Raw genomic sequence first — 247,500 nt, forward strand, 5'->3', positions numbered from 1 at the left:
ACACCCCCCATCTACAATTACATACCCAACACATCACCTACCCCACCTTAAATTATATATCCAACACCCCCCACCTTCAGTTACATATCCAACACCCCCCCCCCACCTACAATTACATACCCAACACATCACCCCCCACCTACAATTACATACCCAACACATCACCCCCCCACCTACAATTACATATCCAACACATCACCTACCCCCACCTAAAATTACATATCCAACACATCCCCACCTTCAATTACATATCCAACACCCTCCACCTACAATTACATACCCAACACATCACCCCCCACCTACAATTACATACCCAACACATCACCTACCCCACCTTAAATTACATATCCAACACCCTCCACCTACAATTACATATCTAACACATCACTTCCCTTACCTAAAATTACACATCCAATACATCAATCCCCACCTACAATTACACATCCAACACTTACACATCACCTCCTTACCTTCCAATTACACTAATCCATTTTTTTTTCTGTTCTTTTATCATTTACCCCCCCCCCCCCCCTCCCCCACCAACCTACATTCGTTAGCCTAATCAGTCTCGATAAACGTCATCCCCTTGAAGTATAAACTCTAACCTCTAATCTCTGACCTCTAACCTCTACACCCGTGCAATCACGTGAAAAAACGTTTGATACTTTAGCTCTAGTTGCACCCGTGCTGTAACACATTAAGCCAATCCATGTTAACGACACCCATCCATGTTTTCATTTACAGCTATTCCATGAGTTTTTACACGTCAGTTAAATCTAAACGTGATTCATTCACAACTCTCATATTTTGTTTCGTGCTTTAAAAAAATTCGGATCAGTCTAAAAATAGAACTGGGTTAAAAAAATTCGTCCGTCCCGACTTGTGATGTGTGTGTGTGTTTATTTTTTTAAATAAGAGCACACGATTACTACACAGCTACCGCTGCCCATGGTGTTGACGCTTTCTGCTTGCTCTCTCCATCCTAGCCATAGCCCTAGCCCCAAATACTCGACCCCCCTCCCCCCCACCCCACAAAAAAAAATTCGCTGCTGCGCAACTAATCCCCCACGGTCAGTAGGTTTATAGGTCACTCGTCTCTATGTGCGTCAAAACATTCTAAAAATAGCACTCACTATCTTTAAACAGGGCTTTTGGCTCACGTGTACACTTACCCCCTCCTCCCCCCCTACCCTTTGTAAGATGAGGGTTATCTTTTAAAGGGGAGGGGTAGTCACCGCGCAGTATTTTTTTTGTTTAACCCCCCCCCCCCCCCTTTTCCCCTCCAAACCTCTTCCGCCCCTCTTCGCCACGCAGAGATAACTCAAACATTCGTCAGCTCTACCGAGATTATAGAAAGTTCGTCCAAAAATTGGGAAAATCCGATAATTGTCGAAACGAGGGGAATTCGGATGCTCTTCGATCTATTTTTAGCCGGACATAAAAAAAAAAACGAAACCCGATAGGTTAGGTTTTATTTTTGTGTGTCCGTAACTAGCAAAGTACACCAAGGTTTAAAAAAAAATATAACCAGCTGATTGGGTAGTGCATTAAGTGTAGGACATTTGATGTAGGACATACGAAGGACTTTCGTAGGACGCTGGTAGGTAACTGAAACTAAATAAGAAGAAAAGATGGGAATTGTTTGAGGATTGGGAGGGGAGCGAGGGATGGAGGGAGGAGGTTGCAGTTTTATAGTATAACAATAACTATGTATTAACTGTGGTTGTCATAGTTCAGGGTTATGTAATGTCTTTTATTTGACCCAAATTAATGTTGAAGGTTAGGGTTAGGGCCAAGACAGAACACTGGTTTGGTCTAAGGTTGGGTTATCTTTTGCATCGTGTAATGAACAGTGTTTCTTTCAGAATTCAGATAGAGGGAGCGCCTAAAACTTTTTTTGTGGGGGGGGGGGGGGGGGGTCGGAATAAATTTTCCGAGGGGGGGGGGGGGGGGCAAACACTGGTAAAAATATGTATTTTCTATATAAATTCTATTTCATTCGGGGGTGGAGGGGTGGTAAGCGGTAAGCGATCTCTCCCCCCTCCCCCTTGAAGAGATGCCTGAAAGAAACTCTGGTATTGAACAATCCTGAAGTCCCGTATGAGTATACGAGGTGTGCATTCTCAGTATGTTTCTCACCTAAAGACAGCTACTGACGTAATAAGCAGTCTTTTTTAAGGTAAACAGCTAATCGCACACATTGAAAACACAATGTTTTGAACACAGTGTCTAGAACATGTCTACAACACAATGTCTAGAACTTGTCTAGAACACTATCAAGTTTTTAGCATTGACTTCAAGTCTGCAGCTGCTGTGTGCGTGCGTGTGTTTGTGTGTGTGTGTTTGTGTTTGTGTGTGTGTGTGTGTGTTCGTATGCTGGTATGTGAGTGTTAGCATACGATTCCCCCCCCCCCTATTTGATCACTCAGGTAATGAGGCGGCAGGTTGGGCAGATATTGAAAGAGAATACCCTAATGCAGTCTGGCACATTGGTCTAATTTGGCAGCGTTGGGCAGTAGGGTCGGCTCAGATTGTGTTTCACCTCAACAAACTTAGATACAACCACACATAAACGTAGGCTCAAACACACACACACGCGCGTAAACACACACTCATGTATACTTACAAGGCCTACTAGTACACTTACACGTACACTATCATGTACACGCATATATATATATATATATATATATATATATATATATATATATATATATATATATATATATATATATATATGCAATAATGATTTTTTTTAACATAATGATGTCAGACGCCACACCTTGAGAACCACTAAAAAATGTAACTGTTTATCTATTAGCTCACACTCTCTCCGTGTCCGTACCTCCTCTACCTTCCCTCCCCCCCCCCCCACACATCTCACACCTCCACAGAACCACACAGACACTCACAAATCTCCTGAGACTGGAAGAACAGAGAGCAAACGCCGAGCTTAGTGTATATGTGTGTGTACGTGTGTGTGTTTATGTGTGTGTATGTATGTGTGTGTATGTATGTATGTGTGTGTGGATATGTTTTGTTTTGGTAACGTCACGTAACAACGTCATCACTGTCTGGGTGTATTGAACCGGAAGTAAAAAGAAATAAAAAGAGAACAATGACCCCCTTTTTCTTTAGAATTTGCCAAAGTGATTGGTTGTCCGGTGTCAGTACAGAAGAGATACCCTGGACAGAATCTCATGATAATTTAATAGATAAAGACAGTAGAGCAAGTGTTTCTTTCAGTCTTTTTTTTCCGGAGTGGAGATTTCTGACTTCCTGAGTGGACAATTGTTTAACATATATATAGTACACATTTTATAGATAATTTAATATTTTTTTCTAATTCGCCCGCCGGGGGCTGTTCCACTCCCCCCCCCCCCCCCATTGCCCTTCCTCAAAGATGCCTGAAAAAACCTCACTACAATAAATTAGCTTGGTTTTAAAGATCTGCTATTTCTAATTTTAAACTATAAGCATTTAAATCGAAACAATTGGTTGTTATTTAAAAATATTGTTACGTGCGGGTTAGTTTCAACTCAAGAACGATTCGTGTTTACGTTCAATACTTTTATTCGGACTCAATTCTTCATATAACAGAGTAGCCCTCTTCCTAACCGCTACCAACTAACCCGCTCACCTCCCCACAATCGTTCACTCGCGCTTTTATACCCGCATTCGACCTTGGGATAACAATACATAAACACACCGGGGTTACTACACAGTAGGGTGAACTCAACTCACACACGCACTCTCCCCTAAGTTCGAGACTATTCTAATCTATTCTAATCTGACCTCACAATGACCCGTAACAGATATAAAAACGTAATGTGATACCATTTTTTCCGGGTCTGTGGTTGGATGGGTGGAGGGGGCGGGGGAACCGATGCCACCGTTTTGAACTACTTTTTGTTTCACTTGCAGTACATTTGTTGTTTTTAAATTTAAATTTAAAAATCGAAAAATTATCTGAAAAATATCCTTTAAAATATATTTTGTTAAAGATTGAAACATTATTTTTTCTGAAATTTAATTTTATTAAAAAAAAATATTTCAAACATGTAACCTTACTTTTTACGAAATAAGTTTTCTATGAAAGTTGAAGATCAAGAGTTTCTTAGAAATTTAAAGAACTTTGTCTTCCTTGTTGCAATCCCTACCATTTCGTTTCTGTAATACGAGCCGTATCCTGCTTTTTGAACTATACAGGAAGACAACAACAGCAATATTTTAAAAAAAATTCTTTTAAAGTTCAACGAAATTTTTTTTTCTCTCGTCAATTTTTTCCCCATCCAGGTTTTTAGAAACATGACATATTTTAAAGTACACACGTAAATCCGTCTGACCCCTGACCTTTTGCACTGTGCTGTTGATAAGCCTGCTGTGTATGTTTGACGTATGCTACACATCAGTGTAAAACTGTTATTAAAAAACAATTATAATATCCCACCCCTACCTCAGAGCCGGTGATTGTATATACGTAGGTTTTTTTTTTTTAAATTAAGGGGGTAGGCTCCAGAAAAAAAAAAAACAACTTTGCTATGGCAACGATATTTTCAGAAGAGTCCCTGATGCTTGTAAATATTTCCCTTAAGTACCCTAACTTATACATACAGAAATAAATTAAAAAACTCTTATTAATTAAGAAGTTTTATTTCCATTTTTCCCCCCCGGAGACTACCTCCTTGAACAAAAAATTATTAGCGTGTTTGTGAAATATGACTTGTAAATAAGCAGGGTTTCTTCCAGGCATCTCTGAGACCCCCCCCCCCCCCCCCCGAAAAAAGTTTACCGCCCCCCCCCCCCCGGACGAAATGAAATTTATATAGAAAATATATACTTTTAACAGTGTCCGCCCCCCCCCCCCCTCGAAAAAGGTCTACCGCCCCCCCCCCCCCGAAAATTTCAAGTGCCCCCCCCCCCCCGGAGAAAAAAAGTCTGGAAGAAACACTGTAAATAACACATCCACATAATAGTGACATAGACAGGGTTTTGCTAGGGCGTGGAAGGAGCTTAACATATTCCCAATTAAATCAAAATAGCCGTGGCTTTATGTTAGACATGTTATTTTTGGGGTTCGTTTTTGTTGGTGTGTGTGTACTTGTACATTATATTGACTAACCCGAACCCTATTATTTAAAGCTAAATAATTGGGTCTTTGTATATCAACAAATTAAACTCTGTAAAATGAAAGATAAATCTTATTTAAAAATATGAAAGCACCGACCGTTGGGTAATAATGGTAGAGTAAGATATGTAAAAACAAATGAACTCACGAGCTTGAAACAAGCTCAGGTGAAGTCTTGTTGTACTCGTCTGTAGTGTTTTTTATAGGGGCACCCACTCGTAGGCCACATGGGATCCGAACCCGGGGCTTACGAGTTAACAGTTGTTTGTCCTACCACCCTTCCCTCCCCCAATGATTGGACCAACTCATTATCATAAAAAACAACAGCAACGCCCTTATGCTAATTAAAATCTTGAATTCTAGTCTAGAACCTATGACACAAGAAAATAACAAACCGCAATGCGCTAATGCTAATTAAAATATTGAATTCTAGTCTAGAACTTATGGCACCAGTAAATAACAACAGCCAGGTCATTAAATATGATTTCCACGACAATTGAATTAACCCTCTCTCTGCCAACTGGAGTGTACCGTGTGTAAGTGAATTACTGAACCTATTTACTGTGGGAATTCCCGGAACATCATTGTTATTAAATTAACTTGCACTTTCGTTTTCTCTTGTTCTCTCTCTCCCGTTCCACGTTTGTCCCTTCCTAGTCTAGATGGTGAACCAGCGCTCATTGTTAAAACACTCCATTCATATTTTTCCTTGGCATAAGTCATAGCTACATAACGAATAATTATTTGTATACATTTCGACATTACTATTATTTGTTTATACTCTTACCACGCTTTTATGATATTTTTTATGGACTTTTGATGAGTAATATCTTTTTTTTTTCCAAATTTGTCTCGTATGACTTCCATTTTTTGTTATGAATGGTCGAAAAAAAAACAAGTACAAGTAGCGTAATATTTTTTCACATTGAACAGTCTTTATGTTGCGTGTGTATGTGTGTGTGTGTGGTGTGTGTGTGGGGGGTTAGTCTTTAAAAGACGTCACACAAGTTTTTTTTTTGACGACTTTTACCTCACTCGTCTCCATTGTCACACATCGTCATTTCACTCAACACCCCCCTTGAGTGTGAATTCATTTATGGACAACCCCCCCCCCCCCCCTTAGTCTAAAAGTATTCATCAGAATTTCACCACCCTCCAGCTTTCTGCTACTGTGATCTAACACAATCTTTTGGTAGTTTTGTCCTTAAGATTTCTTCCCCTCCTTCTCTTTGGTCTCCTCCATACTTTCCTCTTTGGTTTCCTCCATCCTCTCCTTCTCTTGGGTCTCCTCCATACTGCCTCCCTCACGTGACCTACCCTCCCTACCACCGATTACCTTTACCCCCCATCACCGTCTTACTCACTCCAACTACTCACCTTTACCTGTCTAGCTTGAGATAAGTTGTTTCTATTTTTAGATGTACGCTAAATTTAATTTTTTTCCTTGACTATACAAAAGAAAGAAAAACATATTAAAAAATCATAAAAAAAATAAAAAAAATTTTATGATGGGTAGAAAGTGAATGATAAACTGAAGTCAGATCTTTAAATAACAGGGGAAAAAATATTAAAATATGAAACGAAATTCCCAGGAAATGACGTCAGAGGGAAATCGTCCATAATATAGTGCTAAGGGTTTGCACGAATGTCGCGGTACCCCCCCCCCCCCACCTCCCCGGTGTAATGTGCTTGTGGCTCCTGGCGTGCCTGTCCTCCATTAAAGTGCGGTCTGGAAACAAAAGTTTGATTGGCATCAGACAATGACACCTGAACACATGACCCCCCCCCCCCCTTCCCCCCGACCCTTTTATACAACCCCCACACCTCTCATCTTTAAATAGAAAGAACATGATAAATGATTGCCCCTGTTTTTAACAATCGTGCTGATTTTTTTTCTTACCTGTTATACTTTGTTCTAAATGGGTCCACATTCACACACAGACACAGACACAGACACACACACACAGAGTTCTGTCTGTGTCGATATATATATATATATATATATATATATATATATATATATATATATATATATATATATATATATATATATATATATAAAGTTTGTATATATGTATGTAGAGCTATATTAATGTAATGAAGTAAATCAACAGAAATGATAAACAGGATAGATCTTCTCTTAAAGATATTTAACATTATAGTTTTGCTAACTTTAAAAAATCAAGGTATGAAATATTTTTATTTCAGTGTCCTATTCCCCCCCCCCCCACCACAATCACACACACTCTCTTTAGTGCAACCCTTGCGCATGCCAGCTCTTCCTTGTTCTGTGTGCATTCAGAATTCTAGTTTTTAATAAATCCATTCTTTTGTTTATAAATAAAAACCAACGCAGGGGCGGTTTTCTTAGTTTTATTTAATTAAAAAAGGGAGTTTTATTTTATTTATTTATTTTTTTGCATTTCTTGATTTTTTTTTTTCGTCATTAGTTTAACCTGGTATTTGTTTATTTAAAAATCCGAAATTTCAAATTTCTGGTTGTTTGCTGGGGTTTAAAAAAGAGCATTTAGTTTTTTTTTAATCAGGTAAAGGTAGATTCCACTTCCCAAACTAACGGTCCGTGGGGCAGGTGAAGTAGAGCTCATATGTTTCCTGGGCTACTACAATCCACAGCTACTGTTATCTAACCATCCACGGCTACACAGCTACTGAAGTCTAACCAAAATTAGTTCGGTTTTCGTCTTTTTTTCCTTGTCTCTTTAGCCACACAGCTGTGTGCTGACGAAGACCTTGGGTCGAAACGTCCACTGTACCTGCAATCGCCTTAAACCTGTGAAAATACTAACCCCTACCCGTTTCATCACTTTCAACCATCAAACTCTGCAACATCTAAACATCGTTACCTTTAATTTACCCCCTTCCAGCTTGTAAGACTAAGCCCCCGATTAACCGACCTAACGATCCCTAATGACTACACTTAATTTCATTTAGCCCAACAAAAGAGCCAACTTTCCCCAGCGTAGAAATACCGTCGTGATTGAAAGGCTAACGACGTGGTTAATCGAAAGCACCTTAGGTTCCTGTGGAGCACCTAGAAAGAAAATATTCCAGTTTTTTTTTTAGACTCGCGAAAAGAAAAAGCAAGTTCAGATTTCGTTTTATAAAATCGCCTTTGAAAGAATTCATAATTAATGTTTCTGTTTTTTTGCTGTCTGATTTACATTAAAATACGAAACTGCCGTCTGTTATGTAGTTAGGTGAATATGGTGGTGGTAGGGGTAGAAGTTCGTTGTGGTTGTATGTGTATGAGAAAGAGAGAGAGAGAGAGAGAGAGAGAGAGAGAAAGAGAGAGAGAGAGATAGTGTAAAGTGGGCTAGGAATGTTAGTTACTAGCTGACGGAGGCTTAGCCACCCTTCCCGGTGCCCGGGGACAAACTTTAAATTTGGCGCCCCCCTCGGGAACAACCAATTTTCAATTTGCACCCCCCCCCCTCAAACCTTCAATTTGCATATATATTTTTTATATTTATAATGCAAAACTGCAGCTAAAATGAGATTTTAATTTGTTTTTACAACCCATTTTGGCGCCCCCTAAGGTCGGCGCCCGAGGACATATGTACCCCCCCCCCCCACTAAGCCCCTGCTAGCTGAGCAGTTTAATATTAGCAAAAAAAAAAACACAAAAAAAAACAGCTAAGTTTTCAGACATTATTGGCCTGTGTCTAGACTCTAGACTACCTTAGACGATGGCCCAAGCAAACACATTTCCCATTGTTGGCCAAACAAGTAATGGCCCGGTGAGAATGTCAACGATTTGTTATTCTGGTTATAAATTCCGTCTAAGATAGGTGCGCAAATTTCATGCGTTCAAAAAACATGAAAACCCCAACACAAAAAAAAACGCACTTATATGTCTATCACTAAACTTAGGAGGCGGGGTAGGGGCGTGGGAGGGGGAGGGGGAGGGGGTGAAATCTATTGACTTACAATTTGTTTTTTAAAGTGTAAAATAATGACACCAAAAGAACCGCGTTAAAAACAATATAGCGAGCTTTAACTAAACACCACTCAGGAAAAGATCAAAGGAATTAATTTCACACGGATAAGTCCTGGCACGAATTATCTTTAATCCATGTTAATTTATTCACTTTTAGAATATGCAAATGAGCAGATTATATCTAATTACACTGCATTCACTGTTTTGATTTATCTGCGGATGTGACATTGCATGCCTTTTGGTTGGGTACAAAGACTGGCATACATGGGATTTTAGAACTAGGTTTTGGTATCTAGACTTTCTTCAGTCAAGAGCTAGATTCGCGTTGGTGTTATGCGTTCGAATTTTGGTTTAGGCTAGTCTTAAATATCTTGGTGCCACAATTTACTTAGGAAGTATGGGACAGCGTGGCCTTGGCGGTAGAGCTCTAGGCTGCTAACCCGAAAGTCTCGAGCTCGAATCGGGGTCCAAGTCGGTAGAAAGTCCCTGAGTCCACCCAACTCTGAGGCGTACCTGACTGATGTTGGGGAAAGCAAAGGCAGCTGGGTAAATTGCTGACCACACCTTCCCTTTTTATGCCGAGATCAAGAAACATATGAACTCTACTTCATCTTCCCAATGGATCGCTAGGTCTAAATGGGATTCTTTACTTTATTTCTTAAGGGAGTGAGATTTCGTATCTGTAAGTCAGAAAAACAATCATCATCTTTTCCCGTTAGTACCCAAAACACATCGGGCAGATAAAGTTGAGTTCATCTGTGTACATGGTCAGCACTATGCTCAGCCGTCGTTGTTTTCCCCTACGTGAGTCAGATACCCATGCAGCCGGAGAAATGAGAATATCCATCATATTTCCAGCTCCATTTCCTACGTTAGTGAAGGTATTTTTGTCTCACGCATATTGTTTTATTCTCATGATTTCGACATCCGCCCAGCCCTAATTTAAATTCAATACTTTTTCCCCATCCTTAATTTTCTTTCACTTTTATTGTGTATTCACTCCCACAAGATTCACAACTGGATTAGGAACGCAAAAAAAAAAAAAAAAAAAAAAAAAAAAAAAAAAAAAAAGTTAATTATCTGCACTAATCCGGGTTGGCCTTTTGTTGACTCGTATTTTCGCGAGGTGAACTAAGAAAAGACGAAGTTATTTTAAATATCCTGTTTACAGCCGTCTTCCATTTAACCATTGAAAGAAAACATAAGCCTATTGTGGATATGTTGAAACCTGTTGTAATGTAATCCGGTGTTGGGTAATTTAAAGCGGTTCTTCGGTCGTTCTACAACAGGGTTGCATTGGTTTATTTTGTGTTTGTGCGCGTGTGTGTTTGTGTGTGTGTAGAGTTTCTTTCTCGCATCTCCCCACCAACATAGGGGTCATCCATAAATGACGTCACGCTTTTTTGGACGATTTTTACCTCCCCCCTCCCCTCCGTCACACGTCGTCACAAAAAGCCAGACCCCCCCCCCTAAAATGACGTCACACCTCAGCCTACAACCCCCCTCAAAATTGCTGTTCGATATTTTTCCAAAATCCTGTCAGAACTCTGTCAACATAGAGTATTTTGATCAATTCCTATTAGAATTTATCAAAACCTTTTCTGTAACGCGAAATAACAGCTAAAACTCGTTTTCTAACATTTGTTTTTTTATAAGGCAAAAAATTGACGTTACGCCATCTGAACCCCCGCCCCCTCCCCCTCATCACACACCGTCACAAAATTATGGACCCCCCCCCCTCCCCCTACGAGTGTGACGTCATTTATGGACGACCCCATACTATGTGTGTAATAAATGCATTGAAAAACAACAATAAGGCTTTAGGGCAGGGGTCTCCAAACTACGGCCCGCGGGCCGGATGCGGCCCGCGATGTCCTCTCATCCGGCCCGCGGAGATTTTTTTGTCCACGGAAAAACGTTTGTTGGTGATGTTTGAGGAACTTTGCCCAGAAAAAATCAAAGACACGCCTGGAAGAAACTGGCCCCCGAACTGAAATTTGATAGTTAATGCAGCCCTTGGGCTGAAAAGTTTGGAGACCCCTGCTTTAGGGTATCCTATTCGCCCTGAAATACCGAACACATTGAAAAGTCAGTCGGTAGATTGAGAATCCATGATCAATGGTTAAAAATTATTTTATGTGAAATAACGGATACAAAAATGCTTCCTGAAAAAATTTTTTTTAAAAATATTTCTTTCATTTTTTTTTTTTTTTTAACGAAACCCTTATGTGATTGTAAAAAAAAAAAAAAGTAAATTTGTCTTTTTCGTCGAATGAGCACAAGCTCTATTAGTCATGGCTGAAAACAAAGCAAGGCTTTACTAGACATAATATGCACAACAGCAGCCTAATATGGATACTTAGTTATCTATAGTCTAGTAAGTCTTTAGTCAGATTCTGTAGTCTTTAAAAACTACATTGAGAACCATCGACCTAACAGCCCACGGGAGATCAACAATGTATTTCTAAGCTGAGCAGTAAACAACTTGGGTGTGAGGCTACGTTTTTATTTATAGTGGACAACGGGATTCCCGTTTTAAAAACAAAACAAAACAATCCGCTATCAATACGATGTTTAAGCCATGACGTCAGTGTCCACGCGCAGTAGTTATAAATAGCCGCGCCGGGTATAGACGAGGGCTTTCGGGGATTTCCGAGCTTATAATATTGAGTGTAAATAACGTGGGTAGTTGCTACCTTTTAGGCCGATCGATTGTTTACTTGTTAGTGATCGATATGAACAGTGACGTCACAAGGCGGGCACGAAGGGTGCGGGGTGTGCGGTTCGCACCGGGTGACACCCTTTTAGGGGTGACACCACAATGAAAAAAACGTAAAAATCTACTGTCTAAACAATGAGAGAGGGGTGACATTGAACCGGAAATACAAAAATATTGCAAAGGAGGGAAGGGGGGGGGGATGTGACACCCTCTGTTACCGCACCGGATGACACCAAACTGTATATGAACTAAGTACATTTTTTTTTGTATATTAAAGGGAGGGCCTACTCCACAATTCGCACATTAGTTCCATGGTTTGTTTTTGGGTAAGATTAAAAGTAAGGCTTAAGATTAGAGAAGGGCTGTATTTAAGGCAGGGCTTAGGGGATAAATAGGCGTATAGTGTAAGGATGTTAGGGTACGGTTTAGGGACACATGTGAAAACAGACCAGTTATGTTGGATATGGGTTTGAGTTTAATTCTCGACAACTAGCTGAGAACATAGATATATATATATATATAACTCGTTTGCAAAGAGATCGGGAATTTTTTTGGTAATAAATAAATTTATCGATATTTAGTGGATGAATGTATACCTTTCTCATTCTAAATAGATAAATATATCGAGACTGTAGAAAAATGTAAATATATCAATTTTAAATGGATGAATATAAACCTAATTCTAAGTAGATAAATATAAATATATCGAGACTTTGTAGATAGATACAAATCTTTCAAAACTTTATTGAAATAATAAATATAAATAAATACAAATCAATCGAAATTTACATCGATAAAATTTTAAAAAAAAATATTGACATACCCCCTTCCCCCCCCTCCCCCCCCCCCCCACCTCACGCGTCAGAACAAATTCCTGAATGCCTCACAAAATCCCACACATTCTGTCTATCATAACACCACAATCTGCAGACGTATCGGTTAACTTTTGTCTGTGTCTGTCCGTCACACGGAAATAGAATTCTATATTTGGAATTCTCTGCACGCATCAGACCCCGCCATTATTGTCATCCTATTTTAATATCCAAATCCAAATGCGGATTTTTAGTTTTTAAAAATAATTCTTCAAAAAAATACAGCGGTTCTAACACTATACACTAAAAAGTTCCGTTTTCTCTTTTATTTCCGTTTTGATAAACGATAACTAAGTATATTTTTTAAAATGTTTATAAAATGTAACACAGCAGGCCTAAACACAACACATGACATGGTTCCAGAGGCGTAGCGATGGGGGGGGGGGGGGGGCGGGGACGGGGGGGGGGGGGGCGGGGGGGGACATATGTCTGCGGGCGCCGACCTTAGGGGGCGCCAAAATGGGTTGGAAAAACAAATTGAAAGTTTGAAGAGGGGTGCAAATCGAAAGTTTGAGGGGGGGGGGATGCAAATCGAAAGTCCTAGGGGGGTGCAAATCAAAAGTTTGTCCCCGGGCGCCGGGAAGGGTCGCTAGGTCTCTGCATGGTTCAGCTTAAAATGACGTTTTAAAGTTAACATTAGTTTTTGGTGCCTTTAATGGCTCAAAGGAAGGCGTGGTCGGATGGCAGAGCGTACGACTGCTGATGTGAGAGTTTCGAGTTCGTAGAACGTCCCTGAATCCACCCAGCTCTGATGGGTGTTTATGGGCTCTTGGGAGGGCGTATTCGGATGGTAGAGTGAACGACTGCTCATGTGAAAGTCTCGAGTTCGTAAGACGTACTTGAGTCCACGCAGCTCTGATGGGTGTTTATGGGCTCTTGTGAAGGCGTGGTTGGATGGTAGAGTGAACGACTGCTGATGTGAAAGTTTCGAGTTCGTAGAACTTCCCTGAATACACCCAGCTCTGATGGGTACATGACTCACGTCGAGGAAAGTAAAGGCGTCTGGGCATGGTGCTGACCACACTATCCCTTTTTATACCGAATTATTTTTGTTTTTGTTTTATGTAAATTCATTATGTACAGCTGTAAAATCCTTTTAGTTTCACACGATGATTGAAATTATGTAAACAATGTCGATGTTGATAACATCATCTCTTCCCGTCCGTGTCGAGACGTATGGGCAGGCGAAGTAGAGTTCTTCTGCTTCAGAGACCTCGGCATATGATGGGTTAGTGCAGGGGCCGACAACCTGTGACTCGCGAGCCGCATGCGGCTCTTTTGATGTCAATATGTGGCTCTCCAGTTCTGTAATAATAATATTATTTATTTTCAAAATAAAAAAAAATATTATACTGTAAAAACAAAAACAAATTTAAACAAAATAAAAACCAATGAGAATAGGTGGAGTAGAGCATATTTGGACAGCTGACAGCCGCAGGACATTAGGCCAAGCCCTACAACTGTGCTGTGGCCAGCCCCGTGGCAATGGGTCCATGCTTTCCAGTACCGAAGTGCACTAAGTGCACATAAAAATGTTAGTGGCTCTTTAAAAATTGGAAAATTTTGTAGATTGTAGCTATTGGCTATTCCGTCTCAAGAGGTTGCCGGCCCCTTGGTTAGTGTATAGTGTTTATATTTTTTATCCGCCTCAGACATGTAATTGACAGCGTTAGTTTGCCTTGCGTGTTTTCTTTAATATAACAGTTTTCATCATCGGCTTGAGAGGACATAGAGATTTACAATAGTAATATTTCTTTCTTACTTGTAGCCTACTTTCATTCATTTTAGATGGTTTACTTATACATAGTTCTTTTACAAAACGTCTAAATTTTTTAAAAAAGGGTATAGTGCAGGGGTCGGCAACCTGCGGCTCGCGAGCCGCATGCGGCTCTTTTGTGGTCAAGGTGCGGCTCTCCAGCTCCTTGTACAAATAATATAATAGTTATATTATTTCATTTTCAAAACTCATATGAAATATCATAATGTGAAGAAAAACAACTTTGAACAGAATTAAAACACTTATCAGAGAACATTGAGAATAAGTGCGGTAGAAAGTATACGGACAGCTGACAGCAGCTTCGGCACCAGGCCCAGCCCTAAAGCCCCGTGGCAACAATCCCATGCTTGCCACTGTCCAAGCCCCGACTTTTTCGAATGTTTTTAAATAGGAATGTTATTTTATTTAGAATGCATTTCTAATATGTGCCAGTAATCATTACTTTGACGTGAGTGACGTAGTATTTTTAGCGCAATTTCCATTCTGGAGAATTGCGTTTATTAACTCGTCATTTCTGGGAATGGATGGATGAATGAATGAATGTATGGATGAATGTGTGTCCGGGCTTTAAGTCGTATCTCCTCCTCAACGAAGCAATATCGATGACTAGTTCCAAAAGCAATTATGTTAAGCAAGTTACGAGAATGAGCATAGGCCATAAAAATTCCGGGTTTCTTTCATGTATTTCCCGAAAAAGCCAAAAAACCTCGAAAAAAATCAGTTTTTGGCCCATATCTCGGCAACCAGACCATTTAGCGACTTGAAACATGTACCAATCGATTCCTGCCATAATTTAGAACAATATTGCCGAAGAAAGTTTTCAAAAATATCCTCTCGTTCGGTCACAAATTTTAAAATTACATAAACACCTACAAACCGATCGTTCTTCTAGCTCGAACGCACCCCAGCATTATACGTCAGAGCTATTTTTAAATAACATAAGGAAATTGCGCATAAATGTCACTAGACTTTTTTAATTAACTTGTTTTTAGCTATTAGCTTCCTATTGTTGAGCCGGGTACTTGACGGTGGGGTACGAGTTTACCATGCGTTAAGTAGGTTGGAAGAAAAGCCTGGTGAGAACCAAAGGACAGAAGCAACCGATACACTGTTATCAAACCGCTATTCAAGCCAGTTAGTCGGAGTCTGCCGTGTTAAGGCCTGCCTGGCTAATGGCAGACACCTCCTGAGCCGGTGATGTCCGTAAAGAAAGAAAACAAAGTTAACAGTTTCTAAAGTGGATTGCGATAGTCATCTATATATATAATTCTCTTCTGGGAGCCGTTAGAAAACAAGCTGCAAGCGCGCCTTACAGTCCCCTCTCTTCCTCTCTATCGCTACCACCCCCACGCCCCACCCCCTCACATGGTCTGGTGAGCTGTGGTTCACGCTGTTTACATTTTACAATCATAGAGACGGGTTTGGCGACGGCTATTAGGGGCAGATAATTTAGTTTGAAACGATTTTAAACTTAGAGGAGGTAACTAAGAGGAGGCTGCTTTCACGTGGGGGGGGGGGGGGGGGAAAGGGGGGTTTAGTGTTTTTAAGCAAATATTTTCAGTGGCAGCATTGGTACTGTCGAATTCACAAATTATAAATTATTGAAAAGTAGAAAAAAAAAAAAAACAACTAAATAGCGGCGTATGATACGCAGCGGGTCGACTCGTTATTAATATTTGTGCATGAAGCTGAAGAGCCGCATCTTGACATCAAAAGAGCAGCATGCGGCTCGCGAGCCGCAGGTTGCCGACCCCTGGTATAGTGTATACAAAATTAATAGAAACATGGAAACAATATTTGTCCACCAATTATGTAGCAAATTTCACTAGGTAGCTTTCTATGGTCTTTGGTTTACGTGTATAATAAGGGTAAAGTTTCAGTGTTCGTTAGATTCAAAGTTAAAAATTATCTATGTGATGTCAAAAAAAAAGGAAAATAATACAGATGTATACTTTAAATAAATGGCTAAATTATCTAGTGTCTTTTGGAAAAGAACGATGACCTAGGCTGTAAGATTAAAAGTTTAAAGCACACTATTTAGAAGCTTAGGGTTATTTCCCTTTATATCAATCGGTCGTAAAATACTCTTAAATATCGACTGGTGATTTTTAGAATTTAGGCTACTTCTCTAAGCAAGAATAGGTTAATAACCGGCTGAGAAACACGTCTAGTGCCGGCAAAAGTTAATCACCGGCTGAGATACACGTCTGGTGCCGGCAAAAGTTAATCACCGGCTGAGATACAGGTCTAGTGCCGGCAAAAGTTAATAACCGGCTGAGATACACGCCTAGTGCCGGCAAAAGTTAATAACCGGCTGAGATATACGTCTAGTCTAGTGCCGGCAAACGTTAATCACCGGCTGAGATACACGGCTAATGCCGGCAAAAGTTTTAATCACCGGCTGAGATACACGGCTAGTGCCGGCAAAAGTTAATCACCGGCTGAGATACACGGCTAGTGCCGGCAAAAGTCAATCACCGGCTGAGATACACGGCTAGTGCCGGCAAAAGTTAATCACCGGCTGAGATACACGGCTAGTGCCGGCAAAAGTTAATCACCGGCTGAAATACACGTCTTGTGCCGGCAAAAGTTAATCACCGGCTGAGATAAACGTCTAGTGCCGGCAAAAGTTAATCACCGGCTGAAATACACGGCTAGTGCCGGCAAAAGTTAATCACCGGCTGAAATACACGTCTTGTGCCGGCAAAAGTTAATCACCGGCTGAGATAAACGTCTAGTGCCGGCAAAAGTTAATCACCGGCTGAGATACACGGCTAGTGCCGGCAAAAGTTAATCACCGGCTGAGATACACGGCTAGTGCCGGCAAAAGGTTTCATCACCGGCTGAGATACACGCCTTGTGCCGGCAAAAGTTAATCACCGGCTGAGATACACTAGTGCCGGCAAAAGTTAATCACCGGCTGAGATACACGGCTAGTGCCGGCAAAAGTTAATCACCGGCTGAAATACACGTCTTGTGCCGGCAAAAGTTAATCACCGGCTGAGATACACGGCTAGTGCCGGCAAAAGTTAATCACCGGCTGAGATACACGGCTAGTGCCAGCAAAAGTTAATCACCGGCTGAAATACACCGCTAGTGCCGGCAAAAGTTAATCACCGGCTGAAATACACGTCTTGTGCCGGCAAAAGTTAATCACCGGCTGAGATAAACGTCTAGTGCCGGCAAAAGTTAATCACCGGCTGAGATACACGGCTAGTGCCGGCAAAAGTTAATCACCGGCTGAGATACACGGCTAGTGCCGGCAAAAGTTAATCACCGGCTGAGATACACGGCTAGTGCCGGCAAAAGTTAATCACCGGCTGAGATACACGGCTAGTGCCGGCAAAAGTTAATCACCGGCTGAGATACACGCCTAGTGCCGGCAAAAGTTAATAACCGGCTGAGATATACGTCTAGTCTAGTGCCGGCAAACGTTAATCACCGGCTGAGATACACGGCTAATGCCGGCAAAAGTTTTAATCACCGGCTGAGATACACGGCTAGTGCCGGCAAAAACTAATCACCGGCTGAGATACACGGCTAGTGCCGGCAAAAGTTAATCACCGGCTGAGATACACGGCTAGTGCCGGCAAAAGTCAATCACCGGCTGAGATACACGGCTAGTGCCGGCAAAAGTTAATCACCGGCTGAGATACACGGCTAGTGCCGGCAAAAGTTAATCACCGGCTGAAATACACGTCTTGTGCCGGCAAAAGTTAATCACCGGCTGAGATAAACGTCTAGTGCCGGCAAAAGTTAATCACCGGCTGAAATACACGGCTAGTGCCGGCAAAAGTTAATCACCGGCTGAAATACACGTCTTGTGCCGGCAAAAGTTAATCACCGGCTGAGATAAACGTCTAGTGCCGGCAAAAGTTAATCACCGGCTGAGATACACGGCTAGTGCCGGCAAAAGTTAATCACCGGCTGAGATACACGGCTAGTGCCGGCAAAAGGTTTCATCACCGGCTGAGATACACGCCTTGTGCCGGCAAAAGTTAATCACCGGCTGAGATACACTAGTGCCGGCAAAAGTTAATCACCGGCTGAGATACACGGCTAGTGCCGGCAAAAGTTAATCACCGGCTGAAATACACGTCTTGTGCCGGCAAAAGTTAATCACCGGCTGAGATACACGGCTAGTGCCGGCAAAAGTTAATCACCGGCTGAGATACACGGCTAGTGCCAGCAAAAGTTAATCACCGGCTGAGATACACGGCTAGTGCCGGCAAAAGTTAATCACCGGCTGAAATACACGTCTTGTGCCGGCAAAAGTTAATCACCGGCTGAGATAAACGTCTAGTGCCGGCAAAAATTAATCACCGGCTGAAATACACCGCTAGTGCCGGAAAAAGTTAATCACTGGCTGAAATACACGTCTTGTGCCGGCAAAAGTTAATCACCGGCTGAGATAAACGTCTAGTGCCGGCAAAAGTTAATCACCGGCTGAGATACACGGCTAGTGCCGGCAAAAGTTAATCACCGGCTGAGATACACGGCTAGTGCCGGCAAAAGTTAATCACCGGCTGAGATACACGGCTAGTGCCGGCAAAAGTTAATCACCGGCTGAGATACACGGCTAGTGCCGGCAAAAGTTAATCACCGGCTGAGATACACGCCTAGTGCCGGCAAAAGTTAATAACCGGCTGAGATATACGTCTAGTCTAGTGCCGGCAAACGTTAATCACCGGCTGAGATACACGGCTAATGCCGGCAAAAGTTTTAATCACCGGCTGAGATACACGGCTAGTGCCGGCAAAAGTTAATCACCGGCTGAGATACACGGCTAGTGCCGGCAAAAGTTAATCACCGGCTGAGATACACGGCTAGTGCCGGCAAAAGTCAATCACCGGCTGAGATACACGGCTAGTGCCGGCAAAAGTTAATCACCGGCTGAGATACACGGCTAGTGCCGGCAAAAGTTAATCACCGGCTGAAATACACGTCTTGTGCCGGCAAAAGTTAATCACCGGCTGAGATAAACGTCTAGTGCCGGCAAAAGTTAATCACCGGCTGAAATACACGGCTAGTGCCGGCAAAAGTTAATCACCGGCTGAAATACACGTCTTGTGCCGGCAAAAGTTAATCACCGGCTGAGATAAACGTCTAGTGCCGGCAAAAGTTAATCACCGGCTGAGATACACGGCTAGTGCCGGCAAAAGTTAATCACTGGCTGAGATACACGGCTAGTGCCGGCAAAAGGTTTCATCACCGGCTGAGATACACGCCTTGTGCCGGCAAAAGTTAATCACCGGCTGAGATACACTAGTGCCGGCAAAAGTTAATCACCGGCTGAGATACACGGCTAGTGCCGGCAAAAGTTAATCACCGGCTGAAATACACGTCTTGTGCCGGCAAAAGTTAATCACCGGCTGAGATACACGGCTAGTGCCGGCAAAAGTTAATCACCGGCTGAGATACACGGCTAGTGCCAGCAAAAGTTAATCACCGGCTGAGATACACGGCTAGTGCCGGCAAAAGTTAATCACCGGCTGAGATACACGGCTAGTGCCGGCAAAAGGTTTCATCACCGGCTGAGATACACGCCTTGTGCCGGCAAAAGTTAATCACCGGCTGAGATACACTAGTGCCGGCAAAAGTTAATCACCGGCTGAGATACACGGCTAGTGCCGGCAAAAGTTAATCACCGGCTGAAATACACGTCTTGTGCCGGCAAAAGTTAATCACCGGCTGAGATACACGGCTAGTGCCGGCAAAAGTTAATCACCGGCTGAGATACACGGCTAGTGCCAGCAAAAGTTAATCACCGGCTGAGATACACGGCTAGTGCCGGCAAAAGTTAATCACCGGCTGAAATACACGTCTTGTGCCGGCAAAAGTTAATCACCGGCTGAGATAAACGTCTAGTGCCGGCAAAAGTTAATCACCGGCTGAAATACACCGCTAGTGCCGGCAAAAGTTAATCACCGGCTGAAATACACGTCTTGTGCCGGCAAAAGTTAATCACCGGCTGAGATAAACGTCTAGTGCCGGCAAAAGTTAATCACCGGCTGAGATACACGGCTAGTGCCGGCAAAAGTTAATCACCGGCTGAGATACACGGCTAGTGCCGGCAAAAGTTAATCACCGGCTGAGATACACGGCTAGTGCCGGCAAAAGTTAATCACCGGCTGAGATACACGCCTTGTGCCGGCAAAAGTTAATCACCGGCTGAGATACACTAGTGCCGGCAAAAGTTAATCACCGGCTGAGATACACGGCTAGTGCCGGCTAGGGGTCATCTGACGTAAAAATCAATCACGTCATACAGTTTTTATAATTACCACTTTTTAATTCTCACAAGAAACGCCAAGAGTTGTTTGCTTTGATCTTGACTGAGTTATCTGCCCCCGGCTGGGTCGGCCTGGCTCACCCACGGGTTGTCTGGGTCCCAGACATCACCCGTGATCAGAGAGTTGAGGGGGGGGGGCGTCGGAACTTATTGCTAGCTAGCACTGGCATACATTGGTGATAGAACATTGGTGCGAGCTAACACACTATTTAGTTATAAAACATTGGTGCTAGAACATTGGTGATAGAACATTGGTGCTAGAGCATTGGTGCTAGAACATTGGTGCTAGAACATTGGTGCTAGAACATTGGTGATAGAACATTGGTGATAGAACATTGGTGATAGAACATTGGTGCTAGAACATTGGTGATAGAACATTGGTGATAGAACATTGGTGATAGAATATTGGTGATACAACATTGGTGCAAGTTGACACACTATTTAGTTATAAAACATTGGTGCTAAGTAAGCTAGCGCTAGCTTACATTAGTGCTAACTAGCACTGGAATACGTTGGAGATAAAACATTAGTGCTAGTTAGCACTGGCATGTATTGGTGATAGAAACTTAGGTGCTAACTAGCACTTACACAGTTTGGTAATATACATATGTTCTCGTTAACACACTCTTTAGTTATAAAACATTGGTGCTAGTTAGCACTTAACTACATTGATGATAAAACATTGGTGCTAGTTAGCACTGGCAGACATTTGTGCTACTAGCACTTGCACACTTTAGTTATAAAACATAGGTGCTTACAAGCACTTGCACAATATGGTGGTAAAACATAAGTGCTTGCAAATACGTAAACTCATTAGTTATAAAACATAAGTGCTTACAGGAGCTTCCACACTTTATTGATAAAACAATAGTTTTTTTAAAAAGAATATTTTCGCGAGTTAATCCCTCTTTCACCCCCCCCCCCCCCTACTCCACTCCACCCCATCAGCGCGCTTTCTTAAACCTTCCAGAGAAAGGTCACTAAAGGTCAGACTGATCCTTGAGTTGACGTCCAACCGATTAAGGACTCCTTTAGACTTACATTGTTAGTTTTCAACGAGAGGCCGAGAGGCGATGACAATGATAAACACACAAGAAACCCGTCAAAATCGCAATCAATTTGAGACTTTATATGCTTGTGTTATCACGTTATGTGTGAAAGACTTGATAATTCGTAGTAATCTGATGATTAATATTCCTGATAAATGTGTTGCGGGGGGGGGGGGGGGGGAGAGGGGGGAGGGGGGGTGGCGGTAGACTTTCTTCGGAGGGGCTCGCCCCCCCCCCCCCCCCCCCCCCCGAAGAGTGGCCTGGTAGAAACTCTGGTCATAAAGCTTGATCTCAACCCACTGATTATTGACCGAATTTTTTAAACTAATGTTTGCTACATATTTTGTTTAAAATTTATTTTAAAAAATATTAATGATACGTCACATTTCAACTCCCCCCCCCCCCCCGTATCCCCCTACTTCCTTTAGCAAGAAAACAAAAGCGGTACATACCGGTTTGATCAGAGACTGTTGAATGTGTTGGGTGATGAGTGAAAAAACATGTTGATCAGTGTCAACTGTTGACACATGTGATGGTTGGGTGGGGAGTGGGGGTTGGTAGCTGTACCTGGTCTAGCGGTAGCATGGTGGCTAGCGTGGTCTAGGGGTAGCACATAGTGTGGTCTAGTGGTAGCATTGTGGTTAGCGTGGTCTAGTGGTAGCATTGTGGTTAGCGTGGTCTAGGGGTAGCATTGTGGTTAGCGTGGTCTAGGGGTAGCACATAGTGTGGTCTAGTGGTAGCATTGTGGCTAGCGTGGTCTAGTTGTAGCATTGTAGCTAGCGTGGTCTAGGGGTAGCCTTGTGGCTAGCATGGTCTAGTTGTAGCATTGTGGTAGCGTGGTCTAGGGGTAGCACTGTGGCTAGTGTGGTCTAGTGGTAGCATTGTGGCTAGCGTGGTCTAGTGGTGGCATTGTGGCTAGCTTGATCTATTGGTAGCATTGTAGCTAGCGTGATCTATTGGTAGCATTGTAGCTAGCGTGATCTATTGGTAGCACTGTAGCTAGCGTGATCTATTGGTAGAACATAGAGTGGTCTAGTGGAAGCATTGTAGTTAGCGTGGTATAGTGGTAACATTGTAGCTAGCGTGATCTGTTGGTAGCATTGTAGCTAGCGTGGTCTAGTGGTAGAACATAGAGTGGTCTAGTGGAAGCATTGTAGTTAGCATGATCTCTTGTATCACGGTAGCTAGTCCAGTCTCGGGGTAGCCCTATAGCTACACCAACAAATCACCCCACCAATCAGCTCTGTACACTGTGTGTTGCCTACTCTCCTTACACTGTCCTCGTGTTTAGTGTCCAAGTTATTATTGAAGTGCATGTAATTATATTTATCAAACTGCGGTAATTAGGGGATAATAGGCATGTGTTTATGTTTGTGTGCCTGTGTGTGTGGTGGGGGGGGGGGGTCTCCCATTGCAGCGCAATAAGTTTTTGAATGACGTGTGCATATATGCAAATTACTTATCCGACTTCCGGTGTGAATAGAATAGAGTGTTATTTATCCAGGTAGGCGGTTCAAGGTAAGACAAGCGTGTCATAAAGTACAGCGAATATCATGCGTGTGACGTGTGCGCTGTCTCTTAACTGAGATGTCCCCTTCAAATCTTGATAGAAATTGTGGTGAAATTAACGTGTTTTTATGATAAAGATTTGATAGGAGACGCATGTGCTTTAGTAGATAAGGTTAATTTTGATGAGGGCTTTTTTAAAATAAATCTGCAAAAGTTTGATTGACCACGAAAGATTTTAAAGAATTTCTTCTCTTTGTATTCCCTGTACATTTTATACTATTCGCACTTAGTCCAATCTGTTCTTTTGTCTCAATGTCCCCTGTCCCTCTTTCCCAATTCTCCTCTGTACCAATATCCTTTTAACTTAATGTCCCTCTATACCAGTCGTTGTCCCAAAGATTGCCCCAAAATCCCCGGTTCATGTGGTTCTCTGTCCCATGTCCCAATAACCCAATGCCCCCATATCCTAACGTCCCAATATCCCAATATCCCAAAGTCCCTATGTTCTAATTTCTCAATATCCATTTGTCCCATGTCCCCATGTCCTAATGTCCCTTTGACCTAATGTCCTTGAATCCCAATCAGAGTTTCTTCCAGGCATCTCTTCGGGGGGGGGGGGGGGGGGGACATAGCCCCCCTTCCCCCGAAAAAGTCTACGGCCCCCCCCCCCCCCCGAAAAAATTGCCCCCCCCCCCCCCGGAGAAAAACGTCTGGAAGAAACACTGATCCCCATGTCCCTCTATCCCAATGTCCCTCTATCCCAATGTCCCCATGCCCTAATGTCCAAATGTCCCAATATCCAAATGTCTCCTCTCATGTCTTCACCTGTATGACCCAGACACGACCGGCAGTGTTTAAAGGTCGACCTCTAACCTCTAACCTACAGTAACGACAACCCGTGTTAGTTTACCTTCCCTTGTTTTAGAGGCTATAATCCCCCTCGTCCTACACACCTTAATCTTATAAGCCGCTAGAACTTCTGGGCTATTCTTGTTGTTTCTGACGTACGGTGGCGGAACTAAGGGGTGGCGTATAGCTGTCCTATATCTATACATATAATTCTCTTCTTGGAGACGCTAGAAAACAATCCGTAAGCACGCTCCCTACCACCCCACCCCTACATGGTCTGGTGAGCTGTGGTTCACGCTAAATGTTTACAATCGGATTTAGTGACGGCAATAGGGGCAGATAATTTAGTTTGAAACGATTTTAAACTTAGGGGAGGTAACTAAGAGGAGGCTGCTTTCACGGGGGGGGGGGGGGTGTAGGGTAGGGGTTGGGGGAAAGGTGGGGGTAGTATCGTCTACTGATAGTGTTTTAAAGCAAATATATTAAGTGGCAGCATTGGTACTGTCGAATTCACAAATTATGAATTACTGAAAAGTATAAAAAAAAAAACAACTAAATAGCGGCGTATGATATGCCGCGGGTCGGCTCGTTAGTATATATTATGAATAGTGAGAATGGGACTGTGTGGCCTAGCGGTAGAGCTCTAGAATGCTAACCCGAAAGTCTTGAGTTCGAGTACCTAAATCACGTTAGGGAACGTAAAGGCGGCCGGGCATAGTGCTGATCAAATTAACCCTTCATATGCCGAAGTGACTAACAGGTTAACTCTACTTCATTTGCCCCAATAAACGTCAGGTTCGAATAAAGTAAACTTAACTTACTTACTTATCAATAACTATAGAGAACAAAAAGTTAGTATCTTTCTCCACACACACACACACAGAGACAACCACAAAGACACGCTCAGACACACACACTCATTGACAAACATACAGACAAGATTGTAAAAAAAATATTTCCGACGCAGTGAGGTCTAAACCGTTGAGATTTGTGAAAATTTCGATTTTTTAACGCCTAGAATACTTCATTTATACTCGGTATACGAGAAAGTTAAAATGTAAAAAACACAGTAAAAAATTAAAGAGACATAAATTTTGTCTAATCTTAATATCCATGGAGAGTCCGTCCAGGACATGTACGTGTGTCGCTAAGGGATACAGAGAGAGATAGAGAGAGGGAGAGATAGAGAGTGAGAGGGTGAGAAAGAGAGTGAGAGATAGAGATAGAGATAGAGATAGAGATAGAGATAGAGATAGAGAGGGAGAGGTAGAGATAGAGGGAGAGGGAGAGATAGAGAGGGAGAGGGATAGAGAGATAGGGATAGGCGTATAGAGCACTATCCTGGCAGTTCATCAGCGTCATAGAGCCTGCTACACCCACCGACCTGCCGGCACTGCCTACAGATTAAGGTTAATGCCATGCTAAACTTGGTTAACATCAGACGGTCGGGTCCCCGTGGGTCGGCATTAAGTGTCCCGACCGTTGAGGGACCGGGCACTTAGAGGATCCCCCCTCCCCCACACTGTCTTATGAGTGGAGTGGACGAGCTTAGTAAGTTTATGTGCTATGTATTAAGGCTGAAGTGTTTTGATACGAGCTAAAAGGTTGTCGGAACTTGATGTAAGATATTTCAAATCACAAGGGAATATCAGTACGGAAATACTTTGAAGTCCAGTTCAATTGAAACAAAGAAGAAAGATGTATTATCATATATATATATATATATATATATATATATATATATATATATATATATATATATATATATATATATATATATATATATATATATATATATATATATATATATATATATGTGTGTGTGTGTGTGTGTGTGTGTGTGTGTGTGGACGGTATATGGACGGTTCGATAGGGGGGGGGGGGGCAGTGCTCATAGTTGCTAGCTAGAAACTTCCCGAGTAAGGCTGGTTAGCAGGGGTACGGCAACCCATCTAGGATAGAGAAATCCTAAGTCAAACAACTGCGGCCTTTACATATTGTTCTTGGGTGGACAAGACCTATTGAACCACACCCAGAATGAAAGTCGGAGTCGACGGGCCTTATGGCGCATGAGATATCAACATATTCTACTTAATTGTGTTGGAAGAAACTCTCTCCAATATTTCAAAAAAGAACAAAGAAGAAGAAGAAAAACATAGTTTATATACAAAGCTGGAGATCCTGGTGATTGAAATAAGATTAGGAGCTGTAAGAAATATCCTTATTATTTGACAAAAATGTATTGCTTCAAGACATACTCTCTTTAGTTTAAGTGTGAGTAGTCATTGTACATTGAGACAACTCAGCACACAAAGTACCCAGCATTAGTTGGTTTTATTATCTCATGTGTCAACACCTTCTCGCATTACAGTGCGTAACCGGACACCAAAGTACATTGGTCTTACCGTACGCACAGCTAACCGGAAAAACCCGGTCCTGCCGGTCAATCCCTACGTTTTGACCGCTTTTCACAAGAAGATGACATAGGGAGGACTAAGTGAAGGGGAGATAAAAAAACACAATAACAACGAAAACAGAAGTTAATCCTGTGAATTATGGATGACAATTCTATTTAAAGTACACACGCTGATAAGTCCAGTTGTGTGTTAATGAGGGGGGGGGGTGGAGTAGAGGGGGAGGGAAGTCGCCTTGATTATAGGGTTAATGAGTTTATTCCTCCCACTCCCCATTAATGGAGTATTGATAACATCTCCGTGTCAATGACTGGATAATGTTGTATACCAGGGATAGGGCGAACCTCGAGGGGGTGCTGGGGGTGATTAGCCCCATTCTACTAAAAGGTTAGAGTTAACAATGGTGTGATGAAATTTATCGAAACTTTAAAAGTAGGTAGTGAGTCAATTAGTGAAGGATGCTGTAGACACGAAACGATGGACACTGTTACCTTGAGTTACCGTGGTCATAAGAAAACATGGGACCCCCCCCCCCCCCACTAACTAGCCACCCGGCCCGTTACATGCCCACAGAGACTCACAAATTGTCCTAACTGACCATCAAGCCTTGGCCATGGAGACACATAAATATTCTTAACTTTTATTTTACTTTTCTTCTATATAAGCAAACCCAAACCTAATCTTCGAATGTATTAAAACGTCTACGTTAGTTTTTAAAGATTCTACAAACCACAAACTCAACCCTTAAGTAAGTAAGTAGAGTAACCTTTTCGAACATTACCGTCCTACGGGCAGGTGAAGTAGAGTTCACCTGGTTCTGTAACCTCGGCATAAGAAGCGATAGTGTGCCCAGCCGCCTTTCCTTTCCCTAAACGTGAGCCAGGTACCCATCAGAGCTGAGTGAACTCATGGACGTGCCACGCACTCGATCCCGCTAAAACAAATTAATTATTTCCCACGTCACGTCTGCTTATTTTAATCACTAATCTCCAATCAGTCATGCTTGGTTCACCCCCCCCCCCCCCCCTTGCTCTAATCCCCGTCTTTGTACATAAAGAAGATCGGGCGCTCTTTAAGCATTAAGAGCATGAAGGGCGAAAGCCGATAATGAGGGCTATATCGGTGAAGTGCGCATGACCGGCCATCGGAGTGAGTTCCCTTTGATCAGTGTTAAAAATCGCAGGCGTTCGTAGATTTATATCTTTGAAGTTCATGCCACGCGGGATTCTTCGTTTCGAATTTTAATTTGGGTCTTTAGAAAGAATGTATAAAATGAAAAAAATTGATATTTTTGTTTTGTTTTTTAATGGTTAATCGTCGTTGAATTAATTATTGATTATAAATCCCAAACAAGCAGCGAACAGAATATCAAAGTCCGGTGTGGGTTTTCAGTTTTACCTAACCTTATCTTTACGGGAGCCGGACGCAGTAGCGTAGCGAGAGGGGGGGGGGGGCGGGGGGGGGGGACATATGTCCCCGGGCGCCGACCTTAGGGGGCGCCAAAATGGGTTGGAAAAATAAATCGAAAGTTTGAGGGGGGGGGGGGTGTGCAAATCGAAATCTCGAGGGGGGGGGGTGGAAATCGAAAAATTGGGGGGGGGGGGGGTGTGCAAATGGAAATCTCGAGGGGGGGGGGGTGCAAATCGAAAGTTTGAGGGAGGGGGGGGGGGTGGAAATCGACATCTCGAGGGGGGGTGCAAATTGAAAAGTTTGTCCCCGGGCGCCGGGAAGGGTCGCTACGCCTCTGGCCGGACGTGTCCATCCAGGCATTTTTTCGCATTCGGGCAAGTGTCCATTCGGGGATTTGTCAAATTCGTGCAAAGGTCCATTCGGGAAATCGGCCTTCGGGCATACGGCATTCAGCAAGTGTCTTTCGGAATTTTGTCATAGACCCCATCTTTACACTATTTGGTTTTTGATTCAGCTCACGACGGTGAAATAAAATCCAGTTCTTTTAAACATTTAATAACCACCGTTAACATTATATACGCCTCGATTTAAATTTTTTAACCAGAACTCTAAACCATATCCCGAACTTTAAAAAAAGCACATTGATCGGCCTTCATGCAAGCATCATTTATTTATTACTAGAGAAAACGTGCCGCCTGGGGCGGACACCCCCTTCCTCGTGTTACGCCAAGGTGATAGAAACACTTGGGACCCCCCACTAATCTTAGAGCAGCGGTTCTTATGCGCATTCACCGAACCCTTCTAAATAGTTTTATTTCTAAATTGTTTTTTTGTGAGTAAAAACTCTAGCCGTATTAGAGCAAGACTTAAAGAGTCTTTACAGCTGTCTCAAAATGAGTCTTTACAAACTGTCTACAAACTGTGTCTTTACAAATTGTGTCTTTGCAAACTGTCTCAAAATGAATCTTTACAACTGTCTCAAAATGTGTCTTTACAAACTGTCTACAAACTGTGTCTTTACAAACTGTGTCTTTGCAAACTGTCTACAAACTGTCTTTACAAACTGTCTACAAACTGTATTTACAAACTATCTACAAACTGTGTCTTTACAAGCTGTCTACAAACTCTCTTTACAAGCTGTCTACAAACTGTGTCTTTACAAACTGTGTCTTTGCAAACTGTGTCTTTGCAAACTGTCTACAAACTGTGTCTTTACAAACTGTATCTTTATAAACTGTCTACAAACTGTCTTTACAAACTGTCTACAAACTGTGTCTTTACAAACTGTCTACAAACTGTGTCTTTGCAAACCGTCTACAAACTGTGTCTTTACAAACTGTCTACAAACTGTGTCTTTACAAACTGTCTACAAACTGTGTCTTTACAAACTGTCTACAAACTGTCTTTATAAACTGTCTACAAACTGTGTCTTTACAAACTGTCTACAAACTGTGTCTTTACAAACTGTCTACAAACTGTCTTTATAAACTGTCTACAAACTGTGTCTTTACAAACTGTCTACAAACTGTGTCTTTACAAACTGTGTCTTTGCAAACTGTCTACAAACTGTGTCTTTACAAACTGTCTACAAACTGTGTCTTCACTTGCTGAGGTTTAACTGCCTTCTGATCTTCCCGTGAAAGTTTAAAAATAGCAAGGTCAAACCATTAAAAGAAAAGTGTGTCTCATTCAAGGGTTCTAGCAAAGAAAAGAAACTAACAAATGTCTGCTAACTAGGTTGAGGCCCATTACCATAATTGTACGTCAGATGATAAAAAATTCTGCTCAGGTCGTTCATCGTATCTGGACAGATGAATCTAGTTCGTGTCAAGTCAAGCGATATAATAGCAGTTGACGTGAAAACACAGTTACCCTTACCCTTATTCTGACCCTTACCCTTACCCTTATTCTGACCCTTACCCTTACCCTTACCCTTACCCTTACCCTTACCCTTACCCTTACCCTTACCCTTACCCTTACCCTTACCCTTACCCTTACCCTTACCCTTACCCTTACCCTTACCCTTACCCTTACCCTTACCCTTACCCTTACCCTTACCCTTACCCTTACCCTTACCCTTACCCTTACCCCTACCCCTACCCCTACCCTTACCCTTACCCTTACCCTTACCCTTACCCTTACCCTTACCCTTACCCTTACCCTTACCCTTACCCTTACCCCTACCCCTACCCCTACCCTTACCCTTACCCTTACCCTTACCCTTAGCCTTAGCCTTACCCTTACCCTTACCCTTACCCTCACCCTTACCCTTACCCTTACCCGTACCCCAATTCATACCCTAACCCTCATTCTCACCCTTACCCTTACCCTTACCCCAATTCATACCCAAACCCTCATTCTCACCCTTACCCTTTACCGTTACATTTACCCGAGCCCCTTATTCTTATCTTTGAATTAAGTTTATAATTAAGAAATTAACAGTTATGCTACCACATGTTCTTCTTCCTCCACTACTTTCAAGTCTGAACACCCTCACCCAAACCCGTTCCTCACCCTCACCCTCGCCCTCGCCCTCGCCCTCACCCTCACCCTAACCCGTACCCTCACCCTCACCCTCGCCCTCGCCCTCACCCTAACCCGTACCCTCACCCTCACCCTCGCCCTCGCCCTCACCCTAACCCGTACCCTCACCCTCACCCTCGCCCTCGCCCTCACCCTAACCCGTACCCTCACCCTCACCCTCACCCTCGCCCTCACCCTAACCCGTTCCTCACCCTCACCCTCGCCCTCGCCCTCACCCTAACCCGTACCCTCACCCTTACCCTCACCCTCGCCCTCGCCCTCACCCTAACCCGTACCCTCACCCTCGCCCTCGCCCTCGCCCTCACCCTAACCCGTACCCTCACCCTCACCCTCGCCCTCGCCCTCGCCCTCACCCTAACCCTAACCCGTTCCTCACCCTCGCCCTCGCCCTCGCCCTCACCCTAACCCGTACCCTCACCCTCGCCCTCGCCCTCGCCCTCACCCTAACCCGTACCCTCACCCTCGCCCTCGCCCTCGCCCTCACCCTCACCCTAACCCGTTCCTCACCCTCGCCCTCGCCCTCGCCCTCACCCTAACCCGTACCCTCACCCTTACCCTCACCCTCGCCCTCGCCCTCACCCTAACCCGTACCCTCACCCTCACCCTCACCCTCGCCCTCACCCTAACCCGTACCCTCACCCTTACCCTCACCCTCGCCCTCGCCCTCACCCTAACCCGTACCCTCACCCTCACCCTCACCCTCGCCCTCACCCTAACCCGTTCCTCACCCTCACCCTCGCCCTCGCCCTCACCCTAACCCGTACCCTCACCCTTACCCTCACCCTCGCCCTCGCCCTCACCCTAACCCGTACCCTCACCCTCGCCCTCGCCCTCGCCCTAACCCTAACCCTAACCCGTTCCTCACCCTAACCCTAACCCGTACCATCACCCTCGCCCTCGCCCTAACCCTAACCCGTTCCTCACCCTCGCCCTCGCCCTCACCCTCACCCTAACCCGTACCCTCACCCTCACCCTCGCCCTCGCCCTCGCCCTAACCCTAACCCGTTCCTCACCTTAACTCTTGCTGTCACGCAAAATCTTATTATGCTAAATTTTTTTTTACACAGTATTAATACTTAATTAAGAAATTAACAGTTTTGCTACCCCCACCATCCACTACCGCCCAAATTCTGAACCCCCCCCCCCCCAACCCACTTAAGTTGAGTATTACGGTAAAAACCGAAATCTATTGGATAATAAAGTGTAAGCTAGGTTAAGAAAAATAAATAGTAAAATACAGGTTGAAAACTACTTCTGGTCGATAACTACTGGAAATAGCTTGAAAATTAAATATAATTGATTATTGATAGGCTAAAAAATAAAAGCTTACTGTGGTTTAGAAAAAATATAATTGTTTTACAAATACAAAAAAAAATTATTTTGGACCCACCCCCCCACCCCCCCCCCCCCCCCCCCGTCCACAAAAATCCATTTTTTTTTCCTTATAAAAGCCCATATGCGTCCACAAAAGTCAGTTTTTTTTCGGACCCACCCCCACCCCACCCGCGTGTGGACGTCATAAATGGATAACCCCTTATCATCATGGATAAGACGTCAATGGGGAAAGGAGGGGGGGGGGTGAAAGGAGTTCTTAACCTTTGACCCGAATTAGCTGTGTCCTGGATTGTGCTCATGGTGCCAATAGGCACGTGCTCACGGGCAGCCAACGGATTTCCCCCATCAATCAACTGCTCACCTACAAGTCGCGGACGGAACAAAAGAACGGGGGGGGGGGGGGGGGGAATCTGAAGCAAGAAATGCGCAGTACTGTTTATTGGCAACCAAGGTTAAGGTCAAGTACGAAAAGGGTTGGAGATGGGGGGGGGTTATTGAAGTAAGGGGGGGGGGGGTTAGTAAACAAACGTAAGAATACACCTGGTTAAGTAAAAAAAAGGGGGGGGGGGTCTTATATAGAGGTAGGGACCGGATGTAAATAAATGTAGAAATACCCCAGTAAGTGTGTGTGGAGGGGGGGGGGAGGGGGTTGAAGTTGAGGGGGTGGGAACAGGCAAGTAAAAAAACATACATGTAAAGTTTACAGTAAGTAGGGAGCTAGAGGTGGAGGGATTAGAGATGTGGGGGGAAGGGGTGTTTAGAAGTGGGAGGGGTGATAGGTAGGCAAGTAAACAAATATGATGGTATCGATACCCCAGGTTAAGTACACAGTAAAGGGGTGCGTGGGGGGGGGGTTAGATGTTGGGGGTGGGGGAGAGAAAGCTGGTAAACAAACATTTATGTATTAGTGTATCAATACCTCAGGTTTAGTACACAGTAAGTGTGTGATTTTGGGAGGGTTAGCGGTAGAAGGACTAGTAGAGGCGGGGGTGGGTGGGGGCGGGGGGGGGGGGGGTAGAGGTTGGGGGGGGGGGGTTTGAGTGAGCTCGCAAGTAAACAAACATGAATGTATTGATAGCTCAGGTTAAGTACACAGTAAGTGGGTGGGGAAGGGGGGTTAGAGGTGTTTGTTTGTGTGTGTGTGTGTGTGTGTGTGTGAGGGGGGGCAGGAGGTCAGAAGGGGTTAACAGGCAAGTAAATAAACATGAATGTAAGTAAGTTTGTGGTTTTGGGAGTTTCGGAGGGTTTAGAGGTGGAAGGGTAAGAATTTAAGGGGGGGGGGAAGGTGGGGGATGTGTGATTTGGAAGACAAGTAAACAAACATGAATGTATCGATAGCCCGAGTTAAGTTAAGCTCAGGTGAGCTCAGGTGAGCTCAGGTGAGCAACAGCACCGTTAAAACCAGGAGAGATCCCACACCGACCTGGTTACAGGACAAGGCTGTACTCTGTTTGCTTCGTGATAGATACGTATAGATTAGTATAGAACGATGTCTGCATCTGTCAGTGTCTAATACCTTCCTCCCCTAGCATTTCTCTATTTATTAAAAACATATTTCTCTATTTTCTTTATATATATATATATATATATATATATATATATATATATATATATATATATATATATATATAGATAGATAGATAGATAGATAGATAGATAGATAGATAGATAGATAGATAGATAGATAGATAGATAGATAGATAGATAGATAGATAGATAGATAGATAGATAGATAGATAGATAGATAGATAGATAGATAGATAGATAGATAGATAGATAGATAGATAGATATAGATATATATTATCATTTGTCGACCAACGACCGGCCAACGTCTTATATTTATTTTGATTACGGACATTTTATACACTGTATATATATATATATATATATATATATATATATATATATATATATATATATATATATATATATATATATATATATGACGTCCAACAGCTTTAATAAGTACCCAACTTTATTTGGGACAGGAAAAACCCATTATGGCTGGTTCATGCATTCAGCTAACCATACAATCACTATGCCTGATCTAAAACAATAAACTGTCTCTCTCTCTATTGTTAAATGACCTTCCGTCTGTAAAGTGAACTATAAACAACGTTAACACAATCCATGTTGAGCCGAATAATAAAGTAAATAATCGGGAATCCCCAGTTATAAATTTTTAAAAACAATCCTATTCTTATTGTTTTGATTTGTTGCATGTCACGGTAAAAAAAATATCAAGGTGAAGGTTTTCCCAATGACCACATAATGACCTTGATTTCAAGTAAATACTGGGTTTTTTTCTTTTCTCATGGGTAATAAAATAACTTGAACACCGGTTGAACCCGTCTTTATTGATCGGATTGTACGAATTTATTGAATTACCTCCCTTGTTTCTAACCAGACTAAAAATAGACCAGACAATAGAGCGGATATTGTTTACAGATGTCCTTGCGAGTTTGAGGTCCGGTGTTAATCTTAAAGTTTCTGTGTTGAGGACAGGGAGAGAATCGTGGTTGTCTTCTCTTGGCTAAGTGTTGTTGGAATAAATAGTTATCGCATTTTGTTTAGAATTATATCGTGAGAGAATGGTGTTTTGAGTGTAAATTATTTATAGAAGGAAAGTAAATAAACGTATGGGTATCAAGAGAATACGTGTGATAAGTAGGGATGTGTGAGAAATTGAGTTTATGTTTATGTATAGGGATGTGCGGGGTGTGGGAGTATGTAGAGGTTTATGTGGGGAGTGGGAATATTTAGGGCAGTGTGGGGTGTGTGAGAATATGTAGGGAATAGTGACGGTTTGTGGGGATTTGCGAGGTGTGTCAATATGTAGGGATTATGTGGGTTTTGTGAGACTATGTGGGAATGTTTGGGGTGTGTAGTAATATGTAAGGGTGTAGTTGGAGTGTGAGAATATGAAGGGGTGTGTGGGGTTCTGAGAGTGTGTGAGGGAGATGTGCGGGGTGTGTGAATGTGTGGGTTTTGTGAGAATATGTGAGAATTGTATGGAGTATTTGGCGATATATAAGGTGTGTTTGAAGTGTGAGAATATGAAGGGGTTTGTGGGGTTTGTGAGAGTGTGTGGGGGGATGTGCGGGTCGACTTTGTTTCCTACAATCCTGTGAATATGTAAGGATGTATGTGGTGTGTGGGAATATGTATGGATATATAGGTAAAATTTGTGGATACGTTGGGATATGTGCGAGTATGAAGAAGCAAGCGGCTCAGCGAGGAGGAGTGTGGTCCAGAGCTAGAGCGCATGTATCCCGACCCAACTCTCGGCACGTGTTGTGTCGTGTCCCGTTACTCACTCAACCCTTTTCGAGCATCTGTCTGAAGTCGGGTCAGCTTCCCTGGCTGACCTCTCTAGTACATCTGAACTACAGCAATAGATGACCTTGACCCTTCACAGCAACGTTACACTTACCCGGAAAGGGGAAGGAGGGGGTGTACTCTAGTGGTGACTATATATACCTACACTTTGCTGATACATACATGAACTTGCTGGTCTATTCCACATCTCACCATACAAAATAGCCCCAATCCACTTAACCCCTGACCCCAAATTAAAGCAGCTAAAAATAACGCGCGCGGGCTTTTACCTCCTCGCCAACCTCCACGAGTAACCAGACGGTTAAAGTAGTAGAAGGACTTGTTAATTACGTAACCCCAGCTAGTTTTTCATAATTTTCGCTCAATTTAGCTCAGTCCGTGTCTATTTTTAGAAGTTCGTCCTTGAAAAAAGAAAACATCCCTGTTAGAACTCATAAAACATCAATGCGTCATTTTTCTTCGGTCTTTAAATAGCTCAACAAACAGGTACATTATTTGACCTGTCTCGTCTAAAGAGGAGGGGGGGGGGGGTAGTGTTCCCTCACCCTCCTCCATTGACGTCAATGAAAATCATATTTTTTTTTTGCTGGCAGTGATGTTGACTTAAACAATAAACTACAAACCCACTGTGTTTTTGGTCGATTTGATTCAGGCGAGATGTTCATGGCGTTGGCTGATGTTCAAATACTGGCTGAACGGTAACGGCTTTTTAGGTATTCGATTCCTGACGGAAAACTCTCCCAAACCAAAGCTCGAGTGGGATATCAGAGATAAACTGCAGAGAAGTCTGCTAAGATTCTTACATCTTCAGTACTTAGAGTTTTGTAAAGTTTTGCTAAAATTTGGATAAGCCAACATTGCTAATAGCTTGGTAATTTTAAATAGAAAATAGGACGAAAAAACTCCCAGACTTTTCGATCTTAAGTCGAGCTCATAGACTTCCATACAAAAACGATGAGGCTTTTGTAAAAATAACGATACTCGGCTAGACCTAGGAATTCAGTGGGCAGATGTAAAGTTCACATGTTTCTTGACCTCGGCATTTGAAGAGATGGTAATGTTGTTGTCGGCACTATACCTTGCCGCCTTTACTTTCCCCAACGTAGGTCAGGTACACATCAGAGCTGGGTGGACTCAGAGACATTCAACAATCACAAGTCGAGCCGAGATTCGAACTCGAAACCTCTGGGCTAGCAGCGAAATGCTCTACCATTCGACCACGCCGTCCCATAAATTATTTCTAACCTAACCCTAAAAGTATTACGTGTGCCTATTACAATGATATGCGAATTACATAGTCACGCATGAAGATACACCTGCGGACAGTAGGAGAGACAAACCACAGAACAGAGATGCCTGGAAAGCTCTTGTCAGCTGCCTATGTCCCAGGAGGGACGACTGGCAAACCTAACCTAACCGGTATGAACATAACAAAGACTGTGTTAATTACACAGTTATCATATCAAATCCTAAACTAGGTCAATTGTTTTAAATCACGATGTAGACACGTCTTACTGTTATAGAGTGAGGCAGTATGCCAGCATCTTCTGTGACTTACATTAGAAAACCAAAACCCCGCGACCAAAACAAACAAACCATCCCAACTGGCAACGATGGAGATGTTTTACCTGGCATGACAGCTACTGACACCTGATATGCTACCTGTAGCAGGTAGCACGGCACAGGTCTGGAATACTCTAGGTGTGTTCTAGATGTTGGACATAAGGTTTTCCCTAATTCCTCTTGGAACGTGTTAGAAGCGATTTATTAAGATAGTGTTTCTATCGTGGAATGCGTGGTCGGATGGTAGCGCTTTAGAGTACTATTCCGAAAGTCTCGAATTCGGATCCCTGGCTAGAGTCTGTTGTTGTACGTTCCTGTCAACTCTAATTGACATCAGGACTGGGCATAGTGCTGACCATACTATCCCTCTGTATGCCGAGGTCATTGAAACAGATAAACTTAGCTGCCCCTTGTGTCTCCGCCACGAATAGGCGATGATGATCACTACCGTAAATCTAAACCAACCAGGATTAGACTTAACCCTTACTCTAAACCTTGCGCGAAACTCTAATCCTGATCCTATTTCTCTCTAACCATAATCCTAATACACAATATTGTCCAGTTGTTTAAAAAAATTGTTTCGATTGCAACCTATCCGCTGCTTTGAGTATAGGTAGGAAAAGTCTATGTAATCATACTAAATTTTTTAAAAATTATTTTAAAAAACACGGCAAGCGATAAAATTATAGCTACAATTTTAAAAATTAAAGTAGATTTGGAACCATCGATTACACTCATTTTCATATTTTTGTGTTGAACATAAGCCGTTGAAAATGATTTTGAATTATTGTATAAATTTAAATATTTAATAAAACCGCCCTCAACCCCACCTTGAACTGAACTGAACTGGCCAGGGAGAGTAAAACGATGGAAGTCATAACATTTATTTTCCACAATAAATACGGACAAGGTTATCCAAGAAAACAAAATGGCGAACAAGGGAATATTTACAGTTCGATTCAGGCTTTTAAAATTCGTTTGTATCCCTTTTCATTATAGTTGGCTTATTTTTTTTTACTGTTATGCTCAGATTACTAATATCTAACATTATTCTTATTAATTGTTACCAATGTTTTTGTAGAATGTTTTTAACACACGTTTCATTATTTTTGTTAGGCCTAGGCCTGTGACTGACTACTCACACTGAGTGCTCTCTAGTCTAAGGCTCTAAGCTGAGATCTAAATCTAGATCTAGATCTAGATCTAGATACATACTAAATACATAGATCTATTATTAAGTGTCTATAAGTTTCTAGATCTAGAGTCTAGATCTATAATCTAATAAAATCTAGATCCTAGATCTAGATTATCTAGACTAGATAGATTTATAATTTATATCGAGAATCTAGATCTAGAATCTAGTCTAGATCTAGATCTAGATTATCTAGACTAGATAGTAGATAGATTTAGTAGATAGTAGTAGTAGATAGATTTATATCGGCGAGAATCTAGATCTAGTACTAGATCAAGATCTAGAGTCTAGATCTAGTCTAGTACTACTAGACTAGATCTAGATCTAGTATAAATACTTAAAAATAGATCTAGATCTAGAATCTAGACTCTATAAATATTTAAATACTTCTAGATCTAGTACTAGATCTAGATCTATATATCAGGCGCAGCCATCTAATACTAACTAGAGATCTAGATCTATAGATCTTATACGACTTATAGTTTGTTAAGTAACTTTATATAAATATATTGTATGACAGTAGATCTATTAGAATTAGTATTAAGTACAAGTCAAGTTGTAGAGATCTACTCTAGTCTAGTCTAGATCTAGATTCTAGATCTAGAAGTTATATATTTTATAAAAATCTAGATCTATATTAAATAATTTAAAAAAATAGTATATTGAAGTATTTTAAGTTAATAGTAATAATAGATAAGTTAAATAAATTAGGCCCATAGTTTATATTATAAAGGTGTAGCTGGTATAGACTAGTTTTAGAGACTAGTCATATAGATTATAGTAAATAGTTAATCTTAGTCCTTAGTTAGTAATTAGTTAGTAGGGCACTACATAGTACATACACCTAGTCTAATAAATGATTAGTCTAATTATTAGTTAGAGCCTACTTGTTAAAATATATTTACTATTGTAGTAGTATTAGTAAGTATAGTTACTCTATACAGTTACTGGATATATTATAATACACACAACCTCATAATTGCAAAATCATGACATTAGTGAATCAATTATTTAGTAGGCCAATATTTTCTATATTAATTTAATTTTAATATTTAATACTTACTAAATTACTAGATCTGTACAAAATACATTTTATTTAAGATAATTTAGGCTATGGTAGAGCTGTCTTATTTTAGTTCTACTTAATTAACTTAATATATGACTTAGTGTACTCTTAGTCTTATGTAGTTTTCTTTAGAACTTAAAATGCAGAATAGTTGATAAAGCCAAAAGGTGTCAATTGTCATAGATGGATTAACTTACTAATCAAATTAATATACTTATCCTAATATTTATTCTAGTTTGTGCATGAATTAATGATAGTTATAGTAGCCTAGTTTGAATATCAATTTTTAACTAATTCCTTTTTCTTTTTTTTTTAATGATATATACATGACTTTTGGATTCTTTTGAGGGCTATTGTATTTAATGACAAACTCCTTACATTAAAAATGTTAAAAGTAAACTATTAGACCTATATTTTTAATGAATGGTAATGGTTAGATAGCCCATACAATCCAATAAATAAATACACATCATTGCTTTATGATCTTTATAAGACAGACAAATATTTTTATTTATAACATTAAGAGTTGAAAGTATGTAAACATAATGAGTTTAATATAACAGTTTATGACATTTATTTATGTTTTTTTAGATACTGTGGATCATACAACTGCATACAGAGAAGACAAAAGTCAAGTTGAAGTTCAATTTAAAAACTGATCCAAGGATACATGTTGGACCCAAGAAAACTTGTTCATATTGAACAACTATTTTTTTTATTTTAGTTCTAAATGAATATGGTAATTAAAAAAAGAAAATTATACACTTTGTTATGTTTATTTTTTTTCAGCACTGCTTGTGTGTGCTGGTGTATGCGGAAACTAATTATTGCTACCTTAATTCAATAAACTTAAACTGGTGAACTATAAATAGTTTTTAAAAATCTGGTGCTGAAGTAGATTTCTCCATATTAATAAATTATATGGTCAGCAAAATGTCAAACAGCTTTTACTGTCCATAACCAGTCAGGTGCCAGTTAAAGCTGCTTTCAATTTGAATCAGAGACAACCTAAAGGATTGAAATTTCAACTCAAGAACTTTTGCTTTAGCAAATGTGTTCACAAATATGTAGTCCCACTATAAGTCTTACATTTGCATATATCTATCATAGCTGTAAAACATAATGATAAGGGAAGAATCAAGAATATGGGTTTTTGTCAATTCTAGCCATACCATCATATAAATGTAGACCAGGCTTAGTGAAGCATTGCTGATAACTCACCATCAACCACAAATACAGCAAACTATAATCACTGCCTGTTTCCTGGTAATGTGTTGTTATTGGCCATGCAAGTTTATGAACATGTTGTAATTATTTATATATTACAAAAGAAAAAGACTGTTGCTGATCAGATGCATTCCAGATATTTGAGGAAAAGATGTTTTCTATAAGGATAGGCAGCTATAGCAAATGAGGTTAGGGGAAATATTGAGTTAAAATAAATTATTTAATAATTGTAATGACAGAGATATCATCACAACAACAAATGTAATTGGGTTTGTATGACTAATTAATGAATATCCTATAAATAATAGCAAAATGCTGTAGTGGTCGTCTATCAGACTTTGAGGTGGTGGGGGAGATTTGGACCTTTGTGTCAAGGGGGAGGGGGTTCAGAAAGTAAGATGACACTTTTCAATGTTCAACAAACACTCATTTTAAGAAACTGAATTTAAACCTTTATTTGCATCATTAAAAGTCGTTTTATAAATTGTTATAAAATAATTCATCAATAGGCCTACATTGAATGTTGGAAAAGCCCATAGGTCTAAATATTTTATGAAAATCGCTGCAATAGGGGGGGGGTTGGCTTAGGTTTACTTTTTTGGGGAAGGGGGAGGTCTGGCATCGTTGTGACATCGTTAAAAGATGACCCCATAGTCAGAGGTCGATCTAGGTTGATTAGGTGTATATTAAAATGTTGATATTAATTACGCTTTACTTATTATAACAATTTAATATAGCCTAGTAGTGTATTTATATTAAATAATATAACATCCCCTTGCACCACAACACCCTGACTATACTAATCCAAATTAAAATAAAAATGTTTTGTAAATTACTATTATATTATTAGTAATTTTGTGTATAAATATTTTTAGCCTTAGTAAAACCGGAAGAGACTTTGTACTTATTTCACAAATGTTATAAAATATTCAATTTTGGTTCAAAAATATGCTTTCTGGCAACACAAAGTGGAACCACTTTTGGAACCACTTTTCCTACCTATTGTATTTGTTTGGCTATTTTTGGCTCAGTTCTCAGTGTTTGACGTCACTGGCGACGCCATATTGCTTGTTTACTATCTCCGAACCTATTTCTTCCACCTGTCGCACCAAGCACTACTACGTCAAAACTGGCTGTCAAAAATAGTTTTGACTTAATTTAAAAGAACAAAAACAAATTCAAACAAATTTGGATAGTTTTAAAACACTTTTAAAAAAAAACAAATACATTCACATGTGTTGTGTATTTTTAAACTAGTTTTAAACAAGAATGTTGACGTTCCTCTGTCTTTTGACTACACGTACAATCTACTTCATTTACTGTTCACTATCATCAGCCATCGGTTTCAGACATTTTTTTCCGATGGAGGGGTGGGGACGCTCTTGAAACTTTCAGGGGGTAAGGGGCGTACTTGAAACTTTCGGGGGCGGGGGGGGGGGGGGGGCAGGGACGGACTTAAATTTCCGAAGGGAAGGGAGCGGACACTGGTAAAAGTTAATATTTTGCGAATGAGCTCTATTTCGCCCAAGGTGGGGTGGGGGTAGGGTGGGGGTGGGGTGTAGCGGTGCTCCTCCTAAACGATGCCTGAAAAAAACTCTGAGTGTCAAGTTTAGTCCATTCATTACGAAACGCAACTTTAAAAGATGTTAACATCCCACCCACTTATATCGTCATGAAAAACCCCAGCCCCCGCTATCTCTCCCCCCCCCCCCCCCCACACACGCAATTTCTATTAAACCAGACGTCACAAAGTTCCAATCCCTACCAATTTTTCACACTAAAAATAACCCATCATCTTTTTATCATGCTCTTTGTCATTTGTCATATAGAAAAAAAAAGATGCTCCATTTTTTCCTTAGCATCGTCAAACCAACAGCTCCAACCGACTAATTAAAATTATTAATGTACAACATGGGATTATTAATTGATGTTTTTTTTTATAACGAAAAAGTATCTAAAATTATATTTTTTTTTTAAAATGCGAAAATACCCATGAGACTTCTAAATGACGTCAAGCGTCTGTATGACGTCAAACAATCGCAAGTATTTAAAGATCTATCTTTGATGATGAAACTGTAAAGTAGGGTAATCTAAAATCGAAACGAAACACGGTGCGCGCTACGGAGGGTTGTGCTTTTTGTGTCGGCGCTTCTCAAACTATAGATAGGCCTACCCCGCGAGTTTCACGGGGGATGGTGTGTGAGGTGTTTGGGTTTCCGGGCATCGTCAGGGTTTCTTTCAGATATTTTTTACAAAGCAATGGGAGGGGGGAGGGGCGTTTGAAACTTCAGGAAGTTATTTCCCGTAGGTTAAAGGTGAGGGGATGGATGGAAGGGACAATGGCTAAAGCGTATATTTTCTATATCTATTGTATTTATAAATTATAATTTTTCCTATTTCATCCAGAATCGGGAAGGGGGGGGGGGGGGGGTAAAGGAATATGCGAAGCTGGTGCTTCGGGGGGGGGGGCACTGCCCCTCCTCCGGTAAATCACCTGAAAGAATTTCTGAGCAACGTTGATTTAGCGGCAGGGTTATATTTTGGTTATTGCGATGAAATAAAGGTTATTTTCTAAATTCTCTGTGTTCGAATTATGCATTAGGATTTAGGGTGGATTTAAAGCTAGAACTCAAATATATCGAGGTATTAAATGGTAAAGTAAAAGGTTTCTTTTTCATAATCTCCAACCATGATATTCATTATACAAAATACATTTGTATTAATTATATAATATGCTTTAATACAATTCTGGAAAATATAAAATGTTACACTTAACTAAATTTGTGAGAACCTTCATCAAAATCACCTTTTAAACAGACCGATAATCCTACAATACTGCTTAAAATCTGGGGTTTTATTTATCTTCGATCTTCTTTGAATAAAAGGATTTAAAAACCTGAATATTTTGAATTGTTGTTTACATTCGATATTTTTGGTGTAGAGTTGATGTTTTTATTTTTATCCCAAATAAAGGGATTACAAAGCTTGCGACATTTCTCTGACGCAGTTGTGACGTATATATAGACTTTTTAGTGAATGTTTGCTACTTTTTTCTTCCGTGTGTATTTCAAGTATTAGCCAGTGAGGAGATGGGGAAGACATAGTTACACGGATTAACGCACGGTTGAGCAGGCGATAGGATAAAGGCACAAACAAACAAACACACACGCATACTCATGCTTTCTCACACATATATACACAGTGTTTCTTTCAGACATTTTTCTGTCGGGGACGGGGACACTTGAACCATTTTAAGGGATGTGGGACACATTGGTAATTTTCTAAATAAACTCTATTTCGTTCAGGGTAGGGGGGTGGGGGGGGGGCGCGAAGAAATGCCTGAAAGAAACTCTGCACACACACAAAACAAAACAAGCACTAACCGTGAATCAAAATGATGTTACCAAAATAATAACATAATCTTGAGACTCGCGTGGCCGCAATCAGGATTAGTGTTAGCATGTTAGGATGATATGCTTACATGGATTAAGTATGACGCCCCCTCCCCCCCCCTCCCACTCACATGGGTTCTTCTATCTTTTCTCATCTATTCCTACGCGCACTCCTGAAATCACTTTATCCCCCCCCCCACCCACACGCACACACACTCCACCCTTTCCTGCCTGTCTGCTGACCCAGACATGAAAATGTCGAGCATGTAAAGATATGGACAGCCCCCTCAGCCTCGTTCTTGTGAGAGGGGGGGGGGGGACGGGCAGTTTGACATTTCTAAACAAACAAGCGCCTTTCTCCCTCCCCCCCCCCCCCCAAATCCCATTTGTCTTACGTTTTTATGGAGATTCATGCGTCTCGATATCGACACTTCAGAGCCGTACTCACTCTATTGACCTCTGACCTCACCCGTCACAGAGAGCCGTACTGACCATCTAACTCTCTCACCCACCCCCCAAAGAACCCTACTGACCCAATAAACACCTTCAATTCGAGTTAGAGTTCCGAACCAAAACGGCCGTTCTATGTCTAACTCTATACCAACCCCTATCACTTACACCTGTAATGACCCCTGGGGTCACATAGCTGACATAACCCCTGGAGCCCCCACCCCAACCCCATTTGGACCGATCCCTTATATCCCCTCCCCACTACTACCACAACTACCCGCCGTTCATTCACCTACATATTCGATCAGCTCTGGAGTTTGTACACAGACACACATACACACACAGAGACATGCACACATACACACATGCACACAGACACACAGACATGCACACAGACACAAATGCTCTCTCACACACACAGACATGCACACTGATACACATGCTCACACACACAGATATACACACAGACACAAATGAACACAGACATACAAACATATACACTTGCTCACTTACACACAGACACCTACATGTATACACTTAAAGGTCAAGCCGGCATGTAGATCAAGCCTTCTGTTTGTATACCTGGAAAATTAATGACTCGCTTCTTCAAGAAAACCAGGCTACAAGCTAAATCTTTCTTCACTGTCAATGTGTGTGGTGATTAATTATATCGAACTGTAACATAATCAATCAATCAATCAATCAATCAATCAATCAATCAATCAATCAATCAATCAATCAATCAATCAATCAATCAATCAATCAATCAATCAATCATTCAATCAATCAATCAATCAACCAATCAACCAACCAATCAATCATTCAATCAATCAACCAATCAATCAACCAACTAATCAATCAACCAATCAATCTACCAATCAATCAATCAATCATCAACCAATCAATCAATCAATCAACCAATCAATCAATCAAACATTATACAACTGGACAAATACACTTACCTTTAACATTAATAGACTTACATATACAGAAGAACAAAGAATTTAAAAATTCATCGGGCAGCGGGGGGGGGGGGGGGAGGATCTTGATAAATATAAATTTATAATTTGGGGAGGGGGTGGTTAGTTTTCAGTGCCACAAAATGTATTTAGAAAGCAGTTAAATCAGTGGTAAAGCATTGTAGTCGTTTATTTTCGTAGCTTAAAAATAGCTTTTAAATTAATTTTCTACCCCTTTTGGCGCCCCCTTAGTTACGCCACTGTTCTTGCATCTCTCAGAAATCAGCTTGATGCTACAAAAAATATAGATTAAGAATAGAACATTTTATGTGTAATTTAAAACAATACAAGATGCAAAATATTTGTAAATCTCGCATATCTGTTAAAACCCTTCTCCCCCAAATTCACCCCACCCCCCACCCCACCCCCTAGATTTGCCTCTACCGTCAACATTGTCACATTAGTTATCTGATGTGGTGATCTCCCCTTAACGATTCCTGTAATCCCACTGGTCCTGTTATCAATACTAACCTGCCTTTGATGTCCACAAATTGACCTCCGAGGGTCGGGAGGGAGGGGTGGGGGGCGGAGTGGGGCGATCAGCTCTAACCTCATTAGACGATTTAATTATTTTCCATTTGGCAACATAAATATTCAAGTGCTAAAACTGCACGTCCGCCGAGTTAAAAATACACCTGCTTACACTCTTGTAATTTATCAAACGGGAGAAATTTACATGCATTTACTTTACGTTTCCAATAGTGTAATTTGATTTGTTGATATTTTATTTTCTAACGAGTTATTTCCGTTAAAAGAACTTTAAAAAAACCCCACTAAAATATTGGTTTTCAAGGCCTTCTTTGTTTAATTGTGGTTGATTTGTTTTGACAAAAACACTAAATTATATGTACGTAATCCTATATACGAACATATATATATATATGTATATTAGATATATATATATATATATATATATCTTGAAAGTTAGGGGTTATCCTAGTATGTGGTTTCATTCTCTTCGATCAGTGTGAAATTTCGATTAATTAAATGAAACTGAAATAGAACATGCACTTAATATAATTGGAATGTAAAATCCTATTACAATGAGCTGTTTATATATATATATATATATATATATATATATATATATATATATATATATCTGGCACACAATAAAAAATAAATTCAAAAATTAAATTTTTAGAAAAATTTCAAATTCTAAAGTGTAAAATTTAAAATTTAATATTTAAATTTAATATTATGAAATACATGAATCCGTTCAAGCAGACAGACACACAAACTAACTTTTACAAAACTGCTTTTAAAAAACACTTGATTGCATAATATTAAATACATTTGAAAACATAAAAATTGTCAAATCAATTATTGCTAATTATTTTATCTAAATGCTCATTTTTAATTAGGAGTTAATTAGCTAAGGGATATAACTACGGACGCTAAGATTTTGACTGGTTTTATTCCTTAATTAAAGTTTCACATCGGATTTCTGGGATGGAAATTTGGCATATGCCACAGGGCATAAAACTTTCATATCTCTAATTAATGGCCACGACATGTGATGTGTTTCGTTTAAACAGATTTAATATGGATTGTGTGAGGATTTATTTGACAATTTTACATGGATAATAGTAGTGATTGGTTTATATAGATAAGTTAAAAGATGGACAATGGAGGAATGGGTTTATTTTAGAAAACGTAAGAATTAAGATGGATAATGGGGGGGGGATAGGTTTACTAAGATAACTTAAGATGGATAATGGGGGGGGGGAATAGGTTTACTAAGATAACTTAAGATAGATAATGGGGGGGGGATAGGTTTACTAAGATAACTTAAGATAGATAATGGGGGGGGGGAATAGGTTTACTAAGATAACTTAAGATGGACAATGGGGGTATGGGTTTATTTAGATAACTTAAGACGGGCGGGAGGGGGGATGGGACAAAAAGAGGCCTGAAAGAAAATCTGTGGCCAACTGAGCCAGATCAAATTGACCTTACTTACCTTACCAAACTCACTGCTCAACCTATGAACCTACAAAAAACCCCACCCCCACCTACCCACCCCACCCCCACATCACCAGCCCGTTGACGATAAAAAAAACATCGCTGACAATGAATGAATAGCCTTCAATCTTCAGTCAGCCACCACATACACACAGAGCCCAATGCATGCACACTCCGCCTCACACGCACAGATAGAAACACGCACCCACACACACACATACACGCGAACATATTCACACAAACACACACACACACACGCACGCGCGCGCATTAATTTACGTGCATACACATTTCAACTCTAAATAACCTTAACGCACTCAACTCCAACAAAGCTCCTGATGTTGCCCAATGTCACTTAACACCCCCCCCCCCCCCCCGCCCCCATGCTCACAGCCCTAAGTCCTCAACTCAGTGGCGTAGCCGGGAAAAGTTGTGGGGGAGGCGGGGAGTAGTTTGGGAATTCCCACAGGACAAGTCTCTCTCACGTACATTGCTGTGCTTTACGTTACAAAAGAGTGTACCGTAAAACTACAACTGTACATTTTTAAAACAAGTACACTCACACATAGGTGCGTGCACATACTAACACGCATACGCCTATGTATAATTAATTAATGTCCATATCTATATCTTTATATTTATATATAAATACGCACACAAATAAATATATACATAAATATTCATATACATATATATTATATACACACACATATATATATATATATATATATATATATGTGTGTGTGTGTATATATGTATTCATATAAGTATATATATATATATATATATATATATATATATATATATATATATATATATATATATATATATATATATATGTATATATAAATAGACATTTATAAATAAATAAATAAATATATATATATATATATATATATATATATATATATATATATATATATATATATATATATATATATATATATATATATGTGTGTGTGTGTGTATATATATGTATATATGTATGTATATACATACATAAAAGAAAACGCAAGACAAAAATCCTGAATACGCCACTGCCTCAAATCACCCGGACATTTCAATCCCCGTCCACTAAACAAAAAATCAATTTACCATCGGTGCATTTAAAAATCAATATTTCATTTGAAGAGTGTTGTAATGTAATCGCCTTGAATGGACCAATAAGTCGCATATAAGAGTTTTTTTTTTTAAATGCGCATTAAAATCGCTGTCAAAACTATACGAATATTTATTAGACGAGTATTGATTACATTAAGCATGCGCGAAGTATTTCAACTCAAGCTCTGGTGATTTTAAAAGTTGTATTCAACATATTTTAAATTTAATACTCAACATTTAAAAAAAAAATGTAAACATTTCTAAACAATTCAGTAATGCTGTAACTACAATTTATTTGGCCGTAGCTTTAAAAATAATTAATTGTATTTGTTTTAAAATTATAGAAGATCGTATCGCTTTTAGCCCATTGTGATATTTAACGCAGAGTTGTTTATTATTACATCCGGAAATCGTCAAGGGGAGTAATTTGATCGATAGGGGAGATAATTTTCGTAATTAAGAAAATAATTATATATTTTAAAAAAAAGTTTGGGTGTGCGAAGGGGATTATATGGTATATTTTAAAAGGAATAGTTACAGATTTCAAGGGAGATAATGAATTCATAAGTTACTAATGTTTTCACAAGTTAACGATGTAAAGTACCCTATAATACCATATTGTCGGTAGGGCTGATGGTGAAGTCTTCTACGTCGTTGTTGATTGTAATGTTGGACGGTATTTCCTTCAACCATTTAAGTATTACGTGTTAACATCTGCTTCTTAACTTCTTCACGAGTTGTCTCCCCTAGATGGGTTGCTGTCCCCAGCTATTAAACCTTATCAGCCCGAGGGTTCGAACTCGGGAGAAAGCAGTCTCACGCTAGATTACCCGAGCACACAGCCAGATACTTCTCTAGTTGCAGAGTACACCCAGCCCTAATAGGTACCTGGCTGTGATCGGGTAATGTCAATGCTTCTTGGCAGAGCGTTAACGACAGTATCCTGCAAAACTCTCGTCTACAATTAACACCACGTTTTGGGCGAGAGAAATAAGCAGTTTGGTTGATAGTAACTTAACAAGCATTTAAATAGGTCGAGATTGATTACTTAAATAACAGCTAATCAACATTTATTAGACAATGTACTCTGTATGATTATATATATATATATATATATATATATATATATATATATATATATATATATATATATATATATATATATATATATATATATATATATATATATATATATATTCTTCTGACTCGAATAAAGAGACTTTAATTGCCATAAAAAATAAACAATTTTTTTTTGTACTTCTATAGAATAACATTTTATTGCCAGAAATATTTCCACTCTAGCACTAATAGTTCAGGTGTAATTAATTAACCCCATTGATGGGATCGCCACGCGCTCCTGATAAATTCTCTAATCTGATTACAGCACTTTACAGTAAATCGATGTGTAATAGTCAGATTGTAGGAAATTACTTGTTTTGTTTACATGGTTTGGGAGTTAAGTTATTCAGCCTTGCTTGTTTGGGAGATGCGCAAGTAGATGTTGTATATGGTGGTAGGGTGGAGGGGGGGGGGGTGTAGGGGGGAGTGTAGGTAACTTAACCTATTTCTTAGACGGTAGCATGTTTAGGTGCATTAAGAAATCGATTAGTGAGATGCGCAAGTAGATGTTGTTGTATCTGGTGGTGATGGTGTTTTGATGTTGTAGTGGGGTGGGGTGTGTGTTCAGTTGTGGTGGGGTGTTTGTAGATGGGTGGATAACTTAAAATATTTACCTGGCAGTAGCTTGCTAGGCGCCTTAAAAAGTCGATTTTTAGAGTCGATTTTTAGAGTCGATTTTGCGGCGTGGTCGAGTGGTAGGGAGCATGACTACTAACGTGAATGACCTAACTTTTGCATTTGGATGGGAAAAACAATGTCCACGGGAGACCAACAGACAAGTCCTATAGTTATCCAGCAAGTTCTATACAAGTCCCGTTGATGTCCTATACAGACGATGTCCTTAAAATTTAACCAATGTCCTCGTCTCCAAAAAGAAATTCCCCCCCCCCCCTCATTTGCGGGAGAGCTAGTTATTTATCCGTGTGCAGCGAGTCACCTAAATAACCACTACAGTTCTCGACCACTGAATATTTTCCCGTATATGTTTTTGATGACTTCGTGTTGATGGAGATGTATGGTCGTGATTAGGTGAGCTGGGATAGTGCGTCATTTGTCGCATGAGTAACCGGAAGTCACAACTATTCACCGCTACGTCATGGGCTTCAGAAAATCCGGTTGTATGGGGAGACGGGGGTGTAAATGGTAGTCTTTTCTTGTCTCTCAGCTACTTTATATATATATATATATATATATATATATATATATATATATATATATATATATATATATATATATATATATATATATATATATATATATATATATATATATATATATATATGTATGTATATATATATATATACATACATATATATATATATATATATATATATATATATATATATATATATATATATATATATATATATATACATATTATATATGTGGGCCCCCATGTGTATCCATACTGAGCAATAGCTGAAACCTATCGTCCCACTATCTGACTGTATCAGTTTCCATCGATGTTCCACCGTTCACTCAAGTTTGACAAGTGACTCTGAATAACGTCCCCTGATTTTCCCTTGAGAAATAAAATTAAATTGCACTAAGAGTTATCGCCCCGTCACAGCGTCACTTGAATGGAATGGTGGGATGTGTTGTGGGAGAGATTTTGGCGGGTTTCTATACGATACCTTGGGGGAAATGGAATTATGAAAGCTGTAAAGTCACTGCTGAGCACATTTGATTTCAGTCAGTGTTTAAAAATAGCCCAAATGATGTATTGAATGTATAGGGAAAAATAGAATTGGGAGGAGGAAGGAGCTGGTACATAATGGTTTAATTAAATGCATACGTGTGAAAAAGATGTATTTTTTAAAAAAAAAGTCACATGATAAGCCTTCTTCTTCTTCGTTCTCAATATCTAATTTTTAAGAGAATTTCCTCTTAAATAGCGTGCCAACATATGCATTATATGGCCCGTTGACTTGGATTTCAGCATTGTTTTTTTCTGGCTTTGTTTCCATAGCCTTCGTCCATCCAAAACAATCTGCAAGGCAGCAGTTGGTTTCTTTTCCTAGATGTGTTTCTGTCCCCAGCTAACGAGCTTTATCTACCCGGGTTCGAACTTGGTACTTTTGGAGCTAACTATCACTTGCTATCCTACCCGACCACGCCGTCCCGACCACACCATCTCCTGTATTCTTGCTAATTTCTTTTTTTTTCTTTTTTTTTCAAAGGTTTCCATAGAAACCTAAAGCTAATTTGCCTTTTTTTCAAAACTAAAACCTAAGTAGCTTTAAAAAAAATCCCCCAACACACGAAAAATAACCAATTAAATGCTGCCACCTTTTGCTAGTAAACCTACAATGTTCTAAAACGAAACCTTTTCAAAGCGCCGTTCTTAGTGCCGCAAGGTTCCCTACTGATGTGGAATATGATTTAATTAGACATAGCCGAAGGAAGGCGCTACCAGACCGTAAGGGTAATCAATAGACGGGGGATTTTTTTTTTAAAGATGGTAATTGTTTAAGGGGATGGTTTCAGACTCGCCATTCAGCGGTGATACCCATTCAAGCGTGTCCGTGACCGTAATTGTATTTGGCAAAGTGATTTCTGTGTGCGAGTAATTGGATGTGATGGGTTTTTATTTCTCGAGGAAGGAGATGGTTAAATTAAATTGATACTCGTGAAAGTGATGTTTTTTTTTAAATTATATATTTTATAGTGTTACGGTAATACTTCGCGTTATTTGTTGTCTAAAATGATTATCTTCTAACAACTAAAGGGAAGTGGTACAGGGCTCAGTGGCGGAAACGAGGGGGTGTTTGAGTAGAGGGGGTACTGACCCAGGATGTATATGTAGCAGTGTCGAAATAAAACGTGTGCCGGTGCGTTTAGTTCATCGAATGAGTTGTAAAGGGACTGTATGATGATATATGGAGGTTGTTTTATGTAACATCTTCTCATTATTGAATAGTGTATCTGTGGGAGCCATATAATATATATATATATATATATATATATATATATATATATATATATATATATATATATATATATATATATATAGAGAGAGAGAGAGAGAGAGAGAGAGAGAGAGAGAGAGATCTATGAGTGTGTTAGTGTGTATGTGGACACATTTAGAACAAAGTATAACAGGTAAAAAAAAAAATCTTCACGATTGTTAAAAACAGGGGCAATCATTTATCATGTCCTTTCTATTTAAAGATGAGAGGTGTGGGGGTTGTATAAAAGGGTCGTGGGGAGGGTGGGGGGAGTTCAGGTGTCATTGTCTGATGCCAATCAAACTTTTGTTTCCAGACCGCACTTTAATGGAGGACGGGCACGCCAGGAGCCACAAGCACATTACACCGGGGAGGTGGGGGGGGGGGGAGGGGGAGATGGTGTTTACCGCGACATTCGTACAAACCCCCAGCACTATATTACAGACAATTTTCCAGTTACGTCATTTCCTGGGAATATAACATACATATGTATATATATATATATACATATATATATATATATATATATATATATATATATATATATATATATATATATATATATATATATATATATATATATATATATATATATATATATATATATATATATCAGGGGTCTCCAAACTTTTCAGTCCGAGGGCCGCATTAACTATCGAATTTCAGTTTGGGGGCCAGTTTCTTCCTAGCATGTATTTAATTTTTCTGGGCAACGTTCCTCAGCCATCACCAACAAAAGTTTTTTCCGTGGACAAAAAGATCTCCGCGGGCCGGATGAGAGGACCTCGCGGGCCGCATCCGGCCCGCGGGCCGTAGTTTGGAGACCCCTGATATATATGAATCTATTTCTTCCTATTCTAATCTCCTAGCCTAGCCTAAAAAAACCTTACAAGAAAAATCGAAATGTCTAAAAGCATGCTAGACAGAAGGTTATTTATAAACAAAGACAGCACATTCAATTCCGACCATGAATATCCGCCAGAATAAACAACAATGAAAGGAATAACGAAGTTTTATTTATGTCGAGTCGTTTCTCGCCGTTTTATCATGTTTGAAAGTAAAAATTGTTGAGCATTCCAGCTCATAAATCAGGGACATTACACTAGCGAAGAAATAAAGGAAATAATTAATTCTTGCTAACAAATAAGGGACATCACTCTACATAATAAATAAGGGACAGTACTCGAACCAATAAATAAGGGACAGCACTCCAGCTATAAACCTAAAAGACTACCTTACAGCTGACCATATAAACTTGTTGAATGCTGTTGAATCATGTCTATGCTAGACCATCGCATCTACACAACCAAGCAATTTTCTCACGAAATGCGCGCGTCTGTTTATTTCATTGATCACCCTGAGATGAGTGTTTGCCTTTTAATTACCCAAGTCTCGTCTTGAATAGAACTCTCGCGTGATCTCAAGCCCTGGGGTGTGTTTGTCAGCTAATTGCTCGAGTTCTTGTAACCAATGCCGAGAGCTCACCGTCCTCTATAATCTCAAATCCGAAGATGCTTGATAAAAATAAAGCTATAATTACTTATATTTAGTAACCCATTATTCGTTGTCTCTATGGTTAATGCTCTCTGTTTTCTTACCTATACTTGTTCTCTTCTCGATTTTTTCTTTGTTGATGTCGATTTATCCAAGATAGTTACACTAGTATGACCCCCCCCCCCCTCCCACTGTGTTTTGGCTTATAATAACATAAATACCAAAATGATAAATTTAATATTTTTACAACTTTTAATGTTTAACCAACAATTCCAGAGCCTAAAAAGCACATTTTCGCCTGTCTGGGTTGTAGTTTCCCATCAAGAAATATGAAAAAAATAATTTCAACGCTTGACTGTACGATTAAACCTTTAAACTTTACACATTTATGTCCCCTTTTTTCTTACCCTCCCCTCCCCACTACAGGTTTTCAACTATACGACCCCCCCCCCACACACACACATTTAAATAAACTACTAAACTCCTCCCCCCCCCCATAGGTTTCCAACTATACTACTCCTCCCCCCACACACATTTAAATAAACTACTAAGCTAAACTCCTCCCCCCCCCATAGGTTTCCAACTATAGTTTCTAAACTATTTCCCCACCTTCTCTTCCCACAATTTTTCACCTCTACAACAGGCTCCCCCACACATTTATCTAAACTATTTCCCCACACATTTATCTAAACTATTCCCCCACACATTTATCTAAACTATTCCCCCACACATTTATCTAAACTATTCCCCCACACATTTATCTAAACTATTTCCCCCACACATTTATCTAAACTATTCCCACACATCTCTCCCCCCACATTCCCCCACACATTTATCTAAACTATTCCCACACATTTCTCCCCCACAGGTTTTCACCTCTACGACCCTCCCCCCACATTTATCTAAACTATTTCCACACATCTCTCCCCCCACATTCCCCCACACATTTATCTAAACTATTCCCACACATTTCTCCCCCACAGGTTTTCAACTCTACGACCCTCCCCCCACATTTATCTAAACTATTCCCACTCATCTCTCCCCCCACATTCCCCCACACATTTATCTAAACTATTCCCACACATTTCTCCCCCACAGGTTTTCACCTATACGACAAGCTCCCCCACATCTTCCCCGAGAGCTGTCTCCTCATCACCCTGGGGATCCTGGTGGGCGTGACCCTGTACTACACGGAGACCGCCAGCAGCACCCAGTACACTCTGGACGCCAACACCTTCTTCCTCTTCCTCCTGCCGCCCATCATCTACGACGCCGGCTACCACATGCCCAACAGGGCCTTCTTCCACAACTTGGGAACCATCCTGTTGTTGGCGGTGGTTAATACGTTGTGGAATACTGTTGGGATAGGTGAGTTGTGTAGGTGGTGGTGGTGGTGTGGTGTTACGGATATCATTGTTGTGTGGCGTTTGTGGTGGTGGTGGTGTTGTGGTGTATGGGATAGGTGTGTCGTGTTGTGTTGGTAGTGGTGTGGTGTGGTGTTACGGATAGTTATGTTGTGTGGCGTTGGTGCTGGTGGTGTTGCTGTTGTGGTGTATGGGATAGGAATGTCATGTTGTTGTGGTGGTGTGGTGCTAGGGATAGGAATGTCATGTTGTTGTGGTGGTGTGGTGCTAGGGATAGGAATGTCGTGTTGTGTTGGTGGTGGTGTGGTGCTAAGGATAGGAATGTCGTGTTGTGTTGGTGGTGGTGTGGTGCTAGGGATAGGAATGACGTGTTGTGTTGGTGGTGTTGTGGGTAGGAGTTAGGTATGTCGTGTTTTGTTTGTGGTGTTGTTATGTTGGTGGTGTTTGAAATAGGTATGTCGTGTTATGTTGGTGGTGGTGGTGGTGTTGTGGAGTAGTGGATAGGAATGTCGTGTGGTGGTGGTGGTGTAGGCGCTAGGTATGTCGTGTTGTGGTGGTGTTGTGATTGTGTGGGGTAGGAGATAGGTAATTCGTGTGGTTTTAGTGGTGTTGTGAAATAAATTGTACAAAGGTCCTTACAAGATTAAAATAAAACAACATGTTCATTTCGTTTAAATCATCAAACAAAAAATAAATAAATAAAATAAATATGAATAAAAATGAAAATGAAAATTATTAAAGTTTGTAATCGGTATTACCCCACAATTTCCGAAACAAATCTTGAAACTTTTATACCCTGTCAAAAAAAAAAAAACAAGGAAAAACCGTTTAACAATTCTATCCTTATTTCTTTTTGTAACATCAGTAAGGAGGATTAACACAATCCGTTTGTCGCATTTACTTTTTGTTTCTCCCACAAATAGACGCCGATGAAGCGTCGTATTAACTATCTATTTATAAACTCACCCACCCCAGCCCCCCTCTGGCGTTGATATATCAAATATTTTATGACTCAGTGCCAAAAACTTTCTGTAATTCTTTTTTGGTTCCAGAAATTAATCAGTTCGTAATTGATGTCAAGTTAAATTAGCTAAAAACCCCCTCTGAGCCCCTCCCCCCCCCCCCCCCCCCAGGTTTGTACTAACCTGTATACCGAACCCAACTAATTAATTTAACTCAATAATTATGTACCCTCATTATGTATCAAGTTTTTTTCTCAAGGAATTCAATATAAAATAAAAGAATATTCTAATTTCAATTGGCCTTTTATTTTTCCCGTTTCATTAAAACCTGCTGTTCATATATAACCTCTGCCTGTTATATTATCTATATATATAATTCTCTTCTGGGAGCCGTTAGAAAACAAGCTGCAAGCGCCTCCTTGCTGTCCCCTCTCTTTCTCTCTATAACTATCACTACCACCCCCACCCCACCCCCACATTGTCTGGTGAGTTGTGGTCACGCTAAATGTTAACAAAGCAAAATGTTTACAAATCGTAGAGCCGTATAGCCGGGTTTCTATTAGGGGCAGATAATTTAGTTCGATTTTAAACTAACAGGAGGTAACTAAGAAATAACTAAGAGGAGGCTGCTTTCAAGGGGGGGGGATGTAGGGTTGGGGTTAGGGTAAAGGGGGGGGGGGGTAGTGTTTTAAAGCAAATATTTTCAGTGGCAGCTTTGGTACTGTCGAATTCACAAATTATGAATAACTGAAAAGTAGAAAATAAAACAACTAAATAGCGGCGTGTGATACGCTGCGGGTCGGCTCGTATTGGTTAATCCCTCACTACCAGTATCAACAAAAACAACACATTTTCGCGACACTATCGTGTTCCGGCAAGTCTCTGCCCTTGCCAATAGCTTTGTCACGATCGCGTTATTGTTTCATGGCCAGATATTTTTTTGCACCTGGGTGCCAAATTTTTGTGAGTGACTGACTGCGATTCGTTTTGCCAGTAGTCAGAGGGAGAAAAAAAGCCAAACATTGTTGACGCTTTTAGGATTAAGCTGTCGTTTGGCGCCGTTTGTTAACTTCGTTAACGCCATTGTTTAAACCAGGAATTGGCGATGTTTTTGGTAATAAGGAAAAAAAAAATGTTTTATGTCTTCTATAGTTCTTATACAAAACTATTTGTATTTTAAATTTAGAAAAGATAATTATAAAATGTTTTAACTCTTTAAGCTTTGGCAAACAAAATTGTTATCACAGTCCTTGTCCGTCCTCTTTTCAGTTAATTTTTCATTCATTAGAAATCAGTAAAGTATCACTTCCAATTAACGGAAATGGCTCAAATTTTGTTAGAAACCTATGGATAGTATTTAAAACTCATATATAGGAAATTTCCTTCACTTAGCTGAAGCTATTGACTTTTGAAAGCCGTTGATATAGTAAAATATGACGTACAAATCTAATATTTATATATGGAGTTTCCAATAACCCAACTGAAACGACACTGTTATCGTTTTAACACAAACACACATACTAACAGACGCACACACACACACCGACAAAACTGTTTTTTTCCGACTCAGGAAGGTGCAAAACGTCGAAAATTAGTAAAATCTTGATATTAATTTTTCTTAAGCACGATTACAATCATTTTTTCAGTACTCCGTACACGAGTAAGTAAAAATGTGTGAAAATGTACACATTACTAAAATACGTCTCAGTGTAGTATCTAAATTAGAATTTAAAAAAAAAATAAAACGTTCACTCTGGCTATATTATATTGCAGCGGAAATTAATTGTTCAGCGTTTTTTCCTTAATTAACATAACTAAAAATTCATCTCAAGGCTCTCCCCGACTCGAGAACTAAATCCAAACCTGCAAAAACAAGCCCTAATCCTTGCACTAGACTCCAACCCTTACACTTAATCCACCCCTAACCCTGCTCCCATCCCAAACCTTTATTGACGACGCTAATGGGAAAGCACCCAGTTGACCTCATCAGGTGGATCAGCTAGAGTTATTTACCACAAGCCTTAGTTTACAGGGCACAGAGTGTCTGTGTTATTTCATTGGAAACCAGTTTTTTTTTTTAAACTGTCAGTTTTCCATGTCTAGCTCTTCTATATTGGAGGTAATAAATCTTTAGCCCTGCGCTTGATTGAAATGTACATTACGATTTTTAATTGAAAAACAGGTTTAATTAAAAATACACTTACAAGTGCACACGTCCCTCCCCCCCCAACCCCACCAAAACACACATGTACACACATGTACGCAAATACACGAACACACATACACCACCAACCAGCAATCCTTCTGATCTCTTTTGCTTAACCGAAATGTAAATTCAAAGATCTAGTAATGAAAAAGAAAACTGCTTTAATAGCATACACTTATTGTATACATAACGCTTCGTAAAAATTGTATTTGGAATTCCAATTGAATAAACAATCAGAGACACAATATTCAACTCGCAGATACTAGGTCAAGCTTTAATCTTACCTTCACTCATTCTCAGTGGCGTAGCGAGGTGCGGCACTTAATGGTGTCACCCCCCCCCCCCCCCCAGAGGCGTAGCGACCCTTCCCAGGGACAAACTTTCAAGTTTTCGATTTGCACCCCCCCCCCTCAAACTTTCGATTTGCACCCCCCCCCTCAAACTTTCGATTTGCACCCCCCCCTTCAAGTTTTTCTCTATATATTTTTGCTATTTTTTGCCTTGGTGTCACCCCTTCCCTAAATGGTGTCACCCGGTGCGGTCCGCCCCCCCCCCTCGCTACGTTCCTGCTCATTCTGCTAGATTGGAATGCATATTAAAATTTAATTGGATACAGTTTATGCTGATATTTTATGAATTCAGGTATAAGGGCATTCCCTGAATAACATCTCTTTTAAGCAGAACACACGCTTGCTGGTTATACTAGTGTACTTCTTAAGTTAACATTTTTTTTTTAAAAATACATAAATACAATACAGAAATATATTTTTTTAACTTAAACATTGGACAAACAGAGCTTGTAGTTGTAAAAAATAAAAATTGTAATGTAAAAAGGTACTGTTGATGGGTAATTAAAAGTATTCCTGTAAAGTAGTGTAAAGACGATGGCGAAAATGGCACAAGAACGATAACTTGTTTGTTCAACTCTCAAGGGAGGTAATTCATCACATAAGGCTATCGATGTTTTAATAAGAGAGCTGTAATTATGTAAGGGTTTGGATTATGATTAGGATAATGATAAGGATCAGTATCGGGGGAAATAATAATAATGAAGACGTAGATGATACTGGATGATGAATTTTATTTTTATTTTTTTTGGAAATGCAACATTTGTTGGATGGAACGGCGTGGCCTAGCGCTAGAGATCCAGACTGCTAACTTGAAAGTCTCAAGTTCGAACACGGGTTCAATTCAGTGTCACGTCCCTTAGTCCACCCAGCTCTGATAGGTACCTATACCTAACTCACGTTAGCTAAAGTAAAGGCGGTTGGGTATAGTGCTGACCACATTATCCCTTCATATGCCGAGGTCAAGAAACATAGACTTCATCTGCTCAATGCTAGTTCTAAAGAAGAATCTTTACTTTTTTTTTACATTCATTTGAAGTATTATTTTGTATATTTGTTACCTTCTCGCTACCTACAATAATCATGGACAATAACACGTCTAAATGCCTATAGTCTATAGTAGTCTATACCCAGTTGGTTATAAATGATGATTAGAAACAGCAAGCTGAGATTTACCCTAGTCCTAAAACTAATTCCAACCATACATGTTAACTATATCTTAAAATTATGCTTTACCTAAGCCCTGAAACTAAACTTCATCCCGATTTTAAAAAAAAAATTTTAACTTTTTAAAAAACGATTTTTGTGTGTGGATAAGTCGAAGTGGCCAGTACATTTGTAGAGAAAATAGACAAATGTAAATTAACGAATGTTTCGAGACAAAAGCCATACATTGTGCTAGTATATGCACTGGGCACACCCAGGACTCTCGCCTACACAGAGATAATGACCAATAAGTGTTGTTTTATTAACAACGATTAAAATATAGTTCACCATCTTTATCCCCCCCCCCCCACCTTCTCTACAACCACCTTCTTCCCCACACCCTCTCCCCCACCCCTTTTGTTTCACCAATTTCTCTCACATAACCTTCAACACATTTTCCCCTCACCCCTTCTCTCACACCCCACTCCCCCCCCCCACCTTTGCCCATTCTCCAGTGGTCCAATTTTCTCCAAGACTTTTCTAGCCGTGACATAATCTTCTGCCTACGCTGTGTCAACTGTTCTGTCCGTCTGTCCATCTGTCCGTCTGTCCTTCTGTCCATCTGTCCTCATCTGTCCGTCTGTCCATCTATCCGTCTGTCCACTGTCCATTACGTTTATCCGTGGCAGTCTTCTGGGAAAGGATGGGATGACGAGACAGGACAGGACAGTCAGTTAGAAGAGGCATCTATTCGTGAAGGCAGTGCCCCCCCCCCCCCCCACCCGAAGCAGGTGTACAGCCCCCCCCCCCCTCCCCCGAACGAAATATAATTTATATAGAAAAAGCATACTTTTAACAGTGTCGTCGTCCCCCCCCCCTCCCTTTGAAAAATTTTTTAGTCTCCTCCTACCTTGAAAGTAGTCAAATGCCCCCACCGCTCCTCCCTGGAGAAATAGAATTCAGAAAGAAACACTGACTAGGAGAGGCTGAGTGAACAAGAGAAAGAGAAAGACAAATAGAGGGAGAGAGAAATACATCTTATTTTTTAGAAATGCCAGAGAGAGAGAGAGAGAGAGAGAGAGAGAGAGAGAAATACATCTTATTTTTTAGAAATGCCAGAGAGAGAGAGAGAGAGAGAGAGAGAGAAATACATCTTATTTTTTAGAAATGCCAGAGAGAGAGAGAGAGAGAGAGAGAGAGAGAGAGAGAGAGTATGGAGGGGGGGGGGGGGGGGGGGGGGGGGTTGGAGGTTGGGAAGAGAAAGAGAGGCGGAACAAATAAAAATTCTCCTCCTTTCATCAACCTTGTCCTCCAAATGTCGCTTTTTTATATCTTCATCCCCTTAATGTCGGTAATTACAAATCTAACTTTAGAAAAACAATTTGTTCTTTTCTATAAATAATTATAGAAATCCTAGAAATCTTCTCCAAATAGAATAAGGGCATCTCCCCCTCCCCCCCCCCCCCCTCCCCCACTTTTCCCTCACATACAAACACATTCAGCGTCTATTCCCAAAATGTTTAGAATCTTTAAACTGAGATAATGACCTTTCAAACCAATCGTTTGTGCACGCAGCAACCTGTCAAAAATAGGTCAACCAAACAAAAAAAAAATACCACAAATATTTGAAAACTAATTTTTGTTTCTGTTGTCTTAAAATAAATCTTTTGTCGTGTTTGGCAATTTAAAAAAAATATATTTTTGAAAAAAAAACAATCATTGAAAAATTGTTATGTTGAGATTTCTTTTCTTTGGTAGCTGGCCAGAAAGGGATGGGAAAAGATTGAAATAGAAACCGGAAGTTTTTATGATGAAATTAGGTCACATGGTAGCGTTCGATTTTGGCGAGTGATTATGGATATTTTAGTTGGGATAGGGGAATGGCGTCTAGCTGAAGGATCTAGCTGTAGAGTTTCTTTCAGTCATTTGGGGACTGAACCCCTACCCCCCCCCCCCCTACCAAGCACGTCTACAATCCCCCATCCCCCCCCCCCCCGAACGAAACAGAATTTATGTAGAAAATATATACTTATACCAGTGTCGTCGTCCCCCCCCCCTCCCCCGCCCCTAGAAACTTAGTACGCGTCCCGAAAGTTTCAAGTGTACCGGGATTTTTTAAAAAGTCTGAAAGAAACACTGTATAGGGGCAAGCTGGGTGGTTAACTGGAAGGTCTAGCTGTGTGTGAGGTTTAGCTAGAAATTGTAGCTAAAGGGTCAATTTGGCAGCTCTATATGAGGGGGGGGGGGGGGGGTCAGCAGTGAAGTTAGGAAAAAAAAACGAGGAAAAAAAATCAATCAAAGAAGTTCAAGAGACTTATCGCATTTTTATAAATAAAACATATATTAAAAACTTTATAAAAATAAACTTTTAAACGCACTGAAAATAAGAAAATAAAACAAACTTGCTTTCTTTAATAAAAGCTTTGGTCGTTTAAATATGAAAGTGATCTCAGGAGCAACCTATATTTCACGTGTCTCTCCCCCTTCGGAGAAAAATGAAAAAAAGTACATCTATTTTCAGAAGTGTCTTAAACTATTAGTTAATGCAATAATCAAAATTTTTCTTTTTTCTTTATAGACAGCCATAACATGCAGTAAACTAAATTAAATAAAAAATATTTGAAATTATAAAAGTGGATAGGAAGTTTTTTTAAATTCTGCCCACCTCAATTTGGCAGGAGATTGAAACATAAACAAAACAAGAAGGAACATGAACTTTTCACATACTTCAAGCAGACAAGTACAATACCCGTCAGGTATTACACAGTGATCGTCTGCTCATGGCGCGATTAGTAAACCGGAAGTTGGAATAGAAAAAAAATAAATCCTTCAGCTATGTATTTAAAAAAAAAATATTCAACTGTTTAAGAGGTTGTGTTTTTTTTTTGTAAACAACGGAGGGGGTGAAATGGAATTTCATGTAATATGGAATGTCGGGAAATTCCTGTAACAATGCGAGTGGATTCCCTGCCTCATTCATCACCTGTTTCACCCCGTCCCCACCCGCTTGCACTTTTTCAACTAGTAGATCTATGTGCTTTTACGACATAGATCTAGTTTCGTATACAATGCGTTTAGCTTTTTGGTATGTGCTGAATTTGAAATGGGAGACGGCTTGACTCATTTTGTTTTATTAAAAGATCCAAATTTTTTTTTAATAAAATCATTTGAATTAAACTTTTTTTTTGTTGAATATTCATAGAAATCTTTTATTTGAATACAATAGGGGTTAAAGTAGGCTCACTGAAGGTATAAAAGTAGATTGGAAAATGTATAGAATTGTTCCGTTTTCGCAATAAAGCGTCCAAACACTTTTTTTTTTTAAAAATGTGTTGTTATAATAATTGTCTTCATAACGATGTCTTTGAGGGTGGTGTGTGTGTGGGGGGGGGGGGGGGGTGGGTGGGGTGGGGGGGGGTAGAGGGGAAGGCAACGTTGATGCTCGTATGTCAAATATGAGCCGCCAGCCAGAGTTTCTTTCATGCATAATGCCCCTCCTCCCCCCCCCCCCTTCCACCAGAAGAACGTCTTCCGCCTCACACCCCCCCCCCACCCCCCTCAAACGAAATAGAATTTGTATAGAAAAATATTTGCTCTGTTACTTTTATCAGTGAAAAATGAAGCCTGGCCTTGACCTTGACCCACCTCACGAGACAAACACGGCTCAGTTGCTTTTGGTGGACCTTAAATCAACCACGTCACTAGAGCTTCTACAGTGATCGTAGTCACCCCTCACCCCCCCCCTCCTCCCCCCTCGCCGATATGTTAGGAAATTGATGAAAGTTATTGGCAAGACGTATTTAACAAGATTAAGTGTGTGTGTGCACTGTTCCAGTCTCCGTGTCAGTATTTCATTAATCGTCCTGGGTATAGCAGACAGCTATATCGTGTGGGATGGGTGGGTGGGGGGGGGGGGGGGAGGGGATTTTCCATTTACATATGGACTGTGGAGTTTATTTAGTCGTGGAAACATATTTCTGTGGCTGACAGGTTTGTGAGCAGAGTTTCTTCCAGGCATCTCTTCGGGGGGGGGGGGGGCAAAGCCCCCGAAAAATTTTTTACCGCCCCCCCCCCCGAACGAAATGAAATTTATATAATTTATATAGAAAATATATACTTTTAACAGTGTCCGCCCCCCCCCCCCCCCCCCCCGAAGAAAGTTTACCGCCCCCCCGAAAATTTCAAGTGCCCCCCCGGAGAAAAAAGTCTGGAAGAAACACTGTTTGTGAGGGGGTCAGTTAACTGTCTGGCTTTAAGCGTCTGGTGAAGTCTGTTGTTAGTATAGATATAACAGTCCTCTAAAACTCAGTCACGTCCTCTAGAACTATGTGACGTCCTCTAGACTCAGTGACTTCTTTAGACAGAATGAAGTCCTTCAGAAAGTGAATTTCTTAAGTAAACGAGGTTTGGTTCAGTTAACGACGTCCTTCAGAAAGTGACGTCCTTCGAAAAATTACGTCCTCTACAACGTGACGTCCTTTTGACAAAGCTAAGTCTTCCAATAATTGACTTTCTTTAGAGAGAGTGCCGTCCTAGAACAAGTGACGTCTCTCCCAGGTTCAGTGACGTCCTAAACGTATCGGCATCCCCAAGAATTAGTAACGTAATTCTGTCTCATAGAACTCCTCCAGACCCAGTACTTACCCGGAAGTCTCCACTTTGATTGCGTGGCACACACAACATACACTTTCAGTATTTTATTCTTGAAAACGTATCCCGCAGCCAGTGTTTCTTCCTGACTTTTTCTCCGGGAAGAATATATAGATGCCTGGAAGAAACTCTGCCTGCAGCTAGCTGCTATGTATAAAGTGTGACTTATTCTGTTCCCGATTCAAGTTTTGTAAAATTGGAGATTTCCTCCAACACAATGGAGGCGAGCGAGTTGACGAGATTCCTTCCATAATATTGTTGACATGGAATAAAAACGTGCTTTTTAGATTTAGACCGTAAAAAAAATAAAAAATTAAAACTTAAGCCTAAAATTAATTTAGAAATTTTATATTTTTAGAATAAATGCTATAAAAGTTGCAAATCCAGAGAACTTGAAAATAATTTGTTGAGTTTAAGGCTACATTTCTATTTATTTTCATCAAGCCTAAGTTAAAACCGGAAGTTTCACTTTCGTAAGACAAATATTGATTGGCTGTACAGTAACTTAGTGATCGATAACTATTTGTTTACAAAACTTTGCAGATCAAGTTTTTAAATAACAATGCAAATTAAAAACCCCATGACATAGTTTTCTATTTTTAGCTTACAATGTGTACAATAAAATTGATGTCGGCCTATCCAATAGCAGGATGCCATTGTTTATGTCTCCATTACACGTGAAAACCACATTGTTTTGGCTTGTTTTTAAATTTTCAATTAGTTACCGAAAATTTTTAAAACATCAAATAGACCCAATCTTTAGTAAAGTCCGAAATAAACCAGACAGACAGGATTTTATAACCATATTAATTGTAACTACGCCGTGCCTGATTTTTAAACTAATTTATACACCTCTCAAATACCTTTGAGAGTTTTCTCGCTCGTGTCCATTAAGCATTACGTGACAACATTTTATATGCCCGTCGACAACCTGCATTTCTTTCCCGGTTCGCTTCCATAGCCATTGTCTAGCTATGAACAAACTACAAGACAAGAGTTGTTTGATTTTAGAGTTATCTCTCCTAGATGAGTTGCTGTCCCCAGTTGACAAGCTTCATCTACCCGGGGTTCGAGCTCTGGATTTAGCAATCAGTCGCAATCCTGCCTGACCACTTAATCCCCTTATAGTATGAGTGTAATCCGTGTTTCTTTCAGGCTTTTTTTTCTCCGGGGGGGGGAGGGGGGTCGCACTTGAAACGAAGAGATGCCTGAAAGAAAAACTGAGTGTAATCGAACTGGATTGTTAGCCGCGTAGCCTTCACATTCCGACATCTAAGGCGGGGTTTTCCGTTTTTTCCGCCGTCTATTTATAAACAGAAATGTACTTTCTATAAGCCCCTCCCCCCACTCACACATGTTTATAAGCTTTTACATTTTAAAGCCGCCTCCCATCCTTGGCTCAACCCATCCCTCCCTCATCTCAGCACGCCACGGGGCTTAGAACTAAGATTATAACGACATACAATAATCCCGAGTGATTTAAATTTAGAGCTCAAATCGAAACTAGCGAGTCAGATCTGTTTATCTTCGTTTTGTCCAAAGTCGATTCTCCTCAGCGGATTTTTTTTTTTTAATTACAGAAATAAATTTGGTCCAAAAAATAGTTCAAGAAAATTTTTTGTGTGTGAAGATAATAGATTATATAACGAAACGTCATTTAAAAAACAAACAGTATTGTTTTCAAAGGATAAGTCTTTAATTTATTTTTAAATCAACTCTTACAATTTTTGTAGTCAGGATTAATTTAATGCGGGGATTGGGTAGGGGATGTTCAATGCCTTTTATCCATACTGAACTGTTAAAATTAAAAGAACATTTTTGTAGCTTGTTTTCCAATATTAGATTCTCTTGTTTTGTTAGACAGAAATTTAATTATATTTTTGCCACTTATGTAATCTTGGCCGTGACTTTACGTAATTTTAAAATTTCCGCACTATTTGATGAGTTTATTATTTGGTTTAAGTTCTAGTTGTGTGCCTACAGTGATGCTTCGTGTTTGTGTTGATTTTGACAGAAAACCTATAGTCTGTTATAGCGTGTGGAGCGGCCTTAGACAACAAACTACAGTTAATTACACGATTAGAATAAAGCAAGATTTTTAAAAGTTTGAGGCTATAGACGTCGACAAAAGATTTAAGTCATAGAAACAAAATTAAATTAACGTAATCGAAAACTTGAATTTTTAAGCTTGAATGCGGGTATAAGAAAATCTAATTAAAATTAGGCTTAACTTAGTTTTAAAACGGAATTTGTTTTTGCAGAAGATGAAAAGGAGCTAGTCAATATTGTAGGTGAATCATATTAAACTTAGCAGGAATCGGAGCATTTAGAAACATAAACAACATAATTAAAAAATTATTTTAATTTGCAGAAATTAAATTATTTGGAAATAGATAAAAACTGAAAATTAATTTTCAGGAGTCTGAGGATCCAGAAAAATAACTTTTTTTAAAAAGGGGAATTTTTAAAATTACAGTGACGGAAAAGTTTAGTGTCACGAACAGTGAATTTTCAGGGATCAACAAAGAAAAGAATCAAAGTTTGACTTTTAGGAACCAGCAATTCAATGTCAATATATTTTATTTATTTATTCAATAACGGTAACAACAGCAGGCACTGAGGCCTTTTTTATATTGGCTGTTTTTTTTTAAACATAATAACAACATTATAATTTAAAAAAAATGATTTGTAAAGACATAGTAGTTAAATAGTATTCAAAAATTTGGAACAAAGAAATAGTATTACATCTAAGAACAATGTTGATTTTCAGAAATCAGCAAGTCTTAGAACAATATGGATTTTCTGGAATCAGCTAATATAAAAAAAAATGGTTTTCGGGAATAGGCTTGTATTGAAGTAAAATGATGATCTTCAGAAATCAGCAAATCTGAGAACAATTTTGGATGCTCAGTAACCTGAAATCTAAAATAAATTGATTTTCAGAAATCAGCAAATCTATAGAAAAAAATTGATTTTTAGGAATCAGCAAATCTAAAAGTAAAATTATGATTTTCAGGAATTAGCAAATCTAAAAAAATAAAATAAAATTATGATTTTCAGGAATTAGCAAATCTATAAAAATAAAATTATGATTTTCTGTAATCAGAAATCTTTTTAAAAAAAATCTTTGACTTTCAGGCATCGGTCTGTGGGGTATGTCCTACATTGGCTGGATCCACAAGAAGGTCAGCATCCTCCACGCCTTCGTCTTCGCTGCCCTCATCTCCGCCGTCGACCCCGTGGCTGTGCTGGCCATCTTTGAGGAGATCCAGGTCAACGAGATCCTGTACATCATCGTCTTTGGCGAGTCGCTGCTCAACGATGGCGTCACCGTGGTGAGTTTTGTTTGGATGAAGGAAGTCACGTGTTTAGTGGTTCAGTGCTTGTGTGACGGGGATCGTTGGGTAGTTGACTTATTAATTAACGAGCCAACCCGCGGCGTATCATATGCCGCTATTTAGTTGTTTTATTCTCTACTTTTCAGTAATTCATAATTTGTGAATTCGACAGCTCCAATGCTGCCACTGAAAATATTTGCTTTAAAACGCTATCAGTAGGTCGTTAAGGATGATACTACCCCCACCCTCCTTTTCCCCAACCCCTACCCTACAACCCCCCCCCCCGTGAAAACAGCCTCCTCTTAGTTACCTCCCCTAAGTTTAAAATCGTTTCAAACTAAATTATCTGCCCCTAATAGCCGTCACTAAACCCGGCTCTACGTTTGTAAACATTTAGCGTGAACCACAGCTCACCAGACCATGTAGGGGTGGGGTGGTAGGGAGTGCGCTTACAGCTTGTTTTCTAGCGTCTCCAAAAAGAGAATTATATATATAGATAGATGTTCGACTTCCCACAATGTGGTGTGTTTTTTAAGGAATAGCTGAAGCCCCATATTTGTGTTAGTCCGTGTTTCTTTCAGACATTTATTTTAACCGGGAAGGGGGGGGGGGGCACTTGAAATTTTTGGTTGGGGAGAGGGGAGCGGACTTAAACTTTGAGAGGAGGGGGGACACTGGTTTAAGTATATATTTTGTAAAATCTATTCCGTTCGATGGGGTGGTGGTGGGGGGGGGGGGTGGTAAACGTGGTTCTGGGAGGGAGGAGAGGTGCCCCTCCGAAGAGATGACTGAAAGAAAATCAGACGTTCGTTTGAATTACAGTTTACTTAAAGCACCAAAATCAGCAAATCATTTTTTTCTATTAGGTGTAGTGCTAGGATTTGTTTGGAGTAGACTCTAGATATTATTCAGTTCCGGTGTTTTGGGAAGAAGTGCAAACACATTTTACATGTTTAGTTAAAATAGTAAGGTTTAAAGTTGTTGTTTTTAAAAATCAGAGTAAGAATTCGCTTTTTTTAAATCAACAAATGTATAATCTGTAATTGTTTTGTGTTTTTTCTTCTTCTTCGTTTTTGTGGTTTCAAAATCACAGTTGAGTATAGGTTATTTACTCACGTAAGTTTTGTTCTACTAAGTTCTACAATTAAGTTCTATAATTAAGTTCTAATTAAGTTAGGAAAATAACACTTTTATCCCTTGGAATACTCCTCCAGGTTATTTATAGAATGATGGAGGGCTTTACGGAGATCGGGGAAAGTAATCTAGAAATCATCGACTTTGCCACTGGGGTTCTGCAGTTTTTCATCGTCTGTTTGGGCGGCACGCTGATAGGTGTCATTTATGGGCTCGTCGGCGCCTTCATCACTAAATACACGGATCATGTGAGAGTTATCGAACCTTTGTTTATATTTGTCCTGGGTTACCTCGCCTACCTGACGTCAGAGATCATGGAGTTATCTGGCATTTTAGCGTGAGTAGATTTTTTTTTTTTTTTTTTTTTTTTTTTTTGCACGAATAATTTTACAATTGGAATTTTATGTTTTTAAAGTGTATTTCGCATACAACTGAAATGTCTGCTTTTTTAAGGGGGGGGGGGGGAATCTGCCTACTCCCTTCCCTACACAAAAAACGTGTCACTGTATAAGGCTTTTCAACATAAGTAGCGTCGTAAGATGTAGGGGGAGGACGTGGGGGGGGGGGGGGGGGGAGGGGGAGGACTGGGTACTTTCCGAGCGGGCAAATCCATTTAGGGGATGACACCAAATCGAAAAAAAATCGTCAAATTTACTTTTAAAACAATGTTTTATCCAGCTAAAATAAAACAAAAAACGGTAAAGTGTTGACACCAGAAACGACAATTCTACGTCGTTAGAGGGTGTGTGGATGGAGGTGACACCCTCGGTTGCGGCACTGGATGACACCCGATATAATGACGCCCCTGCTTGACACCTTTAACACAATGGGCTTTAACCACACTGAAATATTTTCATTGTTTACCGCCCTTCATCCGGGGTTTTTTAATGGGCTAAATTAGTAATACTAGTATTAGGCTTAATTAGAAAGAAGTTGTACTGTTTGAGGTAGAAAAATGTCAATTTGTAGGCAGATATGGAGATAATAATCGTGTGTATTATAAAAAGGATCATGCTGTATAGACCAATAAAAAGATAGTTATCGTTTGTATTATAACAATGGTCTTGCTGTATATGCCGATATAAAGATAGTTATCGTTTGGAGTTATGACAAGGGTCATGCTGTACTGGCCTATGTGGAGACAGTTATCCTTTTAGATATAACGTGTTGTATAGTGTATAGTGAAACAGTAGCAGTTAGGGTTATAAGAACTGTCGTATCGGAGCTGGGGTAGATAGTTGTTAATGATGTCTGTTGTATATAGGGAGAGTAATAGTAAACTATCCGTTTAAATCTGTCTGTACTTTAGGGCAGATGAAGTAGAGTCCGTCTATATCTATGACCCTGTGATATAAGTAACCTTTTCGAATCTGGATATCCATGGCCAGATGAAGATGAAGTAGAGTTCACCTGTTTCTGTGACCTCGGCTTACAAAGAAATAGTGCAGTCGACACTATGCGCAACCGCCTTTACTTTCCCTAATGCGAGTAATGTACCCATCAAAGATTGGGCTCAAGCCCGAGATTCGAACAGGAAATTTTCGGGTTAGCGGTCATACGCTCTAACATCCGACCACGCCGTCCCATGACCTTTGGGATATACATAAATAAATTCACCTATGCGCAACTGCATTTACTTTCCCTACTGTGAGTCAGATAGCCTACCCATCAGTTTCAAGCCTCAGATCCGAACTCAAAACATTCGTGCTAGCAGTCATACGCCCTACCACCCGACCACGCCGTGCCATCAACAAAACTCCAGCACAAAAAAAATCTTTCATTTCCAGCTTAACCTTTGGAGGTATCATCATGAGACATTACACCGAGGCCAACATGACGAAGAAGTCGACGACCACAGTGAAGTACTTCATGAAGTTGATGGCGAACATCTCAGAGACGATCATCTTCATGTTTCTTGGACTGTCCACCGTCATCGACTCGCACGACTGGCAGCTGGATTTCATCCTGTTTGCTATTTTGTTTTGTTTGATCTTCAGAGTAACAGGTGAAGTTGTTGTTTTTATTTAACTGTTTGCTATTTTGTTTTGTTTGATCTTCAGAGTAACAGGTGAAGTTGTTGTTTTTATTTAACTGTTTGCTATTTTGTTTTGTTTGATCTTCAGAGTAACAGGTGAAGTTGTTGTTTTTATTTAACTGTTTGCTATTTTGTTTTGTTTGATCTTCAGAGTAACAGGTGAAGTTGTTGTTTTTATTTAACTGTTTGCTATTTTGTTTTGTTTGATCTTCAGCAGGGGCGGAACTACTGTGCCGCCAGACCCCGCAATGCGGGGGGGGGGGGGCCCACGAAGTTTAGGGGCCCAATTCCGACCAAAAAAACAATGAATTTTCTTTTCATAAATAATGTTTTTCGTGCACCTTGATAGCGGTTTTGTAAAAAACAAACAGGTCTACTATAGCAGTGATTGTTCTACAGTAACTAACACACACTGTTGCGTAGGAAAATATAAAATCTACAAGAGCTCTACTTTGAAAGATGGGCAAACGTTCACACTACTTCCATGACTTACTGCCCTCTATTAAAACACGGGTGCCCATATTACTCATTTAAATAGTTTTGTACTATGTAAATTAAAGAGCCATTTATTCTCTTAATTATTATCTAAATAAGACATACTAAAGAATCATATAGCTATAAAAATGAATGTATTCAAAGCTAATAATATAAATACAAAAAAAATCATAAAAATAAACATAACGCGAGAAACCATTGCAAAATCAAGCTTACGTGTTTATATAATTTTGACCAGCCAGCATTGTTGTCACAATTTTCGGCAAACATAAAGGCGTAATACAAACATTTGTAAAACGTGATTATTGTTGTCTGGTTCGTTATCTCAGAGTGGTTATACATTGCAATAAAATAGATTAAAATACTCAGGTAAGAGACTATTTAAAATTTAGAGAAGCGGGCTACTTATATATATGTATGTATGTATGTATGTATGTATGTATATATATATATATATATATATATATATATATATATATATATATATATATATATATATATATATATATATATTATATATATATGCATATATACATATAGGGGGCCCAAAAAATTTTTTGCGGGGGAGCCTTTTTTTTCTAGTTCCGCCACTGATCTTCAGAGTAACAGGTAAAGTTGTTATTTTTATTTAACTGTTTGCTATTTGTTTTGTTTGATCTTCAGAGCAACAGGTGAAGTTGTGGTTTTTATTTAACTGTTTGCTATTTTGTTTTGTTTGATCTTCAGAGTAACAGGTGAAGTTGTTGTTTTTATTTAACTGTTTGCTATTTTGTTTTGTTTGATCTTCAAAGTAACAGGTGAAGTTGTTGTTTTTATTTAACTGTTCTGATGTGTTTTTGTATGTTTGTTATTATGTCTGTTTGAATCATTTTCTGTTCGCCAATCTATCTTGGCTGTTTGTCTAAATTCGTTTCTGTTCTTTTTTATCTAACCTAGCTTTTTTTTGTTTATCTTAATATTTTTTTCTGTTTTTTATTAAAAATTTTTTTATCTAACCTCGATGTTTTGTTTATCTAAATATTTTTTTCTGTTTTTATTTTATCTAACATGCATGTTTGTTTGTCTAAATCACTGTCAGTGTTACGTATGTTTTTTGAGGCATGTTAGAAAAAGTTTTAGATCCCCTGGGATAGTTAGGGTGAGTTATGGTTAGTGGCGTGTTATTGTTTTAGTCGCCCTAATATTAAATGGAGGTATAAAGTTAGGGCGATTGTTATGGTATTTGGTTAGAGGTAAAGTGAAAGGAAAGTTCCCTTTTCGAAACCTGAAGTAGAGTTTAACTGTTTCTGTGACCTCGGCGTATAAGGGGATAATGCAGTCAGTATTATGCCTTGTCGCCTTTACATTCAATAACGTAAGTTAGGTACTTATCAGAGCTGGGTCGACTCAGCGACGTTCTACTCTACTGCCTGAGGATTAGGGGAAAAATACTATACAACATTACAATTAAGTTTAACATTATGATTACGGTATTCAGTTTTAACTGAGGCTTAATTAATTAAGGTTTATTTTTTTTATGACTAAAGGGTGGTCTATAAATGACGTCACGCTAGTAAGGGAAGGGAGAGGGAGGTCAGTAATTTTGTGACGATATGTGATGAATGGGGGGGGGGGGGGGGAATTCAGCTAGTGTGACGATAAACTTTAACATTTTAAAAAAGTAATGTTGTAAACTAAATTGTAGCCGTTATTTCGTGTTTTTGAAAGCTATTTTCTGTAAATTTTAATAGAAATTGCTTAATATACTCAATGATGAACGAGCCCAATTAGGTAAATATATTTTAGAAAGAAAACGATGGTTTTAAAAAAAAAAAAAAAAAAAAAAAAAAAAAAAAAAAAAAAAACATCGATTTTACAGGAGGATGTTAACTGAGGTGTGACGTCATTATAGGTGGGTGGGAATATTATTATTTTTTTTTTGTGTCGATATGTTACGGAGGGAAGGGTGCAGGTAAAAATCATCAAAAAACTCAGGCGTCATGTATAGATGACCCCCCCCCCCCCCCCCACTTCCTTAAACAAAATATCTAAAAAAAATTGTTTCGGTAAATGTATCTTGTTTTCTGTTCTTTAGGTGTTGTGTTTTTATCGTCCATGGTCAACCGGCGCCGTCTGATTCGTCTGTCCCCCATTGACCAGTTCATCATGTCCTACGGGGGTCTGAGGGGTGGGATCGCCTTCTGTCTGGCCCTCCTGCTCGACCCCGGTATGCCGGACCGTGCCATGTTCGTCACCACCACCCTGGTCATTGTCTTCTTCACGGTCTTTATACAGGTGAGTGGGGGTTATAGGGGGTGGGGGAAAGGGGGGGGGGTTATACTGGCTGGGGGGGGGGGGTCAGGGGTTTTACTGGCTGGGGGGGGGTCAGGTGGTTGTACCGGCTGGGGGAGGGGGGTTATACTAGCGGGGGCGGGGGGGGGGGGGTCAGGGTTTTATACAGGCTGGGGGGAAGGGGTTTGTACCAGCTGGGGGTCAGGGGTTTATACCGGCTGGGGGGAAGGGGATTGTACCAGCTGGGGGTCAGGGGTTTATACCGGCTGGGGGGAAGGGGATTGTACCAGCTGGGGGTCAGGGGTTTATACCGGCTGGGGGGAAGGGGATTGTACCAGCTGGGGGTCAGGGGTTTATACCGGCTGGGGGGAAGGGGATTGTACCAGCTGGGGGTCAGGGGTTTATACCGGCTGGGGGGAAGGGGATTGTACCAGCTGGGGGTCAGGGGTTTATCCTGGCTGGGGGGTCAGGGGTTTATACTGGTTGGGGGTCAAGGGGTTATGCTGGCTGTGGGGGGAGGGTCAGTGGTTTATACTGGCTGGGGGAGGGTCAGGGGTTTATACTGGCTGTGGGGGGGGGGCGGAGGTTATACTGGCATGGGGGTCAAGGGTTTATCCTGGCTGGGGGGTCAGTGGTTTATACTGGTTGGGGGTCAGGGGGTTATGCTGGCTGGGGGGGGGGTGGGGTCAGAGGTTTATACCGCTATCTGGGGGAAGGGGAGGGTGAGGTGGGGTCAGGGATATAGACCTACTAGCTGGGGGGATATAATAAGGAGATTAAACTAGCTGTGTGGGGGGGGGAGATCAGGGGTTTATACTGGAGTGGCTGGTGGTGGGGGTAGGGTCAGTGGAGCTTCTCCAACTTGGTATAGGGGGAGAGGGTGAGAGCTGAAGCCCGCAGGGTGAGGGGATACAGGGGGGAGGGCGTAACAAAACTCCAGGAATATCAATTTATGAGAAGTGACATATTTTCTTGAGATTTATAACGCTAACATTTACAGCCTTTAAAAAAAGGATCGATGTAAGCCAATATTGTTAAATGTACAGCGTTTTAGTATAAGAAGGTGATGAATTTTTTTAAATTTCACCCTAAAGTCAGTATAACTTAGATAGAACATAGAGTGCCAATTGTATAAACATACATAAAAGTATTGCAACAACTCACATATCACTGGTGTTTTATTTCATCCTTAACCCATTCGATATTGTTGAACAACACAGTGCAATTTGTGAAAACATACATAAAAGTATATCATAAACACACATATAAATGTGTTTAATTTATCCTTACGCCCATACGATATTGCTGAAAAACAGTTCATTTTGTCAAAACATATATAAAAGTATCTCGTAAAAACACATATAAATGTGTTTATCCTTAAGCCCTTAAGATTAGTTTAAAAAAAGAGTGCAATTTGTGAAACCGTAAATAAAAGGGTTGTACGTGGTTTGAAGATAACAACACTATGGGCATATCAACATGTTGTTTTGTTGTTGTAAGCTGATCATGCATGGTCTCCTGTGTTGACGTGGGGTTAAAGTACAAACAGTGGTAACAGCCGGTGGTGGGGTCAAGTCTTGTGATTGATTGTGTGGGTGGTCGGGGGGGGGGGGGGGAGTGGAGGAGGCTAGGTGTGAGAAAGTGGAGTTGGGATGGATTGTATTTATGGGAGTATGGGGGTGGGGTGGTGAGGTTGAGGCTAGGTTTGTGGGGGAGGGTGGTTAGTTGTGATGAATTGTGTTGGGGGGGGGGTGAGGGTAGGTTTGTGAGGGAGGGGGGAGTTGGGATGGATTGTGTTTGTGGGGGTAGGGGGTGAGGGTAGGTCTGTGAGGGAGGGGGGAGTGGGGAGGGATTGTGTTTGTGTGGGTAGGGGGTGATGAGGTTGAGGCTAGGTGTGTGTGGGTGAGTTGGGATGATTGTGTTTGTGGGGGTAGGGGGTTAGGTGTTTTAGGGGGGAGGTGGGATTGATTGTGTATGTGTGGGTAGGGGGTGAGGTTAGGTGTGTGAGGAAGGGATAGTCGGGAGGGATTGTATTTGTGGGGGTAGGGGCTGAGGGTAGGTAGGTGTGTGAGGGGGGGGGGGAGTTGGGTGGAATTATGTTTGTGGGGGTTAAGAGCTAGGGGGTGAGATTAGGTGTGAATATCTGTATGTACATTACGTCATTAAAGGATAATTGTAAGGGAATATATGCTAGTGAAATATAATGACTAGGACATATTTTACAGTAAGTAAGTTAGGAATGTAAGAAAAGTTATCTATAAATTATATTTCTAATTGTAGGTTATGTGTACATATTAAGTAATGCACAAAACAGTATAGGCCTTCTAAGCCATTCATTAAATAAGCACTAAACAATGCAAGAAACAACATACTAAATAAATAAACAAAACATCAAATAAAAACAACAATGTACTAAAAATAACATAAATAAACATTAAAAACATGTTAAATAAATACTAAACAATGCAAGAAACAACATACTAAATAAATAAACAAAACACTAACTAAATACAACAATATACTAAACAATATCATAAATAAACACTAAACAATATGTTAAATAAGCTCAAAACAATGCACTAACAACAAGCTAACAATAACTACATTGAAACACAATAGTTCTGTAAGCTGGGGGTGTATTTGCCAATAAAAATAATTTTGCTGAACTTTGTTTATTGACTTTTTCAAGCAATAGTTCATATGATTGATTATGCTACATTAATAGATACGCTCATCCTATAGGGTATAACAATCAAACCTGTTGTCAATGCTTTAAAAGTGGAGAGGGCGGAGGAGAAGGATCCATCCATGAATGAGATGCTTCACAAAAGGGTGAGTGGTTTTTCTTTATGCTTGTTGGTGATGTGTACTAGTGTAGTGTGCTCATGCAGGTGTTGGGGATGTGTAAACATGTAGTGTGCTCAATAAGTGTTGTGGATGTGTACTAGTGTAAAATGCTCATGTACGTGCTGGTGATGTGTACTAGTGTAGAATGTTCGTGTAGATGTTGGGGATGTGTAAAATTTAGAGTGCTTGTGTACTTGATAGATGTGTTCAAATGTAGGGTGTTTGTGTACATGTTGTTGTGTACTAGATAGGGATATGTACAAAATAGAATGTGTGTGTACTATTTTTGAATGTGTACAAATATGATGATGAATTTTTTTAGGATTCATGCATTGAAAATCATCAGAAAACATTCAATTTAAAAATAGTGCATCATAATTAAAAAAAAAATTTTTTAATCTTTCTATACTCAAAGCTGGATTGTTCCTTTAAAGGTACAAAAGCTTGAATAGACAGATTACTAATAAACTATGGCCTGGATATTTTGTTTTGATGAGGTCTGAAGTGCATGGATGCATCATTTGTAAATCTAGATCTATATATTCAAGTTTTCTTTTGATGTTCTCTTATATCTTATCAATTAGTGGGGAGGTGGGTGGAGGGTGGGTTAAATAAAATTGATGATTGATTCAGTGGGCATTGGCCTATTCAATTTCTCCTGTATATGATGGTTACAGAGGGCTTATTAATAATGGAATTAGCTGTATCATTTCTTATGTGATTCTTATGTTTAGAGTAGAGGGATCAATGACACCTGACACCCTCCATGATTTTTTTCTCCAGGGGGTGGGGGCCGGGGGGGGGGGGGGTCAACTAAGAGGCTCATTTTATGTTTGCTTTTGTATAATTTTCACATTCATTTTTATTTTTTGTGGGTGAGGGTCAGTTAACTCCCCCATCCCCATTCATTTAATTTGAAATAATAGAGAACAATAATATAAACTGTAACAATATTTTGTTACAGAAAATAATTTACTTTAAATGTTTGTGTGAGGTCAAATGTAAAATAATGTGTGTGGTACACTGGCTAAGACCTCTCATTTCTATCAAAAGAAATAGCAAACAGAAGTGTTTATATGATTGAAACAGGTCACTGTGACCTGTCTTGCAAAAAGTAATGCATGTGTTAAGAATCTGTCTAGACCAGATATGTATTGGGTACATTTATTTCCCTAGATACTTTCCACACACACAGCCAACAGCTGAACATAAGATACCATAAAATAGGTTAACTATGCTGTATAGAAAAAAAAACCTAAAGAAATTGGTCAACAAAAGATAGCATGAATGTTGTTTTAATTTAATTTAGAGTTTAAACATATTGTATCACTGATAAATAAAATATTGTTGTGTCTTTGATAAAATAAGGAGTATAACATTTATTTACTTGTTTACTAATCTGGCATAAATGTTGTTGTAATTTAATTTATAGTTATTATAGTATCACTGATGAAAAAAATATTGTTGTGTCTTTGATAAAAAAGGAGTAGGCCTATAAAATTTATTTAGTTGTTTACTTATCTGGTTATTTTTTATGCACATCTTAATTAAGTAAACTTCCTAAGATTTGGTTCAGTGTCTGTATGCATTGTATATAAAGGTTCAACGTCTGAACTAGATCCTACTTTTTAATGAGCTTCTTTGACTCTCATCTTTCAGTTTATTGATCATTTGATGGCTGGAGTAGAGGACATTGTGGGCAAATCAGGACACAATTCTTTGTTTCATAAGTAGGTGCCAGTCAACTTTTTAAAACATTTAATTTAGCCTGCAGTTTATATAATATAGGCCTATTTTTTAAATTTATGTAATAAATAACATGCCTAATAAAAATATTGATTTTTAAAAATTTAAGTATTGTTGCAAGATCAATGTAGATTAAAAATTTTTAGAGGATATCTAGACTTGTTGGGCAAATCTGGACACAATTGTTTGTTTCATAAATAGGTGCCAGTCAACTTTTTAAAACATTTAATTTAGCCTGCAGTTTATACAGGCCTATTTTTTTATTTATTTTATAAATAAAAGGCCTAATAAAAATATTGATTTTTAAAAATTTAAGTATAGATCAATGTAGATTACAAATTTTGTAGAGGATATCTAGACTTGTTGCACACTGCAAGTATATATTTTCATGTAAATAAAATTACTTTAGACTTAACTCTCTGGGCCAATTAAATAAAACATCAGATACACTCTAACAGGTTTGACTACTACAATTCCAAGTACCTGAAGCCTTGGTTGCTACGAGAGAACCCCAAGTCCCAAGACACATATATTGTACGCGGGTTCACCAAACTCAACATGCAGGACGCCAAGGCAGCGGCCAAGACTTTCCCTGGGATTTCAAGAGACCCGTCCTTTATTAACTTTATGCAGCACAGCCATTCTATGGCCAACTTACTTAGGTTAGTAGTCTGGCCATTCTGTGGCCAATTTACTTAGGTTAGTTGTCTGGCCATTTGATGCCAATTTACTTAGGTTAGTTGTCTGGCCATTTGATGCCAATTTACTTAGGTTAGTTGTCTGGCCATTTGTGGCCAACTTATTCATGTTAGTTTTCTGGCCATTCTGTGGCCAACTTACTTAGGTTAGTAGTCTGGCCATTTGATGCCAACTTACTAAGGTTAGTAGTTTGGCCATTCTATGGCCAACTTGCTTAGGTTAGTAGTCTGGCCATTTGATGCCAACTTACTAAGGTTAGTAGTCTGGCCATTATTTGGCCAACTTTTTTAGGTTAGTATTCTGGCCATGAGATAGTCAACTTATTTAGGTAAGTTGTCTGGCCATTCTGTGGCCAACTTATTTAGGTTAGTAGTCTGGCCATGAGATGGCCAACTTATTTAGGTTAGTTGTCTGGCCATTCTATGGCCAACTTATTTAGGTTAGTAGTCTGGCCATGAGATGGCCAACTTATTTAGGTTAGTTGTCTGGCCATTCTATGGCCAACTTATTTAGGCTAGTAGTCTGGCCATTAGATGGCCAACTTATTTGGGTTAGTTGTCTGACCATTCTAGGGCCAACTTTCTTAGGTTAGTAGTTTCGCCATTATGTGGCCAACTTATTTAGGTTAGTTGTCTTACCTTCTGTGGCCAACTTGTTTGGGTTAGTTGTTCGGCCAAAGTATTGTTAGTAGTTCAAAAGATTAAAATTTAAAGAATAAATTTCTGCATTCGGAAAGTAGTATGGAAATACATAAAAGCTAACATTTTGCTTTTGGTAGTGAAAATACAATTGTACTTTTATCATAATTTGGACCATACACAAAACAACAGAATAACAGAAAAGCTGTTATGAAGTTTTACAGTAGCTGTAAGTGTGATGGTTTCCTTGTTTACAATTTTACAAATATATTTTTGTTTTCAGTCGTCGGGCAACTATTGGTGTACCAAATGATGTTGTGCTCAATTTACCACCAGAGTTTGCAGTGAATGGAGATAACGTGGCCATGCAGAATGTTCTAGAGGAGTCTATGTTCAGTCCTCGGAGTACTGTAAGTTATTTTTTCATACTGTTTTTTTTATTACTTTTTCCTGATCTTCAGACATGGATATTTATAGGTTTCACTGTAAACAGAATCATACATCAGCAAATTAAGTGCAGTCTCAAATACAGGTGAACTCTGCTTCACCTGATTTATTGACTCTGGTACTGAAGTTGTTTCAGTTTTTTTTAATTTATAAAAAATTAACTGTTGTACTATTTTTAAGATTAGCAATACCTTAGAAAGTTTTATTAAGAAATCTAACTTAGTGATGTGAAGTAAGCTGATTATGTAACATATTATCTCAGTTCTTCTTCTTTGTTCTTAATCATACTCTGGTGATTTCTCCCCACATAATTCAGCATTACTTGTTAACCTGTTGTGTGTCTATAACCCGTTGACTCTGAATTCTAACTGCTTTTCTTTCTGGATCCGCTTCTATAGCCTTTGTCCATCTAAAAACAATATGCAAAGACACACTTGTTTTGTTTTGGAGTTTTCTCTCCTACATGAGTTTCTGTCCCCAGCTAATGAGCCTCATCTGACTATGAGTCTTTTTAAAAGCTCTATGACTGAATTTTTAATTTATTAAGCTACTAAAAGTTGAAGTTGTTTACCTTTATTAAAATTCAGCTAATGACATTTAAAAAAAAATGCTTTAAATCTTTCATCTATGCAGTGGGTGAAAGAACGCAGACACACACTGGCTGAGGTTCACAACCACCCACCCTTCAGGCACACAGAGAGGGAGCACCTGCGACAGTTCATTAGCGACATCCAGGGCAAGGCCAAGGTCGAGGGGGCCAGGAACGGCGTCTACGCCACCAGCACCGACCTGAAGAAAGAGAGGAGAAAAAGTTTGACATCCACCAATCCAGCGGCGGATGTTAAAGTTGGGGACACGGCGGATACAGAGGAGAGTGGTGAGTTGACTTTAAAGTCCCAATTACAGAGGTGTAGTGTCCCTTCCCGGCGCCTGGGGACAAACTTTCAATTTTGCGCCCCCCCTCAGGAACAATCTTTTAATTTTCAATTTGCACCCCCTTCCATATATTTTTTATATTTATAATGCAAAACTGCAGCTAAAATGAGATTTTTATTTGCTTTTACAACCAATTTTGGCGCCTCTTAAGGTCGGCACCCAGGGACATATGTACCCCCCCCCCGCCCCCTCACTACGCCTCTGCCCAATTGTACAATGTATTAGTGAGTTGACTTTAAAGACCCAATTGTACCATGAGTTAGTGAGTTGACTTTAAAGACCCAATTGTACCATGAGTAAGTGGGTTGACTTTAAAGATCCAATTGTACCATGAATTAGTGAGTTGACTTTAAAGACCCAATTGTACAATGTATTAGTGAGTTGACTTTAAAGACCCAGTTGTACCATGAATTAGTGAGTTGACTTTAAAGACCCAGTTATACCATGAGTAAGTGGGTTGACTTTAAAGATCCAATTGTACCATGAATTAGTGAGTTGACTTTAAAGACCCAATTGTACCATGAGTTAGTGGGTTGAGTTTAAAGACCCAATTGTAACATGAGTTAGTGAGTTGACTTTAAAGACCCAATTGTACCATGAATTAGTGAGTTGACTTTAAAGATCCATTTGTACCATGAATTAGTGAGTTGACTTCAAAGACCCAATTGTACCATGAATTAGTGAGTTGACTTTAAAGACCCAATTGTACCATGAATTAGTGAGTTGATTTTAAAGACCCAATAGTACTGTGAATAAGTGAGTTTGACTTTAAACTCTGCATTGCTCCATGAACAAGTGAGATGACTTTAAACACTGCATTGTCCCATGAACTATTTCATTGACTTTAAACATCCAAATGTGCAATAAAATAGTGATTTGACTTTAAACACCATTTTATTCAATGAACTAATTTTTAAACTTTAAACACCAAATAGTCATATTATAAACTTGTGAATTGACTTTGAACACCTCATTGTCTGATAGAGTACTGAGCTGAATTTAAACACCTTTTCGTTCAAAAGATTAGCTTAGTCTCTTCTACAAGGACTAGGAGGTGGAAAGTTGAAATTTGATTAAATGGACCACACATTTTTTTAAAATCTTAAATATGAATGAGGGTTATGTGGTGGGTGAGGTAGAGCACACAACCGCTAACCCAAAAGTCTCAAATTCAATTCCCAGAAATGAATCTAACATTTTAGTGACTAAACCCAACACGGTTGGGTACCTAATTAAGCTGAGAAAAGTACCTGAGCATATTTCTAACCAAAAAATCTTCTCATATATGAGACCAAATACACTCTACTTCACCTGACAGTTACATCACTACTGCTAATTTACACACGTTTATTTTTAAAAGGTGTACCTGTTATACGCTGATCTTATATACATTTCACATTACCTGTATATCAAAGTTTTCAGACATTGCATGATGTATTGTAGCAAAGTTGTATTGGCTTTAGAAAAACGTGGACATGTTTTATATATGGTTGTTATTAAAAAAGAGCTTTTGTTTGGGAATATATCAAGCCACTTTTATTTTTATTTTGCTGAAGCCATGAAAGCAAAATCTACTTCCTCTGCCCTATGAAGGTATTGTTAGACCTGAAGGAATACTAGGCATGTAATAGTTTATAGGCCTACTCTACTTTTTAAAGTCAAATAAATTGCTTACTACATAAAATGATTGATATAATTAACTTTAAGTAAAGTCAAATTTTAGTCCAAAAAAATATCTGAATTAATCTTATATGTTTAAAAAAGTATTTTCATCATGAATATTATCAAATACAAGTAGATCTATATATTTTTTTCTTTTTTTACTTTCTCGTATATACGAAGTATAGAGAAAGTATTGTAATCGTGCACAAAAATCATTTGAAATTTTAACAATTTTCACCGTATTACACCTCAGTCCTTCATCACATCCGAAGTATAGAGGACTTATTTTAATCGGGCAAAAATTATCAATCCAGATTTATCAAAATTAAGAGGTTTTATGCGTAATCCAGTCTGAAAAACTGGACTTTGCAATTCTGTCCGTATGTCTGTGTGTGTGTCTGTGTGTGTGTGTGTGTCCGTGTGTAAACACGATAACTTGAGTACCGTTACAGCTAGGTTGATGAAATTTCATATATAAGTATTTTATCAAAATCGTAGATCCGTATCAACTTTTGAGCGATTTCCGATAACCGGAAGTGGTACTTTTCCTACTTTGAATTTTTTAAAAGCCTATAACTTGAGTACTATTTCAGATAGATAAATGAAATTTCACATGTAAGTAAAAGATCTAATTCTCTACCTTCTGTTAAATTTTGAGTAATTTCCGTTGACTGGAAGTAGTAATTTACGCTACTTCCGATTTCTCAAAAAACTAATGTAAATTTTTAAAGTACTAATAATATTGCGCACTATTATACGCGTTTTTATTCGGCGTTTGCTTGGTGCGCAATGTTTTTTTTATGAGATTATATTCTATTTTTAAAAGTTTAAGTATTTAAAATGGATTAAAAATCATAACTATATCCCCAGTTACCATCCCCTGTTGTTTTATATAAGAATATTCGAGAAAGTTTAGGGGAGATCACTACCGGTTTATCTTTCTTATATGATCATTTATTCAGAATTGTATATCTAACTTGAAACTTGTTTAATACTTTGTAACAGCTATAAATTACAATAGAACCTTTAAAACATTTCAAACTACCATTGTTTGTCTTAAAACTTGAAGCCAGTATACTTTAATCTGATATTTCTAGATCTCGGTAATTTAATCATATAAATGCAAGTGTGTTAATAATTTAGAATTGTTTTGATACATGCCTGCCATTCTTTTGCGATAAAAAATACACAAATCTCAAAACGCTGCCAAATTATTTTTCTTTATAACTACTCTCGCTTAACTCCCTTACGCTTGCACGCGTTTAATCGAAGCCAAACTGTAACCAGGTGTATCATATAATTATGTTACAACATTTATTTCAGCAAAATAAATATTCAGAGCGTATTTAAAAGCTATTAAATTTAACGGCGTTGCAAAGGCCTTTATTCAGAGTTTCTTTCAGGCATCCCCCCCCCAGGGTGATGTGACACTCTCCTCTTTCTACGAGTAAATCCACCGCCCACCTCTCAAAACTGCCCCCCCCCCTCCATTGGAAATCGTAAATGAGGTCCCCCCCCCCCTTCCCCTTCCCCTGGAAGTTTCAAGTGTCCCTTCCCCTCCCCTTCCGAGCAAAATATCTGAAAGAAACCCTACCTACATTTATTTACATTTTTTCCTAAAATTAAAATAATTAAATGCTCAGTGCAGAGTTTCTTCCAGGCATCTCTTCGGTGGGGGGGGGGGGGGATATATATTTAACAGTGTCCGCCCCCCCCCCCGAAGAAAGTCTACCGCCCTCACCCCCCCCCCCCCCCATAAAAAAATATTCCAAGTGCCCCCCCCCCCGGAGAAAATAGTCTGGAAGAGACTCTGAGTGCTTTTCCGCTGAGGAGGTAGGGGGCGGGGGGGGGGGGGGGTAGGGAGAAAGCTGTCTTCTTATGAGTGGGATGATAGAGCAGTGCCAACCTCCCCCCACCCCCTTCCCACGCCCCTCTTGAAGGAATACCTAAAGGAAACTCTGTAGGGGAGGGGGGGGGGCACATCACGTGATGCTTTAATTAACAGCGCTGGCATAGTCGCCTTTGTAATAAAAAAAAAACACCCAGTGATTTGATCTTATAGCCAAGCTACCATCACGCTATCCCATCCGACAAAAAAACAACAATAACAAAAAACAACAGTACCAGACAGCACTCAAATATTGCATAACTTTTCGTGCGAGACAAACTTCCATCATAGCTATAATCTCGCGGGGGTAATTTTGGTACGACGTTAAGTTAGTGTTAGATTGGTGTTAGAATAGTGGCAGGTTAGTGTTAGGTTAGGTTAGGTTAGAGTTAGTGTTTGGTTAGAGTTAGGTTAATATTAGCCGTTAGGTTAGTGTTTGGATAGTGTTAGGTGGTGTTAGGTTAGTGTTAGGTTGGTGTTAGGTTTGTGTTAGTGTTTGGTTAGTGGTAGGTGGTGGTAGGTTAGTGTTAGGTTAGTGTTAGCCGTTAGGTTAGTGTTAGCCGTTAGGTTAGTGTTAGTGTTAGATTAGTGTTAGGTTAGTGTTTGGTTAGTGGTAGGTGGTGGTAGGTTAGTGTTAGGTTAGTGTTAGGTGTAGTACCAAGCGCCAACGCGATGGTAATGTGTCCTTTGTGTGTATGTGTGTGTTGATCGGGGGGGGGGAGGGTCATTGTTGGAGATCAAAGCTATTGGGGGGGGGGGCTTATCTTCATTATATTTTTATCTGCCCAAGTCACACGGGGCAGATAAAGTAGAGTCCGTCTCAATTAATGACCTCTGCATACGAAGGGATGTTACAGATATACCCAACCGCATCGGTTTCCCTAACGTGAGCCAGGTACCCATTAGAGCTGGGTGGACTCAGGGACTTCCTGCAGACTTTAACCCGGTATTCGAACTCGATAATTTTTTGGGTTAGCGGTCTAAACTCTATCATCCGACCACGCCTTTCCCTTATAGTCATTGGGTTGTCTATGGAAACATCCTATGAAACAGAGAAGTGAATAAAACAAAAGTGTATCTTAGCTGTTTGAATGTGCGGTATAGACAGCTCACCTCCAGTTTCCTATTTTCTTTGTCTTGGAAGAAAGACACACACAGACGTATTGACTATTCTGTACGCCTTGCGTTCTCCCCTCCCCCCCTCCTCCCCCCCCCCCCCACCTCTCCTCTCCCTCCTCTCTACTCATCCCTGTGTAATTATCACCCGATAATTTGCCGCGGGATCAAACACGATTAACCGAGAAACGGGTGCCAATTCACTCCGGATCATCAAAAGTTTTAACGCTAGCCTGTGTTTCGTATGTACCATCACACTATATCATGGTGACAGCAGTGCGTCCCTGAGTCGACCCAGCTCTGATGGGTACCGAACTCTCGTTAGGGAAACAAAGGCGGCTGGGCATACTGCTGACCACATTATCACCTTGTAAGCCGAGGTCATTGAAACAGATAGACTCTACTTCATCTGCCTCTCGTGTCTTGGGCACAAACTGAAAAAGCTGATATCTTATTAGACAAATACATATGTATGGATACGGTTTTAAAAAACATGTACCTGTAAACATAATGAAGCGCGTGGCTTGAGATTATCATGGTTCAACTGCAGGCACCTCCAACTTGATAATTATTTCGCATATTTACACGACACGCTACACAAAGAGCTAATATGCTGTAATTTTTTTCTTAAGAAATTTAATTCAACACTAAATCAATATTTTAACAGGGGGGGGGTGGAGTCCACAAAACACGGATATAACGTAGTGTATGTGTGTGTGTGTGGGGGGGGGGGGCGCATTAATTTCTCTCTTAGTCTTTATATTTCTCTTTGTGTTTCGCTGATTCCCATGGGCACTCATTATTGACTTCTAAAAATCAAACATCCGCCCCTCCCTCCCCCCCCCCCGCTTAATGTATTGTGTATCAAACTCCCCCCCCCCCCCCCCCCCCCCATTCTACCGATTTATGTCTTGTCTCGTCTGCTCCTCTGATGACGTCCACGAAACATAACTGTGTCACCCGTGGGGTCAGCTTGAACTTGCCACACACCGTCTGCACTTTGCACCGCCGCCGTTTCGTGTGTACTGAAGGGAGAAACATGTCTCAACAAACATGGCGTCTTGACCTAGTTATTTTTTTTTTTATTAAAACAACAAATGTCTTTATTTACTGTTCAAAATCCAGTGGTTGATGTATTTTATAAAATCGTATTTGTATTTAGAGACCTTAGTATATAAATACTTTAATAGTAGCTTCGCCCCCCCCCCCCCCCCGAAGAGATGCCTGGAAGAAACTCTGGTTCGAACCCCCGGGCAGATGAGTCTCGATAGCCGGGGACAGCAACCCATCAAGGAGAGATAAACCCCAAACTAAACAACTGCTGCCTTGTAGTTTGTTCTTGGGTGGACAAAGGCTATGGAAGCAAATAAAAAAAAAAAAAAAGAAAAACAGGTTGAAATCGGAGTCAACGGCCTATATGGCGCATAACATGTTCAACAAGAAGTACTTAATTACGTTGAAGGGAATCCCACAACATTACACTTTAAGAACTAAGAAGAAGGTAGATGGGTGAAGTAATTTAGGCCTGATAGTTGGCTAATTTCTTAATTTAAAAACGTATTTTAACGCTCGAAAAATAGACACTACAAATTTACAGCATTAATTACTAATTAGTAATTAAATATAAAATTAATGTGTATCTTTCTTTAAAAAAATAATTGGTTTTAAATGATTTTAGTGCGTTAGGGTTATCTTCTTGCGAAAGTAAAGCTTCACAGCTAGGGCGATGCCCTTTATTTAAACCCACCAACAAAGACGAAACCAGCTCAGACGGTTAACTCCCCTGGATGTCTGAAGAAGCGATTTTAGAACTGAACTAAAAAAAAAAATAGAACAGTCTAGGCAGACTAGCACACACAAGCGCACACAAACACACACATACACGCACGCAGTGTCCCACATTTTGCACCAATCACCTGATCAGACTATGCGGCGTGAAAAGTTCTGAAAGAAATTATTTCATTGGTCGGATTCATAAACACGAGACGGCGGCGAGCAAGACGAAAATACTGGAGAAATCTTTTTGATCTGTACTTTGTACGGGAAGTTCTCGGGTCAACTTTTGCTAGGGTTGTTTAGGTGGGCCCCGATCTGTTTAAATCTATCTACTCCAAGTTAATAAGTAGGCCAAAGGGTAATTTTATCTCACGCGTTATTACGTTGTTAACTAAATTAATTATGTAGGGCCTTAATTATGCTATATTACTGGCTATCCATATCAGAGGAGTGTGTCATACCGTGTAACAGTTTTGAGGTCGATGGGTCAAATGTTGACCGTTTAGATCTTAGATGGAATGGTAGGTTGGACAACCCTTTTAGATCGAGCTGAGCGATATAAAATAGACATGTTTAGATTTAGATTTCTATATCGTAATAAATTAAGGAACGTTGCATTTTGTTGTATTAAATACTTTTCAATTTTAAACATATTATTAAAGGCTTACCTAATTGTTAAAATTTTGCATTTATTATTCAGTGAACTAAAACCACCAGTCGTTTAAGTTTGTTTTTTCTTTTTAAATTTTTCTACACCGCTCTCAAAAGATAGCCTGCCCTACTTTCTTTCACTCATCCTTTAAACCCACTGTCAATCAGTTCTTTCTGGCATCTCTCCCGGGAGAACTGCTACTTCCCCCCCCCCCCCTCCGCCCACACCGCCCTAACGAAATAGAGTTTTGATAGAAAATATATATATACTTTTACAAGTGGCCGATCCCATCCCCTCCCCCCGGAAAAAAAAAATTGAAAGAAACGCTGTGTGTAAGAATCTGACAGATTCTATCTGATAATATCCAGTTTTAAAAAAAATGATTTCTATGTATAAAGTCCAGAGAGAAAGATGACGAAGTTTATAAAAAAAATGTTGTAATTGGTAATTCTAAAATAATTTTAAAAAAAAACAACATTAAAAATAGTTTAGGGGTGTCTGGCAGATGTAGAGGTGTTCGAAACTAGTTTCAACACTTTAAAAAACACTTCGCACGTTAAGATTGTGTTTTGTTTTGTTTTAAATGTATTCCCCTTTTCTTGGAAGATTAATGAATATTTTATGAGGCAACTCCTAATCCTCCATAATCCACTTTGACAAAGTCTTTTCTTTATTCTTTAGAAATACCTATAGAAAAAAAATGTTTCTTTTTATAGAAGAAAGCATTTAGTTGTGTTAATATGAGGATAATCCCTCTCCTCCCCCCCCCCCCCCCCACGTAAACTCTGTCTTTTATGGCGGTTTAAGTTTCAAGTCTCTTTGTAAAACTACTTAAGTTCTGTTATCGTAAAGTAATTCTCTGTATCGCTTGAAGGCACCGCACCTACATTCACCCTTCTCAATCACACTAACAACCTCTCATCCCCCCCACCTCCATACTTCCAACCTGACACCAGCTTCTCACCACACGTTCAACACCCCCCCCCCCCCCCCACACACACACACACATGTACAGACTTGCGTAAGATGTTGGTTATATTTCCCCCCACCCCCCACTTAACTACATTTCCAACCGATAAACTCTACCTTCATTTTCATCACACCCCCACCACTGCACACACATTTCTAACCTAACTCTACCCTCCCACCGCATTTTCAGCCCCCCCCCCCCTTCTACCACATTTTCAACCCCCCCCCCCTCCCCCACACCACAACACACACACATAGGGCCGCGGAAGACCTTGGTGACATTTATTACCGCCATATAATTCTAAACTTAACCGGTAATTACACAATGTAAGCCCGGTATGCCCGTACTGCCTAGCTCTTCTACTCTGTAATTGTCAAGCTGTTTTGTTTAGAAGACAACGATATGATCGCCCAAGTGCCATGAGCAGGAAAAAAATATAATTGATATAGAAAAAGAAAGACACAAATGCTCTCCCCCCCCCCCTTTCCCCGAGAAAAATGTCTTAAAGAAACATTGTTTACCGGATGGATAGTTCATAGTAGTTTGGTGACACTGAATGTCTAACATGTGGTATTATACTGTAACCTATTCTCGGCGATATTGTATTTAATTTGTATATACATATATATATATATATATATATATATATATATATATATATATATAGGCCTATATATATATATATATATAGGCCTATATATATAGCCTATATATATATATAAATAATGGCCTATATATATAGCTTATATATATACAGCCTATATATATATATATATATATATATATATATATATATATATATATATATATATATATATATAAATGAGCGTATCACATATCAAACACACTTGTACAGCTAATCCCCCTGTCACAGGTGCATGGTAGTAGCCGTCTGTTACCTACCTTAACTACCGTGCCCTACCTAACCAAGCCTTGATGACTTTACTCACCACTGCCCAGCCTACATGAAGCCGTTGAACCCGAGCAAGTGCGTGCTAAACGATTTCATTCCCCCCCCCCTCCCATACACAGCTCCTCATATCCCCTCCATCGTTACGGTCTGGTGATTTTAAACTGCGGCTGAAACCGATTCATGCGTTCATGTGTTTTAATTGGTACAGCCAGGGTGTTGAGAAATGGTTGTCAGTGCAAGAACGTGAAGAAGTAGGTTTTTTTGTTGTTGTGTTAGGTGTGAGGTTTAGTTAATTTATGGTGCAGCTGACAGCTGGTTTAGTTACGTACACCGAGGGATTTGGGTTGAGGTTAACGTTTAGGTTATGTTTCTGTTAACTAGTTACATACAGGTTTGGATGATGGTTATAGCTATGGACACTGTTTGGTTAAAGTTAAATAGGATTACTGGCATCATGGTTTGGAAAAGGATAAGGTTAAATGGTATTGAAAGTATGTTATATTTAAACTTCGATTGGGATTTGGGCTAAGACTAGTTTCTACAAGCTAAACTATACACGATTCTGGATGTAAGCATTTAAACACAACTAGTCTTAAGGCGATTATGTTTCTATATACTGGCTAACAAACAAACACACACACACACACACACACATATATATATATATATATATATATATATATATATATATATATATATATATATATATATATGTGTGTGTGTGTATAGTGTACATCTATTTTTATGTAAATGGGCGTGTATATTTATGCGTATAAGCTGTTAAAGTAATGAATGGCCATGACATGGCTTAAATTATTCAGTACGTAAATTGGTCCTGTCATCCTTAGGTCGTTGTCCGTCTAATCTTTAATGGCGGTCTCTCGTTGGTTTTCAAGGCTAAAAATAGATTTGCTTTTAACTCATTAGTGCCAGTCGTATCGGTAGTTAGGGGGGGGGGGGGGGGGGCGGAGGGGCTATAAAACTGACAAATTTGTTGACCACCTTAGATGTGTTTTTTGTTGTTTTTTTTTAAATTTAAATACATCCGTGTTTTTATTTTGATGGTTGGAGCATTTTTTATGTGAACGGGAAATTCTTATTCTTTGTACTTTATTTATTGTGATATTGAAGGGAAAAAAATCCCCAACATAATTAATAATTACTTGTCATCATGTTAAGCGCCATATAAGGCCCGTTGACTCCGACTGTTGTTTCATGATTTGCTTCCATCAGAGGCGTAGCGACCCTTCCCGGCGCCCGGGGACAAACTTTCGATTTGCACCCCCCCCTCGAACTTTTCATTTGAACCCCCCGCACTCAAACTTTCAATGTGGCGCCCCCCCCCCCTGAGGTCGGCGCCCGTCCTCCCGCCCCCCCCCCCTCGCTACACCTCTGGCTTCCATAACCTTTAGCCACCAAGGCAGCAGTTGTTTGATATTGGAGTTTTCTGTTCGAGATGGGTTGCTCTCTCCAGCTAACGTGCCTCATATAGCAAGGGGTCCGAACTCGGGACTTGCGGGTATAGCAATCATGCGTGATTCACCCGACCACGCCTTCTCTGGAACTGTGTATGTCAGCACTAGATACTTTTAAGAAGAGAATGTTGTTTAAATATAAACCTTGTGACCCCCACTGCTCACCCATCCCCTACCCAGCGTCTAACAGTGTTAATCTAATACACCGTACAGGAGTGGTCGAGGGGTAGCGCGCACGAAACGGATCCCCTGAGTCACACACTTCGTCATACATCGACCCTTTGTTTATGAGTAGCTCGTCATCAAGTCCACCCCCCCCAGTACTCACAGCTCACTGGTCAGGGCTGGGTTTTGAGGGAAGAGGGAGGGGGGGGTGAGGGAGAGTCAAGACACTGGGCTAAGTTTGGACCACACTGTTGGTGGTATGACGTGGATATGGAAACAATTGAAAGTGGATTTGTCTTTCTCACATGCAGTCGCGTGAAACGGGTATTTCAATTTTTATATTATTGACTGCATTTTGCACGTTTTTCTTTCGTAATTTTGTTTTCTTCTAATCTGATGTAGCGTTATACCGTTTGTTTTTCAAGGCACGCTGTATTATTTTAATAAGTTTTTAATTTTCATAAAGATAATCAATCCTTCTTGCTTTCATATATATTTTTTCTTACATCCAGTTATTCTTTTTAATGTCCTATTATTTTTTCTTGAGTCTAGTTAATTTTGTGTCTTGCTTTCAATTATATTCTTACGACCTGATAAGTAGCTTATAACCAAGTAAATAACCTTTGAAAAAAATTTGAACCCTTTTCTTTGGAAAAGTCCCGACATCGAAGACGCCATCCATCAAGTCTTAAAACCCTACTCCTAAACAATGTAATTACCTTTGACCTGTAGTAAAGTTGCCAGACATACTCTACCTGTCCAACGCCCTTATTGTAAGTAAGACAAGAGAAAAAAAAAGTATCACCAAAGGGGCTTCACTGTGAGACCTTTCAGTCTGCTGTCATTTCATTGGTTTAAAGTAGTTTACACGTTCAGTGTTTTTTTTCTCTTTTAAGGGGAAAAACAAAACAAATTCTTTCCATACAACGCCAAAGTCTATTGTGTTAGTACTTGTTGTGAAGACATTAGCTATGGATATTACAGAACCGTGAAGGCTTCTATCTTGTTGACAATTATTTTACTTTTTTTAAAAACAACTTTTGGTAGACATGTCGTTGAAATGGTAAAAACAAGTTAAAGTCATGTAGTTTTTGTGACGGTATTCAAAACATCAAACCAGAAGTGGCTTTACATTTTTTTTTCTGCTCGTAGTGGAAGACAACAGGTCAGTTTTTGGTAAGGAAGTGATGTGGTTTGTACTTGGGCGAATTATTTAACTGCGGTGATTACAAGAAATAAGTTATATTAATTGTAGTTAATTAGTGTAAGCACCATGCTATTGGAAAATAATTAATTTTTTAATGTCAGTGTTATTACCATTGCAATTAATATTTATTCAGTTGCATGAACAAGGAAAAGTAGTTAAAATCACAAATGTTATAGCCTTTCTGAATATAAATAAATAAATAAACATATATATATATATATATATATATATATATATATATATATATATATATATATATATATATATATATATATATATATATATATATATATATATATATATGCATTTCTGTTGTTTATTATATATACATGAGTAAACGTGTGTCCCCTTTTAATTAATTATATATATATATATATATATATATATATATATATATATATATATATATATATATATATATATATATATATATATATATATAATATATTCACATATACACCCATGTACTTGCACGTGTGTATATGTATAAATAAATAGATAGATAAATTATATATATAATTCTATATATATTTATATATCTGTAGCTAGTGAATAGTTACAAGACAAATACGCCCAATAAGATGCAAGCTCTTGCCAGACGTTTTATTTCTATTTACCCTCTTTATTACCTCCCCCCCCCCCCCTCGATTCCCAGCAGAGCTGTCTCGGGTATTGGAATAGTCTGTGACTTCTGTGTCCTCCCACAGAAAAATATATTCTCTCGACCTTGCCATCGCGCTGTGACGTGTGGAGATAATTTGCCTGGAACATACGAGCGACTTTTTTTTTTTACACGTCACATGGGATGAGCTCACAATGAAATATATTGTGCGAGAAATTGGTGGTATTGTGGTGGTATTTTGGTGGTGTTGTTGGGGTGTTGTGGTGGTGTGTGGTGGTGTTGTGGGGGGGTTGTGGTGGTATTGTGGTGGTGTTGTTGGGGTGTTGTGGTGGTATTGTGGTGGTGTTGTGGTGGTATTGTGGTGGTGTTGTGGTTGTATTGTGGTGGTGTGTGGAGGTATTGTGGTGGTACTGTGGTGGTGTGTGGTGGTGTTGTGGTGGTTTTGTGGTGGAATTGTAGTGGTGTTGTGTGGTGTTGTTGTGGTGGTGTTATTGTGGTGTTGTGGTGGTGTTGTGTGGTACTCTTGTGGTGTGTGATGGTGTTGTGGTGGTATATTGGTGGTATTGTGGTGGTATTGTAGTGGTACTGTGGTGGTGTTGTGGTGGTATTGTGGTGGTATTGTAGTGGTACTGTGGTGGTGTGTGGTGGTGTTGTGGTGGTATTGTGGTGGTGTTATGGTGGTTGTGTGGTGGTTGTGTGATGATATTGAGGTGGTGTTGTGGTGGTACTGTGGTGGTATTGTGGTGGTGTTGTTCTTCGTGGGCACTGCGGATAATTGTGAGCTAAGGGTATACTGCATTGTGAAGGACACCGTGGTCGAATTATAGAGCGTTCGACTGCAACCTCGAGTTCGAGTCACTGGCTAGAGTCGTTGCACGTCCCTGAGTCCACCCAGCTCTTATGAGTACCTGACTCACATTAGGGAAAGTAGAGGCGGCTGTGCATAGTGCTGAAGTAGGGTGTCACCCTTAGGGTGTTACCCCACCCTCTCCAAAAACTCGTTTTTGGTGTCACTCCCCTCCCTCACTATTATTTTTAATTGGATAGAACTCTGTTTTGACAGGAAATTTTGTACAATCTGATTTGGTGCCACTCCCTAAATGTTGTCAGCCTATACGGACCACAACTCCGCCTTGTGACGTCTCTGAGTATTGGAAAAAACTAGGTTTTCTGTTTTCGATAAGTAAAAAATCGCCCCAAAAAGTGTGATTTTATCAATGGACGATCTGAAAGTAGTGTAAATATTTTATAAATATATTTCCGAATTTGATTTCAAGCATAAGCTAAATAAAAATTTACAAACAACAACAAACAAAGCGATGCTTTTTGTTTTTTAGTGTTTAATTAATTATTGATGTCTGAGTACACGTGTCCGTGAAAATCCAAACCATGTTTTTATCGCAGATTCCGACATCTGCCTACTGTTCGACTTCACCGGAAATTCCCTGGCCTGATTGTAGTCGTGCAACAATGCTAAATATTTAGACAATTTCGCTCGCTATTTTCTTTTATTACTATTTTTTTTCAACTAGGAAAAAATGTAACACGATGAAAATTTAAAAATAAACATGGCATATTTTATGGATATTTTAGTGGCGAGGGGTCACGCAGGGGTCAAGTTTTGGGGTCGTGCGGATGTTGTCACCTGTCGTTGGGTAAAGTGAAACTCTTCAATTATATAACGTAAGGGGGGGTTGACTTACATTGTGTGGGGGGAGAGGATGGGGTGGAATATATCCTATAGGTAGAAGGGGGTTAGTTTACATAATTTAGGTTCGGAGTGTTGAATAACATATCGCATGGGAAAGGTGGGGTTTAATTACATGAGGTAGGGGGGGGGGGGGGTAAATTACATCACGTAGAGGGGGGTGTTGAATTACATCATTTAGATGAGGGGGGGTGTTGAACTACATCGCGTTGCGGTAGGTCGAGCGTAGTGGTGTTGTGTGTCAGTTTACAAGTTTTAGTGTCTTTTTTTTTTAAGTTAAAAAAAACCTGTTGTAGTTTAACGGTTGGTTTTTAAAGATGACCTTGTCCAGACAATCTGTTCGTGTGCCATGTATTGTCTATGGCAGTGGCTCGATCAGACACCAGGGGTTCGGAGAGTCAGTATCAGGTGTATGGATGTATTAGGTCTATCAGACTAAGACACTTACCTGACTAGTTTTATTGACGATTTGATTTGTCAGTGCGGAAGATAGAACTATTAAGAAGGGTTCGGTGAATGCGCGTATGAAACTGGGGTTCGGTACCTCCAAAAAGGTTAAGAACCACTGGTATATGACGATATTTACAGCCTTATGCACACGCTGGTGTTTAGGTTGAGGTTTGGGTCAATGCGTAGGTTCATGTTTTGGAGAAAGATAAGTATAATGTTACCCATATGTATATAACGTTATTTAAAGCCTTAGCATATTCTGATGTTTAAATTCAGATGAAGGCTTAAAGTTTCACTGTTTGTTTTGTAAAAGGATTAAGATAATGCAAGGGTTGGCGTTAAATTATCAGTGGGTTTTTGTTTTCATTACGGATTATATAAATATAGTGGTACGATTAATCAAATAGCACTTATGAATCGACTGTGTTCAACGATTGTGTGATCGAACAGAGGGCAGCTGCTAACTAGGTAAACAATAGGTAAACAATAGGTGTTATGCTAAGGTTAAATAAAAGCTACCACATCGAACCTGGCGGTCAGTGGCGCAGATAAAGCAGCAGAGTTTACCTGTTTCTGTCTTCTTCTTCTTCGTTCTTAATTTTTAGTGTTGAGAGGGATCGAGCCTTATCTGCCAAAGGGTTTGAACTCGAGACTTTTTTTTTTTCGAATTTATCAACCATGAGCTTTGCCGACTCGACCATGCTTCCATCACAATTAAGGATTACTTGTCAACTGGTTATGCGCCATTGAGGCCATTGACTCCGATTTCAGCCTGCTTTTTTTTTTTAATTTGCTTCCATAGCCTTTGTCCAACCAAGAACAAACTACAAGGCAGCAGTTGTTTGATTTTGGAGTTGTCTCTCCTAGAAGAGTGGCTGTCCTGGGCTAACGAGCCTCATCTGCCCGAGGGTTCGAACTCGAGACTTTTCTGAGCTGAGCTTTACCGACTCGACCACGCCGACTTTGGGGTATGATGGTCAACAGAGTTGAAAGTCTACCGCCCCCCCACCCCCCGAAAGAAATGAAATTTATATAGAAAATTATACTTTTAACAGTGCCCGCCCCACCCCCCCCCCCCCCAAAGAAAGTCTACCCCCCCCCCCCCCCCCCCGAAAATTTCAAGTCCCCCCCCCCCCCTGGAGAAATAAGTCTGGAGGAAACACCGATGGTCAATTCTGTGTCATTACTACACCTTAACTTTCCCCAACGTAAGTCAGTTAATGCCTCACCATCAGACCTGGGTGAACGTCCCGGGATCTGAACTCGGGACTTTTGGGTCAGCAGTCGAGCGCTCTATCGTCCGACCATGCCGTCAAACCAAAAAAGATGGCATTCAAAATTATTGGCTTTTTAAAAAAATAAAACAAAAGGCTTTAATTGGCATTATTGCACGGCGTGGTCTAGCGGTAGAGAGTTAGACTGCTAATCTGAGAGTCTCGATTTCGAATCCGGGTTCAATCAGTAGAACGTCCCTGAGTCCACCCAGTTCTGATGGGTATCTAACTCACGTCAGGAAAAGCAAAGACGAATGGACATAGTGCTTACCATACTATCCCTTCATCTGCCCCATGTGACTTGGGCACGAACGGTAAAAGATGATTATTATTAACGGTTTTATTATTTGCCTTAATTAACAATCGAGTCTGTTTTTACGGGTCTGGTAATGTCGTAAAGCTCGTACAAATGATTGAAATCTAATCTAGCCGCCGTTTGACATTTCGCTGCAGCCATATGACTGTATGCGATGTTGAGCATTGGCCGAAACCTTTGTTAAACTCTAAAACATAGGGAAAATAGCATGTCATCAACAGTAGTTTCGCACGCATTTGGATAGTATCATTTTTTCTTTCAGGCATCCCTCTATGTTGGCATGGGCTCTGCCCCGCGGAGTATATTCTCTTTTCCGGAATAAATTATAAAAAATTTAAATAGAAAAGGTATTCTTTTGCCGCACCCCCCCCCCCCACTCACCGGGATGTTCAAACCCCCTCCCCCGGAGCAAAATGTCTGAAAGAAACCCTCGTTGGAATGAAGGGCAGGGATGGCTAGTTTTTATAATTTTAGTCTTGTTGACTTGAATATAGTTTTGGGTAGGGGCGGTTTACCGTTTATATTTGTAGGTTTATCTGATCTAATATGTGGGACGGCGTGGCCGATCGTTAGAGCGTTCGACAACTAGCCCGGAGGAATCGAGTTCGGATCTCGGTTAGGACTTGTGACTGTAGGACGTCCCCGATTCCACCCAGCTCTGACGGTACCTGATTTAGAGGAAGTTAAGGCCACTGGATATTGTGATTACCATACTCTACATATGCCGAGGTCGAGAAACATATGAACTCTTCTTCATCTGCCTAATGGATCGCTAGTTCTAAAGAAGAAATAACTTGTCTAATATAGTTTGTGGTAAGGTAGGGTACGGTAGACTTAGGTTTATATTTCTAGGTTTGTCTGCACTTACAGGATGCAAAAGGAGACCTTCTTTTTTTCTTAAAGCAGCATCATTTAATAAGAGTCTCTTTGTGTTAAATGTTGCCGGGTACCTTGCGATATAAGTTCGCTGTGTAATAATGGTGACAATGCGTGGTTCTGTCAGTAATGGTAACAATGTGTGGGTCAGTAAATGTAACAATGTTTGGGTCAGTTAGTAATGGTAACAGTGTGTGGGTCAGTAAATGTAACAATGTTTGGGTCAGTTAGTAATGGTAACAGTGTGTGGGTCAGTAAATGTAACAATGTTTGGGTCAGTCAGTAATGGTAACAATGTGTGGGTCAGTAAATGTAACAATGTTTGGGTCTGTTAGTAATGGTAACAATGTGTGGGTCAGTAATGGTAACAGTGTGTGGGTCAGTAAATGTAACAATGTTTGGGTCAGTTAGTAATGGTAACAGTGTGTGGGTCAGTAAATGTAACAATGTTTGGGTCTGTTAGTAATGGTAACAATGTGTGGGTCAGTAATGGTAACAGTGTGTGGGTCAGTAAATGTAACAATGTGTGGGTCAGTCAGTAATGCTAACAATGCCAACCAATGCATAATGGGTGAGGGTCTGTTGATGACAATGCCGACCCGTGTATGGCGGATATGGGTCTGTTAACACTGCTGACAATGCCGACCCTTGATGCCGAATACGATGCTCGTGACGTCACTCCCCTCACCAACACCCATCTCGTTTTTTCTTTGTCTCCACCCCCCCCCCCCTCCCAATCCAACATATTTCCAGGTACAACGAAACCTATTGTTATAGAACCTCGCGTGTCTCTACCACGTGATGTACCACGCGGCCTATCTGTGTAATTATATAATTAATTGTGTAATATCAGCCCACGGAACTCTAGTCAAACCTTTATCTCCAGGAAGCTCGACTAAACTGCGTCACTAAGCGTTAGTTCGTTGGAGAAAAAAAAAATTATTATCGCAAACCGTTCAGGACTGTCGCGTACCACCTAGGTCCTGCTTATATTAAACAAACAGTCGCGTTGTTGCGGGAGGTCTTATGTTCAAATTTCGGGAGTGGGCGCTGTTTTATATGTACATATCCTGTTGATATGCGAGCGGTTCTAAAGTTGTTCAAGTTAGGGGGTCAAGGGTTGCATTAGTATATGGGCATCAGGTAGACGACATCACTTTCTCTCTTCCCCCCCCCCCCCCCCCCCCCGACCGGATATACTAAATAAGATATAAGAGAGCTGACTTAATTACGAACAAGGGACTAAAATAAGTGATTATAAATCATGACATTACAAATAAGTGACAAAAATAACTGATTATAAATCATGACATTACGAACAAGGGACAAAAATAACTGATTATAAATCATGACATTACGAACAAAGGACAAAAATAACTGATTATAAATCATGACATTACGAACAAAGGACAAAAATAAGTGAATATAAATCATGACATTACGAACAAAGGACACCAATAACTGAATATATATCATAAAATTTCAACAATTTTCAAGATGTTGATGATGTGCCATTTTGAAATATCCCTGTCGCTAAGATCTTAGAACATGCCTCCTACCCCGACCCGCCCCCATCTAAATCACCGTAACTCCCGGTAATTGCGAAAACAGCCCGAGAAAACATTTGTCTAACTTAATTAATTTATTGCAATACCAGTGTTTCTTCCAGACTTTCAGACTTTTTTTATCCGAGGGGGGGGGGGGGGGGCGGTAGACTTTCTTGTGGGGGCTCTGACCCCCCCCCCCCCCCCCCCCCCCCCGAAGAGATGCCTGGAAGAAACTCTGCCCAATACACTATTTGAGTTCAAACTTTACAGTGCTGATAGGACGGGACAGTGCTAGTCTTGGTAGCCTTGGAGCTGTAGCTTTTATATGACGCTTTTTCTCTTGACGAAAAATCCTCCTCCACCCCCACCCGGTAGGGCGCTAATAACCCTCAGAGTTGCCTTCGGTTAGGTCGTCTTTCATTTCCGGGCAGAAACGTCATTTCCTGTCCCTCCAATTTCAAGAAACTAACGACATGATGCATCATCTATTTTTCGTTTTTTTTTTTTTAAATTAAAATCCTGAATTTTACTTTGTTTTATAGGCTGTTGCACTGACCAGCAATGCTCACGTGTTCAATAGTTCTTGTGACAGCTAAATCGCTTTTCAAAGCGGATATCCACTGAGGTCACGTGAGGCAGACCCCCGGAAGTGGAGACCCCTATGCTGCGTTGTTTACAGCAGGGGGGAAATCCCGCTGTGCTATTTATAGACCGGCGACTATTGTGAGCGGTTTGAACATGTTCAGGTCACGCTGACCTTTGTCAATCACATCCCTCTGTCGGTAGATTCAAGGATCGGGTGTAGCTCGCCTGTATGAATCGATTATCTAGTCAGCAAGAAAGATTCTTATTAAAACAACTGGATGTTTTTTTTTTCGGTATTATTCTTAAGAGTTACTGTTGATACCCTAACCCTCAATCGTGAGCATAATTTAAATTTATCCCTGACTCATTAACTCTACTTCATCTATGATCGCTAGGTTCGAAATATAAATTTACTTTACTATTCCTAACCCTAATTCTAACCCAGAAGCTTAACAGCAGTAGAAAAAAAAATTGTTTTTTTTTCCAGTCATCATTTTGGTAATAAGCTTTTCAACAACTGTTCCAACTTGAGCTAAGCGTCATTATCTTCCCCCCCCCCCCCTCCCCCACTCCACACGGAGCATAAAACCTAGGCCAACACTCTTCCTCTCCACTCCATCACTACTTCATCTTAGGCTATCTACAGCATCCATTCGTATCACTAAAACACATTTTGTTTTGCAGCTTTTTAAATAAACCGGTAGTGATCTCCCCTAAATTTTCTCGAATATTCTTATATAAAACAACAGGGGATGGTAACTGGGGATATAGTTATGATTTTTAATCCATTTTAAATACTTAAACTTTTAAAAATAGAATAGAATCTCATAAAAAAAACATTGCGCACCAAGCAAACGCCGAATAAAAACGCGTATAATAGTGCGCAATATTATTAGTACTTTAAAAATTTACATTAGTTTTTTGAGAAATCGGAAGTAGCGTAAATTACTACTTCCAGTCAACGGAAATTACTCAAAATTTAACAGAAGGTAGAGAATTAGATCTTTTACTTACATGTGAAATTTCATTTATCTATCTGAAATAGTACTCAAGTTATAGGCTTTTGAAAAATTCAAAGTAGGAAAAGTACCACTTCCGGTTATCGGAAATCGCTCAAAAGTTGATACGGATCTACGATTTTGATAAAATACTTATATATGAAATTTCATCAACCTAGCTGTAACGGTACTCAAGTTATCGTGTTTACACACGGACAGACAGACACACAGACACACACACACACAGACATACGGACAAGATTGCAAAATTATGTTTTTCCGTATCAGTGAGGTGTAAAACGTCGAGATTTGTAAAAATCTCGATTTTTTTTTTTTTGCACGATTACAAGACTTTCTCTATACTACGTATATACGAGAAAGTAAAAAACGATAGAATGCAGATATTAGACCGAAATGCGTGCTATGTTGCTTGGGTTTTGAAGTGTAATTCCTAAAATAACACCGCATTGTTGTAACTAATAGGAAACACTTCTGTTGTTAGGAGCGAATCATCTAAGTGTTGACGAAATCCAGGGTTTTGAATTACAATCTAGAAACAAGGATTCTCAGTTTGTCGAGATATCGACTTGGATCCATAATTTTTTTTGCTATTGCTTTGGCTTCGTTGCAATATGCTTTCAAGTGCTCTCCCCTCCCCCCCCCCCCCCCTTCCCATCTCTCTCTTGGGGACATGCGCAGAGCACTCTTTCTGCCAGCATGTGTATTTTTTAAAAACTGTTTCGGGGTGTTCTGTTTTTCGGTGTGTTTTAATAACTCTAGGTCGATAGCCTGACACACTGGGTTACCCCACCCGTCCTGTCTTGTACGCTGTGCTCAGTCTCTGGCGTCTACGTACGTCATACTCGGGCATACGTTGGTTTAGCACACACGGTGCTAACGCATACCTATGACCATGACATGCCGAAGACGTGAGGTTGATAGGTTACACATAATACTGCCCACCCATAGTGGTTTGGGGTTGATAGCTTACACATTACAATGGCTACCATCAATAGCTTAAGGATAGCTTACACATTACAATGTATACCTGCAGTAGCTTAAAGATAGTTTACACACAAGGATAGCTTACATATTGCGATGTCCAGCCATAGTGTTTGAGGTTGATAGCTTAAGGATAGCTTACACATTACAAGGTCCAACCAATAGCTTAAGGATAGCTTACACATTACAATGTCCACCATCAATAGCTTAAGGATAGCTTACATATTACAATATCCACCCTCAATAGCTTAGGGATAGCTTACACATTACAATGTCCACCCTCAATAGCTTAAGGATAGCTTACACATTACAATGTCCCTCCTCAATAGCTTAAGGATAGCTTACACATTACAATGTATACCTGCAGTAGCTTAAAGATAGTTTACACACAAGGATAGCTTACATATTGCGATGTCCAGCCATAGTGTTTGAGGTTGATAGCTTACACATAGTGATTTCCAAACGCAGTATCTTAATGATAGCTTACAAATTACAAGGTCCGCCCAATAGCTTAAGGATAGCTTATAAGTAAAAATGTCCACCCCTAGTAGTTTAAGGATAGCTTACACATTACAGTGTATACCTGCATTAGCTTAAGAATAGCTTACACACAAGAATAGCTTACACACAATAATAGCTAACACATTACAATGTCCACCCTCTATAGCTTAAGGATAGCTTACACATTATGTCCACCCGCAGTAGTTTAAGGACAGCTTACACATTACAATGGCTACCATCAATAGCTTAAGGATAGCTTACACATTATAACGTCCACCTTAGTAGCTTAAGGACAGCTTACATATTACAATATACACCCACAGTGACTTGAAGTTGAACCTTACACACTCCGTTACCCACCCTCCCTCCCCGCCCCCACTCATCAATTTCTATTAATGAATCTGAACATTAAACTCGTTCCCAATCGATCAGCTATACCAACATATTGCGGGTATCGTCGATAACGATACTACAATTTAAATATGCAAAGGTCAAGGCTGAGTCAAAGGTTACTGCTTCATTGAGGGCTAAGTCGGGGCTAGTATTAAGCTTGGGGGTATGTGTTTGAAGTTTAGTTGTTTGCCATAAGTACTATAGGGTTAGGTATTGATACGTTCGTTAATACATTTAGTCATGTGACTATAAGCTATAAGAAGAGGGTGTGTGACTATATGCTTACGTAGGGGGTGCTGGTGGTAGTGAAAATGTGACTTTGTACACCCTTTTTTTGTGTTTTCTTAAAATAATAAAGGTAAAGAAAAGAAATCGTTGTTTTTTTAAAATAAAGTTTGGTTATTTTAGGGGAAGTGTGGGTTTATGTAACGTCATTTTTATGGTAGAGGGGGAGGGGGAAGTGTAACTACATGAGGGATAAAAATGGGCTCAAACTGACGTCATTTTTGGGAAACCCATTATCGAAATGTAATTGAGTGTTGATTTTTTTTTGTTTTAAAAAAAAAAAAAAACTTTGTCACTGGCGAGTTTATACATACAACAGAAGAATGTTTTTAATATACAAAGCTATTGTTAAAGAAAAAAATAACGACACTTTATTTAATAAAGTAGTTTAGCTGACGGAGTATTTTATTTTTATTGCGAAGATTGTGTATGCATGTTAAAAGAAAAGTACCTAACGATCCGTGGGGGGAAATGAAGCTGAGTTCACCTGCTCTGGTTGATTAGTATATAGGGACAATACTGTCCTCACTCAGAGGTGGATGGGCCCACCGGCTTCCGGAAAAAAATTCCGGTAGGTCCCCAGTAACTGTGCTGTAATAGTCCTATTAGTGTTTTGACTTTAAAAAGTAATTTGTTTTATTTCTCCATTTTACCATTTCCTTTCCTTCATACCAAGGCGTAATGTTCAGGGTTTGATGGGGACACAAATGAGCTATGAAAGTTTTAACCTGGGGTTGGGGGGGGGGTGGGAGGGCCCTTTTATAATTTCCCGGGTCTCATGGACCCAGCCAGCCCACCCCTGTCCTCACTTTCGTCTGATAGGACAGTCGGAAGGTAGCACGACTGCTAACCCGAAAGTCTCGGGTTCGAATCTGGGACTCGCGTTTGTAGGAAGTCCTTGAGTCTACTCAGCTCTAATTGGTACCTTACTCATAAAAACAGACTGCTGGACATAGCTGGTCACATTATCCCTTCATATGCCGTGGTCACAGAAATAGATAAACTCTACTTCATCACGTCCGAAAGGGCAACTAATTACGGATGTATTTTCGGGTTAGGGTTCATGTGCTCTACAGTTCGACCACGTCGTCCTACTCATGTCGTTGCTCAGCTCTAACGAGTACCCGGCAGGTGAAACAAAGTTAACTGGACGACATCGTCGTTGACTATTATATTACCTAAGAGACCGTCGGCCTACCTAATCCATTTGGTGTTATTTATACAGCACGCTGTATGTAAATGAAACAGATAGGCGTTTCCTTTTTAACAAGTTGATTAATTTAGTTTGCTTTTCGCCCGGATCGTGTTGCCATATACAATGTACGCCGTCACGTGACGCCATACAGACTTGCTAAAAATAGCTCAACAAGTACGGTAACTCCGATTTCTTGAGAAAAAAAAGTTATAAGAATTTAATTTAAAAACAGTTAAGGTGATAGGGTTAGAAGTTAGAAGGAAATATAAAATATTCGAACTAATAATGTGACTATCCTCGCCGGATTAAGCTTTAAGGTAATCTTCGTGTTAGCCTAATCAGGTGTGTGTTAAAGTAATGTGCTGTATAAAAGTAATGTGTTGGCCGGCAGCTGACTTTACCTCTAACCATCGTTGTTACAGTTAACATGCCTTAATGTATAAAACTTATCACTGAATGGTGTTTGGGTATCGACATCGCTGATTACGGAACTTGACACATACTTTACTCTTATTCTTAACCCAAACCTAGCCCTAATTTATATATATATATATATATATATATATATATATATATATATATATATATATATATATATATATATATATATAATCTCTATAAGCATAAATGTACATTTATTATTATCAAATACATACATAAAAATACATTATTATATATATGTATATAGGCCTATATATATACGTATATATATATAATATGATATACATATATATATATATATATATATATATATATATATATATATATATATATATATATATATATATATATATATATATATATATATATAATCTCTATAAGCATAAATGTACATTTATTATTATCAAATACATACATAAAAATACATTATTATATATATGTATATAGGTCTATATATATATATATATATATATATATATATATATATATATATATATATATATGTTTGTGTCTGTGTGTAGACTATATTTATTTATACGGCCCTCGTTTCTGCTACTGTGACGTGTATGTTCAGGTTGAGTTCCTGTTACCAAGTCCCAGCTGTTTTTTAAGAAACTCACTGAACCGTAAACTCTAGGAAAGGAATCCATAACAAGGATCCCTTTGTTTATTTAGTTCCTCCCACTGAACACCTACGCCCTTACGCCTCGGGTTTGAACAGGCCCGACACTATAGCGGGTCACATATCGTGGTCTGTGAATTAACAAACTGCGTAGATAGAGATATACAGATATGTAGATATCATATACTGGGAAATTATGGTTATGTTTATGTAAAATGATGGCGGTATGAGTCAATGGCATGGCCTTGGTATCCAGTCAACGGATGCGTCACCACCACGCCGTGCGTCACGTGACGGCTTTGTTGGGTCACGGTTTTTTTTGTTGTTGTTTAAAAAAGATTAGGTCATTGTTCCGTAAAGAGCCAGCTGTTTGACACGGCTCGGCGATCAAAGTTCAACCGACGTCGTTAGAGCAGACTTACCCGTTAGGTGGAGGAAATCCCGCAACACACAACACAGTATTCTTAGTAACGTAGCCTCGTACTCAAAAACAAAAAAGATATGCAACAGGGAAAAATGAAGTGTTCCCGAAATAACTATTAGCGCAGCGGGACTTCCCGATTGGTAACTTCCTTTTTAGTTTAAAAAAAAAAACCATGTGTTCTATGACGTGTTTTGACGTAACGTTGCTAAATCTGGTGACGAGTGAACCGGAACTGGTGTTAACCTTCGTTTGTGTATTGTGTCGTAATCTTTTTTTCCTTCTCCTAAAGCTGACTAATGGCCACTGAACCGACTTTGTTAAAACAAAAACGAAAAAAAAAAAATCTAACCTATCTTTGCTTTGTGACGTAGTAGATCTAATCCTGACGGTCATTGAACTGGCACCGACACAGTGAGTCATCTGTCATCTGTTACTATAATTAGGTCTTAAACCGAAGTACAAAGCAGTGGATAAAACACTGAGATTCCACATCACTCATATCAGCCGATTGTGACAGTTATGAAAATAGATACATGCCGATTAGCCATACCCGTTTTATCAAATATCTGATACCTCAGCCCTATTTAACCCTAACCCTAACTCAAGTCCTAGCCCTAGCCGTAGCCGTGGCCCTAGTCCTAACCCTAACACTAACCCTAGCCCTAGCCCTAGTCCTAGCCCTAACCCTTGCCCTACTAGCCCTAACCCTAACCCTTTCAGTTACCGGTTCCTATCGACTAGCCGTGCCCAACTGTTTGTTCAGCGGAAATTGCCAAAAGATTATTTTACCATTAAACTTACGTTAACGACTAGGCTCAGGGCTAGGGTAAGGGTTGCGGGGTTGTATGGAACTAATCCTCATCATCGATATTAGTTTTATGAATATTCAGGTCTGACTAATCCCCGAATACCCCTAATCAATATCATTTAAGATTATAGTTTTTGGTTACGGCAAAAAATAAATTGCTCGCGACTTATCTTTGACGTATCGATGTGTATCCCCCCCCCCCACCAGTAGTGAGGGATGGGCCAATGTTATATAAGGTTATATCCATTGATCCATCGATCCATCACTGTGGCTCTACTGCCCCATGGAGGGCTTTGTACGGCTTCACCACTTTCTTCCGCCCAGACTCCTGTCTTTTTCTTCTGTCTCTACATCATCTGTCCACTGAATCTAGGTTGTTTTTTTTTTTAAATTTTGAGCCTTTGGTCAAACATCAACTTCACCCAGGGTTTCTTTCAGTCATTTACACTTTTTTTTTTCCTGGGGTGTGTGGTTGGAGGGGGGGCGGACACTGGTTAAAGTATTATCTACCCGTGTTTCTTTCAGACTATTTTTTCTAAGGGAGGAGAGGGTACTTAAATATATTTTGTGGGTGAATGGGCGGGGGGGGGGGGGGGGGGGGGGGGGGGCGGCGGAGGGGCTAAATTTTCCAGGGGGGGGGGGGCAAGTGGGGGGGATTGCAACGACGGGGCGATACACTGGTAAAAGTTTATATTTTCTTATATCTCTCTCTGAAAGAGACATCTGAAAGAATCACAGTTTTCCACATCTTTTCTATTTCGTCCGCTACCACCCCCCCCCCCCCCCCCCCCCATGGAAAGGTGCCTGAAAGAAAGTCTGTTCATGTTCACTCTCTGAGATTTGACATTCTACCCATTTGACTTAACCATTCTTTTTTTTAACTTTCTGTCAGCGTCGTAGGCTCTTTGTATATGTTTCATATTTTCAAGATTAAACCTAAACCCGTTCAATTGTAACGCCGTCGTCGATTGGATACCACGAGCCAATCGATAGATGCCTGACACATCTAAATTTAGAACCCGTCCCGAAGCTACAGTTGTACAAAAAAAATTATAACCGAGGAACGTTTGTTGAAATCGAAACACTCATTCCCGCAGACGTATGGGGATGGAAGTAAAGTGTCACGTGGGATCGAAACAAAGTAACAACTTCCAGTTGTAATGTATTGTGGAGGGATTATGTTTTTTTTTTCAGACTTAGAAATTATAAAAATGTCCACATAAGCAGATTTTTAAACTGTAGTGTCATATCCAAAATACTTTTTTTTAAATTATTATTACATACACTAAACCACAATAAAATCGCCAGCTTTTCTGAAATTCTCCCATAGTACATTTTGACAACTTTTTTACTCTTTTAAAAAAATAAGGAACCAACAAGCCAAAACTCCATTAGTGAAAAATGACACGGCAAGCATCTACGCAAAATTACCTCAATAGAAAAGTCGCCATCGTATCCGTGGATGCTTGCCGATACGTAATAATCACACAGACTTCACGCATTGATTAACTTAAGTGATTCCTCCAAACAGGACATTGGGTTCCAGGAAACCAATAAACCTCTAAACACCATCAATAGCGGTTCTCAAACGGTCATTGCACCAGGAACCGTCTAAACTTCCCGTAAAATGACCGGCGCATCATAATTGACCGAGTTGTTGTATGTCAAGGTCCGGGTCTGCGCGTGCTTCGTGAGTGCTTGACACGAATCAGCGCATTGGAGATTATGCCCTACTTATGTCAACTGGCCGATGGTATTGACGCTTTTTTTCAAGTACCACACAGCGGTACCTCTAGATACGAGTTTAATTCGTATTATTGCTCATATGTCATAACAATCATACAAACATGAACGCTGTGCTTAACTTAAGTGATTCCTCCAAACAGGAGATTGGGTTCTAGGAAGCCAATAAACTTCTATACAGCGGTACCTCGAGATACGATTTAATTCGTATTATTGCTCGTATGTCAAGGCAAAATGTTAGTTCCAATCGACGGCTCGTATATACACAATCTCTTATGTCGGGAGACTTGTATACCATTGTATTAAAATCTCAAAAGGTTTCATCTCTAAAGATAAAGAGTCAGTAATACATTTTTTAAAAACATATATTCTTGAATAACTCAAAACTACACTATTTTTTTTGTACACTGAATATTAATGATGTTACAATATTTTAATCAACAGCTGCTCTGCTGATTCATACAAGTATAAGATGCATATCTGTAGGCCTAAAACTCCCCGTATAGTTGTCAACGGTGTATAAATTATTATTAGTTATATGACGTTTCGCATAAATTATGTTGTATGTCCTATTTTGCATGATATGATTGTAAAGGCTAAAAGGTGTACCTATTAGAAAGGTTCAGTAGGAGAAAGTAGGTCTCCTCAAGTGTTTTAACTGCGTCATGAACATTGTTTCTTTCATGCAATTTCCCACCCCTACCGAACGAAATAGAATTGTATAAAAATATATACTTTTACAAGTGTCCGCCTCCCTCACCCCACCCCGAAATTTTCACCCCCCCCCCCCCCCCGGTGAAAAAACTGAAAGAAACACGGGTCATAAACAATTCAGACCAATTCTGTAATAACTGAAATACTTCCAGGCATCTCCGCCCCCCCCCCCCCCGGAGAAAGTCCTACGCGCCCCCCCCCCCCCCCCCAACAAAATGAATACCATTTTCAAGAACGATACAGTTTATTATGAAGTAGGCCTCTCCCGTGAACCACAACGGCCAACTTTCGGCAAAACTGTCGATTGTTTTAATACATTCTTAAGTCGAAGATAAACAAACGTGATGTTGTCTTCCGCTTGTGATTTGATGAGAACAAAAACATATTTTCTCTTCTATCTATTGTTGACCTGTATCGGCGGCCATCTTTTGACGTCACGGATACTTGTCGCCGAGATCCCCGTGTCGCACATAAGAATGCGCGTCATGAAGTGGGTAAATAAAACAAGTTATCAGGATGTCTATCTTCAACGCTGGGCAGAATAAAATAAAATACCAGTGACATCCGGAGAAGAAAAAATAAATATTTAGAAAGTAAAGTCCGGTACTGATGGTACACTTTTATTTAAGAAAATAAACATTTTTGGTAGGCATGCTTGATGAATAATGGTTAGCCACAATATGAATAACATTACTGGCTATCGTCTCGTTATCGACAGTAATAATGCTAGTTCTAACTCCAACCTAAGACGAACTTGTAAACAGAGTTTCTTCCAGACATCTTTTCGGGGAAGCCCCCCCCCCCCGAAAAAATTCTACCTCCGCCCGAACGAAATGAAATTTATATAATTTATATAGAAAATATATACTTTTAACAGTGTCCGCCCCCCCCCCCCCCACCGAAGAAAGTCTACCGCCCCCCCCCCTCAAAATAATTTCAAGTGCCCCCCCCCCCCCCCGTAGAAAAAAGTCTGGAAGAAACACTGCTAATAAAGGCGTCACTAGGTCGTGTATCACCCGGTGCCGTAACTGAGGGCCCCTTCCCCCAAACAATTGAACATTTTCGATACAGTATTACCCCCTCTCCCATATTTTGTTATTTTAAGTGGATAAAACATTGTTTTGACCTCAATAATTTTATTTCTAAATCTGTGGACCTTTTTTTGTGAAAATTCCAATTATCTATTTTATTCATCTGAGGATTTTATGTTTTATTTAGGTAGTATGATAATTCTAAAATTTAACTAATATTTGACAAAATATTAAAGAGAGGTTGTATACGATTGTCTAGTAAAGCAGCAGACAAAGATTTGCTTTTAAATTTTTAAAATTATTATTCCATTCTAAACGATTTTCGGGAATAGGGCCTACAGTTATAGGTTGATTCCTTTGGATATTTGGAAAGAAAGAAACTCTGATCTTGACCAACGATACACAGACGAAAAACGAAAAATGTACTGAATTTACGCGATAGAGACCCAACTTATTTTTTTAAAAGAAAATATTTCCGAAAATACATTTTTTTTTTAAAATGGCGTGTTTCTCGCTTAATTTGATTGTCCAAAAAATCTCACAGCCGACTCTCCAGGTCGTACATCGATCGCGCATGACGGAAGTTGCGTTTAAATATAGTATACGGTGCAGCACTTAGACCTAGTAGCAGCGAGTGGTGTGCTACTGTAATTTCTCGGCGTCTTTTTTCTTTCTTTCTTTTCTGTTCTTTGTTTGATCCTCTGAATGTCAGTGGAACTTTCATTGTCTTATTTAGATATCAGTCTTAAAAATGTCATAGAGGATTTCTTATTATCTTCAAGGTTTTGCCATGCATTTTATGAGGTTGCTTTCAAGTACCTTACTCTAAGAAATAAAAAACAAACACGTACATACTATAAAGGGCTCGACTGCTAACCTACTGGTCAAGAGTTTGCAGGCCGTCCGTGAGTTCACTCAGCTCTGATGGGTACTCAACTCACGTTAGGGAAAGTAAAGGTTGCTGTGCATAGAGCTGACCACACTATCCCATTATATGTAGAGGATACTGAACCCATTGACGTAATGTTCGAAATGGCACTGTACTTTTACACACGAAAAGTGTTCATATATATATATATATATATATATATATATATATATATATATATATATATATATATATATACTTACATATGGTATGTGTTTTTCTGTATGGATATGTGTGTAGGTTTTTATGTGAAAGTGTATCTACGTATTTTTGAGCAGATATGTAGCTGCCGATAAAGCTAACCAAAATGTGCACAGGCCTAGACAACTGTGTTTATGTGAAGTGAGTTAGCTGCCATTTTCTTTCCATACATTTTCCTGTATCCCTTTCATCCTGTGACGTCACTCTGTCAATGGCGAACCGAATTATTGACCACTTTACGGCATACATCGATCACATTTCGCTGTGTACATTTTTTATTTGTGCAATGTTTCTTCAACACGGTTGGTTGTTGGGACGTTTCCTTTGCCAGATCCCCTCCCCCCCCCCCCCGCCCCCCGCGTTTTGATTTTTTTCTCTCGTATGTCTATTTAGCCCATCTGTCCATAATTCATATAGGGCATATATATATATATATATATATATATATATATATATATTTATATATATATATATATATATATATATATATATATATATATATATATATATATTATATATATATATATATATATATATATATATATATATATATATATATATATATATATATATATATATATATATATATATATATATATATATATATATATATATATATATATATATATATATATATATATATCTTTTACTCAATGATAATAATTAATCACATATAACTTTTAGGTACCAAGACGACTAGTCTTAGTAACACATTTATTAGGTTGTTTCTTGACATGCGTATTTCTTTTTCCGTGTTTCCCCTTTAAGCTATATCCGTTAGTCTATCTATATTATCAGAGCCGGCGTTAGGGGGTGGCAAACGGGGCGGCCGCCCCAGGCCCCGCGCTTGAAGGGGCCCCGCGCTTCAGCAAGGCCATTGTTGCCTGAATTAGTTTGTAAACTTAAATAACCTTTGCTGAATTAAATTTTTAAAAAAAAAACCAACTAAATGGCAGAAGTTGTTGGATGTTAAAACTGAGGCCAAGGCTGATGTTAGTGAGTTTTCCTTTACATGGGCTGGGACAGACCGTTATTCTAAAGAAAGACATTAGTGTCACACATCGCTGGCACGGTCGACTTGCTATTGTCCTGAGGTGACTGGAGATGGCGGTCGCGAATTAGCCCCCGACCTGACATGGGAGGTAAAATCGGGAAAAATGTAAAAAGATACCCTATTGTTTGCGGACCGTTGAAGACGTTTTTTTAGTGAGCAGGCGGGGGTGCCTGTAGTAAACAGTCGGTGACCTGATGATGTCTTGCAGAGAAGGAGGGGGGGGTGAGCGGATGGGGACATGCCCCGGAATTCCAGAGTATTTATCCCTGAAATCATAATTTATACACTGTATGAGCATCTTTTTTATAATTATGCATATTCACCACGATACGCTTGATAGGCATCCATACAGTAATTATGTTCATATTTATTTTATATATTGTCAGGTCATCTTAAAATACTTTATACTTGTATTTATTTTTATATTTTTGAAGGGCATTTATACAGTAATTATGTCCATTTTCATTTTGGTAAACTTTAACGGTATTCGTAAAGTGATTAAGCACATGTTTATTTTAATTAATTGTAGGGACAGTGGCGTAGCGAGGTCGGGTGTCACCCGGTGCGGCACTTAATGGTGACACCCCCCTCCCCCAGAGGCGTAGCGACCCTTCCCGGGAAAAAACTTTCAAATTTTCAATTTGCACCCCTCCCCCCTCAAACTTTCGATTTGCACCCCCCCTCAAGTTTTCGATTTGCACCCCCCCACCTCAAACTTTCGATGTGCACCCCCCTCAAGTTTTTCTCTATATATTTTGCTATTTTTTGCCTTGGTGTCACCCCCTTAATGGTGTCACCCGGTGCGATCCGCACCCCCTTCGCTACGCCTCTGTGTAGGGATATTCAGTATAATAGTTAAGGCCATAGTGATTCTTGTTTTAAAATAGTGTGGGCACACTAAACAAATTATAAAGTCTATACTGTTTGATACATCGGGCCGAGACTGTTTTATAGTAAAGTTCTCCTGATTTCTAAAACGTCTAAATTACCGGCAGTCCGAGCATGCCATCGCGAAACTCATAAATAACATGGTTCACTTTCTAATTATAGACACGGACCTTCTCTTGTGAGAACGCGGTCTTAATCTGTAATGTAATACGCGGACGCTCTATAAACACGCACCTTCTCTTGAATGGCTGCGGTCAGAGATCCAGTAACGTAGTACCCGAACTGATTTTTTTTTAGGGTTTGGCGTCCCATAGATTTAAATGTACAGTTATCCTTCACGGGCTTCACCTCACCCCACCAACTGTCACCCCCCCCCCCAGTGTTCCACCTTACTGAGCGTCCGTGATTACATTTGAGAGTCATTTCATTTGGATATCTATAGCTGTAAACAGTTTTTTTCACGATTCGAGCTTATTCCGAAATCTATCAATGTTTTGCTATTTTCCCCGGCATCCACACACTTTGAATACCACTGTTAACCCTCGATAAATTGAGAAAATATCGATACTATCACCTGCCACTGTGGACCGATTTAACGTTGCTTCAAAGTGCCCGAAGGTATTAAGTCAGCCAAACAGTGCCTTCAGTACATTTGGAGTATTCGGGATTCCTTTCCCAATACGGCGATCGCCTACAGAATCTTGCAAACAGTTCGAGTCACAGTGGCAAGCGCCGAAAGAAGTTTCTCCAAACTGAAGTTGATCAAGAACTATTTGAGATCAACGATGTCCCAAGACAGGCTCTGCGGCCTGTCGATTCTGTCAATAGAAAAAGACATAGCCTCCAGTTTGGACTATGATGATATAATCATGGAATTTTCCTCACGAAAGGCAAGAAAAGTAGATCTTCGTTTGTGAACGTACTGGTAAGATTTTCATAAATAAACATTAATGTAAAAAAATCAGGCTTGAAGCTGACGTTCACCGTCTCTTTAATGCGTGTCTCAAACTTATAAAAGCACTTTTAAGTAAACAAATTATTTGTTAATCAGTGTCTTAATGTTAATACGACATTGATAAACAGCTTAAAAATACCATATATATCGTTATAAATATTAATTCGCTTTGAGAAGAAAAAAAAACGCCTCACTGTACATGTTTTATTTAATTATACACCAATGAAAAAAAATATAAGGCCCCGCGCGGATGGTTGGCCATAGGCCCCGCGTACCCCTAACGCCGGCTCTGTATATTATTATATAATTTATTTGTTTTATTATTATATTTGCTTGATGGTTTTAAATATTACATCCATGGTTACATAAATTATATAGGTGAGTTATATAAAGGACTGTATGTTACGTGTAATGAAACTGATTGAAACCTTGAACTTATTATCTATCTAATCTTTGGGGTCAGTGCGCTGTAAGTTATGTGAATTTACTGAATTCTTTACTTTTAACTGATCAGCTAACAACCAGATAAATGTAGCTGGTTGACATGTCTAAACTAAAGGACAATGGGTTTATTACGTCAATTGAAAAAAAAAACCAACCATTGTTTGATTTGAGATTACGTATATTTGTTTGTTATGAAACCGTCACTGTCTAAAGTCTGTCAGGCAAAATGTGTCTGACAGCATTTTTTTTGGTTATTTGATTGTGAGTGTAGCACCTCCCACATTTTATAAAGAAAGAAGAAAAAAAAAAAAAACTAGGTCACAGTTTGAGTTCGTTCCCTTAGTGTTATACGTTATTTAAAAAAAAAAGTAACCACTTCACCTAGTTGTGATTGTGCCCCATTTAACTATAGTTTTGGTGATAATATAACTACAAGAAAAAATAAATACAAATAGAAACTATTAATGATATATATATATATATATATATATATATATATATATATATATATATATATATATATATATATTTATTATATATATATATATATTCGACGGTTAGGGTGATCGATCGGAGTATTACAATTTAGTAAAACACTCATTCCAACTATTTAGACTGGCTATTTTATATTACTTATTGAATGTTCAGTATTACCATTCAAAGAATAAATGTTTTAATGTTTTGGCCTGTCTTAAATAAATGACCTATTTTGTAATTGCTAATCGATGTTGAAATAGGAAAACAAATTAAGCTTATTTAAAATTAAAATGAGTGCGAGTGTTTTTATTGAGTTGTATTAAAACATTTTAAAAGTTGATAGACGAAATATCTTCCTCATAGCATTATATTTTTTTATTCATACCGATATACCCTCTTTGTAGGCTTACTGATTCCACACAGCTCTCATTTAGCTTACGCGACCAATCGCTTCTGCTCCTTAAAATAACCAGCTGCCCTTTAACCGCATTCGTCATTACGCAGGAACTGCGTACGATATCGAGGCCGACTTTCGTTTTATTTAAGATAGCGAGATGAAACCGTCTAGTCGTGTTTTATAGACAGATTTCTGTTCACATTTACTGAAATGGTCCATGTATCTTTGTCAGTTGATGCCGGTAAGAAATATTGCCTGTGTTGTGAATACTCAGTTATTAACAATGTGGTCAATCTGTTAATTATTGATAATTAGTAATTAGAGTGATATTAAACGTTAGAGGACGACTGAACTGTTTCTTTTTGTTCTCTTCGTTCTCAACTCACCAAGCCTAGACTAGACTGAGACTCTTGAGTGCCGTTTTGGCACGAGTTGAAAAATTTGAATTGTCTTTGTACCTTCTTTCTCGGGTTAAGTTAAATTATAATTTAACTACTGGATCTATTCTAGATCTAATCTAGATCTAGATCTAGATTCTAGTTAGAGTTTTAGATTTTAGGTAGAATTTTAGTTTTAGACTTGACTCTGGCTGGTGAGTTAGGCCCCTGCCAGACTAAAGTACTAAACTCTAATGTCAATGTAACTGAGTGTAGGTAGTGTATTGTTTAGTTTCTAGATCTTGATCTAGATCTTGATCTAGTCTAGATGTACTACTAGACTGTGATGTAGACTAGATCTAGATCTAGAAATCTAGATATCTAGCGTGACTAGAGCTTAGATCTAACTTCTAAATCCAGTCTAGTCTAGAATTTTAGAGTCTAGACTAGCAGAATTCTTGATTTATATTAGAATCTATCTAGATCTAGATTTAGACAAAAATTGAGATTTCTAGAATAAAACAATGTAGGCCTATTTCAGGGGTCTCCAAACTTTTCAGTCCGAGGGCCGCATTAACTATAAATTTTCAGTTCGGGGGCCAGTTTCTTCCAGACATGTCTTTGATTTTTCTGGGCAAAGTTCCTCAGCCATCAGCAACAAACGATTTTTCCTTGGACAAAAAGATCTCCGCGGGCCGGATGAGAGGACCTCGCGGGCCGCATCCGGCCCGCGGGCCGTAGTTTGGAGACCCCTGGCCTATTTGACTAGATTTTTATTTAATAGATCTAGAAAATTAAGATGTAGACCTATCAATGTCTGATAAAGGCGCAATAAAAATACTAAAATAGCATATTGTTTAAAAAGGGGTCTGGAAAGTTCTTGTCAGCGGCCTATGTCCCAGGAGGGACGACAGGCAAACCTAACCTAACCCTAAGTTACAGGTAGTAAACTTGCTAATGTCAGTGCTAACCCACACCCCAACCCTAATCCTACCAAACACCTAAACCTAATTTCTAACCCATAATATAAAGCAAGACTTGGGATTTCAAACAACAAACAACCTGAAGCGCATATTTTCGGAAAGCCTATTATTTCTGATATTGGTAATGGTATACCCAATCCATATATTACTATTAGATTACTATGCCTACTAGTTAGTTACATCTTATTACATTAGTCAAGATAATATAAAAGGAATAGGCCCTAGGCCTATTAGGCTTAGTTACTACTAAACTATTTATAATTTATAATATTTAGGCCTAGCCCATAGGCCTTTTATTGTGTGAAATAATATAAAAATATGCGTATAGACTTATATTTCTTGCATATTTTAATCCATCTTAGGTAGGTTATTAATATCTATCACGGGCCAAGGCCTAGTTTAATGCCTAAGCTAATTTTGATTCAAATTCAAGTAACTTAAATGTTGGTTAGCTCCTAGTCCTAGCACTCCCCTTCCCTGACTACAAGTAGGCCTACAGTTAGATGTTATCCATCCATTATTTTCATTCACTGACCCCTAAGGCTAAGGTAGGTAGACTCTTTAAGTAGTAAACTACTGTTGATCACTATATATACAAAGTCATGTGACTTTCTTAGGTCCTGACCTTAGACCATAGTAAATAGGAGCCTAAGGTCTACTTAATTTAAAAAAAGTTTTCACTTTGGGTTCATTTGTTTTAAAAAAGAAATCTCATCAGCTACCAACCAGTTTGTTTAGTCCAGCCAATTCAAAGTATACATGCCATATCTATAGCTGTAGTAACTTAATTACCAACAATTTAACCTTGATTTCTCTTGGTGTATGCTTCATTAGTGAACCACAATTATAGAATCTTTTTTTTAAAAAAAGGGTGTTAGGTAACTGGTAGTAAGCTACAGTAATCAAACTTTCTAATGTTAATACCAAAGCAGTTCCCAAAAAATATAAACAGCATTTTTTTCTACTGCTATTTTAATTCTGCATATTAAAATAAATGTCAGGTTGTTAGTAATATTGTTATATCAGGTTTATTAGTCTTAAGAGTTGAGTCTGGCCCTAAAGTGAACATGTAATAGGAATTGCTCAGCAAGTGTTGTGTAAAAATAATTTATAATAGAGTTTATTAAATAGGTGTTACTGTCTAGTCAAGATTTTGCATTGATATGGTCAGGATTTCAACTCATACTTAAGGGCAGGTTAAACCCCCCCAAAATACATATTTAAGTCAGAAATGTTGATTTTTGAAAATCTATTGTTTCTGAAACTACATTCAATTCTGAACATTTTTGTATAATCATTTTCCAAAATTTCGTATTGCTAGTATTTTTTATAATTTTTTAATTAATGAGACTAATGACGTAATTCACCTATATTAAGCAACATTTAGCAACATAAAAATTAAAAACTAACTAAAATAGATGTTCTTATTGCTGAGTAAGAGGTCCCAGATGCAATTTATGTAACTGGGAGGTTTTAAAAATGACTTATTTGGTATACTTTTCGCTTTTTCTCGTTTTTTCAAATTTAGTATATTTTTCACTATTTAGCGTTTTTCTCAAAATGTTACTTTTCAACAAAATTGTACCAGTTAAATCATTAAAACTCAAAAACTACTTGAGATATTTAGCTGAAATTTTGCACACATGTTTACTAAACACTGCTTGTAAAGTTGAACTAAAAGAATTTCTATATCTTTGAAACTTCTCATTTTATAAAAAAAAAGCTAAGTCTACTCCCTACTTTTTGGAAAAATTTTAGGTCTCACTTTTAAAAAATTTGGCTAAAATCCATTTTTTATTATTTTCTAATTGTTTTAGTTCATCTTTTTTGTAATTGCCTATATTACACTATATTAAAGATGTGTGTTATTCTGACAAACAGAAGCTGTGTTATTTTGATTTCAATGAGAGCTAATTTTGAGCTATTTTACCCTAAAAATGACACTTTTTTGAAAATATTTTCTCAAAACCATAACTTTTTATTGATTTTTTTTGCATTTTTTTCATATACTATGCTAATTACAACTTCCTTATCACTCAAAAAAGTCCTAACACCAAAATTTCAATTTGGGGGTTTAACCTGCCCTTAAGGTTTTAACTAGGTTTGGGCTCAGGAGAATACAAGTTCTGAATATATCCTGCTGTGATGGTTAGAACTGGTTTTGTCAGTTAATGAATAAACTTTGTTTAGACCAGGGGTCTCCAAACTTTTCAGTCCGAGGGCCGCATTAACTATCAAATTTCAGTTCGGGGGCCAGTTTCTTCCAGGCATGTCTTTGATTTTTCTGGGCAAAGTTCCTCAGCCATCACCAACAAACGTTTTTTCCGTGGACAAAAAGATCTTCGCGGGCCGAATAAGAGGACCTCGCGGGCCGCATCCGGCCCGCGGGCCGTAGTTTGGAGACCCCTGGTTTAGACTAAAGTTAACTGCAGTTAGTCCTAATGATAACACTGGCACAATGCACATGCAACAGCAGGTGTACAGGTTGTAAACCTAGGTGTCTACAGGGGATAATCACACTGAAGCACACAGGTCACCAACAAAATAAAAATCAATAGCCTCCCTTCATTCATAATTCACTCATTGGGAAAATTTAATCAATGACGTTTTTGAAAGATGTCTATTTCAAGGCGTTTAAGTTCACTAATGTCATAATCATTAAAAATGATAGGCTTATACTTGTAGGCATTAGACTTTACAATAGTTAACATAATTAAAAATTAGTACTCTTGTATCTTAATTAAGTAAAATTATGTTTTATTTTTACTGCAGACTCCAATTTTTTTTTTAAATCTACATATCTCACTTTACTAACTTTTTAGTCACATATTGACCATTTTTATTTTGGTGCTGAAAAATGTTGGCTTAACTAATTCAATGGTTGCAGTATGAATACTTCAATTGTGACATTTGTATATTATACAAGGTCTCACTTTTAGGTGTATGTTTATTTATTAATTTGACTTTTTCCTTAGTGAGAGCTGACCTATCAGTATCAGAAGGCTTTACAATTTTATACTATTACGTGAATATTATACAACACATTTTTAACATTATAAATACCATATGTTACATTTTTAGTACATACTGTTATCTTTTAAATAACTGTTCATTTCAACCACCATCCTACCATAGGCAATAGGCTAGTTAAATATTGAAGATATTTTTAGCTTGTTAATAGTTATCTACTTATTTTAATTCTACCATTAATCTTTGTTAAATAATTGGCATTAAAAACTCACCGACATTCATATGAATTGTCCATTGGAAAATTACTCAGTAAATTTAAAAATAGAAAGCTGAATGAGTCACTGATGTCTGTTCTTTGAACTCTTTTTTTATGGCACAAGTGAACATTATCTTGTTTACAGTTTTTTTTGGGTTTATAAGACAAGTGAGGTATGGTATAAATAAGGGAGTCATCTGTTCTAGCTAACATTAGCTATGGGGTGTAAGTTTGTGATTTCGAACAAACAATTATTAACATAGAAACAAATTAAATATAGAACATAGTTTGGTTATTTTGCCAATGCACCTCAAGTTTTAACACAAAGGTGAATTTAAGTTTTACTTTCAGCTTTTTCTATTAATTGCCACACAATTATTTTATAAAATCTAAAGATTAACTCTACTGTATCTACTTTTTCCATCAAGCCATTTAAACTGCTTCCCAATGATACCCTTTTCTACTAATTGTTTCATTAAATTTGTAAGGCTACTCCATTACAGACCAACCACTTTTTTGTTTTAAAATTCTAAAATCCCTAGCAATGACTAAAGGTATAATATATCAAAGCTCATTTTTCTGTTTGTTGGACTTAATTTATATAGAATGATTATTATATTTATATAGAATGATTATTAGGTACTCACTTTCTTAAATGTAATATTCTACATTTAAGAAATTTGATTACATAGTTAAATCTGATGCATTAAAAAAACATCTCACTTCCTTCCCCATAATCTAGTCTGTAACTGACACTAATAGTTATCTCATAACACATTTCAAATTGTTGACACATCCTGCTGATATTCAACCATTCATTTTAGCAGTTGAGAGGTTGCCAACATGCCGTGGTCTAAATGAAGAAAAAACCCACAGGCTTAGATACATTATTTACAAAGCATCTTTCTATATTTTGTATGGAGTGTCTCTACAATGAAACTATAAATTCCGACCCATTGCAGCTGTAGCATAATAATATATCTTGCAACCTTTGTATTTATCTCTATTAAGAAATACTGCCACGCAAGGCTTTCTATGTTTTGTTATATAGCATTATATAATCAATGTGACTTCCTAGTATTGAAAAGGTTATAGAAAACAGCATGGATTTCAATTAGCTCTATAGATTTGACGTCAAAGACAAGTGTAGAAATTAGATAATTTCTATAATAGATTTGTCAATAAATTGTGCCTCGGCTGATGTTGTCACATTCAACTGTAACATTTATAGTACAGTGTTTTCCACCTTTGTCTACAGCCCATGAGACAGCATCAAATCCAACTGAAACTTTGTCAAAGCCAAAGTCCAGATTTCAAGTGAAAGAAACCTCTGTTCTACCGCATGACTCTCCTACTGCGCCCGAAGTTGTCTTCACTCTCGGTATGCCAGCCCCAGCAAAGAAAAATAGCAAAGGTGATCATCTTTGACTTCTTTCCGTCATTTCATATATCACTTATTACTATTATAATAATACAATATTACAATAATAATATTATAATTATTAATATTATTGTTGAATGTTTCATCAATGACATTGTTAAGTTTACCTTTTTAATAGATTTGTATATTTAAGCAGCGGTTAAGGTTTTCTAAAATATTTAGCAATGACATACATGTGTGATAAACAGCCTGTTATTGGCCAGAGAGTCACCACAGTTATGTCAGTAAATAACTTGTTTTGTTTTCTTTAGCTAGCACAGGGGAATCTATAGCTCTAGACCAAAGGGTAGGCAACTAGAAGACAAAGAATGCTGACACAAGGTAGGAAGTGCATACTTGGAGATACTCGCAGGTGGAATGAGGAAAAAGTTGTATGAGGTTGTGTGAAATCAGGCCAGTGGTGCCACAAGGACTGCAAGACTATCAATGATTTATTTACATGTATATCCCAGGAGCTTTGTACTAACCAGTTGCACTAATATGGATTTGGTGTTCCACAACAAGTTCTCAGCACGCTTGACATGCACCTTATTATTATGTTGAAACTATAAATGTATTCATGTTTTCCTTTTGTTGTTCTCCAGTTGCGAAATCTCCATCTCACTCACCTGCACCAGTGTTAGATTCCTCATCACCACACAGCAATGGCCCCAACAAAACATCCAGCGGCGATACCCTGCTAGTCTCCAACCCTTCACCCACCACCAACTCCTGCTCAACCTACATCATCAACCCTGAGGTGTTGTCCACCAGTCCAGGGAATGTCTCCTGCACCAAGCCTATCAACATTCCAAGTCCCCAGAACAACAGTTTTGTGGAGGACTCCAGCATTCCAGAGTGCAGCAAGTCAGAGTCGGAATGCTGCACTGGAAGCCACAAGTCAGATATGGATGAGGACGACGACAGGTCAACCAAAGAGGAAACTCTAGCAGAGAGTTCCCTACCCTGGCGTCGTACTACATCCCTGCCACCCGTGCCTTCGTCTGTTTCACTGAGTCTTCCTGATGACGAGAACCCCCTCATGTCTGAGGCCCCCTCGTGGGCAGACAACCTGGCATACAGCCACCTGACTGAGACAGGATCGCCCTATCAGTCCCCCAACAACACCATCACCGCGGTGCCCAAAGAACCACACCCCCGCCCTGTGTTTGATATCTTCCCCCCCAGCACGCCACCACACAGTGACACTGTTCTACCATCTATACCCCCGCCTTGGAGCTTTACCGACACCAACAAGAATACTTTCAGCGATGAGCCCTTGCCCAGTATGTCTCTTAAAGCTCGGGACGCTGGAGACAAGGCTTCGTGTTTCCTGGTATCTGCCCATGATCTAGTCCCCCCCTCTTACCATTCCTGCCTTGAGCCTAACAACCAGAGGCTGGAGCCTCCTATATCAAGGAGACACAGTGAAGCTAGCTCACCCGTTCACTTTCAGCTGATGGAGAAACCAGAGTCTGTGACCGCGGCTGCCATGGAGTCGCAGTTGATTGGGATTGAGGAGGATTACCACCACGGTATGACGGACCGCGTGGCCATGTGGCTTGCCAACCACAGCGACGTACCTTTTGAACAGGAGGAGATACCAGTTGAACTCTGCCGCAAGGAGGAGGGCGAGCAGATTTTAGAGTCACTTAGGAAAAAGAAACAGCAGTGGACAATGGGTGATACAGATGATGGAACAGACGCTGACGTTGAGTCTGACGATGATTTGCAAGACACTCGGTTGTGATGATATTAGATGTGCAAATATTTCAAGATAAGGTTAATTTTACTTGTTTTTACAAAGTATTCATACCTCACTTTAAGATTTTTAAAAAGTGTAAATTTGTGTCATATTTCTAAATGCATTTTAAAATTTTTAAGAGGGTTAAAACAAGTTTTTAGGTGCATACAACAGATTAAAGTGGGAAGTACTTTGTTAAGTTATGTTACTTGTGATTTCTCTCCCAGCTTGTACAACAGCTTTGGTTGTAATTATTTATATCAACTGAAATTGACACAAAGTTTATGTGGAATACATTTACTAAGCAATTATTATCTTTCACTTCAGGATTCAAACACAATTTGTTTCCAATTTATAGTATAGTTCAGATAACATCATGTCTGCATTCATGGATGTACATTTGTGACTTCATCAATTTCTTCATCTAGTGGTTTTCTCCAGTGTTTCATCTTTATCATCTTCACGTATTGAACTGTTAGTTGAATTGTCACTGGCTATCTAAAGAAAAATACATAACCAGGCTTGTGATATCTATTCATTCTTTGTCTTCTTCAATTTTAATGACTGCAAAAAGCAATTGTTCTTGTCGTTTTGAAGGTTTTATACATCGATGTACTGTAAAAATTACCAAGCATATCTATGGTGGATGGCTACATTAAGTTGAAACTATTTTGAAAATATTAACTAGTGAGAAACTTATTTAACACTTCTGCATTTCAACTTTATACATGTATTCATGGTTACAGCAACACGTAATGCAAAATTTTTTTTTAAAGCAATGTATCTAATTTTTCTTTTGGTTGCTTTGTATCTACAGATTATGTACACATCTTTGTCTTTATGCACAACTTGTCATTATTTAATTACTATTTATATGCATTTTCACATAAAATTAGCTCAAATCAAACATTGTTTTTTAAAATGTAATTCACTATTAAATATTTATTTATTTTGGACTTGTTCCAGCAAAAAAGTCATTCAATCTAGATTAACATTTAACTGCTGAGGACTAATGCTTTTTAGAAACTTGAATAACATTTGGTACTTTCATGGTTAAGTTTCTATTAACATCATGGACAGCATTTAATTTAGTAAATATTAGTGATTTGGAAACAACCAAAAACTGCATGCAATGCCTTGAAGTCATCAGTTATTTCCTTGTTGTGTTAGATCTGACTAACCTGAGTGTTTTAGGGTGAAGTCTTGTCACCGTGTCACATAACTAATCTGATCCCACATCAGCCCCACCCTGCATTTTACCACTCAATTGCACAATAGCACTTGGCATTTTATTCACACTCATGATTGTGTTATTTCATTGGTAGGCAATCTTAAAGATTACATTACGACGCAGAGCTGGTCTTGGTAAAAATGTTTTTTGTAGATTATAATTATAAGTTAGATATCGACATAAAATGATAAATATTTAAGCAAAGCCCTTAATTTCAAATGTGGTTAACCACTAACCATAAGTGGTTAGCTATTTATACCATTATTACTCTTATTTTGAAAGTAGTATTTAAAACAGCATTTACCTAGGGCATTTAATTTCCATTTTAACTACAGAACATCGATAGTTCTATGAATAATATCAAAGTAACTAGTAACTTTTCCAGGACTTTTCAAGCAGAAGGTAAAAAATATGTAACGTTTAAACTCCATCTTAAATATTTATATCCTTGTGATTACATTCAAATGGTATTGTAAAATAATTGACCAGTTTGAGTTTAAGAAAATGCTATATATATATCAATGCTGCTGCTAGATTAGTATGCATCTTAAATATATCCATTTAACTCACTGCTTTGTGCTTAGTTTTATCCAAGTTTTCTTCAAATAATTAACTCTCCATTTTTCTTGTGAAATCAACTGTTTAATCTCATGCACTAATCCAATAGCACAGTTTGTCTTCCAGCTTCATATTTTCTGCACTTGTTTTCATTCAACTTTCTGATTGACCTTTCACAAAATATTTGAAGTATTCCTCTTGGATTAAATTTGCTAGTCATTCATTGTGAAAAGAAATATAATGTGAATGGTATTTTCCTTGACAACAAAATTCCAGTTGTGGTCTGTGCCCACCTATGGTTATGAAGAGGGGTTGGTTAACTGTAGTTAACATCAGTGATGTGAAAAACTAACCAGCTGGCTAAACAAATGTTCTGTATGCAATGATGAACATTTTTTGAAAATGCTACACATGTGTAAAGCTAAGCCTGCAGTAATGTTTCTTTTGCATGTATTTGTTTTAAACTGTTTTGAAACTGTTACAATCACACAACACAATCATGTGTTGGAGGGAAATCTTCCCATCTATTATTGAACAAATAAATTAAATTTTTCTAAGATCACTTTCTTATTTATTAACTAAAAAGTAATTTATTAAGTACATTTTTTTCCATTATTTCCTTTACGTACAGCAGAACTACTGCACTGTATGAAAATGTACATTCTCAACATTACTAAATTCAAAGGTTATGCTGATTTTTTTTTACCTATACAGATGTAATGTGTTGACAAACAAAATTTTTACAAATTGTAACTTTCAGTGGTTGTCTTTACCCAAGGAATACAGGGGTACATATTTTTTTCCCCATCTCAAGCCTTTTGGTGATTATTTTAATCAGTTAATAATAATTTCCATGTTTGCCTTCTAAAATAATTGAAAAATGCAGGCGATTCATTTATTGAAATATTAATTTGCAGGAAGTTTTTGAGCAATATTCCCATATAAAATTAATATTGGATTTTGTTTATTTAAACTTTATTTTAAATAAAAATAATCGACAAGAATCAAAGTAAAATTTTTTTGGAACACTCGTAATTTTTTGAAAAATCAATCCATCTTGAAACCATCAGCTTTCAAATAATGATAAATTATATTTGCAGATAGTTTGACTGACTGTACTAAATAAACCTGCTCCTCAATCAGTGGTGTAAACCCTTGTGAAGCAACCACCAGACTTGATCCTGGTTACTCATATTGACATTACATATTTTAAAGTCTGTTATTTATTTTAACCATAAGACAATAATCTCAACATAATATCTTGATTTTCTACATAAACCAATAACTTTTACATACTGAGGCATCTTCAGAACCCTTCCTGAGTTTCTATGTGAATTTGGAAACCAAAATTGCATGGATTGAAGGAAGATTTGTTTATGGAATAAATTCAAGATTTTATGTTGAGACATTTTTATTTGGATAAGTTGTTTTGTGTAAATTATAAGCAGGAGTGAATGAACTGGTTTTCATTTTTCTGATAGTTTGTGTAGAATTTTACCAGAAAAATGTATTATGACTTGTTGCACTGAGAAAACAGACTGGTGATTACTGCGTTATGTTGAATATGTAAATATTATTTATCACACAGTGAAGATCTGAGCTTGTTAGTGTATGGAAACCTCTAGCTTTGCCTGCAGCATATGAATGTGGCATTCGTTTAAGACTGCGGTGTATTAGTACACAACTGATTTTTTTTCTTTCTCCTGTGGCGATTGAATTTGGTAGTGGGTTTGTAATGGATAAGTTATGTCTGTGAAAAATTGATTGGTTTGAGGAAAAAGTAATTGACATAAACAATTGTTATTTTTATTTGGCGCATCTGTGTAAAATGACAAATATTGTTTTGTGAAAGTTATGAAGAAATGTAATTATCGATGACTGGGATATCAGAGCCAGATCGAGTGTGTGTTGGAAAGGGTGAAAGTGAATACATTGTGACATTTTTTTTGAGTTATTACCACCAGAACATGATATCCTTGAAATGTAAACAGTTTTTGGCAAGACTAAATAAACTTTGAAAAATAGGTCCTTTCTATTTCTTTTCATTGCCCTGTGTGTTACGCATAGATCTATATTCTCAGTGTGTATGAACCATATTCACTGTTTGCTATTTAAATATGCATCAAGCATTTTAATGCAAAATAATTTGTTTACAATACAAGTGATTTGCAGCAATGGTAAGTTTGAAAATAAAATGTTTATTACAATATTATTCACAAATAATGACCATTTTAGAACCCAGGGTACAGCTGTAAGAATGGAATGTTTTATTATTTACATTTTTATACACTTAAAAATGCTTTCAAGTTCAAGGAATAAAATGTTACAATAGTAAAAACATGGCAGGCTAAATACCTTACAATACAAAACAACAGTTATTTTAACTCTAATTTTTACTGTATAAAACAACTACACAACAGGCTTACAAAAATGTTTCCAAATAGCTGTTGCCAGAAAGCTTATTTTTCAACCAAAATTGAATATTTCATAACATTTGAGAAATAAGTACAAAATGACTTCTAATTTATTAAGGCCATATTTTAAAAATATGTATTAGTAGAGTCAGGGTGTGGTGGTGATAGGGGACTTACATTTTATATAATTCAAATGAATTACTAGGCTATACCCCATTGACCCCTGTTGTGTATTTTATCATGGAAAACAATTGTTCTGACTTTTATTGTTTTACTTTCCCTGGCCACTCTGGTTGACTTCATGAGAGGTTGAGGGCGGTTTTTAAAAATATCTGAATTGATTAAATAATTCTAAAATTATTTTCAATGTCTTATATTCAATACAAAAATTTGAAAATGAGTGTAATCGATGGTTCCCAACCTGCTTTAATTTTTGAAAATGTAGCTATAATTTTATTGCTTGCCATTTTTTTTTTACGATTTAAAAAAATAATTTGTATGATTACATAGATTTTTCAAGCTTGTTAAGCATGAAAAATTTAGTTGCATCTAAGTAGCTTATTCAATTTTTTTCATTTATAGCTGTATATGTGATACGGTACTCCCTCTTGAAAAAATCAGTTACAACTTCAGCTATAAATAAAAATGCATGAGCTAGCAGTAGTTTTTTAAAGTTGTTTGGAGAAATAAATATATCAATGAAATTAAAATATACAACATGGTAAATACACTTTTCAATCAATAATTACATAACTTGATTAAACCTTTTAGTAAAATTTCTGAAACAGCTGTAGTTCTATTGATAACTCAATAATATCAGGTGTGCAACTTAAAGCAATAAATAATTAAGGAATTTGTTCCACCTGGATTTTACAACATTGCCTAATGTTATTTTAACTCAACTTCTTGTGTTGGAGAGGTGAACACTAAGTAATCTTTCTAGTTTACAACTCCCAACTATTTAAATATTGCACGGAACTTCCCTTTTTTTAAACAATTTTTTCAGACAATTAAATCATCCAGTTTTATTGGTTGTTATGTTTTATGGTGGCAGCAATACAACAGCCACTTAAAATAGACTTTCCCTACCCTCCACACAATAAATAAAGTTGAGATAAAACCTGTTCATATTTACAATACACAGATAACCTGGGCTTGAAAAAATAAAAAATTAGGTTTATTCCACCTTAAAAACCAATAACAAACCTTAACCCTTACAGAACTAGAGTACAATTTTTTTTTTCTAACAGGAAATTATTTTATAACAGTTGACATTCACCTTGATATAAACATAAAATAATACTGGTTATTTAAAAAAGAAAACGAGTATATTTACATTAAATCACACAAGTCCAGAAATAATACTTAAAAAATATTTTCATAACTGTACATAGTCTAGCATGTAACAAACTGAAAGTAACATTTATCACAGACATTTGTTCCCTTAGATTACAAGGCTCCAGTAGGATTTTTTAAAATTTACTGATGGTGCCCTGTACTTTTTAGGTTTAGATTTGAAAATTTTTTTTTCTCTTATCTTCGATTTTGAATCACTTGAAAAAATATCATTTTATGTACACATTTCTGCATAGAGTGTAAAAAAAAAACCCATGTCCAATGTGGATGCTAGGGGAAGGCAACACCATAGTAGCTGTGTCCAGTGGAGTTGAAACATTTGTATGAGCAGAGGAGAGCTCGGACTGGGATTGGACCAGACATAGAGACCAGCTTCAGGTCCTGGTGATATACAGATTATTTCATCGAATTATTTCACCCAATTATTTCATCACATTATTTCATCAAATTATTTCATCACATTATTTCATGAAATTATTTCATGAAATTATTTCATCAAATTATTTCATCACATTATTTCATCAAATTATTTCATCAAATGAATTTAAAACATCTGAAGTTAAGGTTCAGACGATGAACAGATTATTTCATCCAATTATTTCATCAAATGAATTTAAAACTTATCTAATGTGAATTACTTACAACAGATAAACTTGTAGATGGGGTTTACCACATTGTGGTATACAGGTGGGCTGTACCAGGTGGTGATGTTAAGGTGACATACAGGTAGACTATACAGGTCTAGGACATACCCCCCCCCCACTTTCACCCGGACACCTCCCACCCCACCCCCTGATATTACCCCCCCTCGTCAATTACCACCACCCTTACCTGGACAATTCCCATCCCCCCCCCCCCCCCCACATTGGAATAACCCCCTATCAATTACCTCCCTCATCCTAAAGAACCCTAACCACAAACCTACAGCTAACCCTAATCCCCAAATCAATCCTACAAACTCTAAACCTAAATATAACCCTAACCCTGACTGTAACACTAGCCCTGACCATATGCCTAACTGGACAAGGCAGGAGGGTAATTGCTCTGGGGGTAATGTCAAGAGGGGGAGGGAGGTAATTAGCAGGGGGAGGGGGTATGTCCTGTTACTGGGCTATACTAGGTTATGGGTACATTACATTAACGCTACACTCCAGAATTTTCACTACTAGGTAAGCTCATCTGTCTCAATAGTCTGATCTAACTGCTGATGTTACAGAATGGTAAAAAAAAAAAAACAATTGAAACTAATGTATTACCTTCTTGGCATCAACAAACTTGACACACTCCAGCCAGGTGTTGAGAAAGGGGGCGCCACACAGCGCACATTTACTGGACTGGGCCAGCATGTTACGTATGTCTGGGTAGAAGCGGAGAGCTTTACGCATGGATGACCATCTGTAAAATAGTTTTTTTAAAGATGAGTTTGTTAAAAAAAAATTATCGCTGATCACACCATTTCTTTATAAGCTCAGGTTAAGAAACATGAAATCAGTAGGTCTAAAAAAGGAAATTTACTTTTTTTATTTTAAAAGATATAATTTAGTTAAGAGAGCATTAGAATTTGATAACTATGTATAAATAAGTTACCCTTTCAGGCTTGGCAGACAAGAGAGCAGGTGAAGTAGAGTTAGAGTCGACCAAGAGTTGGCATAGTTATACCAGTAAATAATTATTTAAAGTATAGTCAAGACAGCACACATAAAAACCATAGAGAGAGATATTGATAATACTTAAAGAACTAGCATTTTAAGAACCACATACCTGTCTTTTAGCTCTTGCATAACAAATCTGGCACAAAGTTCCTACATAAATTTAGAAAAACAAAATAAATAAAATACTTATATGTCGGAGTTCTATAAAATTACATGCATGAAGAGGTCTCATATTTATTGATGAGATAATAAGATGTAAAAATCTAAAAAAAAAAGGAAATTTCCTTTTTGAACATGAAGGTTTATGGGGCAAGTGAAGTAGAGTTCACCTGTTTCTGTGATCTCAGGATATAAAGGGTTAGTGAGGTTAGCACAATGCCCAGCTGGCTTGACTTTCCCTGATGTGATTCAGTAACCTATCAGAGCAGGGTGGACTCAGGGACATTCTATATCCTTGAACCCGAATTCGAACTCAAGACTTTCAACTATTTGACCATGTCGTCCAATACAAAAAAATGATCATAAGTAATTCTTATATGCCTAAGTTCTTTAAAAATTATTACATGTATGAATAGTTCTCATTTTTCAATGAGATAATTAAATGTATAACAACCTTAAGGGACAGAACTTCCTCTTCTTGTACTGAATGTACAGGTATATTATTCAACAAGGGATTTTCCTCACAGTACAGCTCTTTCAGTGGCAGACTAGAAAGCTGTTAAATATATTCAGTACATTATTCTGTTAGATTTGTGTTCAACAAGACCAAAAAACTACTTCATTAAAGCCACTTGCACTAACTCAAGACTTGGGATGAACTAAGGCTATGAAAGAATGTTCAGAAAAAAGAAGCAGGTTGATGTCAAAGTCTATGGTCCATAAGGTGCATAACATGTTGTCACAGGATTAATATTTAATTACGTTACAATTAAGAATTAGATGATAAAGAAGAAATCACTAGTCAATGTTTAACTTGGTTATCTAAACATATTCTGATTCCTCTTTTAGACATATTTGATCTTGGACATTTTATGAAAGGACTAGCATTATTTAAATCTACAGCTTCTTATCTTACTCAACAAATTATGTCTTGAAAATAAAATATGAAAGGCTATTGAAACATAATTGATAATACCAAAGCAAGAAAAACTGATTACTTTTAAAATCTATGATCTGCAAGGATATGTTTTGGAAACAAATGTACATAATCAAATTATTCACTGTATTACTTAGTTATTGTTTTGCTGATAAAGAGAATATATATATATATATATATATATATATATATATATATATATATATATATATATATATATATATATATATATATATATATATATATATATATATATATATATATATATATATATATATATATATATCATATATATAAAACTTACTTCTGTTGGAAATATTCGTAACTCATTTGCAGCAACATCTAGGTACCTGAGTTTGTAGCACTTTCCTAAGCTCTGCAAAAGGCAAAGCAATTAAAGTTAACAATTTCTAATGAGAATACAAATGAATACAGATAGGGTTGTCTTTAAATGATTTCAACAATCACCTAGGAAGGAGTGTGGTTCAGGGGGGGGGGGGAGTATAACAAATGAGACAGATTATATTTTGCATTTGTTTATTCAAAATGTAATGAAAACTTGTTATTTTTACTAAGTGGGATGGGAAAGGGAGGCATTTGATATTTTATAATGAAGAGAAGGTTTAAGTTGCGGTTTCTACAAACAAAAATTGTTTGCCATTTTTATGGTTGATCTTGTTAACAAAGTTTAAAATCTTCTAAGTATTCAAGCAAAATCCATACAGAATTAAAAACGTATTATATGTTTATATTAGTATTATGCAACTAATTGTTGTACTATTAGCATTATATAACCCATTGTTGTACTATTAGTATTATACAACTAAATGTTGTTTACATTAATATACATGCAAAAAATATAAACAAGGCTCACCTCCGGCAATTCCCTGATTTTATTTTTCTGTAAATAAAGTTTCTCCAAGTTCACCAGGTAACCCATCTCAAGGGGCAGAGATACCAAACAGTTTCCAGCCGCGTGAAACTCTTGCAGTGTGATCAAGGCACAGAACTCTACGGGTATCTCAGTCAGCTGGTTGTTGTCAATAGAGAGGTGCTGAATTCTACTTAGGCTGGAAAATTGGGAGAATTGTTATTTCTGGTGCTCTTATGTGCCCAGAGCAGAGCAGCATTTTTTTTTACTTTCAACCCTAACTACAAAAGTGGTACATCCTCAGTGCAATATTGTATTGCATTATTGAATGGCTAATTTAAATTTAAATACCAAATATAGGATCAAACCCACATTTTATTGAAAAGAGTAGTTTTGTCTATCTACTTAAATACAAAGAATTGTTTTGTATAACTTTCTTTTAAATTGTAATATTGTAGTTTAAATTTTAGTTTAAAAAAATTGATTATCTAATAACAAACTACATAATTTTACTATGAAGGAACAAAAAAAAAAGGTTTACTTGCAAATTTCCTTAGGTAAATGTTTTAATTTGTTTCCATTAAGATTTAAGAATGTCAGTTGCTTGAAACCATCTGCAGAAATTGAATAAGCCATTTACAAAATAAGAAAATACAGAAAAGAAAACTGATAATATAACACTACATTAGTAATCAGTTTAGTAGTAGGACCTACCATACTAAAGGTAATCGCTAGGGTTATTTTCTAAATATGTAGACATAGGCCAACCAAGAAAAAGTGTATGGTATAACTTAAAAAGGGAGCATCCTTTAAGGATGGCATATTATTTTAATAAAAATATAAATGTATATATCAGAAGGCCCTGTGAAAAAACTTTTTTGAAAAAAATAAGTTACTCTTACAGCCTTTTTAATTAAGTGGCAATTAAAGTAGTACACATGTTTTTGTTCTAAAAGGTATACCTTAAAATAAATTAGGTAATAATTAGGTAATAATACAATCCTAAGAATAGATAACCAAACATTTTTTTAAATGTTGATTTCCTCAAAGTCAATCAGAAGTGACTTAGCAGGTTTTGCAAATGGACTCCTCATACGTTAGAATCAATATAACACACATACTTACTTAAAGAAATACCATCAATAATAGTTATGTTATTGCCAAAAAGATGCAATCTTTGAAGGCTTGGCAAATGTTGAAGAATGGGAGGAAACTCCTCTAAATTATTATTTCCCAAATTTAAACTTTGTAGCTGTTGGTAAATAAAAATAAAAATCAATATTATTAATCAAACAAATAAAAATCAAACAATAAAAAAGGGATTACCATTAATGATGTCCTAAAAAGATGCAAATTTAGAACTCCCATTACCATGTCCACACCCATCCACAATGGGTGACAACCCCCTCTGATATGGTTGTACACAAACATTTTAACAACTGACTCATAACTTATACATCTTATAATGCTAACTCAGTAACATGTGTTGTGTTCATGTAAGACACAATGCTAAATTTTTATAAAGCCTCATGATCTATTCTTTTCAGAAATGTCTACACTACTAGAATTGATGACTAAATTGATCCAAAGCAACCTCTGGTGCCCCCGCTGTAGTGTACTATTGGGTGCCCAAAAATCTCCCCACTGCTATCTTAGCACCTTGGATCCTCTCATGGTTTTTCCTACACAGGGAGTCAGAGGTACTACTTGGATTAATTGTCAATCTGCAACAGGAGTGTCCTCCAGTGTCTCAGCAGTCAATGGCTCAAATAAGCGTCCCATGAATGCCATGATGCTTGTGACAAAGCTCATGCATTGGAAAATCTTTTAATTTATTTATGTACCAGATGGAAAAACAAAAACACTATAGAGTATCTATGAGCACACGAAAAAATAAATTCAGATCTAGATTCTAGATCTGAATTTATTTTTTTTCGGAACTTTTTCATCGCACATCCCAACATACCTGATGAAGGTTACATAGTTCAGATGGAAGAGTTTTAATTTTATTATTCTTCAGTTGCAATTGACATACAAAATCTAATTTTCCAATAAGTTTTGGAATAGTCACAAGATTTTTGTTACTTAGCGTCAGCTGTTTTGAATGTCCTTTCAGAGCTAGAAATAACAGTGAGTCGGCCATGTTGTTTATTGTTGCTGAGGATTATTTATAAAGTAAAAAAGTTGTTTCCGATATATAACAAAACATTACATTTTTAAATAAAATTTTAGATCTATGAATAATTTTAATATTTAAAAAAATATTTTCTTTGATTTAAAAATTAGTCACAAATTCTATATTTAGAATAAAACTGAATAAGATGTTAACTTAATAAAACTTTGAATAAGAAATTGAGCTGCTTCACTACTTCCGTATTTACAATTTTTTTTAAAGATCTCACGGAAGTCATTGATACCTCTGAAAAACGAAAGTAAAAATGAAACATGTTTACAGTGCTGCTAGGAATAATTCAAGCTTGAGATTATTTTTATATTAACGAAAGACAATATCTTATTTTTTAAATTATATTTTATAAAATTATAGGTTTACTGTCGCATCATAGAACATAGTCTAGGTACGTGAAAAACTTTATAGGGTGGGCTTCAATTCAATGATTCATTGAATCACTGTGACTGTGACTCTGCTCTGTCTGTACTCTGTCTGTAGGCCTACTCTACTACTCTGATACTCTGTGACTGAATCTCAGTGAACTCAGTGATTCAATGAATTAAATGATTGATTTTGTTTTTGTTTCCATTTCACTAATGTGTAATGATCCATTATTCTAAATATAGTCTAAAATTGAAAAATTCTAGTGATTGGGACCGTCGCCTGCCTATAGTATTGTCATTGAACTATTCTCTCTCTTGCACTTTCTTTGTCTCTCTATTGAACTATTGAGTCTATTGGCTAGACTCTAGATTAAAGATTAGATAGAATAGATTGTCTAGATCTAGGCCTCTAGGTCTGTTTAATAGTATTTAATAGTCATTTATATAACTAGATTAGGCCCTATATCTAAAGACTAAAAATGTCTAAAAAGTAAAAAAAGGGCAAAGAGTGGGTAAAGACTAATGACTAAAGTCACTAAAGTGTGGATCTGTGCAGGGCTCAGAAATCAGTGGCTGATTCATTTACTGCAGACTAATCTCTCTATATTATATGGTCATTTCTCTTCTGGCTCAAGCTATTGCTTATCAGCCTGGCAGACTAGAATAGGGTTCCAGCATTTCTTTTACCCTTGTTACCTGCAGCTAGATAAGTGGGTTTCCTACAGGCCTTTGCTTCATCCCTCCCTGATTTGGATATGAAGGGCAGTACAGTCAGGAGACAGCCTACGACCTCGAGCCAAGGGTCCAAACTCATGACTTTTAGCAAGTACTGTCTACCGTTAGACCACACCATCCCCAACAAGTGTCTGTTAGAGGGCAGAGGGCTTCTACTATAAATCTATGTCTCAATTGTACACTAACTGAAAATAATCATTAGGAAATTAAGTTGTCTCACCAAATTTTAAATGACATAATTATTTCTTGATTTTTTTACCTATTTTACTTTTAAAGAAAATGGCAAGCTTAGACCTGGATTCAGATATTCACAGACTGGAGGGCTCAAGTGGTAATGAATCAGGTGGTTTGGTTATCATGAAGAAAGGGCCGGCAAAAGATGGAGACGCAGCGCATACCTTTAAAAGACCAGAGGCCCCTAAGGTGTCACTGCTGGGATTGGATAAACTCGCAGCTTCCAAACGACTGTCGGAAAGTGAAGGTAGCACAACACCAAAGAGGTCTAAGGTTTTATCGTATAATAATGATGAAGAAGATGATGTGGAAGAGGATGAAAATGATAGAACACAACATAAGAAGAAACATAAAGATAAAGATAGGTAAATTGGGGTATTTTTTAAAATAATAAAGCTATAAACTGTAATAAAGTTTTTATAATTAATAATGAATTATGATTATATATACGGATATGTTTTCACTAATGTGAATTGTTTACCTGTTAGACATAGTTAGTATTATTGACTAGCCAAGTTAGTTATTAGTATTATTGACTGGCTGGTTTCTTCTATTTTAACAGTGTCTTTTTTTCAACAACGCACACAATACATGGTTTATTTATGTGTTACAGACATTATCGGCACGCAAGGGAAGAAACTCCATCACACCCTGGCGGTGTTAGCTCGGCTGCCAGGGACAAAGTTGAAAAGCGTCACAGAGACAAAGAACGAGGTATATCAGCCTCATCCTCGAGCAAAGACAAAAGAAAAGACAGAGAGAAAGACAGAAGAAGACATCGAGGTAATATTGAACAGTATTTTAAAAATTAATTTTATTGAATTAAAACAAATTAAATGCTTTATAGGATTAGGTTAATTAAATATAATTGCTTGATCAATGATAGTTAACATGTTTGTGGTCATAGTTGCTATGTACATTTAAAGCTTTTTTATTTTTTTCTTTTACAGAAGGAGACAGTGATCGTAGGTCGTACCGTAGTGATAGGTCAGAGAGGTCGGATAGGTCAGAGAGGTCGGAGAGGGGTGGCAGGGATTGGGAGGAAACACCTGACTCCAGGAGATCTTATGACAGGGATGACATGCCCACACCTAACATAAAAGTCAAAGGTATGCAGTTCCTGTTTATCTTTGAGATGGAGTAGTTTTATCTATTTTAAGATAAAAGTTATATCCTAGTTTAAAGGGGATGGCTTATGAACATGTGTTTGATAACTTCGATAGTCCCTAGTTCGGGCCTCTGGGTAGATGAAGCTTGTCAGCTGGAGACAGAAGCCATCTGTGAGAGAAAACTCCAAAATAAAAAAAAACCTTAAAATTAAAAACAAAGAAGAAGAAGAAATCACTGATGACTTGGCGACAAAACTATGGTAGCAAATCCAGTAAAAAAAGCAGGCTGAAGTTGGAATCAATGGACCATATATTGCTCAGTAAATTCTTGGAGGGAAACCCCCTCCACCACCCTCATTTAATATTACAATTAAGGGTGTTGTCAGGCTGATGTACACTTAATTGCTAATTTCAAAAGTCCGGAGTTCTGATCCCATGCAGAAGAGGCTCAACAGACAGCGACTCATCTAGAATAGAAAATGCCAACATCAAATAATTGCTGCTTTTTAGAACATTCTTGGCTGGACAAAGGCTATGGAAGCAAATCCAGAAAGAAAAGAAGGCTGAAGTCCCTAGTCCTGAAATCAACATACTATATGGTGCAAAATATAATTGTGTTGAAGGAAATCTTCAATATTACAATCAACAAAATAGAAAAAAGAAGAAGATAAGCTAGTTTAATTACCAGATGGTGTGGTTTTACAGTAGCAACTGGGCATACTTTTCAAACTCCCTTCCCCTCCAACATTCAAACCATGTGGAGACTATGCCCCCTGGGAAGAAGTAAAAGTCCAGTAGGAACAAATATAACTATGTGTACATCTTTTTGCTGTTTGTATGGCTAGAGGATGTTGCTCAAGTGGGTTGATATAAGAGAAAGATAACTTAGTTGCCAAATATATATCACTCTGTTATAAAGTACATTTTTTTCAATACAGATACACCATCAAGGTCATCCTGGGATGACGATGACCCGCCCGCCCCCCATAAATCTGTTTGGGATCTCCCCACCCCTCTGCGGGGTCAGAGCCAGCACGGTAAGGCAGACAAGAGGTCAGATAGAAGAGACGAGGGTCGGCACTCTGAGAGAGGAAGTAGAAGGGACAAGACAGGATCAAAGTATGTATCTTTGCACACACTTTCATAACCCAGTCAGTACTTAAGTCACATCAAAGTATGTTCTTTGCACACACTATCATAACCCAGTCAGTACTTAAGTCACATCAAAGTATGTATCTCTGCACACACTATCATAACCCAGTCAGTACTTAAGTCACATCAAAGTATGTATCTTTGCACACAATATCATAACCCAGTCAGTACTTAAGTCACATCAAAGTATTTATCTCTGCACACATTATCATAACCTAGTCAGTACTTAAGTCATATAAAGTATGTTCTTTGCACACATTATCATAACCCAGTCAGTACTTAAGTCACATCAAAGTATGTATCTCTGCACACACTATCATAACCCAGTCAGTACTTAAGTCACATCAAAGTATGTATCTCTGCACACATTATCATAACCCAGTCAGTACTTAAGTCACATCAAAGTATGTATCTCTGCACACACTATCATAACCCAGTCAGTACTTAAGTCACATCAAAGTATGTATCTCTGCACACACTATTATAACCCAGTCAGTACTTAAGTCACATCAAAGTATGTATCTCTGCACACACTATTATAACCCAGTCAGTACTTAAGTCACATCAAAGTATGTATCTCTGCACACACTATTATAACCCAGTCAGTACTTAAGTCACATCAAAGTATGTATCTCTGCACACACTATTATAACCCAGTCAGCACTAAAGTCATATAAAGTAAAAAAGTAAAGTTCCCTTTTGCAACCTGATAACCCATGGGGCAAGTGAAGTAGAGTTAATCTGTTTCTGTTACTTCGGCAAGTGAAGTAGAGTTAATCTGTTTCTGTGACCTCGGCAAGTGAAGTAGAGTTAATCTGTTTCTGTGACTTCGGCATATAAAGGGATAGTGTGGTCAGCACTATACTAAGAGGCCTTTACTTTCCCTAACATGAGTTAGGTACCCATCAGAACTGGGTAAACTTTCTACAGACTTGAATCCTGATTCAAACTAGAAACTTTCATGTTACCAGTCTAGCGCTGTACTTCTAGGCCACACTGTTTCATACCTAAGTCACAGGCGGTTGATCAACTAGAGCTTATCTGTTTCACTGACCTCATCATATTAAGGAATTGTGTGGTCAGTACTAAGCCCAGCTGGTTTAGTTTTTCCTAACCACTGGGTGGGCTCAGCTACAAACTCTAATCCAGGATCCAAACTCAAGACTTTCAGGTTAGCTGTCATGAGCGCTACCACCTGACCACTCTGTCCCTAAAATTGCACATTTTTAAACTGCTTTAAACAAATAAATGTTAAGCAATTCTGGATTACATAGAGAATATAAAAACAATGAGTTGTTTTACTCTTGATTTGTTATAGCATATGGCCTAAACATTACTTTTAAGTGATGACAATATTCTATGTGTATGTGTGTTCTACCTATCCTGTGATCTTTTGATTGACAGGTCAAGACGGGATGAGTTTACACCTAAGGCCACGCCCACTTACAAGTACAATGAATGGATGAAAGACAGAAAAATTCAGTACACCCCTAAGGACGGTGAAAGACCAGGTACATGAATCCAGGATATTCATTTAACATTGAAGCTATCACTGGCTTAGCCATTCATTCACCTTAAAACATCTTTTTGATATCAAATTTAAGCTTGCCTCAAAATAAATTCAACCATCTTTTATGAAGTTATCCATTTAGTTCATGTTCTTTTTTTGTGTTGCATTAAGACTAAAGGTAACACACAAAAGTCTAGGCTTGTTTACCTTTTATATAGATTCCAATCTCTTTAGTTACTAATATTAATGTAATCATAAATCATAGGAGACAATGCTGGTTTAGTGAATTCTTTGAGATAAATGGCATTGCTTGTACTTTTTTTTTTGGCTTTTGTGTATAATTTGAAATAGTTCCTTGCATTCATGCCTTATTTTCTTTCATCATTATGTTTATTTTGACATCCTTTCATAACAAAAGTCAGTGTGTTCCTTATATTTCAGCCCATTAATTGTTATATTTATCTTGTCATAATTACATACAATAAGTTAATGTGTTGATTTTTTGTTGATATAAGCTACACATTTTAATTTATTTATTGCTATTTTGCATCAAACCAATATGTGTGACCTAATACAAGCACATAAAAAAGGACAGTAAAAGCATATAACAGCCCACCAAAAAGTCTACATAATTAAGTTTAATTTATTTATGCTATCATGCATCAAACCAATATGCGTGACCTTAATACAAGCATATAAAAAAAGTGAAGTAAAAGCATATAACAGCCACACAAAAGTCCACACAAATAAGTTGTGTTGTTTCTTTCCAGGAAAAGAAAATATGTTGGAGTTTGAATCACGAAAAAGTCCTCATAATTAAGTCGTGTTGTTTTATTATGTCGAGGAAAAGAGTTTGAACCACGAAAAAGTCCTCATAATTAAGTGGTGTTGTTTTATTATGTCCAGGAAAAGAAAACGTGTTGGAGTTTGAATCACTAAAAAAGTCCACATAATTAAGCCATGTTGTCTTTCAGGAAAAGAAAACGTTTTGGAGTTTGAATCAGAGGAAGACCGCCAGGAGTGGGAGAGCGAACAAAAGCGTCTGGACCGCGAGTGGTACAACATGGACGAGGGCTACGACGACGAGAACAACCCTTTCTCTGGCACGTCGCAGGCCTACACCAAGAAGAAGGAGGAGGAGATGGAGATGAAGAAGAAGAAGAGGATGTCAGCACAGCAGAGGCAGATTAATAAGGTGAGGAGGAGTGGGCAATAGATAGGACATGGTTTCTTTTTGTATCAGGCTCAAAGACCCAGTACTAGCCAGCTAAAGATGGACTCTTAATATACATTTGTCATATCTACTTCTGATATCCATCTTTGATATCCACATCTTCTAATATCCACTTGTGATATCTGCTTCTAATATTAACTTCTGATATTACTTCAAATATCCATTTCTTATGTCTAGTTCTAATATCTGCTTCTAATATTCACTTCTCATTTATACATCTGATATCTACTGCTTATATCCACTTTTAAAATCTATTGATATCTTCTTCTAATATCCACTTTTGATATCCATTTGTTATATCTAGTTCTAATATCTGCTTCTAATATTCACTTCTCATTTATACTTTTGATATCTACTTCTTATATCCACTTTTAATATCCATTGATATCGACTTCTAATATCCACTTTTAATATCTATTGATATCTACTTCTAATATGCCCTCTTGAAATCTAGTTCTAATATCCACCTGATATCCACTTCTGGTAACCACCTCTGATATCCACTCCTCAAATCCATAGATATCCAAAAGATTACTTCTAATATCCACTTCTCTTATCCACTTCTGATATCTACATCTAATATCCATTTCTTATGTATAGTTGATATCCACTTCTTATATCCACTTCTGATATCTACCTCTATTATCCAGTTCTAAAAATATGGGGTACACAATTCCTCTATCCTTCAATACCATAGACACCAAGATCTCACCAATGGACCTACAAAATCAAACTTTCCTTGTTTGAATTTGACCTTTCATTGATTGATATTCTAATAATTTTTGTGTTAAACAGGACAATGAACTCTGGGAGACGAACAGAATGCTGCGCAGTGGTGTCGTCAACAGGGTGAACTTTGATGAGGATTTTGAGGATGAGAATGAGGCGAGGGTGCACCTGCAAGTTCTTAATATTGTCCCTCCGTTTTTAGATGGTCGGATTGTCTTTACTAAACAGCCAGAGCCAGTTGTCCCACTTAGGGTGAGTAGGCTTAAGAAAAAACATCTGTGACATTAATTCTTTTGCCTATTTTATTTTGCACCGTTTTGGCTTGGTTTGGATATATTATTTAAAATAGTCTGTTTTGTGGGATATTTTTTTTTTTTTGCACAAGGGACACAACTTAGAAATACAGGTATTTTATTATGTCTAAGTAATTTCTTGAGTAGTGTCCCTTGTATATAACTTATGAAAATGATGTATGCCATTTTTGTATGCTTAGGTGTAAATAACTGATGAACATGGTGTAACGCTTAGTGGTTGATTATTTGAAAATTGCCTATTAATTCCATTAACATAACACCATAAAAAAAAAATGGAATATCTAAAACTGGTTCCAAAAAAAATAAAATAAAAATACTCCTTTATTTAAACATCTCTCTAGGATTCCACCTCAGACATGGCTGTTGTGTCCAGGAAAGGCTGCCCAGTGGTCAGGATACACAGGGAACAGAAGGAGAGAAAGAAAGCACAGAAGAAAGAGTGGGAGCTGGCTGGCACCAACATTGGTAACATCATGGGCATTAAAAAGAAAGATGACGAAGAAGTAATTTCTCTTTGCTTTAAAATTATTTTTTTTTTATATCGGCTCTGTCATTTCATCCTTATTGGCTGGTGTTTAAAGTAATTTCTCTGTATAAAAAATAATTGTTTCTACTAATTTTTTTTTATTCTGCTCAAATAGAGAAGATAGCAGCTATAAATATAGCCACTGCATTCTGAACAAAAATAACTCTGGACAAAAGGGAAGAAATGAGCTATAGAGATAGAGTCAGCTTTAGAGATAGCCTTAAGTTTTCTATAAAAAAAATAATTGTTCCAACAAATTTGTTGCTTTACAGGACAAAAGGGAAGCAACCAGCTACATGGATGACCTTAAGTTTTCTATTAAAAAAATAATTGTTTTAACAAATTTGTTGGTTTACAGGACAAAAGGGAAGAAACCAGCTACAGGGATGACCTTAAGTTTTCTATTTAAAAAATAATTGTTTTAACAAATTTGTTGTTTACAGGACAAAAGGGAAGAAACCAGCTACATGGATGACCTTAAGTTTTCTATTAAAAAAATAATTGTTTTTTGTAAACAAATTTGTTGCCTTACAGGACAAAAGGGAAGAAACCAGTTACAGGGATGACCTTAAGTTTTCTATTTAAAAAATAATTGTTTTAACAAATTTGTTGCTTTACAGGACAAAAGGGAAGAAACCAGTTACAGGGATGACCTTAAGTTTTCTATTTAAAAAATAATTGTTTTAACAAATTTGTTGCTTTACAGGACAAAAGGGAAGAAACCAGTTACAGGGATGACCTTAGGTTTTATGTAAAAAAAATAATTGTTTTAACAAATTTGTTGCTTTACAGGACAAAAGGGAAGAAACCAGTTACAGGGATGACCTTAAGTTTTCTATTAAAAAAATAATTGTTCCAACAAATTTGTTGCTTTACAGGACAAAAGGGAAGAAACCAGTTACAGGGATGACCACAAGTTTGCTGATGTCATGCAGAGTAAGAACGAGGCTGTCAGTGACTTTGCCATGAAGAGATCATTCAGAGAGCAGAGACAGTACCTGCCTATTTTTGCTGTGCGCAACCAGGTACCAAAATAGTTTTATGTAACTGCGGTATTCTTTTTGTTTAGTTTAACAAGCTGTTTTGTATTTACTACATCATTCAGATAAAAAAAATTTGATTTATTTTTAAGATGTGTTATAAGGTAAAATATTATAAATTTAAGCACTTGGTTTCTATTTAAATAATTTATTTATACTTTAAAAAAAAACATTTTTTTCCCCAGCTTCTTACAATAATCCGAGACAACAGTGTGATTATCATTGTTGGAGAAACAGGCTCAGGGAAAACTACACAGTTGACTCAGGTAATTTTTATCTTTCCAATTTAAAAAAAAAGCATAATTAGTATTGCTTCTTCTTCTTCATTCTTGTAGTCTAGGGGGATCATTATTGTGCCACTAGTACCCTTCTGATCATAATTATCCATTCCACTTTGTCTACTTAAATCCTCAATGCTTCTCCAAGTAAACGAATGCAAACATAGCATTGCTAGACTTTTATAATGTTGATGTTTTCGTATGACCTATATTATCATGGAGTCATTTTCTTTCTATTTTGCCCACCAGTACCTCCACGAAGATGGTTACACCAAGTTTGGAATGATAGGCTGCACCCAACCACGTCGTGTAGCTGCCATGTCTGTGGCTAAGCGTGTGGCTGAGGAGATGGATGTCAAGCTAGGAGAGGAGGTCGGATACGCTATCCGTTTTGAGGATTGCACGTCTGAAGTAAGTTTCATCTTTTTATCTAATCAAAAAAGTTATTAAACCATTAGCATAAATATTTTAATAGTGTATTTTCTTAGATAGAAATGCCCTAAAACAACATGAGCCTTCATTTTCCCCTTCAACCCCATCTTAAAAATAATACCTTAAAAATATATTCACTATGTTATTATATAGTTATTGTAAAACATATTTGTTTTAAAAAGTTTACTAATCATAACTATTTGATCCAGTGGCTTAAAAGCTAATAGCATTATCAATGTAGCTAATTCATTGCATTCCCAATGTGTTAGTTTCAAACCATTACTCAGTTGTTTTTTTTTATGTGCTAATAAATAATGGTAAAAGGATTATTTATTGAATTGTCAGAGAATTTTATACGAATAGGCATAAAAATAATGTATAACATTATCAGAGAACTATGATCAAGTACATGACTGATGGTATAAAATAATTGATAAAATTGTCAGAAAACTATGATCAAGTACATGACTGATGGTATACAATGATAAAATTGTCAGAAAACTATGATCAAGTACATGACTGATGGTATACAATGATAAAATTGTCAGAAAACTATGATCAAGTACATGACTGATGGTATAAAAATTATGTATAAAATTGTCAGAAAACTATGATCAAGTACATGACTGAAGGTATAAAAATTATGTATAAAATTGTCAGAAAACTATGATCAAGTACATGACTGATGGTATAAAAATTATGTATAAAATTGTCAGAAAACTATGATCAAGTACATGACTGATGGTATAAAAATTATGTATAAAATTGTCAGAAAACTATGATCAAGTACATGACTGATGGTATAAAAATTATGTATAAAATTGTCAGAAAACTATGATCAAGTACATGACTGATGGTATAAAAATTATGTATAAAATTGTCAGAAAACTATGATCAAGTACATGACTGATGGTATAAAAATTATGTATAAAATTGTCAGAAAACTATGATCAAGTACATGACTGATGGTATAAAAATTATGTATAAAATTGTCAGAAAACTATGATCAAGTACATGACTGATGGTATAAAAATTATGTATAAAATTGTCAGAAAACTATGATCAAGTACATGACTGATGGTATAAAAATTATGTATAAAATTGTCAGAAAACTATGATCAAGTACATGACTGATGGTATAAAAATTATGTATAAAATTGTCAGAAAACTATGATCAAGTACATGACTGATGGTATAAAAATTATGTATAAAATTGTCAGAAAACTATGATCAAGTACATGACTGATGGTATAAAAATTATGTATAAAATTGTCAGAAAACTATGATCAAGTACATGACTGATGGTATAAAAATTATGTATAAAATTGTCAGAAAACTATGATCAAGTACATGACTGATGGTATAAAAATTATGTATAAAATTGTCAGAAAACTATGATCAAGTACATGACTGATGGTATAAAAATTATGTATAAAATTGTCAGAAAACTATGATCAAGTACATGACTGATGGTATAAAAATTATGTATAAAATTGTCAGAAAACTATGATCAAGTACATGACTGATGGTATAAAAATTATGTATAAAATTGTCAGAAAACTATGATCAAGTACATGACTGATGGTATAAAAATTATGTATAAAATTGTCAGAAAACTATGATCAAGTACATGACTGATGGTATAAAAATTATGTATAAAATTGTCAGAAAACTATGATCAAGTACATCACTGATGGTATAAAAATTATGTATAAAATTGTCAGAAAACTATGATCAAGTACATGACTGATGGTATAAAAATTATGTATAAAATTGTCAGAAAACTATGATCAAGTACATCACTGATGGTATAAAATAATAAAATTGTTAGAAAACTATGATCAAGTACATGACTGATGGTATAAAATAATAAAATTGTCAGAAAACTATGATCAAGTACATGACAGATGGTATAAAATAATAAAATTGTCAGAAAACTATGATCAAGTACATGACAGATGGTATAAAATAATAAAATTGTCAGAAAACTATGATCAAGTACATCACTGATAGTATAAAATAATAAAATTGTCAGAAAACTATGATCAAGTACATGACAGATGGTATCCTGCTGAGAGAGTCACTCAGGGAGTCTGACCTGGACAACTACAGTGCAATAATTATGGACGAGGCTCACGAGAGATCCCTCAACACAGATGTCTTGTTTGGTCTACTGCGAAATGTACGTCTGCTTTTACTTTTATTCCTTGTAGCTCATTATTTGCAACTTACAACATACTTAATATTCAAACACCTTTAATATTTCTTATGGTTAAGTCTATTATATAGTAAATTCATACTGAGTTTTTTCAAATGTAAAATTAAAAATATTTTAGTTAAGTCACAATTTGAACAAACTGAGGAGAGATTTTTGGATTTCTGGAAAAACATAACTATGTTATTCTATTTCTAATGCCAGTAAGTAGCAAATTTCGGTTGAAGCTGAATTTTTAATGAAAATGTATTAATGGATTGAATAATAATCTAAAAGTTTTATTTCTGTTTAGAGAAGAGAGCTATGTATAAATATATAATTAAATTTATGAAAGAGATGAGTGTTGAAACATTTAAATATTTCTTAGATTATAAATGTATAAAAAAAAAAACCATTTCCATACCAGTCTTATGAATATGTACTTTACATTATGAAAGAGATGAGTATTGAAGCGAATACATGTTACTAAGATTTAAATGTATACCATAAAAACATTTCCATACCAAGTTAAAAAATGTTCTATTCAACAATTTTGTTTAGTTTTTGAATTATAACGATGAGTTGTGAATTCTTTAACAAAACTTCATTGTTGTGTATGAGGCTCTTATGTGTTTTTTTATTACGTTACAAAAACGTGTTCCAGGTAGTGGCCAGACGTCATGACCTGAAACTTATAGTGACGTCTGCCACCATGGACGCCACCAAGTTCGCCATGTTCTTTGGCAATGTTCCTGTGTTCACCATACCTGGCCGGACATTCCCTGTTGATGTCCTGTATTCCAAGAACCCTCAGGAGGATTATGTTGATGCTGCTGTCAAACAGGCTTTACAGGTTCATCTTGGTGGTCAGCCAGGTGAGTTTTGTGGTAGTCAGATGGGTGGGATTTTTGGTGGTCAGATGGGTGGGATTTTGGTGGTCAGATGGGTGGGATTTTGGTGGTCAGATGGGTGGGATTTTGGTGGTCAGATGGGTGGGTTTTGTGGTCAGATGGGTGGGATTTTGGTAGTCAGATGGGTGGGATTTTGGTGGTCAGATGGGTGGGATTTTGGTGGTCAGATGGGTGGGATTTTGGTGGTCAGATGGGTGGGTTTTTGGTGGTCAGATGGGTGGGATTTTGGTGGTCAGATGGGTGGGATTTTGGTGGTCAGATGGGTGGGATTTTGGTGGTCAGATGGGTGGAATTTTGGTGGTCAGATGGGTGGGTTTTTGGTGGTCAGATGGGTGGGATTTTGGTGGTCAGATGGGTGGGATTTTGGTGGTCAGATGGGTGGGTTTTGTGGTCAGATGGGTGGGATTTTGGTAGTCAGATGGGTGGGATTTTGGTGGTCAGATGGGTGGGATTTTGGTGGTCAGATGGGTAGGATTTTGGTGGTCAGATGGGTGGCATTTTGGTGGTCAGATGGGTGGGATTTTGGTGGTCAGATGGGTGGGATTTTTGTGGTCAGATGGGTGGGTTTTGTGGTCAGATGTGTGGGATTTTGGTAGTCAGATGGGTGGGATTTTGGTGGTCAGATGGGTGGGATTTTGGTGGTCAGATGGGTGGGATTTTGGTGGTCAGATGGGTGGGATTTTGGTGGTCAGATGGGTGGGATTTTGGTGGTCAGATGGGTGGGATTTTGGTGGTCAGATGGGTGGGATTTTGGTGGTCAGATGGGTGGGATTTTGGTGGTCAGATGGGTGGGATTTTGGTGGTCAGATGGGTGGGATTTTGGTGGTCAGATATGTGGGTTATTTAGTAGTCAGATGGGTGGGATTTTGGTGGTCACGGTGGGATTTTGGTGGTCAGATGGGTGGGATTTTCGTAATTAGATGGGTGGGATTTCAGTGGTCAGATGGGTGAGATTTTGGGGGTCAGATAGGTGGGATTTTGGGGGTCAGATGGGTGGGATTTTGATGGTCAGATGGGTGTGAATTTGGTGGTCAGATGGGTGTGAATTTGGGGGTCATATGGGTGGGACTTTGGTGGTCAGATGGGTGGGACTTTGGTGGTCAGATGGGTGGGTTATTTGGTAGTCAGTTGGGTGGGATTTTAGTGGTCAGATGGGTGGGATTTTGGTGGTCAGATGGGTGGGTTATTTGGTAGTCAGATGGGTGGGATTTTGGTGGTCACGGTGGGATTTTGGTGGTCAGATGGGTGGGATTTTCATAGTTAGATGGGTGGGATTTCAGTGGTCAGATGGGTGGGATTTTGGGGGTCAGTTAGGTGGGATTTTGGGGGTCAGATGGGTGGGACTTTGGTGGTCAGATGGGTGGAATTTTGGTAGTCAGATGGGTGGGATTTTAGTGGTCAGATGGGTGGGATTTTGGTGGTCAGATGGGTGGGTTATTTGGTAGTCAGATGGGTGGGTTATTTGGTAGTCAGATGGGTGGGATTTTGGGGGTCAGATGGGAGGGATTTTGGGGGTCAGATGGGTGGGATTTTGGTGGTCAGATGGGTGGGTTATTTGGTAGTCAGATGGGTGGGATTTTGGGGGTCAGATGGGTGGGATTTTGGGGGTCAGATGGGTGGGATTTTGGTGGTCAGATGGGTGGGATTTTGGTGGTCAGATGCGTGGGATTTTGGTGGTAAGATGGGTGGGATTTTGGTGGTCAGATGGGTGGGATTTTGGTGGTCAGATGGGTGATATTTTGGTGGTCAGATGGGTGGGATTTTGGTGGTCAGATGGGTGGGTTTTTGGTGGTCAGATGGGTGGGATTTTGGTGGTCAGATGGGTGGGATTTTCATAGTTAGATGGGTGGGATTTCAGTGGTCAGATGGGTGGGATTTTGGGGGTCAGTTAGGTGGGATTTTGGGGGTCAGATGGGTGGGACTTTGGTGGTCAGATGGGTGGAATTTTGGTAGTCAGATGGGTGGGATTTTAGTGGTCAGATGGGTGGGATTTTGGTGGTCAGATGGGTGAGTTATTTGGTAGTCAGATGGGTGGGATTTTGGGGGTCAGATGGGTGGGATTTTGGTGGTCAGATGGGTGGGATTTTGGTGGTCAGATGGGTGGGATTTTGGTGGTCAGATGGGTGGGATTTTGGTGGTCAGATGGGTGGGATTTTGGTGGTCAGATGGGTGATATTTTGGTGGTCAGATGGGTGGGATTTTGGTGGTCAGATGGGTGGGTTTTTGGTGGTCAGATGGGTGGGATTTTGGTGGTCAGATGGGTGGGATTTTGGTGGTCAGATGGGTGGGTTTTGTGGTCAGATGGGTGGGATTTTGGTAGTCAGATGGGTGGGATTTTGGTGGTCAGATGGGTGGGATTTTGGTGGTCAGATGGGTGGGATTTTGGTGGTCAGATGGGTGGGATTTTGGTGGTCAGATGGGTGGGATTTTGGTGGTCAGATGGGTGGGATTTTGGTGGTCAGATGGGTGGGATTTTGGTGGTCAGATGGGTGGGATTTTGGTGGTCAGATGGGTGGGATTTTGGTGGTCAGATGGGTGGGTTTTGTGGTCAGATGGGTGGGATTTTGGTAGTCAGATGGGTGGGATTTTGGTGGTCAGATGGGTGGGATTTTGGTGGTCAGATGGGTGGGATTTTGGTGGTCAGATGGGTGGGATTTTGGAGGTCAGATGGGTGGGATTTTGGTGGTCAGATGGGTGGGATTTTGGTGGTCAGATGGGTGGGATTTTGGTGGTCAGATGGGTGGGTTTTGTGGTCAGATGGGTGGGATTTTGGTAGTCAGATGGGTGGGATTTTGGTGGTCAGATGGGTGGGATTTTGGTGGTCAGATGGGTGGGATTTTGGTGGTCAGATGGGTGGGATTTTGGTGGTCAGATGGGTGGGATTTTGGTGGTCAGATGGGTGGGATTTTGGTGGTCAGATATGTGGGTTATTTAGTAGTCAGATGGGTGGGATTTTGGTGGTCACGGTGGGATTTTGGTGGTCAGATGGGTGGGATTTTCGTAGTTAGATGGGTGTGAATTTGGTGGTCAGATGGGTGTGAATTTGGGGGTCATATGGGTGGGACTTTGGTGGTCAGATGGGTGGGACTTTGGTGGTCAGATGGGTGGGTTATTTGGTAGTCAGATTGGTGGGATTTTAGTGGTCAGATGGGTGGGATTTTGGTGGTCAGATGGGTGGGATTTTGGTGGTCACAGTGGGATTTTGGTGGTCAGATGGGTGGGATTTTCATAGTTAGATGGGTGGGATTTCAGTGGTCAGATGGGTGGGATTTTGGGGGTCAGTTAGGTGGGATTTTTGGGGTCAGATGGGTGGGACTTTGGTGGTCAGATGGGTGGAATTTTGGTAGTCAGATGGGTGGGATTTTAGTGGTCAGATGGGTGGGATTTTGGTGGTCAGATGGGTGAGTTATTTGGTAGTCAGATGGGTGGGATTTTGGGGGTCAGATGGGTGGGATTTTGGTGGTCAGATGGGTGGGTTTTGTGGTCAGATGGGTGGGATTTTGGTGGTCAGATGGGTGGGTTATTTGGTAGTCAGATGGGTGGGATTTTGGGGGTCAGATGGGTGGGATTTTGGGGGTCAGATGGGTGGGATTTTGGTGGTCAGATGGGTGTGAATTTGGTGGTCAAATGGGTGTGAATATGGGGGTCATATGGGTGGGACTTTGGTAGTCATAATGGTGGGATTTCGGTGGTCACACATATGGGTTTTGTGATTGTGATGGTCAACACAAGTGGGTTTTTGATGGTCAGCTAAATAGTTTTTGGTTAGTTGGTGGTCAGATCGGTTTTAGTTTTATCAGGTTTTTGTTCTGTCGACCAGGTTGATTTTGTTTTATGGGTGTTTTTTGTGTGTTCTGTGGGTTTAAAAAATAGGACTATTATGGTATAAAAAGTGAAAAAAAATGTAAGTTTAACAATTATGTTGCTGTTTATAAATATTATTTAAATGTTCAGTAAATCCTTTGTTGTGAACAACAATCAACACACCCAGAAAATATACTTTGGGTGTATGCAGTAGTGATTTGTTGCTTCATGGACCTCAACATGAGAAGAAATTGCTAAAAAATACTAGATTTGGTTTAGTTTTTAAGTTTTAAATAAAATTAAGTGGAATTACCATTTTAAAATGAAACATCTTTATTGCGATCAGTGCTTTATTTAATTGTTTATTATCCACTCAGAAGTATTTAATCCTAATTTTTTAATCCATACAATAGGTGACATGCTCATATTTATGCCTGGTCAAGAGGACATTGAGGTCACGTGTGAGCTTATATCAGGTAAAATTAAAAAAAACTATATTTAGCTTAATGTCTGTTTGTCTATTGGACTATCTCTTTTGCACATTGTTTATTAGTGCTATCCCTTAGTAACTTATCTACTCGTGCTTCCCACTCTCCAATGAAAATGATGAGATTCTGTCTCTTTTGTAATTATCTCCCTTGAACGGATGCCCTCTTTAGTTCTACAACCATGTACATTTGTTCTATCTTTAGAGCGACTGGGTGAGTTGGATGAAGCCCCACCTCTGGCCATCTTGCCCATTTACTCCCAGCTGCCCAGTGACCTGCAGGCCAAGATCTTCCAGAAGGCGCCGGACGGTGTTAGGAAATGTGTTGTGGCCACCAACATTGCGGAAACCTCACTAACAGGTAATGTAAAGCACACAGTGAAACTAATTTTGAATTTAGCTTATTTTTATTGAAAATTATTTAATATGTCAATTTATTTTATTTATTTTAATTAAAAATTTTATCAGATGCCTGATTTAAAAATACTTTATCCAGCATTTTTAAATTCTGTTTTCATTAAATCGATCTTGAGTTTAAAACACTCCCTTAAAATAGGCCTTGCAGTTTTTGCTACATTTTCAATTCGATTTAATTTTTCAACTACTTTTGTCTCAGGGGTTTAAACCTGGTGCCTGTGTGGTAATATATTGGGCTGGCTGGCTAAGGTTTTGTCCTATCCACCCCTTACCTCACCCCTAACAGTTTAAAAATCCTACATGTCATTATGTGGACAACAAGTAAAAATTAAATTAGAATTTGATTGGGTTCAAGAAGGTTTTACTTTTTTCATATACAAATTAGAGAATATGTTTCAAGGTTGGTTATTGTCTGTGTAATGTCCTTTTAAACTTGCTGGAGGAATTTGGCAAAGTGTACTGGAGTCTTAAACCTTGACTTAAGAAGAGATTGTGCAGTTTGCTCCACGCCCAGCTGCCAGCTACCTTTCTCTAACTCATGTCATTTACCCATCAGAATTGTTTGGGCTCAGGTGCTAGTAGTCGTTTGCTCTATTTCTACACCATGCTGTCCCCCATCATTTTGATAATGAGTACATGAAAATTTGTTCCAGTGGACGGCATCATGTTTGTCATAGACTCTGGCTACTGCAAGCTGAAGGTCTACAACCCAAAGATTGGCATGGACGCCCTCCAGATCTTCCCCATCAGTCAGGTGGGCTTCAATTAATTAGTTTAATTTCATTAATGATAATTAGCTTGTTATAGAGATGCTTGCTGTGCAAAAACTGACAAAGTCACTGCACATGGAGAAATATTATAAGGCTGTTCTAGATCTTTCTGTATAGAGGTACGATATAGAATACGTGAAGAAGAATAATTTATTGTAAACTAGATTTGCACATGCAACTTTATGTATCTGTTTCGCAGGCTAATGCCAACCAGAGGTCAGGTCGAGCTGGTAGGACTGGACCAGGGTGAGTGTTCCATAACACCATCAGTAATATGTCTCATGATACTAACCCAGAGCCTAACTCTAACCTAACTCTATGTTCGTATTCTTGAATACTCAAATATTTGGGATTTTCCACCTATTTCTTAAAAATATGTATCAAGACAACAAGATCTATGTGGTGTATAACTACATCAGTTGTAGTAGGACACACCAAGTTAAACTGAGGGAAATAATTAACAGAAGAGTATTAATAGCTGGTGCACTAAATTCTCTTTAATTATTTTTTGTTCTTAATTGTTAAAATTGGAGGGGGATTTCCTTCAATACTGTTAAGTATTACGTGTCAACGTGTTATGCACTATATGACCCGTTGACTCTGATATCAGCTTAACTGTCTGGATTAGCTTCCATAGCCATTATCCACCCAAGATCGGTCTACAAGACAGCAGTCATTTGAATTAGGAGTTTTGACTCCTAGATGGGTTGCTGTCACCAGCTGTTGAGCTTCAATAGCCTGTGTTTTAAAGCAGGATTTTTGTATTTAGCAATCATAAGCTGCTCCCCCTCCCCTTCACTGTTAATGAACATTTTTTTTGTACTGTATTGTTTTCCTATAACTATCAATAAATAGGATAGTTCCATCATGTTTTTATGACGGGTCTGCAACACTGCCTGAATGGACATTTTCCCGAGTAAAATAAATGTCCGAATGGGAATTTGCCTTAATGCATTTGTCACGTTCTGTCAAATGTCCATTTATTGCAAATGTCCATTTCGGCAAGTAACATTCATGCAAATATCTTTCAGGCAAATGTCCGTCTCATGTTTATGACTTGTTGGAATCTTGTTTCCTGTGTTCCAGCCAAGCGTACAGACTGTACACACAGAGGCAGTACAAGGACGAGCTGCTGATCACCACAGTGCCAGAAATACAGAGGACCAACCTGGCCAATGTGGTGCTGCTCTTGAAGTCCTTGGGTGTTCAGGACCTGCTCCAGTTCCATTTCATGGACCCCCCTCCTGAGGTCAGTTGTAATACCTGAACCTGTCCATTTCATGGACCCCCCTCCTGAGGTCAGTTGTAATACCTGAACCTGTCCATTTCATGGACCCCCCTCCTGAGGTCAGTTGTAATACCTGAACCTGTCCATTTCATGGACCCCCCTCCTGAGGTCAGTTGAGATACTTGGGCCTAAGTCCATTAAATGGAACCCCCTCCCCCTAGGTCAGTTAACTTATCTGAACCTGGGTCGATTTCTGAGCTTAGATTCAAATTGCAGTTTATCTATTTAAAAAAAAAAATAAAGCTTAGCATGGCTAATGTACACAGTTATCATCATCAATGTCATGCTGATCAGTTTTGTTATAATATAATGTAAAAATAGACTTATTTACCTTGTAGGCCTATACAAAAATAAGTGGAAAATATTTGTGTTTAAAAAAATGTTTAGAAAAGTATCCTGCTGTTGTGGGAAATCAATGCTGTTGTTACTAATGGTAGGCAGCCTTGTGCAATGTGCAATAACTATCCAGTATCTGCCAGAGTATACTTATAGAAATCACCATTTACATATGTGCCTGCAGACAAGAGATGGTTTGGAATATTTCTCATTTGACCAAGTGTTTTGTAACAAATTAGGAGAACATTTTGCACTCAATATTCTAGTTGTTTTATATTTCAAAGGACAACATTTTGCACTCAATATACTAGTTGTTTTTCAAAGGACAACATTTTGCACTCCATGTAAAAGCTGTTTTATATTCTCAGGACAACATCTTGAACTCCATATATCAGCTGTTTTATATTTTCAGGACAACATCTTGAACTCCATGTACCAGCTGTGGGTGCTGGGCGCACTGGACAACACTGGGGCCCTGACTTCTCTGGGTCGCAACATGGTAGAGTTCCCACTGGACCCGGCCCTGTCTAAGATGTTGATTGTGTCTGTTGGCATGGGCTGCAGCTCTGACTGTTTGGTGAGTCCATGGTTTTTTTTTAAATTCCAGTAATCAGATTATAAATCCAGTTTTTAACACAAAATCAAGCATAGATTTTTTTATCCATTTCAATCTTTTTAAATTTTTTTTTATCTTATCTTATTATTTTACCATTCATTCCCGCAGTCCCAGAGATTAGTAAGTAAATTTCCCTTTCAAACCAGATGGTCTATGGGGCAGGTGAAGTAGAGTTCACTTGCTTCTGTGACCTCTATGAAGAGATAGTGTGGTCAGCACTATGCCCAGCCGCCTTTACTTTCCCTAACGTGAGCTACATACTCATCAGAGTTGGGTGGACTCAGGGACAGACTACTGACTTGAACCCGGATTCAAACTCGAGACATACTGGTTAGCAGTCCAGCTCTCTACTGCTAGACCATTCAGTCCCAGAAATTAGTTTACCAATAATTCCCTCAGTCCCAGAGATTAGTTTACCATTCATTCCCTCAGTCCCTGAGATTATTTAACCATTCATTCCCTCAGTCCCAGATATTCGTTTACCATTAATTTCCTCAGTCCCAGAGATTAGTTCACCATTAATTAATCAAGTAATTTATGGTCTGACTTTTTATCCTTTAGTTTACCATTCATTCCCTCAGTCCCTGAGATTATTTAACCATTCATTCCCTCAGTCCCAGATAATAGTTTACCAATAATTCCCTCAGTCCCAGAGATTAGTTTACCATTCATTCCCTCAGTCCCTGAGATTATTTAACCATTCATTCCCTCAGTCCCAGATATTCGTTTACCATTAATTTCCTCAGTCCCAGAGATTAGTTCACCATTAATTAATCAAGTAATTTATGGTCTGACTTTTTATCCTTTATACATTCTAAACATCATTACTATCTATAAACCAAGTTCCATAAAACATATCTGGAAAAATAATTAAGGAAAGAAATACAATGTTGTAATAGGAATGTTTCTTTTATTGAAGGTTAATTTTAAAAAACTGTACAAAACTTAAACTTTGATAAGCTGAATACCTCTTAGAGGGTAAAATTTTGTTTTAGTGACAACTATAAATTATACTGAAAAAAATGTCTGTGTTTACTAAAAACTCAAACAGCACAGATAATAAAACAATTTAAATTATTTCAAGAGATGTACATTTATTATCACAATATCCACAGACATTCTATTTGTCTCTGAGTTAAATTTATCAAGACCAAACCAAATACAATCATTAATTAATGTCACCAGCAGTATTTTAAAATAATATTACTGTGATAGTAATAACAAAATATAAAAAAAACATTTTAATTGACATACGGGTTTGGTTTGAATTGAAACCATGCATTCATTGATCATTAGCAAAGCCAAAAACATCAATATCTGTAAGAATACTGTTTTACTGATAATATAGTCCTTTTGACCCTCTCATTGTCAACTCTTTAAAAGTCCCATTAACCCACAGATGCAGTCCTATTAATCTCCAGACACTCCCATTAACCCTCAGACACAGTCCCATTAACCCTCAGAGTTCCATTAACCCTCAGACACAGTCCCATTAAACCTCAGACACAGTCCCCTTAACCCTCAGAGTTCCATTAACCCTCAGACACAGTCCCATTAACCCACAGACACAGTTCCATTAACCCTCAGACACAGTCCCATTAACCCTCAGACACAGTCCCCTTAACCCTCAGAGTTCCATTAACCCTCAGACACAGTCCCATTAACCCACAGACACAGTTCCATTAACCCTCAGACACAGTTCCATTAACCCTCAGACACAGCCCCATTAACCCTCAGACACAGTCCCATTAACCCTCAGAGTTCCATTAACCCTCAGACACAGTTCCATTAACCCTCAGACACAGTCCCATTAACCCTCAGAATTCCATTAACCCTCAGACACAGTCCCATTAAACCTCAGACACAGTCCCATTAACCCTCGGAGTTCCATTAACCCCCAGACACAGTCCCATTTACCCTTAGAGTTCCATTTACCCTCAGACATTGTCCTTTTAACCCTCAGACACAGTCCCATTAACCCTCAGACACCGTCCCAATAACCCTCAGACACCGTCCCATTAACCCCCAGACACCGTCCTATCAACCCTCAGACACCGTCCCAATAACCCTCAGACACAGTCCCATTAACCCTCAGACACCGTCCCAATAACCCTCAGACACCGTCCTATTAACCCTCAGACACCGTCCCAATAACCCTCAGACACCGTCCTATTAACCCTCAGACACCGTCCCATTAACCCCCAGACTATCCCATTATCCCTCAGACACTGGCCTTTTAACCCTCAGACACAGCCCCATTAACCCACATATACAGCCCTATTAACCCCTAGACAGCCCCATTTAACCTCAGACAGTCCCATTAACCCTCCGACACAGTCCTTTTAACCCTCAGACACAGTCCCATTAACCCACAGACACAGTCCCATTAACCCCCAGGCAGTCCCATTAACCCCCACACAGTCCCATTAACCCTCAGACAGTCCCATTAACCCTCCGACACAGTCCTTTTAACCCTATTAATACTGAACACATGTGTGCATGTTACAACCTTAGCTGTGACAGCTGGCCAATGTTTATCTTTCAATAATTAACTAATTGCCGAACACACTGTTGACAATTGCACAGCATTCAATCTGTCATTGCACAATATTTTTTAAAAACCACAAACTAGTTAAATAAATAACAAGCACAATGAGAGTCACTGTATACAAGTTGTAAATAAAATGCTATGGTCTTGTTTCCATGTTAAGTCTCTGTCGAAAACATTGAACACAAAAATATAAAATACAATTCATGTACACTTCTTAATAGGATTTCTTAAAGAAAATGCATTGCAGCCAAAATGTTTTTACTATATGAATACATTTTGTAATAATTCCTACTTTATTTCTTGTAGTTTTTTTGCATTAATGTTATTTACATACATATAATTGATTGTCTTGATGGCGATTCTAAACTTGTTTTGTTATTAACACTTTAACAAGTTATGGTGTTCACAGTTTTATATCAATTTTTAAATCCATTTAAATCCATCATACTGAAGTTAATTTATTACAGTAAACAGAAGTAACCCATAAATGATGGGGGGGGGGGGGGGTGTATTTTGTAATGAGGTGTTGGTGAGGAATGAGTATTAAGAAAGGAAGTAGGCCTCTACAGAAATTTATAAAAGCATCATAAGTTATTGTTATAATTATTATAAGGGAGTTATTTTTAAAAAAAAATATGATGTTTGATGTATGTGTATGGGGTGGGAGGGGGATGTGGTATTTTGTAATGATAAGGGGGGTGAAGCAAGACATCTAAAAATAGCAAGACATCATTTATATGTCCCCATACCATTAGTAAGATGTTACGTAAATTATTTGTATCAAATCAGCTGGCAAGGGGGCCTGTCAGGGAAATAACAGTACAAATAAGAAGTCATGGTTAGTCGATCGTAGATATTATTTAATTTTAAGTCAAGTCAGTCCAATAATTTTTGTATTTTCAAAGACATTTTGAACAGTAAAAAATTAATTAGGTAAAATTAAATTAAACATTGCATGAAAATAATTAATAAAAAACATTTTAATAATAAGCTTTTATATAACTATGCAAGAAAACATGGGTCGTCTCTTCAATTTTAATAAGGTATTCATTAGATAATACAGCGACAAACGGTCATTTTATTTCTACTTTTTAGTGTGTAATTATATAAAATGTTGGTAAAAAAGTTTTTTTATTAATTGTTGTTTCAATACTTTAAAAATTAGATGACTAAAAACAATTGCACATTAAATGAACACCAACAATGTGCTTATAATAGCATAAAAAATAGTACTTTATATAGGAAGCTTATTAATTCTTTAAATATCAATTAAGCATTTAATTAAGTCAAATTTGCAATCAAATTGCATTGTCAGTGGGTCTTGAACCAAGTGCCAAATTTGAAAGAAATCGGTGCAATAGAAGTGGTCAAAATTTTGCTCGCCAGATTCGACTCATGAACCACTAAACACAAGACTGAAAAGACAAGTTTAATGAAAGGTCATATAAACAAATGTTTTGAACTGGAACCAATGTGGGAATGTGAATCTTGTAACATGAACTTGTAACATGAAATAGTAACATGAACTTGTAACATGAACTAGTAACATGAAATTGTAACATATTTCTAAAGTGGGGGATGACTCAAGCCTGAAATGTTTTTGTATTGTGAAGGGTACATAGGCCTGGCCGACAGTTTTACAGTTTTAGCGACAGTTTTACAGTTTTAGCGTGTGGAATTGTCATTTTCTTTTGGTGTTAACCATCTTGACTGCTTCTGTTTTATTTTTTTTGGTGGTATGCACACAGCTGCTACAGTTGATGATTGTGGCTCAAAGCCATATCAGCTACAGATGTAAGCACAGCTGTATAAGTTTTTGACATTGATGACTGTGGCCCACATCCATATCAGCTATTACTGTCATATCAGTTGCTACAGTTGTGGCCCATAGCCATATTAGCAATTACTATTGTGGCCCACAGCGATATCAGTTTTTACCATTGTGGCCCACAGCAATATCAGTTGTTACCATTGTGGCCCACAGCAATATCAGTTGTTACCATTGTGGCACACAGCAATATCAGTTGTTACCATTGTGGCCTACAGCAATATCAGTTGTTACCATTGTGGCCCACAGCAGTATCAGTTGTTACCATTGTGGCCCACAGCAATATCAGTTGTTACCATTGTGGCCCACAGCAATATCAGTTGTTACCAATGTGGCCCATAGCCATATCAGTTGTTACCATTGTGGCCCACAGCAATATCATTTGTTACCATCAGCCACTGTCTGTTCTATCTTGGTTCAGTAATGGAAAATTTTTCCCATCACCCCAGCAGCTGGTGGGTTACTGTTGGGCTGGGTTGTCAGGGCCGACAGTCGTGTTGTTTATAGGTAAGGAATGCTCTGTTGCAGTGGAAGATATATGAGCAAGGTCCTGTACATTCAAGGAGAAGAAATCCATCGACTGTGTCTGTGGTTGCCTCCCCTGGGTGTTTGTACTGGACTGAGAAGCTACTTTTAGATCCGGTTGTTCTGATTGGTTAATTTTTTGATTAGGTTGGTTAACGTTCTTTACTTGAAGCACGACCGGGGGATTTTTTCCCTTGGTGCAGCGATGAGCATCTTCTAGTGTTTCGCTATCGCTGTAATTCACCTGCTCGTTCAGCGGGTTCCTGGACTCGTCCATGCAGAAGTCCCCGTGATTTGTTTTAGAGTTACCTCTCTTGTGAGATTTGCAATCAGAGTTGTGTTTCTTGTCGTGCCTACAATGCTGGGAAGCGCCGCCGTTCCCCTTTTTGAGGTACAGGATTTTTTCTTCATCTTCGGCGACGAGAATTTTCTTCTTCTCCTGGTGCAATTTTTTCCGGACTTGCTTGTCCTTGTGGAGGATCCAGATGACGACGATGATGCAAGGGATGAGGAAGAGGGTGCCGGCCATGATGCCGACGACCATTTTAACGGAGGTTTCGTTCCAGTGCTCGCAGGCGTCCTTGACGGAGGTCGTGTTGACCATGGCGTGGACGCAGATGACGTAGTCCTCGTCCTCGTGGAGGGAGTGGAGCGTGAAGGACCGGACGTACTTGCCGAGCTTGGACGAGTCGTAGTGCTCGCGGTTGTTGATGCGGTAGGTGACGACGAAGCCGGTGAAGCGGGTGTTGTTGGACTCGAACACCCAGGAAGCAGTGACCGAGTCCCCTTGGCTGTAGAGGGCGAGAGTCAGCGTCGTGTCGTTCCACTGTTCCAGCCAGTCTGGGCTGCCCAGCGACCCGGAGTGGCCGGGTTTGGTTTCTTTATCGATGAAGAAGGGCAGCCTCTCTTTTGGAAGGGCGCGGAGAGTCTGGGGCGCGGCTGGGTTGTCACGGTCGGGCGTGTGGGGGTCAGATTTTTCTGGGTTTGGGTTTTTGTATTCTTCATCGTTCGCCATTTGGTTATCAATATTATCTTCAGGCGTGGATGTGTCACCATTCATTTTGGATATCAGTGTGTCACCAGTGACCCTAGATATTAGCGTGTCACCTTTGTCTTCAGACGTTGGCTTATCATTATTGACTTTAGGCATCGGAGTCTCCTCATTCATTGAGTTTTTCTTTGTTGTTGTGACTGGTTGTTCGCTTTCAGTAGTTTTGTTTGAGTTTTCCCTTTCGTTATTCAGAGAAACGCTTCCCTCTATAGGCACATTCTCGGTCTTTTCAGCAGCGGGCAGGGTATCAACTTTTGCTGTCTCCTTCGCATCCTGTCTCCCAGCGGGATTAGTTTCCCCGCCAGGCGTTTCACCAACCTGGTCTTGCCCGACCCCTGAGTCTAAAATCTCATTACTCTCAACCGATCTCCGACCCCCTAAAGTGTTCGGTTCTGAGTTCGTCTGCGTTGGTCGAATCGTTGTCACGGGGAATGTTTGGTTGTTGACGTAACGTGGTATGGTGTTGCTGAGCGTGGTGGAGCCGTCGTCGTTTTTATCTCCGATACCACTTTTTGAATTCACCGACTCGGGTTGTTTCGGCGTAGACTCGAGGATTTCCGGAAGGGATTTTTCATCTCGCCGACTTCGGTGAACAGTTTTAGACCAAGGATTTTCCGAGTGCACGAATACTCTACCAGCTCGAGGCTTAACCATTCTATCCTTGTTAAATATCCGGTCCCCTAAATCGCCCTGGAATCGGCCGTCCATTTGCGTCAATCGGTGGCTTCTATTTTTGTCGCCCACTGATAAAGCTGGCTTGGAAGCACTGTCAATTTTAAGCGCGTTGGCCAGCATTAGCGTCGAGATTACCACGCACATGCGCAGTGTACACAAACGAGGCCGGTCCAGAAGATAGGATGCTTCCATCTTGTTGCTCATGGTCAAACTGAAATATAAACAGGAAGATATACAATTTGGAGATTTGTCGTAGGATGTCTTCACAAAAAAAAAAAAAATGGAGGAAAGTTATGGTTACAATGTTGCAGCGTTTACATTAGACGTGTCAATGGCTCGACCAAAATTGTGTCCTCTATCTCTCATGGTGTTTCTCCCTCGACCACACCTCGTGTACTGCCGAAGACCGTGTCCATAGTAGAGTATTTGTCTGCACGTTCTGAGGTTGCTTACAATTATTGTTTTTTTCTTGTGACTTATATTTAGTGACGTTATGGTTTTTAACTCTCGCTCCCCCCCCCCCCCCCCCACTAACTGCGACGTCATCCTTTTATACCAATTGAAGTTTTATTTTTTCAACTGAGTTGAGACAAAATATATGGTGTAATGGTCAATTTTTCTAACTGCTTACATACATAATACACACGTCTTTAAAGAAAAGCAAAATAACTGCTAAAATTAAGTGTAAAAATTTACCCCCCCCACCCCCCCCAATGGTGTGACCTTGTTTATAGACGACCCCCTTAGATAAATATAGACGGATATAAATGATTGAAACACTTCAGGTAGCTGACGTCATTAATCAAGCGCTTGTGATTGCTCGATCATGCTGTAACTGTAACGTTCACCATTGCGTTGTTTTCTCTATACACCCCTGTATCAAAGTACCATCACTATATCCTACCTCTAACCCCCCCCCCCCCCCACACACACACTTCCACCTGTATCAAAGTACCACCACTATATCCTACCTCTACTCCCCCCCCACACACACTTCCACCTGTATCAAAGTACCACCACTATATCCTACCTCTACTCCCCCCCCACACACACTTCCACCTGTATCAAAGTACCATCACTATATCCTACCTCTAACCCCCCCCCCCACACACACACTTCCACCTGTATCAAAGTACCACCACTATATCCTACCTCTACTCCCCCCCCACACACACTTCCACCTGTATCAAAGTACCACCACTATATCCTACCTCTACCCCCCCCCACACACACATACTTCCACCTGTATCAAAGTACCACCACTATATCCTACCTCTATCGCCCCCACCCTTCCCACACACACTTATCTAAGAATCAGTATTGATAATCTAACCTCCATTCCTCATCCCAACAAATTAGAGATCTTTGCTTTGTAGCAATCAAGGTTGATACCCCCCGCCAGAGGTGGTCTGTGGTTTGGCTGTAGCACGCTAAGGATTAATCACCATCCCCTCTCAGCACTAAAACGTTGTTAGTTACGGGCCTTGTTGAGATGGTTGTCGCCCTTGACCTTAGTTGAACTATCTGCACTACTGCAGTGAGTTATGGTTCCTGTGTACAGGTGCATGCACGTATGTGTGAGTGTGTTGAGTAAATGTGTATGTCGCGCGTGGAGTGTTATGCTGTGTTGTAGTAAATGTGTTGTGCTACGTTACCAAAAGTATGATATTCATTATAAAGAAAAAATATGAAACAAGCATATGAAGTATGAAGGTATTAACGATTGATTGTGAAATCCACTAAAATATGAAAACGTGCAAATAGACCGTCGTTAAAATATATGAAACAAACATATAAAGACGATAGATTATTAACAACTGAATGCAAAAATCCACTAAAACACAAAAATGTGCAAATAAACAGATATTAAGACAAAAGACATGCAAACAAACAACATTCCCACTTGATTGTAAGCAGCGTTCTGTGTTATCATAATATTACAACCCATCTACTTAAAACTACGCCCCACCCCCGACCTCTGTTTACAAGGTCAGTGAACTGTAGGCTTGACATAGAGACCAACCAGCCCCTTAGTGTGTATAGTGTTGAAACTATCGCAACACCACCCAGTAGTCCATTACCTACGTAGTACCATTGTTAGTAGAGCTAGACAGTAACTTTCTGTAGTCCCGATCCACAGCCAAATGGTTTTAACCTAGTCGTATGGGGGCCATTATCATTTTCACATGGGTAGATAACGGTCTAGTAATGTCTCCAAATTTATACTGCCTTTAAGAGAATGGCACTTGAAGAGACGGTAGCATTTAGCAGCAATGATATATACGTTTTTATAGTGTTCAGGTACTTGCGACAGGTGACTCTATGTTATTGCTGCATTATTTATATACATACAATCTGGGGTGCCATTATATACGTGCATATTTTACTTACAGACGCAAATATCTACCGCCTATTGCTATTGCCTCTACATATTTATATGAACATATATACATATATATATATATATATATATATATATATATATATATATATATATATATATATATATATATATATATATATATATATTTATATATATATATATATATATATATATATATATATATATATATATATATATATATATATATATAAAACACTACACGATTGCTCAACTAGATCTAGAATCTATACTTTTTCTTACCTCCACGACCAGAGTTTTCCCACGTCTATGTGTAATTAATGACTGGCGTAGTCCCTACTTATTAGAAATAACACGACTTAGCTTTGGCTAGCAGATCTAGATCTATTAACGTCCCGTAATTAGAAAGGTCCTCGCTCGAATGTGAAAGCAACCAATTCTAAAATAAAACGATCGAAACTGCACAGGCTTTGCTACCACCGTCTCTTCCCTAGCCCCCTCATATTAAACGAACTTCACTCGTGGCTCTGCCGAGAGTTTGACCCCCACACCTTTGACCCCGACGACCTTTGGTCTGCCCAGTTGTTGGCTAGCCGGCCGGACAAACAGAAAGAAAAAAAAAGACAACAAAACAACACAACTCGGGAGTTGACTTAAGTCACGTGGTCTGGCGATAATGACGACATTAGCGGCCTTAAATATGTGTGCTGTGTGATCTTGAGTGCTTGGCGAGGATGTGTTCTCTGCTCTAGCTGATGGCCAGCAGTCATTCTTTTAATGGCCAAATACTTTTTTTTTTAATAGAGAATATATACTTTTGTCAGTGTCCGCCCCCCAGCCCCCGGAATATGCTGAGGTCAAGAAACATATGAACTCCATCTGCCCAATGGATCATTAGGGCTTTTTTTTACCACCCCCCCCTCGGAAAAAAATTGTCCGCATCCTCCCCCTCCCCTCTCCGGAGATGATCAGGTGTCACTTGGTCAGCTGATACAAAAATCAACATAAGAGTAGTACGTATAAACATAAGGTGTGCAAAGATTGTGGCTCTGCTATGATCAGACTCAGAGACATATAGCATTGTAAAGAGGTTTCTGTTTCTGAGGGTAAGATGTGTTCAGAAGTTTCCCCATTTCGAACCTGGCGATTCATAGGGCAGATGAAGTAGAGTTGACAATTTTATGTGACCTCGGCATATAGGGGGGTCAGCACAGTTTGTCCAGCCGCCTTTTACCTTCTCTAACGTGACGTAGGTACCCAGAGCTGGGTGCACTCAGGGACGTATTACAAACTCAAACCTAGAATTGGAATTCGAGACATTCTCGTTAGTTGTCGCACGCTCTACCATCTGACCACGCCGTCCCATTAAGATCTGTTAGTCAGGATTATGGTTGGAATCAAAGGTTCGATTAGAGTAGGCTTTTGGTAAGCATATAATCACCAGAGAAAACCAGCATGTTGTGGAGTTTCATTTTTCGGCCAGTAAAAACGGTTAGGGTCAGGATTAGGGTTACTGTCGGGGTTAAGATTAGCACCAGAGTGCGGGTAGTGATACCAAAAAATAAAAATAAAATATTCTACTTTCGTGACTGCAGACATAAAACCACCAGAAATAATTCCAAGAGTGGGACATTTTTATCTTATCAACGTAAGATTTGCTGTGTTGCAGTTTGTACAACATAAAACCCAGGGTCCAATTTTTTTTTCTACCGCTGAACTCTCAAAAACATTATTTTTAAGCACATAAAATTGTACGTTGCTGCTCTTTGAAGGTTGTCGACCCTTTTATTAGGTGTAAGGGTAAGGGGAGTTAACTGTAATAAAAATCGTGGTACATGGTACTAGTTTTAAAACGGTTACATTGTGACCTTTGTAAGTGATCACCGACTTAACCCGTCTATTGTTACGTACCCAGTTAAGGAAATAGACAGTTGCATGGGTTTGATGGAATTTGTTAACAGTTTTCTACATCGATTGTGTGACACCAACATAGATAAACCGTTAAGGGACAGTGACAGGTAAATAGCACCCTCCGACCTTTTCTAAACTTCGCGGAGCGAATGCCAATGTGAATAACTATACAATTGAGGGGGGGGGGGGCGCAAAGCCGATAGTTCGCCCGGCCGCCGAAATGGGTTGCTACGCCTATGGACGTACCCCCCCCCCCCCACCCAACACCCCGATATTCACACAGATATCGATATTATATGTATTTATGTATATAATAGTGCATATGTATATAATGTAAGATATATATATATATATATATATATATATATATATATATATATATATATATATATATATATATACTTTATGTATGTTTAGGCCTATATTTGACTAAATGTCACGTGGTTTGTTGTCATATTGGAAGCAAACACTTATCATAATTTTAAAATATATATTGTAAGAACTGCGAATTTTTTTCTTATCAGCGCTGTCGGATCTAGTTTCCCCATCAATAGATTTCGGTGTAGAGTACAGTGTTTTCTGTTTAAATCCGTCATACAACTACTGTGTACTAACCTGATACGTCTATTAGTGTCTATCCGTTCAATTGGTAAAAATCTGATAACGTTATTATAGCCCCTAAACTAACCCTATCCTTTTTACCCAACCTCTGATCCCACAACAACCCTAGCGCTAACCATCCTTCAGATCCTAATCCTAACTCTCCTCTAAACCATAGCCCTCTTGATCTCTATCCTAACCATGCTCTAAATCCCAGCCTTAACCCTAACATGAACCTTATTAAAGGTAAAAGATCGATATAGGCGATTCCCGTCATGAGAAGTACTAGTTTGATTAGACCTTCGGTTTTTGGTACTCAAGCTTGAATAGACATTTCCCTCTATGTGTAGAGCTAGGTAGCAGAGCCTTATGTAAATGAGGTGGTAATTACTGTATTAATTACCGTGTGTCTCTCGCAGGTGTTGACAGGGTTAATGAGGTTAAGCAGGCAGTAGTTAACCGCAGTAGATTTCAGATCCGAACAATTAATAATTGGCGGCATAATTGAAAGATAACATTGCGAAAGGAAGATAACTCAGATTTTAAAAATTTCCTCCCGTTGAAATGTAATGCTACTTTTTTTTTTGGTTAAAAAATAAATCACGAAGTTGGGAATCGTGAGGTTAGGAGAAAAAAAAAGCTAGGTTATGTCGACCCTAACTCTAGCCCAGACAAACACAACTGCAGCTAGTAACAGCAAGTACAGCTATAACGAGCGCACCAGCAATAACAGCAGCTATAGCGATAATAGCAATTATAACCGCAGCCATAACCACATCTAGAGCTACATAAATAACATCTTCACCTATAGCCACAACTATAGCTCTAAATCACAATTAGCAGAAATAAGCAATACTAAAGCTTCGGTTATAATAACAGCTATAAATCACTACTAAAACCGGAGCTATAACCAAATCTACAGCTACATAAATAACAACTTTAGCTATAACCACAACTATAGCTATAAATCACGATTCGCAACTATAACCACAACTACTGCTTTCACCTCAACTACAGCTATAAATTACAACTAAAACTGCAGCTATAACCAATCTACAGCTAAAGATATACCAACTTTAGCTATAACCGCAACCATAGCTATAATAACTATAACCAAATATACAGCTAAAGATAACATTAATCATTAACTGAAATAAAAGATAATTAAGGTTGATCAAACACTTGTGGAAGCAAGTCCTAAGTTTAATTTCTGAACTTTATCTCTACCATTTCCTGTACAAATGACATAAAATTTCGTCATGTTGACAAGTCAACTAAAAGCGTGACGTCATTTGTGGTTGGAAATTAGGAGATAAAGGGAAGTAACCAGTTCCGTTGTGTTGACAAAAGAGTGATCGCATGATATGGTAAACAGACTGGGGCCGGCAGAGGTGACTGTAGGTTCTAGGTTCAAAGTTCACAATTGATAGTGATAAGGTATCGGTGCACATAACCAAGGGCTCTAAACTTTTATCTAGAGTTCACCGTTAACCAGGGTTCGGGAGTTTGGTGTTTTCAGATGTTAAATAAATGGTTCATCACCTTTTCCCGTTCGTGCATAAGATACACGGGGCAGAGGAAGTAGAGTTCACCTGTTTCAATGACCTCAAGGGGATAGTGTGGTCAGCGCTATGTCCACTCGCTGGGGATAGTGCTGGGTGGACTCAGGGAGGTGAACCAGGGATCCGAACACGAGACTTTTGGGTTAGCAGTCTAGCGCTCTACCACGCCGTCCCACTAAAACGATGGTTATTAATTAACGCTCCCATTTTGTAAGGCGGTTTAATTAAAAAATAGCCATAATGAATTAAAGTAATGATTAATTTTTCTATCTTGGGTGTTTTCTGGTTGTATTTTTTAAACTTCTACCTGTTTGTATACATTGATAGGTTAACTCCCCTCCTTCCATAATATACTTCAGCTATACCTTGAAATGATGTGTATATTTTATTAGCTTACAATTTTTGGGCGGGTGGGGGCGGGTGGGGAGGGAGGAATTCGTTGTGTTCTAGATGCCTGACTGACCTTCACCTTGTGTGGTGTAGAGAAACGAATTTCCAGAGGGTACATTTTTTTTCGCTTTTTTCTTTTGACCACAATCATTCATGCATGTCGTGTGGATTCGGTGATACGTGAAGATGTACTGTTGACGTATCGGGTATGGTGTGGTGTATGATGGTGTGGTATATGATGGTGTGGTGTGTGTTGGAGTGGTGTGTGGTGCCACTGGTGCCAGTCTAGTCTAGTTAGTTTGGTGTGTGATTGTGTGGTACTGTGGTGTGTGATGGGTGTGGTGTGTGATGGGTGTGGTTTGTGATGGTGTGGTTTGTGATGGTGTGGTTTGTGATGGTGTGGTTTGTGATGGTGTGGTTTGTGATGGAGTGGTTTGTGATGGTGTGGTTTGTGATGGTGTGGTTTGTGATGGTGTGGTTTGTGATGGTGTGGTTTGTGATGGAGTGGTTTGTGATGGTGTGGTTTGTGATGGTGTGGTTTGTGATGGAGTGGTTTGTGATGGTGTGGTTTGTGATGGTGTGGTTTGTGATGGTGTGGGTTGTGATGGTGTGATGTGTCTTGGTGTGGTGTGTGATGGTGTGGTTTGTGATGGTGTGGTTTGTGATGGTGTGGTTTATGATGGTGCGGTTTGTGATGGTGTGATGTGTGTTGGTGTGGTGTGTCATGGTGTGTGTAGTGGTGTGTGCTGGTGTGCTGTGGTGTGTGATGGTGTGATGTGTGATGGTCTAGTCTAGCCTGTAGAAGTCAATATCATCTAATCTGCTAGTTTTCCAGTCTTATTGGTCTACCAACTTAGTATTGTAGTTTTTGTCTAGTTTAGTATTTAAAACCATTTAATCTTTCCCACGATTAGTTGTCTTGTTTTAGTCTAGCCTACTATTCAAAAGCTAATTTTAGCTTATCCTACTATGAGCAGTGTAAGTTAGTCTGCTTTATATGCTTATGGGCATAGTTTTAGTCTGGCTTAATTTTAGAACGTCCCTTGAGTCCACCCAGCTCTAAGTGGTACCTGACTCTCATTGGGGAAAGTAAAGGTGGCTGGGCAAAGTGCTAACAGCACTATCCATTCATATGCCGAGGTCATATAAACAGATGTAACTCTACTTCACCTGCCCCGTTTACCTTTAGGTTCGCAAGGGATCTTTACTTAATATTAGCGGTCAAGATTTAGTGCATGTTACTTATAGTAGGAGTAGTGATGGGACGGCGTGGTCGGATGATAGAGCACTAGACTGCTAACCCAAAAGTTCGGATCGAGGACTCGAGTTTCTGAGGAACTTCCCTGAGTTCATCCAGCTTTAATGGGTACCTGACTCACGTTGGGGAAAGTATATACGACTAGGCATAATTCTGACCACATTGCTCCTTCACATGCTGAAGTAAATAAACAGTTGAACTATGTTTCACCTGCGCTATGAAGCTCTAGGTCCGTAAAACGAACATTACTGTTCGTAGTCTAGTTAGAAACGATTCTAGTCTATCCTTCTATACTTTTAGCTGACACATACTGATCCTACTCTCATAGCAGTCTAGTTTTATTCTATCACTAGTAACCCTGTTTTAGCATGCTCCATATCCCGTACGCATTGTAAAAAAAAATACATAGCATATCTTACCTAAATCAGCAGGTATCCACTGTTAAATATCAGAAAGTTTATCAGCCGTAAGGAGTATCAACATTTACTTGACCTAGAACTTATCACATATATAGCGAAGTTGAAAAAAAAATACCTTTCAGTCACTGCGAGTGGTCTCCCTCTTGCCCCTGCTGATTTTTGCACAGCTGTTAATTTTTTTTTCACAGCAAGCGGCGTTAGCATGTGAACACAAAAATAGGTCGCAAGGGCAGGGAACTCTTGTGTAATATTTTTTTATTTTTAGCTGACGAAGCAGAGTTATCCAACTACCGCCAAGCTTCTGTTGATGCATTGGGCATGGTGGTAATCAAACAGATAACGAAGCAAGGGAGATAATTCAAGACTAGTTTTTAAGTTGTTTGATTTTAACAGTTAACAAAATATAGCACCTGCCGTATCACAGACCGCTTGTGTCAGTGACCTTAGCATACAGTGACCTTATACAGTGACCTTAGCATACAGTGGCATTGTGTGGTTAGCTCTATACGAAGCTCCTTTTTTTTTATTTGCCGCGACTATAGTCAGATAACTACAAGAGCTGAGCTAACTCGAGGACATTTTTATCGAGCTGGTGGGAATCGAACTAAAGACTTTCGGGTAGGTCGTCTGGCGGTCTAGCGCTCAACCACTCAAAATATAAGCCCCCCCCCCCCCAAAAAAAAAGTAATAGAATAAAAATAAGATAAATAAATAAAAGTAGAAATGCAATTTTACTTTGATGTGAATATTTCAGCCGAAAAGTGGGTTGTTTATCACTGAATTCGAGCCTTGAATTATCACTTGTGCTACATAACCCACTCTGTTGCCCATCAGACCCGAAAAGATCACTTTACATGTATTACGTCACATTGGAGTCCCTTTGTCTCACTTTATAAATCGGACACTTTCTCTTCTGCTCCGCTATTTGAACAAACTAACAGAATCGCTTATGTACCATTTGGTAACTGCGTCTCTGTTTATAAACCCCAAAATCTTGGTACCTTCCAACCCAAGAAGGAGATCAAACACACACACACACACAATGCCAGCATACATCTGACAGAGATTAGCTGTATATAGGGGTCTGGTCAGCTATCCGTAATAATGCTGGTGGTTTGTTATGGCAATATTAGGGTAATGTTATGGTACTGCCGTGGTACTGCCGTGGCAATGTTAGGGTAATGTTAGGATAATGTTAGGTTAATGTTAATCTAATGTTACGATAATTTTATGGTAATGTTATCGTATTTAAAAAATGGTGGCTATGAACACAAATTGTAAAAAAAAAAAAAACAACCACTGAACGAGCTTTTGCTTTCAAAGTCTTTTTTTAACATGTTATCTATTGTGTAACGTACGAAACGCTTTAGTCTATTTATAGACATAACACATTCTGAAATTAAAGCTTTTTATTTGTTCATTTGTGACTTCAACAAATCACTTCCGTTTTTATTTGTTCATAACATTTCAAGATGGCGTAAATTGAGCATTATGTGGTATTAAAAACTATAGGATACGTTTTAAAAGTACACGGTGTCAGTAATCTGCACCTACACATCCGGCGGTACTGGTAAGTACCAGCTACAAGCGAACGTTTTCAAAAGCCGCGTCATCCGCTAGACTGACGTCTGCCTCTGGTACGACCCGTGGCGACTGCGGCGGCACGACTGCGCCGCTAGAGGGCGTGTGGATGTCCTGAATGGACGCGAATGTTTTTCCGGCGAGGCTGACGTCATGGTTCAAGGACGGAGACTGGCAGAAGCTGCTGGACTTGGCGAGGCCCGCGACGTCCAGAGTGACGATGTGTTGCCCCACGCAGTGATGCTCGGCGCTGACCAACTGCGGCGTTGTAGGCTTGGGTGACGCTGGACTGGTGACCTGAGGCGGGATGGTGAAATTCGGTGACAGCAGCGCCGCGTTGGTGAGGTGAGGTATCATGTGGAACTTTGGCGACAGAGCCATGTTCGTTGACTTGGAATGCTCCACGCAATCTTGCTTCGTCTCGACGATCGTGTCCAAACTCTCCCAGTGGTTGTCGAACCCGTGTTTAGTTGCCGTTTTACAACACGGCACGGCGTGGTCCGCGCATGCGCCGCAGCTCTCCTTGCTCTGAGACTCGCTCCTGGGCTTGACTTCCAGCACCTCGTCCAGCTCGGCGTACTCCAGCGCCATGAAGCGCGTCATCAACCTATCTTTCCGTAAGATCCACACCAACACCCCGACACAAGGCAGCAGAAACACCACCCCGGCTAGGATTCCTACGACGATCTTCATAGAAGACTGGTTCCACTCGGAGCATTCCTTCTTCACGTCGGTTGTGTTGACCATGACGTGAACGCAGATGACGTAGTTCTCATCTTTGCGGATGGACTGGATCTCGAACTCCCGCACCGTGCTGTCCAGCACATCCGAGTCGTAGTGTTCTTTGTTCTGGGTCAGGTACGACACGATGAAGCCGGTGATGCGGGAATCGTTGGAACCTAGGGACCAGATCACGGCGAGCGAGTCCAAGTCCTTGGTCTCCACTCGCACGGAGAGCTTGGTTTCGTTCCAGTTGTCTCCCAGCTTGCTGGTTAAGGGAGCGGCGCCAGTCTTGTTGGTGCCGGCCGAGGGTTTCGGTACCGCCGCGGTACGGCTGGTGTTGTTGTTGGTGGTGGTGTTCAGGGATGGCGGGGCGACGGTTGTTGTGTTGGAGGAGAGCGACGCGTTCGACAGCAGTGCCGATGTGCTGTTTGTTGGGAGTCCCGCTGTTGTGCTGTTGGTGATGACAGTGGTGATGTTGTTTGCGGTCAGCACCTGGAGTCCGCAGGTCAGCAAGAGACACGCCCAAAATAGGTTTTTCTGCCACATGGTATCTGGTAGAGAGGAAACAGATAGTCAGCTCTGTATATGACTGTGGGGGGGAAGGGAAAGGGAGACAGGAAGTATAGTTAGTCAGCTATGAGATAGATTGTGGGGTTGGGGTGGGGGGGGGGGGGGGAGGGAGGTAACAGTCAGTTCTGTATGTGATTGTGGGGGTGGGGGTATCTGTTAGACACAAATAGCTCTGTATATGACTGTGAGGCGGGGGTGGGAGGGAGAGAGGAAATAAAGTATAAAGTTAGTCAGCTCTATATGTGATTGTGGGGGTGTCTAGTAGAGAGAACACAATCAGCTCTGTATATGTGATTGTGGGTCGGTGGTGGGAGGTAGCCGTCAGTTCTGTATGTGATTGTGGACTGGAGTATCTTGTAGAGAGAAAACTAATAGGCATCTCCTTTAGTGACTGTAAGGCGGGGGTGGGGGAAGGGAATATTCTGGATCTATAGAAAACGTTTAAATAATTATAGTAAAGTGATAATTTCAGAGTCCCACCCATGGTTTAGAGAAGTCTACGTGACTGACGTTACCACGCCCAGGGACTGACTATGTCGTTGTGACCTTCGTAAACCTCAAACCTCTCGCTCTAGAAAAGCAACGAAGCGCGAATCTGTAGTTCAAACTCTCCGGGAAAAGTATGTTACCCCAAGTTGCCACCTTCCAACATCTCGTCTTATCGTAAAACTTAACCAAAAACTTCAACTTTACAGCTATTTTTGTACTACATGACGATCGTGTGGAACAAGTAACATTTAAACCGTATCACTTATCATAGTTATGGGACAGTGTATCACTTATCATAGTTATGGGACAGTGTATCACTTATCATAGTTATGGGACAGCGTGAACTAGCGGTAGAGCGCTAGACTGCTAACTCAAAAGTCTCGAGTTCGAAACCGGGTTCAAGTCAGCAGAATGTCCCTGAGTCCACCCAGCTCTGATGGGTACCTGACTGTCATTAGGGAAATTAAAGGCGGCTGAGCATAGTGTCGACCACACTATCCCTTCATATGCCGGTGTCTTGGGCACGAACGGGATAAGATGATGATGATTTATCATAGTTACCTACAGATGTTTTAATGAAAATCACACCAGTAAACAAACACCTTCTAAGAAAATGGCGCTGTTTCCTTATGCCAAACTTTCCCCTTTATTCTGCATGTTAACTATTGACTAATGCTATTTTGTTGTAAAGTTAATTTTCGAAACAACTTTTTACATGTTTAGTTAAACATTTATATTTAAAAATATTAATACAGTTTCCTACGACATATTCTCATAATGTTTCTGCGACATACTCAGCTAGAGTGTTTAAGAGTGCATAAGTGAAATCTAGTGAATAGTTAATTAAACTATTCGCGTTGTTTAACCTAATTTCTTTGCTTAAAGTATCAACATATAAATTTAAAACTTTCGTCTTATTTTCTAATTCACCCCCACATTGTGTCTTGAATTATGCATTAATCCCTCTAAAAAAAGCTTTATCTTGAAAACATTGAAAGATGCTTACCTGAATACTACACGTCTAAGTTAAAACAATGTCTTAAATAAAGATAAATTACACACAGCTCTTACACAATCTAAAGTGTAAGCGATACTGGTAGCTGTAACCTTATCATCGAGATTTTATTTTATTTTTTTTAAAAACCGTCTTCACACGAACTTATAATGTAAATTTTTTTTGTTTGTCTCCTTTGCACAAAACTAACCCACATTTTTGTTTTATTGCATGCAAACTTTGCGCACGGTTCCATTGTGGTGTTGTGATCACATGGGGCGCTGTCTTGTAAACCCAATCAAGTCTATTGGAACATCAGCTTTGACGCTTTCATTTATGATTGTGTTTACGTGTTGATAAGTGACTTTGTTTTTAGGGGGAGGAAAAAGGGAGAGAGTGATTGCTATAAAGCTACAAACGACTTACCTAAATGAATACGACTGCCTCTTAAGTCTTGTCTCTATAAGATCGGTGCATACATTTGTTTCATTTAGCGTTGCTCTTTAATTTTGTTTAAAGCGTAGCCATCCTTTTCTTCTTTAACTCTCCCCTGTGTCAATTACACATAATAGATTAACTTCACATCATACATTTACTACTTATTACCAATATACCCTATATATTAATATACATTCCTTTTGACAGGTAAATCTAAACATGCGTGACCTTAATGCCCGACGCGGGGAACCCAAGGTATTCGATGCTGGCTATAGGTTCGGGTCACCTTAGAATCGGGTGCAAAACTCACCAACCCGACCGTAACGAAATATTTGATAAGTCGGGTACGTGGGTCCTCAGCACACCTGACATAACGTTGTAACCTGGTTTAATTATATCCCTGTCCCAAACATTTCATATACGATCTGATAATATAAGTCAGCTTAAAAATTCGGCAGTAATGTCATATATATATATATATATATATATATATATATATATATATATATATATATATATATATATATATATATATATATATATATATAAATATATATATATATATATATATATATATATATATATATATATATATATATATATATATATATATATATATATATATATATATATATATATATATATATTGAGAGATATCCTCTGATAAATAATATTCCGTATCCATCTACCTAATATACCTAACTTTAAAACAGAAAGTGATTTCCACCAGTTTTTGTCTTGCCGGAGAAGGGTGGGGGGATGGGGTGGTGGGGGACACGGGGGAACATAAAATTGTGGTTTTATGATTTTATGACATTCAAATCAGAAGCATTGATAAGCATTGATAGTGCCACGAGCCTACAGCTGTAAGTCAACCTGTAACGGCAGCAGTCTTAATAGAGACGGGGGTGCCTCTAACCCCTCAGCACCCTCCCTGCCACCGCCACCACTAGATACATCCCCGCTATAAATATCTTTATTACACACTTCTGTTCACATTATTCTTAGTCCACATTTCTGTGCTATCTACACAAATATTTCTTACGATCGAACCAAGACTTAAAAAAAAAAACAATAACAAATCAGCTTTATCTTTTTTTTTGCACACTGCCTCAAGCTTTTTTTCCACACGTTTCAACGAGGACGCTGTAAAACATGGTAGGAAAACTTCCAGAATGTTCTGGCATCTGTTGACTCGCCGGCCCCACTTCAGGCTTCTTGATACAACTTGAGATATGGGAGCTCGGTTGTTTAATATATTCGGTTGTTTAATATATGCGGTTATTCAATATAATATATGTGGTTGTTTAATATATGCAGTTGTTTAATGTAGTCTATAGGGTTGTTTAATATAATCGGTTACTTTTTATCTTTGGTATCATGTCCTAACTTTGTTTGAATTAATTAATTCAGTGGTCTACTTCCATTAACTGACCTATAACAACCTGCTTGTTGCTAAAATTATACACATAGGCCTATATATATATATATATATATATATATATATATATATATATATATATATATGGGGGTGGTGTGTATGCATGTTTATATAGCTTTCTTATAACTATACTGCCCTAAAGTTTCATATTTCTTTTTTTTTTCGAGATTTAAATACCGTTTTGTTCTAGATCTAACTGGGCATCATGGTTAAGAATGCGTGGTCTATCTCTCGCCATTATTACACAACCGTTCTATTTCACAAAGTGTTTGATTAGAAATGTATAGGAAAACAAATCTTTAAAGCGTTGTTGGTTCGAGCATTAAAAAAAACACATCAGGACAGTATACTATGTGTGTATATATATATATATATATATATATATATATATATATATATATATATATATATATATATATATGTGTGTGTGTGTGTATATATGTAAACACATACATACACACACACACACACACATATATATATATATCTATCTATATATATATATATATATATATATATATATATATATATATATATATATATATATATATATATATATATATATATATATATATATATATATATATAAATAAATACATTTATATATAAATACATGTATGTATATATACATATAATAGAACAACATGATGAGCATGACTGATTTTGTATTAAAATGCTGCATCATGGATTTGAACTATATAAAAGCTATCTATCCAAAAGTAACATATATATGGTGTAAGCCCAAGGTGTTGTGACAGTCCCCACGTAATGCGGACTTATGCTGTAGAGACGATAAACATCTTCACACGATCCCTCGTTACGTTCTCTACTTAATGTTTGCACCCGAGCCACGAGTCACCCGACTCTACTAGTGTAGCGAGCGGGCAACTTCGGCTTCACACGGCCACGTCCAAGGGTATTTGGGATGAATTTTATCCGAGACGGGTGTAAGAGAAAGGTGGGGTGGACTTTATCCGAGACGGGTGAAATCTGAGGGGTAGGAAGTCATGCGTGCAGACCCGGATATTCGTCAAGGGGTAGAGTGTAGGTATTATTTTCTGGACGGTGTAAGAAGGGGTGGAGGCAGGGGGTGCTATGAAATCAGGTTAAAATTAGTCTTAGTTGTGTACCACGGCTGGAGGGTTGGATTAATTAGATGCTGACCATGCTGAGGTTTTGCTCTACCGTGGAGGATATAACTGACTATTACCAGACTATTTCTAGAAACAATATCTCAATACAAAATTAACTCAATGTAAATTATTCCATGGAGAATTACCCATGTTTCAGAAGTCGAATATCTCAAGATAGACCTTTCCATAGCGAACTATTTTGTATTCTTTGTAGCACAAGATATAAACTCAAGGCATTTTCTTAGGGAACAACATAGATAAGATCAATTAATGATAATATTTAACACTATTCAACAGCTATGTGAAACAACATGCCTAACAGTAAAAAAACAAACGATTTGTATACCGATTCATTATTAAGTACTTACTTACGGTAGAATGCTATGATTTCTTATTGAATTCAAATGGCTAATCCTTATGGAGCCTAGACATGGCAGGCTGTTTAACAATAGCCCTTTGCTTCTAGGTGATAAAACTATGGTCACCATTAATAAAAGGTAAATACAGTGACCTTTTTAACTAAAGTGCTTAGCGGGCTCGCTGATAGATAGCCGTAACGTGAAGAGAGATTAAATTAGTTTTTTTTTCTATCTCCACGAACTGGTGGTGGGATGATGATGTTAAGTTTTATTAATGTCGCGTGCAGTGTTACGTGATCCAGACACCTCCATGGCCATCTGATGACGGCCGTGCGCAGGATTGATGCGCGGATACCGGTTAATCAATCAAGCGGAACATGCTGGTGGGTTTGTGTTTATATTTTTGGGACAAACTCACCTGAGGGGGGGGGAACGCGCACGTCCGGAACGAGGTGGAAAGATGGAAAGAGCGTAATTAAAGCGTAAAGTTCCCTTTTTGAACTTTACGGTCCATGAGACAAGTGAAGTAGAGTTCACCAGTTTCTGTGACCTCGGCATGAGAAGGGGTAGTGTGGTCAGTACAATGCCCAGCCGCTTTTCCTTTTCCTAACGTAAGTTAGGTACCCATCAGAGCTGGGTGGACTCAGGGACATTCTACTGGCGTGAACCCGGGCTTTCGTGTTAGCAGTCTAGCGCTGTACCGCTAGGCCACGCTCTACACATAAGAGGGTGTGTGACGAGGGAATATAGCGTGCAGTCTCGCTGGTTTGGGTTCGAGCATTGGTCACAACAGAACTGTAATAAAATATCTCCGGGTTATTTTGGTAGAACACGGCACCTCTGGGTACCTGCCCGCAGTTAGAACATAGACACATTGTCCTTCTAGCTCTCAACTAGGGCAACACAGAGGCAATATTTTTTCCCTGCCGCAATCGCAGTTATACCGTTAAGAATTTTTTATCTTGGTGTTAGAACCAGAGCTGATGTGTTTAGTTTAATAGGAAACTTTGGTCACTGTCGGGAAATCCTCCTAATAGCCGGGAATATTTGTTACCTCCTTCTTTTTCTTCTCCTATGTTCTTTATTATAATGTTTGAAGGGACTCCTATTTCTCTCCAACACAATTAAGTAGTACGTTTCAGTTTGTTATGCGTCGTATAGGGTTGTACCCGATTTCAGCCTGCTTTTCTTTTTTGATTAGCTTCCATGGTCTTTGTTCATCAAAGAAAAAAAACTACGAAGCAGCAGTTGTTTGATTTTGGAGTCCTCTCTCCTAGATGAGTTGCTGTCCTCAGCTATCGAGCCTCAACTGCCCGGGGGTTCGAACTAGAGACTTTTCGGTTCAGCAACCATGAGCTTAACCGATCCAACTATGCCGACCCTTTATCATCCCCCAAATATCGCGAGATTTGGACTAAGCATAAGACTAGTCTTATCTAGTCTCGCCAGTTCTCGTCGTCTAGATTTAATGCTCACCTAACTAGTTTCTCGGTATTAGCGCATTCTATCAAAAAAGTCATTCACCCAAAATTTGCGATCGTTGATGTAACTTCCGATTTTTTCAGGGTTGACACTTTTCGAAATAATGTATCGAATATTGATTGGAGGTAGATTCTAGTCTAGATTCTAGATCAAGATAAAAACTCTATTTTGTGTTTGTTTTACAAACCTGAATTTTATGTTATATCTGGTTACATATTTTATCCACCATCCACGGATAAGTCGCCCTGGATATGGGTGTGTGGACACGTGGGATTTTATTTTGTTTGTTCAATATTTTTTTTTTGCTAAGTTTTTTTTTCCAAAATTTTCCCCTAGCGCCTCACTGGCGATGTCAGCCGTGTTTGCTTGTATGGCTGTGTTGATCTTGTCACCGGAAGTCGGCCCGGTCATTTATGTGTTTTTTTTCGCACCGGTGCAGGAAGGTTTTATGTAAGTGAAAATGTGCATTTTGGCGACGCGAATTAGCGAATGTTTTATTTTTGCGAAATAAGCTATTGAGAGAAAAACTCTGTATTTATTATTTAAAAAAAAATTGTTGTTGCTGAAAATTAGACATTATGTTGTCAATGAACGACGTCACAATCCTAGGGGGTGGGGGGGGGGGGGGGGGGGGGGGGTTAGGGAAATTGTGACGATGGGGAGGTTGGGGGGTTTAGAAAGTGTGGCGACACACTTTCTCAATTTAAAAAGTACCGTTAGCAACTGAATTTTACCTTTAATCTCACGCTTTAAAAGACACGTTTTTGAAAATTTGGTCGATGTTAATTAATATTTTATTTAAAAAAAAATCGATGTTTCAAAACACAAAAATTGCAATTTTGAGAGGGAGGGGTAGGGTGTTGCCAGCTGATATGTGACGTTAATTTAAATAAAGGGGGGGGGGGCTCTGATTTTTTTTGTGACAATGTGTGACTCTAATTATGGAAACAGGGAGGGGGCGGGCATGTTGGAGATGAAATCGTTAAAAAAAGCATGACGTTGTTTATGGAGGACCCTATCGCATTCAGGTAAATTGTAGTAACAAAGATAAGCAATAAGGGTTGGCCCATTAACAACGTCATGTTTTTTTATGGCCGACTTTTATCCCCATCCCCTCCCACATCCCCTCGTCACACAGTGTCACAAACAGTCAGCCCCCCACCCCCTTCCCCTAAACCTCCTTCCCTAGTTGTCATGTTTGTTTGCTATTTCCCAGATCTAATTGGCGTTGGTCAGGTTAGGCACACTGATATGTTTTTATTATAATTCACACCAATAAAAATATACAGAAAGCATATAATAAGTAAGCCAAAAAGAGAAATAACTGCTGACATTCATTATAAAAAAAAATACTTTCAAAGCAGAAAAATGACACAAATGTTCGAACCCTCGAAGCGTGACGTCATGTATGGACGACCCCCATCCCAAATATTTTGCCTTTTTTAGTCTCCCATGCACTATTTGGAACCAGGGATGGTACAGTTTTTTTTTTTTCTCTTTTTTTTTTGTTGCGACAACTTGTTTCACGGCATCGCTAAAAATTTAAAATCAGTATTCATTGCATAATATCGCAACGTTATATGCATTATATTCTGCATCTATTTATACTTGATTGATTAAAAACAAATTAAACATTTAACTAAGCCAAAGTTTGTCACATTCCATTGCTATCAGGTCTTGACCTACGTGCCAAGTTTGAAACAATTCTGGCCCATACATCAGTAACGACAGAGGAATATATTAAATTAAATCGAAGCTTATAAAACATAATTATTATTAAAAAATATAATAATTGCCGAGCAGATTGCCATTGAACCATTAAGCACACAGCTCAGTTTGGTATTATCTGACAGAGGAGTGGCCCTAATTGGAGGTGACTGGCTGTATTGTGTCCAAAGACTGGACTCTAAGGATGGGAGGTGACCCACTGTATTGTGTCCAAAGACTGGACTCTAAGGATGGGAGGTGACCCACTGTATTGTGTCCAAAGACTGGGGATGGGAGGTGACCCACTGTATTGTGTCCAAAGACTGGACTCTAGGGATGGGAGGTGACCCACTGTATTGTGTCCAAAGACTGGGGATGGGAGGTGACCCACTGTATTGTGTCCAAAGACTGGACTCTAGGGATGGGAGGTGACCCACTGTATTGTGTCCAAAGACTGGACTCTAGGGATGGGAGGTGACCCACTGTATTGTGTCCAAAGACTGGGGATGGGAGGTGACCCACTGTATTGTGTCCAAAGACTGGACTCTAAGGATGGGAGGTGACTGACTGTATTGTGTCCAAAGACTGGACTCTAGGGATTGAAGTTGAGGTTGTGGGTTGAGGTATATTAAGATGTGGTTTGTTCAGTGATGTGTGGAAGTGAAAGAGGGACCCATCCAAGTGTGCCATAGACTCTATCTCTTGTATCTAAGGTGAAATGTATGTGGTCAGTGTATGGTACATACAACTAGGTTACGCTATTCATTGTTGTGACATTGGCACCATCGGAAGACAAATACCATGTATTTGACCTACTGTATTTCATTAGTAAGATATGGCTGTTTACTTATCTTACAATATGTCCACGGAGACTTTTCTCCGCTCTTCTCGACAGTTTAAACTGGAGGTAATGGATGCGTGGAAGGGTGGTCTTAGATAAGTATAGCTAGTTTTTGATCATTTTGTTCAACGTCTGAGCAATATATGATCCCTAATAGAGATGAGGTGCACAGTTTTCATTTTCATCTGGATATTTTTAAACAGGCATACCAAATTTTTATCATAGTCAGAAGACCGAGAATCAAATTTTGATAGGTTTAAACACTTGGACGAAATAATTCATTACGGTGTCGATTTAGCTTATATTTCACAAGACTGCAAGTGAATTAGCTAGCGATTTTCTATTTAAATTAAAGTAAAATAATATTTGAACAGATTATTTAGAATAAAATCAGATGAACAGTCATTTAAGGGTTTTAGTGTTCTTGTAACATATAACAAAAAGCACTGATACACTTTTTTATTTTATTACTAATTGGATTCTTTTGTATTTCTTACAACTATTTGGAAAAGTTGTATCCCTTGATTTCGTTGCTTTTCTAAATAAGGGAAGTAACCAATAAAATTTGTTGTTCAATGTAAAACAATGCTGTTGTTCAAACTGCAATGTGTTTAAACTTATTAAACAATAATATAATTGTTAAATCGTTTCTTAACTATTACAATTATACACTTAGGCCACTTATTAACGTATATGTATTATCAATTGTAATTACAACATGGATGTCCCACTGTAAGTGTAAAAGGGGGGGGGGGGCGTTATGCATTATCTACAAGTGTGTCATGCTATATTGACACCGTACACCCTGACACCTTACACCCTGACACCTTACACACTGACATCTTACACACTGACACCTTATACCAGACCTGACACCTTACACCCTGACACCTTACACACTGACACCTTATACCAGACCTGACACCTTATACCAGACCTGACACCTTACACCCTGACACTTTACACCCTGACACCTTTCGCTGGATCTGACACCTTATGCAAGGCCTGACACCTTAAACACTGACACCTTAAACCAGACCTGACACCTTACACACTGACACCTTAAACCTTACACACTGACACTGTATACCAGATTTGACACCTAACCCACTGACACCTTACCCACTGACACCTTACACACTGACACCACACCCTGACACCTTACACTCTGACACCTTACACATTGACACCTTACACCCAAATACCTTTCGCTGGATCTGACACCTTACGCAAGGCCTGACACCTTACACGCTGACACCTTATGGCAGACCTGACACCTTACACACTGACACTTTATATCAGACCTGACACCTTACACACTGACACCTTAAACCAGGGGTTCCCAACCTTTTTTTTACTCTAGAGCACATTCTAAAATATCGGTAGGGTGGCGGGCACCACCTATTTTAAATCGACAAACTCCTTCCAGAGGCGTAGCGACCCTTCCCGTCACCCGGGGACAAAACTGTCGATTTGCACCCCCCCCCCCCCCTCAAATTTTCGATTTCCATCCCCTTCAACCTTTCAATAATGTTTATGAAAAAAATTCTGTCTCTGTCGAATAGTGAGAGGCGGGCACATACGAATCGTTCGGCGGGCGCCATGGCGCCCGTGGGCACGGGGTTGGGAACCCCTGCCTTAAACCTTACACACTGACACCTTATATCAGACCTGACACCTTACACACTGACACCTTACACACTGACACCTTACACACTGACACCTTACACACTGACACCTTACACACTGACACCTTACACACTGAAACATTACACACTGACACCTTACACACTGACACCTTACACACTGACACCTTACACACTGACACCTTACACACTGACACATTATACCAGACCTGACACCTTTATATCAGCCATGTTGCCTAAACACATTGGATTAAGCCATTTCGTTCTTCTAAGTCTGAGACCACAAATTGTTTATACATATCCTCTTCCACCCATCCACCCACACCCACCCCCACCCCCACCCGATTACATCTTTTCCCAATTGTAATATATTTAACACAATGTACTCTCATTTCAGACGATCGTCTCCATGTTGTCAGTGCCGGCCATCTTCTACAGGCCTAAAGGGAGGGAAGAAGATTCCGATGCCGCCAGGGAAAAGTTTATGGTGCCTGAGAGCGATCACCTCACCTACCTCAACGTCTACCAGCAGTGGAAGAGAAACGGGTAGGATTTGAACCCTAACCGTCTGTGTTGATCTCACTTTAGGCTTTAGCCCTAGCCCACCTGTGTGGAAAAAATAATTACTCTTACACTTTTAAACCTGGCAGATGAAGTAGAGTTTATCTGTTTCTGTAACCTTGGCATATAAAGATATAAAGGGATAGTGTGGTCGCTATTATGCCAAGCTGCCTTCACTTTCTTAACGTGAGACATCCATCAGAGGGAGGCAAAGTAAAGAATCCTCTTTAGACCTAGTGATCTATTGGACAGAAGAAGTAGAGTTCATATGTTTCTTGAAGGGGAGGTGTGGTCATCACTTTGCCCCGTCGCCTTTACTTTCCCTAATATGAGTTAGAGTTAGGTACCCATCAGAGCTGAGCGGACTCAGGTATAACCTACAGACTTGATATCGGGATCTGAACTCGAGACTTTTGGTTAGCAGTCATGTAATCTACTGTCCGACCATACACTTTAAAAATAAAAAATAAAACAACGAGCAATACTGCTATTATTAGGTCACGTGATCATTAGATCCCATGACTGATCCACTCAGTTGATGTTTTTATATCTCCTCAGGTACTCTTCATCGTGGTGTAACGAACATTTTATTCACGTCAAAGCTATGAGAAAGGTAAGCAAACACATTATTGCTCAGATAGTAACCTATTACATTTGGCACTAATAGGCGTGTTGCTGTTTATTGTAATCATGGTTAATAAAGTAACCTGTTACAATTGGTGCTAACAGGTGTGACGTTGTTTATTGTAACCATTGCTTAGGTCAGGGGTCTCCAAACTACGGCCCGCGGGCCGGATGCAGCCCATGAAGTCCTCTCATCCGGCCCGCGGAGATCCTTTTCTCCCAGGAAAAACCGTTTGTTGGTGATGGCTGAAGAACTTTGCGCAGAAAAAATCAAAGACATGCCTGGAAGTAACTGGCCCCCGAACTGAAATTTGATAGTTAATGCGGCCCTCGGACTGAAAAGTTTGGAGACCCATGGCTTAGGTTATTAGCTTAGTTGGAGTTGTTCAACAGTGTACCCTCAGAGACTGTTGTAAATCAAACCCATTTTTAAAATATTCATTTTAAAGTTTCCTATTAATATTTTCACCGATTATCGCAAATGAAGTAAAGCTCACCTGATTTAGTTACCTTGTGTGATAAAGAGATATTTAGTTCTGCTCTGCCACCTTTACTTTACCTAAAGTAAGTCAGGTACCCATTAGAGCTGGGTGGACTCAGGCTGGAGTTGAGAATTTGACCATGTTAGATGTGCTCATTAACATTCAAGAATTAACTTGTATTGTTTTTGCTGTATTTTAAAACAAATTGTTTCAAGAACACATTTTTAAAATGTATGCATGTGTTCCCCTATCCCATTGTTCCCCCACCCTTTTGATCCCCCACCTCCATGTTCCCCCACCCTCGTTCCCCCACCCCCATGATCCCCCCTTGATCCCCCACCTCCTTGTTCCCCCACCCCCTTGTTCTCCCACCCCCTTGTTCTTCCACCCCTTTGATCCCCCATCCCCCATTCCCTTGTTCCCCAACACCTTTGATCCACCTCCCCCTTGTCCCCCACCCCCTTGTTCCCCCACCCCCTTGTCCCCCCACACCTTTGATCCCCCCACCCCTTGTCCCCCACTCCCATTTTTCCCCCACCTCCATGTTCCCTCACCCCTTTGATCCACCACCTCTATGTCCCGTACCCCCCCCCCCCCCCCCCCCCCCCCCCAGGTGAGAGAGGTCCAGCAGCAACTGCGAGAGATCATGGAGCAGCAGAAGATGGACCTGATCTCCTGTGGCACCGAGTGGGACATCATCAGGAAGTGTATCTGCTCGGCTTACTTCCATCAGGCTGCCAGGCTTAAGGTTAGACAACTCTTCTAAACTTTGCCTCCAAAAATGATCTAAAAAAAAAACAACAGAACAAACAAAATATGTTTGTTCTGCATTTTTACATTAAAAACCCATTTATGCATTATAAGCAACATAGTTTTACATTTTATAAATGTATTTTAAGTTACTTGTATTAAAAAAAAAATAAGCAGGGTATAGAACCTTTATTTCAAACAATATGTACTTGTCCCCTCAGGGTAAAGTACTGTTAAAAAACGAATACACTAAATTAATTTCATGAGTTGTCTCTCTTTCTATCTATCTGATTATATTTTCCATCTCAATTTTGAAAACAATGTAATATGACATTTGTCTACAAAAATTTTTTTTATAAATGTTTTGTTGTGAACAAGTCAATAATGAACAAAATGTATTATGTTGTGTTGTACAGGGCCTGGGTGAGTACGTGAACACACGTACAGGTATGCCGTGTCACCTCCACCCCACCAGTGCTCTGTTTGGTATGGGCTACACACCTGACTACATCGTCTACCACGAGCTTGTCATGACCTCTAAGGTAAGCTTGGATTCATTGACCTTGTCATGACCTCTAATGTAAGCTCGGAATCATTGACCATGACCTCTAAGGTAAGCTTGGACTCATTTACCCTGACCTCCTCATGACCTCAAATGCAAGGTTGGACTAATTGACCTTGAACTCGACATGTCCTCTAAGGTAATTGGAGTCATTGACCTTGACCTCATTGTGACAACTTAGACTAATGTAATCTTTGAATCAATGAGCTTGTCATGACCGCAAACGAAAAGTTGGAATCAATGACCATGACCTTTTCATCATGACCTTTTCATGAAAGGTAAGGTTGGAATCATTGACCTTGTCATGACCTCTAAGGTAAGCTGGAATCATTTACCGTGACCTTGTCATAACCTCTAAGGTAAGGTTGGAATCTTTGACCTGTTCATGACCTCTAATGTAAGCTTCAAATAATTGACCATGAACTTGCCAATTTCTTTCTATATACATGTCTAATAGTTTAAATCAATAAATATAGTCAGCACTATGCCCAGTCACCTTTAATTACCTTAACGTACATCAGGTACTCATAAGAGCTGGGTGGTCCCGGGGGTGTCTTGTAGACTTAGTTTTGAGACCCAAACTTTAGACATATATGTTAACACTCAAGAATTCTATTTCCCGACCATGGCGTCCCATGTACTCATGGTTTTTGTTAATAATGTGCTATTACAGTGTGGATATAATATGTGGTTGTTAATTATGTGTGTTACTGATGAGTGTTAATGATGTATGTTTATGAAATGTTCTACTTATATATGGATCGGCAGTGTTAAAGATGTGGTGTGTTAATGAGTTAATGATGCGTGATGATATATGTTAATGTCAGGAGTTAATGATGTTTTATCATCAGCATCATCTTTACCTATTTATTAGATGGGTCAGGTGAAGTAGAGTGAATCTGTTTCAGTGACCCTGGCAATGCAAGGGGATAGTGTGGTAATCACTATCACCAGTCGCCTTTGCTCCCCTAACGTGTGTGTTAACTGTGTGTTACAGACGTGTGTTAAAGACATGTGTTAAAGACGTGTGTTACTGATGTGCTGTATTATTATTATTACTATGTGGATGTGTTTCCTCTTCTCCCTGTAGGAGTACATGCAATGTGTGACTGCTGTGGACGGCCACTGGCTGGCAGAGTTAGGTCCCATGTTCTACAGCATCAAGGACGCTTCCAAGTCACGGCAGGTGAGAGAGTTAAGCCCCATAACTTAGTAACTGTAGTGATGACTGAAGAGAGTTAAGTCCCTTGTCTGCATTGCGGAATTTTAGTTCTTATTGAACTTATTGCAAAGCTATTCAACTTATTTTTAAAATTACATAATTTGTAGTCTATTTGTCACATATCTTAACCTGGCCCACACCCCTTCGGGTCATCACACATCACCAACTGGAGGTGAATGACTTCATTGGCCAGTTGTCTTTCAGTGATATAATTTTAAACATAACATTAATTTTTATTTATGTAAATTAGGTTTTGTGTTGATATTTTGAAAATAAAATCCAAACCTAATGGGTAGGGCATTTTACGTTACAGTGAAGCCATTTTAAATAGAACTGTAGTGTAAGAAAGAAACCGAGACTTCTGTACTGTTGCTGTCCGTAATGGGAAGTAATAAAGGTGAAAAACAATGAGATAAGGAAAGTAATTCGAAGTACAGTAGGATATCTTTTACTCATAAACCTGCCCGCCTTTGTAATTTAATATTACATATTTGTTTCTGGTATTTCCGCCGAAAATAATCTTTTTAAACCGCTGCTGATAATTTGAAGTGTGTAACATGTCAAGCCACACTATAATGCTGCCATATGCATACACAGAAACGCATTAGCTTTCTTTCATTGTCCTTTTGAAGTGCTGAGCCGGCCCCTTGATCAATCATACTTACCTGGCACAGGAGGCACCTTGATCAGCAAGGCGGTCCTCCCAGGGCGAGGCCTGCACATTGCACTTCGTGTGGGTTGACCCCTGCGATCACCCCAAATGTGGGTGACTCGGGTGCGTAATTTTTTCGTAGGGGGGACTGCGTTCGCGCTATCCCCTGTCATACTCCTAATGCAGGGGTCGGCAACCTTTTGAGACAGAAGAGCCAAAAGTTACCATTTATAAAATGTCCCAGCTTTTAAAGAGCCGCACAGATTTTAATTTCAATATTATCATATGTGATTAGGATTATATATATATATATATATATATATATATATATATATATATATATATATATATATATATATATATATATATATATATATATATATATATATATATACAGAGGCGTAGCGAGGGGGGGGGGCGGGGGGGGGACATATGTCCCCGGGCGCCGACCTTAAGGGGGGCGCCAAATTGAAAGTTTGAGGGGGGGGGGGTGCAAATGAAAAGTTCGAGGGCGGGGGGGGGGGTGCAAATCGAAAGTTTGAGGGGGGTGCAAATGAAAAGTTCGAGGGGGGGGGGGGTGCAAATCGAAAGTTTGAGGGGGGGGGTGCAAATCGAAAATTTGCTCCCGAGGGGGGCGCCAAATTGAAAGTATGTCCCCGGGCGCCGGGAAGGGTCGCTACGCCTCTGTATATATATATATATATATATATATATATATAGGTGTGTGTCTGATTGTCTTTAATTCATCACTACACCTTTCATCCGATCGCCATGAAACTTTAGGAATTTGTTGAGAATACTCCTGAGAAGTATTTAAAATTCGCAGTGGTGGCGCCCCTGAAGGGAGCGATTCGGCTTATAAAATTAAAGGTCGATTGCGGATTGACACATTCCAACCGATCGTCATGAAACTTTGAGGAGTTGATTAGAACACTCCAGGGGAGGTTTCTGCAACAAACATGTTTTTTTTTAAATTTCGCAAGGGCGGCGCCTTGGGAGGGTGCGGTATATTAAAAAAGTCGGATGCAGTTCGACACCGTTCATCCAAAGAGCCCCGGGATCACCTGTGAGCACTATGGCGTCTACGTTAGTTTAAAAAAAAGCTATACACTAAAGACACGATGGGCAACAGTAATTGTTGACTTAATCGAATCAGGCGCGCCGGCAGGGAGCGATTTGGCGTCCCGAGCTTACCCGTGAGCACCATGGCGCCTAGATTCATTTGCAATACAATGGGTCGCACACTAAATGGGTCGCTCTACAGGGTGCAATTTGGGGCCCAGGGCTATCCCGCGAGCACTACGCGCCTACGTTAGTTTTAAAGAGCACCCAACAATATTGATAATGCGGCACACGACATTCGTTGATTAAACCGAGCTGGGGCTGTACATTGCGCCCCTGCGATAGTGTAATTGGGTTCAAAAGAGCGCCACTTTCCGTCCCCGGCGCTTAGGCGTTGAGTGATTAACTGTAATATTACAGTTAGTGATTAACTTGCATTCAAGGCTTTCATTCAGCACGCCTTATGGCGAGCTGGGCGGTAGTGTAGGTAAACCCGTGCCCCGATAAATATTATCCAAGCACGGGCATTGTTTACATTTAAATAACTCAGTTTTAGACACCAAGGAAGTAGCCTACATTGAATAAACCGGGAGTGATCTCCCCTAAACTTTCTCGAATATTCTAATATAACACTACGAGGGATGGTAACTCAGGACATAGACAATATTTGTTATCCATTTTTAATTACTTAAACTTTTTATAATAGAATAGAATCTCGTAAAAAAAAGAATTGCACACCAAGTGAACGCCAAATGTAATGTGCATAATAGTGCGTGAAATCATTAGTACTTTATACATTCACAAGCGTTTTTTTTTTTTTTGAGAAATCGGAAATAGCGTAAATTACTACTTCAGGTCGACGGAAATTACTCAAAATTTGAAAGAAAGCAGGAAATTAGATCTTTTATTTACATGTGAAATTTCATTTATCTATCTGAAATAGTAGTCAAATTATAGGCTAGTGAAAAATTCAAAGTAGAAAATGTTCCACTTTCGGTTATCGGAAATCAATCAAATGTTGATACGTAACTACGATTTTAATATAATACTTATATATGAAATTTCATCAACCTAGCTGTAACGATACTCACATACACACAGACATACGGACAAGATTGCAAAACTATGTTTTTCGGTCTCAGAGAGCACTAAAACATCGAGATTTGCAAAAATGTCGATCTTTTTTGCACGATTACAAGACTTTCTTTATACTTCGTATATAAGAGAAAGTAAAAATGGAGTAACTAAATATTCTAATATAATTGCGAGTGTTTATTGTTTATATTTATTATTATATCATTCATTACTGATTGTTGCAGACTAATATTTTCATGGGTTTTAAAATTAAAATAAAATAATTATTGATATTTATGCTTGGAGCTGAAGAGCCGCACCTTGACATCAAAAGAGCCGCATGCGGCTCGCGAGCCGCAGGTTGCCGACCCCTGTCCTAATGAAATGATTGGAAAGCCACAACTAGCACCTCTGTTGTTACAATGGTCAGCGCCCGCATGCCGAATAAGAACATTGTTGGCACTGCGAAATGAGGAACTTATTGAAAGTGCACCGACCATGTTCGAAAATAGATCGCAATTTTTGCCGAGCGGGTTTAGCACAGCTGTTTTTGCAGGAATGTAAAGTAAAAAAGTAAAGTCGCTATTCTATCGAGGAGAATACATGCGTAGCTCATGGCGAAATCTAAGTGCCGCATTTTGTTAATAAATTTAACCAATCTACGCCCTTTACCAATAATAATAATAGTAAAGCTCCTTTGGTATTTTGATCAGAAACCTTTTACCACACAATATGTTGATGACTAAAGAACTTAATGATTGTGATGTATGCAATCTGATGATTAATTAACTAAAGATTTTATATTTCAATAATATTTGTGTTGTGGTTTTGACTTGATTCATTATACCTTGAGCCTACTCAGCCTTAATAGGTACCCGTCACCAGTGCTGTATGTATAATGTTGTGTTTAAAACCAGGAGCGGAAGCGCCAGGAGGGGGAGGAGATGAAAGCCATGGAGGATGAGATGAAACGAGCTGAGGAATTAATTAAGGCAAGGAAGGAGCAGGACAGGACGCCAATCTCAGTTAGAAGGTGGGTTTACACCTGTGGTTCTACACCAGGTTTTTAAACCTGTTGTTTAAACCTGTTGTTTTAAACCTGTAGTTAAACCTTATTTTAAACCTGTTGTTTGAACCTGTAGTTTAAGCATATAATTTTAAACCTGTTGTTTTAAACCTGTTGTTTTATACCTGTTTTTAAACCAATCATTTGAAGGTTGTGGGTGCAGGTATATGCCGAGGGGTTTCTGGCAATTTATGAAGTACATATAACAATTTTACTAGCTGTTACCCATTTTTTAAATTTAATTTTACACTATTTTTTTTTAACTAGAATATAACTGGGTTAAAAGCTTACGTACAAAGATTCAGAATAATTTGACTTGACTTAGTCCTCTTTGCTCATTACGGAACATAGGGCCTCTACCATTTCCATAGAAAGGAAATGAAAATTTAAAGTTAGTTATTTAAAGTTGCCAAAAAAAAAATCTTAAACTGTTACACTTCAGAATTTTTTTTCTTCTTTCATTGCTGAAGTTGTCTTTATGATTTTTAAATCTTGCTGCAGCACTTTAAATAATAATCTGTTACAGATTTTATCATTTTTTTTTTCTGCAGTAGCTCCAAGATTGTTACACCTGGCCAAAGGGAGCCGGGCACCCCAGCACTGACCCCCAGACGCACCCCCAAGTTTGGGTTATGAGCTGACACCCCATCACCAACACCTCCATGTACTCTGAAGTTCCAGACTAGGAACCTGAACATGATGAATTCTTGTCATTTCATTTCTGCTGTAAATGCAGAATAACAGACTTTGTTTAGCCATGAAATCGGGATTGAGTATAAAACAAGTTAATTAAAAAGTCTAGTGACAATTTTAGCGCAATTTCCTTATGTTATCTAAAAATAGCTCTGTCGTAGCGTAAATCAAGAGCAGGGTTAGTAAAACCATTGGTTAAAATACATGTTTTATTTACAATAGAGTTACATGACTAAAAAACATTGCGCGCCTAGCTACTGAACGTGATGACGAAGCCATAGAACGTGATGGTGCAGCTATTGAACGTGATGACGCGTGTGGTGTGGTTGGAAAAAATGCCTACTAATTCGGTCCAAATTTTAATTAATTAAAAAACATTTTTGTGACCGAACGAAAGGATATTTTTGAAAACTTTCTTCGGCAATATTGTTCTAAATTATGGCAGGAATCGATTGGTACATGTTTCAAGTCGCTAAGTGGTCTGGTTGCCGAGATATGGGCCAAAAACTGCATTTTTTCGAGGTTTTTTGGCTTTTCCGGGAAATCCATGAAAGAAACCCAGAATTTTTATAGCCTATGTTCATCCTCGTAACTTGCTTAACATAATTGCTTTTGGAACTAGTCATCGATATTGCTTCGTTGAGGAGGAGATACGACTTAAAGCTGCGGACACACATCCATCCATTCATACATTCATACATTCATACATCCAGAAATGACGGGTTAATAAACGCAATTCTCCAGAATGGAAATTGCGCTAAAAAACTTACTGAACTTTCTAGGGAGGTTTCAATATACAGGTGAACCTTGACTGAACCTCAGCCAACCTGTTCAGGTTATGTGACACTGTAAGTTATGCAACTTGTTTGGTTGTTGTCAAAATGTGGATGTGAAAAATGTGGACACAATTTTTCAATCCATGTCATGTAATCTACATTGTATGATAATGATTAACTCCTAACTGGGAAATAATTTTTGTTATGAAGCAAGGGAGATAAACATAAATTTACTTAAAGTTTAAAGAGAGTTATTTACCTTGTTTTATTTTTAAAATTAAAAATAAATTGTGTAGCAGTTTGTTCATCTGAATAAAAAAAAAAAATTAATAAATGTTTTTGTGTTTGGTAAATAATGCTTTTAAATTGTTAGGTGCTAGAAGAATATAAATGCTAGAATATGCCATTAACTTTTTAACATGGTTTTTTGTTGTTGTTAAAGACTGTTTTTCATTCAAAAATTGAATGAAAAAGTATTAGAGCTATGTAAACCTAGGTAAGCAAATACTGTATGACATTTCTGAGACTTTAAGAGTTGTGTTGATTACAATAATAGACAGAGAATTTGAATATTATAGATCGGGAGAATGTGCTTGAGGCTGTATTATGGGGTGTGTATGTGTGGGTGGTGATGTGTGGTTTGTGATGTAAGTAGCACCAGATGTCAGTCATTTTCTGTGTGTCCTGCTAATTAGGTGTGGCCATTGTTGCGTGTGGGTGGTGATTTGTATGCATACATTATTTTTTATAATGAAGATTTCATTAAACTTTTAAGTTTTTAAAAGTTTTTTTTTTAAATATTGTTATGTATTTCATAATGTTGGCATGTGATGTTAATTGGTGAGCTGATATCAAGTGAACATTTGCCAACTCGGAAAATTAAAAAGGGGGGGGGGGGGGGGGGGGGGGTAGGAAGAAAGCTGTCTATATAATCCCTTCATACACTGAATGCTGAGAAACAACCACTCTACTTCATCTATCATAAGGATCATTACATTTTCTGAAAGTCATTTGAAAGATAGTTTACCAATTTTTCTTAATAAAATAGATGCTCTATCTGTACACCTATAGACATAAATAAAACACAAACTTCTTATTAACACAATACTGATGTTAGTTTATGAGACAATAAAGATTAGACAAAATAATGGACAATTAAACTGAGTTGTGGTAGTGATATTTGGCAATCCTTAAGAATTTTTAGGGAACTGGATATTTTTTAAGGTTTATCACAGTTGGTAATTAAGTTATTGCATAATTTTTTTATTGTGTAATTATCAAGTCACATTTGATCAAGTCAATGTCTTAACACGGACAACACCTACACCAGCATGTGGTCCAATTGGTTGTCAAGTTTTGGTGTTCAGCAGTGTGTTTGTGTCAGGAGTGTGTGTTATCAGTAGTGTGTATGTGTGTTGTTAACATTTTGTTTGTATGCTGTCAGCAGCATGTTTGTGTGTTGCTAGCAGTGTGTTTGTGTCAGGAATGTCTGTTGCTAGCAGTGTGTTTGTGTCAGGAATGTGTTGTCAGCAGTGTGTTTGTGTGTTGTTAGCTGTGTTTGTGTGTTGTTTACAGTATGTTGTAAGCTGTGTGTTTGTATGTTGTCAGCTGTGTCTTGCGTTTGTGTGTTGTCAGTAGTCTGTATGTTGTCAGCAATGTGTAGTCAGCTACGTGTTCGTACAGCTGAATGCCACTCTGCTTCTATGGTTTCAAGTATCCCTGCAATAACCAAGAAATTCCTTCTCTGACCTACTTCGTGATATGCACCGATGTGCAGCGGCTCAGCAAACATGCAGGATGTTTTTATCATCGTCTTTGTTGTAAAAGATACGCCTATATATATAACTACACACTAAGTCAACGACAAACAGGTTGAACCCCGCCCCCCCCCCCCATTCCTTTTTTACCCTCTACTTCCGGCTTACTAAGCTAATGCGCATTAACTACTTCATTATCCCGTGTTAGACAAAGAGGGTCACACGTTTATAACATGACCATAGACAGCAGGGGTCACACGTTCATAACATGACCCTAGACAACAAGGGTCACACGGTTTATAGGTGACATTAACTCGACTTGCCCGCATAACATGCATATGTGTTATCTTTTCCTGCTCAGGGCTTCTCAAGTGTGACACATGGCATTTATCAGCGAAATGTGGGTCCAGCGTCTCGCGACGACGGTGGTTTTGAGTGTGTGATGTTTTTCCAGTCACCTCTTCGGTGGGGCTCTGCCTTTCCTTTCCCAAGAAAGTCTATTCGCGCTCCCCCCCCCCCCCCCCCCCCCCGCCCCGAACGAAACGTAATTTATATAGAAGATATATATGTTACCAGTTACCGCCCCCCCCCCCCCGGAAAATTAAATCCGCCCCCCTCCCCCAACATTTTTTTAAAGTGCCCCCCCCCCCCTGGAAAAAAAGTCTGAAAGAAACACTGGTGATGTTAATGTTCTAGACTTGCTTCAATGTGAATGGTGTTCTAATCAAGGGGACTCGCTCATGAATTTGCTTATTTTTTGAGTGATGCGTCTTTAACATTGAGAACAAAATATTTAGTGCAAATGGGGACACCTTTTTACTTTCTCGTATATACGAAGTATAGAGAAAGTCTTGTAATGGTGCAAAAAAAAAAAAAATCGAGATTTTTACAAATCTCGACGTTTTACATCTCACTGATACGGAAAAACATAATTTTGCAATCTTGTCCGTATGTCTGTGTGTGTGTGTAAACACGATAACTTGAGTACCGTTACAGCTAGGTTGATGAAATTTCATATATAAGTATTTTATCAAAATCGTAGATCCGTATCAACTTTTGAGCGATTTCCGATAACCGGAAGTGGTACTTTTTCTGCTTTGAATTTTTTAAAAACCTATAACTTGAGTACTATTTCAGATAGATAAATGAAATTTCACATGTAAGTAAAAGATCTAAATCTCTACCTTCTGTCAAATTCTGAATAATTTTCGTTAACTGTAAGTACTAATTTTCGCTATTTCCGATTTCTCAAAAAACGCATGTAAATTCATAAAGTACTAATAAAATTGCGCACTATTATGCACATCTTTATTTGGCGTTCACTTGGTGTTCATTTTTTTGTCTACGAGATTTTATTCTATTTTTAAAACTTTAAGTATTTAAAATGGATTAAAAAACATGTCTATAGCCCGAGTTCCCATCCCCTGTTATTTTATATAAGAATATTCGAGAAAGTTTTGGGGAGATCACTCCCGGTTTATTTTTTTAGTTTTTTAGGATTTATCGTTTATTTTTGTGTTAAGTTTAAGTTAATTTTTTAAAAAAGTTTTAGGAATTGCAAATTATACTGCTTTATTATGGTTTCAAAAGAAAGATATATTTAGCTTTGAAATATTTAACTGCGTCGATTATACATAGCTATACACAATATTTTTATGTGTGAATTTTCTAGAGTCCTTGCTTGAATGAAAAAAAAACAAGTAAAAATTGCTTCAGCAAGAAATTGTCATAAATCAACCTGGATTTTCCCGTTTTTCTTTTGTGACTTGACGTCCCAGAGTCCACCCAGCTTTAATGAGTACCTGTCTCAAGTTTATGAAAGTACATGTAGCTGGACAAACTATACCTACATACGCTGTGGTCATATAAACTGGCGAATTCTACTTTACCTGCCCATTGACCATCAGGTTCAAAAAGGGTTACTTTTTTTCTTTTTACACCTATGTTAAAAATATCTTCCCAAAAATAATTTCTGAATAAATTTTCATATATAAAAACAAAACAACGAATGCATGTCCCACTACAATCTTCCCATGTTGCATATTGTCTTGTAAAAGCAGATATTGAATCTGTGAATCGAAATCCTAATAATGATAAAAACAAACATCGATTTTATGTACTACTATAATATTCCCATGTTGCATATTGAATCTGTGAATCGAAATCCTAATAATGATAAAAACAAACATCGATTTCATGTACTACTATAATATTCCCATATTGCATATTAAATCTGTGAATCGAAATCCTAATAATGATAAAAACAAACATCGATTTCATGTACTACTATAATATTCCCATGTTGCATATTAAATCTGTGAATCGAAATCCTAATAATGATAAAAACAAACATCGATTTCATGTACTACTATAATATTCCCATGTTGCATATTAAATATGTGAATCGAAATCCTAATAATGATAAAAACAAACATCGATTTCATGTACTACTATAATATTCCCATGTTGCATATTAAATCTGTGAATCGAAATCCTAATAACGATAAAAACAAACATCGATTTCATGTACTACTATAATATTCCCATGTTGCATATTAAATATGTGAATCGAAATCCTAATAATGATAAAAACAAACATCGATTTCATGTACTACTATAATATTCCCATGTTGCAGATTAAATCTGTGAATCGAAATCCTAATAATGATAAAAACAAACATCGATTTCATGTACTACTATAATATTCCCATGTTGCATATTGAATCTGTGAATCGAAATCCTAATAATGATAAAAACAAACATCGATTTCATGTACTACTATAATATTCCCATGTTGCATATTAAATATGTGAATCGAAATCCTAATAATGATAAAAACAAACATCGATTTCATGTACTACTATAATATTCCCATGTTGCATATTAAATATGTGAATCGAAATCCTAATAATGATAAAAACAAACATCGATTTCATGTACTACTATAATATTCCCATGTTGCATATTAAATCTGTGAATCGAAATCCTAATAATGATATAAACAAACATCGATTTCATGTACTACTATAGTATTCCCATGTTGCATATTAAATCTGTGAATAGAAATCCTAATAATGATAAAAACAAACATCGATTTCATGTACTACTATAATATTCCCATGTTGCATATTAAATCTGTGAATCGAAATCCTAATAATGATAAAAACAAACATCGATTTCATGTACTACTATAATATTTCCATGTTGCATATTAAATCTGTGAATCGAAATCCTAATAATGATAAAAACAAACATCGATTTCATGTACTACTATAATATTCCCATGTTGCATATTAAATATGTGAATCGAAATCCTAATAATGATAAAAACAAACATCGATTTCATGTACTACTATAATATTCCCATGTTGCATATTAAATCTGTGAATCGAAATCCTAATAATGATAAAAACAAACATCGATTTCATGTACTACTATGATATTCCCATGTTGCATATTAAATCTGTGAATCGAAATCCTAATAATGATAAAAACAAACATCGATTTCATTTACTACTATAATATTCCCATGTTGCATATTAAATCTGTGAATCGAAATCCTAATAATGATAAAAACAAACATCGATTTCATGTACTACTATAATATTCCCATGTTGCATATTAAATCTGTGAATAGAAATCCTAATAATGATAAAAACAAACATCGATTTCATGTACTACTATAATATTCCCATGTTGCATATTAAATATGTGAATCGAAATCCTAATAATGATAAAAACAAACATCGATTTCATGTACTACTATAATATTCCCATGTTGCATATTAAATCTGTGAATCGAAATCCCAATAATGATAAAAACAAACATCGATTTCATGTACTACTATAATATTCCCATGTTGCATATTAAATATGTGAATCGAAATCCTAATAATGATAAAAACAAACATCGATTTCATGTACTACTATAATATTCCCATGTTGCATATTAAATCTGTGAATCGAAATCCTAATAATGATAAAAACAAACATCGATTTCATGTACTACTATAATATTCCCATGTTGCATATTGAATCTGTGAATCGAAATCCTAATAATGATAAAAACAAACATCGATTTCATGTACTACTATAATATTCCCATATTGCATATTAAATCTGTGAATCGAAATCCTAATAATGATAAAAACAAACATCGATTTCATGTACTACTATAATATTCCCATGTTGCATATTAAATCTGTGAATAGAAATCCTAATAATGATAAAAACAAACATCGATTTCATGTACTACTATAATATTCCCATGTTGCATATTAAATCTGTGAATCGAAATCCTAATAATGATAAAAACAAACATCGATTTCATGTACTACTATAATATTTCCATGTTGCATATTAAATCTGTGAATCGAAATCCTAATAATGATAAAAACAAACATCGATTTCATGTACTACTATAATATTCCCATGTTGCATATTAAATATGTGAATCGAAATCCTAATAATGATAAAAACAAACATCGATTTCATGTACTACTATAATATTCCCATGTTGCATATTAAATATGTGAATCGAAATCCTAATAATGATAAAAACAAACATCGATTTCATGTACTACTATAATATTCCCATGTTGCATATTAAATCTGTGAATCGAAATCCTAATAATGATAAAAACAAACATCGATTTCATGTACTACTCAGGGGCGGAACTACAGTGCCGCCAGACCCCGCAATGCGGGGGGGCCCAGGACGATTGGGGGCCCAAAAATCCTGGTTAAATTATTTAAAAAAAAAATTTAAAAAAAAAGGTGGAGGTCGAGTTATCTTTCTTCTACAGTTACAAAAAACACGATAGTCGGTAAACGTCTTTGAGAAAAATGCACAGACTATATAGCTCGAGAGACCGCCAGACATAGATCTATAGACAACTTCAAAGACGTAGCTACCGTTCTTTTTTAGTGGCGTCGATTAGGAGAACAAAAAAGCATTGTTATATTGTTTACATTATAAAAATACATATCTATGATTGTGTGTTTAAACTACTGGCCTGAATTCTACAAAAAATATAATTATTTATTTTGATCTCATACATTTATAATTGCGTTCATTTCTACTTTAACAACTGTATCAATAAACTTGTAAAAGTTTAAGTTATCTCCCTTCAGCGAAGCATCTGAAATTTGACTGCCGGCACGCTTTGAAATCGGGCTGGGGAAACGTTGCGGCAAATATCCTGGCCTTCTAGACGACCGGAAAAAGTCGGCACTATTGATGTAGATGTTTATCGGCGCTTTCTTGTCCCCTTCCAATGAACCTTCCCAACTGTCTCCCCTCCCCCCTCTCACCCCCCCCCTAACCTCTACCCCTCACCTTACTCTTACAATAAGATGTAATGCATAGATTAACGAACCGTCTATGAACTACTGAACTGTAAACTGACCACTTCTGCACATTTTGTTAAAGACACTAGTCAGTAGTTTTTCATTTACCTGAAGAACAGGGGCGGAACTACAGTCCCGCCAGACCCCGCAATGCGCGGGGGGGGGGGGGGGGGGGAAGAGGGGGTAAGAGGGGGGCAGGCCGTTTAGGGGCCCACGGCTGACCAAAATTAATATTTTTTTAAATTTTGAATTTAAATTTCGTGCATTTTTGCCTTAATATTTGGTTTGTAAAAGAAAAACACTGTAGCTGCGGTACGATTATCTTTATTTTACAGTCACTATACCACGCTCTTCCGCAAAAGATAAAATCCTTTACACAAAGTACAGTGTAAAATATAGGCAACTTCAAATTTGAATGACTTCTTTGACTCGTTGCCCCCCCCCCCCCCCCTTTGATAGCTAAATAGAGGACACGTAACTGTTTGACCGATCCTCCAAAGTGTACTGTGGCGGATGGGGCAGGGGATGGGGACCAAAAAGGGGGTTCAAAAATTGTCGACAAATTTTTTACATATTCAAAAGAGTTATTTATAGTTGTATTTTTTAACCATCGTCAAGGCCGAGTACTATTTCCCTACAATCAAACACACGCTGTCGCCGGCAAAATTCTTTGTAAAAAACAACAAAGTCCATAGCACGAAAAGCCGCTACATATGAAATGGGCTTTCATGAATCGCGGTTTTTCTTTGCGGCATTTTGTTGTCTCTTTCAAGTTTTTTCCCGAGCCGAACCCTATCCCATCCCTCTTTCTCAACCTCACAAGTATCGAGGAGATAAATGTATCGTTTATGAACTAGATCTACTTCCTAACCGTACGATTCACCACTTCAGCACATTTTGTCAGACACTAGACAGCACTAGATCTAGTCAACAGATATTAATTTACTTTCATAGGATTAGGCACATCTAATTCACAAAACAGGGCAGGTAAGATTATTTTTTATATAATTATTTAGAAATTAATTAGAACGTTTAGAATTAATTGAACATTATTAATAGTCAATTACTATTTATAAATGACGTCATTGAGGTGGGTGTGTGTGAGGGTCTGGATTTTTGTTAGCCCCTCCCCCCCCCCTCCTTTCCTAAATCAGAAGGTTATCCAACGCGTGACCTGGCCACATACAGTTGTACATGTGAAAAACATTTTTCTCTCTATTATGCATTACTGCATCATTCACCCAATCGCCATGAAAACGTGGGAAGCTGTTGAGTACAGCCCCGCAAAGGTTTCTGTCATAGGCCTAACATTTGTACATATTTGAGTGGGGACGCCTAACGGAAATATGTGATTTAACGCCCGAAGATCCTGCATAAGCGGATGAGGTTACTACTTGAATACAACCGGCGGCAGTGTCATCCTGAGCGCATCACATATGAGCAAGTTGGCCCCCACAGACAGTCGTTTAAAAGTTCCCACAACACTAGGAATAAGTCTCGCTACAACACTCGATGACTAAATCTAATTAGGTGTCGCACCAATGTTTCATCCAGGGTAGACTGTTTTCGGGGAAGGGGAGGGGGGAGCTCTACCGGAAGAAACAATGTGTTGCACCCATCACCCGTGCAGTAATGTAACCGGCAGCTCAAAGAGCCCCGTGACTTCCCTGACTCCCCGCCGAGGGACTTACAGCATGCCTTGGCGTGTCTAGTTGGTAGTGTGGACAAACCCGCGCCCTAAGATCCAAGAAATGAACTGCCGACATTTGTTAACATTTAATTCAACTTCTGGAAAACAGGACACACGGTTGGTAACGTTTCGATGAAAGCCTCAATTTGGTGTGTTGGACTAGATTTAGAGAGTCCGTGCTTCTCACTTGGAAAACTGAAAGGGGCCAGCTCGTGTGTTGGAAAACCTCTGATTTATTCGTGTACCAGATGGATTTTTTTTTTAAATTTAGAGCGACCCTTGTTTTCCATATATATATATATATATATATATATATATATATATATATATATATATATATATATATATATATATATATATATATATATATATATATATATATATATATATATATATATATATATATATATATATATTATATACATATATATATCTAGGGGCCCAAAAAACATTCTGCGGGGGGGCCTGTTTTTTCTAGTTCCGCCACTGGTACTACTATAATATTCCCATGTTGCATATTAAATCTGTGAATAGAAATCCTAATAATGATAAAAACAAACATCGATTTCATGTACTACTATAATATTCCCATGTTGCATATTAAATATGTGAATCGAAATCCTAATAATGATAAAAACAAACATCGATTTCATGTACTACTATAATATTCCCATGTTGCATATTAAATCTGTGAATCGAAATCCTAATAATGATAAAAACAAACATCGATTTCATGTACTACTATAATATTCCCATGTTGCATATTAAATATGTGAATCGAAATCCTAATAATGATAAAAACAAACATCGATTTCATGTACTACTATAATATTCCCATGTTGCATATTAAATCTGTGAATCGAAATCCTAATAATGATAAAAACAAACATCGATTTCATGTACTACTATAATATTCCCATGTTGCATATTAAATATGTGAATCGAAATCCTAATAATGATAAAAACAAACATCGATTTCATGTACTACTATAATATTCCCATGTTGCAGATTAAATCTGTGAATCGAAATCCTAATAATGATAAAAACAAACATCGATTTCATGTACTACTATAATATTCCCATGTTGCATATTGAATCTGTGAATCGAAATCCTAATAATGATAAAAACAAACATCGATTTCATGTACTACTATAATATTCCCATGTTGCATATTAAATCTGTGAATCGAAATCCTAATAATGATATAAACAAACATCGATTTCATGTACTACTATAGTATTCCCATGTTGCATATTAAATCTGTGAATAGAAATCCTAATAATGATAAAAACAAACATCGATTTCATGTACTACTATAATATTCCCATGTTGCATATTAAATCTGTGAATCGAAATCCTAATAATGATAAAAACAAACATCGATTTCATGTACTACTATAATATTCCCATGTTGCATATTAAATCTGTGAATCGAAATCCTAATAATGATAAAAACAAACATCGATTTCATGTACTACTATAATATTCCCATATTGCATATTAAATCTGTGAATCGAAATCCTAATAATGATAAAAACAAACATCGATTTCATGTACTACTATAATATTCCCATGTTGCATATTAAATATGTGAATCGAAATCCTAATAATGATAAAAACAAACATCGATTTCATGTACTACTATAATATTCCCATGTTGCATATTAAATATGTGAATCGAAATCCTAATAATGATAAAAACAAACATCGATTTCATGTACTACTATAATATTCCCATGTTGCATATTAAATCTGTGAATCGAAATCCTAATAATGATAAAAACAAACATCGATTTCATGTACTACTATAATATTCCCATGTTGCATATTAAATCTGTGAATAGAAATCCTAATAATGATAAAAACAAACATCGATTTCATGTACTACTATAATATTCCCATGTTGCATATTAAATATGTGAATCGAAATCCTAATAATGATAAAAACAAACATCGATTTCATGTACTACTATAATATTCCCATGTTGCATATTAAATATGTGAATCGAAATCCTAATAATGATAAAAACAAACATCGATTTCATGTACTACTATAATATTCCCATGTTGCATATTGAATCTGTGAATCGAAATCCTAATAATGATAAAAACAAACATCGATTTCATGTACTACTATAATATTCCCATGTTGCATATTAAATATGTGAATCGAAATCCTAATAATGATAAAAACAAACATCGATTTCATGTACTACTATAATATTCCCATGTTGCATATTAAATCTGTGAATCGAAATCCTAATAATGATAAAAACAAACATCGATTTCATGTACTACTATAATATTCCCATGTTGCATATTGAATCTGTGAATCGAAATCCTAATAATGATAAAAACAAACATCGATTTCATGTACTGCTATAATATTCCCATATTGCATATTAAATCTGTGAATCGAAATCCTAATAATGATAAAAACAAACATCGATTTCATGTACTACTATAATATTCCCATGTTGCATATTAAATCTGTGAATAGAAATCCTAATAATGATAAAAACAAACATCGATTTCATGTACTACTATAATATTCCCATGTTGCATATTAAATCTGTGAATCGAAATCCTAATAATGATAAAAACAAACATCGATTTCATGTACTACTATAATATTCCCATGTTGCATATTAAATCTGTGAATCGAAATCCTAATAATGATAAAAACAAACATCGATTTCATGTACTACTATAATATTCCCATGTTGCATATTAAATCTGTGAATAGAAATCCTAATAATGATAAAAACAAACATCGATTTCATGTACTACTATAATATTCCCATGTTGCATATTAAATATGTGAATCGAAATCCTAATAATGATAAAAACAAACATCGATTTCATGTACTACTATAATATTCCCATGTTGCATATTAAATCTGTGAATCGAAATCCTAATAATGATAAAAACAAACATCGATTTCATGTACTACTATAATATTCCCATGTTGCATATTAAATATGTGAATCGAAATCCTAATAATGATAAAAACAAACATCGATTTCATGTACTACTATAATATTCCCATGTTGCATATTAAATCTGTGAATAGAAATCCTAATAATGATAAAAACAAACATCGATTTCATGTACTACTATAATATTCCCATGTTGCATATTGAATCTGTGAATAGAAATCCTAATAATGATAAAAACAAACATCGATTTCATGTACTACTATAATATTCCCATGTTGCATATTAAATCTGTGAATCGAAATCCTAATAATGATAAAAACAAACATCGATTTCATGTACTACTATAATATTCCCATGTTGCATATTGAATCTGTGAATCGAAATACTAATAATGATAAAAACAAACATCGATTTCATGTACTACTATAATATTCCCATGTTGCATATTAAATCTGTGAATCGAAATCCTAATAATGATAAAAACAAACATCGATTTCATGTAGTACTATAATATTCCCATGTTGCATATTAAATCTGTGAATAGAAATCCTAATAATGATAAAAACAAACATCGATTTTATGTACTACTATAATATTCCCATGTTGCATATTAAATCTGTGAATCGAAATCCTAATAATGATAAAAACAAACATCGATTTCATGTACTACTATAATATTCCCATGTTGCATATTAAATCTGTGAATCGAAATCCTAATAATGATAAAAACAAACATCGATTTCATGTACTACTATAATATTCCCATGTTGCATATTAAATCTGTGAATAGAAATCCTAATAATGATAAAAACAAACATCGATTTTATGTACTACTATAATATTCCCATGTTGCATATTAAATCTGTGAATCGAAATCCTAATAATGATAAAAACAAACATCGATTTCATGTACTACTATAATATTCCCATGTTGCATATTAAATCTGTGAATCGAAATCCTAATAATGATAAAAACAAACATCGATTTCATGTACTACTATAATATTCCCATGTTGCATATTAAATCTGTGAATAGAAATCCTAATAATGATAAAAACAAACATCGATTTCATGTACTACTATAATATTCCCATGTTGCATATTGAATCTGTGAATAGAAATCCTAATAATGATAAAAACAAACATCGATTTCATGTACTACTATAATATTCCCATGTTGCATATTAAATCTGTGAATCGAAATCCTAATAATGATAAAAACAAACATCGATTTCATGTACTACTATAATATTCCCATGTTGCATATTGAATCTGTGAATCGAAATACTAATAATGATAAAAACAAACATCGATTTCATGTACTACTATAATATTCCCATGTTGCATATTAAATCTGTGAATCGAAATCCTAATAATGATAAAAACAAACATCGATTTCATGTACTACTATAATATTCCTATGTTGCATATTAAATCTGTGAATAGAAATCCTAATTATGATTGTACAGTTGATTCCTTTCACTGTTCCAGTACACCTCAAACTTGTGCTGAAGGGGTGATAATTCTGTCTTAATCGGTTCCACCTTTACTTCACACGCGCGTCTACGATTTGCGACTTGAATGACTTCTCTTTAGCACTTTTCTTGAGCATTTTGTTTTATTCCTCATTATTTTTTTTTTCCGCTCCCCAAAAAGAATGTTTGTTTTGTTTCTAGATTGACTGTGTGCAACGAGCGTTTTTCTTATTTTTAATTTGTTGTGATTTAATCCATTTTTTCTTCTTCTTACTTCCTCCTTCACCCCCACCCCCCCTTCCCCTCTCACACAACACTGTAAATAAGATAAATAATAGAATAATAAGCACACACACATACACGCACATACACGCCTAAAGTACTAATGGCATACCAGCTGCAAATCCACTTGGCCTAGAGCGGGCATAATTAGAGAAAGGCCGTGAACTCTGTGATAATGTGTTACGTCCCCTGCCATCTTTATCTTATTATGTTAGGGATACCATTGCATGCGGCAATCTCACGAAGCCAGTGCACATAGGTCACATTTCGTGATGAGATAGATGCATGTTGGCAGTAGAATAAGTAGTATTTTTGTCAAATGTGTGTGTGTGTGTGGGTGCGTGAGTGTGTTCTTGTAGCTTGTATTATTGACAATATAAATAGAAATATACTTCGATTTCACACAAAAGTAGACATACTGCATTGATCCTCTATACACTCGATACAACCATCACTATTAAATTATATATATTTAGGTACATATATTATAATTATACATACAAATGTGTGTGTGTGTGCGGCGTTCCTTTATATTCCTAGAGTACAAATTTATTATGATTTACTTCACACCAAAGGCGTAGCTACTCATTCCGGCGCCTGAGGTGAACTATACCCCCCCCCCCGCCCCTTTCCCATTTGTGTTTAGTTATTCATTTTGGTAAAAAAAAAGCGCCCCTTCCACTCTTATTTGGAAAAGTTTTGTGGCATTTTTTTACCAGTTATTTTCCCATTTACAGTTGTTTGGCGACACACAAGTGATGTAGAAAACAGTCCATGGAAAGTTGGGGGGGGGGGGGGGTGGCAATGTACAGAGGTAATTGATCGGGGGAGAAATGGCAGAGGCGGGGTGATAGACAGGGGGATATGTCCCCTGTGTTTACATTGTCCGCCTTCCCCCTGCTTTTGCGCCATACATGTTTGCATGTACTCTAGTCGCCAAAGTTTAAATCTAAATGTAACATTGATCGTTTTTTTAATCTTTTACCATCCCTAACCGCACATTAGTAAACACGAGAGCTGGTTATATGAAAAACAAGCCGCGAAGATCAAACACTTTGATACGAAACAAAGTATACGCAATTGTTCAAGCGTGTACCCTCGCGTACCCCATCCCCCACATACGTGACTTTATTTCAGTCAACAAAACAAGCATGTACCCCCCATCCCCACCCCCGATCCGTCACTATACTTCAGTCAACAAAACAAGCGTGTGAATGTTTAGCCAACCGCCTACAGATGCCGTATATTATGTCCTTTTATCTGTTGTTGTTTGTTGTTGTTGTTGTTGTTTGTTGGTGCTTGTATTGGTGTTAACTTATTCAGCCAGTAAGGGTTAATAGAGGAACTATTTATAAAAGCTCAGCGGTGGGGATGGTTAAAGCAGATTGACGTGAATCATTTCACATTGCAAGTCTTTCCTGAATACAAACACTTTAGGTAATGTGCTTTATCTACATGTATTCTAATGGTAGGCCCTGAGCTTCTTCTTCTTCTTCGTTCTTAATTTTTAGTGTTGGGAGGGATCGCGCCTTATCTGCCAGAGGGTTTGAACTCGAGACTTTTTTTTTCGAATTTATCAACCATGAGCTTTGCCGACTCGACCATGCTTCCATCACAATTAAGGATTACGTGTCAACTGATTATGCGCCATTGAGGCCATTGACTCCGATTTCAGCCTGCTTTTCTTTTTGGATTTGCTTCCATAGCCTTTGTCCAACCAAGAACAAACTACAAGGCAGCAGTTGTTTGATTTTGGAGTTGTCTCTCCTAGAAGAGTGGCTTATATTATTTTATGTAAAGCAAAAAGGTAATTTTTCGTTGTTATATATTAAGGAATTAAGTTTAAGGGAGGTGGTTGAATGGTAGAGCGTTTGACTGCTAGCCAGAAGGTATAGAATTCAGATCTGCGATTGGGCATGCGACTTAAAACGTCCCTGAGACCACCCAGCTCCGATGGGTAAGTGACTCACATTGGGGAAAGTAAAGATGGCTGGTGTATAGTGATGACTACATAATTCCTAATGCCGAGGTTAAGAAACATGAACTTTATCTACCCAATGCATTGATGAGCCTTGAAAGGAATCCCTTAAGTAACTAGGCAGGTGTGGTAAAGAGCATTGACTTATAACATCGTATTTAACAAAATAGGCCATGTGTATTCAAAATGATAATGTTATATATATATATATATATATATATATATATATATATATATATATATATATATATATATATATATATATATATATATATATATATATATACACACACACATATAGTAGGTTGGGTGAATAGGACGATTCAACGTTCTTATTCATTTATTTTCTTTTAACTCAATTTAATTATGTCTTTACACCTTTTTTGATACTGATGTATTTTTCAGTAGTATGAGTCAAACATGTGGAAGAAAAGGGGGAAGGGGGCGGTCGAGGTTCTGAAATATGTTATTTTGGCAGGGTTTTACAGAAATGTTACATAACCTCATGAGAGAAATGTTTTTTTTTCCTGTGTGTTGTTAATTGTATCTTGTATGCACGATTTCTTTAAGGTAAACTTACATGAATTAACTTGTCTGTGTAGTAAAACTTTTCGTTCTTACTTGCAAATTTTAGATTATTTTTTTAAGCAATGTAAGCTCTTTTTTTTTCTTTAAAAAAAGATACATTTACGAAGAAGGTTGGTAGTTTGTAAAGGGAGACAAGTTGCCCGGTCATTGCCTAACTTCCCTTGACGACGCTAGAATATGAAGTTAAATGTATGGTTCACAGGTGTGGGGATTAACTTAATCACCCCACACGCGTCTAGTGTTTCCTTTAGAGTTAAGCTTGGATTACCCTAAAACAGAAAACTATTACAACGTTGGTTGTGACAATATCGTTTAATGTTACAAGTACGTACAATCGGGGTGGAGGGGGGGGGGGGGCTGGCAGTATTCAAGAGGCCCGGAACATTTTTAGGGGCCCCCAACCCCAGATTGAAATGTTCACTGTACACGTTCTCTCCATCTATGCCCGAACTTTACGCTTTGGTATGAAGAAATGATAGAGTAGCAACAAATTAAAACAAAAACAAACACGGCCTGTTACGGTGCCGTTCCTAGGGGCCCACTGGGATTTTCCCCGGGCAGTGTTTCTTACAGATTCTTTTGTAGCATTTGATTTTTTCGGGGTGGGGGTGGGGACTAAATTTTCCGGGGGGGGGGGGAAGGTTGGACACTGTTAAAAGTATACAGTTTCTATATCAATTGCATTTCGTTCGGGGGGGGGGGGGGGGCGCTAGACTTCCTTGGGGGGGGGGGGGGGGGGGCTCTGCTTCCCTTCCCCCCCTTCCGAAGAGATGCGTGGAAGAAACTCTGTTGACCGGCGGGCCAGTCTACCCCTCCTGAACACAAAGGGTCGAGTTCCATTCCAGGGCTCCAGTCCTTATGACATATCTGAGTCAACTCAGCTATAATGTGTACCGGCCTTGTGTAGGGGAAATTAAATTAGTGTAGGTAAGGTAGAGTGAACCAGAAACCAAGGCACTAGAAATTATATCAGCTCTTGTCAGCGGCCTATGTCCCAGTAGGGACGACAGGCAAACATGAACATGAACATGAACACATTCTTTCATTGTTAATCTTATTCTGTTTTTTTTTTTCTTTTTGGAAAAAAAATTATCTTACATGCATTCTTATTGAGGCAAATCTATTTATTTTTATTTTCATTTTTTTGACCCCTGTTGGCTGGTATTGGTTTTTCTATTTTGAGACAAAGATTTTCATAATCGCACTTCGAATGTGTACGAAATCTGTCTAGTTGTAGCTTAGATTACCTGTTTTTACTAACCTCAAACTGGCAGTTTTAAAGTAAACATAAGTTAAACACATTATCCACCCTCCCCCCCCCCCCTCCTTTCGCTTTATTTTTGCATTGATAAGAGCCAGATGTAAGAACTATATTTAAAGCTGTAGCTATTCTTGGCAAACCACGGGTCGTTCTCGTTAAAAGTTGGAAAATTCTAGAAACTCTACTCCCGCTTGAATATTTTTAATCGTCAGCGATTTAAAGATAAGATTTCACCGTCTCTGGCAATGTGTGAATTTTTTGTCCTGTAATCCAATATGGCAAGTCTTAACGTAGATCCAGTAATAAAATGTAGCCAGATACGACGAGGTAATTTTAGCCAAAGCAAGTCCCCACAGAATTTTCCACCGAGGTAAAGCTGAAAACACAGCAAAAAAAAAAAATAGTTGTAAATTCGACCAGACAAAATGTATAGCAAGTAGACCCACGACGTACAACCATCAGGTCTAGGGGAAGTAGAGTTTACGTAAATCGGCAGGTCGAAATAGTGAAAAAAATTAGTTCATAATTAAATAACCATTTCGAATCTGGTGTTCTATGGGGCAGGTGGAGTAGTTCGTCTATTTTTTGTAAGTGACCTTGGCATAGAAAGGGATAATGCGGTCATCAATATGCCCAGCCGACTTTACTTTCCCTAATGTCAGTCAGGTACCCATAAGGCGTTGGGTGGACACACGGACGTCTTTGAGACTCGAAACCGGAATCCGAACTCGAGACTTTCGGGTTAGCAGTCGTACGCTCTACCGTCCGGCCATAAGTTCATAAGGCTGACCTATACCCCATGACAGTGTGTTAATCTATAAACCATTATCTCACCAATTGAGCCACATGCCATAGTTCTTAAAGATTCTCTATAGCATACCAGACCTTCAACTAGCCCATCCACCCGGCTAATAGGTCTTGGTCCTTGTGTTTCAGCCTCTTGGTCCCACAAGATTGTTCGGCAGTACAACGTGGATTCGAACCTACAGTTCTTATCATGTAAAGGTTTTTTTTCTATTGCCTTGCACACACGCACACATATTAACAAACACACATAAGCTGACCAAAATACGAAATACAACGTCAATTTTAAGCTAATTGGACGTTAGTTAAGTGAGCAGCGCACACACACACACACACACACACACACACACACACACACATGCACACGGACACACACACACCCATATACATATATATATATATTTACGTTTGTATATATATATATACATCTGTATATATTTGTATTTATATATAATGTATATATATATATGTTGGCACCGGTCGCACTCCATACAGTGCTTACGGATATCATACTCCATATTTGGCCAATAACAGCGACGCCGCAGAAGTTGAAGACAACGTTCCAGCCCCTGGTGGCCGTTGGACTCGTGTCCCAATCCTAAGGCTTGACGTCTGTACTTTTCAGGCAGAACCACTTGCATTATTGGGTCGCCCCCGGGTTCGATTATAGACCTGTACAGTACGCCATCCTTCAGGATAAGCCTCTTCTTTTGTCTCACTAGCGCTCGGCAAGGCCAGGGAAGGCCGGTGGTTGTGGTTGATTTAGACTCCATCAGAGAAAGTACCGGGCCAATAGCAGGATCCAAGGCCTGCGCAGCCTGCATCTCGTGGTGAGATACCGAAGGAAAAGAGTAGATGGGTGTTGCTGGGATGGAATGGCAGAAGGTTGAGATCTGGTTGTGGGATACTTCGGGTGGCACATTGGTGGATATTTTAACCGAGTATACCTCGACATATCGTTCTTCAATATCGTTCTCCTGTGGTACCTCTACAGGGTTGCGAGAAAGTGCATCCGCATTAGCGTTCAGCTTTCCCGATCGGTACTGGATATCAAAGTTGAAAACATCTAGGTCGGCCACCCAGCGTTGTTCAGTCGTGCTGATCTTTGCACTTTTAATATAGCTTAGAGGATTATTGTCCGTATAAACAATAAACTTGGCCCCTAATAAATAACCCCTAAACTTTTCAGTCACGGCCCACTTTAGGGCTAACAGTTCCAGTTTTGTAGCGCTATAATTCTTCATGTTACGTTCGCCAGGTCTTAGAGACCGACTGGCATAAGCGATGACTTTCAGACCGTCGCTTTGTCTCTGGCTTAACACAGCGCCTAATCCCTGGTAGCTGGCATCTGTTTCTACGATAAAAGGTATAGAAAAATCAGGGTAGCCTAGAACTGGAGAGCTGGTTAAGGCTGACTTCAAGTTGACAAAGGCTTTGTCTTGTTGTTCGCCCCAAAATTCAACAATAGACTGTCTCTTGTTCTTACTTTTGACATTGACAAGAGTGACGACTTCGTGCAGAGGCTTAGCGATTGTGGCAAAGTCTTTTACAAACCGCCGATAGTATGACGCTAGTCCAAGGAATGATCGAAGTTCATTCAGGGCCGATGGAGTTGGCCAGTTGTTAACAGCCGAAACTTTCGCTGGATCAGTCTGGACACCCTTTTCAGAGACTATGTGCCCCAAGTATTGAACTGAAGTCGCACCAAATACGCATTTACTGGGGTTCAGTTTTAGTCCTATCTGTCTTAATCTGCTCAAGACTTTGGCTAACCGTTCTAGGTGTGCTTTAAAATCTGGGGAGTACACCAATAAGTCATCTAAGTATACCAGCATTATGTCCATGATGAAATCATTCATTACACCTTGCATGAGCCTAGAGAATGTTTGCACTGCTCCACATAATCCAAATGGCATTCTAGTCCAAGAATATAAACCGAATGGTGTGATGAAGGCTGTTTTCTCCTGATCATTTTCATCCATGGCTACCTGATGATACCCACTGGCTAGGTCTAAAGTTGAAAAATAACGGGAACCTCCCAGCGCATCTAGCGATTCTTCTATTCTGGGTAGGGGAAAAGCATCTTTTCTAGTGACATTGTTAAGCTTCCTATAATCGCAGCATAATCTCAATTCACCATTCTTCTTTTTCACTACCACAATGGGAGCTGCATAGGCACTAGTACTGGGCTTAATTACCCCTTTAGATGCAAGTTTTTCAATATGTTCTTTGACAGCTCGGAACTCAGCTGGTGGAAGTCGACGATAAGGCTGAGCAACCGGTGTATCATCAATCAGAGGGATCTTGTGTTTAATTAAGTCAGTAAAACATAAATCATCATCTGACCAGGCAAATACATCTTGAAATTGTTCAAGTAGAGAGTTCATAGCCGCTTGCTCTGCATGGTTCAAGGACGTGGATATCAATGATGTAAATGATACCTTATTCTCCACCTGGTGATTCACACTGCCCATAGTATTGGAGGTCTGAGGTGACGGCCTTACAGTGATTTCAGCCGCCACATGGTTGACTTGGATGTCTACTTCAGACGAAGGCGTGAATGGATGGATAGTGCCGATACAAGTTCTAGGATGGATCGTTATGCTCTCGTCCGACAAGTTGACAATGCCGACACGGAATAGACCTCTCTCGGCAAATGTGATCGCTGGAACTAACAGTAAGTTTGGGTTGAAGGATACTGGCAGTGGCTGTACCATCAGTTCACAAGGTACACTTGGGTCACATCCAGTAGCACTAATCATTTGGATGGACCTGGCTGGGATGATGGAAGTATATCTTAAAGTTCTTGCTCGCCCATCTTTCACCAGTTCCTTGGCAGGTTGTATAAACGAGGCGAGGCCATTAACATCTTTTAAAATGTTCATGCCTAACAGACACGGGGCAGTGGACTGCGAAGACGCCGAGTCCCTTATCACTAGGAAACCCTTGTCAGGTAAAACTTGTCCATTCAACTCTACCGTGGCCAAAAAATATCCAATATACGGCACACTCAGTCCATTCGCTGCAGTCAACCGGAAACACTTTGATGGAATAATTTGCAGAGGACCCTGAAGGTAATCTAGAAAAAAGCTTTCAGTCACTGTACTGACCTGAGACCCTGTGTCGACTGTTGCCAGAAGAGGTGACTGGTTAATGTTAATTTTTACCGTAGGACAAGCTCCAACCAGGGGCGGAACTACAGTGCCGCCAGACCCCGCAATGCGGGGGGGCCCACGCCATTTAGGGGCCCATAGCCGACCATAATAAATTTTTTATAGTTAAAAAAAAAATAATTTTCTTGCATTTTTGACTTGACGGTAAAAGCTTTTGTAAATTAAAAAAAAAACAGATCTACTACAGTAGTGATGTTATACAGTAGTGATGTTATACAGTAGCTAACACATGCTGTTGCGTAAAAAAATATATATGCCTGAGCTTTAGTGTGAAAGATAGACAAACGTTCAAAACACTTCCATGACTTATTTCCCTTTTTTAAATAGTTAAATAGGGGTGATCATAAGCTCCTTTTAATATATTTGTACTAAACAAATTAAAAAGCAATTACTTTTCTTAACTATTATTTTAAGAAAAATACATACTAAAGAATGACATAGCAAAAGATGGTAATATATTTAAAAGAAATAATTTAAATATAAAAAAACAACATAAAAATAAACATAACACGAGAAACCATTACACATACAAAGCTTTCAAGTTTTATATTCTTTTGACCGGCTGAAAAAATTAGAGACTAAGCAGTATTACAGTAAACACATTAAAAAAGATTAATAAATTTAAAAAAATTGTAAAAAATAAAAAAATAAAATAGTTCTAAATCTAAAAAAAATAAATTCAAAACAGACTAATGCATGCGCACACATGACATGTTGTAATTTGTTTTAATTGAAAAACAAGTTAATAAAAAGTCTAGTGACAATTTAAGCGCAATTTCCTTAATTAATTTTTTGTGACCGAACGAAAGGATATTTTTAAAACTTTCTTCGGCAATATTGTTCTAAATTATGACAGGAATCGATTGGTAAATGTTTCAAGTCGCTAAGTGGTCTGGTTGCCGAGATATGGGCCAAAAACTGCATTTTTTCGAGGTTTTTTTTGGCTTTTCCGGGAAATCCAGGAAGGAATTCCGGGAATTTTTTTGGCCCACAACCATCCTCGGAACTTGCTTAACATATTTGCTTTGGAACTAGTCCTCGATATTGCTTCGTTGAGGAGGAGATACGACTTAAAGATGCGGACACACATCCATCCAGAACGAGTTAATAATCGCAATTGACCGTATGGAAATTGCGCTAAAAAGACACACACACTCACTCACACATATATATATATATATATATATATATATATATATATATATTGGGGGCCCAGAAATTCTTTTTGCGGGGTGGCCCTATTTTTCTAGTTCCGCCACTGGCTCCAACCAGTTTCTTCCAGAATGACGAGTCGTCTGACCTCCCTCCAGTAGCTCGACTCTGCACTACTGTGGGAGTCCTTTTTTTGGACAGTACCTGGCAATGTGTGCCGGACTGTTACAGATGTAGCAGTTAAGTGACCTTCGGAAGTTCTGGAATCGCCTAGCGGGAGCTCGGGGTGGTTCCCTGAGCTGTGTAGAAAGGTCGGCCTGTACTCGTTGCATTTCCTGCAGCTGTGTCGCCAGGTCACTGACCTGTTTAGTCAGAGTAAGGACGAGACCTTCTAACTCTGTTGTGGCCTGGCTCGATGTGACGGCAGACGATCTGGCCTCAAAGGTCGTTGGCTGCTCGTCACCGCACCACCGGATAGCAGCATTTCTCAGCTCCAGGAATGTGGTACCGGGACTTTTGTGCAGCTCTTCTCCCAGGTACCTGCGTAGGATCGGGTCTTGTAGATTCTCAACGAAGTGGTCCCTCAGGATTTGCTCATCCGTAAGGGACACTTTAAGGGCCTCCTGTCTCGCCGTCAGAGATTCAAACGCCTCATGTAGACGATGTGAGTACGCCCTCACTGACTCCGCCCTATGTTGGTGAATCTGTTGGAACGCTCCAGTAAGTTGTGACACACTTCTCTGCTCGCCATAGATGGCTCGCAGTACTTTAAAGGTTTCCTCCGGGTTGTCTCTCACAACCTTGGGGTGGCACTTCAGCTCGGCGAGGACGGACTCCCCCAGGTGTGACCACAGGAAGTCCCGTCGCTCCTCATCGGACAGGTCTTTACGCACCTTCCACGCCCGGCTGACATCTCGGATGAAGCGCTCTACTTCATCAGCATGACCATCCCCATGGAATCTTCTGATTGTGACCTCTCTCTGGGGTACTATGATGACGGTGGCGGGGGGCTGTCTATCTTCGCCACTGTCGGCCATACTTAAGCTGGGTTTTTACTCTTCTTAAAAAACTTACACTAACTATCCTAACAACCTAGCTTAAATCTATACCCCTGGGCAAAAAAAAATTAGCCTAATAAAAAAATAAAGTTTGGCTTGTCCAGCACGGATCCCACTTCTGACACCAAATGTAAGGGGAGAACCGAGAGGTGATCTCATCCACTCATCCGTGCCCTTCGTTGTCAAAGGGGTTTGTTAAACCTAGACAAACCAAACTAAACTAGACTAAGAAAAGATAAAGTCAAGTCGGGTAACTATGAGGTACTTTATTCCACAACTAAATTAAAATAAACCTACACAAAAATTAACTAAAATGTAAAACTTAACTCGAAGAAAAATAAACCAAAATGATTATTCAATCCAAGTAAAAAACCCAACAAAAATAGGCCGACAGCAATTTATAGTATAAAAAGTTCTCTCCAAGCTACACCAAAAAAACCGTCTCCTTTCTATCTCTACCTAACGCATCGGCCGTCTTATCGGTCCTGATCCCCCACCGCTGCCTTCCTCACCCAGGTAGACATGGGGTCATCCGAGAGGGGGAGGGGCACAAACAATGCCTTCCTGCCTCGTCACTAATCTGACTTGCAAATTAGGTTCAAACCGCACTGTAGAGACGCTGGAAGGGGGGATGACGGGGAGCAGCGAAAGGGACACCAGCCAACATATATATATATATATATATATATATATATATATATATATATATATATATATATATTATATATATATCTATAATATAAGCGGGCTGAGCGTGTCCTTCCTTCCGTCCGTCATCGCTATAGATTTTGGGACTATAAAAGTAAACTGCGCACCACGCTGTGCTTTTCAGTGCACCGCAGTGTCTTATTATATGTATTAGAGTAGGGTTTGTTTATATAGCGGCAAAGAGCTATTTTATAATTTCCACTGTTTGTACAATTTTGCATAACGTAAAGAGAATATTAAATACACGCACATTGCTAAAACATATTAAAAGGATCAATGTCAAATATAGTTTTCGTTAATATTCCCAGAAAAAAATGGATATATTATCATGAAATTAGGTCGAAAAAACTAATTAATTCAACTTTTTTTTGGTATTTTTTTTGCAAGGGAGGTAATTTGAAAATATATTTAACTCATCAATATCTAAGTTAATTTTTTTTTTATTACTACCGCATTGATTATTATATGTTAAGGTTCATAATTAAAATAGAAAAATGTTAAGATTATTTATATTATTTATTATTATTTTCTAATTAGTCTATGATTTCTCAAAAATCACTATCTTTTTGCTTTTGTTTTTCGGTGTTATGAAAACAGATGGTGAAATTAGACTTTTTGAGAAGAATGGAACGGCTCTCTCTGAGCGCGGACGTATGGGAAAATGTTTTTTTTTAATATTCAACTCACTCTCAATAATTTAAGTTAATTTTTTTTATTACTTCCACATTGATTATTATATGTTAAGGTTCATAAGTAAAATAGAAAAATGTTAAGATTATTTATATTATTTTCTAATTAGTCTATGATTTATCTATATCACTATTTTTTTTTTTTTTTTTCGGTGTTAACAGATGGTGAAATTTTAGAATTATAGTATAGAGAATGCTGAAAAGGCTCTCTCTCTGGGCGCGGACGCCTGTGAAAAGCGTGTTTTTCGGTGGTGATTCTAATTACATTACCAATGTGTTTTCTTAGAACCATAAAAGTAAACACCACTTGCCGTACATTTATTTGCATCGCATTGTTTTATTGTAAGTTATGGAGTAGAATCTATTTATGTGACCTAAATAAAGGCTCTCTTTGGGCGCGGACGCCTAAATAAGCGTGTTGTTTGGTGGTGATTCTAATGTTGTGGCTGTGGTTGTGTTGTGGTTGTGTTGTGGTTGTGTTGTGGTTGTGTTGTGTTGTGGTTGTGTTGTGGTTGTGTTTTGTTTGTGTTGTGGTTGCGTTGTGGTTGTGTTGTGGTTGTGTTGTGGTTGTGTTTTGTTTGTGTTGTGGTTGCGATGTGGTTGCGATGTGGTTGTGTTGTGGTTGTTTTGTGGTTGTGTTGTGGTTGTGTTGTGGTTGTGTTGTGGTTGTGTTGTGGTTGTGTTGTGGTTGTGTTGTTGTTGTGTTGTGGTTGTGTTGTGGTTGTGTTTTGTTTGTGTTGTGGTTGCGTTGTGGTTGTGTTGTGGTTGCGATGTGGTTGTGTTGTGGTTGTGGTTGTGTTGTGTTTGTTTTTGTGCTGTGTTTTTGTTTTTGTTCTGTTCCAAAGTTGTACATTTAAAAAGATTTACCGTGGCGGAGCACGGGATGCAGCTAGTATATATATATATATATATATATAAATACTTATTTATATGTATATATTTACATGCATATTCATATGTATGTTTGTTTATATGTATATAATCTAGGGTGGCTGATGTTTTAAATCCAAAGGGCGAATCGGGCTAAATAATCGAACTTGTAGTTTTAGCACAGACAGAAAGGGATTTTTAAAAAATAAATAATTACCGAACATATTTAGTGTAATAAATGATATACTAAAGCAGTTTTAATACATTAAAAACAAATAAAAAAATAATATTGAAATGTATTACATTGCTTATAAATGTGTATAAGTTATTTCCCATTTAATAAATATTGAAAATACAAAGGGAAACAATTTGTGTCTATATTTTTTAAATTTATGTGAAATTCAGTTCTAATAAATAACAGCGTGGGTGTATTAATTGTGCATTAAACTAAAACAAATTTAAAATATTATATCTTGAAGTTGTCTATTTGTCTGAAAATAAATACCTATATTATTATTTGATCTCAGTTTAAATAAACAATACTAAGCTATGTTAAGTACGTACTTTGTTTATATATTAAAACAATTTTAGACAGCAATAATTATTGGTGTGAATTCAGCCTCTAAACCTAAGGGGTATAAGTTTTTTCGTTATGAAATTCGTTGTCCTTTTACTAATTTAAAAAAAAAAAAAAAAAAAAAAAAAAAAAAAAAAAAGTTTTTTCGTTTATATTTTTAGTAATACAGAGCATTGAATTACAACTTAATTATATATTTGCATTTTTCATGTTTTTTAAATAAAATTGTAAATGGACTTTAAAATTATGTATTAGTAAACCATCTTAAATGGATAAAAGAACATTACATTTACTGTTGTAAATCTGTGTCAATCCTCACAAGCCGATGATGAAAACTGTAATACTACAGCGAACATGACAAGACAAACTGACGCTGCAAATTGCATGTTTATGGCAAAAATAATAGGAATAATTATATATGTATATATATATATATATATATATATATATATATATATATATATATATATATATATATATATATATATATATATATATATATGAAACCACTTGCCTGCAATAATTAAAGGCTAGATCCGCATTTGATGGTTAGACTAATTCATGTTTGGATGACAGAATAGACTTTCACCACTTTATTTCCATCTCTAGGTCAATTCCATACAGTATACTACGTAACCGGTATAACTATAGGAAAGAACGCAGCATTGAAACTAACACAGAGGACGATAAAAGAGCACCAATACCACGTAAGTTTGATCAGAGGTGGGGGGTTGTTGGCGATTGTTGGCGATCGTTGGTGATTGTTTTAATAACATTATATCAAAAGGTGGGGTGTCGCAGCTAAACAGTTCTTAACACAGGGGCGTCCTAGTTTGATAAAGTCCTGGGATGGGGCAGTTGTAGCTATGGCTGTCTTAGCTCGGGGTTGGGGTTTCATTTCTTCACCTAAGGATGGTGTGGCGTAGCTACACATTTCTCAAAACGGGGTTTAGGGTGTAATTTCTTAATCCGGTATCGGGGTGTCATTTCCTAGCCCGGGGGTAAGGTGTTGTGGTTGAACTTTCCTTAACCTAAGGGTGGCGTATGATAGCTACGCATTTCTTAAACCGTAGGTTGGGGTGTCATTTCTTAGCCCAGGGGTAGGGTTTAACGTAACTTTTCGTAACCCATGGGCGTCGTAGTCCGAGGATAGAGTAGCGTACTACACCTTTCTATGCAGGGGACAACTCAGTTATGTATTTTGTGACAAGGAGGGGGGGGGGGGGTACACCATGACGTAAACATGCAAACAGTAGAGAAATAAATGCTACAACTAGCTGTATTAACAACCGACTATAAATAAACATCATTAGTATTGAATGTGAACATTTTAAAGCATTTACCTGAGGGGGGGGGGGGGGCGACACTATAATAACTGCAAAAATTTACAGAGCAAAGAGAAAAAAAGAAAAAAAGGGAGTGAGGTGACATGATGAGGTGCCACACCGGGTGACACCCAACCTAGCAACGCCTTTGGCAGCAAGTTTAGTTGAGTCACACGTTACCGATGTATCAGCCCCCCCCCACCCCCTTCCCGCCATCTCTCAACACAGTGGTTGAAAGAAATAAATAGAAACCCAGTAATACTCTTTAATAAAGGAATTTTATTCAACGTATGTTTCAGTGATTTTAATGACTCTTTATTCACCCTGTGTTAAAATCACCACCAGCTCCTATACCTGCAGACGTCCTACAGGTGGTGAGCGTGGACCTGCAGGTGCCTGCCAACTGCAAGAAACACAACACCCACAGGTACGACCTGTGTAGAGCCAAGGACAACCCCAAGCTGGTTGTCAGACGAGGACAACCCTTCACCATCCAGGTTGAGTTCACCAAAGAGTATGACGCCAACACTGACGATCTACGCATCGCTTTTGAAGCAGGTTCGTTAACTCTGTTCTTTTAAGTTTTTTGAAGCAGGTTCGTTAACTCTATTCTTTTAAGTTTTTTGAAGCAGGTTCGTTAACTCTATTTTTTTTCAAGTTTTTTGAAGAAGGTTCGTTAACTCTAGTTATTTTGACGTCCTTTGAAGCATGTTCGTTAACTCTAGTTATTTTGAAGTATTTTGAAGCACGTTCGCGAACTCTGGTTTATTTTCAAGTCTTTTGAAGTAGGTTCGTTAACTCTATTCTTTTAAGTTTTTTGAAGCAGGTTCGTTAACTCTATTTTTTTTCAAGTTTTTTGAAGAAGGTTCGTTAACTCTAGTTATTTTGACGTCCTTTGAAGCATGTTCGTTAATTCTAGTTATTTTGAAGTATTTTGAAGCACGTTCGTGAACTCTGGTTTATTTTCAAGTCTTTTGAAGTAGGTTCGTTAACTCTATTCTTTTAAGTTTTTTGAAGCAGGTTCGTTAACTCTGGCTGTTTCAAGTCTTTTGTACTTTTATTAATGCAATGAATTAAACACAGAAGGTAATGATTGTTGATGTCCCTTTTGTGAAACCCCAAGAAACACACACCCACATACAAACACACACACGTACACATACGGACACACGCACACACACACATTTTACACACAAGGGACACACGTACACACATACACATATACATGCACATGTATGTGTATAAATACATGTATGTATATACGTATAATTTAATTGTAATGGCTTATATATATATATATATATATATATATATATATATATATATATATATATATATATATATATATATATATATATATATATATATATATACGTATACTGTGTTGTATGTGGATTTTCTTTCACCAAACTCCGTGTTTACCTCCCTGTCCCCCAGGTGATCTGCCCTTGGAGAGTAAAGGCACCAACATACACCTCACCCTTTCGGATGAGGACAGACCCAAGGAGTGGGGGGCCAAGATCGTCTCTCAACAGGTGGGTCGGTCCCTCCTGGGGGTGCATGGGAAGTAGAGTTGATTGATTATCAGGTGTGGGATGTCAGGATTTTTCCACCCGGGGAAGACATACGTGACTTTAGTTTTTTTAAGTTACATAGCGTTTTTAAATCGAGTAGTTCGTATATGAAATACCTTTTTAAAATGAAAATTCGACTAGACATTACAGTAATGTCATAATAAACCGTCATCTAGGCTTTTAAAGATTTCAGGATAAAATATATTTATACGAAGTTCCACAAGAGTATACACTGTAGGGTTTTAGTTCATCTTTATAAAGAGCCTTACATAGAGACCTTATATGTTATTGTCAAAACTGATGAGTATTCACGAGACCGAGCGTTACCATGACTCCTTCTGTAACAAGTCGTGTGCCCTAGTGGGACAGTGACTCCTGTGGCCATGCGTGGCATTGACTCGTGTGGCCAAGTGTGAAAATGACTCATCTATCTATCTATATATATATAATTCTCTTCTTGGATACTCTAGAAAACACCAAAGCTGTAAGCGCGCCTCCTAGCAGCCCCCTCTCTTCCTCTCTAGGCATATCCCTACCACCCCCACCCCACATGGTCTGGTGAGCTGTGGTTCACGCTAAATGTTTACAATCGTAGAGCCGGGTTTAGTGACGGCTATCAGAGGCAGATAATTTAGCTTGAAACGATTTTAAACTTAGGGGAGGTAACTAAGAGGAGGCTGCTTTCAGGGAGGGGCGAGGGTAGGGTAGTGGTTGGGGGAAAGGAGGATGGGGGGGGGGGGTGATCGTCATTAAAGACCTACTGATAGTGTTTTAAAGCAAATATTTTCAGTGGCAGCATTGGTACTGTCGAATTCACAAAATATGAATTACTGAAAAGTAGAAAAAAAACTGAATAGCGGCATATAATATGCCGCGGGTCAGCTCGTGTAATATAACGTGACTATATGGGTATGTGTGACACTGACTTCAGTCTTCAAGTCTGACACTGACCCCTGTTGTCATATCTGACAGTTACTCGTACGGTAAAGTATGACACTGACTTCTATGTTTTCAAGTCTAACAATAACTGGTGTGGTCAAGCCTGGCACTGACTCCTATATCCCCCCCCCCCCCCCCAGGGCAACCAAGTGACCATTGAAGTTTACACCCCGCCCACCTGCTACATCGGCCAGTGGAACCTGAAGATTGACGTGGTCAAGAAACTGGACACCAACGTCAACGTTTACAGATACCAACACGCGGACCCCATTTACATCCTCTTTAACCCCTGGTGTAAAGGTGTGTAAATATTTACTCTCATGCTTTATTATATCACCTGGTAACACATGTGTTAGGCTTAGTCCACCGTATCGAATATTTTATGGTTTAATATATATAAATATATATATATATATATATATATATATATATATATATATATATATATATATATATATATATATATATATATATATATATATATATATATATATATATATATATATATATATATATATATATATATATATATATATATATATATATATATATAAAAATGGTCTCGGTCGCAAACCGTCTATCTCAGAAAATGTAAATTTTACAGGAGAGACACAAGAAAACTGGTTATTTTATTCTTGATCGATATATATTCACAAACTGCAGATGATTCTGTATATATGGAGGACGCCACACTACTGAAGGAATACGTCATGAACGAGACGGGAAAGATCTACATCGGCACCAAGAACTCCATCACTGAAAAACCCTGGAATTTCGCTCAGGTAAATCTTCTCAGGTGTAGCAAACTAGAAAATAAAAAATAAAAAAAATAATAACTCGTTTAAAAACTCGTTTAAAAAAAATATCGTTTAAAAATAAATTGACCTTGGTAACCCGTCAAAAGCCATGACACTTTAGGTCAGGCTAACCTGAAAGTTAATTCAGACGGATATTTCTGCTGTCTCTTTTGTAGATTATTTTCCCTGTATACTAGCATGTTAATTAATGGAGGCGTCGCTAAAGTCGCGTGACTCTGTTTGCATTCCCCCATATCCAATTCTTGGGTTTTTAAGACACTACATAACACTGGCTGTGTTGATATTTAACATTACATTATTAAACATTTAAGTAAATTTTTTGAACAAGGTTAACTTTTTAAAAAATGTCTTACTAATGCACAAATACAATTAAATACAAATAGAATTTACTTATGTATATTATCATAATATTTTTTTTTGTTATTTACATGTATGCACAAAAACAATGAACTAAAAATAGAATTTACTTATCTATATTATCATACATTTTTTATGTTTTTAGTAATTTTCATGTACATCTGTATCTAATTCTGTTGCGTATGTTTAAAGTTTAAATATTGTTTATTTATGTGTTGTCATTTCCTTCCTCTACTTATAACTTAATGTAGGTATACTTGTTCTATATCTACTTATCTGCTTATCCCCAGTTTGAGACTTGTATCCTTGATGTCGCTTTGTATCTTATAGATGTCGCTAACATCAGCTGGTCAGTTCGGGGAAACCCCGTACCTATTGTTAGAAAGCTCTCAGCTATGGTAATTTGTTTTTTAAATTGTTTCTTTATAGGCTTTTCAGTGGCGGTAACTGGGACTATCGCCCCACCCCTAGTATAATTTAGCATTTTCGGTTAAATAATATTATTATTTTAACTGGATGAAACATTGTCTTGATAGTAAATTGTACGCGTTTTAAAAAAAATTGTATGTTGTCACCCAATGAGCTAGGGGAAGGCGGGTGGAGCGGCCGGCCCGGGCGCCAACCCTAAAGAGGCGCAAAACTGTCTAGTAAATAATTAAAAAGCGCATTTAAGCTGAATTATACACATTCAGAGTTAAGAAAGTAAACGACTACATGGCTTTCCTCACTGATTTAACTGTTTTCTACATTAATGGTGTTGCACCACAAGAAAAACTTTACGAGATAGCGACTGGTAAAAAGTGTCACCAACCTTTTCAATTGAGGGTGGAGGGGGGGGGGCGCTTTTTTACCAACTTAAATTACTATATTTATAAATGGGCGGAGTCGCAAAACTGATAGTTCGCCCCGGGCGCCAGAACCTGTCGTTACGTCTCTACCCAAAAGATAAATTTTAAAAAATATAGTTTCATCGAAGTAATATCATATTATATTGATCAGTATAAAATATAAAGGACTTTGGGGTTTTATAAGTTTGAGTATACGGTATGCAGGCCGTTCTTAATATTTTCGTAAAACATGAAATATATATCTGTAAATTGAAATACATTGTAGGCCTTAGGGTTTATTCTACGATTCGTAAAAAACATCAAATAGACATCTATTAAAAAAAATGTTCACCTTATAAAAACTAGGTGAACTCGGTCGATGATGACGGTGTTGTCATGGGCGGCTGGTCAGGGAAATACGCTGATGGGAGACCACCCAATTCTTGGACCGGCTCGGCGACCATTTTGGAGGTGTACTGGAGCACCAAGCGGCCGGTCAAGTACGGCCAGTGCTGGGTGTTTTCTGGCATCGCCACCACAAGTAGGTCAAACATAGATATAGGGGGGGTCATCGCCACCACAAGTAGGTCAAGCAAAGATATAGGTGGGGGGGGGGTCATCGCCACCACAAGTAGGTCAAGCTTAGATAAGGGGGGGGTCATCGCCACCACAAGTAGGTCAAGCATAGATATAGGGGGGGGGGGGGTCATCGCCACCACAAGTAGGTCAAGCTTAGATATAGGTGGGGGGGGGGTCATCGCCACCACAAGTAGGTCAAACATAGATATAGGGAGAGGGGGGTCATCGTCACCACAAGTAGGTCAAGCTTAGATATGGGGGGGGGGGGGTCATCGCCACCACAAGTAGGTCAAGCTTAGATATGGGGGGGGGTCATCGCCACCACAAGTAGGTCAAGCATAGATATAGGGTGGGGGGGGGGTCATCGCCACCACAAGTAGGTCAAACATAGATATGGGGGGGGGGGTCATAGCCGCCACAAGTAGGTCAAGCATAGATATAGGGTGGGGGGGGGGTCATCGCCACCACAAGTAGGTCAAGCATAGATATAGGGTGGGGGGGGGTCATCGCCACCACAAGTAGGTCAAACATAGATATGGGGGGGGTCATAGCCGCCACAAGTAGGTCAAGCATAGATAGGGGGGTCATCGCCACCACAAGTAGGTCAAACATAGATATAGGGAGAGGGGGGGTCATCGCCACCACAAGTAGGTCAAGCATAGATAGGGGGGTCATCGCCACCACAAGTAGGTCAAACATAGATATAGGGAGAGGGGGGGTCATCGCCACCACAAGTAGGTCAAGCATAGATAGGGGGGTCATCGCCACCACAAGTAGGTCAAACATAGATATAGGGGGGGTCATCGTCACCACAAGTAGGTCAAGCATAGATAGGGGGGTCATCGCCACCACAAGTAGGTCAAACATAGATATAGGTGGGGGGGGGGGGGTCATCGCCACCACAAGTAGGTCAAACATAGATATAGGGGGGGGTCATCGTCACCACAAGTAGGTCAAACATAGATATAGGGGGGGTCATCGTCACCACAAGTAGGTCAAGCATAGATAGGGGGGTCATCGCCACCACAAGTAGGTCAAACATAGATATAGGGAGAGGGGGGGTCATCGCCACCACAAGTAGGTCAAGCATAGATAGGGGGATCATCGCCACCACAAGTAGGTCAAACATAGATATAGGTGGGGGGGGGTCATCGCCACCACAAGTAGGTCAGGAATAGATATGGGAAGGGGGAGGTCATCACTATGTCTTGCCTAAATATGAAGGGGGGGGGAGGTGGGGCTCCTAGCCGTAACAAGTATGTCCAGACTAGGTGTAGAGGGAAGAGGGGTGTCATCGCCTAGATATGTGGATGTGGGTGTGTGCGGGGGGGGGGCTTGGCTAGGTATGGAGGGGGGGTCATCTTTATTACAAGTAAGTCCAGCCTAGATATGGGGAGGGCTATGATACGGCTGATCAGAAATATTACCAACCGTCAAGTGCACAAGGAATAATATTTTTTTAAAATCTATAATTTAAAGATGTTAGCAAAAAATGACCACATGTATATAAATTATTGTAGCATAGTAAAACATTGTCCATAAAATGGAACCATCTTCTTCTTCTTCGTTCTTAATTTTTAGTGCTGGAAAGGATCGAACGCGAGACTTTAGCTTAGCAACTATGAGCCTTTTTTTTTACCACGCCGACCCCTTTCCAACACAATTAAGATTTACGTGTCAACTGGTTAAGCCCCATTGAGGCCATTGACTCCGATTTCAGCCTGCTTTTCTTTTTTGGATTTTGCTTCGATAGCCTTTGTCCAACCAAGAACAAACTACAAGGCAGCAGTTGTTTAAGTTTTTGGAGTTGTCTCTTCTAGAAGAGTGGCTGACCCCAGCTAACGAGCCTCATCTGCCCGAGGGTTCGACCTCGAGACTTTTCGATTTAGCAACCTTGAGCTTTACCGACTCGACCACGCCGACCCCTAAAATGGAACCAAAAAAATGTGTATTAGTTTCAAGACTTTGTGTCTACGCAATATTCCATTTTCGCTGTTTTCCGTTGCGCATGTTCTGGGAACCTATAGTCAGTGTGTCCATGTATGGGGTAGGGGCATCAATGTACATTTATCTTAAGTTTTATATGTTGACCGTTTGTTTAAGTGTGGGGGTGAGGGGTGAATTGTTATATCGGCCCACATACACATTATAACTATTACTCGTTGACTGTTTAAATGTGTGTGTGTGTGTGTGTGTCTGTGTGGTGGAGGGGGAAGTGGAGGTCTTGCGTAACGATTACAACTTTTATGTACAACAATAAAAAAAATCAGTATATCTCTGTTCGGTGTTAATAAAAAAAAAGACACAAATGTTGTAATAGATATAATTAAACATCAGAATTTGTATCCCTTGTCCCCCAGTCTGTCGGGCTCTGGGTATCCCCACACGGTGTGTGACCAACTACTTATCTGCCCACGATACTGACGGCTCTATCACTGTTGACGTCCACTTCACAGCAGACGGGCAGAGGGACAAGAACTCCAACAAAGATTCCATCTGGTAAGATGGCAGGGATTGTGGGATGTTATAGGGATATGGGATTATGGGATGTTATGGGGATCACATGTTATCCAGAGTAATGGGATGTTATTGGTATCTGAGGATATAGGATGTTCTAGGGATCCCAGTTTATGGGATACTCTAGGGATACGGGATTATGGGATGCTCTAGGGATACGGGATTATGGGATGTTATGGGGTTGTGAGATTATGGGATGTTCTACGGATGTGAAATTATGGGATGTTCTTGGGATCCGGGATTATGAGATGTTATAAGGATGCGGGATTATGGGAGTTTTCGGGATGTGGTATTATGGGATGTTCTACCGATGTGAAATTATGGGATGTTCTTGGGATCCGGGATTATGAGATGTTATAGGGATGCAGGATTATGGTAGTTTTCGGGATGTGGTATTATGGGGTGTTATCGGGGTCCGAGATTTATGGGATGTTATTGGGATGCAAGATAATGGGATTTTATCGGGATTTGGGATAATGGTATGTTATCGGAATCATTGAACTATCGGATGTTCTTGGGTTCCCAGGTTATTTGATGTTTAATTGGGATTCGAGATAATGTGATGTTCTAGTGATCCGATACCCTACTTTTAATCGGCTCCAGATTATCTTGATTAAATGAGCGCATGTTAACTATTGCCTGACCAGGAACTTCCACGTGTGGAACGAGGTGTGGATGTCAAGGCCAGACCTCCCCAGCGGCTACGGTGGGTGGCAGGTGATCGACGCCACCCCCCAGGAAGCCTCCGACAGTTAGACCATATTTCTTTGTTTTTAGTTTGACCATATTTCTTTGTTTTTAGTTTGACCATCTTTCTTTTGTTTTTAGTTTGACCATATTTCTTTGTTTTTAGTTTGACCATATTTCTTTGTTTTTAGTTTGACCATATTTCTTTGTTTTTAGTTTGACCATATTTCTTTGTTTTTAGTTTGACCATGTTTCTTTGTTTTTAGTTTGACCATATTTCTTTGTTTTTAGTTTGACCATATTTCTTTGTTTTTAGTTTGACCATATTTCTTTGTTTTTAGTTTGACCATATTTCTTTGTTTTTAGTTTGACCATATTTCTTTGTTTTTAGTTTGACCATATTTCTTTGTTTTTAGTTTGACCATATTTCTTTGTTTTTAGTTTGACCATATTTCTTGTTTTTAGTTTGACCATATTTCTTGTTTTTAGTTTGACCATATTTCTTTGTTTTTAGTTTGACCATATTTCTTTGTTTTTAGTTTGACCATATTTCTTTGTTTTTAGTTTGACCATATTTCTTTGTTTTTAGTTTGACCATATTTCTTTGTTTTTAGTTTGACCATATTTCTTTGTTTTTAGTTTGACCATATTTCTTTGTTTTTAGTTTGACCATATTTCTTTGTTTTTAGTTTGACCATATTTCTTTGTTTTTAGTTTGACCATATTTCTTTGTTTTTAGTTTGACCATATTTCTTTGTTTTTAGTTTGACCATATTTCTTTGTTTTTAGTTTGACCATATTTCTTTGTTTTTAGTTTGACCATATTTCTTTGTTTTTAGTTTGACCATATTTCTTTGTTTTTAGTTTGACCATATTTCTTTGTTTTTAGTTTGACCATATTTCTTTGTTTTTAGTTTGACCATATTTCTTTGTTTTTAGTTTGACAATCTTTCACATAATATATAGCACTAAAGTGTGATGTTTTTTGCCTATTTGTTAAAATTATTACTCACAACCTCTTTATCCCATAGATCATAAAATTGTTACATGTTTACCCATCCCTTACTGCTTTGTGTTATATAACAAATACATAAAATTTTTATACACGTCTGCGTAATATAGATCTAAAAACATATTTTTTTTGGAATTCATAACTTTTAGCTGAAATAATAAATTCCATTCGGGTACTCGGAAAAAAACAACAAAAGAAAAACGACTTTCGCTGTATCTGTTAGATATCTACTGAAAACATCTGTCAGATAGCTTAAATTGTGTCTGTCAGATATCCATACAAAACATAAACGTCATACTTATTGGGCTGTATTTATTTGTTAGATATCTTATTATAAGATTTGTCAGATCGTTTGAATCGTTTACGTCAAATATCTAATGAAAATATCTATCAGATTTTTTGGGTTGTATCTGTCAGATATCTAATAAACACATCTATCAGATTGCTAGTGTTGTATCTGTCAGATATCTACTGTTGTGGACCAACTTCCGTCACGGCCATCGCACAAGGGGAGGTAAATCTTCCCTATGACGGCCCTTTTGTGTTCTCTGAAGTCAACGCCGATTGCCTTTACTGGGTGCCCAATGAGTTAGGGCACATGGAAGTCAGCCAAGTTGATAGAAAGACGTAAGTAGCTAAAATGGTAAAACCCCGTATGTAGTTTCATTGACGGGATTGGCGTGGTCGAGTCGGTAAAAGCTCATGGTTGGTAAACCGAAAAATCTCGAGTTCGAACCCTCGGGCAGATTAGGTTCGACAGCTGGGGACTGCCACTCTTCTAGGAGAGACAACTCCAAAATCAAACATAGGTTTGAGGTTAGGTTTAGAGCTATTGATTGGGATAGGTTTAGCGTTAGTGTTAGCGATCAAGATAGGGTTAAGTTTAGGGTTAGTGATTGACTTTAAAATATACAATTTTGAAATCTGTGTTTTATTTTATTCATTTTTATTCATCTTTGTAAGTATGGATATTCTTGTGCGAGATCAGTTTCTCAAAGAGAGAGAGAGAGGGATTATAAGAGGGGGATATCGCGGGGGTAATGTCCTAGACCCATACACATTATTTCCTGTTTTCATTTTAGAATTGGGAAAAACATCAGCACAAAGGCCGCTAACTCTGATGCTAGAGAAGATATTACTAAGGCGTATAAACCAGATGAAGGTTAGTTTACATTTTTTAAAAAATATTTTGTTTCTTTTTTATCAAATTTTTTTTTATCACAGCATTTTGTGTTGGTTATGTGTTAAAGGTTTCGACATTTTACTAAATATAGCTAAGAAAATAGTTAACATCATTTCATGCTATTTAATACATTGTAAATGATGTAATGGGTTAAAATAACAAGTTAACATTTTTTATTTCATCAAACCAGACAAGTCTTCTGAAAGAGCCGCTGTGTTGAGGGCCATTTCAGTTGGATCAAGCAAACAGAACTTGTACAAGCAGAGATCGAATGTAAACACCTTGCTAAGTTTCTCTAGATTTTAATGCTAGAAAAACTAGGATAGTTTTAAAGGTCATATATATATATATATATATATATATATATATATATATATATATATATATATATATATATATATATATATATATCTAACATGTATATATGTACAATTTTGTTTGAATATATAAATATACACGCGCGCACACACACCTACAAACACATATTAAATATAATATATATATATATATATATATATATATATATATATATATATATATTCATATATATAGATATATCGATAGATATATAGATATATATGGATACAGATACAGATATAGAAGTATATTCAAATTTCAAATTACATTTTTAAACAATACACAGCCCACTGTCCACTTTCAGGATATCGAGTTCAACATTGACCAAATCGAAGAGGAAAACATCTTGGGGGGAACATTTCAACTGACCTTACGTATGAGAAACCGGGGAACATCCAAGCGGTCAGTGAGTGGTCGAATTGAAGTGAGGACCATGTTCTATACAGGGGTAGTGGCTGACCTGGTCAAGACTACAGACTTCACGAAAAAGGTCATCAAACCAGGGGAAGGTAACTCTTATTTACTATTTATTGGTAAAAAAATAAATCTAATTTTATGAAAATAAAAGCATCGTAACAAAAACGAAAATTATCTGCGACGACGCGGTAATATAGAGGTAATATAGAGGGCTATTTGGGATATTACACACAGTTATAAAGTACATTCTCTCCTACAGAAAAATCACAAACGATTGTGGCAACCCAGGCCGACTACGACACCAAACTCAAAGATGGCTGCATGCTTGACGTCACGGTGTGGGCGGTGGTCGAGGAGACTGACCAGTACTTCACCAAGAAAGATGACTTTAGACTTCGTAAGCCGCATCTTTCAGTCAAGGTATGACTTTATGAGTTCGTAAGCCGCATCTCGCCATTAAGGTATGACTTTAGACTTCGTAAACCGCATCTCGCCATTAAGGTATGACTTTAGACTTCGTAAGCCGCATCTCGCCATTAAGGTATGACTTTAGACTTCGTAAGCCGCATATCGCCATTAAGGTATGACTTCAGACTTCGTAAGCCGCATCTTTCAGTCAAGGTATGACTTTAGACTTCGCCGCATCTTGCCATTAAGGTATGACTTTATGACTTCATAAGCCGCATCTTTCAGTCAAGGTATGACTTTAGACTTCCTAAGCCGCATCTCACCATTAAGGTATGACTTCTGACTTCGTAAGCCGAATCTCGCCTTTAAGGTATCCTACACGATTTTAAAAGTGACTTATCCAAATTTAAATTTTACTTTACAAACATACACTATATTTACTGCTAAAACAATTTTAAAAATGAATATCTAACCAACAACTTTCTAATTGTCATCAAATGATCGCAGGCTCCAACAGAGTCCACGATTGGTCGAGAGTTTCACGTCCAAATCTCGTTCGTCAACCCGCTCAACCGTGAGCTGACCGGATGTTACGTAGCCGTGGATGGTTTGACGCATGCGCTGAACTTCCCACAAGAGTGAGTACCCCTTCTAACGTAATGCTAGTGTTACTCTAACTGTTACCAATATAAAACAACAACCTCTTTTTAAAAATCATCACATTAGCTTCAAACATCAATTAAAATGACATGGGTATTTTGTGTCAGCATTCATTTTATCATAGAATTTTTATTTATTTTTTCTGTCCCGTAGTCTAGGTAAATGGCTGGGGTGCTACTAGTCTCCTTCTAGATCGTATTTCTACATCCCAATGTCTCCCGCCGTTCTTACTGTTTCTCCCATTGTCTAACATGTCCATTCACTGGCGTTGTCCTCAATTTTTTGCATTTTGCCTATTTTTGTTTTGTTTGCCTTTCGTTTCTTGACAGAAAGTTTTTGCTAAGGCATTTCAATATTGAATCGAGTTTTTTTCAATCTGTAGCGCAGTTAATATTCGAATAACGGTTTTGGCTAGGTTTAGAGATAGGGTTTGGATCAGGGCTAGGCAGGCTTACATATAGGGTTGGGGTCTTGGCGGAAAAAATACATAGAAAATATGAACTTCAACCTGTGTCCATCCCTCTGCCACGGAGATTTTAAGTGCACCCCCCCCCCACCCCAATGGCGTAGCTAGGGGGAGGGCGAGTGGGGCGAAGACTATTAGGGGGAGTCAAAAGCAGAGTTTCTTCCAGGCTTCTCTCCCGAACGAAATGGAATTTATATAGAAATTATATACTGTTGACAGTGTCCGCCCCCCGGAAATTTTATTCCGCCCTCCGAAAATTTCAAATTCCCCCTCCGGAGAAAAATGTCTGAAAGAAACACGGGTCAAAAGTGGTAGAAAAACAACTAGAAAGCTTCTTTTAAGCGGAAATATTGTATTATACACAGTCAAAGCTAAGAAAATAAACGGCTTCAAGACTTTACACACTGATTTTATTTTTTTTTCTACATCGATTCTCTGACACCTACAAAAACTCTGGAAAGTGATTGTGACTGGTGTAACGGACACCTGTCTACCAGCCAGATAGATGGTGAACGCTCCCGGATTCTTTCTTGGGGTTATATGCAAATGACCTAAAGCCTAAATGAATGAAAACTAACTCAACAACTCACTAGGGCTCGATTTCGAGGTCTAGGGAAAACTAGTGAAACTATTGAAGTTAACAACTCATTCAATCTGCATACAAACTTTAATAAGTGAACAAAGTTGTGGCAGAACACTAGATTAAACAAGATAAAATATTTAGTTTAGAAATAACAAAACCCAACTTACAAAGCGTAAGAATAAATACTATCACAGATTCTAACACTTTATAAAAATAGTCACAGTTCACATAACACTGCTATAGCATCAAGAATCACTTGGCCACAAGTAATATAATACTAGGATACTTAAACAACTTAATAATACATAGCACACTCAGGACTTATGCTCTCTCACATTCAACTGGTCAAAATGGACTGCCTCGAGATACCTGTGGGCGATCTATTTATAGACTTAGGTAACATGGAAGGTCACCTTCAACTCATAAGACCATTGGTTGGTGTGGTCATCTGGTCTGAAACAATCAATCATCTCTCGATGGAAAATTTCTGAGTCTAAGACTCTCTTAGTAAGACAGCGAAAAAAAACCGGTGGTTGCACCACAAACCATATATGGTATTATAACAATGTCAAACTAAAAATAAAACATTACTAGACCTAAGTAGGTCACACTGGTAAAAAATTTCCACCAACCTTTTCAACTGGAGTGGGGGAAGGGGGCGGGGCGCTTTTTGATGTTTTTTGATCAACATGATGAAAGGGAGAAGGGCGCAAAATTGATAGTCGGTCTCGAGTGCTGGAATGGGTCGCTACGCTTCTGTTCCACGCCTTACGTTTCAAGAGCCCCCACCTCCCCAAATAAAAATGTCCGAAAAAAAGTCTGCGCCTGTTTCAGTATGTTATCACTTTACTCACTTCAAGAAACACATCTTCGTGCTTTTGTCCATATACTAATTAATTGTTTCACATTCCTGGTAACTATAGCAACGTTCCGGCAAACGGCACTTTCCTGGCCACACTTCCGGTGACGCCCACCAAGTCGGGCAAGACAGAGCTCATCATCGTCTTCAACTCCAACGAGCTTGATGACGTCAATGTGGCACATCACGTGACTGTCAAGAAAGCCTAGAGCCGTGACGTCACCAGGCTCTACAAGAATTTTTGTGTTCAGTTCTATGCAGGCGTTAGGGTTAGGGTTAAACTTCCGAAGTCATTGACCCCAAACTTTGTGTAAAGATAAACTCGCGGATTTTATATATTGGTATATTAATCTATATTGTTAACTACATACTACAGAAGCCAACATTTCTTTTTTTTCTTTTTAGAAAAACACATTTTAAAGATTTTTAAATTTTTAAAATGTTTTAAGCCACAGATTCACAAGGAAACTGACCGGTATTGTATATATTTTGAACTGTTATTGTTTATTCCAACTATTTGGATTGTGGTACTTGAGATTAGATTAAATCCATTTTGTGTTAAGTTGTTTTCGTTTAATAAGAGTATACAATTGACTGTTTTATTTAAGATTATATGTAATTTAATACATTAATGATTTTTCTCTCTATAATTTTAGCATGTGTAAATGCCAAAACTATTTTTTTTCAAAGTTTGTGATAATGTAAATTAAGCTCCCATCTAAAATGTATGTTATTGCTATTTATTCAAATAAATACATTTTTGTTATTAGAGCTTCATTGTAATCTAAAAAATAGGCCTAATAAATAATAATTTAATAATTTTTACAAAGCAAGTATTTGTTTTCGTTGCCTCTTTGATTATTATATGGACTACCCACATATGGGTTTTGATTGTAATATATTGAATTTGACATTGCAAAGCTTTTTTTCCCAAGCATTACTCTAAATTATTCAATCTTTTTTTTTTAAAGCAGCATTCCCCCCCCCCCCCCCCCCCAACTAGCTGGTTTCAATTTTCTTTTAATTTTTTATTTACAACTTCTTTGGGGCGTTGGAAAGTCAAATTTTGGAGTGACACAAAAACGACAAAAACCACATTAAAGATGAAGAAACTTTAACAGAAAATAAATAAAAATTAAAGATGGATAAAATAATATAAAATAAACAAAATGCATTGCAAAAAAATTGTAACGATAAAAAAGGAATATCTGTTCTCTTCTGTGATTTTGAGACGTATGGTGCCACATAAGACTTTCGTAAACCGATGCCACACATCGCCAAACGACCACCAGATGGCCTGGGAAAGTTACCAAAACTGAACTATACGGGAAACACGGGCAAAGAAATGCAAAAGTGTAAATAGTGATACATCGGACACACGGTGCGGAAATCAACAAACATCACAAGAAAGGCACTTGTTTGAAATCCCCATAGAAAGAGAAAAATGGATAGATAAAAAAAAAAAACTTAGAAAAGATCAGTTGTCAACGAAGGCCAAGCAGCCGAAATGTCAAGGAATCAACTCAAGGACTGGGTTCTGTTAGTTGTTTACTCGTATTTGTGGCACATGGGTCGATTTCTATTTATAAACAGGTGTGGATTGGCTGTGTCCAAGAGGGGCGGGAAATTTTAAAAGAGGAACCCAACCCAAGATACATTTTTCGGTGAATCTTTTTTTTTCTCATTTAAAGCTTGAATTTTACGCTTTGGTATTAAAGAATGGAAATGGTAAAATGGCGAAATACCAACAAATGGTTTAGTTTTTAAATCCAAACATTAGTAGGACTAATACAGCACAGTCGGAATTTTTTTTCCATTGGGGGCTCACCGGAATGTTTTACCATTGGGGGCTCACCGAATTTTTTTTTCCATTGGGGGCTCGCCGGAATTTTTTACCATTGGGGGCTCACTGAATTTTTTTTCCATTGGGGGCCCACCGGAATTTTTTACCACTGGGGGCCCACCGGAATTTTTTTCCATTGGGGGCCCAACGGAATTTCTTACCATTGGGGTCCCACCGGATTTTTTTTCCATTGGGGGCCCAACGGAATTTTTTTTCCATTGGGGGCCCAACGGAATTTCTTACCATTGGGGGCCCACCGGATTTTTTTTCCATTGGGGGCCCACCGGAATTTTTTTTCCATTGGGGGCCCAACGGAATTTCTTACCATTGGGGGCCCACCGGAATTTTTTTTCCATTGGGGGCCCAACGGAATTTCTTACCATTGGGGGGCCCACCGGAATTTTTTTCCATTGGGGGCCCACCGGAATTTTTCCAGGTAGACCAGCGGGCCAGAGTTTCTTCCAGGCATCTTTTCGGGGGTGGGGTGTCTTCGCCACCCCCCCCCGAACGAAATGGAATTTATATATAAAATATATACTTTTAACAATGTACCTCCCCCCCCCCCACCCCCGTAAACACAATTCAAAGCTTTTGTTACTTAATTCTAGATATGGCACATTCTTTTTACCGCACTAAAACTGCTATTTACATGATTACATCAACAAATGACATCACACACAACTTTTGTTAAACTGATATATAGCCCATTCGGTATACCATACACACCATGTGCTATTTACGTGATTACATCAACACATGACACGTTCGGTATATCACACAAAACTTTTGGTACTTAAACTTAGATATGGCCCAGTCGGTATACCATACAATCCAGTGGCGGAACTAGAAAAAAATGGCCACCCCTCAAAATTTTTTTTTGGCCCCCCCATATATATATACAGGGGCGGAACTACAGTGCCGCCAGACCCCGCAATGCGGGGGGGCCCACGCCGTTTAGGGGGCCCACAGCCGCCCATAATAATTTTTTTAAAAGTTAAAATTAATTTTCATGCATTTTTGACCTGATGGTTGTTTTGAAAAAAAAGAATACTGTAGCTGCGGTTGGAGTATCTTTATTCTATAGACACCATCCCACGCTCTTGTACATTCTCTTTCCTACAATCAAACACACGATGTTGTCGGCAAAATTCCTTTGAAAAAACATCAATTGCGCGAGAGGCCGCTAGATATTAAGACGGCTTTTTGAGACCATCCCAAATTAGGTACTGATGGATAAAAGCACATCGGTGCTTTGTTGTCCCTTTTAAGTTCCTTTCCCAGACTTCCCCTCCCGCTCTTATATATATATATATATATATATATATATATATATATATATATATATATATATATATATATTAATTTCGTCACTGGCACCTTGATAGTGGTTTTGTAAATAACAAACAGATAACAGATATAAAACAGTAGTGATATTATTTAGTAGCTAAGACATGCCGTTGCGTAAATTTTTTAAAAAAAATATACACATGAGCTGTAGTGTGAAAGATAGGCAAACGTTCAAACCACTTCCATAAATTATTTCCCTTTTCCAAATAGCCAAATAGGGGTGCTCATAAGCTCCTTTTAATAGATTTGTAATAATCAAATGAAGCAGCAGTTACTTATCTTAATTATTATTTAAAAAAAAATAAGTACTAAAGAATGGTATAGTACAATAATGAAATGTAGTTAAAACTAATAATATAAATACAAAAAAACATAAAAATAAACATAACACGAGACACCATTTCTTATACAAAGCTTTATGATTTATATACTTTTGACCGACTTAATGATTAGCAGTAATAAGGCAAACATAAATGAAAACAGATTTTCTAAACAGACCAATGCACTCATACACATAACATGTTGTTGTGATTATATTTAATTGAATTTTTTTTTCAAAACCCGATCAGGCCAGAAATGAGTATCCTATGTTCGTATTGTGTGTTTATATATATATATATATATATATATATATATATATATATATATATATATATATATATATATATATATATATATATATATATATATATATATATATGGGGGGCCCAAAAAATTTTCTTGCGGGGTGGCCCATTTTTTCTAGTTCCGCCACTGTATATATATATATATATATATATATATATATATATATATATATATATATATATATATATATATATATATACATACAAACAGAATATACGAACAGAGCATAGGATACTCATTGCTGGCCTGTTTGAATTTTGCGAAAATTGTTTTTTTTTCAATTAAAACAAATTACTACAAAACGTCATGTGTGTAAGTCAGGGGTCGGCAACCTGCGGCTCGCGAGCCGCATTCGGCTCTTTTGATGTCAAGATGCGGCTCTTCAGCTCCATGCACACATATTAATAATTATTTTAATTTATTTTTAAAACTCATAAAAATATTAGTCTGCAATACTCGGTAATTAAAGATGTAAAGTTTCTAATTTCGAGCAGAGCTTGCTAAACTGCTTTAATATGTTTTGTGCGAAACATGTGAATGTTTTATATGAATAAATATTATTTCATATTTTAAGCTATTTATTTTAAATGTAATATATATATATATATATATATATATATATATATATATATATATATATATATATATATATATATATATATATATATATATATATATATATATATATATACCTAATGAAATATCATAATATTGAAATATAATTATCATTAAAAAAGTTTAAAAAAACCCACGTTTTCTGATTGAACTAAAAAGTAGAAAATAAATACTATACATCACAATAATGCAAGCGATCACTCTACTATAAGCGATGAAAAACGTGGGGCGCCGAAGTAAAAGTTTTTTATCGGTCATTGTTAATATAAGATGTAAAAGTTATATTACTATTGATTAGATAATATTATTGACTTTTATTAGGGAGCTTGAAGAGAGTCAACAGTATTAGAAACTGTAAGAAAATCACGGCGCCCCACGTTTTCCATCGCTTATAGTAGAGTGATCGCTTGCATTATTGTGATGTATAGTATTTATTTTCTACTATTTAGTTCAATCAGAAAACGTGGGTTTTTTAAAACTTTTTTAATGATAATTATTTTCTACTTTTTAGTCTTTGTCTGTTTGTTTGCATTAAAATCTTGCTATCGATTTTATCTTTTCGCATTCACTTTTTTTTTTGGTAAACGAAGACAACTCGTAAAAACACGTGCCGTGAACACGTGTCGAGTGGGTTAGCAATCGTGTGCCCAACCACTCGACCATATCGTCTCCCCCATACTGGCCAGCAGTTGTTACGTTCCGGTTGTTTGTACACAAACACCGCGTGACTACTACTCAGTAAGCCAAAAGAGGGAGAGTACCGAACCTTGTTTTCATCAAATTACAATTACTGGGTTATGTCCCCTTTTCCCACGTTTTTTGTACAAATATATAGGGGGTCTAAATGATCAATAAAATGTTTCCATGGATCAATTTAGTAATAATAACAATTGAATATTCTATTGTCATCGGAAACAAAGCTTCCCTGAAAATTTCAGCGCGCTAGCTAACTGGGAAGTGCCCAAAATTTCGATCGCAAGATTTGATTGGAGAACCAAACAAACAAACAGACGCGAAAGCAAGTTAAAGAAAACGTGGGAAAAAATGATTGTGGCTCTTTAAAAACTGTGATAATTGATAACTTGTAACTTTTGGCTCTTCCGTCCCAAAAGTTTTCCGACCCTTGGTGTAAGTGCATTAGTGTGTTTTGAATAATAATCATTAAAAAAGTTTAAAAAAACCCACGTTTTCTGATTGAACTAAAAAGTAGAAAATAAATGTTATACATCACAATAATGCAAGCGATCACTCTACTATAAGCGATGAAAAACGTGGGGCGCTGAAGTAAAAGTTATATTACTATTGATTAGATAATACAATTGACTTTTATTAGGGAGCTTGTAGAGAGTCAACAGTATTAGAAACTGTAAGAAAATCACGGCGCCCCACGTTTTTGATCACTTATAGTAGAGTGATCGCTTGCATTATTGTGATGTATAACATTTATTTTCTACTTTTTAGTTCAATCAGAAAACGTGGGTTTTTTAAAACTTTTTTAATGATTATTATTTTCTACTTTTTAGTCTTTGTCTATTTGTTTGCATTAAAATCTCGTAAAAGTTGTATAGCATTAAAGTCTCGTAAAAAGACAACTCGTAAAAAACACGTTGTGTGAATACGTTACTGACTAGAACACATAGATTTGAACCCGCGCCGAGTGGGATAGCAATCGTGTGCCCAACCACTCGACCATATCGTCTCCCCCATACTGGCCACCAGTTGTTACGTTCTGGTTGTTTGTACACAAACACTGCGTGAACACTAGTCAGTAAGCAAAAAGAGGGAGAGTCCCGAACCTTGTTTTCATCAAATTACAGTTACTGGGTTATGTCCCTTTTCCCCACGTTTTTGTACAATTACATAGCGGCCTAAAATGATAAATAAAATGTTTCCATGGATCAATTTAGTAATAATAACAATTGAATATTCTATGGTCAACGGAAACAAAGCTTCCCTGAAAATTTCAGCGCGATAGCTAACCGGGAAGTGCCCGAAATTTGGGAAAAAAACAGTTTCATTTCATCTTAACATCCATGTGGCCAAAAGAATATAAAACATGAAATCTTTGTAGAAGTAATGGTGTCTCGTGTTATGATTATTTTATGTTTTTTTTTTGTATTTATATTATTAATTTTAAATGCATTTCCTATTTATACAAGGTCATTCTTTAGTAAGTACTTTATGAAAAAATATTTAGAAAGAGAAATAATTGCTTTTTAATTTGTTTAGTACAAATCTATTAAAAGGAGCTTATGAGCACCCCAATTTGACTATTTAAAAAAGGGAAATAAGTCATGGAAATGGTTTGAACGTTTGCTTATCTTTGTTAAGTTTAATTGTAGAAGAGAGAGGACTTGGCTTTCACAGTGGTTTAAAAATAAAGGGAAAAAGAATATACAAGAGCGTGGGGATGGCGTCTATAGAATAAAGATACTCAAACCGCAGCTATGGTAATCGTTTTACAAAACAAACATTAAGTCAAAAATTGCAAGAAAATTAGATTTTTTTAAAAAACTATAATAAAAACTATTAGGGTCGGCCGTGGGCCCCTAAATGGCGTGGTCCCCCCCCCCCCCCCCGCATTGCGGGGTCTGGCGGCACTGTAGTTCCGCCCCTGATACAATCCATCTGCTATTTGCATGAATACATCAACACATAACACGTTCGGTACATCAAAAGATACTTTAGTTACTTAAACTTAGATATGGCACATTCGGTGCATCATACAAAACATTTACTATTTACATTACTAAATCAACACATAACACATTCGGTACATCATATAAAACTCTCGCAACTTACACTTTGAGATGGCATATTCGGTACACCATACAAAACAATTGCTATTTACATCAACACATTGCTCTTTCGGTGCACCATACAAGATTTTGCTCCGCGCAGCAATTAAATTTAGCAACCTGGTCGTCTGCCACACCTGGTCAGGTTGAGTTGCTACAGACACGCTAGGGGGAATTATCAAGGGAAGATAACCCTTGCGTGGAAAACATCCTTGTGTGCAAAAAATCAAGGAAAGATAACTTTTACGTGGAAAACATCATTGTGTGCAGGTCTACGGGCTGTGTTTACCATTTGGAGTCTACATTAATTCTTAATAAGGTAGACACCGTTCTTTATTTTTAAAATCTATTTTATTTACATGCCTGTTTTTAATATTTACTGGATATAGTCTAGTTAGTTTTGTACAGGATTACAGATTACCTCTACTTCATCTGTTCAGACAATACAGAGGCGTAGCGATGGGGGGGGGGGGGGGGGGGGGCAGGGGGGTACATATGTCCCCGGGCGCCGACCTTAGGGGGCGCCAAAATGGGTTGTAAAAACAAATTAAAATGTCATTTTAGCTGAATTTTTGAATTATAAATAGTTTGGGGGCGGGGGGGGGGGGGGGGTTGCAAATCGAAAGTTTGAGGGGGGGGGGGGGAGGGTGCAAATCGAAACTTTGAGGGGGGGGGTGCAAATTAAAAAATTGCTCCCGAGGAGGGCGCCAAATTGAAAGTTTGTCCCCGGGCGCCGGGAAGGGTTGCTACGCCTCTGAGACAATATAGATGTTTGTTATTGAACATTTAATGTAAATAAAGTGGTTTTCTTGTGGTAAATCAATTTTTAAATTAGTTGTTTTTGACTGAGTGTTCGTCATACAAAAATACATTTTAAATTTTCTTCATTCTTATTTTTGTTAAATTTCTGCGATTTAATTTTTTTTTTTTTTATTAATACGTCGATACAAACACCTTGAAACAGTAATTAGTTTAACATCTAAACAACGCTTTTATTGATTTTAAGGTTCGGTAATTACTTTAACACCTTAAAGGACGTTTCGATTCATTGTAATGTTGGCGTAATTTTCACTAGAATAATTTACAAGCTTGATTGTGCTGTGCCTAATTGTGTTGTAATATATATTTGTGACTAATTAGGGGTAGGGGAGCTTGGGGCGTGTTGTTTTAATTTGGAGAATGATGGTATATAAAGATGTTATTTTTTTCATTTAATGGAGTAGTGGGTGGTTCAAAATGTCAAAATAAAAAAAAATAAAAACTTGCATGTGCACGAACCTATTGCATTGTTTCACCGCCTTTTGTAAAAATGTTTCTGAGTCGACTGTGGCCATATTAGAGCATAGCAGTGTTTCTTTCAGACTTTTGTACTTCTGTCTCGGGGGGGGGGGGGGAGCTACGAAACATGTATTGTTTCACCGCCTATAGTAAAAAAAATCGTATTAGTTTAGTTAAAATTTTTTAGACTTGCGTTATCACCAAATGGTGTACGGCTAAGCCAACAGAGTGCGGTGTTGAGCATGGTATACCCGTACACCGTAACGGGTGGATGCACTCACTCTCTGCACCGTGCTAACCTTGACCTACCTTGGCATGCCGTGTACTAACTCACCCGGCGACCTAAAGACTGTACGTGGTAAATATGATACACGAACACGCGCGTGCTTGTGTTAGCTGTTTAGGCACCATTATGTTAACGCTAGGCTGGCTGAGAAGAGTTAATGGTGAAATGGTAAAGATACATATATTGGGTTTCTTTCAGATAGTATTTCCCCGTAATGGGGAGGGTGAAACTTACGGAAGGGTGGCGGGGTGGGGGCGATAGATGTGTTTTGGATGGGGGGTGGCAGTACCTCTCGACGAGATGCCGGATGAAGCACCGTACATATGGTTTGATACAGTACTGTATTGCCTAAAACAGTATATTCTAACATTCGGAAGGTGTTTATTTTAGTATGAATGTCAGGAAGCCCTATACCTCCATTTAATTTGTTTTGTATTAAGGTTTTGTGGCTAATGTTTCTAATCGTGTTTGTTTGAAAACGAACTCTCTAATGTGCTTGTTTGTTTGTTTAAATAAACGAGTTGGGTATTGTAGAGTTCGTCGTTACGAAAATTATTTTTGAAATGATATTTCTGTTTACTAATGCAGCTCTGGCAAAAACGGTTTATTGCATTATTGGTATTTTTCCAGATTGTAATTTATTTAATTTTTCAGTGTGGTCAAAGTTTCTTGGTCGTTTATTGTGGGATCGCTGGTATAGGTTATTCCATAAATTCTGAGCTTGTCTGTTATTGTGATGGCTATGTGATAGTTATCTTTACCTTTCCATTTGCCTATACATACCCATAACTTTTGATTTTTCTGCGTTTATTTTTCCCCCGCTTCCTTTCCCAAAGTTATTTAATTTTTCTATTGCTATTTCTGTTTGTAATAAGAAAGTAGTTTTGCCTGCGTATGCATATATTTTCTTGCCTACCGTGTTTGGAATGTACAGTCCTTTAATATCGAGTTGTCCTGTCTAATGTTTTCTAGTCGGGTTCTAGGCTAAGGATGTATAGTAGGGGAGATAAAGGACACCCTTGTCTAACTGATTTCTGTATGTGAAATGCGCTTGTAACACTGTTGTTTATTAATAAATGGCTATGTGCATTGTTGCATATTATTTTTATCCATGTTTTAAAAAAGTGTCCTAGGTTGTAAGCATCTATTGTTTTCATTAACCATGTATGATCTACTCTAAAGTTTTTGTCAATATTTTATAATCACTGTTGAGTAAAGATATAGTTCCAGTGTTAGTTACCTGTAAAAATAAGATATCAATATTTTGTTTATTTATTATGTTGTTTATGTAATGTGTTTTGTCCCTAGCCCCCTTGATGTTCAATGTTGCCAGAGTTAGCATGAATTGTTTGGGGTTTTCTTTCGAACATCTGTTTCTGGAGGGTTAGATGGTGGTGGTCTTTTAACGCCAAACTTTCCAGCCGCTGGTTTGCTATCCCGTTGGGCCCTGGTCACGACCCTTTGAGGTGGCTTTACTGTAGGTAATTGTTTTTTTACTTGAACTGATTGTTTGACTATATGACAGTTGACCTGATACCTTTGTTGCTGATATACTTTGTGAGCTGTTTTAAAAAAAAATCCTTTAGCGTTTTCGTTATGTTTTCTGAACTAGTGTTATCTTGAAGAATATCATTTATTGTTTCGTCGACTGCCTCCAAATTTTCTTAATCCCCATCTTTATGAGACACTGTTACTATGGAATTTTTTGTCGCTATTGTCTCCATGGCTTCGCCTCTACGGTGATTTCTGTTACGCTCTCGTTAACTTGCTGTGATGCTGCAGTAGTATGATGTGTTTCAGTTTGGCCATCTACTCCAATGGCATCTTCTAGCTCTCTATGCTTTGCTTCTCTAAGCATATCATTTTGTCTTTCTCCGTCAACATCATAACTGTCCCAATGCTTTAAGAAACTTCTATTGTTACTTAGATGCTCCCTAACTTCTTCTTTATCATTTGCATCCCAAGGCTCAATTGCCCTGTACTGTCCATCTACTAGCTGGACGCCGTCAAGAGCGCGAGTCCTCAAATGCTCACACATTATAGGCAGGTGCCTGTCCGTGTTGCAGTGGCAACATTGCACCCTCCTCCCATTGAGGATTATAAGGACTCTGCTCTCCTTGTTGGCCTCATTTGTAAGTATAATATAGTGTGGGACACTCCACATCTTTTTTCCAGAGAGATCGTGAATTGGACCACATTTGATTGGTCTAGTCTCTTAAATGTTGGTGTTGAGTCCTGACTGCTTATAGATTTCAGAATTGCCATTATATCATCTTCGCTTGTCTTGGAAGGCAGCCATTTCAGCATGCCCCTTTGCCCAGATTTATCGGCGTGGGTTATTGATATTCTCTGCACTCTGTATCTGGATGTTACCCCAGGTGGCAAATCTCTGTGAAATTCTTTTAGGTGCATTTTATCATATAGTGCCTTTGATCTAATGGTGACATACCATTTACGCAGTGTCCCGTAGTTATACTAGTTATACAGACCTTCAAATTCAACTGGTGATAGGCTACATAACATACATAGCTCTCTTTTTTAGTACGTCAGCAGTAAGGGTAGCCAAAGAAAGACCCTCTTCTATGAAAATCTCTAGAGTTTTTTGCGTATGTCCTGCCAAGCCAAACTTAGGTAAGAATAGCCGTTTAATGTATTTATTCAGGGCCTAGCAACACATACAAGAATAAAAATAAACAATAAAAATTGTACTTGCAACGTATAAATGTAAATAAATACACAAGGTGCCAATTAGAAAACCAAATTAAAAAAAAATAGTTGATAATTGCTAACGAATATACGAGGTGATCAATGCCGCTATGAGGAGACTTGACTACTTTTCAAATTACGTCTCTAAAACTACTAATGTTTTTCTGTTTAACCTAGAATAAAAAAAATAATTTAAATGTTCATGAAGTCTATATATCAGGCCAATATTATTATTATTATTATATATGATTGTTTTTATTCAATAAGAAAAAAAATAATTTTTGTTAGTACTTTATTAAAATTAAATTTAGATGTATTTTAGCATCCTAAATGTAGATAGTTATTAGTTTTCTCCCTTTTTCACTTTCTTTATTCGTATAAAGGGGAAGTAACAAGAACAATTTTGTGTTCTATGTAAATGCTGTTTTCTATCTCAACACTTCAACACTTGAAAAATTATGTAGTACACTAGCATAAATGTCGTGCGTAGCTGCGATCTCAGAAGAGATACGAATATGAAGACAAAGACGGAGAAAAACTACTTATCAAAATCCAAGCTGATTCAGTGGCTAAAATAATTCATTTTAATCCCGGCTTTACTAATTTTTTATTATTTTTTGGCCGACAAAAAAACTCTCTTATTTCTTCACATTCTCTAATTTGGGATTTTTGTCAGTAATGAAAACTTATGAATGGCTCCTAATGTCATAGCACATAATTGTATAA

At 38.4% G+C, this 247,500-nt stretch overlaps 6 protein-coding genes and 1 non-coding gene across 9 annotated transcripts; 4 read left to right on the forward strand and 3 right to left on the reverse strand.

Annotated features, from left to right (window-relative positions):
* The first annotated feature begins 50,942 nt into the window (after window positions 1-50,942).
* Window positions 50,943-127,259, forward strand: LOC131939913 (sodium/hydrogen exchanger 2). Its single transcript, XM_059298449.1, has 13 exons — window positions 50,943-50,982; window positions 54,831-55,100; window positions 67,546-67,742; window positions 68,960-69,216; window positions 70,667-70,884; window positions 73,484-73,683; window positions 76,423-76,512; window positions 78,187-78,257; window positions 78,732-78,935; window positions 79,894-80,020; window positions 80,691-80,934; window positions 121,541-121,696; window positions 122,308-127,259. The coding sequence occupies exons 1-13, from the start codon at window positions 50,943-50,945 to the stop codon at window positions 123,450-123,452; spliced, it is 3,219 nt and encodes a 1,072-aa protein (XP_059154432.1). The 3' UTR covers window positions 123,453-127,259.
* A 206-nt stretch (window positions 127,260-127,465) lies between these two features.
* Window positions 127,466-134,780, reverse strand: LOC131939911 (leucine-rich repeat-containing protein 69-like). The gene is made up of 9 exons (XM_059298448.1): window positions 134,591-134,780; window positions 133,750-133,876; window positions 133,166-133,238; window positions 132,628-132,823; window positions 132,058-132,129; window positions 131,271-131,372; window positions 130,767-130,807; window positions 130,262-130,400; window positions 127,466-129,386 (listed from the first exon to the last, which is right to left on the reverse strand). The coding sequence occupies exons 1-9, from the start codon at window positions 134,765-134,767 to the stop codon at window positions 129,276-129,278; spliced, it is 1,038 nt and encodes a 345-aa protein (XP_059154431.1). The 5' UTR covers window positions 134,768-134,780; the 3' UTR covers window positions 127,466-129,275.
* A 230-nt stretch (window positions 134,781-135,010) lies between these two features.
* LOC131939914 (pre-mRNA-splicing factor ATP-dependent RNA helicase PRP16) lies at window positions 135,011-193,463 on the forward strand. Of its 2 annotated transcripts, none has more exons than XM_059298451.1 (27): window positions 135,011-135,056; window positions 136,189-136,511; window positions 136,760-136,929; window positions 137,097-137,255; window positions 138,194-138,374; window positions 139,812-139,918; window positions 140,892-141,112; window positions 141,947-142,132; window positions 142,536-142,697; window positions 143,599-143,745; window positions 143,946-144,026; window positions 144,288-144,449; window positions 146,506-146,652; window positions 147,329-147,539; window positions 151,793-151,855; window positions 152,072-152,227; window positions 152,937-153,037; window positions 153,253-153,299; window positions 154,140-154,302; window positions 155,090-155,254; window positions 184,227-184,375; window positions 184,949-185,003; window positions 186,110-186,244; window positions 186,663-186,788; window positions 187,899-187,994; window positions 191,736-191,851; window positions 192,436-193,463. In XM_059298451.1, exons 2-27 carry the CDS (start codon window positions 136,192-136,194, stop codon window positions 192,518-192,520), a joined length of 3,711 nt encoding a protein of 1,236 aa, XP_059154434.1. In that variant the 5' UTR covers window positions 135,011-135,056; window positions 136,189-136,191; the 3' UTR covers window positions 192,521-193,463. The 2 variants fall into 2 exon arrangements, with proteins under 2 accessions (XP_059154434.1, XP_059154433.1); XM_059298450.1 differs by having other exon boundaries at window positions 135,040-135,200.
* LOC131939915 (uncharacterized) lies at window positions 159,046-164,648 on the reverse strand. The gene is made up of 2 exons (XM_059298453.1): window positions 164,568-164,648; window positions 159,046-162,134 (listed from the first exon to the last, which is right to left on the reverse strand). The coding sequence occupies exon 2, from the start codon at window positions 162,125-162,127 to the stop codon at window positions 160,133-160,135; it is 1,995 nt and encodes a 664-aa protein (XP_059154436.1). The 5' UTR covers window positions 162,128-162,134; window positions 164,568-164,648; the 3' UTR covers window positions 159,046-160,132.
* Window positions 171,820-180,035, reverse strand: LOC131939916 (uncharacterized). 2 transcript variants are annotated; one of them, XM_059298454.1, is made up of 3 exons: window positions 179,823-180,035; window positions 175,209-175,332; window positions 171,820-173,280 (listed from the first exon to the last, which is right to left on the reverse strand). In XM_059298454.1, the coding sequence occupies exon 3, from the start codon at window positions 173,273-173,275 to the stop codon at window positions 172,007-172,009; it is 1,269 nt and encodes a 422-aa protein (XP_059154437.1). In that variant the 5' UTR covers window positions 173,276-173,280; window positions 175,209-175,332; window positions 179,823-180,035; the 3' UTR covers window positions 171,820-172,006. The 2 variants fall into 2 exon arrangements, with proteins under 2 accessions (XP_059154437.1, XP_059154438.1); XM_059298455.1 differs by lacking the exons at window positions 175,209-175,332; window positions 179,823-180,035 and adding an exon at window positions 174,795-174,941.
* On the forward strand, window positions 188,688-188,851 carry LOC131939918 (U1 spliceosomal RNA). The gene has a single exon (XR_009386496.1). It is a non-coding gene; the product is annotated as a U1 spliceosomal RNA (small nuclear RNA).
* Window positions 193,464-208,193: 14,730 nt separating the features above from the next.
* On the forward strand, window positions 208,194-235,503 carry LOC131939917 (hemocyte protein-glutamine gamma-glutamyltransferase-like). The gene is made up of 18 exons (XM_059298456.1): window positions 208,194-208,285; window positions 211,612-211,674; window positions 220,316-220,413; window positions 221,377-221,589; window positions 222,469-222,566; window positions 223,685-223,844; window positions 224,208-224,326; window positions 225,010-225,117; window positions 225,913-226,087; window positions 228,486-228,624; window positions 229,290-229,393; window positions 230,806-230,968; window positions 231,424-231,503; window positions 231,715-231,797; window positions 232,186-232,390; window positions 232,558-232,718; window positions 233,214-233,344; window positions 235,339-235,503. Coding segments are annotated over exons 2-18 (2,184 nt in total). The 5' UTR covers window positions 208,194-208,285; window positions 211,612-211,672; the 3' UTR covers window positions 235,484-235,503.
* Window positions 235,504-247,500: the final 11,997 nt, after the last annotated feature.

This window comes from Physella acuta, unplaced genomic scaffold (assembly GCF_028476545.2).
Source record: "Physella acuta isolate Inbredline_101_S28 unplaced genomic scaffold, ASM2847654v3 ptg000301l, whole genome shotgun sequence".
Lineage (NCBI taxonomy): Eukaryota > Metazoa > Mollusca > Gastropoda > Physidae > Physella > Physella acuta.

Bases quoted from the DNA above. Each gene is read 5' to 3' on its own strand.
- LOC131939913 (XM_059298449.1), top strand. From the start codon at position 50,943: ATGAAAGCTGTAAAGTCACTGCTGAGCACATTTGATTTCA. The intron at 78,258-78,731 runs GTAGGTGCCAGT...ACACTCTAACAG, and splicing joins CACAATTCTTTGTTTCATAA to GTTTGACTACTACAATTCCA. The intron at 78,936-79,893 runs GTTAGTAGTCTG...TTTTGTTTTCAG, and splicing joins TCTATGGCCAACTTACTTAG to TCGTCGGGCAACTATTGGTG.
- LOC131939911 (XM_059298448.1), bottom strand. From the start codon at position 134,767: ATGGCCGACTCACTGTTATTTCTAGCTCTGAAAGGACATTCAAAACAG. The intron at 133,877-134,590 runs GTATGTTGGGAT...ATTTACCAACAG, and splicing joins AACTATGTAACCTTCATCAG to CTACAAAGTTTAAATTTGGG. The intron at 133,239-133,749 runs GTAAGTATGTGT...CAATTTCTGCAG, and splicing joins TATTGATGGTATTTCTTTAA to ATGGTTTCAAGCAACTGACA.
- LOC131939914 (XM_059298451.1), top strand. From the start codon at position 136,192: ATGGCAAGCTTAGACCTGGATTCAGATATTCACAGACTGGAGGGCTCA. The intron at 143,746-143,945 runs GTACCAAAATAG...TTTTTTCCCCAG, and splicing joins TTTTTGCTGTGCGCAACCAG to CTTCTTACAATAATCCGAGA. The intron at 152,228-152,936 runs GTAATGTAAAGC...AATTTGTTCCAG, and splicing joins TGCGGAAACCTCACTAACAG to TGGACGGCATCATGTTTGTC.
- LOC131939915 (XM_059298453.1), bottom strand. From the start codon at position 162,127: ATGAGCAACAAGATGGAAGCATCCTATCTTCTGGACCGGCCTCGTTTG.
- LOC131939916 (XM_059298454.1), bottom strand. From the start codon at position 173,275: ATGTGGCAGAAAAACCTATTTTGGGCGTGTCTCTTGCTGACCTGCGGA.
- LOC131939917 (XM_059298456.1), top strand. The intron at 226,088-228,485 runs GTAGGTCAAACA...CTTGTCCCCCAG, and splicing joins TTCTGGCATCGCCACCACAA to TCTGTCGGGCTCTGGGTATC. The intron at 232,719-233,213 runs GTATGACTTTAT...AAATGATCGCAG, and splicing joins AGCCGCATCTTTCAGTCAAG to GCTCCAACAGAGTCCACGAT.